This window comes from Pygocentrus nattereri, chromosome 14 (genome assembly GCF_015220715.1).
Source record: "Pygocentrus nattereri isolate fPygNat1 chromosome 14, fPygNat1.pri, whole genome shotgun sequence".
NCBI lineage: Eukaryota > Metazoa > Chordata > Actinopteri > Characiformes > Serrasalmidae > Pygocentrus > Pygocentrus nattereri.
Window position 1 is genome coordinate 19,260,050 of NC_051224.1, and position 234,761 is coordinate 19,494,810.

At 40.4% G+C, this 234,761-nt stretch overlaps 9 protein-coding genes and 1 long non-coding RNA gene across 13 annotated transcripts; 4 read left to right on the forward strand and 6 right to left on the reverse strand.

Moving 5' to 3' along the window:
- Positions 1–11,369: 11,369 nt before the first annotated feature.
- On the reverse strand, positions 11,370–21,991 carry LOC108427396 (glial fibrillary acidic protein). The gene is made up of 9 exons (XM_017697492.2): positions 21,400–21,991; positions 17,555–17,615; positions 17,141–17,236; positions 16,593–16,754; positions 16,030–16,155; positions 13,881–14,101; positions 12,621–12,664; positions 12,093–12,178; positions 11,370–11,752 (listed from the first exon to the last, which is right to left on the reverse strand). Exons 1-9 carry the CDS (start codon positions 21,897–21,899, stop codon positions 11,711–11,713), a joined length of 1,338 nt encoding a protein of 445 aa, XP_017552981.1. The 5' UTR covers positions 21,900–21,991; the 3' UTR covers positions 11,370–11,710.
- Positions 21,992–36,512: 14,521 nt separating this feature from the next.
- map3k3 (mitogen-activated protein kinase kinase kinase 3) lies at positions 36,513–68,637 on the reverse strand. Its single transcript, XM_017697491.2, has 18 exons — positions 67,575–68,637; positions 64,842–65,245; positions 54,322–54,406; positions 51,953–52,083; positions 51,813–51,853; positions 50,661–50,760; positions 50,333–50,446; positions 50,128–50,248; positions 46,699–46,832; positions 46,475–46,548; positions 46,322–46,389; positions 45,424–45,519; positions 45,170–45,331; positions 44,595–44,743; positions 43,618–43,749; positions 43,001–43,130; positions 42,666–42,843; positions 36,513–40,139 (listed from the first exon to the last, which is right to left on the reverse strand). Exons 3-18 carry the CDS (start codon positions 54,323–54,325, stop codon positions 39,911–39,913), a joined length of 1,863 nt encoding a protein of 620 aa, XP_017552980.1. The 5' UTR covers positions 54,326–54,406; positions 64,842–65,245; positions 67,575–68,637; the 3' UTR covers positions 36,513–39,910.
- Positions 68,638–74,850: 6,213 nt separating this feature from the next.
- limd2 (LIM domain containing 2) lies at positions 74,851–109,192 on the reverse strand. Its single transcript, XM_037544513.1, has 4 exons — positions 109,030–109,192; positions 81,924–81,968; positions 78,830–78,966; positions 74,851–77,190 (listed from the first exon to the last, which is right to left on the reverse strand). The coding sequence occupies exons 1-4, from the start codon at positions 109,030–109,032 to the stop codon at positions 77,031–77,033; spliced, it is 345 nt and encodes a 114-aa protein (XP_037400410.1). The 5' UTR covers positions 109,033–109,192; the 3' UTR covers positions 74,851–77,030.
- A 7,193-nt stretch (positions 109,193–116,385) lies between these two features.
- On the reverse strand, positions 116,386–118,963 carry LOC119265165. The gene is made up of 3 exons (XR_005131451.1): positions 118,930–118,963; positions 117,381–117,526; positions 116,386–116,672 (listed from the first exon to the last, which is right to left on the reverse strand). It is a non-coding gene; the product is annotated as an uncharacterized LOC119265165 (long non-coding RNA).
- A 520-nt stretch (positions 118,964–119,483) lies between these two features.
- On the reverse strand, positions 119,484–136,692 carry ddx42 (DEAD (Asp-Glu-Ala-Asp) box helicase 42). 2 transcript variants are annotated; one of them, XM_017697490.2, is made up of 18 exons: positions 136,572–136,692; positions 134,609–134,857; positions 134,011–134,191; positions 133,441–133,502; positions 133,138–133,174; positions 131,577–131,729; positions 130,302–130,406; positions 130,069–130,188; positions 128,601–128,777; positions 126,851–126,979; positions 126,393–126,492; positions 126,215–126,262; positions 126,030–126,127; positions 125,117–125,393; positions 124,548–124,774; positions 124,092–124,202; positions 122,462–122,560; positions 119,484–121,918 (listed from the first exon to the last, which is right to left on the reverse strand). In XM_017697490.2, exons 2-18 carry the CDS (start codon positions 134,821–134,823, stop codon positions 121,256–121,258), a joined length of 2,802 nt encoding a protein of 933 aa, XP_017552979.2. In that variant the 5' UTR covers positions 134,824–134,857; positions 136,572–136,692; the 3' UTR covers positions 119,484–121,255. The 2 variants fall into 2 exon arrangements, with proteins under 2 accessions (XP_017552979.2, XP_017552978.2); XM_017697489.2 differs by lacking the exon at positions 136,572–136,692 and adding an exon at positions 135,582–135,797.
- Positions 136,693–136,869: 177 nt separating this feature from the next.
- On the forward strand, positions 136,870–163,923 carry strada (STE20 related adaptor alpha). Of its 3 annotated transcripts, none has more exons than XM_017697487.2 (13): positions 136,870–137,027; positions 138,224–138,290; positions 140,566–140,623; positions 147,737–147,765; positions 151,419–151,521; positions 152,626–152,747; positions 153,631–153,739; positions 154,093–154,216; positions 155,449–155,620; positions 156,203–156,307; positions 157,023–157,276; positions 161,246–161,288; positions 161,652–163,923. In XM_017697487.2, exons 2-13 carry the CDS (start codon positions 138,279–138,281, stop codon positions 161,805–161,807), a joined length of 1,287 nt encoding a protein of 428 aa, XP_017552976.1. In that variant the 5' UTR covers positions 136,870–137,027; positions 138,224–138,278; the 3' UTR covers positions 161,808–163,923. The 3 variants fall into 3 exon arrangements, with proteins under 3 accessions (XP_017552976.1, XP_017552975.1, XP_037400661.1); XM_017697486.2 differs by having other exon boundaries at positions 136,871–137,031; XM_037544764.1 differs by lacking the exon at positions 147,737–147,765 and having other exon boundaries at positions 137,014–137,027.
- A 3,317-nt stretch (positions 163,924–167,240) lies between these two features.
- Positions 167,241–174,765, reverse strand: rnf113a (ring finger protein 113A). Its single transcript, XM_017697383.2, has 10 exons — positions 174,618–174,765; positions 174,187–174,266; positions 172,335–172,433; positions 172,111–172,218; positions 171,105–171,214; positions 170,909–171,015; positions 170,707–170,796; positions 170,511–170,604; positions 168,872–168,978; positions 167,241–167,625 (listed from the first exon to the last, which is right to left on the reverse strand). Exons 1-10 carry the CDS (start codon positions 174,718–174,720, stop codon positions 167,558–167,560), a joined length of 966 nt encoding a protein of 321 aa, XP_017552872.1. The 5' UTR covers positions 174,721–174,765; the 3' UTR covers positions 167,241–167,557.
- A 1,009-nt stretch (positions 174,766–175,774) lies between these two features.
- On the forward strand, positions 175,775–187,846 carry snrnp70 (small nuclear ribonucleoprotein 70 (U1)). The gene is made up of 10 exons (XM_017697485.2): positions 175,775–175,973; positions 177,773–177,926; positions 178,460–178,522; positions 178,656–178,710; positions 178,797–178,861; positions 179,805–179,867; positions 179,968–180,049; positions 185,499–185,600; positions 185,902–186,001; positions 186,475–187,846. The coding sequence occupies exons 2-10, from the start codon at positions 177,780–177,782 to the stop codon at positions 187,283–187,285; spliced, it is 1,488 nt and encodes a 495-aa protein (XP_017552974.1). The 5' UTR covers positions 175,775–175,973; positions 177,773–177,779; the 3' UTR covers positions 187,286–187,846.
- A 9,997-nt stretch (positions 187,847–197,843) lies between these two features.
- On the forward strand, positions 197,844–206,503 carry lin7b (lin-7 homolog B (C. elegans)). The gene is made up of 6 exons (XM_017697484.2): positions 197,844–198,091; positions 199,208–199,326; positions 201,342–201,413; positions 201,624–201,833; positions 202,839–203,002; positions 203,928–206,503. Exons 1-6 carry the CDS (start codon positions 198,013–198,015, stop codon positions 203,947–203,949), a joined length of 666 nt encoding a protein of 221 aa, XP_017552973.1. The 5' UTR covers positions 197,844–198,012; the 3' UTR covers positions 203,950–206,503.
- Positions 206,504–207,181: 678 nt separating this feature from the next.
- On the forward strand, positions 207,182–220,577 carry zgc:193811 (uncharacterized protein LOC559801 homolog). The gene is made up of 6 exons (XM_017697380.2): positions 207,182–207,210; positions 207,343–207,475; positions 210,202–210,381; positions 211,039–211,155; positions 216,204–216,295; positions 220,077–220,577. Exons 2-6 carry the CDS (start codon positions 207,365–207,367, stop codon positions 220,423–220,425), a joined length of 849 nt encoding a protein of 282 aa, XP_017552869.2. The 5' UTR covers positions 207,182–207,210; positions 207,343–207,364; the 3' UTR covers positions 220,426–220,577.
- The last annotated feature ends 14,184 nt before the right edge of the window (positions 220,578–234,761 follow it).

Here is a 234,761-nt window from a genome sequence, read left to right on the forward strand (position 1 = left end):
TTTAGAAGAGATATTTTGCCCTTTCACCAAAGTCAAACCACCTTGGGAGTCACAACATTTAATGTCCAATATGTCTCAGTATGTGATAATGTCCTACTATAAGCTAAAAAATATAAACGAGAGTGCAGACTTGCTCTGCTCTGCTTAAAGCTTTAGCTCAGCTATAGCCACTTTCTTCCCATCTACGCCAGGAAACTTTTCCTCAAAACTAGAACAGTTGAGTTGCATAATGTAAAGCATCCTGCAACTCACTTGAAAACCAGCTGTAACAACTGCAAGCAACTTTGTGAAACAAGTTTTATGAAACAGCCAGTTAAAATGGCAATAGCATCATGTGACCAAGTTGAGTGGCATATGCCTGCCCCCCCCCCCCCAAGGCTGACTCAAGGCTGGTTGCATTTCCTTTTGCCAGTTTCCTGAGCCATGAAAACATCTGTGAGCTTCTCAAAGCTAACATATCCGTAACGAGCTATGTTAACTAGCCAGCTAACACCAGGACTCGCTTCACAACCCCAAAATGACTCAAATCTGTCATTATTCTGACCAAATCTGTGTCCTGAAATGACCCACATGCACACATCCTAATCAATAACGTCACATGACTGAGCCACATGCATCATGAGCAACAAACTGACTAGCAGAACAAGTCTTTGTAGCAAAGATAATTAGCTCTGAGCAGCTCCCAGCTATCATCATTAGAGCAAGACAAAAAAGAAGAAGGTCAGATGCTTTTTTACTGTTTATTGGCGACTTCAGGTTAGACGTTACTGCCACATTAGTGCTAAATGTTGCCGCATGCACAGCGGAAAAAAAAAATTGTGATGCGATCAATGTGATCAGAAAAGATCAGATTTATGTGTCCACACAGCTCTGAAAATATCAGATCTGCCTCACATCGAGGTAAAAATCAGATTTGTGCCTCTTTAGCTTGGTAATTCAACCTGCCACCAGCATGAGCTGGACTCCAGCGCATAATCAGGACAGTGGAGACGATCACTGGATGTAGTCTGCAGCAGCATGGTGGTGAAGTGTGCTGGCAACTGCTGACCAACTTGTCCAGCCACTTTCCTCTAGAAGACTAGAAGATTCATGGTCATCAAAGCCAGCACAACCAGACATGCTAACAGCTTTTACCCCAGAGCTACAGCTCTCATTAACCACAGTGAACACCGCGCACTTTAAACTTAACTAAACCAACAAACCTTCTTACAGTATGATGGTATAGCTCCTCCTGTAGCATAAGGCTTATTTGAGCTATTGTATAAGTCAAGTGTGTTTTATATAGTGCTTGCCGCAAAGCAGGTTTACAGAAAAATATGGGTCTAATAGTGCAGCAGCATCATCGTCAGGAGGGTCAGCTTATGTAAGTGAGGTTTGCACAGAGTTGTACGGCATGAAGATCCCTAGTGGTCAAATAAATTTTTACAAATGTTCATATCACTCTGTAATATCCTGTATATAATAGTTTTTACAGTAAATTTTATAGTACGTCTCCTTGACCTGTAAATGTACAAACATTCCTATCAGCATGTGCACAGATATTCGCACTTTTCATATATACAGACACATACATCTCATAAGTACAGATACCCACAAGCTAGATCCATGAAATATCTCATGAGTGTCACATTCACATTGGCTGTTTTATTATTACTCTTTATTCTATATTCGATTTATTGCATTTTATTTGACTTCTCCCTTTTAATACTTTTTCCCTTTTAAGTTTCATATATGTTACTTGACAAACATGTATGACTCACCAAGTCAAATTACTTGTATGTGTACTTACTTGCCAAAATAAAGTGATTCTAATGTGAACGCAGCCTAACAGCTGTTTAAATGGCTGCTTGTGCCACCGTTAATTCTTCTTTAGCCTGTTGTTGTTGTGATCTATATAGTTAGACTTACATTCTCCCCTAATTTTATACACAAATGTTTTACAGAAAATGATACAGGGATAAAACAGAAATATGTAGGGAGTAACCATAGATAGATAGATATTATTACACATCTCTAAAGCCTAAGAACATGACTGATTAAAAATGTTTAGTATGCAATGAGCCTGGGATTTAAATGGGTTAAAGCACCTTTAGGCCAAAAATGTTTCAATCTGTGCTTTTAACAACAGTTAACAACAGTTTAACAACAGAAACGTGTAAATCCTGCTCTCCATATCAAAGAAGGTACATTGACGAACATGAAGATGAGTGTTAACACAAAATATGCCCAAAGGATTAGCGCTAACACTTTACTTGAATCCTGCTATATAACATTGATGTAAAGATGTAACAGCATGTGTCATGTGCTGTCTGTTATAATGTAACCGCTACGGGTAACTGTCAAGACAGATGCCATAATGCGTAATGTCATTACAGTAGCTGTGTCCCAACTCAGGGGCTGCTTCCTTCAGAGGCTGCATCCGAAGGCCGACTGCGACACAGCAGTACGAGTAGACTGTCCCATTTCGAAGGCTCCTTCATGTGCAGCCAAAAATCTGTCCCCAGCTGGTGGATCCTGTGCCAGCCAACATATCCCGAAGTTCATTGAGTGCTGGAGAAGATTCGAGAACATGGTGGCGTCAGCAGAGGAGTGAATGGTGGCTGAAGAGTTCACTTTTAAATGTAAGTATTGGGTTTAAACTTAGTCGAATAGCTGACGATACAAATGAAGCCAATGTGGTCTGAAGCAAAACTTATGCTAAAGTTTTGTTGTGCTTCAGGGAGCAAGGAGAGAGAGCAATTTATAAAACTATGGGCGGATCTCCAGCTTTAATAAAAGAAAAAAAATGCTAAAATCAAAGATTCTGCCTCCGTCTTTAAAGAACTTGACAGGAACAGCCTTTCATGATGCAACAGTAAGGGTGAGAAGACTGGTGTGATGACACAGACAGGAAATCAGCTGTAAAACAGTCTCATTTCGGTTCAGCCTTAGAAGGACATGCCTTCATAGACCGCGTCCTTTGAAGGATGCAGCCTCTGAATTAGGACACAGCTAGTATGGGGTACATGATATTTTTTGTTAGGTATACTCTAGTTAACCGTCATGACATCACATAACATCTATCATGGCAATTACTATTAGTGGTAACACAACACTGTTATATTACTGGACGTTGTAACAGCATTTCACATTACATGTTAATGGCACTGCTATGTTATGTAGCAAAACAAATGTGTTACCTTTGCAGGTTTTCATACTCAACTAAAAAGTAACAGCAGCACAGCTGAAATTGGAAAAGAACAGAATAATTGGCAGAGCATCAATAACATCTGTATTTATCTGACATTCTCTGTGCTGGAGGGAAAGGGCTGTATAGTGGAGTCACTCCAGTGTTCTTTATCTCACCCACTGTCTGTCTACAGTAATCAGTCAGTCACTCAGAGCCAGTGTGTACTGTTCCCTTAAACAAAGCGTGGGATACACACCCTGTCAGTGACCCTCGTCACACACACCATCACTCAAACCCGCCAACCCCATGACACGTGTCTGATCCCTGTATGGCAACATCGTATGTGACTGAAGACCCGCTGTCAGTCTCTATTATTCTCACTGTTATGCTCACTTTCTCATCCGGCACCCTGATCCCACTAATCTCTCAACTTCCAACCCCATTTCCAACACGCTTTTTCTGTCTAAGATTTACGAGAACCTTGTTTCCCAACAAGTGGGTTCCTTTTTAAAGAGGATGTTTTGTTTCAATCTGACTTTAGGACACATATACACTCTTAAAAAAGATGGTTCTTCAATGGTTCCTTAGTAATGACAGTTGTTCTATAGTGAGCCATGAATACTCAGAACCATTTGCATGCATGGTGAAGGTGTTCTTCAGCCTGATGGAGAATGTGTTGTATATGGTTGTAAATAGGACCTTTTTGAAAATGGCATGATGTAGAACCATATTAAAAAGGTTCTAAATGGAACCATGAACACTCAAATAACCATTTGCATGCATGGTAAAGTTTTTCTTCAGATTGATGGATAATTCTGCTGTATGTCTCTATACAGAACCTTTTTGAAAATGGTTCGACATTGCACCATTGTCAAAAAGGTTCTATACAAAACCATATATAACACATTATCCATCAATCTGAAGAACCATTTCACCATGCAAAGAACCATTTAAGCTTGCAGATGGTTATATAGAGAACTCATGGTTCTAAACAGATCCACTCCCTTTACTAAAGAACCATCTTTTTTAAGTGTGTTGCTGATTGTTGGTTTATATGAACACCCATCTAATAATTCTCTCTTTGCTTCTTTATTATTGAATATTTTTTGTATTTGTTAGTTATTTCCTTGTGCATTATTCTTATAAGTCGTGTCAACCAGAGAATAATGGTTCTCTTTGTGAGCCTCTGTTTCTCTTAAGGTGTCTGCCTTACGCTGCTGGAAGTCTTTCGCCATTTGCTTGCTCAATGGGGGCTAGAACCGTCATGTCCGTAAAGCTGCTTTGTGGCAATGCCTGCTGTGGTAAGCGCTATGCAAATAAGCCTAAATTACTCTGAACTGAACAGAATTTATCCTGACCTGTCCTATCTTTCCACACCTCCAAGTTCAGTCTTAGAAGTTAGTTGCATTTTCTGCATCTTACAATATAATTAATACCAAAAACATTCCATGGTTTTGAGGTCTGGACACCCATCTAGAAACGTTTTGTTGTAAAAACATTCAGAGAATGTTCTATTAAGTTTTTTTGTTTTTTTTAGCGGGAAGTGTGCAACGGGAAGAACGTTCTTCTAAAAACATCATCATGTAACAGTCTGTGGCACTGCCGACATCCTCAAAACATGTTGCATGTCACGCCGCAGACAGATCCTCTCAGTGTTGTGAACTCCATCTCCCAAGATACTTTGGGAGAACACGTGACCTCAGACTTTCTGAGAGCTTCGGAGTCCAGAGCAGACTCTATTTCCTAGGAGACTCTGGGTGATCACAGGTCTAGTACTTAAGCTCGGGCTTTAGTTAGCTCTCATTGCGAGGTATTGTTTCATTTATGAACTTTGCTGAGCGGTTTCCTGATTTGCCTGTTCTTGTTTTCATGCCTGACTCTGTTCATTTAGACCTTGATTTTTGCCTTGCCCCTTTGGTTTTGTTTAGCTGTTTTTGGATTCCTGGATTTGACCTTTTTGCTTGTTTTGATTACCTTGCGTACTGGATTATCCATTTCATTTTTATGTGCTCTGGTGATCATATATGCTGTTCTGGTTTCAACTCATGCCTGCCTCTGGACTTCCCCACTGCCTTGCGTAAATAAATCCAGTGTTTTCACTAAGATCTGCATTCGTCTGACTGATACTGAATTCTTACATTGCAGTTAAAACATTGTCTTAACACGTAACGTTACAGGAACATCACTCGAAATGCCAAACATTCATTTAAAAGGTTTTCTTTAAACATTATTAGAACTTGTAGGTAATGTTAGCCAAAGGCATGGAAACATTCTAAGTCAGCTGCTGTTATTCACTGGTTCTGAGTTGTTTTTTTTTGTCTTTTTCTTAGTGAGGCTTCTTGACAGCTACACATCCTTTGATGGCGCTGAGTTGTCTTCTCACAGAGGAAGGATGGAAGTGGATTTTTCAGATCTGATGCAGACAGATGAAGAAAAAACTCTGCAATGTTTTAACATTCTGTGCAAGGAAATATGTTTTGTTACAACGGATAACAGATGAAATATCCTCTATAGCGAACTGGCACAGAGTCGTTTTTGAACATGTATCTCTAGACTATTTGACACACCTGCTATGTTCTAAACCAAAAGTCCTCTATGATATTTGGCAATCTTTCTGGTGCATATTGAGTCAGATCTCTCAAGTATTCTAATGAGAGCATTTGTATGATTCACTGTGCCATTTTTTAAATGGGGTTAAAGTTTTAGTCAGTCATAAACATTTGTGTATGTAAGCTGAGTGTTTTTGTTTTTTTTCCTCTATATTATGCAGATGTGGGGGGAGTCGTGGGCTGGAGGTTAGGGAACCAGCCCTGTGATCGGAAGGTTGCCGGTTTGATCCCCTTGACTGACAGTACATGACTGAAGTGCCCTTGAGCAAGACACCTAACCCCCGACTGCTCCCCGGGTGCCGTGGATAGGGCTGCCCACTGCTCTGTGCTCACTGCCCCCTAGTGTGTATGCATGTATGTGGGTGTTTCACTGCACAGATGGGTTAAATGTGGAGGTCTAATTCCTCCGTGTGCAAACAAAGTTGGCTAATGGTTCAGAATTCATTTCATGTGAGGAATGCTTCTTATGTCGAGAAAAACTTAATAAATATAATATTAAAAAATAAAACATCTGAAGCAAGAGTGGAGCTTGATTTTCTCCTCTCTCTCAGAATGAAAGCCCTGTTTATCTGGCACTTGTTGTAAAAAGTGCTTTACAAGTAAATACTTATAAAATAATAAATTTTCACATGTGTATGTCCTTTCACCTGCCAAGACAAAACATACCAAAACAATGAAAGAAATTTTTTATTTTATTAATATTACTAAAATTAGCCAAAGCAGTTGAACGAAATACTAAATCACAGGACTAAAATTCATTCATTTGTTTAGGTCCTATGTTATAAACATACACATCAGTGTCTATGAGGCAGTAGTCATTCATAGGAGTCTGGTACGCAGGACACAACAGCAACAATGGGAACAATGCAACACGACTGCAGTCAGAAGAGCTGCTAGACAGAGGAGTTATAAAGACTGACAACCACATTAAAGCAGACAGGATGCTTTTAATGGTCAAGATAATTGCTGTAAAGGCTGATTAGAAAAGCACATTTCGTTCTTGCCATTGAGGCCTGCTGTCAAAATACCACTTTCCTTCAACTCTGCTAGTGTAAATATACGGATGCGCACAACTGTCCTGACAATGTTATCTTCAAAACACACATCCCTGTGTTCACTCTATCGCTCAGAAAACGGGTTTCTGTGTGCCTATACACACAGTCAAGTCAATATAGAAGCCATATAGAAACAGTGACACTACACATAGACTGAAAACCAGTACTGCACTGAACACAGAGTACTGTGCAAAAGTCAGAGCACCCGCCATTTCTTTAATTTCCAATCAAAGCAGCAAAATTACTACTTCCATTCTGTTCAGGAGACTCACTTTCAGTTTCTTAAAGACATCCTCAGCGATATTTTCCACACCTCCAAAGTTCAGTTGGTTCCATTTTCTGATTCTCACAATCCAAATAATCCCAAACACATTCAGTGATGTTGAGGTCTGGACTGTGCGGTGATCAGTCCCTTGCTCAGCTTTTGTTTATTGTGTCTCTTTTTCTCAGTAAGAGCGCCTTGTCAGCTACACATCCTTTCAGACCCATAGTGCTGAGTTGTCTTCTCACAGTGGAAGGATGGACAGAAACACCTGTGGATGTTTTTAGACCTGAAGCAGCTTGATTTCCTCCTCTCTCTCAAAGATGAAAGTGCTGTTTATCAGATGGGGACAGTTTTCATTTCTACCAGGTCTTGCATGGTTGTCTTATTTTCTCTGTGTTTTTGTAATTTTGTTTATTTCAAAACTTGACTTATTTTCCTTCCTAATTTCCTCAGAAATATCTCCCAGAACATCATCAACTTGTACGTTATGGCCTTTTTAAAAAGGAAAAGGAATAAATGAAGAGTGATCTCTGACTTTTGCACAGTACTGTACTTTAGAGAAATGTGTCAATCATTTCCACATTAATCAAGAAAATTACATCAACACTGTTATTGCCAAAATAGGTAAGTGGAAAGACAATATCGTATTACTATGATTTATTTATGTAGTGTGTGGAGAAATGATGTACACGTATGAATAAATTCAGTGCTTTATTCTTACTGTATGCTAGGAGTGTGAAGCGTTTTTCCACTGCCCTGTCTTAAATCGCTCAAATAAACACAAACACATTAAGGCTTGATTAAGATCAGGATCTAAGTGGGCATATTAATTCAAAAGGATGAGGTTACAAAGTCGAAAAACGTGTACAAATGTCCATCCACATAGCACCTCTGACCAGTCCACCACACGGAGTCTCTCTCTGATTTCTTTTCCAATTTCCAACATCCAGCTGTGTTTTCGCACCGCTAAGCCCCTGCCATCCCTACAAACTGACCACTCACTTACGCACACAGGACTACATTTACCTCCCTAATCCTCACCAGACCTAACAGACACTAATCAGAAACGACATTTCTAAACAAAACTATCACATTAATTAATAATGAATAAAAACCTATATTACTCAACATAAACTACATTTCCCAGACTGCACTCTGGCCAACTGTATTAGAAGCTGTCCTTGAGCAGAAGAAATAACTGACCTATAAACCCTTGAACTGGGGTACAATCAGCACTTTACTTTCAATCTCACATTCCTTTTCAGTAGCTACGTAATAAGAGATTTTTTTTTTGTTTTTGTTTTTATTTTTTGGTAAAGTGTTATTCAGTTTTGTCTTGCTGTAAATGAATGAGATGTTAATGAACAGTAAATGACTGAAAAGCAGAGGGTGCAGGGGGGTTTGGACTAGGACCTGACCAATATATTGTTGACAAATATATTAATAAAATCAGATGATAAACCCATCAGTAAAGCACAGACATATAGTAGCTTGTTTATATTGTAATGAATAGTCATTTCAGTTTTGTAGTAAAAAAAAATCAATATGTAAAATACAAATTTAAGAATTACAATGAAGATACTATGTTAAAAAACGAACAAAAAAGCCAAAAAATCACACCTTGTCAAGTAAAATCATAGTCCATAAATTTAATATTTCTCCTGTTAAGGTTGTTGTAAGCTTAATTTTCCTTGACTTAAAAAAGATTATTTACCTAATTTCTAGATATTTTTACTTGTTTTAAGTAGTTTTTAAGTAAACTTATCTCACTATATTGGCAGATTTAGCTTGTTTTAAGAAATGTGTTTGAAACCAGCTAAATTATCTGCCAGTACAGTGATAAACAGAGATATGCAGAGATCAATTCACTTGCTAAAATGACCTAAAACAAGTACGTAATGTCTAGAAATGAGGTAGATATTCTTATAATTAGTGCACAACCATCTCAAAATGGGAAATATTGATTATTCATTTCTCTTGACATGATACCATTTTTTGAAGCGTGTGCCCTGTAAAATGTAAATAATGGTAATAACAACAGAAAAGAACTTGTGTTCGACTGAAGTTTGTACCTCCAACTAAAACAATTCAGAGAAAACGTCCCCTTAACTGGGGACTCCAACTCAGAACGTCAGAATGGTCTCAACTCTAAGAGCAGCGTACGAGGTCAAGTCACAATGGAAAAACGAGATTAGCTTTAGATCAGTCAACAGACAGACACAGTAACAGAGTACATCTATAACACTGACCATGAAGTTGTTTTAAGAAAGTAAATACACCATGAACGTTAATGTTATCACTCATGTCACTAACGTTAGCAGGCTAGCTTGTTGCTAACAATACTCACTTTCACGGAGACGTCCATATATCTACTACCTCGTAGCTCAAATGTCCGACTTCCCATTTACAACCCAAGTCAAACACAGCATTACTTCCAGGTGGATTCGCTATTAGCCTTGAACTGGTAGAACATGACTTGAGACTTTAATACTAATCCTGAGAGTTATTTGAGAGTTTGACTGCAATTAATACTGAATAATATGCAACACATTTTGATAATTAAACAGTTCGAAAGTGGTAAAGCCTTCACCCTGCTAGAAAAACAAGCCAGCAGCAAAACCAGCATATCGCTGCTGTTGGAATAAAACCTTGTATCTCCAAAATAGTAACCTTACAGGAGAAGGAAAAAATATACTTTACTTTTAATGTAAGTCAATGGAACCAGAATTTTTTTCCCATGCCATTTTGGGTCATTTCATTTAGGCCATTCATCATAAAATTTACAAACAATGTAAAGAGTAACAGATACTTTCAAATTATGTCAAAAACTGAAAAATGCCAAAAATGGAGATACAAGGTTTTCTTCCGACAGCAACGATATGTTATGTTCTGGATAATGGTATGCTGGTAAACCAGTATGACCTTGCTTGGTGACCAGCTAAACCAAAATCAGACCAGCAGTGGACCTGCATAAACCAGCTTAGACCGGCATGGAATTCATGTCTGTCTGTGTTGTTTTTTTCTGCAGGGTTTTGTGTTCTGGATAATGGTATGCTGGTAAACCAGCATGACCTTGCTGGGTGACCAGCTAAACCAAAATCAGACCAGCAGTAGACCTGCATAAACCAGCTTAGACCGGCATGGAATTCATGTCTGTCTGTGTTGTTTTTTTCTGCAGGGTTTTGTGTTCTGGATAATGGTATGCTGGTAAACCAGCATGACCTTGCTGGGTGACCAGCTAAACCAAAATCAGACCAGCAGTAGACCTGCATAAACCAGCTTAGACCGGCATGGAATTCATGTCTGTCTGTGTTGTTTTTTCTGCAGGGTTTTGTGGGGAAATTAATATTTGTTTACCAGGCTAAATGCTAGCTTGTCACCAGTAAGCAGCTGCCAGCTCTGCGCACCAGACTCACTGGAGAGAAGCTGTTGAGACTGATTTAAGGTGACAAACAGTTTTAACTCCAGGTCTGTTTCAAATAAGTGTCCTACTTGTCTGGATTTCTAGTTAACTAGCATGCTTTCTGATACATTACAAAGAGAGTGCACAGGCTAGCGTGCTGCCCAGAACACAAGGAAACTTATTCAGACTTTACCAGATGCTAGAAAAAGAAAAAGCTCAATGTAATCCATTATATATGTGTGTGAGCACGTTTGAGTTTAGCCTTGAATATATATAATATATTACCTTTATTGCCAATGTTTTGGTTCAGTCTGTTCTGTTCATATTTACCACCACTTAAACTGAGCTGCTTTCAGTGTTGGCTGGTTGTAGGTTATCCACCCAGAAGTAGAGCCAACCTTTATATCTGCAGACATTCTGATTTGGTCAGTATGAAGAGAACCGGTGAGAACCAAGAATAACAAGAGCTAATTTACAAAAATCATAACAAAACTGGTGGGAAATACGGAAAGCTCTGCCTTTGCCGTATTTACATTACACCATTAATTCACACGGCAAAAAATGGTATCTTGTCAAGTACAATTATCTTAAATACAGTCAATAAATCTAATATTTCTCCTGTTGAGATTGCTGTAAGCTTATTTTAGATTAACTTATTTCTTGACTTTTTTTACTTGTTTCTAGTGATTTATTAAGTAAATTATAAGTGAATTAAGTAATTTTGCTTGTTTTAAGATTTTAAGAAATGTGCTTGAAACCAGCAAAACCTGCTACCAAAGACATCATTTTACTCCATAACATCACTTAAAGCAATAAATAATGTATAGAAAATAGCTAAATAATCTTGTAATGAGCACACAGCCATCTCAAAACGGTAAATATAAGATATGTTGACTAGATTTGACATCTAGTTGACTAGATCCTATTTTTTGCAGTGCACAGTTAATAAAGCACGGTTCAATTGAAATTAACTGGACGATATCATCACTTTAGCTCAATTAAATTTGTATTGGTATCTGTGATAAAATGTTCACATCAGTCAGGCCCTAGTTTGTACACAGAGCAGTGAGGAGGGGTGAGGGGTGAAATGGGTGAGATGTGATCAGTGCCTGAAAGCATTAGTGTGGACTTGATGAAGAGGGAGACTGAAGGCTTGTCCGTCTCAGTCCTGTCCTCATCACTGCCATTAGATCCAGCAGCTGTGCATGATCATGGCAGGTCCTTCCTCTCGGTGGTCGACTCCTTTATAATCTGAAAGAGAGAAGTCTGTGAGTGTAATCAGAGCAGACGGCAGGGAGGCACTCCCCCGAGCAGCCCGCCTCATTTGACAACCTAAATGCCCACGCTGTGAGAAAAATCACATTAGCATGTACATACGTAACACCAGTAGCCTCTGCTGGTGCTACTGTGTAACTACGTGGTTTTTCAATGTTAGTAATCAGACAGCTGCTATGTAGCTCCATCTGTTGGCATGAATCTATATCTTCAAAATGTTTAAATCAGTTTATTTCCATGTGTTTACACCATATTGGTGATGTAAATCACTTTGAGCTATTCTAAATCAAATTTGTGCTATAGAAATTATTCTTACCTCTCCATCACGTGTTTCAACAGTACGGACAACAATGCTTCTCTTCACATGAGCCTCCGGTGTCAGTTTAGTGTCCATACTGGTTTCTGATGCCAAACAGAGAAAGGAAGAACGAATATGAAGTGTAATAATCTGTAGTAAAGAAAAATCGTGCTGTACATACAATAGAAAATACCATTTAAGACCAGCCACTTAATCAAAAACACCTACCTTATACTTTCACTCACTGTCTACTTCATTAGATCAGCCCACATTCACTGTCCGTTTCTGACCAGATATTAATTACACACAGTGTCACTGCCGGGGTGAGAATGGTCTGCCACCCAGACATCTCCAGCCAGGAGTGGCTCTGTGATCAGAAACTGACCACTGATGCAGGGCTAAAGGATAGCTAACTCAAACTGTGCCTCAACATACGGGCTACAGTCACTAGCTGTACACCAGCAAGGTAGAGCTACAAGAGAGGAGTTTCTGACAATGCGGCCAGGGAGTGTAGTTTGTACCATGAAGGGCAAAGTTTTCTCTCACCTCTGAACTGCAGGTTGGCAAAACTCTGCACAGGAACAGTGATTCTGAAAACAAACATGTAAAATGGGCATGAAAGAACTGTGTAGATAACTTCAGGTGCATTTCAACCCCTTCAGTTCTAAAGATCTATATGTGGGCCCACACTTCACTTCATTTTTGCATATGAAATAGCCTACATATGAGCTTCATAATAATTAAAGTTACATTATGTAAGTTTTTGGGATTTCGAGATCACTTCTGACCCCACAAGGCTAAGTTCAAAGCTGCACTAGGTAAGTTTTGGGGACTCTCTGGTAGAAATGTGCAATTGCATGCAACATGGAGAACAACACTTTGTAACATGGGTTGTGCTTTGGACTCTCCAAGTGGATGAATCTGATTGCGAGTGTGTGATACGAAAAATTCAAAGAGAACTCAGTAAAAACTTGGTGAAGGATGCGCCTTCTGAATGACCTACTATTGTCATCATCATCATCATTGTAATGTTGATTTTGCATTTGAGACCTAAATGTTAAGCCAGACCTTCTTTTTGAGCCTGAGTGACATTAATACATATAATAATACAAACAGTCGGGCACAGTGTTAATTAATGTTCTTAATAAAGGCATCTACATGGCAATAAAGGTGATTAAAGGTGACTGATATGTTGCAGAAATTAATTTGTAACTCACACAGCTATTTGGGTCTGCGGGTAGGGGCAGGACAAATTATTTAGGTTGTAGGTGTGTGCAGTACAAACAGTGCAGATTTTGGGGGGAATGTGGCTAAAAAAAATAAATAAATTCTAAGCAAATCTTTGTCTCTTTACAGGAGGACTCAGAGCGGTGCATACGCACTATATTTTGGGCTGCTTTTATCACTCTTAGCTTGATAATGCAACTTCTTTCAATTTTAACAAAAAAACCTGTGTTGCTTTAAAAAATTATTTATAGTACCAAATGCATCACTTTCTGGTGGAAAACACTGACAGACCTTTTTTTGCCTTGACTGATTTCTTTATGAATTTCTTACTCATAGTATCAGCAATCGTTGAAAAAAAAGTGAAGAAAAAATCTAAGGAAAGACATATTTTATTTATGATTTTTTTCCTTTATATTTTTGCAATTTTTTTTTCTTGATATTGAAACAAATGGGAAAAAGTCAAAAGCGCTGACTTGAACTTGGTGATACTGAATGCAAATCAAATGTAATCATACTAATCATATGAATCATATAACTCAATTCATTAGGCCTGTTGTTTTTCCACTCCTCCACCCTCACCTGCTCTCCTCGCCCTCTAGAAGTTTCCTGTAGGTAGCGATCTCCACGTCCAGGGCCAGTTTGACGTTAAGCAGGTCCTGGTACTCCTGCAGGTGTCTGGCCATCTCTTCTTTCAGTGTCTGGATCTCATCCTCCAGACGGCTCACCGTGTCCTGATACGCTGCTGTCTCCATGGTGAAGCGCTCCTCCATCTCTCGCAGCTGACGCTCCAGAGACTCGTTCTACAGAGAGAGAGAGAGAGAGAGAAAGAGAGAGAGAGAGAGAGAGAGAGAGAGAGAGAGAGAGAGAGAGAGAGAGAGAGAGAGAGAGAGAGAGAGAGAGAAAGAGAGAGAGAGAAAGAGAGAGAGAGAGAGAGAGAGAGAGAGAAAGAGAGAGAAACAGTGACTGGAGCTTCTTTTAGTTTTGTACTGAAGCTAACTGCATGCCTAAACCATGAGTGGCTCAGTAATCTCTAATAGACTTGCTCATGTGGTTTCTGACACTGTGTGACACTGTTATCCATCAACATGGACAAAAGTACAGACAAAATGTACGTCTTACAATATATACCACTTCTATTGTTCAGAGATATGCACAATGTATATCAGTCAATTTTATAGATAACTTTATGTTTGACCCCAGTAAGATCAGAGTCTTAGCCTTACACTGCAAAAAACAGTATTTTGTCAATGAAATGATCTTAAATCTAGTGAAAACATCTAAAATTTTCCATTTTAGGATGTTTGTGCACTGAATATCTAGTTTATTTTGAGATTGTTTACTTGCTTTAGGTAATTTAAATGAAATTTATCTCACTATACTGACAGATAATTCTGCTGGTTTAAAGCACATTTCTTAAAACAAGTCAAATTATCTGCCAATATAATGAGATGAGTTTACTTAATAAAGTAAAAATAAGTTAAATGTCTATTAATAAAGTAAATAATCTTAAATTAAGCTTATGACAATCTCAACAAAAGATTATTAGACCTATTGACTATATTTATGATAATTCTACTTGACAAGATAACATTTTTGCAGTGTGGTTAACAGAAGCTCAGTTAAACCAATTTTTGGGCCCACACTTCAGACCTTTAGCCTCAAACCCACAGAACTTACACCTTTAAAAATAAAGGTCCAAAATGGATCCTGGCTTGAGTGTACAGTATAAAAAAAGTTAATTATCATAGAACCATCCACTGAAAAGTTCTCTAAAGGCAAAAGCCAATTATGGGTAACCCACATTCTATGGCTCACTGATGATGAGGGTGAGAATGAGAAGGTGTGTTGCAGTCACTGTAGTGCTTTAACCCAGGGACGTAGCCACAGGGATGCCTGTGCCTACCCATACTGATCACAGGCCTACCCAATCAAATAGGGTTGGAATATTTTTTAACCCACATTTTTAAGAAAATGTAAATTGGTCACTCAGAATCATTACGTTCTCTGCATCATTCCTAAATGTGCAAAGTATGATCTACTCAGCCACTGCCAAGCCTTGCCTTATGTTCTCAGCCGTCTAGTCACTGCTTCGTGACCATGGCTATCCACCTTACCTTAAGCCTTCACTTTTTTATCACAAGTCAGTGTTTAAATTTAAAGCTACAGCTCCAGAGCTCAAAAAATATTGACCAACAGAGTAGAGTATGTCGTTTATTACCCATTTCCAAAGCCAAACGTCACTGTTTTTTGGTCTGCCAAAGCAAAATGTCAAAGCAAACATCTACATCTAGTCATTAAAGGTAAGACATAAATGGTTCATACATATATTTAATGTCCACTGTGGCAGTATGCTTTAGCCTATGATAATTAGGTTCAGGTTTTCTGTGTTGTTTTTCCTCATGTTTGTACATCTCAGCTGGCTTGTTTTAGATCAGTTATGCTGTCTTCACTGGGCAAATGCATTGCAGTTGTACACAGTCTTGCTATTCACTGAAATAGGTAAGGAAATGACTGCACAGCTTTTAGGAGTAGGCTATAACGTGACGTTATGGCAGAGCATGTTTGTAATTATATCCACCGTGTTGTCTAACCCTCTTTTTCACAGGCCTATATAAAACTACCTACACTAACCTACACTGCTTTAACCTAAGATTATACTCATGCTTCCACTGTATTCACTGCATCACTGCTTTGGAAAGCACTTTTAATTTGAGAGTAATAAACTCACAGTTCCGCGCAGGGACTCCAGGTCACAGGTCAGGGCCTGTATCTGTCGGCGATAATCATTGGCTTCCTGTTTCGCCTGTCTTAGAGCATCTGCGTTCCGATTAGCTGCATCTGTCAGATCTGCAAACTGTAAAGGGCAGCGGACAGAAGACAGCAGGAGAGACCTAAATTATTGAAGTTGTCAATGTAAATAAATTTAACATCTTCAACATGCACCTTGTCGGAATAAAATGCCCTCATTTTACAGGAAAACCAGACAAAAATACATATAAGACACAAATGGGGCATACGGCTTTATGCAAAAGTTTGGGTGCGCCTCGTTATATTACATTTTGATGATTTTCAAAGAAACTCTCTTTACAAAGAACACAATTATGCACATTTTATTGCACAATAACTATTTATTTTCTGAATTTAATTTTATTGGAAAATAAAAACAAAATGTGGCTTGTGCGAAAACTGTGGCACGTTTTATATTGAACATCAATATGTTAAGCTGGGCATATAAATAGACATTTTGCACTAAAATTAGCCCTATGTACTGGCTATAATGTGTGTGTCTACCTTTGAGCGATACCACTCCTCAGTTTCTTGCATGTTAGAGGTGGCCATGGCCTCATACTGCACTCTGATCTCCCGCAGAGCAGCAGTCAGGTCTGGTTTAGACACGTCCAGATCCACATGAACCTGCTGAGCCATTAACTGTTCCTGCAGCTCCCTCATCTCCTACAGAGAGAGAGAGAGAGAGAGAGAGAGAGAGAGAGAGAGAGAGAGAGAGAGAGAGGGACAGTTGCAGTATACTGCAGAGACAGTGAGGAATTCTTGATGTGACATGGTTAAGCACCAATTTTTCAATCAAAAAATAATGAACATTGCGTGTGAATCATATGAATGTGTGTGAAGATGTGTGATTGTTCAGGATGTTCACATCGTTGTGTTGACAGATTTGAAGCTTATTAGCGTATGGCAGATTTTTGCCTACTCAAAACTGTGACAGGCCATATTGCAATAAAGATGAACAAATGATATATTGTGCAAGTTTTTGCTGATGGAGAGAAGAGAGTATAAATAGAAAGGGATGATGACGGCGGTGCGAAGTAGAGACAGTTCACCTCCTCATGGACTTTCTTCAGGAAGTTAATCTCATCCTGCAAAGCTTCAATCTTCCTCTCCAACTGCACTCTGTTCAGAGCCGCCTCGTCCACATCCTCACAGAGAAAAGAGAAAAACAATGCATAGGATGGATTGTATTGCACATAAAATGGCTGTATTTGTGTTGTAGACATTGTGACCCCTGGCTCCTATCAGCACCACTGTAATGAAATCAGACTCTGTAAGTTTCTCTATAAAAAACCATTTCACATAAATACTGAAAAAAATCCGGAAATTTTAAAACATCCACATTTTTAATCCCCGTTAAGATGGCGAGAGTAAATATGCATGAAAGCATGCTGTCATTAGCTGTAATGGTACAATCCACAATCCAGGATCAAGTGTCTTGTAGTGTGTGTATAAGTGTTACTTACCTGTCTGAATGTGTTCAGGTTGTTGTCAGCCTCTTGCCTCAGTGCGATCTCATCCTGAAGTCTGGAACACAGAAAGAGGCGATAAATACTCACACCATCCGAGCAGTCCAGCATCCGGTTCTGAGAGTTTGTATGTATTGTATGGTTTGTATAATCTTTCCATAAGCGACACAATGTACTGTTTTACCTTCCTACTCATAACTGCTAACTGACTCACAGAATTGCTTTCATTATTATTTTCCAGATGAATTATTCATTAAATCATATGAATAATTAAACTCAATCCTCAATAAAGTTCTGCACAAATATTCTCAGTGTTAATTCCACGTTGACTCAATGCCTCACTTTGTAAACAGCAAATATTACATCCACATATCAAAACCTCTGAAATCAGTTTAGTTAATGTACATTCAGGCCTCGATCTTAAAGTTATTGGCTCCTGGGCACAAATGCTTGGTGGACCCCTACGAGTGGTCATTGTCATTAATAATATCACAGCAAGTTACACAAGTCCTGTGCAGCACCACAACGGCAGCAAACTAACCACTCTGATGGGTTCATCACTGTTATAAGCTTACAGTTTTTTCCAATTGGTTAGGGAGGTTTAGGCAGGTGGAAGCAGGACTGAATGGGACATTAACTCACCATTAATCCTTCAAACTCTCTCTAGTAACCTACACAGGAAAATGGATTTTCCTAGTATTTTTTTTTTATTTATAGAGCTTTTTCTGCATTTTTCCATTTCTAGTATAGTTTTAACTGTTTCTAGTAATTGCTTTAGTATATTTTTCATTTAAAGGATATTATTTTAAATATAGATAAATATTATATTCTTCATGGATAATAACTGGTGACCTGTCCAGGGTGTATCCCGCCCGATGACTGCTGGGATAGGCTCCAGCACCCCCCGCGACCCTGACAGAGAAGCGGCTTGGAAAATGGATGGATGGATGATATTATTCTATTTCATAAATAATTTTATAACATATTACTAAATATCTTGGAATAATTTGTATTTATAGTATAGTTTTAGTATCATTTTTATTTAAAGCACATTGTAGTACAGTTTGTGCCTACAGATAATTTTATTATAGTTTTTATGTATATAAAATATGTATAAAAAATAGTTTTATGTATTTATGTAGTATAATTTAACATCTTATAACTTTCACGTCGGTGAACATTTCATAAAGAATAGACAAATATTGATGTCAGTTTCAAGAACTGTCTCCTGTAACCTCTTCATGTTTGTTGTAACAGCAACATTATTTGGCGCTTTTGATTACATGGTGTTTTTAAAAAACCTGCAATGGTGCAAAACATCAAACTTATGTTATCTAAGACACACATGAGCCAAAACCAAGCCTTCATGAACTGAATTCAGAGTGTTGGATGGGGGTAAATGCTAATCTCCACAGCACTTTGGTCCAGAAGCTCCCTTTGCAGTTTGCGCAATGCTAATCTTTACTGTGAATAAGCATCTACTACTGCTAGCTACGTTAGCCTCAAATCATTAGTTCAAAACTAAAGAAGTAAACTTTAGACATCGCCTTGGCTTCATTTGGTGTAAGGAGAGAACTGCATTAGACTTTTTGCTGAGCTGTTCTTTTAAACTGTGTATTTATATCACAGTGAATGTAATAAACTGTTATAACATAATACATTTTAGCGTTTGTAATGCTAAAGCTTTATTTTAGTGTCCTGTATCTACATTTAACTTCTGGAGTGTGAGAACGTGGGTTGCTGGTGATGGTCGGGGTGCACCCACTGTGAGTCAGCAGCCGATTGTTTGGGAGTCATTTGGTTAAAATATGTGACTTGTTGCTGGGACAACAAGACATCTGCACAGGATTTTGGGGGGCTTTGCGAAGGGGCTATTGTCTCCCACCCTTCCCCCACTTTATCCACCTCTAAAATGGGCAGAGGGGACCACTGAGGCTCACTCATGCTTTAAAGAAAGACAAGGGAGTGGATGAATGAATGAATGAATAAATGAATGAATGAATGAATGAAAACCTCTCAGGTCCCCCACCATTACAGAGTAATAAATCTATGTGCACTCACTCTAAGCATCCAAATTTACTGCTGAAATAACGTGCAACCTATATGCCATAGCCTCTCAATACAGCCGTTGCTGTGGCAACTTTCAAGCACAATTCAGAGCTCCGAGTGAATAGATGCATTTCTTCAGCACCCCTGCTGACCTCTACAGATTCTTTTGCAACCTGCCCATCTGTCGTGCTTACAACTCCTCTGGTGCCTTGAGTTCTGCCATGCTGGAGAGCCACAATTGCCCTCATGACTGCTCTTAAAAGTTTTACTTCAACATAGAAAGTTTTATATTTTCCTATAACATGGCATCGTTTAGTTTGGCTTCTCCACTTGAAAGTTTAGAATCAATATTTTTAAGAATGTAAAACTAATTTGGTTGCTGGTACATGATTCTAATAAATAAATAAATAATCATTTAAAAAAACTAAAGAAGATGGTTCTTAACTGACTGTGGAAGCCGTAGAACAGTTCTAATAGACTAATAACCAGAATGCATCATATTTGAGATGATAAACTCACAAAAAACAGGACAAAATGTGACTAGTTACAGGAAATTCTACTTATGGATAAACTTCAAAACCTCAGTGACAGGAAACACAATACTAATCATCATGTTATTCATTGCTAAATGCATTGTGTGTCATGATTTATGGATTTTAATTCTCCAAATTATAAAAAAATTCTCAAAATCTTGATACAGGTTACTTTAATGAGCGTCCTTTTAAATATTGGGGTTGCTGCACCCACCCACCCCCTCCCTGTTCCTGCTCCCCTGTTTATGACTGGTATGCTATGAGAATTGATTCCAAACTTGTGAACAATAGTGTAAACCCAGACAGAAACAGACTGATTGCATCTTTTCACTTACTCATCATCATTCCAGATCCTGAAAGAACCTCTTGAACTTCACTCAGTGCTATAAAATACAAACCATCACTCTACCAAAAATATTATTTTAATGTGGTAGATTTATTCAGGTCTAATCAATTATTCAATTATTATTTGACGTAAATTCAATCACTGCTTGCCAATAGTGCAGTGTTTCCACAGTGGCACATCTCTAGATCTTTTGGAAAGCCCTGGCATTACTTTTTACAAATGATCAAGTTATAAGTACTTTATCAATTATCTGTCATCACCTAATCCAAGAAAGTGTTTGTGCTGGTTGATAACTGATAACTTATTTGTCTTCAATTGCAGATTTCAAATAAACATTTTCACGTTCTATTTAGAAGGTATAAAAATTTGGGTATACTCCAGATGTTCAAAGCTGTACTATGTAAGTTTTGGCGATTTGGAGACCTCTCTAGTGGAACTGTGTAACTGCATGCAGAAGAACACTTTGTAACATGGGCAGTACTGTGGATCCCTTACCGAAGCATATGAATCTGATGACAGCAAGTGCACTGACAGTAATCAGAGAGAACTCAGTCAAACTTGGTGAAGGACGTGTCTTCTGTGGACGTGAATCTACTATTGTCATCATATCTTCATCAGTATAATGTTGATTTTGCATTTGAGACATGAACATTGAGCTGGACATTCTTTTAGAGCCTGTTCTTGTGATGTTAATACGTAAAGATGTAAGATGCAAAATCCGACCCAACGCTTCTGATTTTTAAAGTATTATTCCAGGCTTTACAGGGTGACTCGCCGCAATACCCGCACACAATACCTGTTTTTTTCTTCTGACTCGGTAACATTAAAATCTTACACATTGTAGCTTGAAGTTATCTGAACTATGATAGCATTTAGTGCCCTGTGTGTTGCAGTCAGCATGTGTGGCTCCTTACCTCTGCTTCAGTGTGGCCAGGTCAGCTGCCAGGTTGTCCCTCTCGATCTCCATCCTGGCCTTGCCTGCGTTAAGGCCATCCACCTGCCTCCTCAGCTCCCTCAGCTCCTCCTGGTAGATATCACCCAGGCGGCTGGGCTCCTTCCCCCGCAGCTGGTTCAGCTCAGCCACCAGCATCTTGTTCTGCTGCTCCAGGAAGCGCACCTTCTCAATGTAGTTGGCGAAACGGTCGTTCAGCCCCATCATCTCCACCTTCTCATTGGTGCGCGTCTCCCGGTACTGCGCCTTCAGCATAGAGTCAGCGGAGAAGTCCAGCCGCTCGCCGCCCAGGGACAGGCGAGAGGTGGACAGGGCCCCGGGGCTGGACAGGGTCAGGTGGCGAGGGGTGCTGTGGAGGGAAAGGCGGCCAGTGCTCATTCGACTGGACACTGCAGGGGACCCAGTGGAGCCTTGAGGCCCGAAGCGCTTTCTGTAGGACGAGAGGACACGCTGGCTCTCCATGATGGGGCAAAATGGGGTGGACAGAGAGGACAGGAGGCTTTTATAGAGAGAGAGTGAAAGAGAGAGAGTGGGAGGAGTAGAGGGGGAGGAGGAGGGAAGAGGGGCAAAGAGAGACAGAGAGTAAGGGGGGGAGCAATAGAGAGTGAGAGAGAAATAGAGAGTAAAAGAGAAACAGTGAGAGTAAGAAAGTAAGAGAGAGGAAAGATAAAGAGGAAAGAGAGAGAGTACAGAAGGAGGGATGGAGAGTGAAGAGAAGGAAGGAGGAGAGTGGGAAGAGGGGAAAGAAAAGAGAAAGAGCAGTAGTAAGAAGGGGAGCAAAAAAGTCAGTGAGAAATAGAGAGTAAGACAGGACAACGAGAGAGAGGAAATAGGGAGAGTATAGAGGGAGGGATAGGGGAGGAGAAGAAAGGAGGGGGAAGAGAAGAGAGTAAGAAAGAGTGACAGGGAGAGACAGGAGCAGAAGGTTAAAGAGGGAGTAGAGAAGGACAAAAAGAAAGAAAAAGAGTGGTGTATGAGAGAGGGTTAAAGAGTGAGAGAGAGAAATAGAGAGAGTAAAAGAGAGAAACAGAGTGAGAATAAGAAAGTAAGCGAGAAAGAAAAGAGAGAGCACACAGGGATGGAGGGATTGAGGGGGAGGAGAAGGAAGGAGAGTGGGAAGAGAGAGAGAAAGCGAGAGAAAGAGAAGGACAGAGACACAGAGAGAGGAGCAGAAGGCTAGAGCAGAGGTAGAGGAGGACAAAGAGAGATATAGAGTGATGTGGGAGAGGGAGAGTAAAAGAGAGAAGAGAAAAAGAGAAACAGAGAGGCAAAGAGAGGCAAAGAGAGGAGGAGGACAGGGAGAGGAGGACAGGGTACGTGTGACACTCAAACTGTTTGTACTGGGAATTGTTTGTGCTCGTCCAGTCAGCAGCAATTGTCTCCTGACCTGCTCCTTCTCTCTCTCTCTCTCTCTCTCTCTCTATCCCTCTCTCTCTATGGGCTGTGTGTGGTGTACTAGAGGCTACATTCAGTCACAGCAGCAATCTATTCATCTCTAAAGGAGAGCAAAGAAAAAGATACAAACAGAGAGGGAGGGAGATAGGGAGAGATGGTATGTCAGCTGTATTTGTCTCGTTTTACCTCCTGCTGGTCAGAGAGAGAGAGAGTGAGTGAAAGATATGAGGGTGAAACTCTTCTGAGTGCTGGTTTTGATTTATGCAACAGAATTTTTTGGCTTCCTCTAATTTGTGCGTGTGGGGAGGCGGGGGGGGGGTGTCTTACTTTTGTCTGGGTTTTAGTTTTTTTTTTTTTTCCTGTGTGGGACTTTAATGATGTCACAGACCACTGGTGCGATTACACAATGTACTGATTAAAAAAGAGAGTGCAAGTCTGGCCGGCAGCGAGTCTGAGTCGGTCCTCCTCTTTGTGCTAACCTGGGAACATCGCTCAGAACTGTACTGAATGGACATCCAATATCTGGCATCCAAATTTTGAAAATATGGATTTAAAATTCAATCATATGCAAATGTATTGGTGCACCTGCTACATGTGGCAGTGCACATAACCTACATTTTAACATTTTAATGCACAATATTATATATAATATAATTAATATATTGGGGCAGAAATAAAACAAGTGAAGGCAATAACAGTGCTGGCCTCATAGAGGTTCTTCATTTAGAACCCCTAAAACTTACCTCTATAAGCAGGCACCTGGCCTTCCAGCCTTGTCTGTGGCAGTCACTAACAAGATCTTTACATGGTCTCTTTTCCATTTGAAGTTTTTTTGCATGCTGTCTATCCACTGCACTGTCAGCTCCAGCAAGACGATGGTCATTGATGGTCATGATGGACACACTGTGACACTGTGGTGAAATGGTGAAAGTTTTGGTGAAAACCATTTAAATCAATTCATTTAATATTCAGTATATTCACTTTTTTTGGTGCTGGTGGTGGTGGGGTACTTAATACAATGTTTACTCAATTAGTTGTTGCCAATGCCCACCTGCTAGTTAGGTCTGCCCCTAGTCCAGGGGTCGGCAACATGCGACTCTTACTTACTTGCTGTGGCTCCACAGCAGAATTAGATTTGTAGGTAAAAATAAAATAATCCTCCTTTATAGTAAAACTGTTCAACACAGTTTAACAATAAATGGTCTTAGACACTGGGGTTAATGTAGAATCCACCCTTTAACCCTGAAGGTTAGTCCTCAGACCGCTGGTCACCATAGCAACGCAGACTTGTCTAGCTAGCAGCTAATGAAAAGGCAAAGAGATTTAAGATGAACATGGACTTCTTATGCATTTATAATCAATAATGGTTTCCTGATACGTTTAATTTGCAATGAGAAACTGTCAAACACTAAAAAGTCATGACACGGCAGCGTGATTGCTACAGCTCTGAAGCATTGGTTATTCATAAATGTAGCCTTTGTGCTGCAGAATGGTACAGCATAAAACTTCTACAGACATCCTTTGAACAAATGGATAAATAGTTCAATCAGTAACTTCCCTCAATTACATAATTGTAAAAGATAGATTAGTTCCGTTTCCCAACCCTAAATGATTACGGACTTTCATTTTTTCTAAATAACAAGGTATTTTCATTTGTGTTCATGAGATGCCTCGATAATGATATAAATATCACAAGATGTCAAGAAAACAAATGAAAATAATTCATTATCATGGAAAAAAAACAGAAAAAAGGAACCCATGGCCATGTAGAGCTTGCATAGTTTTCCTGTGATTGGGCAACAGTTTCAAGCCTGACCTGCTGGTAAATGTGTATGCAGTATGAAACATTTAACAAGTATTTCATCTGATAACGATGAAAGATTTATAACCTGAAGGTTTTATCAGTTTTTTTCTGCTTCAGTTTCATTAGTTATTGTAGCTTATTTCACTGTATAAAAAATGGCTAATCTGTAAATGCCACGCTGATTCTGTATGGAGTCTGACTGCTCAACCAGCCTATGTGAATGCTCTGAGCTGTTAACATGAGCAACAAAATGTCAGTACGTGTGAAACAGCCAGAAGTCTCTCTCTCTAATCTCTATCACACGATGCTACCAAGCTAGGAGAGTTAAGGCTAGCATGTGCCTCCCCCGAGACACGTGAAGTGCCACCACATCTTTATAAACTGCTCCTACTGCAACAGCTCAACATGCTTGGAGGAGAAAACTGCTAATTTTGATCTGTCTACATTGTGACGTCAACCAGAGAGAGCAAGGACAATAATGGTCTCCTGGCCACAGCATCTCTAGAGAGCAAACTTGAGATCACCTGATGATGGGCCAGACAGTCATGCCACTAGTCTGGACCCAGAACACTCAGATTCTCAAGTTATAAAACCGTAACAAATCCTTACAGAAGTGATTTTTGTTCTCTCGTCCCCCCGTTTGGCTCGTCAGGCAAAACAGCTGCCAGAACACAAGAAAGCCCTAATGTTAAGATTCATGATTAAACTGCAGTCGTGTCATGTGTCTATAATAGGTTATTTCTCCTTATGAATGCAGGATGGCAGGGTCAGGCTCCCTTCATGATATGCCAGAATGGGGAGCACAGCTCCGAGGACAGTGCTTCGAGGTTCTAAACTATGCTGTTTGGCCTAGAGTTCTCTTAAGTGTTGGGCTTCCAAGGGCCAATGTATCCATGCTGGTGCATGCTGACATTTGGCCTCCAAAACTGGGGAGCATAAACTGTAGCACAAGAAACTGCATAGGGCTAAATAATAATAATTAATAAAGAACAATAATTAATGTGATAGGACTGTACAACGTTTTAACAGTGCAGATACCTATATAGGCCCAGTCACACTAGTGTTTGCCAGCAAACCTTTGTGTGCTAAATTACATTCATTTCAGTGGAATTCAATGGAATCTCCTGTGCAAAGTTTCACATCCAAAATCCTTGGTGAAAAAGCTTTAATGAGACGGCCAATTTGTAATGACCAATAGCACCAGGGGCGTCATGCAAGCCAAAATTCTGGGGGGCACAACTGGAATCAGAGGCATGGGGGTCCTTCCGCAGGAAAAAAAGAGAAAGTAATGACATTGTTTTCTGCAATTTGACATACCTAAAAAAGGGTGTAGGCATAAAAGCCTATATCCACAATCCAAATGAAAGTAAATAGCATGGCACAAGTCATGGCTAGCTAGCAAGCTTCTTCACTGGCTTTAAATAAAAATACACAGACAAGAGATTAAGCCCCCCCAGACAAAATATTAGTCACTTCGTGTGTTTAAGGTGGTAGTAAATTCAGGCTCCTGCAGATGCCATTGCATGAGGATGATCAGGATATAAATACCAATACAAAAAGGAGTGGTTGAATTTGGGCACGTCAAAGACCAAAGTGTGAAGGATGTGGCTGAATTTGCATGTGTATCAAAGCAGATGGTCATACAGATCAACCAGCAGTGGCAAAAATCCCAGTGTATTCTCGTCAGAATTGAGGCCGAAAGACAAAACTGACAGAGACCAACAGTATGTTTCACAGCTTGTGAATAAAATCTGCAGAAGAATTTTTTCTAGAAGTCAATGTAGGTCCTAACACCAAATTTCTGAAAGAACACACTGCAGAGAACTGCATACCACATGGAGCAGTGTGGATTCTGCTCACAAAGTTGCCCGGTTGTAGTGGGTGAAGTTACACAAAAACTGGACTGTTCATGACTGGAAACGTGTTATCTGATCAGATGAACCTCATTCCTGCCTGTATGTGAATGACGCTCGGCGTCATGTTCATTGTAGTCCTCCGGAAGCCTTCAAAGAGGACTGCATGCAAGGTGTGGTTCAAGCTGGAGGCTGTGATGTTCTGGGGGTGATTTATTTATGAGAAAATGGGTTCTTCGGTTGAGGTAACAGTAAATTTGAACCACAAGGCTTACACTGAGCTACTGGAAAACCAGGTTTTGCATTTTGCGCAATTCTTTGATGCAAGAGTGGCTGACAATTGGTGCGGCCTACATCCAGAAACTTGTCCAGTCCAGGCCAAATCGAATCACAGCTATTATTTGTGGCCATAAAGGTGTTACACACTATTAGATACGTTTCAGTCACAGGTGACTAATTTTTCATTTATCTTTACACCCGTGGTTTTCCACCAGTGGTGGGTGTTAGCCAGTTTGCTAACTGCTTTCAGTGCTAGACAATAACAGCACTGATTAGCATGGCTGGTGACCAGCAAAACCAGTAGATTTTGTGTTTGGATGCTGGTACACTTGTCAACCAGCATGATCATGCTGAGTGATCTGCTGAACCAGAACTAGACCAGCAAAAACCAGCATAAACCAGCTTAGACAGTCTAGAATATTACAAATATAGAGAAAATAGAAGTGTAAAAATGAAAGCAATGACCTCCAAGGGTCTTCTTACAGGATGTAATAAGCCATAGTCACATTTTGTGGAGAACAAGTTTGAGTCATGGCCTAGTCTAATTTGCGCTATTGTGGATGCGATTGTAGAGAGAGTTGTGGTAAACCAGACTAAGAGAGACAGACTCAGGGCACTGAGCAGTCCAGCTGACTGAACAGATCATGCTCACTGCTCTCATTGTCCTGTCAGATTTACGGGAGATGAGGTCACCAAATGCCACCACTGATGGCTGGCAGGCTGGAGGTATTTAGTCTGGTGGTGATGCTGGTGAGGAGGCTTTGGCTGAAAAGGATGTCAGGAGAAATTAACATGTACAGAATATTTAGAGTATACATACTTACACTCAGGGTAACAGTAGAAAGTACTGAACAGAAAGGAGATATTATATGTGAAGGACCACAAACGCTGAAAAAGTCAAACAGTGACCAGGAACTGTCAATTTACCTTCAGATTTCTGGCTTAAATTGTCCTCTATGTTACCATTATGCTACAGTTACGGTGGTCTCAATCAGCAATCATTCTTCAGCCAAGGAGCAAGTGGTGAGTAGAGTTTGTTTTGGTTCTTGAGAAAATTACAGTTTTCATCAAGAAAGAAGGTTAACAATGAGCAACCCGTCTGAAAGTGTTCTGACCTGGTACAGTCTCTCTGTGCTTCAACACAACTGATGTATAACAATCAACACCGCCCACTTTACTGAAAATGACTGGGCTGCAGGTGAGATCACTGACAGACAGTTCTCTTGTACTGAAATTATGACAGAATATCATTAAAATATAAAAAAAAACTAGACCTATCTAAAAATACAAAAATACATAGCGCTGCAGGCAGCGAAATAAACACACAACTATGAAAGATGCTCTGTAGACTGGGGCACAAAATTCTAAGAAAAGTGAATATCCATGGCACAATTCACTGAGTTAAAATGCTTTTATTGTAACATGGCTTTTGACATAAAGGCCCAATCCCATTTCACCACTTGCCCCTACCACTTAGCCCTTACTCCTCTGTTTTGCAAGTTCACACCTACAGGTAGGGTGTCCCCATTCTTGTTGAGATAGAGGGGTAGGGCAAAGTGTTAGGGCTACATGACCCTCCAACCGGAGGTTTTTCAGAGATTCACTCCAAACAGAGTTTTATGAGGGAAAAAAAGAAAAAATGGCAAAATGGTTGCGACCAGAGAAACCCACAAATGTGAGAATTTTCTGTTAAAAATGTATGAAAACCATTGTACTATCTTAGTTTAATGTTGTTTCAGTGTATTAATATCCTTTTCTTCTTAACAACAAATCACTAGTATTAAGCTGATGTCTCTAGCTAGCTAGCTAAATTTCCTGTTCCACCGTAAGCAGCAGTTATACTCTGGACCCTCAGGCATCAGAACTGCTGCACCATTTAAGGTGGAATGGGACAGTGCCAACAAGAAGCTGGCGAATAGCTGACTTTAGCTTCATATTCAAGAATAAGGGGTAGGTGAAAATAAATAATTGCTGCATTTGGGTTGCAATTTCCAATAGTTCAATTGAGAAGTACATATTAATAGAAACAAATTGTTGGAATAAAAGTTGAAAAGTTAAAATGTAAGTAACTCTTCTTTGTGCTGTTTTCACTTAAATACTTGTAAAAGACAGTTAACAAATCACTGCTTTCTGTTTTTATTTGCATTTTACTTACTTTCCCGAACTTTTTGGAATTGGGTTTGTATATATTATAATTGCTCACGGCTCAGAAAGAAAACAAAGATATCTCATGTGAGCACTAGCGTATGCACGTACAGGTGGTTGGTAGTTAAGTCTCATTGTCTTCAGCTGTCCATCAATCTAAGTGGTGACCCATATTGTGTATGGGCTGAGAGAACATTACAGAGTGAGGAGAATGGTAACAGCCCATGTGGTCTGATGGAGCTTCTCCACTGTAAGTCCAGTGGTGATTTATGCAGTGCAGGTTTTTTTTTTTTTGTAGGGTCTGGATTAGTGTGGTGCCATCATTAAAAAGAAACTACTCACAACCCTGAGGGGAGTTCTAAAGTGGCCGGTGTGGTTGCCTTAGAGGCTGTAACTGAGGGAATACCTTTCAGAGAGTAAACAATTAGAGAGAAAGGGGGAGAGAGTCATGAAAGGTTGTTGAAGTTAGGAGTCAGAAGTTCAAGTCAAACGAGTCCAGTACGACCGTTTTCCAAAACAAACTCTTGCTAACTCATTCCAGCTTTCTCTTTTCTCAAATAACCTTCTTCGTTCTCCCTCTTTTCTCTGTCTTGCTTTTTTTTTACAGTGCCTTGTTCTGTTTCTTAAGCTGTAAGGCTGAGATTAAGTCCAACAGCTGATTCATGTGTGTCTGCGGTGTGAAGGAGTGCTTGAGAACATTTACTGAATGCTAATGCTACTTCCACTGAGTGATCGCAAGCCAAGGCAAAGCCACAGCCAGACTAACAGACTACTTTTAGTCTGACAGACTGTGTGTGCTGGGATTCTGTAGTACAAATATCCTAAAGCGTATTAGTTACGTATGAAGGGCATATGGTAAGTAAAATGGAAATATTTTCATGTAAACTGTTTCAATCCATGAATCCAGTCTCAACTATTTATTCTTGAACTCAGACTGACATTAAAATTGGCCTACACTACAACCCAGATACCCACCCTTGGACTGCCTAGATGTATGCAAAGCCTACGTAGTTTCTGATCTGTTAGACAGCTTTTAAATGCACATATTATTAATTTTGGAAAATAAACAAAAAGACAAATATTACACACAATTATGCTAGATTGGTTGCAGCTCTCTGACCAACATAAGATCTCTGACCAACATAAGATCGAGTCCAAATCTTCTTGAGCCCGAGATGCACATGTAACTTTAATTTTTCTTTCCACTTTGCACAGAAAACTGCACTTTTTTTCTATTGTTTTAGTGTTATTCTTATATTTTCTATTTTCTTCTAAGATTATATTAAGATTATATTTGGTGAATGGAGGAACAGCAAAGTAAGAATTTCATTGTACAGTGTAACTGCCTGTTCTGCTGTGCACATGACAATAAAACTCTTGAATCTTGAATGGGACTCAGTCCAAATGATGTTGAAACTGAGACAAAACTGAGTCCAAATCATGTTGAGAATGAGACAAGTCTTATTCCAACTGGTGTTGAGACTGAGACAAGAAAGAGTCCAGATTGTGTTGAGACTCAGACAAAACTGAATCCAAATGATGAAAAGACCAAAATGAGACTGAATTCAAATATTCTTGAGAGTAAGATGGGACCAAGTTCAAAAGATGTTGAGACTGAGACAAAACTGAGTCCAAATTGTGTTGAGACTGACACAAGATCGAGTCCAAATCATGTTAAGACTGAGACAAGGCCAAGTCCAAATCATGTTAAGACTGAGACAAGGCCAAGTACAAATCATGTTGAAACGGAAACAAGACTGAGTCCAAAAGAGGAGGAGACTAAGATGAAACTGAGTCCAAATCTTCTTGAGACGTTGAATGATGTTGAGACTGAGAAGATATGATGACAATATTAGATAGTTCACTTACATCCTCAGAAGACACATCCTTCACCAAGTAAGGACAACCAAAATTATGAAATGTTCTTCTGCACATTGCCTGCAATTATACCTTTCCATCAAAGAGGTCCCCAAACCCTCAAACTGTACACAGTGTAGCTTTCATAGACTTTTTTCTCCTACTGTTTTGAGCTGTGTGATAGTCCATTGTTCAATTTCAGATAAAAAACTAAAAAACTATTCATTTTATATTCACAAAACATGAGCAGGCTTCAACATAGTTTACATGTTGTGTCATCCAATTCATTTTGCTCAGGATAAATGGGGGTCAGTGCTGGCTTACTTTGGGGAATGGAATGACTCAGCACTGGGCTGTCCAAAGCTCAGTCTGTTCACAATGCAGTAGACAGACCCCCTGGTCTGCCTCAATTATGGCTAATACTGAGGAAAAATACTGGCCTGCTCCAGTTAGACAGGACAAAAACACATACATAGTCCAGATTAAAATATTGTACGATAGAATAAAATGTGTGTACAGAGAAACAAAAGTAGCTGTGCCTTTCCAGCCGCATTTCCAAAAAAGTTGGGATGCTGTGCAAAATTAAAATAAGAACAAAAAGCAATGATGTGCAAATCATTTAAACCCTATATTTAACTGAAAATAGCACAAAGACAACATATGGAATTTTATTGTTCTTGAAAAATTATATGTTCAATTTGAATTTAATGCCAGCCACATGTTCAAAAAGGTTAGGACTGGAGCAACAAAGGACAGGAAAAGTGGTGTAATGCTAAAAAAACACCTGGCGGAACATCTCACAACTAACGAGGTTCATTGGCAACACGTCAGTAACATGATTGGTCATAAAAAAGCATCCCAGAGAGGGACCCACTGGCTTGTTGTCAGCGTGCAGTTCAAAAGCCAGCATCTGAGATGGTATAGGAGTGCGTTAGTACACGTGGTATGGGTGACTTGCACATCTGTGAAGGCACCATTAATGCAGAACGTTAAGAACATATGGTGCCATCCAGACGATGTCTTTTTTAGGGAAGGTCTTGATTATTTCAGCAAGACAATGTCAAACCTCATTCTGCATGTATTACAACAGCATGACTCTGTAGCGGAGTCCGGGCGCCTGCCTGCAAAACTGGCCTGCCTGCAGTCCAGACCTTTCACCACTGAAAACATCTGCCGCATTACGAAATGAAAAACGAGACAAAGGAGACCCTGAACTGTATCAAAGAAAAATGGGAAAACATTTCACTTTCAAAACTACAGCAATTGGTCTCTTCAGTTCCCAAACAGAGAGCACTGCTAAAAAAAGGAGGTGATGCAACACAGTGGTAAACATGCTCCTGTTTTTGGCATCAATTCAAAATGGGCTTTGATTTGCACAACATTTCATTCTGTTTTTAATTTACATTTTGCACAACATTTCATTCTGTTTTTAATTTACATTTTGCACAACATTTCATTCTGTTTTTAATTTACATTTTGCACAGCATCCCAACCATTTTAGAAACAGGGTTGTATATTTCTTGGCTGGTTTAAAGCAATATTTTGGCAAAAAAGCTACATTTACACAAATCTCTCCCCCCTTAAGCCTAATGTAGTTGATCAGCTCAGACATGTTTTGTATCTGATGTTTGCCTCTTTATTTTTGCACTGGAGTTACATGGTTAACGTAGCTAACAAGTAACTGCAGCTTATGTACACCAATTAACATGGTGTACTGCATACTTAACTGCATACTTAAATCATCACACACTTTCTTCAAATTTTGTGGATTGTTAAGTAATCCATGGTTTGGACTTCTTTATGTGGTTTTTGATATGGAGTGACAAAAAAAATGGACAAAGATACGTCGCTTAGCTAAAAACAGTAGCAGTCACTGAATTTTGTCCGCACTTCTGTCCATATTGATAGCAGAATGACCAAACATCAGACGCATTAATCAAGACAAGAAAAGTATTTTCATTATTGCTTTAGGTAACGCTGTTTGTTTCCATACAGTGCAACATTTTTCACAGTGTAGAGTTCACACTAGCACAGTATAAACTCTACAGTGGGCTCAGTGGGGGATCTGAGGCCTCTCAGACAAACAGAACCACCTCTTCGGCACAACACTAATTAAAACATATAGTATATTTTAAAAGAGAGACAGACACATAAGGAACAGGCATGGAGACATTAGTGGTAATGGAGCCAGAAATGAGGAAGGGAAAAGGAGATGGTATATATATATATATATTATTCTGCAAAATTAGTTCAGAGTTGAGAACCCGTTTCATACTTTATCTGACTTAGACTAAAATCCCTTTGCTCTGAGTGACCCTATACTTTGATTATGTTTATCAAAACACATAATTGAAGATTTTGTCACTACCAAAACAATCGTAACACCACCAAAACTTTACTAAATGCTTGAGTAGTGACTGTTTCGGTAGTGAAATGTTTTGGTCATTTTTAACAGAACTCAAAAATACTAGCCAGTACATGACCAACAAACACAGCTTTGAATAGTTGTACACATATAAAATCAGATTTTCATTATAACAAAAAAAAGCTTACTTAATTGCAGAAAAAAAGTGTTTCAGGAGTGACAGTTCTTAATTTTTCACACAGATTTTCACACACTGGGACATGTTTACTTCAAAACAATGGAATCTGCTAATCATGTGGCCATGAGGGACAGGAATGCAGTCTCACCTCCTGCTCTAAAATGCAGGGGCATGGCAAAAATAAGACTGCGCCTATTGGCTAAAACTGTGTTTCAGTAGCAACATGACAACATGGGACAGCATTTTTTAAAATAAAATTTTCTTATTTAAAAATTAAACTCATAAAACTTAATGTTAAAAGAAAACAAAAATATAAAAAAATGAAAAAAGTAAGACAAGTGTAAATGTAGAAGTTAGAGTTTGGAGCAGCCACCCAATAAAAAATAACCTATAAATCATGATTTTGTATATATTTAGATGAATATCTTAACAAATGCCTTGGGTTAAATACATCATAACACCATTCATGTGAATAGATAAGGTCTGAATTGAACTATTTTAAATAGTTTTTTTTAATAGTTTGGTTACTGTAGGACTCATTCCCACAGTTTCAGTAGAGCGCTCATATATACTGACATACACATAAAAAAAATGAATGTAAACAGAGGAAACAGACACATAAGAGTGTTTACTGGGCATATTTAGGTGATTATCCTCCGGCCCCAAGGAGATTCACACATAATCCAAATAAATAGGTCTTGCATCCTTCCCTGTTGTCCACATATCAACCACAGTTATGGGATTTTTCTCTTTTTTAAAGTAAAAAAATGAAAAACGGAAGATCTGCAGTGCTAGTGTGATAAAATAGTTTCACAATTCAGACTAGGGATCCAAGATGATAAGCAATTTCACAGTATTACTAGATAATGGCCTAAAAATATTGTATTAAAAATAAATTACACGTTTATTATACCCTGAAAGAACAGAGCGACGTTTACTCAGTGCTTCTGCATTTTATATTTTTCAGTAAAATCAATTTATAGCTTATCGCTCTCTTTGGGTGGGTGTCCATGGCTCTGCAGGACAGTGGTCTTCTTTGCTCACTGCATGGACTCCCATGGCCACCAAACTGTATCTGGAGAAAAACAGAGCAATAAAGCAGCAACAGCAAAGCCATCAGGCCGTTTACACCAGTCACGTAAAGGAACCTTTGTGTAGTTCTCCGTCCATCTGACGTTAATGTGTCTCTCTCTCACTCCATCTACCCTTTTATTTCACAGAGAAAAAGAGGAGGGAAGAAAAGCATCAATTGAGCAGCTTCTTTACTGATGTCACAATAGAGTCTATTCATAAAGTCAGTCAGTTATTTAGAGCCGTGGCAGCTTTACACTGACTCCAACACGGACAGAGACCGAGACGACCCTGCCAAGCAGCTCAGCAGCACACTGTCAGCCAGACCACAGCGCTCACACAGTCTTACAGGTACCGTATTAGATGTTTGAGGAAAACTGCTTAGAATAGCAGTAAAATAGAGCTATCATTATGGATTATATTGGCAAATGAGTAATACAGATTATAAAAATAGGAGTTTACAGTAACAGACACTACTGAACAATAACAAAACATACATTGCCTTTCAGAGATTCAAAAATACAACTGAAAAAGAAAAAAAAAGCCTTTGCTTAAAATATTCCTGTTGCAAAAAACGGATATGGTCATGTACACTAAAGAGAGCAGTTTCAGAATTTAAATTATGCATTATCATGCAAATTCTCAATTACTGACTTTATCAAGAAAGTACATTTTAACAGATTTTTTAAAAATAAGTTTTGAGTAATCACAACAATTTGAGTAACTCTCTTATGCCCTTTTCTTGCATTTTTACCATTGTCTCCCCAATGAAACTGTGTCTAACGCCATCTGCTAGCTGGGTCTCTTCCTATCACATAATGCTTCCATGCTGTGAGAATGAAGGCTAGTACAAGCTTCCTCCAAGCCTGGTGAAGTGCCACTAATGAATCATCACTGAATGGTTCAACATGCTTGGGGGAGAACACTAACTGAGAACACTAACTTGGACTGCCATTCAGAGGAAAGCTCTTCAGAGGGTGGTGCACACAGCCCAGCACATCACTGGGGTCCATTTCCCAAACCTTTTGGATTTATACACCAGCCGCTGCCTGAGGAAGACCAGGAGGATTCTAAAGGATTTCACCCACCCAAGCCTGGTGCCGAGCGGGAGGAGGTACAGAAGCATAAAATCCAGAGCCAGCCGGTTCCGAGACGGTTTCTTCCCCCTACAGGCTGAACAGCCTGTAGTGCTGGTGTATCGGTCTATAGGCCTGTCACTGCACCTCTGAGTCATCATCTCCATGGACAATCACCACTTCATCCACATCTCATCAGACTCACTCTGATCCTCTGCACCATCAATGTAGCAAATCTGTACTTACACATATAGATTGACATACATCTTTTATCCTTATCCTGTACAATCTGGAAGATTTCTGTAACAGTATTCTATCCCATGTGTACCTGCATCTCATTTATTATCTACCTCAAATTGACTGCACATACGGAATGTGCACAACAGCAGTTTTAGTTTTATTTTATAACGTACTACTGTACAATGGAATAGAGCAATACTAGTGTATATTGTGAATGTGTATATTCATTCAGAGTCAGTGTGTGTGTATATATATATATATATATATGTATGTATGTATGTGTGTGTGTGTGTGTGTGTGTGTGTGTGTGTGTGTGTGTGTGTGTGTGTGTTTTGTATTTAAATTCTATAAGGGGGCTACACACCTAAGATTTTCACTCACTTTCCACCTGTATAAATGTGATCTGACAACAAACGTGATTTGATTTGAACTGCCAGCTCTGTGACGTCGGCTAAATGATGCCCACATTGGCTAACACTGCTCTAGTCATGCAGGAGAGAGAAGCTACCCACCCAGAGAGAGTGAGCACAAATGTGTTTTTTGGGCTCCTGATTTGGATGGCTGTGGCATCAATGGACATTAAAATTTGCCAATGTAAAATTTCACAAAACAATGTCACATTTATACATAGATTCCACCTTCAACCACACTTGAAACATTTAACACAAAGAATTAGATCAAGATATCCTGAAATAAGCAAAGACATGCTTTTGTTCAAAGTTTGACTGTACTGTATCATCAAAGATACATATGAAAAAATGATAAAACCAAAAAAAAAAAAAAAAAACGCATATTAAATGAAGAAAAACAACTGGGCATACGGTTATTTTATTAAAAGTAAATAACTTTGATACATTGGACTTTGCACTGCAAGTCCCACGTCAAGATACATATTCATATATATTCAACCTAATGGTTCATAGTCTTTTGCTTACCCCAGGGTTTTCACAATTCAAAACAGAAATACTAGTAGAAAAACAAAACAAAACCCAAACAAAAAAAAACTGACGTTCCTTTAAGGCTGAATCTGTAAGTTTGATATCAATATTAAAAATTTAGCTGCCCAAAACATGTAGCAGCCATATTGTATCTCACTTGCTTAATTCATAAAAGATACGTTTGGAGGAGGTCTTTCCTTTTTACAGAAGAAAAAGGAGGAGGGGCAGAAGAGGAAAAACAAAAGCAGACACTGGTCAGAGCGTGTGTGTGCCCGCATGTTGGGCACCTGTCACTCAAACCCTGAGCTAAACAAAGTCGTCAAGCTGGGTGGAACTCCGCCCTCTGGCATCTAACTGCCCCATTACCTGAGCAGCACCTCTAATTCACTTCATCTTTCAGCACTTTCACACATTATACCAAATCCCTCATGCTTATATTGACTAAACTCATTCTACATGCAAAACAGAGGTACATCACTTTCTAAAACTCACAAAATCTCTCATTTCTCTCTTGCTCAACATTCTAAACCAGGCTATACGACAGTTAACGGTGTAAAACTCTTGTACTATCGTGCTCATTAACTGTCTTCTGTGGAAACTGCTGTTGAATAGGTGTCCTAGGTTTGTCCTAGCAGCGCAAACTAGGCTGTGAAGGGATGTGGCTTCCACTATGCATGCACTCACATTCAAACTAAAGGGCCTTTTTTTTCCTGAAGCCGCTTAGAAATTCTAGCAGCAGTGATCTTTGGTTAAAGTTAACATGCATTTTTAAGGCTAACTGCACCAAATCTTAACCTCAGAATTGAAAAGCACATCAAAGCTGAAAATGGGTTCTGTTACAAGTGTCTAGTTGGGACATTAGTCCCAATTAATAGGAACTTTATATGATAGCAATGCCGTGATGTGAGATGCAATAAATATGCAGAAGCCATAATGATTTGATTAGTTAATAAATAAAAAGAATTGTAGAAATAATCACTTGCACCCTTGAACTTAACCACTAACAGAATCAGGATCTGTTTCTTCTCACTGCTCAGACACACAAACATGCATACACACACAAACAGGTTTCTGCTTTGCTCAGTTCAGAGACAGGTTCAATGGCCAGAGTGCGATTTTCCTTCCCAAAATGCACTAAAATGCTGTAAATCTCTGCAAAACCAGCTGCTTACACAATTTCATTTGTTTTGTTTTTTTTTGCTCTAGTTTCTAACATCTCGTCTCATATTTCATATTCCAAAAGACATCAATCTATTTCAAATAGTCTAGAGTCCATATATAAAAATATATATATTTATACATGAATATTTGTGTATATAAAAAGATGGCTGCGCACTAGGATATAAATAAAAGAGATTTCACATTATGAAAAAATTTGGTAAAATATGAAAAATTTTGGTAAATACAACAACATTCATTTTACAAAAGTGCATCTGATCCAAAGGAGTTCAAAACACTGCCATGTCAAGCTTTAAGGCACAACAGTTCCACGTTTCCTAAATCTCTTTCAACTGGCGTTCAGGAAGATACCAAAAAAAAAAAAATTCTGCTTGAAATCCTAATGTGCTTTCAACACCTTAAACCTCCTTAGCCAACCTAACCAGTTTATAATCTGGCAAGAAATATGATTTTTATAGTCCTTACATGCTATTTGGCTTATTCTGATTTATAGTAGCTGCTTATAAAGCACCCAGATGGTGCCCTCTACAGGAGCCAACAGAATGCAACGTAGCCTAACTATGAAAAGGGCACAAAGCAAAGTCTTGACCAAAATTAAATAAGCTTTTTTGGTCTTGAGAACTTTGCATGTATGAATTCTCAGGCACTATGGAAAAAATGGAAGACAGGAGTTCATTGTCTAAAACTACATACGGTCACGAAGAGCATTTAGTCAAAGGTCAGCAGCCTTTAAGAGTGAAAAGGAAGCTGTCCGTAACAACAAACACAGCCAGGACAGGCTGTTTTATGCATCAGGCACAAATGGCTCGACCTCTCCGTGGATGAAAGGGCAACTACGAACTACGCCAGTGCTACTCTGAGTGAGGGAGCTCAACCTTAGGCCTTTTTCACATGTACTACCTCGGCGTGGCATGAGTGAAGCAGCAGCATGACTGCTACAGCTTGCATGCACTGGTCATTTATACAATGTCTGCATGTTTGTTAATCCTTGGCATTTTCAGACAATTCAAATCTATAAAGCTACCAGAAAATGTCTCAATAGCATTTCATATAACAAGTATGGATCATAGAGTTTTACCATTATATATTTGGTTCAGTTTTGTTTTCATTGGCTTTTATACCTGATTTCACTGTCCTTTGCCGACAATATAGGCTCGAAAGTGAAACCGCCTCCTCTGGGATGTGTCTGGGATGCAGTGCTGCCCTGGTTTCATTCCAGCTAAGCAGAAGCAGGCCTAATACAAAATCAGGTTTGCTTTTAATTGATTGGAATGAAAATCTGTAGCCACACCAGTGGATAACACTGGCATTCCCTGCTGTAAGCTATTAACATGAGCACCAAAATAAAAAGAAAGTCAAGCCATGCAGAGGTAGTGCCTTACAGTCATATGAAACTAGCATAGTCAACAGAAATAAAATTTCATCCCTAAAAACTGTACGTCTCCAGCAGAGGCACAGACACAAAAACACTGGCAGCTTATGAAGCCTTCAGGTCACACAACAGGTCCTAGAGCTCCTAGGACTTCAGTCAAACCTATACCTGACTAATTTGGATGTACTATAAAAAACAACCTGTCTTTGGGAATGATCTTTTGTTGCCTGTATGCCATGTGCCATTCCACAACAGTCAAACAGGTTCAGTAAACTGCATTTACCTTGTATTTAAGAGTTTAAGCTTTAGCAGCTTGGTTTCAGAAGGCACCGATGGTGTTTTGAAAAGCAGAGTCCAGTAAGAAGCCATTCAGGCAATCGACTGTTTTGTCAATACCTACTGTTGCACTGAATTTCTTAGAAAGAAGTGCGTGCTGCAGCACTCAAGTGTCCTTTGTCACCCCCTGCTGTTTTAGAGCCAGCACTGAAAGACTGTCTTCTACAGCCAGATTTGAGAACTGAATGTTAGCTGCTGACTGCATGGTGGCAGTTCACACATTCTATTCAAAATGGAGTGTAGACTGCCTTTGGAATTGTGCTTTGTGATCATCACTTGAGTCTTTGGGCCGGGCAGTACACCACACACGAGCTACTGGTTGTCAAAGTGACTATGGCCCAGATGTCCGTTTTTTTTTTTTAAGGCCTTAGGCAGAGTGGGTTCTTCAGCAGAGGATTTGGGAGAAGGGGTGTCTGAGCAACTCCTCCGCACTGGGCCTGTGCTTGGCCTCCACAAAGATGCGGCGGATGAAATCTCGAGTCTGTTCCGAGATGTGGGAGGGCAGCACAGGATTAGTCGGCTGAGTGGCTATTTTAAAAATGGCCGCCATGGCCTCGTATTCCGCCCAAGGGGGCTTCTCCGTCAGCATTTCCACCACGGTGCAGCCGAGGCTCCTTACCACAGAAAACACACATAATGAGACGCATGTAAATAAAAAAAAAGACAAACAAAAACAGATTCAAAAGAAATGCCAAACATTCATCACTCCTTTTTAAATTTGTTCATGATAAAAAAATTAAATAATTTAAAAAAAAACACCACAATTTAAATGCTGCATTTAAAGTTGAACTAATACCACAATATCCCCTGATCCAACCTGTTCTATCCCAATACTGAGTCCAATACCTGAATTCAGGGTGTCAGCCAACACTAAGTACTAATGTTGACTATTTTTTTCTTCTTCGATTTAAAATCTGTATACATCATATAATGAGCTGTTAGACTTGAAAAAAGCATTCCAAAACATATCTATTTTAAGGACATTGTGGTAATTAGTATTTATAAAATGCTGTACGTATGCTGGCGCTTTACATTGGTTTTTTGTTTGCTTTGTATTGTTTGTGTGTGTGTTTTAATGTTTCCCTGCTGGCTAGCTATGATGCAGCCTGGACCGGCTGCTTGAGTGACGCTGTATCACGGCTACGAGGCTCTCTGGACTGGGGACCTGTGACATCGCAGCCTGGAATGGCTGCTTAGTTGACGCTGTACTGTAGCTGTGGGGCCGCCTGAATCAGTGGTGTTCGGCTGCATGAGCAGTGCTATGGCACAGCTAAGAGGCCTCTCAGGCCAGTTGCCTAAGCGACGCTTCATCGCAGCTACGTTACTGCTTTGGCCGGCCACTTGGGTGACCCTGCTTTGAAGCTATGAGGCTGCGGGCCTCCTATGTGATGCACCATAGTCGCAGTGTGAGACTGAAAGACTGAAATGGATGTACATTGATAAAGCTGGTGTAAAGAGCAGAATAAGAAAAAAAAAAAACTTTTGCAAAGAGCTATTATTTCAATGTGCTTTGTGTAGAGAGGTTTTACTTTGCCATGCTGCAATTCTGTGTGGAAAAACACCTGGTGCATCTTGCGTTTCATCTCATTTCACATCTCATCTTATTCACAGTTATCTGCATGTAAAGCATTCAGTTCCATTAATAAAAACGGGAAGTGATAATTTGATTCTCTCAAATTGCAACGTCACTCTTCCATTTTAGAGTAACTATGTTTAAGAAACAGCAGCAACAGTGAATCAGTTACGTCTGAGTGATACCCGATCCATTAAATAAGACCAGTAAAGGTGTCAATACTGATCCAGTATATTGGATCGGTGCATCACTAATAATATCCCTGCATGGTGGTCAGCAAGGCAAAGATGTACTAAACAAACCACTGAGGTTTCACTTTTGAGCTTTTTCTTTCTAGGGTGAGAGGCAGAACAATGGCAGACAAAGCCGTTCGTACATACATATATCAGATGCACAGAGCCCCTACCCAATGGCTGCCTATTTGAGTGTGGAGGCTGCACAGGAATGTTTTGTTGGAAACTTTCCCCCACAGAGCTGTTGACAATTAAAGGGTGTTTTTGCTGGCTGGAACACTGAGCACTAACAGCATGAGTGAGAGAGCTCTGTGTATTTGTGTGTTTGTGACAGAGTACAATGTACATATTCTGTACATTGAGGTGGAAGTGCTTGTGTGTGTACAAGTTCAAAAGGATGAGAAAACTGACAGGCCTTCTTGATCAGCTTAAACTGCCTTTCCCCACAAAAATCCCTCAGGACTTTACTCAACTTGGAACATTCCAGACCACTTTTATGTGCCAACTGGCTGGCTCTCAGCCAACCATATCCCTCGGCTGATGGGATGGTGTCCAATCAGATTGTGAAGGGGAATCCCTTGACAGCAGGTAAGTTCCTCCTATGTAGAGTTTATGTGTGGAAGTATGGGCCTGTAGTATATTCTCGTCCTTAAAAATAGCCCTGTCCCCCTTTCCCTTTTTTAAAATAAGCCTTCGCCTTTAGAAATCTTTTTTTGGCCCATTACATTTTACCCTTTAATGATGCCTCTTTTCTCTCTCAATAATTCCTGCCCTTCATTTTCCATATTACTTCACATATTAATGCTGGCTGTTTCACTTTAAAATGAGTTATTATATCAGATCATGCTTATAACTATAATCTGGTGCTCGTTGGTCATTTTCATTCCTCTCTCAGACAGATGAGTAGAATTTTCTCCCAACATTCCACTGTTTCCATATCAAAGACACATTTATAATGGCATCAGACTCTTGATTCTTGACCCTTTATGGTGAGGCTTTTTCAAACTGGGATGTTTAAAGTTCCCCGTTAAGATAGAAACTTTGAAAGTTTTAGTTGATATCTTGTTAATTACAAACACTTCTCTTTGATAAATTGGAATATACTGTTTCAAAGCACTATTGGAACTGGATTTCTTTTACCGAAGGTTCTGTCAATTACAGAAGACCACTTCACAATTACAACAATTAGGTTTAAAAACTAAACATACTACAGATTAATATTGGATTAAAATGATTAATCTTACTGGCGATGACCTACATTTAAAGGACCTCCCCAGGCAAAACAAATCCAGCTCCAATAAGGCTAAAGTTAACAAGGCTGCTTGTTAACTCACCAGACATCAGCTTTGCGGCCATAACCGTCCCCACTAATGACCTCTGGACTCATCCAATAAGGTGTCCCAGTGACTGAGCGGATGCCTGTACTGGACATACAGATGGTCTGCAGGCGCTTGCTGGCCCCGAAGTCTCCAAGCTTCACATTTCCTGCAGAATCTCTCAGGATGTTGGCGCCTAAACATACCACCACATAACAGTTCATGAGAAGATAATGTGCAGAACTTCATGCAACATTCAAATGCCAAGAGTTTGAATATTCCAGCTTTATTCTTGCCAGAGCTGTTTAGATTTACATTTTTCAGTGCAAGGTTTGATGCAAACCACATTGTACCTTTGATGTCTCTATGGACAATCATGTTGCTGTGCAGGTAGGACATGCCCTCCAGGATCTGTCTGGTGTACTTGCGTGTCACGTTCTCAGTCAGTGCCCCGTAGGCCTTCAGCTGGTCTTTGACGGAACCCTGGAGAGAAATGTGAGGTCGTAAACATAATTAAAATCTAAAATCTAAATCAAAACTGACTACTTTAAAATGACACAAAAGTAAGACAAGATTGTATTACCTCACCTAACAGAACTCTTAAGAGGACTGCGTAATTTATAAATTTAAAAATGATGCTGCCTCTTTGCTCTGCCTCTCCAGCTCACCCTGCTCTGCTAATCACATTATACAGGTGTAAAATGCAACTATTTGTGCATCATAATCTACTCTTCTCTGTTGTTTAAGAATATGGTTTAACAAAACCAGAATTGTGTCACTTTGTCACTAAGAAATGCACAGGACTACGCTGTACATCAGTTACTTCTCTTTTATAACTTTGTTGAAACAAAATCAAAAATAAGATCAAATTTTGTCCCAAACTAATCTGGGGGCAGATTTTAATGAGCTAAATGAGACAAAGACAAAAGCTCCATTGCCACCAACACATTAGTTAAACAGCAGTACGCACCCCAGGCATGTACTCCATGAAGATAGTTAGAGTCTTTTCGTTGTGGTCTCTAAGGCAACCGTAGTACTGCACAATGCGCTCGTGATGAAGATTTTTTAACAGCTGAATCTCGCACTCCAGAGTGCTGACCTCCTGCAGGAAGACAGCAGGAGAAAAGAGAAAGACAACGGACTTCAGCAGGGAACATAAATGTCCCAGAGTTCAGTCTCAGGCTTTTGGGCAAGCTCAGTAAGCTCAATTGGTGCAAAGTGGATGAAAAAAGAAAAACACAAAAAGCATCCCCAGAACACACATCAGGTACATCTGGTGTCATTTTTTGTGTATCAAGGAAGCATAAAGACCCAGATTTTTTTTGTCTGGGTATGTTTGTGCGTGTGTGCACAATAGAACCAGTTAACTAAAAAGAATAACTATATTGTCCCCATGATTCCCAGAGTCCCAACCCCCATCTCACAAACGTACACTCTCTCACAGATACAGGAAGTGACAGTGCGTGTTTTTGCAGTGGCAGACAGGAAAAGATTTAAGTGAGTGGGGAGTTTGGGGGGGTGGGGAGGTGGGGCAGAGGGGGCAGGAGAGTGACATGGAGAGTGACATGGAGAGTGACATGGAGAGTGACATGGAGAGTGACATGGAGAGTGACATGGAGTGTGAAAACCCAAGCGAACAAAGAAAAGGAAAAATGCTAGCAAACTCAAAGCGTCTTTTCACAGCCCCAAAGCTGGGAGTTGTTACATAACAGTTGTTTCAGATCTACCTCGATAAACTCATAAAGTACCTACCAACTGTAGTACATGTATGCGCACATGTTTTTATTACATTTGTTCCCCACATGGAAAAGTGCCAAACTAATGACCCCATGGGAACATGTTGGAGAGCTTCAGCAGAAACAATACATTTCAGGCTTAGGATTACTGAAAAAAAATACAGCCTCCAGTGTATATGTATATATAAATGTATGTTTGTATGCATTGTACCTTGCTGGTCTCAGGGCTTGCTGGGTCAAACTGGACCTGTTTGGCAGCCAGTTCCCGGCCTGTGTCAACGTCATAGCAGAGATAAACTCTACCAAATGCTCCCTGCCCCAACAATTTCCCCCTCCGCCATGTCACTGGTGCCGTGGGGGCTGGACATACACATTTCAGATAAACAAACAATAGCCACAAACGATAAACAATGAAATGATGTTAATCACAGGCACCATGTAGCTGTGCATAATGCATATTATGTCCACAAGCAATTTACACAATTACCACAGTACTAAATTATTCATCATTGTCATTCATATTATTATTTCAAACTACTGCAAAAAAAAACTTGGTGCAATAGTATTATATTGCTATTACAACATTTGCACAATCTGCACTAAACAGACACATTTCTGTTGCTTCTAACATCCAGGACAATGTGCAGTAAAGGCTAGCTGGCATTAGTGAGTGTAGGTTTTACTTTCATTTATTGAGCCTGAATACCTTGCACCCATAAAGTGCTCAGAGCTGAACATATTTCCTTCCTCTTTTTTGTGAAAATAAAAATTAAGGATTAGACTTACACTTGTGTGGAACTGGGCGGTCCTGTGGACGAAGCCTGGACTGAGTATCCACCAGCTGCCAGGTGCCGAGACTTTCCTCGCTGCCATTGAGAGATCGGCGGGACGGCACTAGTGTGAATAGGTTCCCCTGGGGGCGACGTATCCTTGGAAATGTGCGGCGACCTGAGATTGTGCAGGAAATCACAAATTAAGTGACATGCACCAGGCCTTGTCTGCCTGTTTTTATTAAGCACATATGTATAAGTGTCTTTTACCCTCACTGTGGTCTTTGTGATGCAGGGAAACATGGTATCTCCTTGGGTATGTTCCTCCTTTCCCAACAACCTTGTCATATACATGGTTTTCCCGGTCTGAGAAAACAAGGAAAGCAGCATCAGCATAAGAGCTCTACACTAGCCATCTGCACTATACAGCCATATTTTACGTATAAAATACGGCTGTATGACATTGAAAAAGATACTACTTTTGTTGTTATACTGCTTCATATTGCTCTTGCAAAATTCTCTGCAATCTATTAAAATGCACTTGTTAAAAAATTACTTTTGTAAGATTACATGAACATGACTATGCTGATTGTTGATTAACTAAACACCCAGAGAAGTGCTCACAGTAGAGTTGGGGAATATGGCAATACTTCATCACTATCGTGATATATTTTGCTATCATGATAACATACTTTTCTAACCATATCGTGAATACTGTCTGTACTTAAAGAACATTGGCCAACTGCAAACTTCAATATAAAAACATACTTAGTCCTGTTTTACTGTATAGCACAGCACAATATGTGAAATAAATATCATACAAATAAAACACATTGTACCCAGATTTTGATGGTTGCTTTTATATGCGTGTTGTGTCTGTGTCAAAATATTGTGGTATGCCTCATGAAAACATTTCAAAATATTGTGATACACTTTCGCCATATCGCCCACACCTAGCTCACATTTGAGGTTACAGATTCATTTGTACATCACAGCCTCCTGTGACATCATTACTGCAAAAGCTGGAACCACAATAAAAATGACTAAACAATAGCCCTAGTACAAGACTTCAGCTTCCTTTTGCTACCTTAAACATGAACATGAATGAGAAGTAAATCAGAACTCTGCATTAGTTGCTATGACAACAACCATCCAAGTCCTGCCTCACCTGTGCAGTCCTGCCTGTTGTCAGGATAACTCCTGGCCCTGTGCATGCGAGACTTTCTGAGTGAGGGACTACAGGAAGGAGAGAAACCAACAAATAAATCGATAAATCACTGTTTTATCTATAACACTATGTGAGACTGTTACATTTTCTGACCTGTCTGAGTTGCTATCAAGTGACTGGCAGCTCCCAGACACTGAGTTCTCTGCACTGCTCCATGGATCAAGGACCTGAATGCAGAGCAGATTTTAGCCATCTTATTTTTTTGTCACACATGTAATTGCAAAGGCTGATGTACGTGTGTGTGTGTGTGTGTGTGTGTGTGTGTGTGTGTGTGTGTGTGTGTGTGTGTGTGTGCGCGCGTGCATGTGGTCACTCACTAACTGGTCGCTGGTCTCGGGTATAAATTCTCCCTCACTGTTAATGCTGGTATAGGATCCCTGGCGCGCAATTCGCTGCTGACGCTCCGGAACGTAACCAGGAGGTGGAGAGCTTCGCCCAGTATTCTGTGAGCCTGAGAAAGCAGAGGAGGAGATATGTTACAGACGCATCAATCACAGAGAGGTATCATATACCACTGGCAGAAGATCTGACTGGCTCACAACTACATGAAATAGTGAACAAGAACTAGGGCCACACAATGTTGCTTGTTTATCATTATCACAACACTGACCTAGAATACTGAAATAACAGAAGACTGCAAGATGCAAACGGTGACTAACAAATTATCTTTTTGTTAATTATGCATTGTAAGCATCCTAACTAATTGCAGACATACTAAATAGATGCACTTCACATAATACGACGTAATAAACGAATGTAAATTATTTCTGCCAGTGCTAAAAACCTCACCAAGTATTACACGTAGCAGTATTGATGTATTTCTAATGTATTGCAAGACAAATCACAATTGCAATTATGGAGTTCTGTCTATAATTGTGCAGCCCTAGCTACAGCAACAGAACATTTCAAAAGAATTAATTGCAGAATTTCTTTTAGGAATTATTGACAGAAAACACACTGTGGCGTGCGTGCGCCCGTCCCCCGGGCCCCAATGGTGGCCGCGAGAGCTGGGAGGAAGGTGGGGCTCGAGCTCCATGTGGGGATGAAGCCTGGTGAGGACTACAGGAAGAGAACAGCGAGTGAGAGGAAGACGGCACGCAAGTCCAGAGGCCCCGACTCCTGGGAACCGCCTCCAGTCCTGTAGTGAGGCCACGTTAATTTGCCTCATGTTTGATCCAGGTGGCTGAGCTGCAGAGCAGGGGTAGTGATGAGGAGGCGAAGCAGTGAGCTCTCGTTCCCTCTCAGCTCAAGTGCGGCTTTTAAAAAGAGCAGAGAGGGAACAGGGAGAAAGAGCGACCGCCAGCAGCAGCGAACGACTGAGGACTAAAGAGCTGAAAAGCTAGAGTAAGAAAAGTACTGAAAAGTCTAGCTAGAGGCCACTGAAAAATGGGAAGCATAGGTTTTGGTTTTGTTTCATTTGTTGTGTTTGGTGGAAAAATAAAGTTATATGGCTGCTGCAACAGTGAACCCTACTTCCAGTGTCCTCCTTGAGCTCGGGGAAGCGCATGCCATGCTACACACACATATAATCTTTTAAACTAACCTCTAAATAAGCACCCAGCATCAGCATACTGAAATTTTTGTTGCTTAGGCTTATTACAAACAACTAGCGGAACAAAAAAATCCAAAACCACTATTCTCACTCATGGAATAACAATTATTTTGGGTGCGTGAGACATACTGCCTTAATGTACTCAGCCATGAAGGCCATGTCTGAAAGAAGCCTTATGTTGACCAGCTGAAGTATGATGTAATAAATCTGTATTCACTGAAAGAGCCGAAACAGAGCTTGTACGGACCACATCAGTACAAAAACAGCTTGTGAAAGTGTCTGTGTAACAGACCCGCTGGGACAAGAGCAGAATTCAGCTATCAGAAAGCAGAGACGCTGAATCATTAGACTAAGCACAACTATAAACAAACGTCTCTTTCCTCCAGACACAGACCCTCTAAGAAGTCCTGCTTCTCTCCAGGCCTCACAAGCTGAAACAGCCTCCCCTTCCCCCAAACACAATCTCTGAACCAGGCCACTGGCTCACCACGCTAATAGTGTCTCACAATCTGATTGGCTAGACGCCAGCAGGCCATTGTGCAGCAGCTAGTGATGGTGGACAGGAAAAGGAAGAGGACCCAGTGCTCACGGAGGAAGTTAGAGGAACAACAGACAGAGGGAGAAAGAGAGAGGGAGAAAGAGAGAGAAGAGGGAGAAAAAGAAAGTGAGAAAAGAACCTAAGGAGAAAGAAAAAAAATGAAGCAGAAAACGGGAAGAGAAGGAGGAAAACTGCAGAGGTTAATAAGATACAGAAACAAATGAACAGAGCCAGGCAGGGTCCAAGCACTGGAAAGAGAAAGCCATGACACAATACCAGAGAGTAATGCAAGGCACTTTGAACATCTTCCTGTTCCCCTAATTCCTCATTACTCTTTCCTCTTTTAGTTAGCTGCTTACGTATCTGAGCACATTACTGTCAACATGAGCCAGTGAAGAAACGCAGCCTTCAAAACACAGAGAACTTGTTGAGAATTTACTCGATTCTCTTTATTGTACCACTCAAGGGTATTCACGAATTTCACGAGAGCCAGCTGGATATCATGAGGGGGCCCGTAAAGTCCGTATATGCTGACTTTACCCGGTTTGACTAAATAGAAATGCTATTACAGATGCACAGTTAACACTTTTTACCTTCCAATACCGATAGCAATAACCAATCCTTAGATTTTTGCCTAACTTATAAAACCTGATATTTATAATCAGAATGCTGTGTTCTTCCATTGGCTCATGTTCACAGTAGAGTGCATATTTTATTACATGTTTATTTTTGTTAAAATCTGTTTTTTTTTTAGCTACTTAGCTTTAAAACGAGCTCTGTTAAACTTTAGCACTTCACTTAAAGAGAAATCTCACCAATTTTTTAAAAGTCTGTGTATAATTAAATGTTTAAGCTGTTAACAAAGCAATTCTACGTGGTTTGATGTAAAATGCTCCATTCTATAGAAACTTGCAGAGTTAGCGCACACTGGTGGTGATAGAAACCAGATGGAAGAGATCAGATCTCTAGAGTTTAATGCCTATAAAAGGATCCTCGTGGAAAGGTACTGCGTGAAATGCTGCATGATGTTTTACAATAGTTTTGAGATCAGGTTTTGTTTTTGCTGTTTTCTTTTTTTGTTTGATCATGTTTATTTTTTCAAAATCCATGATGCAAGAGGACATGTGGGGCATTGTAAGGCTAAATAGTGCCAAAAAACCTTATTTGTTAATCATCAGCAGCATTACATTTAAAACTCAGAAGACATGTGTAGAGTCAATAACTGTTTGAGATAAAATGGCTATATCTGTGTTGTGACACCTGGTTCCTACCATGACCACTTTCAAGAAATCTGAGTCGGAAAGTTGATCCACAGTGCTCCATTTTACATGAAAATAAATTTTGAAAAATCAGTGGAATTCCCTTTTAAAAAATCTTGTATCTTAAGCTATGTCTAAACTATTCAAACCCTCTGCTACCCCACAGGAAGAAATATACAGCTAGCTATGGTGCTATTGCAGGACAGATTTATTACAAAATACTATACCTGGTATTATATTGGTGCCATTGCCAGCATCCGTGAACAATGGGCTTCGTTACTAGGGCAACTGTGCCCCTGCAATTTCACATTTCTGAAGCAGTTTTTAAAATTTCTGAGGCCATTTATAGCTTTTACCCATGTTTAGTTTCTGACCCCATGTGTGTGTTTGCACTCACTGGTGGATGGGTGGCGTCCCCGGGGCTCTGAAGACTGATAACCTGTGCTCACATCTCCTGTTGACTGTGAAGCTTTAATTCGCACCTGCTTACACCCAGAGTGATGAGAAGGTGAAGACACCTGCAGAGCAGAACATGCATCTCTCATTAACACTCTGTGTTTGATGTCTTGATTAGCCTTGATATGTGTGTGTCTGTTACTTACATTACTGTGCTCCTGAGTCATTAGCAGGATCTTTATGCTCTTCATGTTAGAGCTGCGGTCCAGAAGATCAATGGCCTTGTCCAAGTCATCCTGACCTCGTAGGGGAATGGACATCTATGCACAAACACACGTGTTAATTAGATGTTTGTGTCTTATATGAACTAATTAACTTACAAACACAAAAAATAGATTAATGAATTTTTACATACTTCTATTTTAAAGAAATGAAAACAAAATGTTCAAGATTCATTGGATTAAACAACAACCTCATTTAATGAGATCACGTATCTGTGTATCTATGCGATTTTGTGTGTTTGTAGATCAGTACCTCATTATTGATATAGTGCAGGTCTAGCTGCTGTCCAAAGGCAGTCTTGACCTTTTGCTGGACTTCTTCAAACTGCACAGGCCGACCAAACATAAGTATCCTACACATGCACATAAACACACATACAGAGGGGGCAATAAACATAAAGCCAGGCCTTCTTCAGATGTGTAACCTAAACCTGCATATGCATACACACACAGGAGCTGAGAGTTGCAGTGCACACAGATTCCTGAAAGCACACCTAGCATAGTTGTGGTTTCTCCTGGCAGCCACAGGCAAACCACAGTCTTTTCCCTTTCCACTCAAATACCAGTCTGAGAGCTGAGCTAGGGAATGTGCGTATGTGTGTGTACCGTAAGAGTTTATTAGTACTCTTTTCTGTCTTTTTATGTACATTTGTATACAAATGTTTGGGTACCCCTGGCCAAATTAAGTGATTAGAAGTAAATACAAGCTCTGCAGCAAATAATTTTTTCCTGCAAATGTTTGAAGTTTGATAAACCAAAAACAAAGTAGTAAGTGTGGCATGTGCAAAAGTTTGGACACTTAGTAACACCACCTCTGGCAGCTATCACAGCTTCCAAACACTTCAGGTAGCCTAGTTACAAGTCTTTGTATTCCTGTTTTGCAAATTTTCACCCACTTCCTTATAACGCTTCCAGTTCTGTGATATTCTTGGGCCATCTTGTATGTACAGCATCTACTTACTGATTTTCAATGATGTTCCAATCCATGGACTGTGAAGGCCATTCCAAAAGCTTCAGCTTGCACTGCTTACAGTAATTCATGGAAGACTATTAAATATGTTTTGGATCACTGTCCTGTTGTAGAAGCCAGCTTCTTTTCAGCGTCAGTTTCTCACATCACTGTTTCACATTTGCTTCCAGAATTTGCTGATATTTAGTGAACTATTCTTCCATCAACCTTTGCAATGTTTCCTGTGAAACTGTCTACAATATAACCCCAAAACATAATAGATACCCACAAATGCTTAACAGGTGGCAAAAGTGGTCTTTTCATCAAATACTGCTTCCTTTGTCTCCAAACAGACTTCTGGTGAATGTGGGCAAAGAGTTGCGCGCACACACACACACACACACACACACACACACACACACACACACACACACACACACAATAATTTACACTCACCTTCTCTCTCCACTGAACTCAAATTTAATTCTAACGTCATCCTGGAGGTGGAGAAAAGGAGAGCGTCACTGTGAGCTTATACAGGAGTTGCAAAGGTCACACTCCACATGAAATCTGGCACCCATATTTGTGTGTGTTACCTGTCTGTTGGTCGTGCTGGCAGTGTTAACAGGCTTGGCTTTGGCTGTGTCGTAAGTCGACATGGGTTGCCGCCTGGTCATCTGCAGGGCCACCAGGTCCTTCATTATAGAATGGAGAGCCTGTCTCTCATCTACAGAGGAAAATGAAAGAATGAAATAAAAAGTGACATTGACCTTCTACTCAAAGACTAAAAAGAATAGACGAGCTATTATTTAACCTGTAAAAATGTTAGGGTTGCTCAATGATACCATAATTTTATAGGCACCTGCAGGTAACTGCATTAAAAATATATTTATATTGGCATAGGACAGATGTTTAGATTTCACTGATATTTCGAACCGACACTTGACAATGTATTTATTATGCTCTGGAACAGCCGAACATTTAGGTGACCCTGAGCAATTATGGTAATTGGGGCAGTCGTGGGCTGGAGGTTAGGGATCCAGCCTCATGACCGGAAGGTCGCCGGTTCGATCCCCAGAGCCGACAGCACATGACTGAGGTGTCCTTGAGCAAGACGCCTAACCCCCAACTGCTCCCCGGGCGCTGCGGATTGGGCTGCCCACCGCTCCGGGCAAGTGTGCTCACTGCCCCCTAGTGTGTGTGTGTGCTCACTAGTGTGTATGTGGTGTTTCACTTCACGGATGGGTTAAAAGCGGAGTTGAAATTTCCCCATTGTGGGACTAATAAGGGTCTCTTAATCTTAATCTTAAAATATCTATTTTAGAGGGGGGTGGGGGGGGTTAGAGAACCAGCCCTGTGACCGGAAGGTTGCTGGTTCAATCCCCTTGGCTGACAGTCCATGACTGAAGTGCCCTTGAGCAAGGCACCTAACCCCCAATTGCTCCCCGGGCACCGTGGATAGGGCTGCCCACTGCTCCAGGCAAGTGTGTTCACTGACCCCTAGTGTGCGTGTTCACTAGTGTGCATGTATGTGGGTGTTTCACTGCATGGATGGGTTAAATGCAGAGGTCTAATTTCACAGTGTGCAAACACAGTGACAAATGGTTGTAAATTCTATTTTTTTTTTACTCCATCTGCAACCCTTTAGAAATAAATATTATATTTCTCTATTTCATCAAGCTTTAATCAAGTATATTCATTTTTATATTTTATACATGTTTGTATATCAGCATCGACACCAGCTTTGGCAGATATTTACATGAAAACTGTCTGATACTGACCTATGATTTACATATAGGTGCATCGTTACATAACGTAACCTTTTAACTCCTTTAAAATACCAGACTTATTACATACTAAGGCTTATTATTAACTACAGCAATTTCAAAGCAAACTGGCTGAGCTGTTATAGACATGCTAGTAAACCCTGGCCATTTATGGTTAAAGATGTCAGTTATTGCTATGGATAACATATCTAATTTTACATGAAATTATTTCTCAAACCTCATTCGAGCAAGCAGAGAAATTATGAATAAAGTGAAGATTTAAAACATTTTTTGAAGCCACACTAAATTTGAGTTCAGAAGTACAAGAGGAGTGGGATTTTAGGGAAAGTTGAAAAGCGCATATGTTCTTTTTTGTGAAAAGGATAAAACATCCTTTAAATTACCATCATATTTCTGTCACTGTTGAAAAAACAGTGACTTGAAAAACAGGGTAAAAGTTGTATAATTAGTTGCAGAATCAGGGCGGTCAATACAGAATGTTTGTTTTTTGAATAGTATATTCAAAATGAAAGCAATAATGACATCTATAGGGTAAAGTGACACTTTATAAGGAATTCAAAGTAAACTAATTTCAGCATCTTCAATGTGTCACCAGCATCTTCAATGTGTTTTCTGCTAGGAACAGTGAAGCTGCAACGGAATTATTTTGTAACTCCTGTCTAAATAAGATTGTCCTTGCACACATACACATGCTCAGTGAGCCGTATGCCAGTGTAACGGAGCCTGTGTGAGAGAGAGATTGCCATGTCTTTGAGATCTTTGTTCTCATGTTTGAAGTGAGAGTGTGAGCTGTGTCTTGGCTTCGCTTGCTCACAGGGGGAAAATATTCTCACTGTGTAGCTTGGACAGACTTCACACACCTCCGGAAAGAGAGAGAGTAAGAGAGAACCGGAGGAGCCTCATCTAACCAGCAAACCTGCCACTGGGTCCAGTACACATTATGAAGCCAACAATACTGACTGTGCGTCAGTAATATCTTTCTTTCTCACTCTCTTTTCTTCAGGCATTCTCACTGCTGCTAGGCTTATCAGTGTATTTCTCTGAATTTTTTTAAACAGAAGAATGCTCAGAAAGGCAAGGTCACATACCTGTACCTACAATGCATTTAGTAATCTATTACCTTACATTAATGAGCTTTGTATATAACTAAGTGTATTAAGCAAAGTAAAAGAACTTACTCATATTTGCGGCGTGTGCTTCCCTTTTCTGATTCAGATCTGGAGTCTTCACACACTTAGTCTTCTAGCACCACCCATCAATAGCCTGCAAATGTGTAGATTTCAGTCATGATCACTGTTGTCATATAGTGTTTCATTCAAACACATGAGTGCATCATTTACAGCATTCCATGAACTCGAGTAACTACAGCTGAATTTAACTTGATACAAAGATGGAAGTGTATCAATCATCTGTGTTTTTAGCATCCGGAAGCATAGCTGGTTAATGTTGTCTAGCCATCAGCTGGATATATACCATTAGTGGCAACAGGTAGCCTATCTAATGAGACTGTGTAGCAAAAGCATCAATGGCAACACTGATGCACATCTGCCTGTCAAGCATCATTGGGCTGGGGGATTTGTTCCTGTGAAGCAAAGTGTCTAACATGTCAGTTAAAGGTTGACTGTATAAAGCTTTAAAAACCAGATATAAAATAATTTTTGTCATCAAGATATTATACTGTTATAGCCACATTTATCTAATAATTAACATTTAACATAAATATACCCCCCGGTACCCCTACATCCTGCAGCAACGATAATGCTACATTATGATATATGGTTATGCCGTAAAAGTGCATCTCTACTAATAACACCAATTTTAAACAAAAGAAACCAAAAGCTAGACATGTCTTCCTTGTAAATCCTAATAAAGCGAGTCACTGTCATAATAATCATCTTCATTTCTTCACCAAAGATCTCTGCTATGATAGTACTCAACTTTCATTATCATCATCATTACGGATAACAAAAGACTAACAATGATCTTGTAAAGCTTCATCAATTTTTCTTTTTACAGTGTTTACTTGACCTAGCACTGTTTAGGAGGGTGAGACAATTCCCAGAGCAGTCTTGATTTTCAGACGGTTAACATAATAAAGAGTAATCAGGCCAAAGTGCAGTGTGAATCTCTGCCCAATTCTCTCCCACAGTTAGACATATGAATCTGCATGTTGTGTCTATGGAGGAAGAGGCTCCTAATGAATTCCATCTCTGACAAACACACACCTGGAGTGTCTAGAAAGTCTGAAAACCAGCAAAATAAACACATATAGCATTTAACAGGATATTTTTGTATGCTGCATATGGTAGGTTTTCCCTGTTTAAGCAGTCGTGTAACAGCAGTGGACGCATGCGTGCATGAGTGCATGCATGTACAAGTGTGTGCGTGCATGTGAGACCGGAACGTCTGGGCTGGAAAAGAGCTGAAACTCGAGCTTTGCTGGAATAAAGAATCCTGGCACAATGCATCAAGAAAGAGAAAAATATTTGCCATTTAGAAAAGCTTTCAGGTTTCAGTTCCTCAGCCCTCTACAGCCATTAAGCCTTCCCAGAGCCATGGTAGAACTCCCTTGTAAACATTAAGAGGGTAATATTTTCATATATCATAAAAAATAAAATTCCTACAGCAAACTGGACAGCATGAAGACATTTTCTTGTGTATGAAAAAGTGCCAAAATGAAGACTCAATCAATCAATGTTGACACTGGTGTCCAGTTTTTCTGCACACAGTTAACAAAAGAGTCCAGATGCAGTTTACTGAAAGAGCTGCTATCTAAAGATCCAGCAGGATTTTTTTTAATGACCTTTGGGTTAATCACAGCTGTCTCCAGCACACACACTGACCTTTAAGAGCTCTGCTTGCAGCTAAGAGAGTGTCACTGTTAATGGCAGAGCCCATCTAAATTTCTGCACTGAGCTTCATCAGACCAACAATAACATTCACCACTGAAATCACAACAAAGCGATGAACATTGAAACAGTGCTGAAACACTGGATCTGCAATCTACTTTTGCTGGAAAGGCAAGAACGGTCAGGTTAAAACAATGAAAAAATGAGGTAATGGTTTCATCTACAGTCATGCAGAACAGCCTGAACTAAGCGCAAGGCTGAATGGCCTGAGTGTTACTCATTTACTCCAATGTGTGAACAGTCTTGTTTTGCGAAAACGAAAACCGCCCTTAACATTTCTTCCATAGTTTTTGTCATTTTTTGACACTGAAACAAAATGTAAAGTTTGAAAGTAAAGACTAGAATCTTTATATACACAAATCAAATCGATGGAAATGTAATTCCTCATATAACTGATTAACCTATTATGTAATTATTGGTCAACACATTGACTACGTTAACGCAATAAATGATTAACGTCGCAATTTTTAACAGCATTAATGCATTTTTCTACTTTGAACCTTCAGACCTCTGAAAATAAACCAGCGGTTACAGCAATGTTGTGAATTTGTTTATCACTGAAGCAAATAGAGCCTGAAGTATCATTTAAAAGCACTGCTGATGTGGTAATATCCGCAATTCAACAGGCTACGCTGGACAGTGCTTGCAGAAAAACAACGATGGAAACCAACGAGCAGCAAACTAGAGCTGCGTTCCAAAGCCTAGCCTGCAGCCGAGGTAGGCTGCATTTCTTGGCTGCTACGTCATAGAAGGCCATTCCAAAGTGAAGGACTCTTCATATACAGTCTAGAAATGCAGCCTAAGCTCAGAGTGATTTCGAAGATGCAACTAATGTATCCTTCCAGGCCTTCAGTTTCCCACAGTTCTCTGCTCACTAATGACGCGAAGGAGAAAACAGCACCACGAAAATGGTGAAAAACAGAGCTGCTGGAGCAGAGCTTGATTTAAAATGTAAGTAGTTCACGTCCTTGAATTCATCTTCGTTATCTTATAACGTGTAAACTAGTTCATTAAAGCATTCGGCAATATATCGTATATATTAATCATACTAATTGACATGGCTTATTAGCAACAATAACAACAAACACAATGGGCTCCATTTTCTCTCAACAGTTTCCTCACAAGTTTCACACTGCAATGTCAAAAGGCAGGAGCTGTTCTATGTGTGTGACCATTAGGCTACTAAGGAAGAGTCTTCACAGAACAGTCCTACCGAGGACCCACACTACCTCAGCTGTGGCTAGGCTTTGGAATGCAGCTTAGATGTGGGCAATATGGCAAAAATATAATATCAAGATTCTTCAAGAGGTTTTCACAATACATAATAGACCACAATGTTATTTTTTTCTGATGTCTGATCAGTTGGAACAGACAAAAAAGAACCAGTAGCGCCACCCATCCATCCATTATCTTCCGCTTCTCCGGGGTTCGGCTCGCGGGGGCAGCATCCTAAGCAATGAGGCCCAGACCTCCCTTTCCCCAGCCACTTCCACTAGCTCTCCAAGGGGGGTTCCGAGGTGCTCTCAGGCCAGCTGGGCGATATAGTCACGCCAGTGTATCCTGGGTCTTCCCCGGGGTCTCCTCCCTGGTGGACTTGCCTGTGACACCTCACGAGGGAGGCGTCCAGGAGGCATCCTAACCAGATGCCTGAACCACCTCAGTTGGCTCCTCTCAACGTGAAGAAGCAGGGGCTCTACTCCGAGTCCCTCCCGGATGACCAAACTTCTCACCCTATCTCTAAGGGAGAGTCCAGACACCCTGCGGAGGAAACTCATTTCGGCCGCTTGTATTTGCAATCTTATTCTTTCAGTCATTGCCCAAAGCTCATGACCATAGGTGAGGGTGGGAACGTAGATCGACTGGTAAATCGAGAGCCTTGCCTTATGGCTCAGCTCTTTCTTTACCACAACAGACCGGTAAAGAGCCTGCATCACTGCTGACCCAGCACCAATCCGCCTGTCAATCCCCCTTGTACCATCACTCATGAACAAGACCCCGAGATACTTAAACTCCTCCACTTGAGGCAAGAGCCTATCCCCGACCCAGAGAGGGCTCTCCACCCTTTTCCGCCTGAGAACCATGGTCTCGGATTTAGAGGTACTGATTCTCATCCTGGCCGCTTCACACTCGGCTGCAAACCGATCCAGCGAAAGCTGAAGTTCGTGGCCTGATGTCCCCAATAGGACCACATCATCTGCAAACAGCAGCAATGTGACCCTGAGGTCACCAAACCGGACACCCTCCATCCCCTGACTGCGCCTAGAAATTCCATCCATCCATCCATCCATTTTCTAATCCGCTTCTCCGTCAGGGTGAGCCTAGAAATTCTATCCATAAAAATTATGAATATGTGACAAAGGGCAGCCCTGATGGAGTCCAACTCTCACTGGGAACGAGTCTGACTTATTGCCTATGCAAACCAAACTCCAGCTTTGTTTGTACAGGGCCTGAATGGCTTGTAGCAAAGAGCCATGTACCCCATACTCCCGAAGCACCTCCCACAGAATACCCTGGGGAACACAGTCAAATGCCTTCTCCAGATCCACAAAGCACATGTGGACTGGTTGGGCAAACTCCCATGAACCCTCGAGAATCCTGGAGAGGGAGAAGAGTTGGTCCAGTGTTCCACGACCAGGGCGGAACCTGCCCTGCTCCTCCTGGATCCGAGGTTCGACTATAAACCGGACACTCTTCTCCAGTACCCCTGCATAGACCTTACCAGGGAGGCTGAGGAGTGTGATTCCCCTGTAGTTGGAACACACCCTCCGGTCCCCTTTTTTTAAAAAGAGGCACCACCACCCCAGTCTGCCAATCCAGTGGCACCGCCCCCGATGTCCACGCAATGTTGAAAAGGCGTGTCAGCCAAGACAGCCCCACAACATCCAGAGCCTTGAGGAACTCAGGGCGGATCTCATCCACCCCTGGAGCCTTGCCACCAAGGAGCTTCTTAACTACCTTAGCGACTTCGGCCTCAGTAATGGACAACCCTATTCCCATGTCCCCTGACTCTGCCTCCTCACTGGAAAACATGTTGGTGGGATTGAGAAGGTCCTCAAAGTATTCCTTCCACCGCCCAATGACGTCTTCAGTCGAAGTCAGCAGCACACAGTCTCCACTATATACAATGCTAGTGGCACACTGCTTTCCCCTTCTGAGTCGCCTGACTGTTTGCCAGAATCTTTTCGGAGCCGACTTAAAGTCACTTTCCAAGGCCTCACCAAACTCCTCCCATACACAGGTTTTTGCCTTGGCGACGACTGAAGCCGCAGATCGCTTGGCCTGTCGATACCTGCCAGCTGCCTCTGGTGTCCCACAGGCCAACCATGCCCGGTAGGACTCCTTCTTCAGCTTGACGGCATCTCTCACCTGGGGTGTCCACCACCGGGTTCGAGGATTACCGCCCCGACAGGCTCCAACTACCTTACGGCCACAGCTACAGTCAGCCACTTCAACAATGGAGGAGCGCCACATTTGAAAAAATACTATCGCAAACTATGACCACAATAGTTTGTGTTCAACATTTTACATCTTGCGCTTCACCAATGTCAATTACACGGGCCTATCGAAGTTTTCATTGTAAGGAAACGTGCAGTTTGCGCAGTACACTTTAAACATATTGCGATCGTGTTTGTGTTATTGTGATAATGTTGAATACCACTAAATTGCTCAGGCCTATAGCAAACTTACAAAAGCAAATGCAAAGTGAAAAAGTACAGCTTCCCTCAAAACAAGACGGAACACACCAGTATGACAAGGCCTACAATCACGGAGTGATAGGAACATGCAGCCACTGTCGCTCACAATGACATGGCATGATGTTCAGTACATGTAAACCTTGCGTTCACATAATAAAAATGATGTTACTGAATTACTGTGAGCAATAAATAGATTCTGATGAAGCTCACTTTGTCTACTCATACAGCAAATTGCTTGCTTTTGAAATGAAACAAAAATCTCTCTTTAGGGTAAAATTTGAGCAAAAAATCATGATTAACTCTAAAAAAATGAATAAAATACAGGTTTTATCTTTATATAATTACGTACATATGTTTTAAAAGTACAGAAATACAGCAACAATCCCAGGCTTCTAAGGGCTAAGCAAAAGAAACCAGATCAGAGTAAAGTTAAGAGTGCCACCCAAGTTGACCAGTTGAATCAATCTACACACATAACATTGTGTGTATAACAGCTTTGTGGTAATTCTGACAGTTGGGCAGCTTATTTAAGTTCATAGCACAGATGGCTATTCAGAAATAGGTACACCCACCCCAATCACACACACACACACACACACACACACACACACAGTGACAGAACACTGCAGTTAACCTCACAAGCGACGGCAGAGTATGCTTTGCATTTGTGGGTAAAGCAGAAGCGGAAATATCTAGCTATGTGATGTAAATTGTGTCCTATTGAAGAACACTGGCTACACTACTTCCTCAGTCTCCAATGCTTCTTTCCTCAACCCCTGTCATTTTCTCAGCCACACATTTTTGCTTCTCTGTGCCAACCACATGCCACACGCATAAGCAATTCGTTCTTTTCGGCCCTGCCACTCCTGCCAGAGGGGAAAAAAACATTTAGGCCTTTGATCTAGCAATGGCATGCATAACGTCATGTGAAATTAATGCTGGCATTTTGGAATTCACCTAAATGTTAAATCCTGAAACATTAAATCCAAATGACTTTTCTGGTGTTCTTTATAGTCTGAAAAATCCAAGACAATCCTGTGACAACTTGAAACGCATGCAATGCATAGTTTCCCTGTGGCCACCACCTGTTTTACAGCAGTTTCAGAAATGGCTCCAGTCTAAGCAAAACAGATAAGGGATCTATAAGCTGCTGCTTGTACATCACTGCCTCAAGGGGATGCACACGACCACAAAAAAACTTCTCCAGTGATTTGCTATCAAAAACAGAAGACTGTTAGTAACTATGTGCATCTATTACCTAAAGGCCGTACCAGAAACATGAGGCTCTTCTTTCATGATGATGATATTCCATCATAATGTAAGCCCCTATGCTATCTTGCTAAGTGAATTTTACAGAAACAATTGTGTCAGAAAACAAAGTGCTCAGCAAAGTGTCTAGCTACCTCAGCAAGGTGATCAAACTTATCGCTTCTGTGACTGATTCAGATTTGTACTTCGAGTATTTTTCAAGTATTGCAAAGTAGGCTAAAATATGAAAATGATGGACTGATGGATTGGTACTTTTCTGAGTATTTTAAATGATAATATTGTTACGTAAGTATCAGTTCCATTTTAGACCTTCACATTTAGCTCCTAAATCCTTGTTTGGGGGAAAATGTTTTTCTGTTCTGTTGGTTCGGCTCCTCTTGCTCAGACTTCTCACCTTGGAGCCTTAGCATTTGACTTGAAGGATCAGAGTTTGTGATGACTAGAGTGATCAATATGTTTTACCTGATATTGTCTTTAGCACAGTCTGCACCTTTGTTATGGTTCCTTAGTAACGAGTTTCTGAGCCATATTTTTTAAACTCAAGCTAAAGTTGGTAGATATTTTTTACTGCTAGTCAAGTCAAATTCTCACTTAAGCAACAAGATATTCACTTGAGTTTGGTTATAGGGCCCTCCAACCACCTCTGGCTGTAGTTTAGAAGTTCTCTGCTCTGAGAGCAACATGAAAGAGATCTGAATTTGATCTGGATGCTGCCATTTACATAACTTTTTCAGTAGTAAACAGCTCATAAGCTAAACATAGCACTTAGCCTTTAATTGCAAACAGATGTGTTAATGAACTTTGCTAACTTGAGCAAAGTGTCTAAGTACCTCGGCAGGGTGATCATTGCTTTGGTGGGTGTTTTCAATGAATCAAGGTGGTCATGCAATCCAAAAATAATCCCAAAAAAGTACGATTTTGGGTAAAAAAATAAATGTAAAAATTGTGTATCTTTACTCATGCCACACTGCTGACTGACCAATGTATTCATATATTCCAAGTTGTACTATATATTATGTTGGAACAGAATATTGAAATGGGTATTTTGTCCATATCCTGCAGCCTTTGTAGCTGGAGAGTGGACAAACATGGCTGGCACACTAATTTACAGCAACTTACAGTTAGGACAGTGAATCAAGTCCTCTCAAAATGACTTAGAATAACAAAAAACATTTGATAAGTCTATTGTTTCTTACTGCCTTGCTTTCTCTTTCTCTTTCTGTCTGACCCCTGCTTCCTTCACACTTCTGATCTTAATTACTGTCCTATAGGAATGTGTGGAATTTGGCTTAAGCAGTGGACCATCCGTAGGTCTTCTGCAACAGCTTTATTTTGCTTGTATTCCCTCCCTCACACTAGCTGGAATCTCACTAATTTCTCCTTGTTCTGCTCCTGCTTTCAGGTGTTTAGTCTAGAGTTGCTTTTCCCAGCTGTAACTGTGGCTCTGGGGCTGAGGCCTGCTACACATGGTGGGGTTCAGAGTCCAGTCAGAGCCTGGGGCTTATAGAAATTCCTGCTGGAGATCCCCAAGTCCTCTAGCAGCTCAACTAAAAGGTTCCTGTCAGCTCAGGGGTTCACATGGCCAAGTCAACAGTCCTACTAGACAACAGGAAAAGGCTGTTTTTTCTTTTAAAGGTTACAGGCTGCTCCAGAGCAGATGGCACATTATGTAGTAAGCCATACTGGGCTGCAGTCTGGGTCTATAGGGGGTAAAAACATAGCCTGTACTTACACTGAGACATTTAGAAAAAACAGGAGACAGCAACAGGAGTAAATAGTACGTTCAAACATGCAGATGCATTCTTGAGCTTTCACTTAGGTTTGCTCAATGGATTCAGCAAGGTGTCTTAATTTAGTTATGCCTAGGGCTGAAAGACTAATCGCTTTTATATCAACATCGCAATTTAACAAATGCAATTTTCAAAAATTTATATCTACATTATCAAAAAACACTGCTGTACGTGTTAAGCAGGGAAATTTAACCTTATAACACATAGCTTGTGAACTGCCTGTAGATAAGTTAGACCAATTAGTGGCAACCAAACCTTCATTGGTTGTGACATCACAACCACGACTTACTGGCAGTCTTGCACACAACATTCAGGGATCAAGGCTCAAGGCAGAAAAGGTGGATAATCTGGCCAAAAAAGGCCTAAACCTTAATTTATAGAAAACTATCTAAACTGCAAGAATTTCAATCGTAGCTGCAATATTAGACAGGAAAACGGTAACTGGATATGTTTGTCAAATCGTTCAGCCCTAGTTATGCCTGTTCTTTAATTTGCACTATTACTGTCCTCTCGAAATTATGTTTTACCTACTGTGAACTAATACTTCTTGATCTGTGTAGTTTTCCTTTAAATCATAGTGCTGTTGTGAAGTGAAGAAAGGTGTTGCACAACTGTACAACCTTTATTATGATCATCATCATTAGTAGTAGTAGTAATGGCGTTATCAACCTATAACCAACCTCACCAACATACCGCCAACCTTCAACCACGTGCGGTCTCGTCTTTGAGTTGCATTGATTCTTGTGTCAGCAACTACTCTGTTCTTTCACTCCTGTCAGAACCCACTGTTTGACTGAGCTAAAAATGGCCAGCCCTTTTCCCCTAAAATCACAGATAAGGATCTGCTTTTGTGTGGTCCAGCTGTGGTACTTACAAGTCTAATGGTCTAGTTAAGAAACTGAACCATAAACACACCTGTTGACAGTGGATATGAAGAGGATAGCACTGGGGTAATGCAGCAGGGTTAATGAAACAGCAGAACAGAGTCATTCTCATGGGTGTTCTCAAAATACCAGCAGCAATGTATATTAATGTGGGTTAAATCTGTACTGACAAATATCCACACATGGGTATGTAATCTAATGATGCTAGTAGCAACACTATCCTGTGCTTCAGAGCAGTCCTTTTCAGTTCCCTTTTTTCTTACAACACTTGTCATTTGATTCACTAAGTACAATAAAAACAAAAAAGGCCAACATACAGGTTTATGCAACCATTTAATATGCTGTGCTTTAGCAGAAGCTACAGGACATCCTGCAAAGTAGGCTAAAATATGAAAATGATGGACTGATGGATTGGTACTTTTCTGAGTATTTTATATGATAATATTGTTACGTAAGTATCGGATCCATTTTCTGCCTTCACATTTACTTCCTAATTCCTTGTTTGGGGGATGATTTCATTGTTCTGTTGGTTAAGCTTTGGTTGCTCACAACTCTCACTTTGGCGCTTCAGTACTTTACTTTAGTAAAAGGATCCTAAAAAGGGGATAGTGTCTCCTAGCAACCTCAGTTCATAGTAATAGATACAAAATGTACTGAGAATTTCCATCAAAAACACAGAAAACAGTATTTCAGCATTTTTTGGACCTGATAAGTTCATATCCACTTTAGTTCTGCTTGAGTCATACTTGAGAACGACAACCTATCCAAACATGTTACAGAGAACTGTATTATGCGCTACATGCATGCGCTTATTTCCGTTTGACAAAGAAAGAATAGGACCAGAATCAGGATCGTATCTGTGTATCTCATTCAAAGTTAGCGATGACTAGAGTTAGTTTTACTTAATATTCTCCTCAGCCCGGTATGCAGCTTTGTTATGACCTTACAGCTCTACGATAACAGAGGGATTTCTGGGCTGAATTTTAAACTCAAGCTGGATTTGGTAGATATTTTTACTGCTATTTGGGTTAATCTTTCCCTGAATTAACAAAATATTTATTTGATTTTAGCTGTAGGGTCCTCTGGACAAAGTGAAGGAGCTCTCTGCTCTGAGGGCAGCATAGATGCTTCCATTTAAATAACTTGCTCACCTCAATTGGTAGTGCAGTGTTCCTTCCTCGACTTTTTCCCTTGAGCTTCTCAAAAAAGTATGAATAACTGGAAACTGCCTTAGTTCAGCAATGTTGTCCCCAGAAATCCAGCTTCTCTGCACCTGGAGTAAAGTAGGCAAAGCAACTGTGCCATCGCTAAACTGCTACCCAGGGCCTGGGCCCCTGGGGGCAGCCACTTAGGCCCAAAGCGTCCCGCACCACCATGGAGAGAGATTAAGTCCAGAGAAAGAAAGCAGAAGTGGACAGTTGTGGTCTTTCCTAGAGGCCCACTGTCACTTCATACTGTGACAGTACAGGAAGCTTCCCCAGCTACATGCACTTGGTCCAGCACTTTGATGAAGCACGGAAGCCACCTTCGTCTTCTCATTGTAGCTGTGCACAAACTGAAAACAGAGTGGAAAAATAAATGAATTAATACCAAAAAAGCATCAGTTTCTAAGGGTGTAGCAAAATTAGTACAGCACTGAAAATCAGAAAAATATCAACATTTGAAATTGTGGAAAAATGGAAATTTAACACCATCACCCTCATTCTTTTCTACATGTCTCTCATTTACTGTCTTTCTTAGAATTCACAGGCAACAATCAAAACTAGGCCTATAGGTGCATCTATTTTTATACTGTTTATAGCTCAGTTAACTTAATTTTTTGATAAGATCACTGTTTTTTCTGGGATAATCCAATCTGTTTAATATATAGTTAGAGCTCTTTGCACAAAGACATTTTACCACATAAAATGCTGAAATTGAATTTTGAAACAATCAAATCTTGATCTCAAAAACAAAAACTGCATCAAACTACAACACATATATATCGTTACAGCCCTATCTATCTCAGGCCTGCCTAACTTCTCCAACTTCATTTTCTTGGGACTTTGTTCCCTATACATCCCATACTTAGGTCGTTACTAAGTCATAAAAACCCTTTATGGGATTTCCATGACTATTTTCATGTTTCAGTATCTAGGTAAGTAAACTGTTGTGCATCACTTTTTTCTGGATGATTACAGCACCCACATTTGTGTCCTCCAGAAAACCAAGAAGCCAGAGGTGGGTAGTAACTGGCTCCATTTACTCAGTTATCAACATGGCTCAAATATGAATATTAAAGAGAGCAATTTTTAAATCACAGTTGTTTTAACATTTTTAAGTCGAAAACTGTGACCTAATAATACAGAGCTTGTAAACTTGCAGTCTGGCACACTACATCCACTGCTCAAAACCCAGGGCTAAAAAAATGGATACGCTATTTCTCTTGGCAAAAAACAATTCCAAGAAAAAACAATCACAACACTGGTCGGAAAAATCACAATTAGATATTTTCCACAAGTCTTTCAACCTCTGTCACATGTATTTTAGGGCAATTCTGATTCATTTCCACTTTCCAGAATATTTTCAAATGACAATACTTTTCATTTCATTTCTATTCAAGTACATCTCTGAGGAAAATGATCTTTTTAATCGGTTACATTATCAATATTTTATTTTCAAGATTTTAAACAGGTATTTGAAGTAACCAAGAAATCATGTGCAGCCAGATAAGAATAAATAAAAAATACTTTAAATAATTGGAGAGCAGGCTGTCTAAAAAAAGTCTAGAAGTGTTGAAAAAGGAAAAATTCAGTGATTGCAGGATCAGACAAGGGCTGGCACCAGTCTAAGCCTCCTTCAAAGCATCTATGAAGGATCCCCACGTGACCCAAAAAAATATTATGATATATGATACTGCAGTTGTTCCATTTGTATCACAAAAACATCACTTTTAATCATCTACTGAAGCATTGTGCATTTGGGGATTTCCACTTCAAAAGAATAACTTTTTAGCTATGACCATGACAAAGCCTGATGTTGTGGACAGGGTAGGAAGTAATTGTGTCTGAGCATCCAAAAATTGCCAAACTGAATATCAGGAGAGATCATTTTCTTGAATCTTTTTGAAAACCACTGGAAATGTTTAATCAGATACTCATGTATCACAGGGCAGAACCAGAAAAGGTGTGACAGAGATCCTTCAGAAACATGACACCTATCGCACTGTAGTGATCCCACCCTGTTAGATTTCAATCACTAACATGTATTTTTGTTTGTGTTTACTTTCAGGCTGATCTGCTGGTTCAGCTCCTGTAATGCTTGGTGACTGCACACACCAACTTGAGAGATTCATCATTTACTTTAGGCAAAAAGCATCTCTAAAAACTGAAGAAGAACAACAACAACAACAGAGCTTCAGTTCCTGTGCTGAAAGATGCCAGATGTACTAAGAATCTACACTGCAGTTTTTAAGTTACTCAGTACTTTTTTACCTGGTAGTTTTGTTTTGTACTTTTACCTGAGCCGGTACTTCATCAGTTCTTGCTAAGTGTGTTTAACTTCCTCTACACACCTTTGAAAACAGCACGAAGCTGAAGCCAGCTTGTTGTTGGAATTTTCCCGTTCCACCTTAAATGGTGCAGCAGGCACATTCTGTCGCCGAAAGCGGCTGCACCATTTAAGGTGGAACGGGAAAATTCCAACAACAAGCTGGCTTCAGCCTCGTAAAACAGCTCCCTGACATGGGACTATAACGCTATCTAGCAGAAGGAGCCCAGGGGCCTCCATGTTTGACAAAAAATGGTTTATTTGCAGAAAACGAAAAACAAGACGTCGAGTCTGTTTTTTCAGCTGAGGCAATGTCAGCAAAGTTAGCTTAACTAACCTAGGGTTACGTTACATACCTCACATTTAGGTCCGCTGCTGCTAAATCTCTCCCTCTTCAACTTTCAAACTGCATACTGTGCAGAAAAGTGTTGATAGCAGAAGGCATGCCGTTACTTGCATGTGGAAAACAGGAATCGGCAATGAATCACGAAGCCAGTGGCTGATGCTGCAGCTTTTGTGTAAAAATCCATTTGAAACTGAAGCGAAGTTAAGAGGGGAGGGGAGGGAAAGGGAGACGAAGCGATTTCCGCGAATCTGATGGCTTCTTTTCCTGCTAAGTTTGCAGATTTTTGCTCCCTCGCTCCGTCCGTTAGGGCCGGTTGACTTCAGCAGGAATTTAGTCCTTCTTTTCCTCAGTCAAACGCAGAAAAGTCCGTTAGCTCCGATCCTGTAGGCTAACGAAGTAACGTCAAAAAATACGTTACGGAAAACTTAACACATCGTGACGAGAAGCTCTGTTATGAAGAACTGTTATTTTGTGTGATAGATGATGATAAGTGTGCACGTATGGAGGTGAAAAACAAGTCTTTATATGTCCTAAAAACGAAAAACCTGACCGGAAAACCTCGACCTTTTCGTTGTTTTGACAAAATGAGAGTTAACTAGCTAACGTAGCCGCATCCAACGGCTAATGTTAGTTGAAGCTCGATTAGCCAAAGCTCTTTTCCGTTGTTTTGCGCTGATGGCTTTACACGGCAAAAACTCAGAAAAGCAACACAAAATGCGCCTTTCTCAGGCTACACAACGTTCAGTTGCACAAAACAACAATAACCTTAAGGCCGAAACCGTAAAGCGAATATTAACGCTACGTTTTTTTAAGACACCAAAGCCTGAAACTGAATCTTTAACGCTGCGAGTTTCCTGACAGAAAAAGAGCGATTCGTCACCGGAACACAAACGTTTGCTTCCTTCAAAAAACGACAGAAAAGTTTAAAGAAAACCCCGACGAATAGGTCAATTAGAGTTGTCCAGTTCGTTTAATAGCCGGTATTAGGCAGATAGACCCCGCGTACTGTCCACTAACATCCATTTCACGCATCTTAAGTAGCACTAATGTCGTTACTACCGATGTTCGACTCGTTAGCGAACCGGCTCTTTTGACCGAATCGATTCACAAGTTTCAAATGCTTCGAATGGCTGTTGTAGACTGAAGACGTTTAAAGGGTGAAATTAAAATGACACAAAATATAACCAGAACGAAAACACGTTCAAACGTAACGTCACTTAAGTTTGTTAAATTTGCATCCGAGATCGGTAAATGCGAAAGCTGACTCGACTCGTGAATCACTAAATCGTTAAATCTAACGTTCGATTCGTTGTTACTGACTGTTCACAAGAATCGGTTCCCTAAACTGAATCTCGTCGCTAATGTTTACGTAAACGGCGCACTTCCACCTCACAAAGTAAACCTACCAGTATTAGACTGCTTTATTTACCTACAGATAAAAGAGCAGTGTAGGCAGTAGTAATGGCTCTATGACCAAATCGATTTATAATAGACGGTAAACTGACGCCACCATAAGTAAATGTTGCCAAGTGCAAGGTTTGTTTAACGTCCAGGCTGGATCCGTATAAAACCATGTCATGCTGAAACGGTTGTTTGCAGCTTAGAATCGCTATTCAGATTGATGGAAAATGTACTGTAAATATTTGTTTTAGTTCTATATCTTTAATTGAGGCCTGACGTTATAATACACTGCTCAGAAAAATAAAGGGAACACTTAAATAACACAATATAACTCCAAGTAAATCAAACTTCTGTGAAATCAAACTGTCCACTTAGGAAGCAACACTGATTGACAATCAATTTCACAGCTGTTGTGTAAATGGAATAGACAACAGGTGGAAATTATTGGCAATTAGCAAGACACACTCAATAAAGGAGTGGTTCTGCAAGTGAGGACCACAGACCACTTCTCAGTACCTTTCTGCTTTCTGGCTGATGTTTTGGTCACTTTTGAATGTTGGTGGTGCTTTCACACTTGTGGTAGCATGAGACGGACTCTACAACCCACACAAGTGGCTCAGGTAGTGCAGCTCATCCAGGATGGCACATTAATGTGAGCTGTGGCAAGAAGGTTTGCTGTGTCTGTCAGCGTAGTGTCCAGAGGCTGGAGGTGCTACCAGGAGACAGGCCAGTACACCAGGAGATGTGAAGAAGGCCATAGGAGGGCAACAACCCAGCAGCAGGACCACTACCTCTGCCTTTGTGCAAGGAGGAACAGGAGGAGCACTGCCAGAGCCCTGCAAAATGACCTCCAGCAGGCCACAAATGCGCATGTGTCTGCACAAATGGTTAGAAACCGACTCCATGAGGATGGTATGAGGGCCCGACGTCCACAGATGGGGGTTGTGCTCACAGCCCAACACCATGCAGGACGCTTGGCATTTGCCAGAGAACACCAGGACTGGCAAATTCGCCACTGGCGCCCTGTGCTCTTCACAGATGAAAGGAGGTTCACACTGAGCACGTGTGACAGACGTGACAGAGTATGGAGACGCCGTGGAGAGCGATCTGCTGCCTGCAACATCCTTCAGCATGACCGGTTTGGCAGTGGGTCAGTAATGGTGTGGGGTGGCATTTCTTTGGAGGGCCGCACAGCCCTCCATGTGCTCACCAAAGGTAGCCTGACTGCCATTAGGTACCGAGATGAGATCCTCAGACCCCTTGTGAGACCATATGCTTGTGCGGTTGGCCCTGGGTTCCTCCTAATGCAGGACAATGCTAGACCTCATGTGGCTGGAGTGTGTCAGCAGTTCCTGCAAGATGAAGGCATTGAAGCTATGGACTGGCCCGCATGTTCCCCAGACCTGAATCCGATTGAGCACATCTGGGACAACATGTCTCGCTCCATCCACCAACGCCACGTTGCACCACAAACTGTCCAGGAGTTGGCGGATGCTGTAGTCCAGGTCTGGGAGGAGATCCTTCAGGAGACCATCCGTCACCTCATCAGGAGCATGCCCAGGTGTTGTAGGGAGGTCATACAGGCACGTGGAGGCCACACACAATACTGAGCCTCATTTTGACTTGTTTTAAGGACATTACATCAAAGTTGGATCAGCCTGTAGTGTTTTTCCACTTTAATTTTGTGTGTGACTCCAAATCCAGGCCTCCATTGGTTAATAAATTTGATTTCCATTGATTTTTGTGTGATTTTGTTGTCAGCACATTCAACTTTGTAGAGAACAAAGTATTCAATGAGAATATTTCATTCATTCAGATCTAGGATGTGTTATTTGAGTGTTCCCTTTATTTTTTTGAACAGTGTAATTAGAAGAGCCCCTTTGGGTCCCATTAGAACTATATATATCTATAGCACATTTTCCAAAATAAAGCTGTTTTGCCATTTGGTTTCCATTTATGGACAGTACTGACTGGAGGGTAGTGCGTTTACATACTCCATTAAATACATACATTTAAAAAGTGAGACAGATTTGGTTTTCCATGAAATCACTGCCGTCGGAAATAAAACCTCGTATCTCAAAAACGGTAACTTTACCGGAGAAAGCAAACACAGTTTACTTCCAATGTAAGTCAATGGAACCAGACATCTCCCCCTAGTCTGTGTGATCGTTTGCATCTGGCGCCGTTTAAGCTGTTAGTTTCGTTTATTTATTTATTTTTGAAGTAACCAGACGTCAGGCAGAATTTGGTAAGCCTACGTTCCGTCACTTAATTGAAAGGTGCACAGCGCCCCTCACTGGTCAAGCACAATTAATGCACCAACAGACAACAAACGTTCTGAATCATCCAGGTTTCCTTCTAACCACAAAATAAGTGAAGCATTGTTTAATCAACTTTAAAGGAACAGACCCATTGAATTCCCAGGCTTATTGCATTGCTAAGACCTATTACTGAGCAACTACATTTACAATTGAATTTACTGTGAGGAACAGAATTCTGGACCTGGTCAATTAAAGGGCAGTTCTGTCCATTTTTCACAAACAACGTAAACAAAGCTACGGTTTGATGTGAAAAGCAGCCGAAGCTTTATTTGTGATTGGACGTTTTTTTTTTTTTTTAAACATTCAGGGCATTGTAAGTCAAAATGCCCACTAATTTACTATCCTTGGCACTAGATACAAAAACTCAGGACACGCATGAAGGTTCACTGGTTCTTTTAGCACTGTATGTGTCATGACCCCTGGTTTCGATCACCACCACTGTGAAGACAGCGTGAGTTGTAAGTAAGCACATTTCAAACTCAGGACCCACTGAACTGAAAACCGCTGAATTGTGCAGATTTTTTAAAAAATTGGTGAAATTCCCCTTTAAACATACCTCATATGTACATTTTCTGAACTTTTTTTCACTAAAATTTAGACAAAATATTACATGGAGTATAGGCTCCAGCACCCCCCTGTGACCCTGATGGAGAAGCGGCTTAGAAAATGGATGGATGGTTGGATATTACATGGAGTCAGGGACGGATCATGGGCTCATGAGGAACCCCCCCCCCCCCAAACAATGATGTTTGTGTGTGCTTAGAATAATCCTCATTTTGCAGTAGCCTAGCAATTGCCTTCCCTTTCTTGTTGTTATCTGGGCTTTCGGTCATTTTAAATATAGAGGCAGGCTATAGGATGAGGGGCCTTTTGTTTCCTTTATTTAGCCATTACATATTCAAAGGCATCTGGGTTCTGCATGTGCAGTGGACGGTCCCCAGCCTTTGAGCTGCCTCGGGCTTTGTGGTCAGAGGCCCTATTGACTTGGGCAGCCTCTTGGCACAAAGACTATTCGTGAATGGTAGAGCGAGCATCACAGTGAGCACTTTCACTCTCTACCTGTTCAGATGATCCTAACACTAAAATGCTTTTGGGGAAACTGGACCCTGGTGAGTAATCCATCCCGCACAAGTCCAAATAGTGACAAACCAAAGTGTGTGTGGGGAACACCAAGTGATCAGGGTTAGTATTAAAATAAGTGCCAGAAACTGGATTTAAAGGGCCAACAATACATTTCTTATCTACTCTGTTTTGTCTGGCTGCCCTGTATTGTGCCTTAAAAAGCAGACCAGGCCGAGACACGCAGAACTTCAGCGTGAGTGGGTGGAGCTAAACTGCTGTAAGCTAAATAGGCAGATACAAGAAAATGCATTGGATTTTGTGACATCATAAAAAAAAATTCATTCAAAACAAAACCTTGTATCTCTAAAATAAGCTTCACAGGAGAAGGAAAAATATACTTTTCTTCTTATGTAAGTCAACTGAACCAGAGTTTTTTTTCCAATGTCATTTTAGGCTGTTTCTTTAGGCCCATTCATGTTGAAATTTTTACACAATGTAAAGAGCAACAGGCATGTTTTAAATTACGTCAGAAACTGAAAAACAGATATGAGCTTCTGTTCCGACAGCAACGATATGAGCCCTTTAATGCTGTTAAAAGACCACATAAACAAATCCACACAAGCAAAGTCTTTATTTCTTTTCTCCAAAAGCGTGTACAAAAATGAAAAATAAAAAAAGGGAAGAAAGTGAACACAAGACCATGGGAGGGGGGAGAGAGAGGGGAGGAGGGAAAAAAAAAAAAAAAAAGGAGGAAGGGCAAAAAAAAAAAAAAAAAGTCACATTTTGGTTCTCGGAGTTCAACAGAGTGCTGCTGAAGAGGGGAGCTCAAAGAAACAGATTAAAAACAAGAGTAAAAATAAAGCGCCACCTTAAAAAGCCAAAAACGTCCTGCTGTTTTAAGGCCACCAGATATACTCCACTGATCAAGTTTTGACAGAGAATAATCCACTTGGTTTGAACACTCACACATCTCTCTCCGCTCACTCAGCCCAAACTGACTGACATTTAAAAATAAACAGCTTTTCAGTCCTACCTTAAATAAGCCACACATTTACTGAACATCCACATACAGACGCATCACAACTACGTTCAAGCGAAAGACGACACGTTTGTACCTTTTTTCCTCTATTCTGTTCACTGTTAACAAAACAAAAACAAAAAGAAAAAGAAAAGAAAAGGAGGTGACACACGTTCCCTCCAGGCCTTTTCCTATGATACGGTGCAGTTTGGTACCTCGGCCCACACATCTGACTGTCCATGTAAACACAGTGATTTGTGCCTGTGGAAACCTCAAGCTGCGTTCTCAAATCAAAGTGAGCAGATCGACCAAAACATTAAATTCAGGGGAGGAAAACAGATGCAGATATAAATCTGAACAGTCTAAAAAGCAGAAGTCAAGAGGTTTTTGGGTAAAAAGTAAACCCAAACTGTACAGTCTCTCATTCAAGGACTTGAAATGGATACGTATTATTATTATTATTATTATTATCATTATTATTATTATTATTATTTTCATCATCATCAAACGAAGGCTTGGTAAGAAAATATTCTGGTTCATAGTAGGAGCTTCTGATAATTCTAAACCTCACAGCGCATTCTTCAAATTCACAGTAATCTTGAACATGTAAGACAAAAAGGGCTTCTGTGGCATTTAAGAAAAAAAGAAAAGACATTAGTTCCACCTTTCAAATGGCTTTCAAAGTACATCTAATGTTGAGAAATTCACTGAACTCTGAGTGGGCAAACGCTGACCGCGAGACAAACCGTGCGCAGTAACTGAAAGTCAAAGCTTCACTCTAGTTCCTGAAAGTTCACTGTGCTGTACCTTCTCCGACCACCAGATGGGGCTCTAATCTACTCACAAACTGATGCCCCAACGCCCCTAAACATGAACTCGGCTTCTCCAGTTCAGCCACTTCTGCACTAAATAGATCAGTTCTGAAGAGAATCTTATATAATGCAAAACATGCTGCACTGCACACTACAGGATGGAACAGCCATATTATTAAACTAATGAGGCATTTAAAATGATTCAAATGATTAAAATGACTAAAACAAAGTTACAGGACTTTTGATATCATAGTTGCATCCATGAACTCATCACAGACTTGGGATACTTGGCCAGACTGACAGCAACAGCAAGTATGTCACAGATATACACTTAGACCAAACTATGGAAAGCAGCTTTAGCTTTTAATCCACCGTTCATGAAAGAAATTTATTCAGAATGTTACTACAAGCAAAAACACAAAATCTGACAAGCAAAAATCTAATCCTAAATCTCAAAATTACATTAAATTTTTAAAATTTTAGCATGCAAGATTTCATTTCTCATTAATGATCCATTCCAATTAAAAGCAGATTTCATTCTTACAAGTACAATGTTTAAATATTTTATATATATATATATATATATATATATATAAAATTTTGTAGAGGAATTTTTTTTATTTCTGCATAAGTAAATGGTTGAGATGTAAACAGTCATTCAGAGAGGTTTAGTGTGAAATGCTCAGTTCTGGAGAAACTTAAAGCCAGAATTGTTCACAGTGGTGGTGATGAGAACCAGACGTCTGAGGAGTTTAATGCCTCTAAACGCTCCCTCACAGAAAGCCATTACATGAAATGTAATAGTTCTTATGATGCCTGAGACAGTTTTAAAGAGCTTTCCTCCATTTATGGCACATGCAGTGAGTTTTGAATCAAAACAGTCCCCAAAGAGATCTTCAGCACTATTTCATCATCATAACCACTACATATGAACACTCAGAAGACACGTGTAGGTTCACTGGTGGTTTTGGATAGTAAATAAAATGGCTATATTTGTGCTGTAGACACCGTGACCCCTGGTTCCCATCACCACCACTGTAAAGAAATTCTTGCATCTTATGGTTCTGAATTACATCTGAATGATTAACGTATGCAGAAAAGAAACACCATCAGCAGTAAAATTTAAATTTTACTCAGTAATTATATGTTGACATTTAAATCGCACCAGTGAAAATGAAAGCCGTTCCACTGAAGCTGGTCTCTGGCCCTCAGTTCCCCATTAAAGGGAATTGAGAAAAGCAATGATTTCCCATCAGCGATAACTGAAGACAAATCATTTTGCATGTCAAATTTCATTCACTGACTAGTATTTAATCCTAGTATTAGGATTAGAAGCTATAACAGCTTGCCACACTGTACAGTACCCACTGAGAAAAGTAGAGTGGACCAATGCTAAAGGACAGCAGCCTTGCAGGACGGAGGCATTGCATTACGGCTCGTTCTTATTCCTGAGCTAATGGCTAAGGGCCCAACTGAACCATGTTCACACAGACAAACAGAGGAGCTCACAGGAAGCAGGCGTAACGACACGTGACAACAGGAAGTGGTTTTGGAGTTGGCGTGACACTGCGATGTCAGGCTCCTGTGAGACCAAATTAATTCCCTGTGAATATTTTGAGGCCTCTCTACTGAGCAACATTGGTCCCATGCAAGTATATAAGGACAATCTAGACACTACAGTACATTCAAATATGCATCGACTTTGTTCCTGTACTGATTTTGCAAAAATGGAGCTTCATGAAAGCCAAAAGAGTAAAAGGGGCATTAAGGGACATGCATTTGACACATTCCAGCCAGTCAGATGACCAGATAACCATTCAGTAAAAAAGAAGAGCATTAAATACAGGGTGAGAGAAAGACTGCCAGAACACCAAGCAGTGCCTGCCAGAACACCAGGGGGCAGCAGAGAGAAATGCTTCAAAATGGTAAAACAGATGCCCACCTATGTGCGTCAACCGCAACTGACCCTGCAATAAATAGTAAAAATGGCCTACTGACCTCTGGACTCAAATATTAAAACCAGCTTCTTAAAAAACACGCCACATTGAAAGAAACTAAAGAACAAACTGCTCCAAAATCAGACAGCAAGTGCTATTGTGAATGGACTGATATGATTTCACAGAGAAGATCCTTTATGACTTTCGCGAGGCTTTTAAACCTCTCTGAGCTGTCAGGAGAAGAGACACAGAGAAAAGGAGTGAAAAGATGGAAAAACAGAGAATGTTTTCAGAGACAGTACCATGTACCCTGTAGTTTCACAGAAATACCCTGCTAACAAAACAAAAAGACAGATACTTAAATCCTCCCATTTCAACCCAGGCCCTGCGATTCATGGTTTGTGTTTTTGTTTTTTTTCTTTGAAAAATAAATGTGGAACTAAACTCCTTCTGGTTGTAAAAGACTGAAGAAATATCACACGACAGCCCAGAGCCTCTACCTGAGTGCACAATCTAAGACCTTCCTTTGAAGGAAGGGCCTCTCATGTGCCTAACAGGAAGTCAAACAGGAACAACTAAATAAAAATAACAATAAAACATAACAATTGCCCCTGGTGTAAATGAGGGTGAGCTTTTGGTCACAGAGAGCTAAATCAATAGCTGTGGATAAAAAAAAGACATAAAACAATAAAAACATATTCTAACGCTAAATAAAATCAAAGTGACAAAAAATAGCTGAAATTTAAAAGAAAATAAAAATCTAGCGGGAGGTGCCTGCCCTGTCATGTTTGTGGTTTGTGCATGAAAGAGTGAGTAATGAAAATATGAATGTGTGTGTGTGTAGCAGGGCAGGCAGGTTGTACAAAGGGTCATGAACACAGGCTATAGACGGACAGTGCTGACGACAGGAGGACGTTAGGCCGTTTTGGTGATGCTCTCGGCGTCTTTGGAAGCCCACAGCTCCTTGTGCTGCTTGCGGCCGAAGCCCTCGTCGTAGTTCCCTTTGCTCTTGAAGAGCTGCTGGAAGTGAGGCTTGCAGTAGAACTCGCCCTGAAGCGCTGCATAGGTGCCCAGGCTGCAGACAGAGGAGACAATGGTCAGAATGGCTACTCTACATACAGCTGTGTGCAGATGTTTAGGTGCTCCTGATCAAATGACACACTTAGTACATTTAGTGTTTAAGATGCTGAAGTTTACATATTTAGGGTTAAAAAAAAAAAATTATGCCACCTTTATGTTTTATGTACATTTTTCCAAATAAGCAACTAAATAGAAACTGTGCACTAAAATTTATGGAAAAAGTACATTTTTCATGAAGTTTGTTCTTTATATGTGAAAAAAAATGTCAGCAACAGTTTCATTCATATAAAACAGCTAGAGCTGTATGCAAGTGTTCGGGCACCTTTAGCACAAGTACGTATTTTGCTGATTCTGAAGTGAAAAGAAGGAAACAGCCACTGTAACAAACTATTTAACAAAACCCTTTTATGCAGAAGTAATGCACAGTGAGTTCAAAATAAAATTTGATTAACTTAAGATATTGAAAAAAAGTTTGAACACATGCATTTTCATTGGTTAACAGCACTTGCTTCTAAAAAGCCTCTAATTTATCTAGACGCTGTTTTGCATACTTCAGACATTTACTTTTGGTGACAAGGTCACAGATAAGGTCTCCTGACTCTTCCACAAATCATGTTTGTGCAACCAACGCTACACAGTAGAAAAGAAAAAAAAAGAAAAAAGAAAAAAAAAAGTTTCAAATGATGATTCTTGACTTGCCTAACTGGTCTTAACAACTTAAATATAGCCTCTACAGTTAAGTTCAGAGACCTAACAACAGGACGGGCATACAAACTTTTGAGCATAGCACAAATACTGTATCTTTTATTTTATTTATTTTTTTTATTTTTAAGTGACTTTTTGCTACTTTAAAAAGATTTGTTTGGTGCAGACTTTGTGTTCACTTCAAAACTCAAAATGTACAATTCCGACAGATATCCAAAATTCCTCTATAAAATAATAAAAAATAAAACTTATCAACTTAGAATGGCAAATAAATCTAAGTCAGTAAATTCCTCTGCAATGAACTATTTAACATGAAACTACTCAATGACTTTCAAATGAATTTTTACCCAGGAATTTATGGGTAATCAGTAATGGAAAAGGGCAGCATGTGAACCCAAACCGGAGTCAAAATCCTGGAGGATGTGTGAACAGTATTTGATACATTAATGGGCAAAAAAAAAAAAAAAAAAACGGAGATTACAGCAGAGATCTGAGCTACATCTAGATTAGAGCAAACAAAGCTATAACGGTTCTGTTACAGTTGAGTTTTTTAAGTTCAGTTTTAAAAAAAAGCTTTTGGTTTTATCGTTGAGTTTTTAGCTTTTACAAGAGGAAAAAGTTCACAGAGTGTATTTTTGTACCTGATGCAGAAATGAAGAAGCTGTTGGCTATTCATGCTGAGAGTGCACCTCCTGTTTACCAGGGCTTTCATGGCAAGTACGAACGTGTGCTGAAATACCTTTTATGGGGTACCTTTTAAAGCCCAAACAATATCCGTACAAGTATCCCACCAATGTCCCGAGTTTTCACTGTGAAAACACTGCCAGAAGACTATGGAAGAAATGCTAACATTTGTGCTCGGTGTGTTTGAGAGCAGGTTAGAATATGTCAGTGTTGTGTTTCTGTGATGAAACGTGTCTTCATCTAACCTGAGTTTGGTGTTGCAGTGCTTGCAGCAGAAGCACGAGGCGTGGAAAATAAGGTTGTTGGCTACCAGTCTCTCCATCGGATACACCGTCTTCTCACAGGACGCACAGGTTTCATTCTGCGTCTTAAAACTGAATGACTGGATAACAGACACACCAGACACAGATACTGTTGAACCGTTTTGCTCACATCATCAATAATTCAAGTTAACCCCTGTAAGTAATTCAAGGGCAGGTAAGTTAATGCTTGTTAAACTATTGATTTTCAGACACTTAACAATTTAATGGGTTCAGAAGCTCCGGAGAAGAGGGGGAAGGACGAAGACAGACAAGAGACATAAAAATAAAGAAAGTAATAAAAAAATAAAATAAATTCAACATTTAATTCGATATGATGTCAAATTTTTCAACACAGTAAAAATGCATGCCGTGTGTTTATATGTTAATGTTTGCACAAACCTCTGGTGGCATAACACACATTTTATAACTGTCTTACAGACATGTTTCATTTAAATGTACATTTTGTGTGTTTTTGTCATAAATTCATAATTATTTGTGTTGATATATCCATTAACCTGTCTTATAAAATGTTAAAAGAGGGGTAACATTGGCAGAAAATGTTATATGGTGGTATATAAACCACCCTTAAAATGATGTTTGATTCAAAATTTAGCCCCATTTAAATAATGACTCATTGCAAAGCAAAGTATAATGTGTCACATGAGTTCAGATAAGGGTACAGCCGTGGCACTGTGGGTCAGAACCAACACTGATGCAGAGCAACAACTTACAGCCCCAAAATGACCTTATTCTACATGTGGTCCTAAAGGCGCACATGGTGATTGTCCTCTATTTGATCCTATTATGTATCATTTTGTTAGTGTGTCTTTATATGGACAACATAATTTTCATAAATTCATAAATTGTATTTCATTTTCTCAAATTTCTGTTATGCCAACATGTTGGGGCCTGTATATCTACAGACAATAACTTAAGAGACTTTGAAACGACTGAGAAATGTATTTTAACTTTTTATAGCTTATTTTCTTATACAACCCCATTTCTAAAAAAGTTGGGAAGCTGTGCAAAATGTAATGCCAATAACACATACCAAAAAAGTTGGGACAGGGGCACGTTCACCACTTTGTTTCATCACCTCTACTTTTAGCAACACTATGTGTTTCGGAACTGAGGAGATCAATTGCTGTAGTTTTGAAAGTGAAAAGTTTTCCCATTTTTGTTTGATACAGGATTTCAGCTGCTCAACCATTCTGGGTCTCCTTTGTCATATCTTTCATTTCATAATTTGGCAAATGTTTTCAGTGGCTAACAGGTTTGGATGCGGAATGTGGTTTTACGCCGTCTTGCTGAAATAATCAAGGCTTCCCAGAAAAAGACGTCATCTGGATGGCAGCATATGCTGAATGATTCTTCATTAAAGGCGCCTTCACAGATGTGACGGTTAACCATGCCATGTGCATGAATGCTCCCCTATACCATCATGAAACCTGGCTTTTGAACTCTGCACTGATGAGCTGAGTTGTCTTTAGCCTGGAGAACACGGTGTCCATGATTTCCAAAAAGAATTTGTTGATTGTCGGACCGCAGGACACTTTTCCACTTCAATTCAGTCCATGTTAAATGAGCTCAGACCCAGAGAAGGTGGCAGTGTTTCTGGATCCTGTTTATATATGGTTTCTATGTGTTTCGGAGTTTTAACTTGCATTTGTGGATGCAGTGATGAACTGTTTACACAGACAGTGGTTTGCAGAAGTGTTCAGTTTTCAGAGTCCGTGCAGGGATTTCCACTTCAGTATCATGTCCGGCCCAAAGATTACAGCCAGTAAATACTGGTTTTTGGCCTTGTCCCTTGCATGCAGAGATTTTTCTAGATTCTCGGAATCTTTTAAAATGTTATTATGTACCATGGATGATGAAAAGCAAAAGTTCTTTGCTATTTTAAGTTGAGAAACATTATTCTTAAATTGTTGCAGTATTTGCTCATGCAGTCTTTCACAGAGTGGTGACCTCCTCCTTACCTTTACTTCTGAAAGTTACTTTACCCCAGCCTCTGAGATGCTCCTTTTGTTCATGTTATTCATGTTACTGACCTGTTGCCAATTAAGCACCAGGTGGTTTTTTTTGTTTGTTTGTTTTAAAAGCTTCGCACAACTTTACCATTCCTTTGTTGCCCCCATCCCAACTTTTTGGAATGCGTTGTTGGCATCAAATTCAAAATGGGCAAATATTTAAAAAAAAAAAAAACAACAACTAACATTTATGAATTATAGGGTTTAAATGATTTGCACATAATTGCATTTTATTTTTTGATTTACATTTTGCACAGCATTCCAACCTTTTCTTTAAAATACATCTGTATGAAGTGTGACCATTAATTCACTGGACCAGTGTAGCTACAACTTTTTCGGATGTACTAAAAAATGTATGTTAACATACCTTTTGTATGCTAAAATGACTCTTCAGAGCTCCCAAGATAAAATACATTGTTTGATTGGGCTTAGATAAGTCAAAAGTTCCCCAACAGAACTTTAAACTCCCGCCGCACCTTCCTCAAACAAAATAAACCTCAAAATTCATGCATGCATAAAATAAGCCCCTCCCCTTCCATGCCTGCTTTATTTTGAAAGACTCAGAGACCTAGTTTTAATTGTTGACCAGAGAAAAAAACAAAAAAAAAACAAAAAAAAAACAAAAAAAAAAAAAAACAACCCAAATTCCAATGAAGTTGGGACGCTGTGTAAAACATCAAATTCAAAATGAGTGAATACTTGCAAAAAAACAATGAAGTTTATCCGTCTGAACATTAAATATCTTTTCTTTGTAGTGTATTCAATTGAATATAGGTTGAAAAGGATTTGCAAATCATCGTATTCTGTTTTTATGTTTTATACAACGTCCCAAATTCAATGGAATTGGGGTTGTAAATTAGAGACCCTCAGAAGAGAACAAGGGGCATACTGGTGATAGAGTTATGGATTTAGATGTTTCCATATGTACTGGACTCGTTACACCTTCATTAGATATGGATGGACTGATGGAAAAAGGACTGTGAGAAGAAATTAAAACACAGACATACCTTGGAGCGCTGAACCGGCTTTTCTTCCGAGGTGTTTCTGTTGTCCTGGAAACAAACAAGAAAGAATCAACTGGGGGGAAAATGGCCTTGTTACCTCGACAACGCAATCTGACAAGTTACCATAAGAATACCATCCCATAATGGGCCTATAGTCATTGGTTATATCTGACACAAACACAGCAATCTCTCCATCCATCTTTAGACCATCCTCTACAGAGTGGTCAACACAATTACTAAGTATTCAGACATTAGACATTTATAAGGATTATGCTCTGATCTATTTAAACCCACATTAACAGAGATAGTAATACACTGAATATGTACAAAATTATCGTTCATAGGGTATTTTCTATTGGGAGGTGTCTCTCCAAAACCTTCTTCTTTCGGCTGCTCCCACAGCGGATCATCTGCCTCCATCTTGCCCTATCCACTGCCTCCTCTACTTTCACACCAACCATCTCCATGTCCACCTTCACTACATCCATAAACCTTCTCTGAGGTCTACCTCTTCCCCTTCTACCCGGCAGCTCCATCTCCAACATTCTTTGCCCAATATATCCACTATTCCTCCTCAACACATGTCCAAACCATCTCAACCTGGCCTCTCTGGCTTTATCTCCAAACTGCTCCACCTTCACTGTCCCTCTGATCTGCTCATTTCTAATCTTGTCCAGCCTTGTCACTCCCAACGAAAATCTCAGCATCTTCATCTCCGCCACCTCCAGCTCAGCCTCCTGTCTTTTAGACAGAGCCACAGTCTCCAAACCATACATCATAGCAGGACACACTACTGTCTTGTAAACCTTCCCTTCCACTCTTGCTGCTATCTTTCTGTCACACATCAGCCCTGACACCCGTCTCCACCCACTCCATCTTGCCTGCACCCTCTTCTTCACCCCTTTTCTGTCCAAAACCACAACCCCTAAATTTACACTTGAGAAATATAGGGTTATAGGATCACACAAAGCAAAAGGATTATAGACTAAAGTCCAAGTCAGTTAAAAATCCCAAATGCGTTTCTAATCCTTATTGAAGACTCATCAACCTGCTGGTCTGTCATGACAGCTGACCGGGCGAAAGCTTGCTGGTGGCAGAGAATTTCCAGTGAGGAGATCACTACTCCGTCAGCACTCAGTGGCAGTAATGTCAACCAATCAGCATTCAGTACACTCTTCAGATTTATGGATAATGTGCTGTAGATGGCTCCATATAGAACCTTTTAGAACCTTTTGAAAAGGGTTCTATATAGAGCCCAAAAGTATTCTTCTGTTGTTACAAGCTTGTATGTTATATAGAACCCTTTTCAAATGTTCTATATGGAGCCATCTACAGCACATTATCCATAAATCTGAAGAACCCTTTCACGATACAACTCTGTAATCATGCAAAGGGTTTTTTTGAGTGTCTGTGGTTCTTTATAAAACCATTTTTTCTTTTTTCTAAAAAACCATCTTTTTTAGCGGTAATGTTAGTGTCCCCCTGCCTAGAAGTTGTTTGCTGTAGAAAAAAAGGAAAGATAGTAAATTGGCTTTGTTTTTTTAATAAAATACATTCTTCTAGTCAAGTCAAATTTATTTCTATAGTATTTTTTATAACTGATGTCACAAAGCGGCTTCACAGAATTCCATTAAAGACAAATTTTTAACATGAATGTAAAAACCCCCAAGTGAGCAAGTCAGAGGCGACAGTGGCAAAGAAAAATTCCCTGAGAGCTGAGGAAGAATCCTTGGGAGGAACCAAGGCTCACAAGGGGGCCTATAAAGTTACTGTACTACTAATATTAACAGTAGTAGGAATAGCTAGGAGTCCATGAAAATGTCAATGTAGGGTGGGCAGCTAGTCCAAGACAAGTGGCGGTAGCTGGGGTGTGGGCAGCTGGTCTGAATCGAGTAGCAGGAGAGCTCGACAGTCAGTCGTCCTTCAGTGTCCAGCCGGACAGGTGGGCAATCATTTACTCAGAAAAAGGTAGGGAGATGGAATTAGTTTTGCTGGAATTAGTTTTGTAGTTCTACTTTGCAAAATGAAAGGAAAATTCCAAATAAGTGACTAGAAATATTTTTATTTATTTAATTGTAGTTTTGCTCCATTTACTTCCATTCATTGAGGCCTTGGTTGCAGGTGCCATTTAGCATTTTTGTATAATGGAAGAAATAGGAAATGACCAGGCTCCCCTTAAACTGGCTCTAGTTGGAAGTACATGACAGCTTAGCCAGGCTGGTCTCTCTCTACAGCACCCGTTGCTGTAGTGCTTAGAATGCAGCTTGTGGTTGCTTTGCATTATGTATTGCGTCTGAACTTGGTCTGTACTTTTTACCAAATTTAATCTAGAAACCCAAGTCTTCAGCACTCTATTCAAACACTCCTTCATCCTCTTTATCCCTCCTTCCTTTTTTGCCCCCCCCCTCCTGCTGCCTCCATCTGGCTCCACAAACTCATGACGTAAGAACAAGCATCCATTTTCAGCTTACTTGTGTGCGTGCGTACACACACACACACGGCCTACAGCACAGCCCGACAACTCGGTTACCCATTACTTGGCTTTATTTAAATAATACAGAGGATATAATTGTACAGTCACCTCCGCTATGCACGGTCATAGTTTTGCATAGTGATCTCAAATGATGCCCTTGTGTGTAATGTATAGGTGAGAACAGGGTAGAGATGAGGTCAGAGAAAACCTGAGACACCTGAAAGATGACACTGAGGTCATTAAGGGTAGACTTTTAGTGAGAAGGTGATACTATTAGCGGCGTCAATGTTAACACATTGATAACATGTTAAGACAAATGATCTGCATTAACTTTTAATGCCATTAAGGGAGAATTACACAGATCTTTCAGAATTACTGCATAATTAAATAGTTAAGACAGCGACAAAGTTCATGGTTGTCTGATTTCATAAAAACAGCACAAATCGCATGCATTCACCCATTCAACATATAGCCCTTTAGTCTCGCCCATTCTCGCTTAAGTTCTAAGGAGTTTTCTGGCTGGACTGCTTTTTGAATGAACCACAGTACAGGGCAGCCAATCAAAACAGAGATAATTTACATACATCTGTCCAAAAAGCACTGTAACCAAAACCACCAGTTTAATTCGAAGGGATAAAAGAAAGACTGGAAAACGGTCATGTAATAATGAAGTAGGATTGGTTTTGATATATAAACCCGTACAAAAGGCATAACAGGCATTAAAGGCATATAGATTACCAGAAGGATTATATTAAACCACATACAAACAAACTCAAAGGCTTTCATCAAAAAAGTCACCATTCTGAATGATAAGTATGTCACGAGTGCAGATTTAAAGAGTTTTTTGTTGTAGTAAGGGGTCCAGGCTGCCAGCAGAGAAATCTGAAAAGCCAGCTTTCTCTCTCACATACACCCAAACACACACACACATTTATATATAAATGAATATGTGTGTGTGTGTTTGTGTGTATGTGAGAGAGAAAGCTGGCTATACATATACATATATATATATATATATATATATATATATATATATATATATATATATATATATATATATATATATATATATATAGTTTGTTAGTAAACTAACGTCTGCAGTTGGCCATACATAAATCACAAAAAGCTATCAAAATCCTACAATATGAAGCATTATGTTTCTGTACAGGCTTTTTAGCAGAGAGAACAGATATGGTCAGAGTTTTTATTCTATTTAGAGGTCTCCTAGATCAATCTTCTTAATCTTCTGATTTTGGTATAAAGCACAGTGATTCATCTGTATTATTTAGCTTTTTAAACAGTGCAGGTTTCTTGGTTGCCTTGTCTTCTGCTAATGTCGTCTTGTTGAAATAATTCTTCTCGTTTTCAATTATTTTTGTAACATTACAAAGGCAAGGAATCCCAAATTAACCGAAAGTAATCAGATTGAATTACTTCATTATAGTATTCCTTTGGGCTGATACAGTGAATTAATAAGAGACAAATAATCTTGCAGTCACAGTTGACATTTTTAAAGTTGGAGCAGAAAAGCGCACACGCGCACACACACACACACACACACACACGCACACGCACACGCACACAGAGCTAGTTTTCTTAAGGGGATTGTGGTGTTTATACTGGATTCTCAGAGGCCCTGATGTGAGCCCCATTAAAAGCAATGGGGCCTCCTGAGGGCGGCACAGGATGGAGGTAATGTTTGCACTGAAATCATCTAGTCCGTAAAGATCAGTGACTGTTATCATAAATAACTAGTGACTCAGTGATGATGCTTCTCAAAGCAGTCACTAGGGATAGAACTGGACAAAACTAGAGCTGCATCCATCCATCCATTTTCTAAGCCACTTCTCCGTCAGGGGCGCAGGGGGGGAGCTGGAGCCTATCCCAGTGGTCATCAGGCGGAAGGCAGGATACACCCTGGACAGGTCGCCAGTCCATCGCAGGGCAGACAGACACAGACAGTCACTAGGGCTGCATGATATGAATAAAATAGCGCTATCAGAAATATCTGTACATACTGCAGCCGTGACGTGTCTTACTACATATATCAATATATTAAAAACACACTGGTGAACTGAAACACGACTGGACTGCAGTAGTTTGACCAAAATAGTTTAGCTTTGTTGGACCACAGGAATACCCTCAAGTTCTTCTGAAACTGTAATCAGTCAAGATGCCTAAGCTAAAACACACAGTTTCAAAATCAGTAGCCAATGATGTACCCAAACACATGTGGTTATAAAATGTCAGCTACAAAACCAATAGAAGAGGTGTTTTATAATCTAATAAACCATCACACAAATATAAATGACATGTCAAACCAGTTACAGAGGAGCACAGGTGAAAAACATTAAGTAGAAGCTAAATGGCCACAACGCAATTGCTAACCCAAGAGCGTTCTTCAGTTTTGCAAGGTCTTCCTGCTGAGGGGTTATTAAGCCATCACTGACAAAGCAAAGGGCATTAAAAAAAAATAAATAAATAAAAAAAATTTCACATAGACCGTTCAGAAGATTCAGGAAGAAAGACTGAGGACTGTAAGAAAGAATGCTGGAAGTTTAGCCCTGAGTGTGTCCGCATATGTTTGTATTGACTGTCAGACACTTTCCGCACTGCCACATGCTTTTACAGATAAAGAACACTTCTTGGTTTTGAAAGGAAACAGCCCCAGCTAACAATCTAGAGTAGTGTTAAACCTTCTCATGCAAGGCTGAGGGTTGCATGCCCTCGTTTCCTCACACTACAGGCTTACACAAGACCAGCTATGAGAGATCTGACCAGTGCTCTCTGCACAAAACCTCCGCAGTCCCAGAGACGCGAGTCTAACACTGCTAGTGCAACAAGTTAGTCAAGCTGAAGAGATGTTCTATGATACATACACGAGGTCAGGTACATTGTCTGTCCCATGAGGTACAAAAAAAACAACACCCTCAAAAAGTATGTCACTGTCCTTCAATTCCAATTTTAACCTTAAAAAGGCACAAGACAGTTACCAGGAGGCGGACACATTTTACAGGTTTTCATAACTTTTAACATAAAAAATAAATAAATAAATAAATTCAGCAAAAAGTAAGACAGGAAATGTCGAGACAGGAAATGTAGAGTCAACGCGACCTCAACAAAATATAACTGCAATGAAATGTAGTTCACTCTCAAAAATAAAGGTAGTAAAGTGTCACCGGGGTGGTTCCCTCAAGGGTACATCTCTGTACCTTTAGTTAGGGAACATAACTGAACCGCAATCCACTGAAATTATATTTTCTAAGTTGTACTGACTCCACACACCCCGTCTCGCCCCCAGGCTTTTATTTTATTGTTCTGTTTTAAAATATTAGGTTTTAAAAAAAGGTACAAATATGTACTTTTCACAACTGGATCTTAAAACCACTGTTGTACCTTTGAGGGAACATTTACATTGTTTGTACCTTGAGAAATAAAAAAAAAATAAACCAGCACAGAACCTTTTATTTCTAACAGTGTACAATTATGTTCCCTAACAAAGCCTGACACACCCCCTCTTCTTACAGGCATCCTGGGTGTATTCACACCTTGACCTTGAAATTCCGAATGTGAGATGATCACACACACAAAAAAAAAAAAAAAAAACACATGCATGTTGATGCAAAGTGTAAAGAGGCTCTAGAGGTAGTGGAAACCTATCCCTTAGGCCATCACTAGGCCTGTCACGATTATTACATAACCACCTAATTATTTAAGATGACTGCAGTCATTTAAGATGCCCGAAATCACTGCACAGTCTTAAGGGTGAAACTAACTAAATATGAATTGGGTAAAAGTAAACAAAAGAAAGCAGCAAATTGGGGATTATGAAAATAAAGGGAAAAAAAAAAAAAAAAAAAAAAAAAAAAAAAAAAGTTCTATCTTGGTGCCCCAATATGTTTAGAAAGCAGCGCCGAATAACATTTGTTTTTTTGATGGAGATTCTAATAATGGATAGGAGATAATTCACTAATTCTAACGTCTTTAGCATATATGTTGGCAGACTGGATACTTTTATTTTCCTTACTTTCAAATATCGGCCAATTTAGGCTTGTATTTTAAAAGTTGCATGAATGAAAAAAGACAAATCATTAAATCACAATGTGTGACAGTTAATCCTTTAACCAAAATTTAACATAAGCGTACAGCCTGTCCCAAAGTCCATGTTCGTGTTTTGGGAAGTATTAAGACTATATTAGAATCCAACTGGTCAAACGGTGAAATACATCCCCCGTCTTTTCGGTCGTCTTCTATGACCTAAACCAGGAGGTGCTTCACATCTAAATGCAAAAATGCTATGACGAGTTTGGATATCCAGTATATTCAAATAGCTTCCCCTACAGTGTTCCCCATGTTTAAGACTTCTGGGAAACACCAACAAAAGTAGTGCATTCAGCAGTGCAGCACTGTACTGTAGTGTATAAGTCTACGCAGTGTAGCATGTACAGTATTGGTATCTGTTTTGGATATAATCTTCTGACTGGAGAAGTAATCTTTATTTTCAGCCCTGCCCACTGCTGGAGCATCCAGCTACTTACAGGAGGTGCACACAGGGCTGCGCGACCTGCCCCAACCCACTTCCTTTTCCTTCCTTAACGCTGAGAACCTGCTGTTCATACAGGTTTTCTTCCTCAGAGTGACTTACTGAGACTGATTTAACGTAGAGCAGATCCTCACAGCTCTGGCCTTATTTACACAGGCCTCTACGCACCACATGAGTGTAAACATACACGTGACAGGTCTGCAGGAAAGTGTCTGTGGTGAGCACAGATGCCGACTTCCTGGTACTACATTTACAGCTGTAGTCTGCAATTCACACCACAGTTTTCTCACCAAGCTCAGAGCGTGCACTGCCTGACAAAAGTCTGGGGACATTTAGCTTTTCAAAACGCTTTGAATACATTAGCACATCTTCTCGGTTTGCAAAGACTTAAAAACTTGTTTAAGCTGTTAAGCTCTGACTGTTTATCTTTGCAAAAACTGCAAAAAAAAAATAAAAAAATTTATAACAAGACCTATTCGCCAATAATGCCAAATGCCTAACATTATTCCCTTGCTGTGATTAGAGGTGGGCATGCGTACCCCCCAATATCAAGAGAAAATGTTCAGTGAACTCAGAGACCCTCCCCGACACTGGTTTCATGATTTAATTTCCGATTCGTGCTAACTGTAAAGGCATGATTGAGAAGGTAGTGCAGTTGTAACTACACTAGCTATCATTAGACACAATGAGAACCATGAAAATCTAGTGCTTTAAACCTCAATACCAAAAGATTTCCCTTGCAGACGAACGTACACCTGTAACTACTGCTAATCTTTGCAGGAGGAGTTTTTCCTCACTTAGTTGAGAAATCATGCAGTGAAAAATCAAAACATTACTCTGAGGGGGAAAATAAATAAATAAATAAATAAATAAATAAATAAATAAATAAATGTTTGCAACGAACAGGGTCACCCTAGGCCAGTTTTAGGGGAGTCTGTTTTACCTGTATGTAGAACGCACCCCTAGAACCGTGTCTGATTTAATTTTTCCTGCACCAGTTAGAAAATGACTGCCCCTTCCCAAATTTAGCTGCAGTCAGTCCCCAGCACCGCAGCCTTTGCCCTGCATTGTACAGACATTTGTGGGAACTTGAAACTCCTTGTCTGCAATCTGGCTAATCGCTGAAGAAGCAACTATTAAGTTCAGAATTGGTTTCAGAATGAAATAAAAGTGCTGTTTTAAACACGCTTGAAGCACTTACATAAAATCAGATTTACAGTTTTTCCCCAAAACTCAATCAAGATCACCCAAGACTCTCAGGTGTCTGAAGTTGGCATCATTGGTTGCAGCGACAAGGCAAATGCAACTAACAAGCAATGGAGGCCTACACAATCATCATTTAGCCTTGCGCAAGCTGCATGCCTAAACCATCATACGAACCAGCGACATGTATTCAGACCAATTTTGATTTTGAAGAGTTAAAGAATGGATATCTGGCAAACTGTAAGGACAGCCAGAATAAATTAATACATAAATACAATACATTTTTTTAAATGGGGCTGGAGGATATTTTTTTTAAGGTGCTAGCACTGGTGTGAGGCTAAAAAAGTCAGTATCACAAAACATTAGCAGTAAGTAGAGGTATTTATTTGGAAAAACTCAAAATAAATAAATAAATAAAAGCAGGGGGGAATCTGTAGTCTTTGCTTTGTATGAGCAACAGAGGCTGCCTCTGTGCCTCTACAGCCAGCACATTCAAGACTGGAGGCCAATGAGATGTTAACTTACACTAGGTTAACATGTAGTTTGCCACACATGGGAAATATATGTCCAGTGTTTCTGGACGTAGCCAACATTAGCAGTTAGCCTAGTTAGCAATACAGCTGCACTTTATCTGCCTTCTCAATCACGTCCCTATCCACTGCACCACCCTGAAACACAATTACTCACAATCTGTTGTTAGTCTGAATATTTTCGGTCTTCCTGAGACGAAACATAATAAATACCCCAAAAGTGATTTCAGTATCTGAATACTGGGATGTTAGCCAGTAAACCAAGTATTCAGGCATTCATGCACATCTTTAATACAGATGTTGAGATGTTAAGGATTCTCAAATAAACTTGTTCATGTGGTTTCTGATACTGCAAGACATGCTGTTAATGACATGATGCCCATAAAATGGACAACTATTCCATTAAAAGACATGCAGAGGCCTACAGGTCTTCACAGTGCATGGTTTTATTGCTGTAGTCTGATAATATAAGAGAGACAGGAAATACAACAGAATGTCTTTACCAGGTCAAAACCTCCAAAAAACAAAAGTTCCACAAGCATTCAAACAAATGACAAGACAGGATTAAGACAGAGCGGTTGAGAGACAGTGAAAGAGAAACAGACACACACACACACACACACACACACACACACACACACACACACACACACACACACACACACAGAGCAATTGAGCAGGGTTCCATTGCGTCTGGTGCCATCTGTCCCTTTTTGCCTTATTTGTACATAAAGCAAACCCCACACACACACACACACACACACACACACACACACACACACACACGCGGATGCTGCTGCTGCTGCCCAACCGTCAAGGCAGTTTCAGGAAGTCCTGATGACACATCAGTCTTCCTGTGCCACGCTTTATGACAGCAGACCCCATCTGGTGTCTCTGGAGACCCCAAAAATCAGCCTCAGTCACATGACCAGCACACAGATCACATCACATCACAGGAAACCCTACACATGCCTGGATGCACAGGAGGGTGTAGCATACACATACAAACACTGCAGGGGCTGCTTGCATAAATGAGGTCTGTCACTATTGGCTGTAATAGTGATATAATAAGGCAGGGCTGCCTAGGGACACCCCATGGGCAAAAAGTTAGACCACCAAAGGTTTGATTTAGACCCCTAGGATCCTGCCTAACCCTAAACTCCCTCAGCCAATAGGAAAACACATTTTTAAATATACAGTACTGTGAACAAGCCAGAAACCACTCAGATTTATTTAATTTTACAGTCAAAACAGCCTTTGAGAACAGGTTTAGAGAGAACAGAGATATTTTTGATAAAGATAATCGACTTTTGAAACTTTAATTTTTAAGAGAGGGGAGAAAATCAAGCTGCTTCAGATCTGAAAACATCCATAGGTGTGTGTCCATGCTTCCACTGTGAGAAGACAACTCAGCGCTATGGGTCTGAAAGGATGTGTTACTGACAAGAAGCTTTTACTGAGAAAAGGAGACACACATTAAAACAAAGAAGCTACTGGTATAAACTTAGTGAGTGGAATCTTTCATAAAATGTAAGGAGTGGACACACTGAATACTGAAAATGTGATATCCTATTTAGTTCTGTGTATTTTTTTTATTAAAACTTGTTTTTTTCTGCTTTTTTTGTTAATTTACACTTATAAGATGGGCGAAGGATCAACAGTTTGCCAACAAATGCATTAGAAAATTACAGAAATGTTTAAAAATAAAATGTTCCTCAAAGAAAGATAGGAAGAAGTTTGGATACTTCACCCTCTATAATGCATAATGTAATTATGGAGGAATTTCAGTGTAAAAAGTCCACAAGCCTAAGCTGCATAACTGCTCTCTGATCTCTCAAATGGCACTGCCTTACGTTGCCTGCATCTAGAAACGCTGTCGACTTCTCTGGGCTCCGAGGCATCTGGGATGGACCATTACACAGTGGATATATGCATTATGGTCAGACAAATCAGAATCTCACTTTATTTGCTCTGGACCAATGACAAAAAGGACCATCCCGACTGTTACCAGCTACAAGTTGAAAAGCCAGGGTCTGTCTTGGTGTGGATTTGCATCAGAGCCCTTGGCAAAGGCAACTTACACTTTTGTGACGGAACCATTAATGCTGAAAAGCGCATAGAGATTTTGAAGCCAATAAGCTGCCTTCAAGACGTCGTCTTTTCCAGGGACACCCATGCATATTTCAAAAAGGCAGTGCAAAACCACATTCTGCACATATTACAAAGGCATGGCTGTGTAAGAAGAGGGTGCAGGTGCTGCCTGTAGTCCCGACTAGTCCCCAACAAAGAATGTGTGGTACAGTTTAGATAAAATATGCGACCCCAAACTACTGCATAACTTATCTTGTTTGGAGGAAGAATGGGACAAAAATACACCTACATCGCTTCAGTCAAATGTCCTCAATCTTTAAACACTGCAAAAAGGAATGGCACTTCAAAGTGGTAAAGTGGTCTCAACTTCTTTTTTTTTTGTTTAAATATGTTGGAAGAAATCAAAGTTGAAATATGTTTATTTTGAAAATAAAAAAAACTAAATTCATGAGATAAAAGTGTTTTATTGCTTTAACTTTAATATAAATACAGGTAAAAAAAAAATTTACATTGTAATAAAATGTGAAAAAGTGGACCTCAAGTGAAAAAGTAAAAAGTAATATAAGACAAGTATAGAATTGGGGTCTTCTAAGTGTTTTACTGCACGGTCCAAACAAAATCAACTAATATCGAAAACATTCCCCGAAATGATTTTATGCAGCATGCTTAACGTAAACGGATGTGGCAAGAACATTTAAGGCCAAAATTCACTTACAATGTTTCATACAAGCCGTCACAGACCTTTACATGAGATAAGCAGCGGCTCTAACCGCACTGCAATGTGAAAACGCTATAAGGCAAGAGTGATAAAACCTACTGAGAACATACTGAGGCTGATGTGTCCGGTGAAAGTCTGTAGTGCTGCAGTTGGTTTATTAAGGCAACAGCTCTGCTTGCAATGTCCAGGCTTCATGTTCTCTGACAGCATTGCTATTTTAGGAACCGTTAGGATCCAAACAGGCACAACACCAAATTTAGCCTTAGCTTTCACTCTTTCACTGGCTTTCACAACAGTTACGTTTACATAATGGCATCATTTGTGACCTCTGACCTCAGAGTCGGCATGGTGCGTTCATGGTAAGAGATCAGAGACTCTGGCTTGAGCTCATACAGACGGCTTTCTGAAATGGGACACCTAATCGCTGTTTCCTACACAGGAAAATGAGGAGCACTATACAGATCAATATTATAAGGAACAGACTTCATCCATCCATTATCTAAGCCGCTTCTCCCTCAGGGTCGCGGGGGGGGGGGGGCTTGTTTGCTTTTCTGAAATAAGAGGTTGGTGTAGCATGCAAAACATTTTGAAGCATTCCGCTTACTAACAAGTCCATACAGTCCATACGTGGAAACAAAGCTGCAAAAAGAGTCCATTTTAAATGTAATGTTTTTGCGAGGTCACTGGCAGCTTCTCATTGGCATATATCCACCTATTCAGCCTACTGCAGTTTAGCTCCACCTATACAGTTTCAGCCTGGACTTCTTTTTAAATGAAGCACAACAAACAGCCAATCAGAAGAGAGCACATTTGCACATACCAGTGTTAAAAGCACAGTTACCCCCAAAAAAGGCCTAATTCTGAGGGACAAAATGGGGGAAAAAGTCATTTATATAAAAAAAATAAATAAATAAATAAATAAAAGAGTTATGACTGGTTATCATACTTGAAACCACACAAAGAAACAAGAAAAATAGATATGGGCTCTTTAAATAAAACAAATATTACAGCACCAGGGTCTCATCATGCAGAATCTTTTGTGGTTTCTCTTAACGATGTTATATTTTTAGAAATACACAAAAAGGTGTGTTTGTTATGTTTTATTTACACAAATCAAACATCAGGATATGGGTATTCTATGCCTGCCAGAGGACTTCCAGAGAAAGAAAGAAAGCGAGAGAGTGATATTCAGGTCAAGTGGAAGAGAAAAGGTTACGCTGTTTGTGAAATAACAGTAGTTAACCAGGTGCTATTATACTGAGTGCGTTTAAGCCCTTCACTGCTGATCTGATTCAGCCTTCTGTACAGACTTTCACGCTTGCTGGCTCATTCATTTTGCTCTCTCCTCCTCCTACCCATCCATCCGTGCTCCCCCCATCACCTCTCTGCTGAGGCTGTGGACGATACCCTAATCTCATTAGCTCTACAAATCCCATCAGCTGTTCCCCAGGGGTCCCTGTGGGTTCAGACAGGCAGGACAATAGCAGAGGGGTTCTGTGGTGACAAAGAGAAGAGCAGCACAGTTCAACATCTCAAGCCTGGTTTCGCGAGCCCATCATTGGAAGACGGTGGCTTTTGTTTCTTAATGTGACCAAGAACTGTCTACTTTAAAGGGGAATGCCACCAGTTGCTCATAATTTTGGCATAATCCATAACGGTTGAGGGGTAAATAAATTCATTGAGTGGTTGTGTGAAACTGTTCATTGGAGACTTCTACTCCTTTACAGTGATGTGATAGGAACCAGGCGTCACAACGTCTACAACACAAATACAGCCATTTTATTTACTATCACAAACCACCAGTGAACCTAGATGTGTCTGAGGTTTTATTTGTAATGCTGATGATGATACAATAGTGGAAAATCTAGTTGGGGGGTTGTGTCTCTTTGGGTACTGTTTTTCACACAAGAAGTTGGATGGAGAAAAAAAAAAAGGCCAAAACACCTCTCTCTCTCTCTCACACACACACACACCCACACACACACACACACACACACACACACACACACACACACACACGGTTTTCTTTTGACAGCTGTGTGCATCTCCATTTCTGACTTTCAGTTTTTGACCATTTAAAAATACGTTATGAATGAACCAAACGAAAAGTCCCAAAATTACTTGGAAAAAGAGTCTGGTTCTACTGACTTACACTAAAAGTAAAGGATGTTTTTTTTCCCCCCTTCTCCTGTAAAGTTACCATTTTAGAGATAACAGACAACAGCTATGATATATATTATTTCACCCCCCCCCCCCATACATATACATCTGTTATTGAAATATCCTGCCCTTCCTGTAGACAGAAGAGGGTTTAAAAAAAAAAAAAAAAAAAAAAAGTGTATAAAAGTGAATTTTTGCTGTTTTTCAGTTTTAACATAATTGTGCCTCGTGGCGTAAGCTATATGTAATAATTTCATTCATTCTGAAATTTATACAAAAGAGCACAAATTGCATATATTACAAACAGAAATGGCCCAAAATTACTTTGGAAAAGTTATATATATTAAAAGTGAAATAGGTTTTTATAAGTCGCTGCTGTCGGAAAACAAAATCTCATCTCTCCTACATGGTATCTTTACAGAAGAATGGAAAAAACATATCTTCATATTTAGACTGGAAAATCTTTGTGAGGAGTGTTATTCAGCTCCAAGGTGTTCAAAATCAGCCAAAACTAGCATTTCCTTCTTGTTAGATGAGTAACTAGAGAGAAGGCATCCCCCAATGTTGGTCAGCTGTGATGACCTATAGTGGTTTTTGTTGGTGCTCAGTAAAAAAAAACTTGCCAAGAAAACAAAAAAACCCCCACAACACAGGTGACCGAGTCACAGTGCCTGTCGCTTCACTTTAAAGAGTTTGGAAATGTGCAGTCTCAAAGCCCCCAATCAACACAGCCCTGTAACTGAGTTGAGGCTGCAGTGCTAATAAAGACATTGCCTGCAGTCAGCTCTGCACAAGAGGGGGTACCACTTCCCTATGGCTGACATGTTAGTGCTGATGAATGCCAGCAGACATTAATGTCAGCAAGTTTCTTGCACAAGCTGCACACACGGCAACACTGTTCAAAGCCTCACACGTCTTTCCCGAAAGGTCAATGAACATTCATAATCGTTTTAATAATTTTTTTTTTAAAGCTTGTAATTGCCAAGTGTCTTGGATATACTGATCCCTCTGATGTAAGAATTACAAAAAATTAGAATAAAAAAAAAAAAGAATTAAGGCACTAACAGTAACATACCACCGAACATTTGTGTGAATGTAGCTTTAGTTTGTGCATTTGTAACAACGCAGACTCACCATCAGACTCGCACCACATACCAGCCATAGCTCTCACTTCCTGTCCTGGAGATAAGAATGCACTAAAAGATTATATTCTTACCTGCTCTGAATCTGAAACACCTGGTCCTACTGAGGCCATTATTAAGCCTGTTATGAATTTTTAGAATCAGGTGCATTACGAGCAAATACGTGCACTGCATGAGGACTGGCACAGAGAACCCCCCCACCCCCGAGCCATCTAACAACCCAATAACCCAAACACACACATTATTCACCTACTAGATCAAATCACTCAACAAGTACGAGCACAACTCGTTAAAGTTATTTGATCTTCATTCAACAGGGCATGTCAATATGCATCTAATCTGCAGATGCAGGGCAGATAATGGCCTTAGAGCTGGACGTCTGCTCTGGGTTTCATTTGCTGTCTACTGAGGAATTTGAACAATAGTGCCCAGTATTCAGTCAGTATTTATTTTATTATTATTATTATTATTATTATTATTATTATTATTATTATTATTATTATTATTATTATTATTATTATAACTCCAACACCCTGAGAACTACTAACTCTGAGATTGGTGCTGTGAGCTGGAAAATAGTTTGATGTGATTTTCCAATATTGGACAATAATGATTAGGGCTGTCATAATTACTTCATTTTAATATATATATATATATATATATATATATATATATATATATATATATATATATATATATATATATATATATATATATATATATATATACACACACACACACACACACACACACACACATACATACACACACACACACACACACACATATATAAAAAATAAACACAAGCACTAAAATTGATTTTGTGTGTATTAATGAAAAGAGAAGAAACCCACACCAGGAGGATCTCATGAATGCACATATGCATTTAACTCATTTCTTGCATTTAATGTGAAATTAAATGTTTACTATTATAAATTGTGGGAATATTATAATACAATTAATCATCAAAACAATCAGTACATTATTAATTGTTCAAAGGCTCATCATAGCAGCTGTTCACACGGACACAAATTTTATATTCACATCAGCATGCATTTTCAGTGATGGCATCACATTTCGATTTCTCTTGACCCAATGAAAAGCATAATACATTGTGATGGGGTTATGATCAGATCACTCAAACCACATTCGGAGGTGGTCCGTGATGGATCTTCCTCACATTCAGTACTAATAAAGTAAAATCTGGTTCACAGTCCAGACACATTTTACTGAAAATTGCAAATAAAACGTGGCCAAGGTTTATCCATGTACGATCCAGACATGAAACATAATGCAAAGTGTAAACAAGTGGTAAAGCTCATCATACCAGTTTTCACTTTTATACACTTTTCATTCATTCATTCATTCATTCATTCATTCATTCATTCATTCATTCATTTCCTCACAACTTGACATGCCATTATTTCTTGAGATCACCCTTTACAGGGCTACAATTCTAATTAGACGCTAGTAGACAAGAGCTACGGCTCTGCTGCTGTAAAATCAGGACAGGTATCCAGCCCAAAATGGTGCAGGGAGGAAAAAACAGATCTGTGTGGGACAAGGAAAGAACAAATCTGAGCATGAGCACAGCAACCGACATGGCTACAAAAACCACTTTTAGCAAGCTGATAAGCTACAGGCTGAAAAAAGATCAGGAGTTTTACACAGCGTACCATGAGTTTGTGGTTAGCATTAGCCTATGTTAGTGTATCTAGATACAGAGAGAAGCCACAGAAATTCAAACTGAAGCACATGAATGTGAAACTCGGCACTGAGGGCTGAAACAAGAGCTTGATGGCCTGTATGGCTCCCGAGAGGTTAAAGAACCAATGTTCTGTTCTGCTCTGCTCTTTTGTCAACAGAACATGCCTGTTACTATGGAAACCTGAAGAGTGCAGAATTTCACATCTCCACGGTATCCATCAGCTGTATTTAGCCTATAGCCGCCTTTCTGCGCAATACCTGAGATCATGTGAACCTCAAAGCAATGAGAAACCTACAGCCACCCACATAAAACATGAGCAAGTTGAGGGAAATGGAAACTCTGGAAAAAAATATTTATATTATATATTTATATTATATATAAATTAATAATCAAGTTTCAGGAATTATACAAGTGCAAAATTACAATAAATGCATCTCCAACAAGATCTGACAAACGCATGTATGTAATCACAAAGTTTGTGTATATGAAGATTTAATATTTGTTATGAATTATGTGAAAGTGATTACACAATAACACTTCATCACCATTCGTTACTATGCTGTTAAGACTGATAAGATAAATGAGCTCCGCTCTGACAGGCTGTGCTGTTTTGTGCCTCATTCAAGCAGCAGTCGGATCTGAAACACAGCTTAGAACTTCAACAGGGGCTGAACAGATGGATATGTAAATGTGACATCACAGAAACTGTTTTTGCAGCACAATTTCCTTATATGGACTGTATGCACTAAGGGGTGTTTAGTATGGTTTAAAACAATGTTTACATATTAGTCGAAGCCCAGGATTTCTTAAACTGGGTTTTATTTCACAAAGCTGGTCAAACCTCCTTTAAGACTGGCATGACTTTAGGCTTATGTTATCTGTCTAATTGAGAAATCCTGCTTTGTGAAATATCCCTTAAAGATGTTGGTACATGGGTGATACTGTAAGATTATACAGCAGCAGAACACAGATCCAATCAGCATCTTGTTACTACACAGGTCCTGCACATTGGTGGTTGCTTACAGGCTCTTGGTAACTGGTCTAAATCTGTTTATGATGCACACATTTGTTCAGTTTTAGAAGTACTGAAAATACTTGAAGTATACCCAGAACGGCCTATTGTGACACACATTTATAGCAATAACAATAACATCAAATTGTCAACTCCTACCCTGAACTACTTCCACTGATGAAGCTTTTGAGCCATCCTCAGACCACAGGACCCGGGCCTGCGGCAGGAAAAACAAAGCCCAACCTCCTATTGGCCAATCATGATTCGGACGTGTTGAAACGCGGTGAGAAAACTCGAGTGAGGCACGTCAGGCATCCAGCATCCAGCGTGCAGTAACACTGCCGGCAGCAGCCTGCATGCTTTTGATGTTATCGTGGAGAGAGGCATGTGTTACACAATCAGTCTATATGCAGCACCACAGACCTGAAGCAACAAGTTCCATCTGGTTTGGATGGAATTTAACACCAGATTCAGACAGAAGGACACTTACTACTTTCCTTCTTCTTCAGTAAATTCCTTCAGAATGAATACGCAAGCTATCCGACGGTATGATGAGCTCTAGTATTGCTACATCTTGCAACTGTGATCCAGCTTGTGATATTTTAAAAATGCTTCTTGCTGTAAAGTAGCAAATGCAGCCGGTTAGGGCCTCCAAGCCAAAAGATGTCCTAAAAGACTTGTGATATTAGGAGAAAAATGTCCTGTGAAGTAATGATTAATGACTAATGGCTTCCAAAGAATCACAAAAGTACAAGTGATGCAAATTGCAACAAAACTCAATACAATTCATCTTATTTGATCTATTTCTGTTCTCCCGGTTGGTTAAAGATTGTCCTGCATTAAATATTAAAAAAAAAAAAAAAATAGTTGACTTTAATTAGATCACACAAAGGGCCTAATTCAACAAAACACCTACAGAAACAATTGGTACAACGTAACTGGTCAGGATGCTGACAGTTCAGAGAACAAAAACACTGATTCAAGCTAAAGCCCTAATATACAAGTAGTGCTCGTCTTCGGATCCACCAAGTACAATGTGAAATGGAACAAGACAAATAAAACCCCAAGTTCTTAGTCCACTTTTCTCTCAATATTATGGTTCTTTCAATCCACATACACAATAGCAAACAAAATAAGGCTGCCATACGCCTGTATGATCAAATGATCAAATCCTGAGACTGCAGAGAAAACTTGCAAAATAAATTACAGCACTTTGAAACAAAAAAAAAAAAAAAAAAAACAAAACAAAAAAAACAATCCACACCACAACGATAGCGTCTGGTGTGTTCATTCATTCAGCTCTAAATTTTCCATCAATTGATTAATAAGTCGTTAGTGTTTGGTTGTACATTATTGCCTTCATTTTGTTCCGATACATGCTGTCAGTCAACTCAGTAAGACAGTCAGCCCTATAGTCTGACCACTGCTGAATAATTCTGCTAAAACAAGCTTGTTTCATACCAGAACTGACATGGGATAGCAGCCCAATAAGATAAGTATTTACACTGCTTTTGTGAGAAATCACTGAAAAAGAGGAAACCTACACCAGAAGCATCTTACAAATGCACACATTAGATTACATTGATGCTAAGTAAAATGAAGTTTGTGCTGTTAGAAACTGCATGAATACAACGGTTTGTTCGGCTAGGTCTAGACTGAAGGGCTCAGCATACAGGCCATTCCAATAATAGCCAGTTACTTACTTTATACCTCATTTAGCAAAGAGCATGCCACTCACATGTCTGTTATCAGCAGGGTTCAGTGTTAAATACAGTGTTACAATACTGGCTACCAAGTTCCAGTCCATTTTTAATTTAAAAGGTGTGTATGATGTGGACAGTCAGTGAAAGGTTTCTCTTGATCTGCTGTTGCGACTGACATGGTCAACGTGGAATCTGCTTCACTATTTATCCGTCTTATGCATAGGTTAAGCGGTTCAGACATGCTAGAAGCTTCTTCTATTCACGCAATGTGAGAATTGTCCTGACACTTGAGTGACTTTTCTAAAACTAAAAGAACCACTTATCTGCCTTGTTAGGACATTTCCTATAAACTACAGACCACCTCAGGTACCGAGTGGTCAAAGAAGAATAAGGTGGGGGGGAAAAAAAAAAGCGCCAATAAAGCTGTGGACTCACTTTGAGCTTCGCCAACATTGTTTGTATGAACAGACCTTAGTTTACTGCCAGTCATTTGTTCACTAGTAGCAGTGTACACTACACTTACATCACAGGGTATTTGCTAGTATCAGACACTTGTATCAGGACCTTTTTATGAGTTGACTGCCAATTGGGGTATCGGATAATATGGTGCTCATTTACTTGAAATGATGCAACCCCACTTCAAATGATATCCAATCACACCAAGACAAGTGGCATACAGCAACATCGAATATCATGTCAGCTTCCCAGAAGTGGTTCATTTCTATGATTACTTTTTAATAACTAATTATTGTCGTGCATGAACAAACCAACAAGTACCTGCATACAAAGTACCTTTTTTCCTGTCCAGGCAAACAGTTTGGAGAATATAAATGTTTATTCCCTTAGCAAAGCCGACGAACCTGTTTCATTTCACACTGACCGAAATATGTACACCCATACAGGACGATTCTAGAAGTCATTATCAGCACAGAACAGTTAGCAATCTAACATTTTTTTGCTTGGAATAGCATCAAAGCCATACACTTGCCTCAGAGATGGCATCACTCTGAACAGAACAAATAGTGAACATACTGCTACAGCCACTGAGCTGTAGGCCTAGCAGGCATTCCAATGGAACTTTCCATTCAAGCCTATAACGCTAGACTGACTTCTTTCTCTCTCCTTCCATAAGAGGATTTTCAGCAGGAAAAAAATGCCATTTTCAACCTGCAGAGGCTGTCCCCGAGTCCTAGCTGGCATAATTTCATTAGTAAAGTGCTCCAAGAATAGTCCGAAGAGAAGAAGCCACAGCTTACGTAATAGAGCCTCAGCATCAACTCCCTGGCCACCTTATATCAAACTCCTGGTTCGTAGCTTCACCTTGCTGGCATCATTTACTGCTGCTCATCTGTTGAGGCACAGTTTGGGTTCTTATCGCCCTTCATCAAAGGTCAGTTTGACTACACAGTCTCTCTTGGTCGGATACTGTATATTTAGGTTAGTGGACCACTCTGAGCCTAGCAGTAGTACTGCAAGTCAGACTTTTGCCTATCGTCAGAGAATCAGGTGCATTTCATCCCTTAATATGGCCATGAACTGCGTCATTTAACAGGAAAGGGCTGTTCAGACATTCAAAATAACCAATTACACATTGTTCTTTTTTGCATTTGTGGCAAAACGGGTGGTTTAAAAAAAAAAAAAAAAAAAAAAAAAAAACCACCTCAGTAAATCAAATTGGTATGAACAAGGCAAACAAAGATCTCAAGCTTAGTTATTAAATGCTTCAAAGTGGTTGAAAATTGCTGAAAATAACTATTACTATTATACTACCACATCATGATACTTCATTTTATGACATCTGTATCACCATATCAGACACAGACTAAATGCACTAGTAGCAACACATTTACAAACTGCCACCAAAACTTTGGGCACAATGGGCCTCATTCACCAACTGTTAAGAAATTTCTTCTTAAAACCCACTTACGCAGATTTCACCAAGATTCTAAAACTGACCAATTTGTTCGTAGGCAAAAAATAATCTACAATTCTGTGGTTTAGGAACACTTCATGAACCTGACCGAGTTTCTTAGGACCTTTCTCAAGAACAAATTTAAGAAAAACTTAGGAAGGTATTTGTGAATGAGGCCCAAAGACGGCTGTGAGAGCCAGCAGGAAGGGAGGACAAAACCCTTTAAGGGCGGCGGGGAAAGAAGAGCTGTGAAGGAGTGGTGGATGGCACGAGTCCCAAGCCCCGCTTCCTGGGTGCCACATTCTGTTCTGCAGCGAGGCTGCCAGACGACTACACCTCACATTTGATCCAGACGGCCAAGCTGGGCAGCAGGGGCAGTGATGGTGAAGGGGAGGTGGAGCAATGAACTCTTACAGTGCCTTGAAAGCTAGCTGATGTTGACCTAGAGTCAGCGGTGTGGGTTTCTTTAAAAAAAAGAGCAAAAAGGGAACAGAGAGAGGGACAGGCAGCAGCAGCAGCAACAGACTGAACAGCTGAAAAGCCCAACTGAGAAAAGGGCCGAGAAGTCTAGTGTAGACATGGGACCAGTTTCAGTGTCATTTGTTTGTGTTTTATCAGTGAAAATGAATATGGCTGCTGCCGAGATCTCCTGCCTCCAGCATCCTTTCTGAGCCCACGGGAGCAAATGGCCTGCTACACAGGACTAATTACGTTCTCTTTACAACATAACAAGCAGTTGGTCAGCGTTCTTTAAGTAATGATGATATCCACAATATGCTTGCTGTGACATAAAACTCTAGAATAACTTAAAAGATATGATGCTGTAAATTTCACTCTTTTCAATCCAACGACTGCACTGCTCCAAAAGGCTCTGCTGAGAATGGTCCTCCACCCAAAAACGCCTGGAAAACAGTGGTCCCATGTTCAGAAAATAGCTAATGAATGGGGTAGAGGGAGGCTCATTAATTGTGCAGCAACAGACAGACTACAGTCTGTGATTGCAGACCTATACGGTGGACCTATACAGGAGGTGGAATTAAAAGTGGACCAGTAAGTGGAAATACAAGGATGTTTCTAATAAAGTGGACTCTGATTATATGATGTTCAGGTATTCATTACACAGACAGAATCAACAGATGTTTGTTGTGAAAAACATGCAGTTGTACTGTGAACGAAACCAAGGACATGCTGAACACCTTAGGAAAAAAAAAAAAAACTGTAGAAGAGCTGCTCATATTACAAGAATTCACAAAAGACAAAAGGCCTAAGGATTCAATGGTTATGAATACTAGTCTGTTACACAAGCAGAAGTTCAGAGGCTCAGCACTTCACTCACTCAACACATCACTGAAGAATCAAGCATGGTGGATCTTTTTTTGCACATGAAAGTTGAAGACAGGTAGGCCTTTGCTTGCTGGATTCTGTACCCCATTGTTTTTCACGTCCTGATGAAAAAGGCTCTGTGCGTTGTGGTTGTGTCCCACGTAAAGGTAATTTCTGCTCCCAGTCATCTTTTTGCTTGTTTCTTGCAGGTTCACAATCAAAATTAGTCAGTTGACTGACTGGCAATTAGCTGGTATTTTGAGTGTTTAATATTCATATTTATTAATATTTTTAAAAACGCAACATTTTTATCTTGCTATTCTGAGAAATAAAGGTAGTAAACTGTCACTAAGGCAGGACCACTCTTGTCACTGGGGTGGTTCCCTCAAGGGTACATCTCAGTACCTTAAGTCAGGGAACACAATTGTAAGATCCATAAAATAATGAAATAACTAAAAAGCACAAAGAAATCTGAGTCAGTTATAAAATGGCATAACCCGTGCCCCTCTACATGTCCCAGTATCTCTGTCTGCAAGGCCTCTAACTGCAACCTCATAATCCAGCCATTTATGTGGTAAAGTGCTATTAGATAAGGTTTTGAACACCTCCCACGTGCAAGAAGACACCAATTCTCTGAACTGAGTCAAATCTGTCCCCTGGGTGTTCAGGCCAGCTCTCAATGTTTTCGATGCTTTCCTTTTTCCTAGAAACAGAAGCTGCCATCGACTCTAAAACTAGAGATACAATATTACAATATCAACCAAAGCTCACCTTCTCAACGACTCAGTAGTGATACAGTGATATGAAAATGCAATGGAAACCACTGCCAATGAACAAAACTAGAAATCTAAGCAACTAAGCATTTGGGTGTATCTGATCAGAGTAAAGTGGGCACAACATTCTGTATTAAAATGAGCCCAGCCAATCTGTGTAGTTTGTAAATTAGATCTCTGTAAAATCAAGTGCATCATTACACTATAATGTCTATGTCGTCTATAAATCCTGATATTTAAAAAGATATTTTAGCAAAAGCAACAGAACTGAATGGTAAATAGATAAACCTATGGTGCTTACACATGAGCACACAGCAGCACAATGTTAAACAATGTTGAATGCTGTTCTCAAGTCTTAAGTCATCTATCTCAAACACGTGTCAATAAATGTTAGTCATTAATGCCATCAGTAGCGGCTGTTTTCAGCAGACGTCAGCTTAATGCAAAGACCAGGCTGCGAGACCACAGCGCTGTGTGATGCAGTTGACCTCTAGGGGTACACCTCAGGCATAGCTAATGGACACACTAGCCTGGCTAGGAGGATGCTATTCTAAAGGCTAACCTTAGGCTAAAGGTTACCCCACCTAACTCTAACCATCCTAATCTCACCTCCCATTCGTCTGCCAACATAATGTGGCATCTTGCTCACAGTTGCAAAAAACAAACTAGTTATCCAGCTAGCATTAACTTTTTATGGAAAAACATGTAGGTATGTAGGTATGTTGTGTTATCTGCGCTTATTTGTGGCCAATACCTTAAGAAGAAATTAAACTAGGATTTTTTAGCGTTACAAGCATCTTGTTATGAAAATCCTGGTGTTATAGATTTTGCAATGAGCATCTTTTACTGCTGCTCATCTCAATATGAAAAACCCACACCACCATTATATTGCCTACTCCAGCTCTACTGGGACGTTACAGAGTAGCATGTCTGCACATCAACATTGTTCCCTGGTATCCGTTTTCTCTGTTGATGATACTGATGATTTATTTGAATGACAGTGCTATATGAATCATAATGAATCGAATTTTGTGCATTGTTACATCCCTGTAAGGCCTCAGATCTATGACCTAACGCCAAGAACACAGAACAACTCAGTCCAGAAACTGCTCTTCTCACCCAGATTTGCAACCAGTTACAGACTGGAATAAACAGTTGGCCTAATTTATACAGACAGCAGGTTGCAGGAATCTGTCGCGACACCTGGATCTCCCTCGCGCTCTCAGCGCTGATGCTGCAGGCAATAACGGAGCTCCTCTCAGATCAGCTGCATGTGTACACACGGTAATCAAAGAGAGGACTGAATGGCTTATTCCTCGAAACATTTAGCAAACCCTTCCATCTGTTCACGGCCCTCAATGTGGGCTAAACCCACAGGACACTGAGGAGAAAAAGAAGCTGTGCAATTCAACAGGCTGGCCTTTAGCAGTTTGTATAGAGAGCCACACACAAAACACCCTCTCAGTACAGTATTTGGCGAGAACGGTTTACTGGTGATGATGACAGAGCTGATGATGGCCCAGTGGAGCCAATTTAGAGCTCTCAGAGTACATATGTTTGTTCAGACGTTCTGCTGCCAGATGGCCATTTCTGACTCACACAAAGCAGTCGTCTCTAGACAAAACGCTCACAACGTACCCTGTAAAAGAACGGGTCTGTCTGAAGGGGGTTTAAACACATTCACAGCAACTTCACCCAATTAGTCCTAAATAGCTCATTACGGGGCTGCTGGGGCAGTGACGGAGAAGCAGTGATGTAGAAGTGATTCATACTTTAAAACAATAGTACACACAGAAGTCCTAAACCCCACAGACAGACAGTGCGGCACAGATCACAGGGAAAAAGTTCCTCATTTTTTCGTTTAAATAAGTTTGGTGTAGCATGTGAAAATTTCAGAATGCACTGTTCACTTTTGCTGCAACACATACGGAAACACAGCTGCAAGAAAAAAGTGGTTGGTATGGCATAGTGGGTAAGACCTTTGCCTTCTATGCTGTAGACCAGGGTTCAAACCCCTGCTTGGGCAAGCACCCCACACTATACCAATAAGAGTCCTCCTAACACTACCTGTGTAAAAAAAATGATCAAACTGTAAGTCACTCTGGATAAGAGTGTCAGCCAAATGCCGTAAAATTTAAAACCAATCCATTTCTGCTTCTTCAGCTTTGTGATGTCACAAATGCATTTACATACATCTGTCTATTCAGCCAACAGCAGTTTAGCTGCACCCACTCATGCTGAAAGTTTCAGCGCTGTCACCGAATGCCTCTTAAAACAAAGGAACAACACAGAGCGGCCAATCAGAACAGAGGTAATTTAAATATATTAATCTTAAATGACACAGGTGCTATTTAATTCCTAGAGACAGGAAGAGGTAGGAAAGTGTCATGTTAATGATTTAGAACTGATTTGGTACATGCAAATAAATGAGTGGATATCACAAATAAAACAAAACGTAGGATAAGGACCCTTTAATGGATATTCGTCAACAAGTCTGAAAAAAGTTAAGCAAATTTTGTGGTGAGCTGAGGACTGATTAAGAAATGACCGTTTCAGTTCATCAACCCTCCCCCTCTCTCTCTCTCTCTCTCTCTCTCTCTCTCTCATCAGGAGCTGGTGCAATGTTAACAGTATGATTACATAACATGTAGCCACAGTGTGTTATTGAACCTATAATCTGAAGCAAGTCAATAAGGCCAAAACAGCCCCAAGATGCCAAATGCATCACCTTCACAGACACTTAAACACTTAAAGAACCATTTGCATGGTGAAATGGTTATTCAGAGAGAACAGACTGTTGTATATGATATGGTTAGAACCCTTTTAGAAAACAGCTTTTAAAGCACCGGAAATGTTCTATTGTCACAACGTCAATCTTGTAACCCTATTTGGTGCTACATAAAGCCATTTTCATAAAAGTTCTATTGACAAAATCACACACACACACACACACACTCCTTAAATCTGAAGACCCCCTCCACCATACATAGAACCATTTAGGCATGCATGCAAATGTGTTCATGGTTCTATATACCCTTAAAGAACCCTTGAATGGCCATCGTTTTAATAAGGACAGGAGAAAAGAAGGCTAACCTAACTAACCACTACTTCCCAGACCGGCCGGCCTGCTGCACAGAGCAAAGCTGCAAGACAACAAAACTGACCGTTTCTGAAATTTGGGACGAGAAAACAAGTCAAGACAGCTCACAAATCTCAGCCCAGTCCTATTTCACCTTTGGCTTTAGTTGCGGAGTGTGTAAACCTTTCAGCTGCTCAGCTGTGTTCACGGCTGAAGCCGGCTTCCTATTCGAATTTTCCCGTTCCACCTTAAATGGTGCAGCAGTTACATTCTGACGCCTCAGGCGCTGTCCGGCGCCAGAATGCAAGTGATACACACTTTAAGGTGGAACGGGAAAATCCGAACAACAAGCTTGACTGAAATGAAACCCCTCAAAGCATAAACACTGCACGTTTCGAAGCCGTTAAATCGTGAAAGCGCGACCTTTAATGCAAATGCGAAGTGCTAGAAAACCCACCGGCAGCTCGTTTCCCAGACCTGACGAACGTAGCCAACAGACCCAACCTGAAGCCGGCTTGCTCTTTATCGGAATTTTCCGCTCCACCTTAAACGGTGCTGCTGAATGTAACTGCTGCCCACCGTTTAAGGTGGAAAGGCAAATTCGTATACGAACCCGAGGCCAACTTCAGCTTCGTCCAAGCAGCTATGGTTAGCTTGTTAGCCCACCCTCATCACAATAGAAAAGGATGGAGGGAGAGGTTTAATGTTACAAACGAGAAAACGGCTTGAAATCACTCACCATCTGTGTATGTGTATCTTTGTCGCAGCGATTAAAAACCCCAAATAAATCAAGTTTATCTTATGTGAGGTTTCCCTTGCGTCTCTATGCAGTTTGTTTCAACGCTGTGTTTAAAACGACGGGCTGCTAATGATGTTGAGTTTTTTCCCCCAGCCTCTTTTATTCACCAGGATGGCGTTGTGGTTTATTCCACCCATATTCAGGGAGGTCCCGCCCTTCGTACGCTGCGATTGGCTAGTGGGATCCCGTGTGCTGTGTTGTGATTGGCGAGTTGTTCACATAACCCAGGCTCTGTGACTAATGTGCAGTTCGCCGCTAGTAGTAGGAACTACTAGCCAATCGAAACGCAAGAGGGTGGGGAGACTTGTCGTTAAACGGGTGGAAAATACACGTTGTATGTGATTGGTTAAGGTATTTAACCCCGCCCTTTAATCCCCCCCTCACTCTTCTGGTCATTGGGGGCAAAGTCATTGAAAATGAAAAAAGATTGCATGGCCTACTTCATCACACTTATGCATTATAAAAGAACAAAATCCAACATGTCACATTTCTGTATTTGTTTTTCGTAATATATATACATCTTGCACAGTCCCTTTTGTCATTAGTCTAACTGCCTTGAGCATTAAAATCTGTCCATCTGTAACAGAACCCATGTAATCCTATAAGTCATTTAAGACAATTTCAATGCATCATGCTCGTTTGAACACTGGGTAGTGACGCTTGCGTTTTTAATACCAAGTAACAAAAAAACTCATTTTCGTTTAACATCAAGGCATTTAATTTGTTTTATGTAAACCAGCAAATTTGTTGGTATGAAAGAGAATATATAGAAGGATGAGCTCTGCATGGATGGTTATATTGTTCATTTTTTTTTGCATTTATTTGTTTACTTATTTATTTATTTAAATGTCCAAACCCTTTGATGCATCAAGAAAGACCAACATTGCATTTGGAACATTTAGACCCATTTAGAAGGTATTACATTTGAGAATTAAACATAAAATGGCTTAACATGGCTGTGATAATCCTAGACAAGTTACACTATGTTACCAAAAGTATTCACTCACCCATCCAAATCGTTGAATTCAGGTGTTTCAATCACTTCCATGGCCACAAGTGTATAAGACCAAGCACCTAGGCATGCAGACCGCTTCTACAGACATTTGTGAAAGAATGGGTCACTCTCAGGAGCTCAGTGAGTTCCAGTGTGGTACTGTGATAGGACGGCACCTGTGCAACAAGTCCAGTCGTGAAATTTCCTCGTTACTAAATATTCCACAGTCAAGTGTCAGTGGTATTATAACAAAGTGGATGAGATTGGGAACGACAGCACATCAGCCATGAAGTGGTAGACCACATAAAGTGACCGAGCACGGTCAGCGGATGCAAAGGTCGCCAACTTTCTGCAGAGTCAATCGCTACAGACCTCCAAACTTCATGTGGCCTTCAGATTAGCTCCAGAACAGCGTAGAGAGCTTCATGGAATGGGTTTCCATGGCCGAGCAGCTGCATCCAAGGCTAAAAGTGCCACCACTGGACTCTAGAGCAGTGGAGACGTGTTCTCTGGAGTCACGAATCACGCTTCTCTGTCTGGCAATCCGATGGACGAGTCTGGGTTTTGCGGTTGCCAGGAGAATGGTACTGTCTGATTGCATTGTGCCAAGTGGAAAGTTTGGTGGAGGGGGGATTATGGTGTGGGATTGTTTTTCAGGAGTTGGACTCGGCCCCTTAGTTCCGGTGAAAGGAACTCTTAATGCTTCAGCAGAACAAGAGATTTTGGACAATTTTGTGCTCCCAACTTCATGGGAACAGTTTGGGGACGGCCCCTTCCTGTTCCAACATGACTGCGCACCAGTGCACAAAGAAAGGCCCATAAAGACATGGATGAGCGAGTTTGCTGTGGAAGAACTTGACTGGCCTGCAGAGTCCTGACCTCAACCCGACAGAACACCTTTGGGATGAATTAGAGTGGAGACTGTGAGCCAGGCCTTCTCGTCCAACATCAGTGACCGACCTCACAAATGAACTTCTGGAAGAATGGTCAAAAATTCCCATAAACACACTCCTAGACCCTGTGGAAAGCCTTCCCAGAAAGGTTGATGCTGTTGTAGCTACAAAGGGTAGCCCGACATCATATTAAACCCTATGGATTAATAATGGGATGTCACTCAAGTTCATGTGTGTAAAAGCAGACGAGCAAATGCTTTTGGAAATAGTGTAGATCAGATTCACAGCATCCAGCTTTAAACTTACAACTAAGTGAGTAAGTATGGTAAAACTATGGTCCACTAAAAATCAGTCAGCGAGTTGTTTTGAATTCATACTCAGTCATTTACAGTGTCTTGAGCAACTTCTTAAGTAACGTCTTAAGAAATGCTGTTGATTGGGTACGATTTCAAAATATCTTCCGATGGGTTACAGTGCAAATATGGCCATTTTATTTATTATCCAAAGCCACCACTGAACCTACATGTGCCTTCTGAGCGTTTACATGTAATACCGATCATGGTAGAAATGTAAAAAAGCTGATTTTTGTGGACTATTTTGCCTATAAACACCCTGCCTACACCCTCCACCATAAATGGATTCAAAATAAAGTTATCATAGAACAATGTCTCAGGCACCAAGCATCTTATTAATGATCATGTAATTACGTTATCATGTAGCTTTTAGAAGGGTTAAATGCTTTGGATGTCTGGTTCCTATTACCACCACTGTGAACAGTTCTAATTTGGTAAATTTTTCTAGAGCATTTGCACTAAACCACTTCAAATTCCCTCGTCAACATCTTAACAACTTAGACAGGATTTTTTCAAACAATTGGTTGCATTCTGATTAATAAAATAATTGTAAGCTTACTTATATGAATTTAAGTAGCATTGAATTGCAGTCACATGTAAATGTGCGGTTACTCAAACAGCACTCTCTAAATATGGATCATTGTAGGAGCAGGTGATTAAACTTTATGTTTTAAAGCCTGGTCCTCATCAATATTCAACAGTAAAAAGCCTGGCACCAGTCCAATCCCACAAAAAGCTCTCCAACAGTCCCAAGTCCAGCCCCTGTCCCCTTGCCAGACAGTGCTTTACAGGGAGACTGGGCTATTCTTTCCTGCAGGCCAGGCAGTAAGAGGCAGAGAAAATCCCTAATAGACTGGAATGGCTGTAATAGCAAAGCATTAAACAGCCAGGCCAATTTCTAGTTTCCGGGCCGAGCAACCCTTAATGCGCGTTTGTGACCTCTAAAGCTGATGGATCTACCAAATGCACTTTGCAAAATATGCATTGTGGGAAATTAAGTTATGTCAGAATACGTGTACACTTCAACTTCAATAATCAACATAATGTGGCCTGTCATATTTGCACAGCAGCCAGGACGGATCCATTATATGTTCAAAAGTAGGCCATCTAGACACCATTTCTTAGTAGTAATGACAATCATATTTTAAAAGCAGTACAAAACTGTATTTGTACAAAACTACATATTGACAGCAGTATATTACTATACTCAACATCCTCTTTTCTGAATACTATATGCCCACATTTATCAGGAGGTGAAGGAATTAAAACGGAAGTTTCAAAATTGTTGCTAAACTGCATGAAGATATTTTAAAGACTAAAAAAATAACAAAAGAATCTGTAGAATTAAGAACTGCTTCATTTTAGTTTATAAAAAAATATTTTAAAAAAACTATATTTTCAAAAGCTAACAAGCTAATAGGCTCCTCTAATAACACTCACAGTTAGCCTTGTATTTACTAAAGGATTAACCTAAATTCTTAACGTCATATCCATGTTAATGCCAGCTCCAAGTCCGTGTTTAAGCTAAAACTAGTATTAAACCCAATGTGGGAAAAGCTAAATCCTATATTTCACTGAAATTAGCTTTGCTGTAACTGTGGTAATCTGATACTTAAAGTGAACGTTTCTATGTTCTGCTATATGATATGACAAAAAAAGTGTTATTAAACTCACTTTATTACCCAATGTTTTATTTTACTTTAGTGCAGTTTGGGCCTGATAAGCTAGCATCCTATTAGATAGCTAGCAAGCATCAGCTTACTAGGCTAGTCTTAAGTAACTTTACCACTACTTAAATTTAAACTTGCTCCATTTTCCATGATGCAGCGTTACTGCAGCCCAGCAGCTCTTCTTACATTTAAATAATGGAAAAGTGAAGAATTAAATGGCAGTGATGAGCTTCTGCGATACTTTCTGCGATATGCTTCAAAAAAGATGGGACGGGGATGGGGGGGGTTTACCACTGTGTTTCATCACCTCCTCTTTTAACAGCACTCTGCAAGCGTTTGGGAACAGAGGAGATCAATTGCTGTAATTGAGAGCATGTTTTTGCACTATCGCTAGATAGAATTTCAGCTGCTCAACAGATCAGGGTCTCCCTTGTCATATTTTTTATTTCATAAATGCAGCAAATGCCTTCAGTGAGTGACGGGTCTGGACTGCAGATAGGCCACTTTAGCACTTGGACTCTTCTACTCTTTGGAGTCACCACAGGACACTTTTCCACTCCAGCGTCAGTCCATCTAAGGGGGCTTGGGCCCAGAGAAGGCGGCGGTGTTCCCGGATCCTGTTTACATATGGTTCCTTCTTTGCATGCTAAGGTTTTAACTTGCATTTGTAGATACAGTGATAAGCTGTATTAACAATGGTTTTTGAAAGTGTTCCTAAACAAATAGCGATTTCCACTACAGAATTGTGTCCGTTTTTATAGTAGTGCCACCTAAGGGCCCCAAGATCACAGCCCGCTAATATAGGTTTTTGGCCTTGGCTGTCGCATACAAAAATTTCTCCAGATTCTCCAAATCTTTTATTGTTATGTACCGCAGAGGATGAGACGGGAGGTTGGAGTGGCGTTTGTTATCCACAACATCAGTATCCAACCTCATTAAAGCCCTTGTGGCTGAATGCAGTCAAATCCTCACAGCAACGTTCCATTTAGTGCAGAGTCTTCCCAGATGAGTAGGGGCTGTTACTGCAGCAAAAAGGAAAACAAATCCCCTATTTATACCCTTGATCTTATAAGAAATGCTGGTGTGTGCAAATGTTTGGACCTGTGTTGTATCTTGAGGCTGCAATTATATGAAGGAACCACAGGAAATTAAGAAAAATATATATATCTATCTTTCTGAATATGCAGTGAAGACAATATCAGCCACAGGGCAAAACCAGAAAATGCTGGAGCAAGAACAAACAGGTAAGAACAAGAAGTCTGGTGGGATAAAAAGGGAAGTTTCTGGAGATGGAAAGAAGTGCCTCAGGCTGTCTCCATTAGTTCTTGACCTCTATAAACAGTGTAAAACTGTCGATCCCCAGCCTCATTGGAAACAGATGTTTCAGAGACAGAGAAGGCAAAAAGGAGCAAACACTAGAATGATAGATACCTCCCATCTGGTGGAAGTCCAGTAGTACTGCAACGTGACTGGAAACTGAAGCTTATTCTTCATTTTATGCTTTATCACTTCCTAAATCAGAAAGTGACAGTTCAGGAAGTGACAGTTCTTGGTATTACAAGAGGTTTACAAGCAAAAGCTACTTCCACACAGTTCAGATCACTAGATAAGCTCCACCAAAAAGTTGTTTTTGCTGAAAGGTGTAGCAAACCTCAAACCCTATTGTGATTCTTTGATGCAACAGCATATCAGAAAGAAACTGCCAGGCACTGCCTTGAAACCAATGTGACAAGGTTCATTGTAAAGTAACTTGGCAAATCAGATTTCTTCACAGTGGTGGTGATGGGAAACGGGGGTCATCATGACTTCAACACATACTTTATTTACCATCCAAACAATTGGTGAACCTACAAGTCTCTTCTGAGATGGTATATGTATTGTTGAGGGTAAAATAAGGGTAAATGTGAAAAAGTACATTACCTTTGGGGACCATTTGCCTTACCACACGCTGCAGGCACCACTCTGGAATGATTTAATAATAAAAAAGGCTTATAACCAAAACCTTTACATAAGTTTATTTTGTGAGGTAGCTTTCCAGGCATTAAACTCTTCAGATGTCTGGTTCCTATCACCATCACTGTCTTGATAAGTCTCTCTAGGTAAAAATAAAATAATCCTCCTTTACAGTAAAAAGAAAAAAAAAGCCATGCTTTTTGCTCTAACAGTTAACAATAAATAGTCTTTAACGCTGGAGAGGTATAATGGAACCTGTTAACCATGAAGACTGGCATGCAAACTGCTGGTCACCATGGCAACAACAACAAACCATACCATAACATCAGCGCATAGAGATATAAAGCCAAGATAATCAAATGGACATAACATGTAGCTCCCAAGGTTGTTTGATTTTTGTGGAAGGGACAAAACGTCTCTCTTAACATTTGGGTTGCCAAACCTTGTTCTAACCAATTATGCAGAAATTCAGGAAAAGGTAATCAAATTTTAAGTCACAGCCAAAACGTAGTGAGCTATGGGAACACCTTCCTAAGTCTTGGCCATGTGTTAGGATCCCATTCCCATGACTTACACCTCTGATGTTAAACATTTGTTACCCATGTTACTCATTTTGATGCATTCATTGTTTTCTGATCCAACAGTGTTAAAAGTAACAATGTTATGAATAACCAGACAAAACTATTTCAACATGTGTTAAAAATACCATTTCCAAAAAACACTGCAGACTTAAGCATACTGTCTCAGGAAAGGCCTGATTCAGCTCATCATCTAATTAGCAAGGCCTTCATGAACTGAATTCAGGGCATTAAATGAGGCTAATCTCCATAGCAATTTGGCCCAAAGGTCCCCATTTTGACATGCCTGAGCCAGAATGATATTCACACTACATAATCACCCCTATACAGGGATCTTAATCCAGTTTCTGGTCCTGGTCCTTGCATAGCTGAGAGGGCACAAAACCCACAACAATGCTTCTGTTAGCTAGCACAAGCACAGACCTAGTGGGGCATACTGTGCAAAGAGATGCCATTTTGGTGGCTTTATAAAGTGAAGAGGACTGCTCAGTTGCTCAAGATAAACTTCAAATTGAAGACTAGTTAAGGCCTAATGGCGACATTTACAGCTCATCAGCAATGTCTACTTCTGAACATGTTTGTAGCTACACCCAACATTATATGGAAGGTACTGAAGAAACCAGATGTAACATTACAATTACTTTAAGCCAGAGTCACTGCAGCCTAAGATTGCCTATACCTTACCAGTCACTGCATTATCTTTAGTGCAAAGTAGTGCCTCCAGCATGGGCTTCAACTCATGAACACACCATGCACCTTTCGGCCTACTTAGACGAAGCACTGGACCAGATTGCTCAAAGTCCTGCCACTGGTTTGTCACAGAACAATCCAAGCCTAGTCATGATTTACCACTGCACTTAGTTTGACCAAGCTTAATCCATGTCCAGGAAGCCATCCATAAGTGGCACATGAGCACTTCAAAACTAAGATTCAGCTAATTAGCAGGCACACTTGCAACCGAGGTTGTTTAATAAACAAGACATTGAGTTGTTCCATCTTCAGCCATTAGTTACTCCAGCACATAAGCGTTCTATTAACTCCATTTCAGAAAATAAGGCACTGTGCCATCAAGCATCTTCCTTAACCATAATTGGACCAATGGTTTCTCCATTGGTCATCTCACATGGCTTCCATGTGTAGGCCTGCAAAAGAAAGTAGAGTTTAGATAGCACCAACAATAAAGCTGGAAAACAACAAATATGAACACATGACATGTCAAATGGTAGAGTATCATGAGGCAGTTCTATGGCAAAGTTAAAGTACCTTAAGGCTCCAAGCCAACAGTAATTAGTTTCTTCAGTGAAGAGATTCATGAGCTAGGCAAGGCAAAACTCCCTAGGGCTGAGAAAATTCACTGTTCTCCCCAAGAAAAGGTCAGTTTGCCCTCACCATTGCCTGAAGATAGATCTTGCCCTTTCTGGAGGCCACACCAGTGTCAACAGCTTCACACCTGTTCATCACCATATGCTGCAGTCCACATGTGAGGCTTTGAGAGTTAGGCCTTACCAAAGCTATACCACTTTAGTGCAACAGCAACATACCCATGGTCAAGTTTTGTGCTCAGCATCAACAGTGGAAGAAGCTGCATTTGCTTCAAGAAGCAGGTGATAATCCTGGTCTCTACAGGACTAGGAAGTAAAGCCCTGACAGCCAAGCTAGCAACTCCTGCTGAGCAGTTGTTACCTACCAGGTTACTGGAGTCTTCCTCAAGCCAAGTGCCTTAAGCTGAAACTAACTTGTCAGCTTGAGTTTGAAGCAAAAAGTGACACCATGGGCCTGTAATCTTAACAGTAGATTTTAGCAATTCCATTAAAGGATGTAGCTGATCAACTCACAAGGAAGTCACTCACCCATAGTTATGAATGAAGGGATATCTGGGGACTGGTTTCATATCAGGGACTGCAGTGGCCACACAGCTGTCCAAAGTAGACACAAAGGGGCACATGGTCGAACTGCCTTAAAGATTCCTGAATATTGATGGCCTTCCAAAGATCATCTATGAGGACAGGACTCATTAGAAAGTCACATTTACAGAGAACCCAGATCCTACCTAGAGATCAACAATCATCATGAGCTTCAGGGAGAAGACAAGTCTTTCCTCTCCTACTTCAGTAGAAGCATAGGGTATCCAAGCAGGCAGCAAACCATTACAGCACACATTATGAGCCCTGCATTTAAAATTATACATTAGACCATAAACTTTTCAAACAAATCTGAACCATTATTGGAGGAATACCTTGGATATGGACACAAAGACCAATTAAAGCAGCAGGGGTTCTAACAGTTGGAGCACCAGTGGAAGAAGCAGCTGGTGCATATGTAAGGTTGAAAGCATAGATGTCCAGCTCATCTGCAGTCAACTGGAAGTTTTATTCTGTCAAGAGCTCAAGTAGAAGTCTTATTGTTCAGTAATGAGACACTCTTAAGGCACTGTTGCAAGCCTGCAGTTCTGACTCCAGTACTGGGTGACTTCACCTTTGACATCACAGCCTCCCAAGGTGATGCCCAAAAGAACCAATTAACTCACCAGTTCCAAACAGGTCTTTCTTCACTTCAACATAAGCGAAATATTCACCACATGCTACTTCTTTCGGCTGCTCCCTTTAGGGGTTGCCACAGCGGATCATCTGCCTCCATCTTGCCCTATCCACTGCCTCCTCTACTTTCACACCAACCATCTCCATGTCCACCTTCACTACATCCATAAACCTTCTCTGAGGTCTACCTCATCTCCTTCTACCCGGCAGCTCCATCTCCAACATTCTTTGCCCAATATATCCACTATTCCTCCTCAACACATGTCCAAACCATCTCAACCTGGCTTTATCTCCAAACTGCTCCACCTTCACTGTCCCTCTGATCTGCTCATTTCTAATCTTGTCCATCCTTGTCACTCCCAATGAAAATCTCAGCATCTTCATCTCCGCCACCTCCAGCTCAGCCTCCTGTCTTTTAGACAGAGCCACAGTCTCCAAACCATACATCATAGCAGGATGCACGACTGTCTTGTAAACCTTCCCTTTCACTCTTGCTGCTATCCTTCCGTCACACATCAGCCCTGATACCCGTCTCCACCCGCTCCATCCTGCCTGCACCCCCTTCCTCACCTCCTTTTTTTTCACCACATGCTACTGCTATGGGCTGTCGTGTAGGCTGTGGCACTTGTGCAAAGTGCCATGTTAGTTTCTTCGCTGGTCTGTGCAGAACTTGATGGTACTGAATATCCAAAGGGTCTTGGAGCATGGAGGTTTGTATACAGTAGGATTGAGGCAGAGGTCCAACTGTGGCTGGTACAGGTCCTTCTGCAGCTACTGGCCTCAATACATCTGCTGTCCATGGTGGTTGAAAGCTTGAAACACCTGGAACCTTACAAGCAGCAACACTACAATCCCAACTTACCTAGCTCTATTTAAGCATAAGCTTAAGAGTCCAGACATACTGCTACAACCTTTGCACAATTTTTATACCATTTTTGAGGATAGAAGCTCCACCCCCTCTAATTAGCTTGATGTTCCTCTGCACCTGTATACGGTACATGGTACACACTTCACAGGTGACATCAACCAATACGTTGCTCCTCAAGGTGTTTGCTTGGGCAGCCCGTTTAACTGAGCAGGCCAAACAACTGGTAGGAAATGAAATGTGGGTAGGAGTTTGGTCAACAGGGGGGCCATCCTACTCACCCAGAGAGAGCAAGGCCAATTGTGCACCTTAAATTTTAAGTTTTCAGGTGTACATATTTGTACCTTTTCATGTACCTTTGATGGTACCACCCTAGTGAGAAGAGGGGTACTGCCCCTGTGAAAGTTTTGTACCTTTTAACAAACCGACTCTTTCAAAGTGTCCATTCCAGTGAATAACGCTTGCAAAGCATTTCACTGAACCAGTGTTTTGCAAGAATGACACCATTTATTAGTGGCAGATACAAGGAAAAAAAGTGAAAATCTGAAAAGTTTAATTAATTGATTCATTTATTGTACAATTCTATGAGCATAAGCCATTAAGGGGGTTATTTCCACTGTGCCCTTCTGATGCCCTCCAAAGGCACAAAAACATAGGCAATGTAAAGAAAGACAGGATTATTCAATGAGAGGGTTTAACAAGTTTACTAAAGCCAAGGTGAGATGTTAAGATTTGAATAATGGCACCAATTCCACACCACTGAATAAAATGGAACAGCATCATACATACAACACTCCAGGTTGTCAGTCCACATTTTAATGAAGATCAGCATGAGTGGTATATAGGTGCTTAAACTTTTTAATTGTTGATAGGTTTAGATATACAGTCCTTAAAGTCCTAAAAGGCTTTGAAGTGCAAAGTCGAATGCCAGAAGAATATGATGCCTGACGAGTCGCAATGGTGAATGTGAGGTGGACTTTGTATTTCCGCACTCATGTTTGTTTTATTAAATTCAAAAATACAGACAGAAGAAAAGGAGACTATGCAATGGTACAAACAGCTCCAAGCTTGTAATGGTACACTGTAAAATACAGAAGAAAGTCCTAAACCTACAAAATAGATCACCCACAAATTCTCTGAATCAATTAGTCAAAAAGGTTTTGACGTCAATTTTATCTGTAAGGAAACTCAATTTTTGTTGGAATCACAAAAAAACAAAAAAAACCTTATTTCTGTGCCTTAAAAAGCACTCTTCTAAAACTGCCTAACACAAAATGCAGTTTTGGGTTTTCCAGACAGATTCACGCACATATACTATTACAAAAAAGGCTTGTCTGCTTCGATTTAATTCACGTTTCCACACTCAGTCATACATCACAAACAGCCTGGGTGGCAAAAATGGTCAGAAGTCTTTATGGTGAAGGACAGATGGAGATTTTAAGAAATACTCCAGTGTTTTTCATCCTAATCTATATCTGTGGCATCTGCAGCATAGTTCACTACCACAGACAATACGTTTGACTGATTTCCTTTTATTTGGTCAAAAACAGAAAAGCCATTAACTTGAAACTCAGTGCTATTGTTCTTTTCCAAATGCAAGGAAAAGTGTTTGAAATATGGTCTGTGGTCTGCTGTGTGGCAGATGGATATCACAAGGATGTAAGGGTGCAAGGGTGCAACTGTATTACCCAGAGAGAAAATAGGCCCGATCATTAGAAGTGGGGAGATTATGAGTTCAATCCCCAGTGATATCATAGCCATCGTCCAAGTGGGTGTGAAGAATTTAAAAGGACTGTCAGTTAGCCTTCTCCTCCAAGCATGTTCAGATGTCCAATGATGTCGCTTTAGCGGCAGAAAAGATGGAGCGTGGCACTTGAAGCACAAGCTAGCCCTCACATGCCTAGCTTGGTAGCATCATGTGATGGGGAAACCTAGCTTGAGTAAGGAACTGGCTATGACTAAACCGGCAAGAAAATGCCATAAAAAAAAAAAAAAAAAACCAAAATTAATGTGTATCAAAATTAAAAGATGTGTTGCCAACATGCTGCTCTGCCTCTTCGAAGGGTCTCACATGGCTAAGATTTTTATCTGGTTCGTGTACTTTGGGGCCTATTGTCAATCAATTCACACCAAAATATGTGCATCATCACACCCCTAGAGATTAAGTTGAAAGATGCTGGATTACTCCTTTGAACGCTTAATTTCAGTGATGTTCAGCAGTCTTTCAGATGTTGTTTTGTGGTTGAAAGAAGACAAGATGACTCTGCTAAGAAGGCTGAGTGTCTGCCAAGCAAGCTGCTTTTTGAAAACTGACTGGTTGTCTTTAATTGTCCCACCTGCTTTTCTTGCGTTTTGGTGGATCTGGAACAGCAAAGCTGTCCTCAGCTCCTCTATGTGACCCCGCCCTATCTCCACCCCTTTCTCCCCTCCAATCGTCTCTCTCAGACCTGCTGTCTCTGTCCCGCCGGCTGCCACCATCTCCGTTACGGCTGTCGCCATGGCGATCCCTGTCGCTGTGGCGGTCTCTATCGCTGTACCGATCACGGTCCCTGTCTCTGTCTCTATCTCTATCTCTGTCCCGGTCCCTGTCCCTATCTCGGTCTCGGTCCCGGTCCCTGTCCCCGGAGCTGTGTCTGTCGCTGTGGCGATGGTGACCATCTCCATAGCGACCCCTGTCATCGGTACGGGAACTGTCTCCAGATCTAGAGGAGGAGTGAGAGTCTGAAATAGAGCTCAAGGTGCCGGCGCTGCTGAAGCCAGACATTTTAGTGCCCGAACTGAGGGCTAGAGGAGGTGGCATGGAGGAGTACAAAGAGGTGGATGAAGAGGAGGATGATGACATGTGGGATCTTTCTAGTCCTTCAGGTGAACCTGTGGGCAGAGAGCTCAGACTGCCTGCGCTGGTCCAGCCTGTAGAGCTGCTGGACTGTGTGCTGAGTTTGGGAGGGTTGCCAGATGCTGCCACAAAATGGTTCTTGTACTGAGCCTGAGGGACAGAGAGAGGGGACAAAGTGCTATTTGATAGAGGTATATATGAATATATTGTACTCAAAAAGTAAATGGTTAACCTTTACACAGCACGCATGCGCTAAAGCTGACCAGAGGGTACTTTATCTCCTGCTTTATTTATGGCCACACTTTGAAATATTTGCTTACGTACTGTGACATGTTTTACGTACTACGAATATAAAGGTATTTGGGTGGTTACTGTATACTTTTCCCGCCGCTGTTACGTATTAACAATCAAAAATCAGAAGACGTTTTAGAGGCAGACAAAAAAAAGTCACTACTTTTTGATAAAGATAATAGGAAAACAACAACTTTGACTTTTAATTGATGTAGCAAAGTGAACTGTACTTATATAACCAGGAACTAATAAGATAGAGTCTTTTTGATTTCAGCTTCACTTTAAACCTTTGATTTTTGGATCTTGAGCCAAGAGAGGAGATAAAGGAGATGGATGAGTCAGAAAGCAGAAAAGAGAGAGTAAGCAGAGATAAACAATGTGTGGCTGAAGGCATGTTGTTACCTGAAAGGCTTGCTTCAAGGCGGACATGCGGTCTCCCATAGCCCCAGTGGAAGGTTTGTAGGCTTCATAGTTACCAAGGGCAGTACTACTGCTGCTCTCCTGCATTTACAGAAAAGTCAAATGCACAGTAAGCAAAGTCATCTTACAAACATGGACCACAACATGCACACTGTGTGTGTATGTGTGCGCGTGTATATGTGTAGAGATATTATATATATACACTATTATATATATATATATATATATATATATATATATATATATATATATATATATATATATATATATAAAAACACACTCCTAAACCTTGTGGAAAGCCTTCCCAGAAAAGTTGAAGCTGTTATAGGGATCTCACACAAGTACACACACATACATACATACATACATACATACATACATACATACATACATACATACATACATACATATATATATATATATATATATATATATATATATATATATATATATATATATATATATATATATATATATATATATATGTGTGTGTGTGTGTGTACTTGTGTGAGATCCCTATAACAGCTTCAACTTTTCTGGGAAGGCTTTCCACAAGGTTTAGGAGTGTGTTTACGGGAATTTTTGACCATTCTTCCAGAAGCGCATTTGTCAGGTCAGACACTGATGTTCGACAAGAAGGCCTGGCTTGCAGTCTTCGCTCCAATTCATCCCAAAGGTGCTCTGTCAGGTTGAGGTCAGGACTCCGTGCAGGCCAGTCAAGTTTATCCGCACCAAACTCGCTCATCCATGTCATTATGGACCTTGCTTTGTGCACTGTTGCACAGTCATGCTGGAACAGGAAGGGGCCGTCCCCAAACTGTTTCCACAAAGTTGGGAGCCTGAAATTGTCCAAGATCTCTTGGTGCTGAAGCATTAAGAGTTCCTTTCACCGGAACTAAGGGGCCGAGCTCCTGAAAAACAATCCCACACCATAATCCGCCCTCCACCAAACTTCACACATGGCACAATGTAGTCAGGCAAGTACCGTTCTCCTGGCAACCGCAAAACCCAGACTCGTCTATCAGATTTCCAGACGGCAAAGCGTAATTCATCACTCCAGAGAACACGTCTCCAATGCTCTAGAGTCCAGCGCTTTACACCACTGTACTCGACGCTTTGCATTGCGCTTGGTGGTGTAAGGCTTGGATGCAGCTGCTCGGCCATGGAAACCCATTCCATGAAGCTCTCTACACTGTTTTTGAGCTAATCTGAAGGCCACATGAAGTTTGGAGGTCTGTAGTGATTGACTCTGCAGAAAGTTGGTGACCGCTGCGCACTATGCACCTCAGCATCCGCTGACACCGCTCTGTCATTTTACATGGCCGACCACTTTGTGGCTGAGACCCATTCTTTCACTAATGTTTGTAGAAGCAGTCTGCATGCCTAGGTGGCTTGGTTTTATACACCTGTGGCCATGGAAGTGAAAACATGGCAATACAGTGTATTTTAAAGGTGCATCACAGCCTAAAACTAGAATTTAAGTACACAATTGAACATAATTGGATCAATGAATAAAATAAAGCTTCTATGGTGATGATCTCACAAGGATAGCTGTGCTGAACAAGAAATTTAGATTACTTTAACACTCACAAGTACTTAAACATTAACTCACTGAGGATTCACAGCCAAGGCCAGGTCTTTCTCTGTAGCCCAGACCTCCACCTCCGATATTCAGCTTCTTCCCTTTCCCTCCCTTGAATCGTGACTTCCTGAACCAGGAGTTCTGGAATAATATAACAGACCAATCTCATAAATTATATTAATTAATGATACACATATGTATTATTTATTTGAACATTTTGTGTCATATTTGTGTTAAAAGGAACATAACATGCATGCTAAGATGTGCTACAGGTATTTTTACACATCTGTTGAGCTTTGTTTAGATTTTATTGACAGCATACATATTTCAGTGCAAAAGAAAACTAATGCCATTTCCAATTTAGAACAGATTTAATGTTTAAAAGAAAATACGCACTTAGCCATTAATACATACTTTCTGTTCTAGAGATCAGTGGAATAAACAGACATGTAACGGAGTTAATAGGGAATAGAATTAACGGCACACCTGCATGGCCAAATCCATCAGTTCCTTGGGTACGCTCTGATTGGCTCCCTCTAAATTCCGAACAAGGTCACCAGCGAATGAGGTGTCTTTGTTTGTGAGCAGTGTGTAGGCCACGCCCTTCTCTCCTGCACGACCTGTTCGGCCAATCCGATGTGTGTGTGTGTCAATGTCTCGAGCAACGTCATAGTTTACAACCGTACGAATAGAGGGAATATCCAACCCACGAGCTGGAATAGAAATAATAATACAGAATGATTAAATAATAAGATGATTTTGGCATGGAGGAAAGAGTAACATGACAGATTGACAGGCTAAAAAGACTAATTCTGACAGACAAGACAAGGCACGGCAACAAAAATGAACAACAGACCAAGTGGTAAAACACTTTGTGCAAAAATGCACAACAAAGCCTTTAAAAAGTAGAAATTTAAAATATAACCTACTCCAATAAAATGCATATTAATGTGTTTCCATCAGGCTTTTTCATTCCTTTCCCTTACATTTATTTTTAACATTCATTTATTAAGTATTTATTGTAAAAAGACCTAACCCAAATACAACTGACTCACCTGCAACATCAGTGGCCACCAGTACGGGTAGGTTTTTCTTCTTGAAGTCACTAATGACCTTGTTCCTTTCGCTCTGGTCCATGTCTCCATGCAGCAGACCCAAGCTGTAACCCTCCTGCTGCAGATTGGTTGCCAACTCCTCGCAGTTTGCTTTCTTAGTGACGAAGATCAGCACGGAGCCGGATGAAGTGAACTCCACCAGCCTGCGGGTCAACCAGACCCACTTATCCGAACCATTCGGCAACACCTCCACCAGCTGGGTCACGTCTTCATTCGCCTGAGACATAGGAATAAAAGCAAGCTCAAAAAGTGTGACCATATCAAATAAAGAGAATTCGCTCCCATTTTAAGGAATTTCTTGGCAAAGAAAATCTGATTTACGCTACTTTCCCTGTACAGCACTTGCCAAGACACATTGGGTTTACAAAGTCAGCTTCTTCGTTTTTTTTCTTGAGTGGTTTCCAACACTGTATGACATTATTGTTACCCATAAAAACAGACAAATGTACATTACAAAGCTGAAAACAGTAGCTATCTTCAAGTCCTCACTTATGTTTGTTTTCATACTTTTTTCATACAGTGTCCGAAGAAACCACAAACGTTTTTAAAGGGTTTTACAAGTTAAAGGTTTGAAGATTTAGGCATACATTTTGCAATGTGATAACTTATGGATATAAGCTTCCATTTCTTGTTAGCTACATTAGCCTCGCAGCTCCAGTGCAGAACTAAAGAAGCAAACTTCAGACACCAAACATGCCTTGGCTGATTGACTACTTTTGGGCGAAGGTGTAAACCGTGTAGAAGCGAACTATTCTTTTAAGAAACACCTCTGATAGCTATTACTTCCAGTTTCCCATATTTTCAGGCAGTCCTATAATGATTAGTGAAGATATTGTGCGGGAAACTGACACACCTCTCCAATGTCTCCCTGTACAACGCGAATGGGGTCAGTGAGAATATCCCGTGCCAGCTTCTCAATCTTCTTTCTGAAAGTGGCACTGAATAGCAGAGCTGAGAGAAAGAGTGATAAAATGAAGGTAAAAGAGTAAACAAAACGTACCTGCACCCTTATTTATTGACACACTTATGTTCACTTACTCTGTCTATCAGGTCTAACATGACTCGCGATGGATCGCACTTGATACTCTGGAAGAAAATGCAAATCAGGATTCTTACTATAGGGAAATCACAGTGGCTCAACATTTGCCTTTTAGAGTTTGACTTCGAAACATATTTGATTGAAGAAAACTGCACAGGAAGACTCAAAAGTGCTTACCAAAGCCCATATCAAACATGCGGTCAGCCTCATCAAACACCAGGTAGGTCACTCTCTGAAGTGATGTGGCCTTCTTCTTCACATGGTCAATCAGACGACCCTGTGTTTGCATGAAATATTAGAAAATGCCACTTTTCCTATTAACTATTAACATCCTGTCAAAACTAAATATTTCTATGAAACACATTTACTAGGTGTGGCATGTGCTTTTAATTTTATGCCATTTTCTGCTAATTCCAGTTTTATTTAACCGTGAAAACTGAGTGCTATGTAAACAATGCCACTACAACTATTATTCTTATCATTATAAATAATTACCATATTTATATTACAACCTCATAGACACATCAAGTATCTGTGTTATGCGACTTTAATACATAAATATCAGAAAACCCAAATGTGCACCTGCCATGACCACAATTGAGAGCATGTTGCCAAGAATAACAAAGGCCCCTTACCGGGGTGCAAACCACGATTTCAGCCCCCTCCTGTAGAGCCTTGGCCTGTTCCCACATACTGCCCCCTCCATACACAGCCACTGAGCGCAGGCCGTACACCTTCCCAAAGCGCTTGCACTCCGCATGGATCTGTGCACAAACACACACAGAGTTAATCAGACCTCCTAGGAAGATGAAAAGATGAGCTCTAATCCTGCCACACGTTGCGTGTATGCTGTCATTCTCTTTCATTTTTTGGCACAGCTTTACTGTTGATCCATCTTCCCTTTTTAATGTAATGTCTGCCTTTAATGTAAGGTCAGTTCCCCCCTTCAAAAATAATACTTAATCAAAACGAATAAATATGTATCGTCATTCTTAGGTAGATGGCTTTACAGCAAACTCCATTAGAAATTATTAAAGCACTGAAATACTTGTAAAGTGTAATGCATAAAGCTGTGGAAAACAGAAAAACAGACTTTCAGGTGAAATATAAGAGTAAACATGGGAGCATGAGAGCAAATGACTTATAAATTATGAAACGGCCACTAGGTTCCTACAATAGCTCCAGAATATACTGCAATTGCAATATTGAGTGCGTGTACATGTACTCAATAACCTGATCATAAATCAGATTCCTACAGTCATCTGATTATTCAAATGGTTATGTAAACAGCACATTCCGATTTCTTGGAATAGAGTAATACAGAGAGCGGGATTTTAGCTCAATAATCAGATTTCTCAGTGCATGTTAACCCTTACTCTGATTTCTTTCTCAGTCTGTGCAAACAAACAGCGGTACCAGAAATAAGTGAGTGGTGTTGCTGAGACATGCAGCAAAACACTTTTGGAGCGACGTAGAAACAAAATACACGCTTGACGAAATTAAGGATTTAATTATTCATCTTCTAGATGCATGGTTATATTTTCAGGTAAAGTGGTGTAATGTTTTAGAAAAAAAAGCTGTGGTATGAACTTTGAGTTTTAGATTATGTTTATATCACATCTTCTCCTATGAGTTTACTGGCTGGTTGCAACGCAGAAATCGGATTACTTGCTGACTCACGTAAACCTGGAGTTTCCCCATTACCTGCTCACTCAAGTGCATGTAAACGTATTGATATAATTACTGACAACATCCGATTTTCTGCAATTATCAGATTATTAAGTGCATGTAATCACATTCATTGTTGTTGATGATGGCAGAAAAATACAAATGAGCCCTCTGACCAATCACAATATTTTTTTCCACTGTGTGCTTTGAGCAGTCTGGCCAATCACAGCTCCAGATGCGTTTCTGTGGGTGCTTATGTAATCCAGCAACAGTACATTTTGGGCAAAATAAGTAAGGTAAGCCTTTTAAAGTCAATCAAGTCAGATTATTGACAGATTATTGATCTTTTAATATTCTGCAAGGTGTCTCTCTTACGTAGAAACAGAATCTTGGTACTAGAATGTGGTCCATATTGTGAAGTCCTAGTTTCTAGATACAGGTGCAGGTTCACTTTACTGTGATGTTACCTTGGTAACAGACAACACTGCTTGCAAATTTCACATCATGCAATCCATGTGTCTTTTGAGGCACAGCTGAAAGCTGCTCAGTCAGTGCGCTCTCGCTCTCTCTTGCTCCCATTCATGTCACCACCAAATTCTCCTCTCATCTTTCTCTACCATATGGTTAAAGTGTGGAAGCCAACAGAGCTTACAGTGGAAAAGAGACTACTGTCTCCCTTCCAGCTCCTACCCTTCTGTGCCATCATACCCTTCATACCTGCTGACAGAGCTCTCTGGTGGGGCAGACGATCACTGCGATGGGCCCCTCTCCCTGCTCCAGCTCTTTCTGATCCATGATGTGCACCAGCATTGGCCAGATGAAGGCGGCAGTCTTTCCGCTGCCGGTTTTAGCAATGCCAATCATATCTCTGCCACTCAAGGCAATTGGAACACCCTAAAGTAGAGTGAGAAAGCTCAGAAACAGGCAGTCCAATAGTGTTAACCTATATGACTACCATGGCTTTGCGTTTGCACTGTCCTGGAGAGCTGACTGGTGTCAAACAACAACACACATGAATTACTTTCAGTGTTCAAGTAACGTTTACAAGTGATTCAATGATACTCTCTCGTATAACTCTACAGATACACAACAGTATACCCAATATATTCAATAGAAAAGGACGACAACGGAGCATCAAAATCCATCACAATAAATAAACAAAACTGAAAATGAGAAACGGTGATTAAAACTACATTTATTTCCCTTAACTTTCCTGTGCCAGTCAGCACAGATGCGTTTGTAAAGGTTGAAACAGTCTGTACAAGAGATATTAGCCAAGAGATTTATAATCTTTGCTTATCCTAAGGTATATAAAGAGATATAAAACCCAAGAGCGTCTCCACTACAACTTAGACATCGATTTAAACAAGTGAAATAAAGAATAAAACACATAAAACAATAAAACTACCGAAGCAGAATGGAAAATCACTGTGAGCACATCTGATGCCATCTGTAGACTCAGGATTTGAAATAATGAAGAAAAAAATTCACCAACGAAAGAGCAGCTAAAAAAAAAAAAAAAAAAAAAAAACATAACTCAATTCACTGCCTCGAATGACTAGTTGCTCTGTTGTTGAAGACGATTTCAGTCAGTAGTCTACACAGTTTAAGGATTTTAGTGTGTAAACTTTTTTTATTCAGCAATTATTTAATGTCTTATTATAGCTTAGACAGCTCAGGTTGTCTTACTGTAAGATTTCAGTAACAAACCTATTTTGAATACTTTGTATTTTTTTATGTTTAGTAAATTTGTTCAAAAGCATAAATAAAAAGGTAATTTTTCTTTAAAGAAATTAATTTTTAAATGATAATTTGATTTTCAGCCACATCATGAAATTAAGTTCCAGCCCAGATTTTCTTTTCGGTGCATAATTAATATTTTCAGTTAAAACATAAAACATCACAAAAAAGGTTTCATACTATGGGATAAATATGTATTATGATTAAATTATGTGACAACCCAGCATTTTTTATAATTTTAATTTGTATTTTACCTATGATATTTTGATTATTTGTACCTTATTACTGAATTCTTTTATCTCTCAAAATTGCCTTCTGCAATAAAAAAAAACAAAAAACAACAACAACAACAACAACAACAACAACAACAACAACAAAAACAAACAAAAAAACCCCACATATTTACTTTTCTAATTAGGGGTGTATTTTGTGTACAGTGGCTCACCTGGCACTGGATGGGTGTAGGCTGGGTGTACTCAGACTTACGAATCTGGTTCATAAGCTGCTCATCGAAACCAAAGTGGGCGAAACTGGTGCATGGTTTAGGAGGAGCAGCACCAGATACCTGTTCATCAGACACAGTCAGTGAGATTTCACATACAGTAGCAGGGAAAGAGTGACAGACGACACACAAAGCAGCTCTGTGTGTGCAAGAACAAAAAACGGAAAGCCACTAACCCTCAGGTTGAGTTTCTGTCTCAGTTCCACCACTTGTGATCCAGTCAGGCTGTTGAGCTCCTCGTGCTCAATGTAGAAGTTCTTTTCGAAAGGCGAGTAGTCAATCTACAAGAGAATCTCACAGTCAGATGGCCCCTCAAACCTCTTTCTGTGTTTCTTATGGCCAGTTATTCAATTACTCACTTCATGAACACTAAGATAGTTCAATTCTTACAAATAACTTGTCGAAGGACAATCACACAGATTTTTCAAATTTTAGATAGAATTCTATGGTTAACAGTGCTCTAGAGAAACTTGCTGAGTCAGAATTGTTCAAGGTGGAGGGGATGAGCACCTAATGACTGAGACACTGTTCTACAGAAGTTTTGTAAGAAGGTTTTAGTTCAGAACATATTTTTAAAAGCAATTCACAGTGGAGAAGTACATGCATGGTATTGTATGATAAAATGGTACCAAACAAAATTTATGTTTTTCTGACTTGCCACTATTTTTGCATTAACATTACGTATAAACATGTGTGTGTTCACTGGTGGTTTGGGACAGTAAATAAAATGGCAATATCTGCATTGCAGACATCGCAACACCCGGTTCCTATCACCACCACTGTAAAGAATTCTGAGTCTGTAAGTTTCTCTACAATTAACCATTTCACACCAAACCAAAAATAACAAAAAATTCTTACCAAAAAAAAAAGTGAAGTTTTTACATTACAAAAAAATTCCTGATATAGAAATAATACAGTGTTAAAATAAATTAATAAAACATTTAAAACACACACATCGCTGCTGTCAGAAGAAAACCTCCATTTTTAATTTTTTGACAGAATTTCAAAGGACCTTTTGTCCTTTACATTGTGTGTAAATTTCATTATGAATGGAGCAAAAGAAACGGCCCAAAATGACTGGGAAAAATGTCTGGTTCCGTTGACTTGCATTAAAACTACAGTATGTTTTTTCTTTCTCTTGTAAAGTTATAATTTTGGACATACAAGGTATTCTTCAGACAACAGCAATTGTGTGTGTGTGTGTGTGAGATAAATATATATGTATACATACACATACATACACACACACACAGAATCTGCACACGTTTACAGTAATTAATAAAACCTGGAACAGTGCGATTATCATCAGGTTTCACGCCCTGGTACATAATCCAAACCGGGTATGCGGATGCCCCATTAAAGAGCTCGGAGTCATTCAAAAACAGGCCCTTAAAGTGGTGCACACTACATAACACAGTGTTTTACAGTGGAGACTGATGCAGACGCAGTACCTCAGAGTGGTCAATAGGAGGCAGAGGCATGATGATCTTTTTGGTGGTAGGAGCAATTGGATTGCCATCACTATCGTAGTCCACGTTCTCATCCTCCTCCTCTAGGGTCAGCCCCGCTGTTGGGTTCTCAGCCATGTAACGAAAATAAGCCTCCTACACAAAACAAAGACAACTATGTCAGAAACGTCTGAAAGCATACCATATAGACTATATGCCCAACAGATTACTGAACTACTCAGGTCTGAAAAATATCACAGAAGATTTGTCCCACCCTGATATTTTGCAAAGAAAGGCATATCAGTTTGCTGACATATTTATGGTATTACATACACTATATTTCCAAAAGTATTCGCTCATCTGCCTTAACACTTATATGAAAATGAGTGACATCGCATTCTTAATCCATAGGATTTAATATGAGGTCAGCCCACCCTTTGCAGCTATAACAGCTTTAACTCTTCTGGGAAGGCTTTCCACAAGGTTTAGGAGTGCGTTTATGGGAATTTTTGACCATTGTTCCACAAGAGCATTTGTGAGGTCAGACACTGATGTTGGACGAGAAGGCCTGGCTCGCAGTCTCCACTCGAATTCATCCCAAAGGTGTTCTGTCGGGTTGAGGTCAGGACTCTGTACAGGCCAGTCAAGTTCTTCCACACCAAACTCGCTCATCCATGTCTTTATGGACCTTGCTGCACAGTCATGTTGGAACAGGAAGGGGCCATTCCCAAACTGAAAATCCCACAAAGTTGGGAGCACAAAATTGTCCAAAATCTCTTGATCTGCTGAAGCATTGAGTTCCTTTCACCGGAACTAAGGGGCCAAGCTCAACTCCTGAAAAACAACCCCACATCATAATCCCCCCTCCACCAAACTTTACACTTGGCACAGTGCAGTCAGACAAGTACCGTTCTCCTGGCAACCGCCAAACCAGTCATCCATAAGATTGCCAGACAGAGAAGCATGATTCGACACTCCAGAGAACACGTCTCCACTGCTCTAGAATCCAGTGGCAGCGCTTTACATGTCTGCATTCGATGCATTGCATTGCGCTTGGTGATATAAGGATTGGATGCAGCTGCTCAGCCATGGAAACACATTCCATGACGTTCTCTACGCCGTTCTTGAGCTAATGTGAAGGCCACACGAAGTTTGGAGGAATTGACTCTGCACAAAGTGGGCTCAGCTGTCATTTTACGTAGCCTACTGCTTCGTGGCTGATCAATAATCAAATCAATGATTTGGATGGGTGAGTGAAAACTTTTGGCAATATAGTGCATCAACAGTATTATGTTGAAGAGAATCCCATGTTTGATCAAAAAAAAAAAGTTTCACAAAGATACAACATACAACAATACTTCTAATAATAATAACAATAATAATAATAGCGCATGTGTGTGTGTGTGAGACCACAGAGAGCTCTCAGTGGCTTAACCTGCGAAATTGCCCTGTGTGTTACACGGAAAAAAGGAAACAGTAGGAAAATGAATAGAAGATACAGATCAACGCAAAGCAGTTGCTTAAGTAGAGGTATGGTGATAGTAACTTCAGGAGGGTCACTCACTTGCTCATCTTCCTCTTCAATGTCATCCCGAATGCCCCTGGAAGAAACAAGCGGAGAAAAAAAAAAACTTCCCTGCGACTCGCTCAATCACCTGTGGAAACCCCCTTATTCCACCAAGCCCTCTTACATTTATCACCTCTCTCTCTCTCTCTCTCTCTCTCTCTCATCATCCACACATACCTCCCATTACATAAAGATAACAGCTAATAGATATTTGGCTCTCACTAGTGCTACTTAGCAAAGCTCACGTTGGGAAGTGCTAAACACTCACAGTGCCCTAAAGGAACCATTAGCAAATCTTACTTCACAAGCTTTTTCTCTTTTTCCTTGTCCTCCAGTTTCTTCATATCCTTGGCTGCTTGACTCTGTTGGTGGTTACAAAAAGGAAAAGAGATTAAGCACAAAACAGCAGCCATGTTTCCATGATCTTTCAAATGATCTGGCCTATGGAACTGGACAACTAAACCACAACTTCTTGCTGATATGTTTTTTTTTTTCTGGAAAAATTCCACGTTTATACACAAACAGCCTAAACAAGAGCATTTTTACAGGGAATGCTGCCACTTTCCAACACTATAGAGACACACTCAGCCTTCCTAAATAGCAAGAGCTTACAGAAGTTTGATCCCACACTTAACAGTTGATACTAATAACAGCAATAATAAAAGCAATAAGAATAACAAGAAAACAATAATAATAATAATAATAATAATAATGGCAACATATAAACATATAATGAAATAACTAATTAGCCAGTTTTATAAGTACACCAGAGCAGGCAAATCACCTTGTGCTGGAATGAGGACCTCCACGTCAGGAACAGACCTCTAAAGTAGGTGTCAGCAGGCGTCAGTGAACAGTGTACTATCTTACCTCCACCTCGGCCATAAATGCATCGAGGGGGTCATCTTCGCTGTCCGAGCCGCCGCCGCCGCCACCACCGCCGCCTCCTCCTCCTCCTCCAGACTGGAACTGCTGCCTGGTAGGAGAGTTCTCTGCTGGGATGTAGGGCAGGTCTGCAGAGCTCGATTCCTCCTCATCATCCTCAAAATACCTTGAGGAGAACCAGAAAAACACATCCATATCACTCCAAACTACAGGAGCCTTTTCTTTGTTTATACTCTAAACAACATCCCTCAACAAAAACAAAAAGGAGAGCACCGGCCCGGCAGGTTTCTCAGTAGTCTGAGCTTTCTGTCAGGCAATAACTCTTCAGATGCCTGGTTCCCATCACCACTGCTGTGAACAATTCTGACTCATGCACTCTTCGAAAGACACGTATTTTCACGCCAAACCACTCACATGGCTTCATTAACATTGTAACTATTTAATTATGCAGATTTTTTTTAATCTGTGGTGTTCCTCTTTAATTCAGAGTGGCCGTGAGAAGTTCCCCCTCACACCATAAAACACACACACTTAAAAGCATCCTTCACAGTAAGGATGCATGTACAGTAGAGAGACCACTCACGCGTTTTCCTCATCAAAATTTGCCCGTTTTGTTCCTATTTTGTAGAATCCTGGAAGCTGCTGGTTCTTGTTGTAACCCCCTGTTGACCCAGCTCCCCCAAAAGCCGTGTGTGCCTTCTGGGCCAAACGAGGCTCCTCTTTTTTACCCCCGGACAGGGAGAACCCCCCAAATCCAAAGCCTCGCTTGCCTCCCGGACCACCCTTGCTCCAGTTCATGGCTAGAAGCAGTGATATGCAGACAGAGGAACACCTGGGGGGCAAGAGGGAGAAGGTTACAACCACAACCTCCGAAATTTCTCTGAAAAAGCCAGTCAGTTTCGCTGATGTCCGGTTCCTACGGAAGAGTCGCCGCTCCTGTCCTGCAGACCCGCTGCACTGCAGTTTCGTGTTTTCCTGCTTCTGAATCACAACATTTAGGAACGATCAAGTGCTTATTGAACTGAATCTGGACGAGGCCAAGACTGGGGCCACCTTAAATGCTGCAGCAGTGACATTCTGGCGCCTCAGATTTCTACAAGCGCTGCACCATTTAAGGTGGAACGCGAAAGTTCGAACGAGAAGCTGGCGAATAAAAAGCCACCATGCTGCAACATTTAAGGTAGAACGGGGAATTCTGTGAATCAATAAGCCCCAACTAGCGGCTCAGCTAGGTTAACCCTCTCGAGTCACGCATGGTCACCATAATTAGTTATCTGCTTTCATTACAGTTACGAGTCCTTTTCTGACTCTGTTTCAATCGGCTTGTCCATTTTAGCTCGTTACTGGCTAGCTCGCTAGCTACATCAGTTAGCATGCATGCAGCTAGCTCACTTGCTAATCGGCTAACGCAAAAGGGCAAAGTAGCCAGGGCCAAACGGAGAGCCGCGGGGCGCGGGTCAACGTCCCTACAGAGCGTACTGCGAAGAAGAAAAGATTCAAGTGCATTATTTTATTTTTATCTCGGCGAAATTCGCCGCGAAGTGAAGCTAACCTACCTGACGTGTAGACGGAGCGCAGGAGCTTCACCGCCCCTCACCGTCCACTCCGCTCTGTTGTGCTCTCACGTCATGTGAAAGCGACACTGGCTGCCGTCCAATTTGCATACTTGTGTACCTGCTTTGGTCTTGAGCCCCTACTTAGTGTGCAGTTCTAGCGCTCCAGCTGCGTAGTTCTTGTCTCTAAGAGTGCCCAGTTAGTGTGTAATGTTCTAGCGCGCCTAGACCGTGCATGCTCGATGGGTTCCTGAGTGTCTAGTTCGTAGGTAGTGGCACACTAATGCACTTCACGCCCTAGCACCTCATGTGTCGCACAACACTTAGCTAGTCCATACTGTTGTGTTCATGATTACCTAGGTTAGTTAGTAAGTGGTTGCATTCTAGCACCTTATCTAGTGCCAGACAACGGCGTTAAGTATGCTTAGCTAGTGTGTACAATATGCTAGCTAATGCAACAGCAGCAATAGTAATAATAAAACATGCATCACATCTTACTGTGGTGTTTTATACACAACCGGGGAAATTCCACCTCTGCATTTAACCCATCCCTGAAGTGAAACACCACATACACACTAGTGAATACACACACACTAGGGGGCAGTGAGCACACTTGCCCAGAGCGGAGGGCAGCCCTATGCACAGCTGCCCAGGGAGCAATTGGGGGTTAGGTGTCTTGCTCAAGGACACCTCAGTCATGGACTGTCAGCCAAGGGGATCGAACCGGCAACCTTACGGTCACAGGGTCAGTTCCCTAACCTCCAGCCCACGACTGCCCCCAATAAACAAACAAACAAACAAACAAATAAACAAGTAAGTAAGTGTGTGTGTGTGTGTGTATACATATATAAAATGTGCAAACAAATAAAGAAAACCTGGAATTGTTTAACAATAGCTAAGTATTGAGATACAAGGGCCAATACAATAACTGGAATTTTAAAAAGAAGGAAGAACACGACGGGAACAGATTCAACCCTTAATGAGTACACTTACACTTCCTCGCGCTGTGTCCGCGGTGAGAATGTGCCAGTTCTCTTACTAGAGACAGCAGTCCAGTATACAGGGAGCAAGTGCGACAATTGGAACAGAGCCCTGCTCGGCCCAGAGTTAAACGTGAACGTGTGGAACTCTCGCGAAACTTTAGGCGTTTTTTCGCTCGTCTTTATTTTTCTCGAGCACGGAGCCAATAAACAGGCGGAATCGAAGGCTTTCCCCGCCCCCCCGGAGTGAATTTATCCAATCAGATTGACGGAAAAAGCGGGCGTTATCTGCTTTTGACCAATTGCTGAGCGGTTTCTGGCGTTGCTCGGTGTAGTTGGAGGTTTCCCACCCTACCGCGGGGCGCGTTGGTAATGAGAATCGGTCAGAAAATCAAAACATGCGATGATGTAAAATCAGCAAATCTTACAGGAGGGAAAAGAGACGAGATAAAAGCGGTCTGCTGCAGAGGTGGGTGAGTACGCGCGTTTAATAACCAGTGCTGCGTCTTGAAGCAGAGAAAGGCGCCAGGTTAGCCAGCCTGCTGAGCTAGGCTAGGTGATGGTAAACGACGCTGAAGTTGGCTTCATATTCTCCAGCGTCTTATTCGAGTTTTCCCGTTCCACCTTAAACGGAGCTGCACCTAGCTGCGTTACTCGGAGGTGCCGAAATGTAGCTGCTGCACGATTTAAGGTTCAGCGGCAGAATTCGGAGAAGAAGCTGGAGAGTAAGAAGCCAAGTTCAGCTTCGGTTGTGTCGAACATGCAGTCTAATGTTCGTGTACACAGATGTGCTCAGCACAGACACAGAGCACCCGAATAAAAGACGTTTATCGAGGTGCTTTGATTACAGTGAGTGGCTTTTATACCGCATGCGCTTCGGTAATGTTACCTGTGCAGTCATGCTACTAAAGCCCATTAAACACCAACAGCTGCACCCTTCAGAAGTAAAGGCGGTGGTTCAGGAGTTTCATGTAGACCCGCATTCAGTTTTTTTCGTCTGGTGAAATGGTTCTTCAGATCGATGGAGAATGTGAGGTGAACGGTTGTGGAGAACACCCTTTGAAAAGGGTTCTACTAGTGTTACCATGTCAAGCTTTTGGTGCAGAACCCGTTCACGACCGATATATCATATATTCCAGAGGTTCTCCACCTTTTCCATCTCAAAGTCCACTTGTTTATCACCAGAATGCACGGAGACCCACAGGAAAGAAAAACTCAACGTTCTCCATCAATCTAAAGCACGAAATGGTTCTATATGGGTGTCATGGTTCTATATAGAACCACTGCCTTTACTAAAAATCCTGTGAAGATTTTTTTATTAGTGTATATAAAGTTCCAGCTATGTTAAAAACATCTGTAGTAGCACTGTGAGGATTTCTGTGTGATTCCTATAAGAGCGTTATAAGTTCATTTATTATTACAAATTATTAAGACAGTACTACATGATTATTATAGGAATGTGACAATATTATAGATTAACGTTGATAATAAAGATTACCACACCACAAATAATGTATTTTCATGCTGAAATGACTGTCTTGGGCTTTTTTGGGAGAGGAAAATACATAAAAGAGCAGCAGGTGATGGGACTGCAGAATAAACTGCCCTTTGGGAATTTGTATTATTTCATCTTATGCTGTTTCTGCTTTTTCTCTTACTGTACAGACGTTTATGTTGAGTGGTTTGATGGTGTAATTGCTTGTCGTCTCCCTCAGGATCCATGTCTTTTTTGGTGAGTCAGACCGATGTTTCTGTTCTGAGCAGCCGTCTGTGTTGGTGAAGATGACAGGACTGTTTTATGCCGTGTTAAGGTTCTCTGCTTGATTGTGATCAGAGTAATAGATCATCACATTTACAGTCTCTGGATGGACAGTGGGACACTCTGTTATCATTTATGGGATAAATGCTTTACACTCTGTGTATGGCACAGGCATCACTTCTACACTCTTCATGGTTCTTTAGTATAAAGTGGTTCTATAAAGAGCCATGAACTCTCGAAGATCCCTTTGCACGATTAAAAGGTTCTTCAGATTAATGTGCTATAAATGGTACTATATACAACCTTTTTGAAAAGGGTTATGTGTAGCACCCAAAAGGGTTCTTCTGTTGTTACCAGCTTGACCTTTTGGGTGCTATATAGAACCATTTACAAAAAGTTCTATGTAGAACCATCTACAGCGTATTCTCCATCAGTCTTAAGAACTTTCATGATGCAACAAACCCTTTAATCATAAAAAGGGTTCTTTGATTGTTCATGGCTCTTTATAGAACCATTTTCTTTACTAAAGAACCTGTAAAGAACCATCTTTTTAAGAGTATATAACAGCTGTGCAGACACCAACCGGCCACTTAGTTACGTTCACCTACACTCATTGTCCATTGTATCAGCTCTTCTTACTGTATAGTAGCCCTGTGTAGTTCTACAGTTACAGACTGTAGTCCGTCTGTTTCTCTGATACTTTGTTAGCCCCCTTTTACCCTGTTCTTCAGTGGTCAGGACGCCCCCAGGACCACCACAGAGCAGGTACTATCTTTGTGGGGGATCATTCTCAGTACTGCAGTGAAACTGACCTGGTTTTGGTGTGTTTGTGTGTGTTGCACTGGTACAAGTGGATCAGATAGCTAGTAGTTCATCTGTTACTGCATACTGTGTGTTGGTCATCCTCTAGTCCTTCATTAGTGGTCACAGGACGCTGCCCACAGGACGCTGTTGGCTGGACATTTCTGATTGGTGGACTAGTCTCAGTCCAGCAGTGACACTGAGGTGTTTAAAATCACCAGCAGCACTGCTGTGTCTGATCTACTCACACCAGCACAACACACACTAACACACCACCACCACATCAGTTACTGCAGTGCTGAGAATGATCCACCACACAAATAATACCTGCTCTGTGGTGGCCCTGTGGGGGTCCTGACCAGTGAAGAACAGGGTAACAAAGTATGCAGAGAAACACATGGACTGCAGTCTGTAACTGTAGAACTACAAAGTGCCTCTATATGGTCAGAGGAGCTGATAAAATGGACAATGAGTGTACAAACAAAGAGGTGGTGTTAATGTTATGGCTGATCGGTGTGTGTCATAATAATTTAAAATGCTGAAGATAATCTATTTTTTGTAAGTTAAGTCTATAATCATATTTAACAACTGATTAAAATGTTTAATTATAACATTTTAATTGTTCAAAATAGTAAAAAAGCAGAATAGAACAATATATAGAAAACCTCCGATATAAACTGACCGATATATCGTATCGTATGTCAGAGGTTCTCCACCTTTCCATCTCAAGGCCCACCTGTTTCACTAGAATGCATGAAGGCCCACACAGAAGCAAAACTCAATATTTTTGCATAAAAATCTCATTTTTGGGAAATTTGCAATATCAGATGTGCATCACTGAACATGACATATCAGCAGAATATATGGTGTCAGTGGACAAGTGAAAGGTCAGATGTTTTTAGAGGCGAAGGGCAAAAAAATGGATGAAGCTGCCTTTGTGCACTGTTACAGTGGGGCTTGTATTAATGCTGTTAACTGTCTGAAAACATTTCAAGTCTTTTTATTGTTAAGTAAATTTTTTTTCCACTGATTTTTTATGACCAAGTGTCATCACAAGCCCACTGGCCCCCCCCTGAGTTTAGCTTCAATGACCACCAAGGAGTGCTTTACGGCCCACTTGTGGTCCCTGGCCTGTGGTTGAGAAACCCCAGTCTACATACTTACAGTGATGTTACTTTTCAGCAGTATTTTATATCATTTGACAGTTAATACGCACTTCAGTGCTTTTTGTCAAATGGTTTGTTTTTTTAGGTTTTCTTATTCTGTTTGGGTCACTTCACACATTTACTCAGCGCTGTTAAGTTGTTTTGAAATAACAGATTAAAATCCATTTATGGTTAATAGTAATGGAGCATTAGTGGTATTAATGCTGTTCTAATTATCTCTCTCTCTCTCTCTTTCTCTCTCTCTCTCTCTTTCTTGCCCTCGCTCTCGCTCGTCTCTGCAGCGCTGGGTGTCGGAGAAGCTGAGTGTGGAGAGTCTGAGAGATCTGGAGTTATTTGGAGGTGAGTACAGTGGCCCTCTGTGTTGTGCTGTCGCTGTGCTTCTCTGACCACACCCCAGTCCAGCCTTTAGCCCATTGTTCTGCAGCCGTGCTGAATGTAAAGGGGAGTCCTTCTAACGCCGTAGTATCCATGAACACCATGCAGACAAATCGACTCTGCAAATGTCAACATTTGAGTGGTGCTACGTCAAAATGCTGAAACTCCTATTTCTACCAATTCTGTATGTAATCATTGAGTTCAGTGCAACGTTCAGTCCTTTCTAACCTCATCAGTCCCCTTTAGAGCCACTCACTGGACACAAATCCCCATTATAGTCAACTGAACATTAGGGCCTGACCGATACAACAAATTCAGATTTTAAGGAGCTGGTGGTTCCGATAGCCGAGCATAGTTTTAGGTAAAGAGTGCTTTACTGACTCGTTCTTTCCTAAACTCAAATAAACAGCAGAAACAGAAGAGTGATAATATAAATAATGTAAACGTTAGCAGCGTAACATCTCCCAGAATTCTTAGCAGTTTTTTTGCTTTCTGTTAATTAGTTTTTATTTTGCAGAGGAGTGTAAAAGTTTGCTTCTGGTCAAATGACATTTTTGTTTTGTTGATTTTCTAAGTTAAAATAAATTTACGTATTTTCTACAGAGAACACACTTCTGCGCATTGCAATGCGCGCGAGTGCCCAGTCCCTTATTTCAACCCTTAGCTCTTGTTTTCGAGTGTCACCTTTCTTCTTGGAACTGAGTTACAACGGGTAGTGGTTGAAATATATCCCTATGAAATGGGACCCTCAAATAAAAGAACCTTACTTCATTAACAGCTACTAGCACTGCTCTGTAGGCGACCCTGCCAGTCTGCAGTGACAGCAGAGGAGGGTAAAGTTCAGCTCCTCACTGCTAGATGCCATAAATGTATATTACATATATTAAATGTATAATATTTACAGCATAATGTGCCTTCAAAGAGGGGGGCAATTATTTATTATTGCCCTCCCCTAATTCTTCAGTGATATGAAGCTGAAGATCTTCACCAGCTTTTTGTTCAGATTTTCCTGTTCCACCTTAAATGGAGCAGTTCTGATGTCTGAAGTGCCAGAATGTAACTTCTGTTCCATTTAAGGTGGAATGGGAAATTTAGCTAACTAGCTAAGGGTAACAGTACCTTGAAATGACATTAAGATCACACACTGGTTATCATAATTTTTTTAACAGTGAAAATTCACATTTGGTTTTTTTGGTCACTTGAGCAGCCATGTTGTATTTTTTTTCCCTCGAACACTTTGATTGAAGTACGGCTCTGAAAAACCTCCTTTCGGAGGGCCGTGTAGCTCTTCGCCTTCGCCTCCAGTGTCCGCCTCCACCGTTCGCCTCTACTCTTCTAGCTCAACAAAAACTAGGACAAAACAGAGGGCTAAGGGCTAAGTGGCAGGGGCGAGGGGTGAAAAGGGATTGGGCCGTACAGTTGATTTGGTGAGATTAACATATTGGGGGGAAAAAATTAGCATAAAATGTGACCTGTGCAAAAGTAATGGCACATCTTAATGTTTTATTTTTTCCAACATGTTAAACTCAGAAAATAAATAGAAATTGTGGCTAAAATTTGCAGAAAAATTGCGCGTTTAAGTTTGTTCGCTGTAGAGGACCCTATTAACCTACTTTCACCTCACAAAACTTTCACAATAAATGTAATCTGACCTTACGTTTGCTTACAGCCTTGTAAAAAAAAATCTGACCATTAAAGTCCTCTACTCATAAACAAGTGATTTCCACACGTTAGAGATGCATGTTGAGTATAATATAAACAAGCCAATTCAAACCAATGTTGAGGTTTTATTGGTGAGTTTTGCAGATAGCTGTGACTCACTGGAACTTTAATATCAGTTGATCATATTGGACATATTGGTCAAGCCCTAATCAGCAACCTCCCCCAGCCAACGCCAGCTTGTACTTTTGCAAAGCTTCAGTAATGAAGTTTTCTCATGATATTCGCTTCTGTTCGCAACTGACCAGCACCATTGCAACAACAAGCCGCTGAAACAAGTGAGAACCGGCGTCAGTGTGTGGTGTGGATGTGTGAGTGTATGTGATTTTGTGCTCGGCTGCTTCGTCGGTCCGAACAGTTAAAATTGTGCATCTTTGTGGTAACTAGTGTTGGTCACAGTGAGCTGTGTTACTGTGAACTAGACTGTTATTTATAACTCAACTATCTCTGTGTCTCACAGGCTTTAATGATGATTTAAAAAATGTCTTTTGTATGCTCAGTGCTAATCTTGAAATATAGGGCTGGTTCAGATGAAAAAGTGGAGAAAACAGTCTTATGCAAAAGTTTAACGTCCCCCAGTTTTAATAATTTTTCCTTTTTTTTTGGAAAGGAAATCCTCTACAGGGAACTTAAACATGGCAGTTTTCTGCTAATTTTAGAGCACAGTTTCTATTTATTTGCTAGTAATACTTTAAGACAGTGGGACAATAAAATACAAAACACACTATAAGGTTTGGCCACATTTTACGAATATGTAAAATTAAGCAAATCAATTAAGCAAATGAACAGTAATTGTACATTAATTGTGTTCTCTGTAGAGGATGTGTTCACTTATTTACACTGAGAAAATCAATACGTAGTGTGACCGGGGCACCAAAACCTTTGCATATGGCTGTATATTTAAATTACCCTTTATTAATTCCACAATGAAGGAATACCACTCAGCATTTAACCCATCTGTGCAGTGAAACACCACATACACACTAGTGAATGCACAAACACACACTAGGGGGCAGTGAGCACAGTTGCCCAGAGCAGAGGGCAGCCCATCCATTGCGCCCAGGGAGCAGTTGGGGGTTAGGTAACTTGTTCAAGGGCATTTTAGTCCTGTCAACTCTGGGGGATCGAACTGGAGACCGTCCAGTAACAAATATATATGAGTACACCCCTCACATTTCTGCAAATGTCAGTGTACATCTTGTATAGCAGTATAGATTTACTATCCTCTGAAAATGAATCAACATACAGCAAATAATGTCTAAAAAGCTGGCAACACAAGTGAGTACACCCCACAGTGAACATGTCCAAATTGTGCCCAATTGTGTCGTCGTCCCTCCCTGGTGTCATGTGACTCGTTAGAGTTATAAGGTTGCAGGTGTGAAAGGGGAACATGGCTGTTAAATTTGGTGTTTTGGGTACAATTCGCTCATACTGGCCACTGGATATTCAACATGGCACCACATGGCAAAGAGCTTTCTGAGAAATACAATTGTTGCTCTCCACAAAGATGGCCTAAGCTATAAGAAGATTGCTAACACCCTGAAACTGAGCTATAGCATGGTGGCCAAGGTCATACAGCGTTTTTCCAGGACAGGTTCCACTGCGAGCAGGCCTCAAAAAATAGACACGTGAGTGCTGCCAGCATTGCTGCAGAGGTTGACGAAGTGGGAGGTCAGCCTGTCAGTGCTCAGACCATATGCCGCACAATACATCAACTCTGTCTGCATGGCCATTTTCCCAGAAGGAAGCCTCTTCTGAAGCTGACGCATAAGAAAGCCCACAGTTTGCTAAAGACAAGCAGTCCAAGGACATGGATTACTGGAACCATGTCCTGTGGTCTGACGAGACCAAGATAAACTTGTTTGGCTCAGATGGTTTCCAGCATGTGTGGTGGCACCCTGGTGAGGAGTACCAAGCAAGGACACTTTGAGCACAATTTGGACATGTTCACTGTGAGGTGTACTCACTTGTGTTGCCAGCTATTTAGACATTATGTGTAAGAATGCTGTTCATCGACTTCAGCTCTGCCTTTAACACCACTCCAGACTCCTCTCCAAGCTCAACACACTTGGAATAAGTCACACCCTGCGCAACTGGATTATGGACTTCCTCACCTGCAGACCCCAGTGTCTCACCAATGCTCTACACACTGTACACCTATGCGGATGACACCACAATAATAGGCAATATCACCAACAATGATGAAGGACTGTACAGAAAGAAAGTCAAGCTCCTCACAGAGTGGTGTGCCGCCAACAACCACTCCCTCAACATCAGCAAAACCAAAGAACTGATTGTTCAGTTCAGGAGGGGAGTAGAGAGCATGCACCACTGAGCATCGAGGGGGCGATGGTGGAAAGGGTGAACAGCTTCAAGTTTCTTGGTGTCTACATATCCGAGGATCTCACCTGTCACATCCCACATCGTCAGGAAAAGCCAACAACGCCTTCACTTCCTCAGAAGGTTAAAAAAAGTCAACCTGCCGCAACAGCTCCTCTGCAACTTCTACAGAGCCACAGCGAAGAGCATCTTGACCATCTGCATCACCGTCTGGTATAGCAACACCACTGCTGCTGAGCGCAAGGCCCTGCAGAGGATGGTCAAAAATGCTCAGCATGTCACCGCAGCTGTCCTCCCACCCATAGAGGACATATATAACAAGCGATGTGAGAGGAAAGCCATCAACATATCCTCGGACCCCACACATCCCAGCCACCCCTTGTTCCAACCTCTGCCATCCGGAAAGAGGTACTGGAACATCCGAGCCAGAACCACCAGGTTCAAGAACAGTTTCTGTCCCCAGGCTGTCAAACTGGTCACACCGGCAGCATCGACCTGAGCTTAACAACAACACTACAGTCTGTTACTGATCAGCCTGATCTCCAGCACACTACACACTGAGCTCCACTTGCTCAGAGGACTGTATGCTGTGCACTTCATCTCTGACTAAGCCTTATTTCTAGTATATTTATATATTTATACTGTTACTGTTTAGTTAAGATGTTACCTGAACGTTATGCTGCTACTCTCTACCTGCACTGTACACTTTATATACAGATCACTGTTTACATCTCTTTTTGCACCACTAGTACTTCTGCATTTACTGTACTTTACTGTAATTCACCATGCACATTTCTGTCTATATATCTCTTACACTTGAATATCTGACTATGCGTCCAGTATACCTGTTATAACCTTTGCCTATGCACATTTTGTCTACGTTCGATACTTGTACTTACTGACTATGCACATTTTGTCTGTCTTTTACTGTCTTTTGTCTTTGCACTGTTTGCTGTTTATCTTTTATTACTGAACTGGAAAAGTAGCCCGATAGTGTTTCGTTATACTGTAGTTCCCTGTATTGTATAATGACAATAAAATTGAATTGAATTGAATCAAATTAATGGCTGTGTTGAGTTCTTTTCAGAGGACGGTAAATCTATACTGCTATAAATGCTGTACACTTACTACTTTGTTATATCCAAGTTTCATTTCTATAATTTTGTCCCATGAAAAGATAAAATATTTACAGAGCTGTGAGGGGTGTACTCACTTTTGAGATATTGTACTCTGTGTGTGTGTGTGTGTGTGTGTGTGTGTCTATATATATATATATATATATATATATATATATATATATATATATATATATATATATATATATATGTATGTGTTTAGATATATTTAAATATAGCAGCAAGTAGCTTACGATTGTTGAAAGAAAAATGCAGGGTATAATCAACCTTTTGACATTTTACTTTATTTATTTCTTTATTTGGTAATTTAAAAATGTTTTTTTTTAATAGATGAAATACAGAGCTAGTTTCCTGAGATTCTAGCATTAAGTTGACATTAAATCAGCAATGAAGAAATGTTCGTATTTTTGCCTGTTTGCTTTGTAGGACTCTCATTTTGCTATTGCTTTCATTGTTCCTTGATTGTTGCATGTTGCTTTGTGTCTGCTCTGCTTTTAAGGCTGAAATTTCTGTTTGCTCTTGGCTGCTGGCTGTTCCTGTGAATGATTGCTTAAACATGTTTAATTCTTACATCATGTCAAAAAAAAAACAACACAAAACTCAGGGGGTTGTTGCAACAGGAAATGCGCAATTGACCATTATGCTCCGTCCACAAAGGTGCTCTTTTGTAGCAACGCTTGCCGTATTGTTAGATCTTTACAAAACCCTTTCAGACCTGATTCAACCTAACAAAAATTACAACCTACAAACTGTGTGGTTTACATTTCAAATACTATTTATGCTGTATGTGTGTGAAATGTCGCACAAGCTGGATTTCCATCCACTTTGTGCAAAAATTGTGAGCAGTAAATTCCAAATTTCTATTTCCATAGTCTACATCAGGGATGGATGGATGGATGGATGGATGGATCCTGGCAGTTAGAATTTTTGCATACATACAAAGAAATGCTGTTTGAATGGAATAACATTCTTAATTCCCATACTTGAGCAACAATATAGCCTGTGCTACAGTTTCTAATTAGGTTCAATGGGATTTTGCTGACATTCTGTAAAAATTGTCCAACTTAGCAACAGTTGCAATGAAAAGGCACCTTTGAGGCTGTAGCACGGTTAAGTCAGTTCAGGTAAGATGATGAGAAATTCTAGATTTATGTTTTTCTAATGTTCCATAACTGATTTTCTGACATGGGCAGACAATATGCTTTGATGCAAAGGCAAGTATGTATATGTTCCTGTGTTGACCATGTCAAATAATCTATATTATGCCTCTCTTGTCTTTCAATTGTTACGTTCAACCATCTGTTGGAAGAAAACTCCAACATTTAGCTATAAGACATGAATTCCATTTAAAGGGCCCATATCCTACAGCCTTTTTATTGGTTATTGTGTCTTTAAGGCTGATATATGTAAATGAGCCTCATTCAGAAACTAGCCTGGGCTGAAACATTCCTTGTAACTTCAACATGAATGGGCAAGCATAAAGTGCTGTAGGCTGAATAGGAGGAATATATGTAATTGAGATTGTTTTTGTGACATCACAAAGACAATTTCAAAACGGCCTGTTTCTGCAGCTTAGTATCTATACAAGGGTCGAGGAGTAAACAGTATGTTTTGAAATTGTTTACATTAAACTCTTTTTTTAAAGAAAAATAGCCCTTTAACACTTAGTTATATGAAGCCACATGTAAAAAGAAATGACTATGCAGCTCACTATTTTTTAGACTTCTTGCTCTCTAAAACATAAAAATGCTCTTTTACTTGCCAGAACGAAGCTCCAGTGAGGCATAATGTAAAATCATATTTCCAGAACCTCATTAAACATGAGTTATTTGTGTATCTGTGTTTTTTTTTTTTGCGTCATTTACATGATTTCTCTACCCAGAGCAAGCTCAGGCAAGCCCGCTCAGGAAAGTAAGTGTGGTACCTCAGTTTTTGCTGTTGTAGCCTGTGTATGTGTACGAGTCTGATACCTGGATATATGAGCATGCAGGATGTGTTTGTGTGAACGTGATTATGAATATGGACTTTCAATGGAAGTGTTGTTGTGTGAGTGAATGAATGTGTGCTTCTCTGCATGCACCCATCGTGCTGCTGGTTGGCTCCATGATTACACTCGTCCCTCACCTAGCTGCACTCGCACAAGCCGGACGTCCAGGGTTTATGAGTCTGGAGGCCTCTTATGGGGAACACAGTGGAACAGGAGAGCCTTGTACCTTGCAAAAGTACCCTGCTTCTGTAGAGGGAGAATTTGTCAGTACACAAGTAGGATGGACAGCTAGCTTTTAGAAACCAAGGAACTGACACCTTGTAGGATACAGACTAGTGTTATGTTGTTTCAAGAACTGATGGGATAGTTTCTGTACATTTTGGAAATCTGTGAGCTGTGTCTGGTAGTGTATTTTTAGATTTCATAGACTAAGGGAATTGATTAAAGGAACAGTTTGGGTGGAAGATTGCACAGTTTTCCCTGTAAAGCTGAAAGATTTTTGTTCAAACTAAATGAAGTAACATTACTGAGTCGTGAAAAATATGTTGAGCCTGAAGTAATCATTTAAAAGTCAGAGGCGTCGGGTCTGGAGTTTTTCAGACCACGTTGTACGTCTTTACATATTGATGTCACACACACAGACTCGAAAAGAAAGCCTGGCCTATGTTATACTTATGTAGATGTGATGACAATAGAGGATAATTCACTCACGTCCTCAGGAGACACACCGTTCACCGAGTTCTCATTGAATACTGTTTCACCGAGCTCGGAATCATCAAATTCATGCGTTCGGAAAGGGGTCCCACATTACAAAATGTTCCTCCGCACTTTGCTTGCAGTGACTCGTTTCCATCACTCTCCAAATCCCCAAATCTCACATAGTGTAGCTTTAATTAAATGCAGTCAGTAAGTTAAGACATGTTTGGTATCTGAAGTTTGCTTTGCACTGAACTCTTGCTTCAGACTACTGTGAAACAAAAGTGGTTGCAGGCAAAAGTATGCCTTCATTTTGTCTATCTTTTGTCGCTATGTAGAAACCATTTCCAAACATGTTCTCCATCAATCTGCAGAATGCTTTTAACTATATAATAGGTTCTTTGAGTGTTTATGGTTCTACATAGACCTACATAGATCTACATTAGGGGGTGGAGGGGTGTTAACTTGTGTTGCGTCCATGGGCCATCGTGAAATTCAGTTGGCCCGACCAAATCAGGCTTAAAATCGGGCTGAAATCGCACAGTGTACGCCTGGCTTTATGTGAGATTTAGAGATGACATCATCCTGATATTGGGCAGTGTAAATGTATATATTTACGTCAAGAGATTTTATTCCGAGTATTTTTTGGACAGCGACTGATTGGCTACAGCTTCTTGTAAAAGGGAAAATTGTGTAAATCTAAACTTATTCTTTTAATTTTGACTGACTGAATTAAGCAGGTGGACAGAGAGAAGAGTTCAGGGTGTAGTAAACATGGTCCTTTTGGTAATAAATGCTGAAAATGTATTGCTGTATCTTCACTTCAGTGATTGATTGTGCTTCTCTTATGCTGCCGTCTGCCTAATAATGATTGGGTCAGTGTTGGGGAGAGTTGTTGGGCTATCGCAGTGCTGGCTGTGAGCGTGTTTGTGACTTTATCTGTTGGGGACATTTGGTGGTCTTTCTTGTTGTTTGTTTTGTTTTTTATTTATTATTTATTTTTTGTGGTCATTAGTCGCTTAAGCATGTGAAGTGGGATGGAGATCCATGCGTTCAAAAAGAAACACATGGCAGTTTACCATCCTTTAGCCTGGCCTTGCTGTGCTGGAAGCTCCAGTAACCCTGCGAGTTTAAAAAAATACTTCAGCGGGTTTAAATTCTTTTTTTTTTCACCCTCGAAATCTTGTCTTGCAAGTCAAATCGTTTGTAATATGATGATTAGGACATTTGTGCTTTGTTTTTTTTATTAGCAGTTTAAATCTGATCTTTTGATTTAATTTTGGTTATGATGCAGTTTTAAGAAATGATTGAGTTCATTGTAAAATTTCAGCAGAATTTGATTATTGTGGTATGACAGAATAGAATACACAAGTGTGACTACAGGAAGTATTAATGCAGTCGTGGAATATAGATAAAGTACAGTGCAGTATGGCAACATTTTACATACTGTGCTGCACTAAATCCAATTAAACAGGACTATTTATGCTCTCTTTGTGATCAAACATGCAGGTTGGAAGTATGTTTTAAGTACTGATCCTGTCCACGGTTCAAAAAACGTGGAATAATATATTATGAGATGTTGTTGTGTAATTAATTGTGCTAATGAATTTGCCCAACATTTGAGAAATAGCCTCTGAATGCATCAATGCGTTTTCTGTCTCGGTTTATGAAACATACTGTTTGGACAGGATCGGTTTTATATATGGAGGTGAGGTGATGCAGTTAATACCAATGTTTCTCAGTAATTGTAGTCCCGTTCAGATGTGCTCTTAATCTTCTGTTTCTTACTGCAAGAAAGAGCAGTAGATTAAAAAAAAGAGACTACATGGCCAAAAGTATGTGGACATGACAAAAGTGTGGCTACTTTTGTGGATCTCTGTCTTTTTTTAAATAAATAAAGAAATGATATATTCAGTTTTTTCAGCCACACCTGTTTCTAAAAGATGTATAAAATCAGTCAGTTTGTGAAATTCCTGCCCTGCTAGATCTGCCCCTGTCAACTGTAAGTGTTATTATTGTAAAATGAACGATACAGGAGCACCAGCCGCACAGCAATGAAGTGGTAGGCCATGCAAACTCGCAGAGTATGGCTACTAAGTGCTAAAGCGCATAGCTTGTAAAAAAATCATTGCTTGTAAAAAATAATGTGGTGCATCACTCACTACAGAGCTCTAAACAAAAACTGTGCACCAGAAGCTTCATGAAGTGGGTTTCAATGTCCGAGCAGCTGCATACAAGCCTAAAATCACTATGCATTATTTGCTGATTTATTTATTTTTACTAGTATAAATTTAGGCCTATTCTTTGGTAAATTGGCTAAGTGTCTGTCTATGTTAATATGGTTTGACTGTCTAAATATATATATCTAATATATATATATATCTTTTTTAACCACCAATGGAAACATAGAACTCTATATGTGTGTTTTCCTTATCGTCACAGGACCCAGTTCTACTGTGATGTACTTTGAAGAGATTTGCATTTTAAATGTCTGCTGCCCAGTGACTGCATAGTGACACTGCACCATGTTGGTGACACCCATCCTTCATGCTAGATCACATTCAAGAACTGATTAAGCCACCTGTTTTAAATATTGGAAGTTATGCCATCAACTAGATAGTCTGGCACACTTATTGAATGCTTTATACACTCACGAACCCCATCCAGAGCACATCTCCCCAAAACAATCTGAGCAGGATATGTAGCCCTTCTTCAGTACTGTTAAGCCCCTGTGAAGTATCTGAATCAGGCTGGATTTAGGATTTAAGCTCTTTCAGACCATCAGCAGGGATCCAGAGCAGGCAGGAAGCTGCTTTAAAAGTACTGAGAGGGGCTACAGAGTGTGTTTGAGTTTGGCTAACGTCCCTGTCCTCTGTTCCAGGCCCATGAAGACAGTCGTGAGTCTCTGAGCCCCCTCCCACACCGGGACACCATGGGAACCTTCCTTCCAGACAGCAGTGCCTACGAGCTCCTCACCATCATAGGTCAGTTCTGGAGACAATGAGGACTTTGAGCATTAATGGCTGTAGGGACGGCTACAGCGACTGGAAATAAATCAGCATCATCACCATAGCCATGGAAACCAGTCACTAAGCAGCAACTCTAACATAAGTCTGTCAGTCTTTGATAACCCAATGGCATATCTTTAGGAAAGTGGAATATAGTGAAATAAATAAGAAAATAAAATTGCTGTTCAACACAAAATAAAGGCTGGTGTTTTTGCCATGATAGAAGAACAGACCATGACAGTGAGTCTCATTTGTGTATCACATGACATCACAAGTGCAAGGAGGGTGAAGGCTAGCACACTCTTCCTCGGAGACCTGTGAAGCACCACTGCATCTTTTCAAGCATTGGAAAGTTGACACGTTTGAAAGAAAGCGCCAACCGCCAGATCAGATGCCTGCCCTAAGTGTGAGGTGTGAGGGGCCATCCTACCCACCCAGAGAGTGAGGCAGATTGTGCTTTCTTGCACTCCCAGCAACGCATGGCTGTAGCATCACCAGGAATCAAACTCGGGAACTCCTGATGATAGGGCGAATGTTTAGACAAGGGACCTTTAATTAAAATTCAGTATAGTGCAGTTAGAGAAAATATCCTCAAGCACAGGTTGAGAACATCATAATGTCTAACTTGCATCATAATTCTGTGCCATATACTGTTTACTGAAGTAGCCTAGTAGGTATATTAATATGCAGTCGACAACTGAGTGTCACAATAAATAAATTACAGTTCAATAATATTTATTTAACATTTATTGTCAGTTTGGTCCCTTTAGAGAACACCATGTGAATTAACTTTCCTCTTACTCCTCTTACTTGTTTCTCACCTCGTCCCTTTGTGTGTGCGTCCCTCACTGGAGCCTCAGTGCACAGATCTGATTGGCTGAGTAGCATCACGTGTGATATTTACAATGCATCCATTGTTTATCAGTTATAGGTCCAGGTCCGCATAGGACATATTAGTTGGCTCTGGGGGGGCCCAGTGTTAGAACTCTTAATGCGAGTTTAATGCGGGTAAAGCTTACCCGTGGCCCGTTCTGACAGTCCTTTACAGTTTTATTATTTACTTTGTGTGTTTATGTGAAGGTCGTGGTCTGGAGGACCTAATGACGGTGAACTTGGCCAGGTACAGACCCACCGGAGAGCATGTTGCTATCAGAAGGATTGATCTGGAGTCCTGCACCAATGACATGGTCAACTACCTGCAGGTCAGTAAAAATAAACTTTCTCTTTATTTCCTCTAAGGGTTTGAGTTGGGGTGGGCAACACAGCAAAGAATATCATATCACAATACTTGAAGGCTGTGTTCACACAGCAGGTAAAAGTGGCCCAAATCCAGTCTTTCTCAGAATTTGTGTAAAAGATGTGTTGATATTTGACATTTTCAATTCTGATTTGAGACGCGTTCGCATGTGGGACTGAAATCCAATGCGTATTCGATCTGTGGCAATGTGTCTGTCTGAACAGCCAGATCAGAATTGATATGATTTTTACATCAATCCAACTCGACTTTCATCATTTCGTCCTGCTGAGACCTCATAAACATTTATGCTGATATTTCGGTACAAAAAAATAGACAAGACTTCTACAAAAACCCTCCGTGTTTGAAGAGATTTCGAAAGAAATGGCTGAACCTGGCCATAGAAGGACGAGGCTGCAGCGTCAAAAGTTATTATATTTTTGTAGTAACTTGTTTTGCCGGGATGTCCTTTGACTTTTTGATAAGACACACTTTTGTTAAAATGTTGTGTTTCTATGAGTCTGCCGGTCTTATTTAGCAGCAGTTTTTTGGATTTTCACCTGCACATTGACCTAAATGTAACTGCTGCATCACCTGGACTCGTCTGATGCTGCTCACTGACTCAGGTAGCTTCGCAGATGCGAGAGAAAGCAGAATGACCACAGTTTCTCTAGGCTAAGGCTAACTCCAAAAGACTCTCCATTCTTTCATGTGGACTAATGGACTGCTTCGGGTGCAACGGAAAAGACAGTGGGAGGTGATTGAGGGTCTGGTGTCCAATCATCAGTTTCTGAACGCTACCAGGGCCCTAATTGTTAAACGTATCATGTATTGTGATTTGTCTCTTTCAGGGAGAACTTCATGTCTCTAAGCTTTTCCACCATCCAAGCATCCTCCCTTACAAAAGCATCTTCATCGCAGAGAACGAGTTATGGGTGATCACACCATTCATGGCCTACGGTGAGCAAAGGAAATGTAATCAATGTAAATTTTGCTCTTTTGGTGTTGGGAAGAGTTGAGGTGTTCATGTGACCCTACAAACACAAATAAGTTTGATCAAAAATAATGCCGGCCTCATCACTTCAAAGACTCACAGATGTTTTGAGTATATTGAAAGGTATTGCAATTACAGTATGCAGTGTGATCATTATAATGCGTTATTTCACCCATTCCTCCTCTAAGCAGACCTTTCCTGTTGCTAGTGCAATATGTAGCCCCATTTAGGAAGAGTTTGTCCAGATGACTTTGATTTTTTGTACTACTTTCCACAAAATAAAATGTTAAATGATGTTTTTGTGTGTTTGCTTCTTTAGGCTCAGCACGAGATTTGATCAGCACTCACTTCACAGACGGTATGAGTGAGCTGACCATTGCCTACATCCTGCATGGAGTTCTCCGGGCGCTGGAGTATATTCATCACATGGGCTACGTACACAGGTGAGAAATAAACACACACACGCTGATCAGCTCTTGGATTCTGGGTGTAAAAAGAAAAGGATTACACCTAATAGTAGAAGGAATACAAGTAAACAGTACAGTACAGTGTGATTTGAAGTGTGGGAGCAGATGTGTGCTTGGTGATGGTTAACCTAGTTACCACAGTAACTGTCTAGTGACAGTGAAAAAAAAGTTTTTCATTTATTGATTTACATCATGAAATGACAGGAAGACAACAGTATTCCCACATGAAACAAAACATTTAAACACTGGGTGATGAGATTTTACATTTATACCACATTTAAGGTACTTAACATAGGCTGTGCTGGCTGAGCATGCTCTGTACTGCAGGCAGATATCACACCTCTTCAAGCAGCTGCCTCTGGGTTAAGGTGCACATTTTAGGAAATCCTAAGACTAGTCTACCCCAGTTTATAGAGAACGCAAACCTATGTTCACTTAGGAAATCAACAAAACATGTAATTTGACTTGGCGCTTGCAGACGCTTGTGTACGAGTTGCAGATTAGTGCATAAACATGCCGTATCTGAGTTTGTGTGTGTTATTATGCAGTGGAAATTATAGTTTGTCATTTGTTGAGGTCTTAAAAAGGTGTTAAAAGCACTGAATTTGACTTTTGTGCTGTACTGTAGAGCAGTAAATTAACACTGCATTTACATCTCAATTTTAGTTAATAAAAAAAAAAAAAAAGTTCCATGTCTCATAGTGGTAGGCAGCTGCCAGTTGACATGCTGTCTTGTGAACATTGCCATAGTCACAGCATCACTGGCGAAATATATTGATTATCAGAGGAGAGCTTTAGCATGGCTGATTGATTATTTAAGATGAATTTGAAGGTGGATGCACTGTACTTTTTTTTGTTTGTTTGTTTTTACAGGATTCACTTGGACTTACACAATAAAATGTTCACCATACATGTCTCTTAACAAAATCAGCATTTGATTTTGCTGTGGGTGATGGCAAAAGTTGGCGAAAATTCATCATGGAACGTCCCTTTGGCACCATAGGGGGCTGAATATTTAGTCACTGCTCCATTATAAGCAATGTAAAGTCTGGTTTGCCGTTGTGCGCCAGCTGTCAGAAACGAAGCATAACTGCGACTCATTGTGCAGTAACATGTACGTAGATACGTGCCAGCTCAGACTTGTGGAGTTCCTCCTCAAACTCTGAATGTGTAAGTACATGTGGTTTGTTTCTGTGTTTGGTGTGTAGGAGTGTGAAAGCGAGTCACATTCTGATCTCGGCAGACGGTCAGGTGTATCTGTCCGGTCTGAGGAGCATCTTCAGTCTGATACGGCACGGCCAGAGGGCACGAGTGGTCCATGATTTCCCTCAGTACAGTGTTAAAGTGCTGCCCTGGTTCAGTCCTGAGGTGCTACAACAGGTATGCTTTCATAACACACAGTATTATATATGTAGTACTTTTGTAACGTCCAAAGGTTTGTTGACGCTTGCTTTTCTAACGTTCCTCTGAAATCAAGCGTATTAATAGTGAGTTTGCCCCTTTGCTGCTTTAAACTACTCTTCTGGGAAGGCTTTACACTAGATGTTGGAACGTTGCTGTGAGGATTTAATTGCTTTAAGCCACAAGAGCATTAGTAGGTCCGGTACTGATGCTGGATGATTAATTCTGGATCACTCCAGCTCATACCAATGGTGTTGGATGAAGCCCCATCACTCCAGAGAACACAGTTCCACTGCTCCATAGCCCAATGCTGGGGGGTTTATACCCCTCAAGGTGACGCTTGGAATTGGGCATGTTCATATTTGGCTCGATCTAGATTCTACTGGCAATACTATTCTAAGGAGATTATATTAGCTGTGCATGCACAACTGAACCTGTGTCATTTGAACTTGCACTAAGTTGAAGTAGTAGGGTGTCTGGACACTTTTGGATGTGAAGGTTATATGACCAATAATATATAATAAATATACATTCAACTGTGTGTGTGTGTGTGTTTAACAGAATCTTCAGGGGTACGACTTCCGCTCAGACATTTACAGTCTAGGAATTACTGCGTGCGAGCTGGCTAATGGCCATGTTCCATTTAAAGACATGCCCGCTACCCAGGTAAGCCCAAACCTCTCATAGAACATCTCTTATAGTGTTGGCAAATTGTCTTAAATGGGACTGGGAATTCCACCAGTTTTTCAATTAGTCTCCATAGTCACAGTCATTCAGAGTGGTTTGGTGTTAAATGGTGGTGATGAGAACCAGAAGATCTGAAAAGTTTAATGCCTCTAAAACCTTCAAAATGTGAAATGGTTGCAAATGTGGCCTGATGCCTGAGACATGATGTTTTATGATTGTTTTAAGACAAGCTTTTAGACCAAAACACAATTTTTTTTTATCTGTTCATGATGGAGGGGTATGTTCATGTGTGATAAGACATGGTCCTCACATAATATTTATTTTTTTTCAGGTTCACCACTGTTTTACTGTTCTAACATGGCATATAAAAGCTCAAAGACAAATGTAGGTTCACCGGTTGTTTTGCATAGTGAATGAAATGGCTATACCTGCGTTTGAGCCCTGTTTCCCATCACCACCGCTGTAAAGAAATCTGACTCAGAAACCATTTCACATCAATCAACTCTGAATGTTTACATCTCTGTGACTGAAACAGGTGGAATATTTACAATGTACCATGTGCCCTAGTTTACTGGTGAAGTGTCACTGAGCCACACCTGCAAATTTCTTTCTGTCTCTCTGTCTTCCTCGCCTGATTTCTCTCTCCGTTTCTCTGTGTCTCATTCTTTCTCTGCTTGTTTGTTTTGTGTATCAGATGTTGTTGGAGAAGCTGAATGGCACAGTGCCGTGTCTGCTGGACACTACCACCATCCCCCCGGAGGAGCTCAGTATGAAGCCTTCTCGCTCAGGGGCCGACTCGGGGATCTGTGAGGGTCCCGGGGCTGGGGGGGCCCGCCACACCAACGGAGAACCCTCATCCTCCTCAGGGGCGAATCCATACAGCCGCACCTTCAGCTCTCACTTCCATGCCTTCGTGGAGCTGTGCCTCCAGAGAGACCCTGAGAAGAGGTGAAGTTCAGACCATACATGACTGTTCAGAAGTTTAGAATCAGTCACTCAAACACTTGTTCACAAAATGACCCTTAAAAACAATAACAATAACTTTTTTTTTTTCCAATTTTTAAGTATGATTACAATAATTAACTAAAATGTGATGATCTTATTGATGTGGTAGTTGCTGAGCAGTTTCTCCACTGTACTATTGGTAAACTTTAAACATTTAAACTCTCACACCCCTTAATTCCTTTTTCAGTCATCATTTCTTAATCATAATGTTAACCCAGTAGTTCTTCCATTATATTTACTTACTCATTTTAGTTATTCATTTAAAAATCTTGTCTTTGGAATGTAGCTTTTCTACATTTTCTTGAGGCAAAGTTTTCTATGTCGTCATAAGAAAGCTCACAGCTAACCTCATGATTATTGCTCATGATGGTAGTTCCTCTCACACTCTAGAAAATAAATCTGGCTTATATTGGATAACTTATGTAGCCTCTTAAACTCCATGTGAACCACCAGTGGTTCCAAAACGCACTTCGTCATATTCTTCATAACTTTCATATTTCATAAGGTACATTCAAAACGTGGGTGTCATATGAGGCTGTAACTGTCTTCTTTCCAGTCAAATAGATGGTGATGTAATTTTAAACCCTTATAATAGAAGAAGCTGAACTGAATAGAAGAAGCGTTTTTTCTACTGAAAGTCGATCCATTTCTCCACAAATCTGGGCTATAAACTATAAACAGATGGCGTCTCTTCAGTGATCTGCTCTTGCTTTTTATAAAATAATGCAAAGAGTGTCTAAGATTTTTGGCTTTCAGCAGTAAACTGTAAGCATATAGCAACGTGTTGATCATAAAACATGTTCTGTTAATTTAAGGGGAGCTTTTACAATAAATAAATAAATAAATGAAAAGTTGCATTTATTTCATGCTGTTACTGAATAATTTGCCTTATGATTTGGTCATGTGAATTCAGATGGACAAACCAAAATATACCCTGGACAATAAGAGGTTAACGGTTATCACAAAAACAGTATACCACCATATGATGTTTAGCTTGTAATTGCACAATTTTGTCAACTATTCAACAGGGATGTGTTAACTAGCCAGTAATAACTAACATTAGCAAACTGATGAGATGAGAGACAATCACAGTTCATTGTATAACCCCAATTCCAATGAAGTTGGGACATTGTGTAAAACATAAATAAAAACAGAATACGTTGATTCGCAAATGCTTTTCAACCTATATTCAATTGAATACACTACAAAGAAAAGATACTTAATGTTCAAACGGATAAACTTTATTGTTTTTTGCCAATATTCACTCATTTTGAATTTGATGCCTGCAACATGTTCCAAAGAAGTTGGGACAGGGGCATGTTTACCACTGTTACATCATCTTTCCTTTTAACAACACTCAATAAGAGTTTGGGAACTGAGGACACTAATTGTTGAAGCTTTGTAGGTGGAATTCTTTCACATTCTTTCTTGATGTACAACTTCAGTTGCTCAACAGTCCGGGGTCTCCGGGTCGTATTTTGTGCTTCATAATGCGCCACACATTTTCAATGGGAGACAGGTCTGGACTGCAGGCAGGCCAGTCTAGTACCTGTACTCTTTTACCACGAAGCCACGCTGTTGTAACATGTGCAGAATGTGGCTTGGCATTGTCTTGCTAAAATAAGCAGGGATGTCCCTGAAAAAGACGTTGCTTGGATGGCAGCATATGTTGCTCCAAAACCTGTATGTACCTTTCTGCATTAATGGTGCCTTCACAGATGTGCAAGTTACCCATGCCATGGGCACTAACACACCCCCACACCATCAGAGATGCTGGCTTTTGAACTTTGCGCTGATAACAATCCAGACAGTCCTTTTCCTCTTTGGCCCGGAGGACACGACGTCCATGATTTCCAAAAACAATTTGAAATGTGGACTCGTCAGACCACAGGACACTTTCACTTTACATCAGTCCATCTCAGATGAGCTTGGGCCCAGAGAAGACGGCGGTGTTTCTGAGTGTTGTTGCTATATGGCTTTCGCTTTGCATGGCAGAGTTTTAACTTACACTTTTAGACGGAGCGACGAACTGTGTTCACTGACAATGGTTTTCTGAAGTTGAAGTGTTCCTGAGCCCATGTGGTAATATACGTTACAGAATGTCTGTTTTTAATGCAGTGCTGCCTGAGGAATCGAAGGTCACGGACATTCAATGTTGGTTTTCTGCCTTGCCGCTTACTTGCAGAGATTTCTCCAGATTCTCTGAAACTTTTGATGATATTATGGACTGTAGATGATGAAATCCCTAAATTCCTTGCAATTGCACGTTGAGAAACGTTGTTCTTAAACTGTTGGACTATTTGCTCATGCAGTTGTTCACAAAGTGGTGAACCTCGCCCCATCCTTGCTTGTGAACAACTGAGCCTTTCAGGGATGTTCCCTTTATACCCAATCATGACACTCACCTGTTTCCAATTAACCTGCTCACCTGTGGAATGTTCCAAACAGGTGTTTTTTGAGCATTCCTCAACTTTCCCAGTCTTTTGTTGCCCCTGTCCCAACTTCTTTGGAATGTGCTGCAGGCCTCAAATTCAAAATGAGTGAATATTTGCAAAAAACAATAAAGTTTATCCATTTGAACATTAAATATCTTGTCTTTGTCGTGTATTCAATTGAATATAGGTTGAAAAGGATTTGCGAATCATCGTATCTGTTTTTATTTATGTTTTACACAACATCCCAACTTCATTGGAATTGGGGTTGTAGTAAAGTCACACTTAGACTGGACATCCGAACAAACTTGTTTAGGCCTACTGAGGTACCCTGAGCTTTTTAGGAATGTATAATGTACTAATATTTAATAAATAAACTATAAAATATATGATGTCATTCTTACCATGGGGGCCCCATTTGGTAGTTGACGTTCTTACGAAACTTGCGTGATTTTGCATAGCAAACAATCTGCCACAGCAAATGAAAGTACTCCTATATTTTAAGGTTGTATTAGCTTTGGTAGATCTGGGGAAAGCGGTGCAGTTTGTTGGTCTCTGAGGAATGAGAGCTCAGATCATTAATCTGTGATGTAACTAAAGCCGGGGTTACACTATACGAGTTTTACCCAGAGAAAACAGCAGCAGCAGCTCCACGTTTGTTTATTTGTGTCTCCTGGTGACAAGAGAACATGAGAGTTTTCGTGAGTTAGCGCAAGTTCACTGAGCTCTGTTCGGTTCAGCAACACCTGAAAAGTTGAGTATTGTGTGATTCCTAATCATTTAGTGTGTGATCCCCAATATTTTAGTTGCCCAAAGTAATCTCCAAAAACGAGTCGCATAGTGTGAGACGCCCAATCTGTTTATAATCTATTAAGATTTTATAAGTCTTTAACAGAAAATATCTATTTTTTTTTATTTTTACATATATTCATTCATAATATAATGACATAACATAATTCATTCATAAGTATTCATTAGTCATAATATTAATTTTATTTTGTTTTTTTAATAAAAAATAAAACATATGTATATTTTTAAAAACTAAACAACAGTGGTAAATAATATATTATAATGATCTGTTTATAGTCATTTCTTGTGAAGTCGTTTTGTCTCCTTTGACAAAATCACTACTTTTTCGAATCGTGGCTATTATGAGGCCATATGAACATATGAATGTCATTATAACTTCATGCTCAGTGTTTCTACAGATTTCTTTGTTATTTTGTAAGCATCTGTGTCATTCTGGGCTCAACAGATGTAAAAGTTGTTATGGCTTCCTATGAATTATTTCAAACCTACGAGGCTGTAGAGTACTGAACACCATACTAGAATTTATGCTTATATATTACATTATTTAGGTGCTAATTCAACATTTGAATGGTAGTGTTAGCACTTACTTAGGGGACCAATATAATGTGAAGTTAGTGTGGTTGTGTGTTTGTGATCATGTATGTGTTTTTTTTTTTTTCCCCCTCTACAGACCATCTGCCAGCACACTCATTGGTCACTCCTTCTTTAAACAGGTGAGAATATGAACACTGTAATGTCAGTTTTCTTGCAAAGCAAATACAAAGATTTTATATAAAGACTTTTTGATGTTCATATTACAAAGGTGCCTTACTGCACTAGGTATGTGTTTTATGTATTTGTGCAGTTTTTTTTCTCTTTTTTTTTGAAAAACTGAAAGTGGGTCTCCTGAAAAGAATGGAAATGAAGGCAGTAGGTAGACACACTCAATACTGAAAATGTATGATGCATTTAGTTGTTGAGGCTTCTGTTAAATATATACCTCTCTGTGAATGGCTGTTTTACTAGGAATGGTTGTCTCTGGCTTTTGCCTCAGGATTATAAATATTTCATAAACTTCCTGTGTATTTTCGCTCTAGATAAAGCGCCGGCCATGCGAGGCTTTGCCTGACCTGCTGCGTCCTGTTTCACCTCTTAGCACCTTTGAGTGTGTCCAGCCTCAGGACTCCCCTTCAGGGCTGGCCAGCCTGGAGTCTGGCCTCAGCCACCTGGATGTGGACGACTGGGACTTCTGACAGGTGGCCAGTCAATGAGATGGAGGGGTTAAGTCAGATAAAAGAATGGACAACTTGCGCTAAGTGACTTTTGGATGAAAATAAAAACAAATGGAGGACTTGTTTCGGACGTGGTTGGGTTGGAGGTACAGCAGGTGCATGTGTTTGCTAACGAGTAGGGTGTGAAAGCTGAACGAGGAGGAAGGGTTTAAAGGAATGGGTCAGTCAGTAATGCTAAAGAACAGCCAAAGACTAGCATTATGAAAACGACATCTTAATGCTTATAATTCCAGTTGGTACTGCTAATGTTGCTAAAAGCAAATGAAATCAAACAGCCACAGACTAGCATTACGAAAACGACATTGCGTTGCTAATTATGAGGTCAGCAAATGATGTTAAAGTTGCTAACAATGAATTAAAGTGAACAGTTGTACATTAGCATTATGAAAAAGACACCATACCACTTATTATAACATCTCAAAGTCAAGCTAAAATTGCTCAGAATGAATGGAATCGGACAGCCGAAGACTAGCGTTATGAAAATGACGTCATGTTTATGATGTCAGTCAGTAATGCTGGTCTTTTCAACAACTAAAGCAAATGGTTACCATTTATTATGAAAATGACCTCAAAGCTTATGATGTCAGTCAGTAATGCTGGTCTTTTCAACAACTAAAGCAAATAGTTACCATTTATTATGAAAATGACCTCAAAGCTTATGATGTCAGTCAGTAATGCTGGTCTTTTCAACAACTAAAGCAAATAGTTACCATTTATTATGAAAATGACCTCATAAAGCTTATGATGTCAGTCAGTAATGCTAACAACAAATGAATCCAAACAGCCACAGTCTAGCATCATACGACTCTAATGTCAGTAAAATAATGCTAATGTTGCTAATTAACAAAATCCCACAGCCACAGATTAGCATTCTGAAAATGACGTCGTGATGCTGATGACCGTGAGTGAATGATGCTGGAGTTGCTGACAACGAATGAATGTGAACAACCTGGTCCTCGTGCCAGTTGGATTCTACTGGCTTACGTTCTTGTGCACAACATTAGCATGTCTGGTTGAGCTGTTGCTTTAAGAGATCGCAAAAGGTTCTCTTCGTTTCTCTTCGTTTTAGGGTTTGTGTATATAGTTATGTATTTAATTGAAACTGCTTGAGGGAGGACAGTTTCTACTTCTTCATCTCTCGCAGAGAGGTGCAAAGCCAGCAGCCGCCGCAACCGCCACAGCCTTGCGCTAACGAGGCTCAAACGGGCTTCTTAGTCAAATGTTTCCGTTCCACTGTAAAGAGCGCAGCAGTTGTGTTTTGGTGCCCGAAGAGCCGGAATGTAGCTTTAGCTGCTGTACCATTTAAAGTGGAACAAAAAAAATCAAAATAATGGAAAATTTGAATAAACGGAAATAAATTCGAAGTAACGGAAAAATTGGAATAAACTGAAAAATTTGAAAAACAAGCCTATTTCAGCTTCTTCTGGCCAGAATGTTCACAGGTCACTCACAGGAAGATGCATGAGGATGAAAGAGTGGTCGCGTTTTTTTATGGCGGTTTTGCCATGTTGGGATGTTGGATGCTCAGTTCTGTGCGCTGTTACTGACAAGTGTTATGTGTTTTGTTATCATTCTGAACATGGACGACACACTTTGTAATATGAATGTTATAGCTTAGTATTGCTTGCTTCAGCACTGAGCTCACTGAGCTACGTTTACATAGAAAAAGCAAAACTGCATGGCCTACTGAGCCAACGCCTTCGTCTCGCAGCGCGTGGACTTGGAGATTCGAGTCGATTCGGTCAGCTCCGAGTGAACAGAGATCGATTCAGTTTGTTCAAACCAGTGCATGGATGGGTGCAGGGGGAGCTACTAACTAAGCCTCTCGCTGAAAGCTAGACCACGCGCAGGAGCCTTTAGAACTTGTAGGCAGGAGCTTTTTCGTTCGCACGGTGCTGTTAAAGATTCGTGCCCATCGCTGTCCCAGCCGTTTATTTGCATAATGAATGTTGGTGTTTTCTTTGAATCTCGTTTGTTTTGACAAAGCAGTGACATTGGAAAGTACTTCAGTAGTCTGTATGTGGAGTTTCTCAGATGTTACATATTGGGAGAAGGACAATAAAGGCTTTAAGAAACACGTCTGTTTGGTTTACTGATGCAATATGTTTGTGAAAATTGTTATTACATTTGTACTGTTTGCTTGCTTTTGTCATTTAAAATACTCGCAAGTGGTGTACACCTTTGGGATGAACTAGAATGGAGATTGGTATCCAGGCCCTCTCATCCAACATCAGTGTCTGACCTCACAGAAGCTCTTCTGGATGAGGCAAAAATTCCCACAGATACTCCAAAATCTTGTGGGAAAAAAAGGGGCATGAAAAAGATATGTTTACATACATATTATATTAATAATTTGCTGCAAAGCCGTTGTTGGCAATCACAGCTTCAAGACTTATACCATACGTAATTAGGTCTTTGCAACATTGTGGTTTAGTTTTGGCGCATTCCTTTTAGCAAACCGCCTTCATTCACCAGAGTGACATGGGTCCCGCTGATGGAATTTCAGTGGGATTGGAGTCAGGAAATTGACTAAGCCATAGAAGCATATTCACTAGGGGTGTCACGAGATCTCGCGAGATTTATCTCAGCGATATTTCTCGTCGCGTTAAAAATCTGTCTCGCGGGATTTGTGATCCAGCAAGCAGCCAGAATGACGTCGGAAAATACAGGTATTACTATTGAAGATGCCCCCGCCACTTTCAAATAATTTGTTTGGCAGCATTTTGGGTACCCGGCGGAAATGATAAATGGCAAGAGAGTGACTTATAAGACACGGACCATATGCAAACATTGTATGAAAACAATGCCGTACACCGCGGCTAATACAAGCACGATGCAGAGACATTTACAGCACCACCACAGCACAGTACTCAAATCATCAACTGCACCTGTGAAGAAAACAAGCCAGACAACGCTGACAAACACATTCGGACCTCAACTTCCACAGTCAAGCGTCAGAGCCACAGCAATAACTAGAGACATTGGTGTTTTCATAGCAGCAGATATGAGGCCATTTTCTGTGGTAGAAAATCAAGGATTTCGGCGACTCCTTCACACACTGGAACCTAAGTACACCATCCCGTCACGCACGCATTTTACCCGTACAGTGATCCCAAACCTCTATGAAGAGTCCAAGAGCAAGATAGTGCAGATCCTGAAAGACGCAGCAAGCATCGCCATAACAACAGACGGTTGGACATCGCGAGGTACACAAAGCTATATCACAATTACAGCCCACACAATCAACAGTGACTGGAAAATGGAAAGTGTTGTACTACAGACTCGCCCACTTTTCGAGTCCCACACAGGGGCAAACAGCTGAGGTTTTACAGACAGCTGTTACTGACTGGGAGCTTAAAAAACCCAACCTATTGTTACTGACAATGCACGTAATATGGACGTGGCCGTGCGCGAGGCGGGCTTGAAGCCGCACATTAAGTGTTTTGCGCACATTATAAATCTTGCAACCCAAGCTGGCCTGTGTGTTCCCCGTGTCGCTCGTTTGCTCGGGCGGGTGAGACGTATTGCAGCTTTTTTTCATCGAAGTTCAACGGCTACCGCGGTGTTAATTTCCAAGAAGAAACAGCTAAACTTGTAGTTGCAGCAAATTGTCAGTGACATACTTGGTCAGGCTCTGTTTGCACTATTTGCACTCTGTATTGACAGAGAAGAACTTTTTGTTTTGCACATAATATTGTTTGCACTTGAAAAAAGGAGAAATGTTTATTTTATTTATTTTAACCTTTATAAAATTTTATTTTAATTTCAATTTGTAGAGGAAGAAGTTTATTAAAAGTTCATGCTTACATCATGCATGTTAAGAGTTATAATAAAACATTTCAAAATGCATGTGCAACTCAGTCAAATAAACGTCTGTTGTCCAGTCATATAATTTGTCATTTTAGCTTTCTTAAAATCTCGTCTCGTTCTCGTGAACCCAATATCGTGTCTCGTCTCGTCTTGTGAGCTGAGTGTATCGTCACATGCCTAATATTCACCTTCTTTTTTCAGAAACCAGAATTATTTTGGTTGTGCCTTTGAGGTCACTGTTGTTGAAACATCCTATCTTCTCTCCAGGTTGTTTCTTGGTTGATGGGATTAGGTTCTTCTCTCATATCTCCCAGTACATCACTCCATTCATGTTTCCTTTGTTGACGTAAAATGTCCCAGTACTGTTTACAAAGACGCAGCCCCATATGATGATGTTCCCACCTTCATACTTCCCTCTAGGGGGTTGGTGTTCTTGGGATCATAAGCACAACTCTTTCTCCACACATGATGAGCTGAATTATTGTCAGGTTTTGTTTCATCTGACCACAGCATGAAAAACCCTTCAGCTGGTTAATGGATTAATCTTCAACTCTAATGCAGCTCACACAGAGCACAGAGTGTACTGTTCAAATAAGAACCTGCTTTTTGTTTAAACGGAGGGGCTGAAAAGATTTTTTTATCTTGGCTTGTCAGCTAGCTACCAGGCTAAAACATAGCAAACATGCCAAACTACTTCAATATTAATATCACAGGCTCAAAGTACTCATGATATGATTTACTGAAACACCGCAATATAAAAGTCTAAAGAATGTTACCTGAATGGCTGAAAGTGTCCGTGGTTCAGTCAAACCCAGGCTGAATCCCAAACCGCTCTGTACCCCCTAGCTAGCTAACTAACTTAGCTAAATATTGTGCTGTGTAACATTGAGAGGTTAGAAATTCTTCTACTGTCAAATAGTGCACGGCCCATCCTAATATAAGTGTGGATGAATCACAAATAACCATTTTTAAGCGACAGTTTTCATTGTTGGGCTGCAGGATCCAGTATAAAAATTCCCGACGTAGTGCACTATGTATGTAGCAGGGGGCCATTTGAGATTCATCCCAGCGTGAGTGGTGTCGTCAGACAGGCAGAAGACTCGCGGTGGTAATTTGGTGACCAAAAATACTTATAAACTGAAGGGTTTTTTTTTTTGGCATTAAACAGTACTAAGTTACATATGTTCACTGTTATATGAAAATAAGGTTTAAAAAAAAATCATGAAATGTCTGCAGTTCAGTGATTGGAAACCAAACGTTTTTCTCATTCAGCTGTCAATGGTTGCTTAGTAACGATACCGTACTCTTAAGGAACTACATTACTTGGCAGAATACTTATGTCGATTATTATGAATGATAAATAAGTATCTAAAACATTGTGCACTTTCATATATTTTAGGTTGGTCGCTGTTTATGTTGTTCATGTACAGCATTTTGGAATCAAGCTCTTCTAGAAGATACACATATTAAATCTTCCTTTTCGTGGACATTCAACACACGTGTTGAATGAGGATCATGTTGATATTTACCAACTGGCTAGAACTGAAAGGCAATGGAAAGACACAGCAGTTTCAGGCCTGGGCATGTGAGTACATTGTTTTCATGATTGCATCAGTGCTGTTGGTACAATTTAATGCATTAATTACACTCTAAAGTGGAAGAACCCTACTTCGGGGGCACTAGAAGAAGTACGGGAAGCTCTCAACATGTCTTTGGTAACACAAATACAATACAAGGCTGAAAAGAGTTAGGCTAAAAATAGCATCTCCTGGTTTTGTGATGGAAAAATCATGGCTAAAGCTCATAGCTAAAAAAAAAACATTTATTTACGAAGGTTTAATGATACAATTTAGAGCTGTTGAAAATGATTAGGAAAAAAAGAAAAGAATGTTGCAACAACACTAGTCATCCTCATCTGAGGGTGGTTGGTCTGCGGCAGCCTGGTGTTTCTGAATCTTAGCCATCAGCTCTAGAGAAAGGACAAAACAAAAGCTTGAGTCACAGCTCAAGCTAAGTTTTCATTCAGTGTATCATTTATATGAGACAATATACACCGATCAGGCATAACATTATGACCACCTCCTTGTTTCTACTCTCACTGTCCATTTTATCAGCTCCACTTACTGTATAGATGCACTTTGTAGATCTACAATTACAGACTGTAGTCCATCTGTTTCTCTGCATGCTTCGTTAGCCCCCTTTTACCCTGTTGTTCACTGGTCAGGACCCCCATGGACCCTCACAGAACAGGTACTATTTGGGTGGTGGATCATTCTCAGCACTGCAGTGACACTGATGTGGTGCTGGTCTGAGTGGATCAGACACAGAAGTACTGCTGGAGTTTTTAAAATACCTCAGTGTCACTGCTGGACTGAGAATAGTCCACCAACCAAAAATATCCAGCCAACAGCGTCCTGTGACCACTGATGAAGGACTAGAGGATGACCAACACAAACTGTGCAGCAGGAGATGAGCTACTGTCTTTACATCTACAAGGTGGACTAACATGGTAGGAGTTTCTAATAGAGTGGACAGTGAGTGGACAAAAGTGGTTAAAAACTCCACAGCACTGCTGATCCACTCATACCAGCACAACACACACAAACACACTACCACTACGTCAGTGTTACTGCAGTGTTAAAAATGATCCACCACCTAAATAGTACCTGTTCTGTGAGGGTCCATGGGGGTCCTGACCACTGAAGAACAGGGTAAAGGGGGCTAATAAAGTATGCAGAGAAACAGATGGACTACAGTCTGTAATTGTAGAACTACAAAGTGCGTCTATACAGTAAGTGGAGCTGATAAAATGGACAATGAGAGTAGAAACAAGGAGGTGGTTGTAATGTTATGCCTGATCAGTGTACATACAGCTAATCAATCCATGCTCCCCAAGTGCTGTTATTTTATGTTAAAAGAATCTTACAAACTTGGCATCACCTGAAAACAAACTGCTTGAGAACAGGGACAGCACTAATTTATGGAACAGGTTATTATCATGGATGTTATAAGGCTCGTTATTTGTCACTAATGCTAAAACCAATAAAATCAATGTGTTGTGTGACATCAATACTGATAGACAATACATTCTATCATCACAGTAGCAGTATATATTAAGTTGCTTGCTTCAGTAAACCCTGAACATTCTGGTCATCTCACACTAAACTGAGCAGGTGACTGTCATCTCACACTAAACTGAGCAGGTGACTGTTAACCTTTAGCTGGATTGAAGACGCCGTTGGTCTGCTGGTTGCACACGTAGCATCGCTTGGACTTGCGGTAATGCTGGAGAGCACAGGACTCACAGAAATAATGCTTGCACCTGATGAACAGAGTGTATGTAGTATGTTAAATAACAAGTTTTTAAAGAAATTCTCCATAATTAAATGGCTGAGATGTAAACAAAATCATTCAGAGTGGTTTGGTGTGAAATGTTTTATTCTAGAGAAACTCAAGAGTCAGAATTGTTCACAGTGGTGGTGACAGGAACCAGATCTCTGAAGAGTTTCATGCTTCTGAAAGCCGCCTCATAGAAAGTGATACTTGAAATGGGTTGATGCGGAGGAGTACACGCAGGGTGTGGTTAGGCAAAGTAGTGCCCAAAGAAAAACCTGAAGAAGTAAGTTATCACTATTTTATCATCAACATTACATATAAAAACTCAGAAGACGTGTGTAGCTTCACTGGTGGCTTTGGACAGTAAATAAAATGACTATATTTGTTTTGTAGACATTGAGAGCCCTGGTTCACCACCGCTGTAAAGAAAGTTCCTCTACAATGTACCATTTCACATCAAACCACTCTGAATGACTGCGTTTAAAACCCAAGGACTAAATTATTCAGATTTTTTCAAAAATCGGTGGAATTGCCCTTTAACATTCCCAGTGCAGCTGTGCAAGTGATAAGACAACATGCCACATTTGGATTATTCTCCTGAAATAGTTCAGAAAGTCAGTCCTCAAAACACATTTCAGACTCAAAATCCTTTTGACTCTAATACATTAATTATGTTTATTTATTAAATGAGCGAACACTTCATTTTGTCACAAGTAAATCAATCGTAACACTACCGAAACTTTACCGCAGTGGTGACCAACCCTGGTCCTGGACATCTTCCTTCCTGCAAAGTCTAGTTCAAGCCACAATCTGCAACACCTGCTCCAATAAAATAACTTCTTCCAAAGTCCTTGATTGGCTGGAACAGATGCAGTAAAAACTGCAGGTTTTAACTTTTGCTGGAAAGCAAATCTCCAGGACAAGTGTTGGTGACCACTGTTTCATCAAATGTTGTGGCAGTGGCCCAGTAGTGACAATTTTAGCTAATTATGAGCAGAATTCTAAAATGCTAGTCAGTACATGACAAGCAAACACAGCTCTGGACAGCTGTACACACAAAAAAAATCATGATATCTTTCTTTACAGCACAAAAAACTTTACTTAATTGCAGTAAATGTAATGACAATTGTTATTGTTCCACACCGATTTTCACACACGGCCACATTTACTTCAGTGTGATTTATCTGATCATCAAATTTCAATGAGGGACAGGGATGCAGTTTCACTTTCTGCTCAAAAATATAGGAGAGTGGCTAAAGTAAAGCGCCGCCTACAGACAAACTTTGTTCCAGTAGTAACATAAAAATGTAGGAGAGCAATTATTGAAAGTTTTGTTTCATGTCAAATCTAAACCTTTCAACTTAAAAATGAATTAAAAGATGTTTTAAAAACAGTAGATTCAAAAATCAACTTTTTTTTTTAAAGGGAAACCAAGTAAACGTGGACTACAGAGAACACACAAGAGTGTGAGTGTGTGTGTGTGTGTGTTTGTGTGTGTGTGTATATATATGCACTCACTTTGTTATAATTGGATTCTTGAAGGAATTCCTACAGATGAAGCATTTGAAGGGCAAATCCTCATCATCACTGCTCACCTCATAGTTTTCCTCATCTGTAGAATACACACAGAATTACACCACAATATAAAGAATTTATTTTAAAATAATTAAATCTAAAATTCAATTTCACTTTATAATATCTCACAACAGCTCACCATTGGCCCCATATCGTCCCTCTTCCAGCTCCCTTTCAATCTGCCAGCCATGTTTGTAGTCTGAACGGTCATGCAAAAACTTGCAGCTGTCTGAAGTGGAAAAAAAACGAAAGACAACTTTAGAAATTTTGTGACTGCTGACCTTTAGACGGCAAATTGAAAAACAGACAACGTGTATATATCCAGTCTTCTTCTCACACACCTCCAAATCCACAGAAGCCGGTCTCTTTATAGTCTTTGCATATGTCAGGCTGGTAGTCCCACCTCACCGTAGCACGCAAGTGCTCAGGAGCCCTGATTGGTCCTTTCCTATCAAACATGACAGAATTCACAATTCATTAAAAGGTTGTTTGTGGTGAAAAAGCACTTTAATAAAGTGTCGGATCCAATCCGCATACCTGACCATGCCTGATGATGCATTGCCCATGGTGGAATCTTTAGGCTTAATGAATTTATGGTAGTTGTTGATGCCACGGTAGATTTTATCATCCTCTTTACCTGACAGCTCCTAGGATATGAGAAAGGGTGGTGTAAATGAGTCCTTGAATATTGGAACAACTACACAGATTCATGATCTGTTGGTACAAACACTATTCATTTAAATTCATAACACAGTAAACAAGCGTGGGAAAACAGGTGAAGACACTTATACCAAATAAAATAATAGATTTGTTTAGGAATTAGGCCCGTCACAATAATCAAATTTGAACCGGTAATTTATTGCCATACAAATAACTGCGATTAAAAATTTGTCCTTTTCTGTTTATTTCAGGCCACTATCAGACAACAGGGATGGGAAATTACAGTGCATTTTCCTTCGTTACTAAGATGTATTTGTAAGTGAAACAATGTCAGGGAGGGTCTCTGAGCCTGTCCTCTCGATGATGAGGTGGAGGCCATAAAGCATGATGTTATTGGTTAATATTATATTTCAATTCAAGTTCTGATTTTTTGTTAACCGTTTTATGTTCTTTATAGACACTATATATGACAGTCCTCTGTCAGGTGTACATGTCTGTAGCCCTAACAGTTAAGAGACGAGAGGTGGAGCAGAGCCGTTTCCCTGTTTAATGATGAAGTCACTGTCCCACTTTACCGACACCCTCCGAAACCCTGCAAACCCCAATGAAGCAAACAGCTCGCAAAACATGGCTCTTGTTCTACATCAGCATTTAAAACGGAAAAATCTGTTTCCCTTTCCATTTTAATCATTTCACTTTTAATCGATAAACCATCTATCTGCATAAAATCTAACTTTTTTTGACATTTAGGAATTTCCTGGCTTTTCAGGTGGCAAAACTCGCACAGTTCATTCTGCTGATTCTGCAGTTCTGTACTGAAATCAGCACACCCACGACGGATTAAACAGAATAACCAGTGCCCACTGACAATGCGGTCACTCACCTCCTGAATTTTCTGGCTGCGCTCAAAGATGGCCTGAGCGTCTTTGTCTCTCTCGGTGTCCAGTTCGTACACAGCAGTGGCACCCATGTCCTCTGGCCCCTCCGGTTTCTGTCTCACAGATATAAAGTAGGCAGAAAACATTCTAAACGTGATGCCAGTCATTTCACAAATGTTCCACTGTTGCATATCCATCATATAACTGAACTCAAGGAAGGATTTCTCACCGCTGACCGTGTGGACTTATAAGCCACTGTGATCTTTTTGGCCTCACGGTCTTCCTCACTTTCACTCGACGAAACGGCTTCCCGCTCCACCTTCCTTGTCTGAAATCGGGATCGGCATGTTAATGACCTTTACAATACAGATAGGATTTACCAGACAAAAGAACCGAAGAAGACACTAAAGTTAAAGCAAACATTACAACACAGGTTATGCAGACATTCAAGGGCCAATATATTACACTTTTTATTGTTCTTTTTTTCCCTGAGGTCCACTTATGTTTTATGGTTCTGTGGACCAAAAACAGGCATAATTCACTTCTACATGACTGTTTTCCAGCCTCTCTTTATTGTTTAGAATTTAACAGGCTGTTTTTTGTTCCTGTGCCTTTACTGCACCACATTCAAAAAGCACTCTGGGCTGAAACACATCTTATAACCTCAGCAGGCTGAATAACTGTGTTACAGATACACGCAAATATGCAGCTTTCCGTGACATCACAAAAACTATGAACTGAAAATTGGTTGTTCTTGCTGCTTAGTTTAACAATTTGACCTGGGGGGCTGGCTTTCTACGATATGGGCTTAAATAATAAAGCAGACCATAAATAAACTGGCACAATTTCAAAATAGCAAATAAGACTTGGAAGCGAATAATATTAAAGAATAAAATGTTAAATAAAATGCCATGAAAACAGACACGAACTGTGCAGTATGTTAGAAACTAATGCCAGAGTACGGTAACAGTGCAGCATGTTAGAAACTAATGCCAGAGTACAGTAACAGTGCAGTATGTTAGAAACTAATGCCAGAGTACAGTAACAGTGCAGCATGTTAGAAACTAATGCCAGAGTACAGTAACAGTGCAGTATGTTAGAAACTAATGCCAGAGTACAGTAACAGTGCAGTATGTTAGAAACTAATGCCAGAGTATAGTAACAGTGCAGCATGTTAGAAACTAATGCCAGAGTACAGTAACAGTGCAGCATGTTAGAAACTAATGCCAGAGTACAGTAACAGTGCAGCATGTTAGAAACTAATGCCAGAGTACAGTAACAGTGCAGCATGTTAGAAACTAATGCCAGAGTACAGTAACAGTGCAGTATGTTAGAAACTAATGCCAGAGTACAGTAACAGTGCAGCATGTTAGAAACTAATGCCAGAGTACAGTAACAGTGCAGTATGTTAGAAACTAATGCCAGAGTACAGTAACAGTGCAGTATGTTAGAAACTAATGCCAGAGTACAGTAACAGTGCAGCATGTTAGAAACTAATGCCAGAGTACAGTAACAGTGCAGTATGTTAGAAACTAATGCCAGAGTACAGTAACAGTGCAGTATGTTAGAAACTAATGCCAGAGTACAGTAACAGTGCAGTATGTTAGAAACTAATGCCAGAGTATAGTAACAGTGCAGTATGTTAGAAACTAATGCCAGAGTACAGTAACAGTGCAGTATGTTAGAAACTAATGCCAGAGTACAGTAACAGTGCAGTATGTTAGAAACTAATGCCAGAGTATAGTAACAGTGCAGCATGTTAGAAACTAATGCCAGAGTATAGTAACAGTGCAGTATGTTAGAAACTAATGCCAGAGTATAGTAACAGTGCAGCATGTTAGAAACTAATGCCAGAGTATAGTAACAGTGCAGTATGTTAGAAACTAATGCCAGAGTACAGTAACAGTGCAGTATGTTAGAAACTAATGCCAGAGTACAGTAACAGTGCAGTATGTTAGAAACTAATGCCAGAGTATAGTAACAGTGCAGTATGTTAGAAACTAATGCCAGAGTACAGTAACAGTGCAGTATGTTAGAAACTAATGCCAGAGTACAGTAACAGTGCAGTATAAGCCACTAACCCTTTGTATCATGGGGTTGGCAGCGCTGGGTTTCTTCTGTTTTCTGACCACGGCATTTTTCTCCTCATCGCTGCTTCTGTCTAATGAATTTAACAGCAGTTACTGGGATTGATTCATGCAGAATTTTCCGTTCCATCTTAAATAGTGCAGCAGTTAACTTACATTCTGCTGCACCATTTAAGGTGGAACGTAAAACTCCAAACAACGGAAGAATTCGAATAAACGAGTATACATTCGAAGTAATCATCAGTACTTTTTAGGCCATTTCGCCACGTCGGGATGTGGGGTTATCAGTTTCGGACACTGTTAAGCGTCATCATTTAAGGTGGAACGGAAAATTGGAGCGAGAAGCCAACGGCAGCCTCCCGCTGTAGTTAGATTTAGGCAATTTACACTCACTGGAGCGGGAGAAGACAAATGACAGCGTTTACCTTTGTCGCTGTCGCTGGCTTTTCTCTTCCGACCAGAAAACTTCTTGTTTGATTTCTTGAAAAGAAACGTACAAGTCGCCTTGGTCTCTTCGGACTCCGCCATCTCTAACGAAAACAAAGTTCAGTCGTGTGTGGGGCTGAGAAGAGCAGCGCTTTCAGCTCGGCGCCCTCTAACGGGCTGGAGTGGAAATTTATTAAGAACGCAAAACGTTTTTTCGGAAAAAATAAAAACAAAAATACGTACAAAATTGAATGACAGTAGCATTTTTTCCACCCGATAGTTTTTTTAATCAAAACAAAGAAATTGACTTACTATAAATAGTATAACTTACGGGGGCAGTCGTGGGCTGGAGGTTAGCCCTGTGACCATAAGGTCGCCGGTTCGAGCCCCAGAACCGACAGCACATGACTGAGGTGTCCTTGAGAGGACACCTAACCCCCAACTGCTCCCCGGGCGCTGCGGATTGGGCTGCCCACCGCTCCGGGCAAGTGTGCTCACTGCCCCCTAGTGTGTGTGCGCTCACTAGTGTGTATGTGGTGTTTCACTTCACGGATGGGTTAAATGCGGAGGTGGAATTTCCCTGTTGTAGGACCAATAAGGGTCTCTTAATAACTATATAATAACTCTTAATAACTATATAGTATAACTGTAATTTCCCTATGGTATCAATAAAGTGTTCTGAATCTGAATGAGTGGTTGGTTCGTGTAGTGGGTAACACCTCTGCCTTCTACGCTGTAGACTAGGGTTCAATCCCCCACCTGGGTAAGCACCCTACACTACACCAATAAGGGTCCTTGGGCAGGACTCCCAACACTACCTTCGCCAACTTGTGTAAAACGATCAAATGTAAGTCGCTCTGGATAAGAGCGTCCGCCAAATGCCGTAAATGTAAATGTTCTGAATCTGAATATGCAGCGCTGCACTACGGAATCCTACATAACAGCCAGCCCACCGGCCGGAATGTGTCGGCAGTGTTTATGAGCGCGGTATGAATCCCGGCTGGTTTGAGCTCCGCTCAACGCGACGTTATCCAACCAACGTCACAGCGTTGCCAAGGTAACCACAGAGCACTTGAAGAGATAAGCCAGCTCTGGTAGCCACACCCCTACCGCAAACTACGGTATAATGTCGTAAAACAGCCCTCGACGGTTGTTGCGATTTACGGCGTGGCGCCATTTTAAGAGCAAGCGCAGCGCGGAGAGGAAGAAAAAGAATTAGCAGCGAAACGGACTCGCTTACTCGCGGCACCGGCGTTCAGATAATAAACCGCGCTGGGCGCATCTTTAGGAACTGCGGGAGATCGATTTACCGCAGAGAACGGGAGATTAGTTTGGAGATTGAATGCGGAGCTGAGGTATGTGAGCTTAATGTCCGACACGAGGCCTCGGAGAAAACAGGCCGCGTTCCAATATGCCCAATTGTGTGCTCCGTAGTGGCCTTAGCGAGTGAGCACTTGTGTTATGATCATGTCGAACACTTAGCTGTTGCGTAGGTTCAGTTTAGCGTTGGGGCTCAGCGGGTGTGCAGCTTTGGTTGAGGTAGATTTGTTATTTAGAATCCTAGCCAGCAGATAAGCGTTTAATCAGTGTGCGCATTGTTTAGTAAAGGGCTGTAGTTCAAGTCGGATTGGAGCGCGGCCCCAGGTAGCTTATCGAAGCACGGCTAACGTTAGCTAAAACGCCCAAGTTGCCTAGCTAACATTTTCATTCTCGGGCTGGATTATTGTAAACACGGATTTATTAGTTGGGTTTGCACAGATGGTTCGGTTTAGCTTCACTGGTTCGTGAATTAGTATCTCTGAAATAAATGAGACCCAGTCAGCTGACCGCCTCTGGTGCTCTAGCTAGCGCTAGCTGCGCTAACGTAACGCTACGTTCTATATACACGATGGGTCTTCAGGGCTTCTTTAGTAAAGCCAATGATTTTGTTCAGAACCATGATGTGTGTATAAAACTGTTTGCGTGCCCTTTTTTTCGCATGGCGCAGTGGTTCTTCAGGTTAATGGAGAACGAATTTGTGGTTCTACGTGGAACCTTCTTGAACAGGTTTTGAGTTCTGCCGTTGTTACGATGTAAACTTAACGATAGAAAAGCCCTTTGTGCTGCTGCATATGATGCTTTTAAAAAGTTCTGTTTAAAGCTATATGCAGCACGTTCATCAGTCAGAAGAGCCATTTCACCAGGCAAAGAACCTCGTTTAGTATGAAATGGTTCTCTTGAGAACCGTTGCCTTTTATGAATAATCCTTTTTAAAGCGTGTAGATGGATAGTGCCCTAATTCATCAAAGACTGGATTGTTGATTATGACCTAAAGGGGAATCCCACCGGATTTTCAGTGTTTCTCCTTGGTTCATTGTCTGCGGTGTAAATGCCGCCTTAAGAGTGACTCAATGTGGAATAATTAATGAACTTTAATGTTTCTCCTGAGTGTTTAATTGTAATTTTGATGATGATTGTAAAATAGTGGTCAAACTGAATTTCTTTCAGGACTTTTACCTGATTGCGTCCTTAATGTATGGCACCACTATGAATGAATTTAAAAACATTGGTTTTACAGTAGTTGTGATAAAGTTGTGTCAATGTCAGACATCAGTGTATTGATAAGTTTCTTGTGATACCTGTGAAGGAGCTTTTATAGGCATTCAGTTCTTTAGATGTCTGGTTCCTCTCACCACCACTGTGAACGACTCTTGACCAAGTTTTCTGAAACAGTGTTTCACATCAAACCTCTCTGAATGACTGACATGTTGACCTTTTTAATTATACATACATTTTTACATGAGTCTCATTTTAAGCCATTACTTTGTGAACACAATTTCTGTACTATTGTTATATAATTTACAGTTGCCCTTTGTAGCTTCTTTGTTGCCTCCCTATACCTATTGAGCATCTTACACTCGCCAAAATGTTAGCTGAAATTGGAGGAATCCCCCAACGTGAAAGCCTTGGAGCAAATGATTGCAGCATTGCTCTTTAGTCATGCTTGAGGCTGCCTTACTGATCCAATCTTCTAATTAATGTGAAATTAAGTTGTTGACGGACCATGTGTGATTCTTAGTAATAAACTGCCCATAGGTCTTGTAAGAAGTGTGGCATGGTGTTGAATTGCTGCCTCTTTGTTTTGTTTTTTTTGTTGTTTTTTTTTTTTTTTTAGGTGAACCATGACTCAGTTTCTGCCCCCGAACCTGCTGGCCTTGTTTGCCCCGCGGGACCCCATTCCTTTTCTACCGCAGCTAGGGAAGCTGCCACATGAAAAGCACCACAATCAGCCATACTCTGGAATCGCCCCTTTCATCAAGCACTTTGAGGTATGGCCAAGTAGGACAGACAGATTTAAAACGCCCATGTCAAACTTTTTTTTTTTTTTCTTCAAGAAAGTGCTGGACAAAGTTTAAATGTTGTTTTCACCACAGCTGTGAGCAGGGCCTGCGTTGTGTTTGTTTTTGTAACATCACGTAAACAAACACCTTTACGTCTGTCCGCCTTATCAGCCTGCAGCAGTCTAGTTCTTCAGCCCTCACTACTTTTTTGAATGAGACACAATACAGAGCTTATTTACATATTTGTCTTGGATATCTTTGATTTGGCATGGATATGAATATAAGTGGGGAGAGAAATGCACAAAATGCTACTGTTACTGTAAACGTGGCTTATGAGGTCTTAACATGATACTGTTTCTACTTTAAGATCTTTCCTCGTCAGCCACTGGGAAAACTCCTCTGTGATAAGTCGTATAAAGACTGCTTCTACAAATTTATGATTTAATGTGTGATCTTTCCAAGTCTCTTTTGGTTTTATTATTGAGGGTTCCCCCCATCCTCCTTCTCTTCCTACCTATCAGGACCCTAGAGATGCCCCGCCACCGACAAGAGCGGAAACACGAGAGGAGAGGCTGGAAAGAAAGGTGGGACATTTTTACAGTTGGTTATAATTGCAGGAGTTGGATTTAAAGATTATTCAAAATAACATGGAATTGTCATGTGGTGAAGCCTGTCTGCTTGTGGTTTTGTTTCTTATGGCTGGTTTTGAATCCTCAGAGACGTGAGAAAATGGAGAGACGGCAAACAGTAATGGAAGCGGAGCTGAAGCTGTGTAAGTCTGCTAAGCATTTTAAAAACCTTAATTGTTACATAATCCAGCCTTGGCACGCTCGTTCTGACCGAATTTTCATTTTCCAGGGGATCCTCACAATGACCCAAATGCACAAGGAGATGCGTTCAAGACCTTGTTTGTGGCTCGAATTGTAAGTGCTTTGTGTTGTAATAGTCTTTTTAGACCCTGTGGTTTCCGGCATAGGTGTAATTCAAGTTGGTATCATATTGATATCAGCAGAAAATGTTGGCTCAGATATCAGAGGGGAAAGGGGGAATCCTAGAATGAAGTGTTGCAATGTTTTACACAATTTTCCCCAAATTGTCTGGTCAGTACTGTGAACACAGTTTAGTCCCAAGTAGTGTGTGTGTGTGTGTGTGTACTGTTGTAAACAAATTCTTATTGTTTAAAAATGTGGGTCACACAAATAAGCTAACCCTATATGCAAAAAATATCTAATGCTGATTTGAATACCCTGGGTCAAATTACATCAATCATTGATGCCATCTTTCTGCAGCTTTTAAATGAGCATGTACATACCTTTCTTCTTAGTCGTCGTCTTCCTGTGCTTTGCGTCTTTGATTCTTTATTTTGAACAGTAAAATTAGTTTCCAAGTCCTAAATAAGAACAGCACCCATCCAGTGCTCCTCAAAAGTGACAATATTGTTTTTATAGTGATCCATTGCTTACCTTGTCAACAAACCGTGCAAAGAATAATTTGGCTGCTTTGTCAGGGTAAGAATAGAGCCAAGGAAATTTGTCTCAAAAGGGAATTTTTTTTTTTTGTTTTGTCACACATCTGTTTGTGACCTCCTGAATTACTCACTCCCATAAACAACAGTTGGCTTGATTGAAATTGACAAGCTCCTGGATTAGACCTGAAGTCTTATACATTGTGTGTGAAAGCGAACGGAAGTGGTATCCGGTTAATTTTCTTTCTTTCACATGCTTGTCTTACGTGAAATGCTTCGTTTGAAAGTAGCTCATTTTAAAGCTTTATTTTGGTTGTTTAAGCTTTGAGTAACCGAAAAGAAAACGTGTTATGACATTTCAAGTCCTAACGCTTCTCACCTGTGTATTTGTTTTTATACAGAATTATGATACAACGGAGTCCAAGCTGCGTCGTGAGTTTGAGGTCTATGGCCCCATCAAACGGGTAAGTTATGATCTTTAGGTGTCATCTTATGGCTTCCCTGCTTTTTCCACACATTCATTCCTTAATCTTTCTGACCATTATTCTTAATCTTTCCTGCCAGATCTACATTGTGTACAACAAGAGAACGGGAAAACCACGCGGCTACGCCTTCATTGAGTATGAACATGAGCGAGACATGCACTGTGAGTAGACTCACCGCATTCTTGGTTAGATATCATATTTTAACGGCTCTGTAAGCCTTTATTGTTGCTTTTCTGTAGAAATTAAGGGCATTGAGAAGTCAACAACAATAAAAACAAATGATCAGCCCTACATCCTCTTTGCTGTAAACCTCAATGCCCACCCGTAGAAACTGCTTAGTTAATGGAATTAAACGGCACTGAAATGTAAACAAAAGTGACCTGAAAGGTCAAGTTAACAACCCTTCATCTGTGTTTGTGCGTCTGTGCGTATGACTGTCAGTGTCTGCTTTCACATCTGTGCGGAATATTGTTCTCCTCCGTGTTGTGTTGCATCAGGTGTGAATGTGGAGGTGCATCACACATGGCTACAGGGAGGGGAGGTTCCAGTAGAGGGGGTGGGACATTGGGGGGTGGGGCTAACACTGTGCATTAGTCCACTGCACACGTTCTGATGAATGTTGCCACTGTATGGCATCTCTGTAATGTTTAGGCAGTGTGACACATAGGACTGTGCTTTTCCGGCTGGAGCGGTGACGGTAAGCTAAAGGCCAAGCCTTTCTGTAGTGTAAAGGTGACTAAACCTGTATACCTGTCTGCACCAAAAAAGTGAACCTTTTTAGCTGAGGTGAGACTGTAATTAGTGTTGCGGAGCAAGTCTATGCAGTGTATTAATTATGTGTTGTTCTCATTGCTACTGCAGCCGCCTATCTCTGATGGCTATTGGCCAGAGCTGGCTTGCAGATCATGATGATGGTTTTGATACATCTACACCCTACTACCACAGCTCAGTATATGGTTGGTATGATGGGTTTGTATGATGGGTAAGATTTCTTTACACCCTCATCTACTACTAGGCTGAAACAAGGCACACGTTCATTGGACCAAATTCCTATCCACCTCATTTGGAGGTCTAAATCCTGAATGTGGCGCTGCTGCTTTTGGTCTTTTGAACGTTCCTTGGGTTAGGCTTAGGGAGTGGGTGCCTGAAGTCAACCTGTACTGTTAAAGCCACTGCGTATAGATGTCAAAGCCCAGGTTGTACTCTGCAAGATTTAAATAAAATCAGTTTGTCGTGCCAGTTGCTGGCTAGCTCAGGCGATTTCTAAAGGCTGAATTATACTTCTGCATTTGTGAATCTGCAACGACGTGTGGCCATAGAGCACAGATTCAGATTGACTGCCCAAATGCTTGCATTTCTAAGTAAAGGTGGGCAGTATGATGTTTTATTAAAATGAGTGCATGATCTTTAAGAAACCTGTTAATCATTTTGTCAGTGCATAAAGGACACTAACCATCTGCATATTTTACCAAGCAATCCATAGTCCTGTTTAACTGTGTTTAGTAGAAAAGCAAAGCACAGGATATGGATTTTTATTTTTGTCCCCGCTCCCCTTTACGTTTCAACATGAATTGACTACCTTACCTGTTCTTGTTTGGGTTGAGTATCGTTTGTCTCCTCTTGCTCTTGATACGATTGTTTAGATATACACAGTTGATTTGATGTGAGATTTGATACTGTGGCCTGTGCAAGCTGTGTTTTTATCTTATAAATAAGATGGTCACCATTATATGTTGCCTGATGGCAGCTATTTGAGGTGATTGAAAGTGGAAAATAATTGCAGCAATGTGTTTACAATAAAACAATGAGAATTGGCTGGTATTTGTTGGGTTGGGGCAAAAAATGTAAATCAAAGAAAGGCAAGTGACACTTGAGCTGTTTATCTGTATATCTATAAAGCTAATTAGCCAAGTTGGAAACTTTAGGCTTGAACTTTTAATAGTTGCACAAAATGAGCAAAATGGCGTGTTGCAGTTATGGCAGTTGTCCGCTGAAGTTTCAGGATTGACGGGCCTGTGCTTGAACCCTTCTGTTTGTCTTAACATGGATGTGTTACTGGGTTTTTTTTTTTTTGTGCAGAAGTATAAATCGGCCTTTGCAGAGGGCATACAGAGGAACTTGAGGAGCTTGAGATTCTTTTGCCAGGATTAAGGGAAGCGTAGTGATTGTGAAAAAGCTTGTAATATTTTACGTGTGTGTGTGTGTGTGTGAGTTTGTACGGTGCCAGGTATTCACTTTTAAAGATTTACAGCAATGTCTCAACAGATTGTAGAGCAAAATATTGGATTTCAGACGTCACCATAAGCTTATTTAAATCTTATGGAGTATGGCCATTTTTTTTTTCATAGTCTCTGATGGCTTTAATAGCATAGGTTAACCAAAGGCAGACTAGCTTGAATAATACTACGCACAGCATCTCTCAGACAGAATGAGGGAGATAGGAGAAATTTTACATGTTTGATGGAAACGTACAGGGTTCCTTAACAGATTTAATGTTTAGGAAAGGATTTCACCGTACATGCACACAACTAGATACTTTGCATCTGGGCTGAGTTTCTAATTTAAAGTATCTCCAAGAGTGGTTTCCTTTTGTCCAATTATAGAGAAGCTTGAACAACTAAGAACAGCTTTTAAGATCAGTACTTTCAAAAAAATGCCCCTCACCTGGAAACCTGTTTCTCCTTACTCTTCCGTGCCTTTTTTAATTTTAGAATTTTCCCTTAATAGTTGAGACTGAAATTATAATTGCTATTTCAAAGGCATCAAAAATCAGAGCGTTGTTAGTTTACCTCTTGGTAAGCCCTCTTGAATAAAACTGCAAAGAGAAGGGGTTTTTGGTAAGGCCCCTTGTTTTTATGAGAAAAGGTCAGGATTTTTGGCATGAGGGTAGTTGGTAAGGCCCTCTGGTTTATATGTAGATGACTAGAAAATTGAGGGTTTAGGGTAAGGCCCTCTAGGTTTATGGAATAGAGGGTTTTTGGTAAGGCCCTCGTTTCTTGAAGAGTTGATGGCTTATTTGAGGGTTGATGGTAAGGCCTTCTAGGCTAGAGATTTGAGGGTTGACGGTAAGGCCTTCTAGGCTAGAGGTTTGAGGGTTGACGGTAAGGCCCTCTAGGCTAGAGGTTTGAGGGTTGACGGTAAGGCCCTCTAGGCTAGAGATTTGAGGGTTGACGGTAAGGCCCTCTAGGCTAGAGATTTGAGGGTTGACGGTAAGGCCCTCTAGGCTAGAGATTTGAGGGTTGACGGTAAGGCCCTCTAGGCTAGAGATTTGAGGGTTGACGGTAAGGCCCTCTAGGCTAGAGATTTGAGGGTTGACGGTAAGGCCCTCTGATTAGATAAGAGCTTGATTTTGTACCTCATTCCACTGAAATGGCCATCCTCAACAGTGCAGACCAGAGTAGCTGTGTGGACCTCCTCCATGCATCTGTCTGGAATGGATCTTTTTTTTTTTTTTTTTTTTTCCGATCCACCTGTATCCCACTTTTCGCTGCTTACCTTCGAGTATCAAACTGGAATCACCAGACTACATTTCGAGGGGCTATGCCACCGATGGGTTCCAGCCTTTGCCAGGTATAATGGTAAGGTAGTGTTTACAGGTAATGGTAAAGAGGGAGATGATGAGTTACCGATTGGCTCAAAATTGACTGTAGCGTGTTGGCGAGAACTACTATTAGACTGAAAATTGGGGAGGGGGCTAAATATGGCACAGTTAATATCTGGCAGTGTTGGTGACCTAAGTACATACTCTAAATTGGTGAAAATGTAGATTTGTTTTTGGGTGGGTGGGGCACGAGAAACGTTCAGTTATCTTAATGGGAGCTCCTTTTGTCTTTTGTGCCCATGTGTCTTAATGTGAGGGTGTGGATGGTTGTCAGTAGCTTAACCGGTAATACCCTTCTAGAATGTGTGAGAGAAGGCGTGCTTGCGTGTGTGCGTGTGAGAACATGCAACGTTCCCAAATGGGTTTGAGAACAGCTGGATAATTTGGTAGGACCTGGCCGATTCCTTTGGTTGACAGGCTGATGTTAGTGTCCTGTGAGTTGCACAAATTCATGACTTGTTTTTGTTGAAATGACCAGGTGTTGTTGAGACAAGGCCAGAAGTTAATACATTTGAATACAACACAATTATGGACATAAATATGCAAAAAAGCAAACCTAACTTTTTTGCATGAGGAACTGTTACAAAAGATAAATCTCTAACAAAAATCAACAAAATAGCTAGGAATGCTGGGAATATCTGGCCACTGTTACATTAATTATTTTAGACTTTCTGCTGTTTAAGAAATGTGACAGTTGAGTGTGCCAGGAAAGCTTAGTTTAACTCAACTATTGGTGTCTATTTTTTTTATTAAATTATATCTGCTTATTCTTTCAGAATTGAGCTCTGCAAGATTGGTATCGGTCGGGCCCTACTTTGTTGAACCCTTTTAATAAGTTTTAGATATGCATTGATTTATAATTCAACAATAAAGGGTTTTTTCCATTCTAGGTTTGTCACTTCTCATTAAACAGCATGCATGACCTTGTGCATACAGCTTGAATGAAATGCAGGTTGTGTGAGTTCTTTAAGAATTCTGCTTGGCATTTAAATGCATACCATTTTAGGCTCAAGAAATATTCAGCGGTGCAAGCCATGCCAAGCTGTTGAAATGTACATGTTTTCCTGAACGCCTGATGGTCATCATCTGGCATGAGATCCAAACAAATCTGTTGTGGTTTAAGGCCAAGAGAAGAATTAATGCACTCAGATTGTAACGCACACCAAGACTAGAAGAAATGCTTAATTTGTTATTTAAATCATTGTCTCTTGTAGTTATACAGTAGAGAAGTATACTTAATGAAAGATTTCCCATACACTTTCTTTAATGTGGTTTTTGATGAACCTTAAAATAGCCTATCTAGTTCTGGTCTTACTCGGCCTTTGTTGCTGCCAGCATCTAATAATGGCCAAGTGCATTTGTCACTGATTGAAGATGCTGTTTGCTCCTGGTGGTACCCAGATGTGAGTGGTTAAGGATAAAATGCTCTGGAGGTGTGGTTTTTTTTTTTCTTTTTCTTTTTTTTTTTCTTTTTTTTTTTTTCCCCCCTGCGCCCACAGCTTGAATTTATGTAATTATCATAGTATAACAGTGCATACTCCATGTGCATGTGACACAGGAGGACAGTAATGATGCAAGCCCATGGATAAGACTGACTGACTCATTTCAAGGCTGTTTTTATATACGTCATAGCCACTATAAATTTAATTCTTGGACTTGTCACGCCATGTTTGACTACATTTTTGTAATAATAAATACATATAAATAAGACTATGTTCCTGGTTAGTGACTTGCAGCACAAGTGATTTATTTAAAAAAAAAAAAAATTTTGCTACCTCACAACTGTCAATTAACTGAGGTAAGCACGTGCTTTCTAATCGCTGTATGAACTTGCGTGTGCATCAAAAGGTATCTCCAGGTAAGAGACCAATAAAACAATACTGAACCGTGCATTCCTCCTACTCATTGTCGTCTTTTTCTCTCTCACTTTCACTTCTTTTTTTCCCCTTCACCCTCCTTCTCTCCCTCTCTACCTTTTTTGCTTTCTTTTACATTTTCCTGCTTGTTAGCTGCCTACAAGCACGCAGACGGTAAAAAGATTGACGGGCGGAGAGTTCTCGTGGATGTGGAGAGGGGTCGCACTGTGAAAGGGTGGCGTCCGCGTAGGCTTGGTAAGACACTGGCTTCCCTGTATTGTCTCATTCAAAAAGCAATCAAAACAGATCACCTTTACATATCACCATTAAATGGACAGTAACATGTTTAAAGGATAAAGATTTGACAAGTTGTGAAAATGAACTGCTTTTGGTTTATAATGGCTCACAAATGCTATAACTGGAAATGGGTGGGGGGGGTAGGAGGGGGGGGATGAGAACAAATAAGAATGTAGGATGTTTGCCACTTAAAGGTGGCTTTTGCCTGCATGTTGATTTTGTATGTAGATAATGTAGTTAATCTGGCTTTAATTCCTAGGTGGCGGTCTGGGTGGTACCAGAAGGGGCGGTGCAGATGTCAACATCAAGCACTCTGGCAGAGATGACACCTCACGCTATGATGATCGGCCTATTGGGGGGTGAGTATGGGAGGGGGGTGGTAAATTGGGACACTCATTATAAATGGGCAGTGCTAATGTGCTGTAAGCTGTATAGGCAAATGTATGTAAAGGAGTTGTGTGGGTTTTTTGACACAGTGAATTCAAAGCAGGCTTTTTGCAGCTTAATTTCCATTTATAGACTATATGGAGTGGGGAGGGAATGGTATGTCTTAAAACTTGGTGTTTACGTACAGCATTTTTATAAAAAATGTAAGATTCACTTTATCATGATATGGGGTCTTTAAAATATCAAGAACGCCTTGTATTTACCTATTGATCAAATCTCACAACAGATGGCTTCACAATTATTGAAAGATAATTACAGCATATTAATAAAGGCTTATTTTTCACAGAATACTCAGTTGAATAGAAGACTCAAATATTAGAACATTAGCATTATGAATGTAGACTGCAAACTCAATCTCACTGCTGCTGTTCATTTCTCATTGCAGTGACCGTGACCGTGAGCGAGACCGCCGCGAGCGCAGTCGGGACCGCGACAGAGAAAAGGAACGTGGGGAGCGTCGTCGCTCTCGCTCCAGGGAGCGCCGCAGGCGCACCCGGTCCCGTGAGCGCGAGAGGGCGATTGGGGCAGCCGGGGAGGAGGGCGGTGGCAGTCGGCGCAGGGACAGAGAGAGGGAGAGAGCAGAGGGAGAGGGCAAGAGCCGAGAGAGGAGCCGGGACCGCGACAGAGAGAGGGACCGGAAAAGGAGGAGCAGGAGCAGGGAGAGGAGGAGGGACAGAGAGAGGGGGAAAGGAGCCGAAGGAGGAGAGGAGGGTATCGTGGGTATGGCGGATGGCATGGGAGAGGGAGGAGAGAGGGGCATGGAGGACCCCAGCGGAGGAGAGCTGGGACGAGGTGAGGAAGGAGGTATTGAGGGAGAGGAAAGGGGGAGAGACAGGGATAGAGAGAGAGATCGGGACAGAGACAGGAAGAGAAGTCACAGGGATAAAGACAGAGACAGGGATAGAGAGAGGAGGAGGGACCGGGACAGAGACCGCGAGCATAAACGAGACCGGGGTGACCGTGAACGAGGAGAGCGACGGGAGGATAGACATGCCTCTCTGCTGCCACCTTCTGGAGATCATGAAGGATTGGGTAACGGAGGTGAAGAAGGGGAAGAATCCAACCCACCGCAGTCCGAAGAAGGCTTTCAGGACGGGATGGGCATGATGATGGACCAAGACTCCATACAGTCTGGAGAAGGTTACGCATCGAATGAAAATGGTTACAGGATGGAGGCCCAGAGTGACGAATACTAAATACATTGGGGGTCACAGTCCACACTCTAAAAGCAGACGTGCAGAGCTAGCTTCCCAGAGCTTGGTCAGGGCTCCACCTGGACTGAAAGATTTTCAGTGGCGAATCACCATTGCCATTACAATTTACGTCAGCTTTGAGAGTGCGGTGTCTATGGAATTAATTTTTTTTTTTTTTTTTTTTTTTTAAATCGTCTATCGCGAGTCATTTCAAGGTAGGGTGTATTTAAGAATTTGTTGGCTGTTGATCTGAAGACCTCACTACTCATGTCTCCCCCGCTGCTTCATCGTGTACAGTTTCTGCCTTTCTCAAAATGTGGATCACTTCACACTGGCCCCTCGTCCAACCAGAGACAAATGTCTTTTTAATCAAGAATATGTTGCCATAAGTTCACAAATTGCTCTTTCCTTTTTTTTTTTTTCTTTTTTTTTTATGTAATTAGCTTGAATTGTTTCAGGAGTATGAATGCTCTGTGAACCTGTCCCTCTTGTGGCATTTTTGGGTTATGTTTTGCAGCTTTGTTCTCTTTAATAAATACTTTTTCTTTTCTTTTCTTTTTTAAATCAGTGTTCATGGCTTCTTATTCCAGTGTAGTAGGTATGTGAGAAATGTGTTTATTTATTTAAATTGAGCAGTTTAAGAGGGACATGAATGGCCCATAATTGATATGGTGTCTTTATTCTAGTCCTGTTTTCCATGCTCTTAACCAGACTTTTAGTCCGGGAGAGCTTGTTAACTAGCTGATTTGTTGGATCAGGTATGTTAGAACAGGTGAGATTACTTCTGGGCAGCGGACCTCTGGCATTAGGGCTGCAAACCATTAGTTGAAAGAGATGGTTTGGCCAGCCTTGTTAGGAAAAAGTGGCTTAGATCAGCATTGATGGTCACCAGTAAAACCAGCATATCACTTCTGTCGGAACAAAATCTCACATCCAAGTGACAACTAGACAGGATTAAGGCAGGTTGGGCTGTTTTGTGTTTGTCCATTGGTCGTGAAATTTACACACAATGTAAAAGGTCAACATTTTCAAATTATGTTAAACACAACAGACATGGAGAAATCAGGTTTTGTATCAACAGCAGTGATGGTATACTAGGGTTGCTGGTGTGAGGATGGACAGCATGGATTTATTTCTAATAAAAAAGCAAATGCGCTTAAAGAACCATTTATGTGCTTAAGTGGTTGGTTGCATGGTGAAGTGGTTCTGATTGGTACTATATAGCACCTTTTTGAAAAGGGTTCTGCTTTTATGGTATTATGGTCATAAGAGTAGCAGAACCCTTTTGGTAATTAGGAATATGAAGAGATGGTATAAATACATGATAAAGAATAAATCGCAACCTTGACACAAAACCAAAGGTGTTGCAAATAGTCAAAGCTGAAGAAATCAGTAAATACATAATGAAATTATCTTTAAAGGGAGATTCTTTTGATTATTTTTTTAAAAATCAGTATAATTAAGTCATCGAAGTATGAAGTTATTCGTAGTGCATTGATGTGAAACACTTCATTCGGGAGTGAGTTGGAGTCCGGGAACCAGACGTCTGAAGAGATTATTTCTCCTCAAAGCTTCCTCACGTAAAGCTCTTCCATATGAAGGCACTGCCTTGTGCAATTATTTGCTTTGTGCTAGTTTTGAGAGAAGTTTGGCCTCAAATATATCTATATATTTTTCAAATCAGTTTGCAAACTGTATGAGTGTATATTTTAGGCTGAAAAGCAGCAGCCGACCGATAGCTTATGTTAATAATAGCTAACAAGCTCCATTCAAATAAGCAGAACACTAGCTGCCGAGCTATCTTGCTACTTGGCTAACTAGCTGCTTTTCTAACTGTCCTGAGCTAAAACAGAGCAAATATAATGAACTGCGTTCAAAAGTAATAGTCACTAGAAAGAAAGGAAAATAGTGGGTTGATAATTTTGTACTTAAATGTAAGAATACAACTTTATAAGAATATAAATAGATTTGCTTTTGCATGTCCTGTGGTCTGACGAGACCAGGATAAACTTGTTTGGCTCAGATGGTGTCCAGCATGTGTGGCAGCGCCCTCGTAAGGAGTACCAAGACAACCAAGTCTCTTGCCTACAGTCAAGCATGGTGGTGGTAGCATCATGGCCTGGAGCTGCATGAGTGCTGCCAGCACTGGGGAGCTGCGGTTCATTGAGGGAAACATGAATTCCAACATGTACTGTGACGTTCTGAAGCAGAGCATGATCCCCTCCCTTCGAAAACTGCGCCGTATGGCAGTTTTCCAACACTATAATGACCCCAAACACACCTCCAAGATGACAACTGCCTTGCTGAAGGTGAAGATGGACTGGCCAAGTATGTCTCCAGACCTAAATCCAATTGAGCACCTATGGGGCATCCTCAAGCGGAAGGAGGAGGATGTCATCATGAAGAGGAAAAAAGTAGCAACCTGTGCAGCTCTGGTGAATACCATGCCCAAGAGGGTTAAGGTAGCTCTAGATAATAATGGACGTCACACAAAATATTGACAATTCACTATGAGGTGGACTCACTTGTAATGCCAGCTATTTAGATATTAATGGCCATGTGTTGAGTTCTTTTCAGAGGACAGTAAATCTATACTGCTATACAAGCTGTACACTGACTACTTTAAGTGATATCCAAGTTTTATTTCTATAGGTTTTGTCCCATGAAAAGATAAAATATTTACAGAAATATGAAGGGTGTACTCAATTGTGTGAGATACTGTATATAACTATATATGAACTATATAAGTGTACAATTTAAATAAATGTAAAATTAAAAACAACACAATGATTTGCATCTCATAGACTCATATTTTATTCCAATAGAACATGGAACAGATATCGGATGTTGAAAGTGAGACATTTTACTACTTCATGAAAAACATTAACTCGTTTAGAACTTGTCTGAAATATATTATATGTTAATATAACGCTATATTTCCAAAATTATTCACCTCACCCATCCAAATCATTGAATTCAGGTGCTCCAGTCACTTCCATGGCCACAGGTGTATAAAACCAGCACCTAGGCCTGCAGACTGCTTCTACAAACATTAGTGAAAGAATGGGTCACTCTCAGGTCTCAGCTCTCTGGTCGCTCCAGCGTGGTATTGTGATAGGACGACACCTGTGCAACAAGTCCAGTCGTGAAATTTCCTCACTACTAAATATTCCAGTCAACTGGCAGTGGTGTTATAGCAAATTAGAAGTGATTGGGAACGGCAGCAACTCAGTCACAAAGAGGTAGGCCACGTCAAATGACAGAGCAGGGGGTCAGCGGATGCTGAGGTGCATAGTGCGCAGAGGTCGCTAACTTTCTGCAGAGGCAATCACTACAGACCTCTAAATTTCATGTGGCCTTCAGATTAACTCAAGAACAGTGTAGAGAGCTTCATGGAATGGGTTTCCGTGGCCGAGCAGCTGCAGCCAAGCCTTACATCACAATGTGCAATGCAAAGCATTGAATGCAGTGGTGTAAAGCGCTGCCACTGGACTCTGGAGCAGTGGAGACATGTTCTCTGGAGTGATGAATCACGCTTCTCTGTCTGGCAATCCAATGGACGAATCTGGGTTTGTGGTTGCCAGGAGAATGGTACTTGTCTGACTGCATTTTGCCAAGTGTAAAGTTTGGTGGAGGGGGGATTAGGGTGTGGGAACTTTGTGGGAACAGTTTGAGGATGGCCTCTTCCTTTTCCAATATGACTGCGCACCAGTGCACAAAGCAAGGTCCATAAAGACATGGATGAGTGAGCTTGGTGTGAAAGAACTTGACTGGCCTGCACAGAGTCTTGGCCTCAACCCAACAGAACACCTTTGGGATGAATTAGACCAGAGACTGCAAGCCAGGCCTTCTCGTCCAACATCAGTGTCTGACCTCACAAATGTGCTTCTGGAAGAATGGTCAAAAATTCCCTTAAACACACTCCTAAACCCTGTGGAAAGCCTTCCCAAAAGAGATGAAGCTGTTATAGCTACAAAGGGTGGGCTGACATCATATAAACCCTATGGATTAAGAATGGCACTCATATGCGTGTGAAGGCAGACATGCAAACAGTGTATATTCTATGTTTTATTGTGAATAAAATATGGGTCTATGAGATTTGTAAATCATTGCATTCCGCACTGCCAGCAGTTCGCTCTCCAGCTCCTTACACTAAATTCTGAAACTATTATTGTGAGAGAAGAACATCTAAACAAGCTGGAATTAGCTAGAAATGAACCCAATGTCATTGTGTACACCAAACATGTAGATTCATCTTCAGAGTCTCACCAAATCAGACAGAGCAATAAAACTGCTGCAATATCAAGTTCAGCTCAGTTTGGTCAATTTTTGCCAGATCAGTATTAATGTTTTGTTCCAGCCAGTCTGTAAAGGATCTTACAGCCCATTTTGTTTGACGAACGGTACCCTGCAAACACAGTTCCGTTGTGACAATGTAGTGTGTAATGCCAACAGTGCCGACAACATTGTCTGCTTGGTGCTCTCTATGTTGTCACAATGTTGAAACTTCCTCAGAAAGTTGTGACATTGTCTGACAACTTTCTAGGAGGTTGTGATAAAGTTGTGACAACTTTGAGGAGACAAAAGTAGTCAGTACTACGTTGTCTGTATGTTGTCACAACCTCCTAGAATCCTTAATAAGTTCCATTTTATTCAATATTAGTTTTTGATAACAAATGTAGTTCATTGGTGCACAGAAATAGATCTGTGTAATCAGGCAATTGAATTATTTACCGAAATAATAGTAAATATGCTTTCGTGTAATCACTTTTCGTCTCTGTTTGTCTGTTAATCTAATAATAAATAGGCCTATCAGTGATAAAACTGTTGTAGAATATTTCACTCCAGGTCATGCTGTTATGCAAGACACTAGAGTTGGTGTGATGTGGTCGTGCCCTGTATCACCATACCTTAAGCTGCTGTTTGCCATGGTGGGCTCAGCAAAATGGAGCAGCTGATATAGAAAGCTAGCACACCTGTTTGAAATGATTGGCTCTCCCACAATTGTCTCATAAAACTTAGCACAAACAGTTTAGCAAGAAATTTAATTAGTTTGCAAAAAATGAACACATTTTTTAAACTTAGAATAACACAGACAGGAGCGGTATAGACTGTGACTCTAAAAGGCTAAAAGAGAAATTTACACAGACTTAGCGTTACAAAACAGCTTGTCTGTTTAGGTCTATTTTAACGGCAACAAATCAATTGAGAAAAGACCATCAGGGGTGTTGCCAGACCAGGTTTAGGGGATTTTAGCCCAAATTTTACAGAGTTCACAAGGCACTAGAACCTGCAGGAGGCACTGCTGTCCTTTGCTAAAATTGTAACTAATATTTAACTCTACTAGAGTAACTCATTTCAGTTTTGGACTTTATACAAAAAAAACAAAAAAAAAAAACAACACTAACTCAAAATCAATTAAGAAGATTTAATTCAAAGCTTAATACTGCAGTAAACCACAATTACAAACATTGCCTTTTTCATGAACCACACTGCTGTGTTGAACTCACTGAGTTTCACCTCAAAGTTGCAGCACGGCAACATATACATTTCGTCATCCATGAAAACTGTCTTTCAATTCAACACAAATCACTGTACACTGCATTCCATTATTATGCAAATGATATTTTTCCCTGATTTTCCTAAATGGTCGATGCAAATGAGTCAGTATAATAAAAGTCAATCACCCGTTAGAGTATAAACTGAATTTTATTGAACCTCCCAATGATAACAGTATATTCTTCAATAATAAACTCAAAATGCACTGTTCCAAATTATTATGCACAGCAGAGTTTCAAAACATTTTATAGGTTGTAAAAAACTGAAAAATGGTCATTTGTTGAATTTGCAGCATTAGGAGGTCACATTCAATCAAAAACATCCTAACAGGCCAAGTTACATGTTAACATAGGAACCCTTCTTTGATATCACCTTCACAATTCTTGCATCCATTGAACTTGAGTTTTTGGAGAGTTTCTGCTTGAATTTCTTTGCATGATGTCAGAATAGCCTCCCAGAGCTGCTGTTTTGATGTGAACTGCCTCCCACCCTCATAGATCTTTTGCTTGATGATACTCCAAAGGTTCTCTATAGGGTTGAGGTCAGGGGAAGATGGTGGCCACACCATGAGTTTCTCTCCTTTTAGAATCAGAAGTTTTATTGCCATTGTCAATGAACAGGATTCACAGACTAGGAATTTGCTTCGGCATGAAGGTGCAACATAAAAACAAGTAGTAATAGGCATGCAAAATTAAGTCCACATAAATAAATACTCTAGTTTTATGCCCATAGCAGAGGTATTCCTTGCAGCATGAGATGGTGCATTGTCATGCATGAAGATGATTTTGCTCCGGAAGGCACGGTTCTTCTTTTTGTACCATGGAAGAAAGTGGTCAGTCAGAAATTCTATATACTTTGCCGAGGTCATTTTCACACCTTCAGGGACCCTAAAGGGGCCTACCAGCTCTCTCCCCAGGATTCTGGCCCAAAACATGACTCCGCCACCTCCTTCCTGATGTCGCAGCCTTGTTGGGACATGGTGGCCATCCACCAACCATCCACTACTCTATCCATCTGGACCATCCAGGGTTGCACAACACTCATCTGTTTGGAAATTTTTCATGTATGTCTGGGCCCACTGCAACCGTGTGAGCACAAGGTTAGGGGTGGCCGAATAGTAGGTTTATGCACCACAGCAAGCCTTTGAAGGATCCTACACCTTGAGGTTTGCGGGACTCCAGAGGCACCAGCAGCTTCAAATAGCTTTTTGCTGGTTTGTAATGGCATTTTAGCAGCTGCTCTCTTAATCCGATGAACTTGCCTGGCAGAAACCTTCCTCATTCTGCCTTCATCTGCACGAACCCGTCTGTGCTCTGAATCAGCCACAAATCTCTTCACAGTGCGATGATCACGCTTAAGTTTTCGTGAAATATCTAATGTTTTCATTCCTTGTCCAAGGCATTGCACTATTTGACGCTTTTCGGCAGCAGAGAGATCCTTTTTCTTTCCCATGTTGCTTGAAACCTGTGGCCTGCTTAATAATGTGGAACATCCTTCTTAAGTAGTTTTCCTTTAATTGGGCTCACCTGGCAAACTAATTATCACAGGTGTCTGAGATTGATTTCAGTGATCCAAAGAGCCCTGAGACACAATACCACCCATGAGTTTAATTGAGAAACAAAACAAATAATCTTTGACACTTCAATCCAATTTGCATAATAATTTGGAACGTGGTGTAAATCTATCTGCTGTGTCCTGCAGACAACCACATGAATCAAAACCCTGCACTGATGTGTTTAAAAGAGAATGTACTCATTTTAGCGTGAACGCTAGCTAGACAGGCGTGCCATGCTCAAGTCAAGCCAAGCTGGATATGTGTATAGAGTTTACGTCCAGCTAAGCAGTTAAGTTACTCATTACTCCTCGCGTTTCAAATGCAGAGTTTTGGCCCGTGATGCAGGCCCCACTCCGCCTGCAGTTCGCTCTTGTGACAAGTCTTCCTTTTTGTGGGCGAAAATCTCCGACGTCGGTAGGCACATGACACCGTTATCTCAGAGATGAACGAAATCCACACATTTGCCCAGATTTTAGCACGAACGGATAGACTACGAAGAAAAGCAATCGCATTCGGTTAAACGCGTGAACGGCTCCTAACGGTCGTGTTTGTATTTAAACGGTCACGTGGAACGCGGGGAGAGACGACCCTGAGCCGGACCTCCAGGGGGCGGAGTCAGACTGATCCATATCAATATTTTCTTCCCCGCTCAGCCGCTCATGTGTTTTTTACCTCAGCACACAGCTGTTGAGTAAACACAGTTTAAAGTTGCGCAGTTTTCTCTAGTTTGTGTATCTTAAATAAACATTTTTAAAGCATGGACGACGAAAATGGCCAGTGTCCTAACGTTACTGGTTTACTCACATTAGTCATGTCGTCGTTTTGCAGTCGGCGCCGTGTTCTTATGCCCATATTAGGAACTCCGGGTCTAAGCTTCGTTTCTCTGTGGGCAGAATGAATAGGGTTTTCGAAAAAAATCGCCTCTATCGCACCCTGTGTTAAATAAAACTGTTCAGAACGCGATACGTTGTGTCATGTGAACGTTTTTCTCCAGAAAACCACTGGATCCTGAATTATGAGGTCTAAGGAGTTGAAATATAAATACTGCTACATGTGAGCTAAAGCTGCGGCGCACAGAATTCACGTCATTAGACTGGCAGCCTCTGTAAGCAGGTTATCACCCCCTCATCAGCTCATTTAGGCTCTCAGAATATCCTAATTATTATTATAATGCTGCTAACATTTTTCTGAGGGCATTTTCTCAGGACATTCGCCAGTTTTTTGTTCGACTTTTCCCGTTCCACCTTAAGTGGTGCAGTAGGCACGTTCTGAACTGCCGCGCCATATTAAAAAAAAAAGGGAAATGGGAAAATTCGAACAAGCAGCCGGTGAAAAAGAAGCCGACTTCAGGTTCATGGAGGGCTGAAAGGCATGATATGGGGAGGTTTCACTATGAACGCTTAACAGCCGAGTAACATTAACTTATTTTTCGCTGTTTCATCGAACTAAGAAGTCAGTGTTTTGTCTTGCTTGCTAATGTTTGCAACAGCTACTCACAGCCGCTGCACCATTTAAGGTGGAACGGGAACATTCAAACAAGAAGCTGTAAAAAAAAGCAGATAAATTCAGCCTCGACATTTTAACACGGACAGTATTTTTGATAAGGAGTTTTAGCCTATCAGTATACCCTACCCAGAGGTTTTATTTATGAGTATATCTGTAAATGTGCACCACAATAGAACATTTCGCTAAGATGCCACAGCCCGCCGTCGATTGGTGTAGTTTAGTATACATACAATATGCACTTACATTCAGAATGCGAACATTTTTCATTGTGCAATATGCTAAGTGCAATACAGATTCCTATGCAACTCTTATTTTATTATTATCCTTATTTTGTTGTAAATAGTCTAGAGATTTAGCTTTCATTTTTATTATTTATAATGTTGATAATGTTTACACTGTTTCCCATTTCTATTTCTGAGTGCCTTACTCCTGTTACTCTGCTGCTGCTGTAATACTGTGAATTTCCCCGCTGTGGGACTAATAAAGGATTATCTTATCTTATCTTATCTTAGTGACATCAATTTAATGCACGGTAGCTTTAGCTCACTTGTAGCAATATTAGCATTATAGCTCTTTACGACCTCGTAATTCGGAGGATCCAGTGGTATTCAGGAGAAAAATGTACACAGGACAAAACGTATCTAATCTGGATCTAAGGGGCTGAGCCCAACTCCTGAAAACCAGCCCACACCATAATTCCCCCTCCACCAAACTTTAAACTTAGCACAATGCAGTAAGACAAGTACTGTTCTCCTGGCAACCACCAAACCAAGCTGTTCTTGAGTTAATCTGAAGGCCACATGAAGTTTGGAGGGCTGTAGCGAATGGCTCTGCAGAAAGCTGACGACCTCTATGCACTATGCGCATTTGCCCCCGCTCTTTCACAAATGCTTGTAGAAGCAGTCTGCAGGCTTAGGTGCTTGGTTTTATACACCTGTGGCCATGAAAGTGATTGGAACACCTGAATTCAATGATTTGGATGGGTGAGTGAATACTTTTGGAAATATAGTGTATAATACCATCTGAATAATGAGGTTGTGACAACCTTGTTCAGACAGCGTAAACGGCACCACCTTTTGAGAACATTGTAACAACGTTGTAAGAAAGTAGACAACGTTGTGTTTGCTGGGTATTGCGGAGGGTTACATGTAGAACAAAATAGTCCCCAAAGAAAACTTCTTTCTTTCAGATTTATGACTGTTTTACGGAGCCCATAAGAGATTGTGGTTTAAAAAGAAAAAGGTTAATGACACTGTGGTCCCTACTTTATTTGTTCCCTCGCAAATGTTTGTAAACGCTTTCAAAAGCTGTGCTTTGGTTAAGCTCGGAGATGAAGCAGCTCACTGAATTGACGCTGATTTTGGATTGAAATATGAAGACAGTGTCGCTTCTCAAATTCAGACATGATTATGCTGTTAGTGACGCAAACTGAAACTGAGACCGAGGGTCCTCGTTCACAGAGACGACAGAGAACAACCGCTGAACAAACTCGGCGCAGACTGGCGAAACTGGGAGAACAGCTTTAAACGTTCGCTGTGCTAAAAACAAAGCTCCAATGTAGGCAACGTCGCTGGGCACCTCTGGTCCTACGTTTGTTTGCTGTCTGACAAGCATGTTTTACGAGGAAACGCACAACATTACAAAACTCAGAATCCACGTGTAGGTTCACTGGTGGGTCTGGGTCGTAACTAAAAGGTGTATATTTGTGTTGTAGACGTTGTGACCCCGGATCCCATCACCATCACTGTGAAGCCTGGGAGGTTCTCTACAACGCACCGTTCCGCATCAAGTCAATCCGAATCGTGCAGAAGTTTTGAAAAAAGTCGGTGGAGTTTCCCTTTAACTTCATCCAGACGCGCAGCGTCTCAAGATCCCAGCGAAAAGGGGAGCCTCCCGGGAGCCAATCACGTCGCTCCGTGCCTCTGACGCAATGCGCTGCGTCACCCGCGGAGATTGACTCTGCGTGCTCCGCCGTGCAAAACCCGCGAGAAGTGAGAGACGCCGAGAGGGTTTTCGGTGAATTAGATGCTGCACCTTTAGCTCCGGAGAGACGCCGAGAGCCGAGAGCCGATAGCCGAGAGGAAGCGCTGCAGCGCGGCTCCGTGTCCTCATGATGTCATCCTACTACCACCCGGGGAAGGACGCGGCGGACATGGCGGCGATGAGCGAGCCGCTGTGCCTGGAGAGAGGTGAGGTGGGGGCGACTCGGCTTCCTATTCGTCAGCTTCTCGTTCGAATTTCCCCGTTACACGCTGCACCGTTTAAGGTGGAACGGGAAAATTCGAATAAGAAGCTGACTTAAGCTCCATCCGCGTCCGGGGGGGGGAGTTCCTCACGCATTGGCTCGGTGTGTGGAGGTCTCCTAGCCAGCTGGGGGGTCTCGGCCGTGGAGGCGCGGTCAGTAGTGGTCACTAGTGGTCACTGTGTGTTAGTAGTAGTCACTGTGTATGAATGGACACCGCCCGCCCGAGAGCACCTTGTGCTCACTCCCAGTGTAACGTTATACTCTGTCTTCTGTGGGTTGGTCCAGCATACTGGTGGTAACCTCAGTCCACGCAGATTACAGCTGTGGGATTAAGGACCAGGAGCTGGTATTCGGTCATTTAGTTGGGCCGCGCTCTGGGCCTGTAGGTTCTGTCTTTGCCCACATTCGGTTATACGGCTGTACGGCTGTAATGGGTTGACTGGGTTTTTTTACACTCAGTATATTCATAAACATCTTCATATTCAGTGCCATATGTTGCTTTTGTTTTACTGGTTCCTTCTCTTCATCTTTGCTTTGCTTATGCCACCTCTCCCTACTCTGTTCTTTCTTCCTCTCCCATCATCTCCTCTGTTCCCTTCTCTCCTCATCTTTCTTTTGCTCTTCTCTTCTGTCACTTCTTTTCCGTACCACTCGTCTGGATCTCTTTCATCTTCTCGTTTTCTTTACTTATCTTTTTTTTGGTCTCATCTCTCTCCTTTCTTTCTCTTCCCTTTTCTGTCCTTCATCTTATGTCTACTTCTCTCTTTTTTCCTCTCTGTGGCTTTCTCTTCTCTTTGGTTAATCTCTTTTCTTTCTCTTTTTTCTCTCTTTCTTCTCATTGTCTCTCTCTTGCTCTTCTCTTTCTGTGGTTGTCTGTTCTTTCACTTTTTCCCTCCGTCTCTCTGTCTCTCCCTCACTGTCTCACTCTCTCTGTTCTCTCCTTCCTTTTTCTCTCTCACTCTGACTCTGTCTTTCTCATTCTCTCACTCTCTCTCTCTCACTCTCTCTCTCACTCACTCACTCACTCACTCACTCATTCACTGTCTCTCTCTGTCTGTAGATGTGTGCAGGGTGATTGAGTTGTTGGACAGGCTGCAGAGGAGTGGTGAGCTGCCGCCTCCTAAACTGCAGGCGCTGCAGAGAGTTCTTCAGAGCAAGTTCTGCGCTGCTATCAGAGAGGTGGGATTCCTCTACACACACACACACACACACACACACACACACACACCTGCTCCTCTTTCTCTGACAGAGCACAACGCACTGAGTGAGCTTTTCTTCAGACTCTTATGAGTGGTCTGGAAATGTAGATCTCTGACCCACCACAGTTTGATTCCTTTACAAATCTCAAATATCACCATGATTTGATATGACTTGATTATGGTTCTTTTGGAAAGGAATCAGTGAATCTTTATAAATGTAAAACTGTAAAACTTTAAATCTTTAAATTTTTACTCTGATTTTTTTCACTTTGATCAGGTTATAACTGGGAATTAAGGAATGTCTCATCAAATTTCATCCTGCTTTGATTTGATTGTGTGATTTGTTGGCAAATGGTTCCATCGGTGTTGTGAAATATATTTTACAATGATTCGTTTAATTTTGTTTACAAATTTTTGAAAATAACTGAATAACTCTTAAAATAGAAAATATTACCATGATTCAATTCACTTCATGATTCTTCTGGAAATTAATCAATGCATCATTAAAAGTCATATTTTGTTCATGAATTAGTTTGATTATTATTATTCTCTTGGAAATGAATCTGTGCCTTATGAAATCTCAGGTGTCACCGTGGTTTGATTCGATGTGATTATGGAATCAGTTCAGTGAGTCATGAAATATCCAATTACTGAATGCGATTTGATTAGGATTCTTTACAAAATGCTTCAGTGGATCACGAAAGATCAGATTTCACCACGATTTGAGTCAAGTTAATTATGATTCTTTAGAAAATGATTAAAATTTTCATGCCTGGATTTGATGGTTGTATTTGATTAGCTAACTTTCTACCATGTGATTTCTGAAGCACTGAAGCTGCTGTCCGCCTGTGATGAATTACCGCTTCATTTTCCTCTTCAAGTTGCTGGACGTTGCCTGTCAGATCCCAGCGGACAGTAAGCGGCGTGTGGGCAGGAGCGGTTTTTGAATGCAGGGATAAAGTCACTGATTTGACTGCACTCTTCTTTCTTCCTCCCATGCTTTCACAGTGACTGCTGCTTCTGCAGACCTCCTCTGCACTCCTCCCTCTCTGACTGGAGCACATCCCTTTCTCTGTCTCTCCTCCCAGCTCTATTATTCTCCTCTCCACGACTCTCCCACACTCCATCTAAAGGCACTTTCCACCCAAGTGTGGGCAATATGATAAAATAGAACACTGTGATACTTGGAAGACATTACCATGATGTGTGATACATGATTTACTTTAGCTGAGGTTTGAGAACAATTTGAGGTGGTGAAAATGCAGCAGTAACAGTCGAACCTAATGAGTACAGCTATTTCATTCAGTGTTTGCAGAAGTCATTGATTTAAGAAGGAACTGGAGAAAAAAGTCAAATAGTAAAAGTATAAGTGGAAAGTTTGTAAACAAACTTGGCATCCCAGCTGGTTGCCAAGGTGTTGCTAGTTCATTGCAGCAGGATTCGAGGTGGTAGCTAAGATGTTACTATGCGGTATTGATGGTGTCCCACGTGGTTGCCAAGGTGTCAATATGTCCCAGATAGTTGCCAGGGTGTTAGTAGGTCTGCAGATACATAAACCTTTATAAAACATAAAGATTGCTACATCTACCTGGCTTAGCATTACAGGGAAATATTATTTCTTTACGGTTACAAATACAGTAAAATGATTTAAATAAGGGTATTTATTTAAGCACAGTAGCCCAACATTACCTGAAGATGCAGCACATTTGGAGTAGAATATATACTTATTGTATACTTAAAATCGTATTGTTATGCAATTTATCACAATGATTTCTTGTCATATTGCCGACCTCTACTTGATTTCACAGAACTGTTTTGTTTTCGCACTGTTTACAGATGATTGGCTGACGCACAAGAATGCGAATTGTTCTTGCACTTTTGTTATCAGTTTAGACGTCTGCCAACCACCCCACCCACACTCAGTCCCACAGCTCAGCTGTTTGAATAATCTGTCTTTTTGCGTATAATGTGCCTTTTTTATGCTCTGTCTTATAGGTGTATGAACAGCTGTACGACACCCTGGACATTGTGGGTGGACCTGAGGTCCGTGCTCAGGCCACTGCTAAGGTAAATACTTTGCTGCTGTTGCTCGACTACATGGGCAACAATTAGTATTGTGATTACATCACTGCGTATTACACTTGCGATACACTTCTCTCTCTTTTTTTAAATTTTTTTTTATTTTACATTTCTGAACAGCCATCTGCAGTCACCATTTAGCACTTCTCATTCCCTTCATGAATCTATGCCATGTTGTTTTTGCCTCTCTCTCACCAGGCAACAGTTGCAGCTTTTGCGGCCAGTGAAGGCCACGCCCACCCACGTGTGGTGGAGCTGCCCAAGACGGACGAGGGACTGGGCTTCAACATTATGGGAGGAAAGGAGCAGAACTCTCCCATCTACATCTCTAGGGTGATCCCTGGAGGTGTGGCTGATAGGCAGGGCGGACTGAAGAGGGGCGACCAGCTGCTGTCTGTCAACGGAGTGGTATGTAGAGTGGCAGTCATGGGTGACTTTTGGGGGGGGGGCGGGCAAGGTGGGGCATTTCCCCCCCCGCTTAAATGTTTGTCAACTCCCTTTACTTATGGAATGTTGACACGTAAACATTATCTACCATACACACTCACCGGCCACTTTATTAGGTACACCTTCCTAGAGGAAGGTGGACCCCCTTTTGCCTTCAGAAGTCTTTGTGGCAGACTTTCAACAAGGTGTTGGAAACATTCAGAGAGTTTGGTTGGTTATTTGAGTTACTGTTGCCTTTCTATCATCTCAAACCAATCTGCCCATTCTCCTCTGACCTCTCACATCAACAAGGCATTTTCATCCACACAACTGACCGCTTACTGGATATTTTCTCTCTTTTGGACCGTTCTCTGTAAACCTTAGAGATGGTTGTGTGTGAAAATCCCAGTAGATCAGCAATTTCTGAAATACTCAGACCAGCCCGTCTGGCACCAACAACCATGGCACGTTCAAAGTCACTTAAATCACCTTTCTTCCCCATTCTGATGCTCGGTCTGCACTTCAGCAAGTTGTCTTGACCACCTGTACACGCCAAAATGCATTGTGCTGTGGCCATGTGATTGGCTGATTAGCTATTTGTGTTAACAAGCAATTGAACCTAATTGTACATAATAAAGTGGCTGGTGAGTGTATATAGAGACTGATCTCCACGACACTAGGGGGCAGCCTGTATTTTGATGTAAGTTTTCATGCAATGCAATGTACTATCTAAAGCACTGCAGCCAGTTTAATGTTTGTTAACGTTTAATTAATTATACGCTGACAAAATATAGGTTATTTGATAAATATAAGTTTTATACTTGCGGTATAGTTGACTGAGATGGCTTGCCCCCCCATCTCAGTCTCAGATATCGCCCATGGTGGCAGTGAAGCGTGCGGTTTGATTTTTGGCGTTACGACTGCAGTTCACAGAGCATTCCACTGTTCTCTGTTCACTCAGTGTTTCCCACATTCTCCTGTGTGTAGAGTGTGGAGGGGGAGCACCATGAGAAGGCAGTGGAGCTGCTGAAGGCTGCGCAGGGTTCAGTGAAGCTGGTGGTCCGCTACACCCCCAAAGTCCTGGAGGAGATGGAGGCCAGGTTTGAGAAGCTGCGCAGCGCCAGGCGGCGCCAGCAACACACCAGCTACGCGTGAGTGTGTTTCTGTCTGTCCAGTTTGGTTAACTGAATACACACAGCAAACCCCTACAGAGAACTGAACTCTTAGCTGCACTTCAGTGACTGCAGCAAACTACTGTACTTTCATTTTACACTGTTATGGAAAAATAACTTTAAAATGTTGAGCAAAAGACCCATCTGTGTGTTTTGTAGGGTGAAGTTGAGTCACTTCCCTCACCAGCTTTTGGCCATAAAATGGTTTAAAAATTGTTTTACAAATGTCCATTTTTAAAAGTTTGTCATGTACATGCTTTGAAACCTTCAGCACCTTCTGCTTAAAACACTTTTCCCGTGTCCCTGATTTATAGTGTTTTTACAGAATATACTACATCACTGTGTTAAATTTGTACTGGTTTAAGTAGCGGTGAGAAAGTTACAGTATGTGATAAATTTCCAACTCCGTCTTTTCTTTTAAAGGTGTAGGTGTATTTTCCTAGATTCACCTATTTGAATCTAGACTGAAGTTCAGCTGCTCACACACTGTATGTTAAGACACTGGTTGTCCAGATTTCGTTCAAATACAGCTTTTAAATGGCCAGGTCTTATATAAAGTTATTTCTAGTGTGAATTTGTTTGTCCCAGTAGCACATCAAGTCTGAGGTACTCTTTGTGGCCAAAGGTATGTGGACACCCCTCCTAATTGTTGAGTTCATCCACACCTATTACTGACAGATATATAAAGTCATGCACACAGCCAAGCAGTTTCAATAGACAAACGCTGGCAGTAGAGTCGTACAGAGGAGCTCAGTGACGTTAAACATGACACTGTCATGGGATACCACGTCAGCCACAAGTTTATGAAATTTCTGCCCTGCTAGATCTGCCCCTGTCAACTGTAAATGTGCTTTCTTTCTAGATTCTAATACAATACTTAAATTCCTTTTTTTCTCATTCACAGGTCTTTAGAGTCTCGAGGTTAACCAGTTCAAACCCTCTGGTTAGCCTGCTGAGCATCCCCATCATTTGAACCTCCAATGGGAAGACAGAAGACTATCGCCGACGTGGAGAAGAGCGTAGACTCAACTTAGATACGTTGTTTGTATGTTAGTGGAACGTTCCCAAAACTGTAGACCTCAAATATACTCTTTCCCCCGTCCATCTGTAGGGAGAGACTACATAGTGTATCCGTCTGTCAGAGTGATTTTTAAACAAAAAAAAATCTGTGTATGTGAAAACGCCCTGTTATTTATTGTTCGGTAATGTTAGCAGAGTACATAGACAAACTATAGCAACGTGCTGATGTGAATACAGCTTATTCACGGATCAGAAGCATGCAGTTCCACTCCTCTAAGGGCTCTGTGTGTGACTTAAGCTGCTCTGCAGCAAAAGGATTTTAGCAAAGGAACGACTGCCTTGAGGGAGTTGTGCGTTATTGCTGAAATCCTGCTCCCAGTTCATTTACATGAGGACTTTCCAGACAAGATCCATAGACTATAGCAATGTCTGCAGTTGTAGCTGTGCGTCTGAATGATTGAAGTCAGTTTTTACCAATCTATTTTTTAGGGACCTCCAGAAAGTGCACATTTTTCCTGTATGGCGGCTCCCAAAACACCTGAACCAGGTATTTTGAGTGTTCATGACTACCTAGTTCATGTGCTATATGATATTGGTGGAAAAATTGAAGGAAAATTTAACAATAGTAACAGTGTGTTGGGGGGATAAAGGGCATCTGCCAAATTTTCAACATATCTGCATGATATAAATGGTTAAGAGGTAAATAGTTGTTCAGAGTGGTTTGGTGTGAAATGCAGTTCTAAAGAAACTTACAGTCACAGTTGTTCACAGTGGTGGTGATAGGAACCAGACGTCTGAAGCTTTTAATGTCACCAACGATGGGCAGAAAGGGGTACGGTTCCTGTCTCTTGCTTCAAGAGTCCGCTCTGATGTCTCTTAAAGATATTCTCACAAAGTTAATAGTGAAGTGGTTATAAATACGCTGCCTGATGACTGATGCTGCGTTCACGTTTTCAGTGGATGGATGACGGCAAAGTGGAAAGCTCTGCCACTGCCAGTGGCAGCAGTCCACGGACTGCAGCGGTGAACAGAGCACTCCATCAGGAGTTCACTTTTTCTAACTTTTGACCGCAGTAGGCTGACTTTTTGGATGTGTTTAATTCCAGACTAACTCAGTGTTGTTAACAAAATTAAGAGTACAGTACTCTCCTGCCTTTTTGCAGCTTAAAAAACAGTCTACGCTCCTAAATCTCACCGATAATCATCCATTTTTGCCAGTACTGGTATCACCATGCCAATGATTGAGTGGCTTCATGCTAAAGTCTGCCACTTAGAGGTTGTTTTGTGATGGAGAGATTCTGGCCTGCAACATATTTTTAAAACATTTGCAGGACGTCTTAATGCAGCGTGTTACCCAGAGAAAATTTTACCATCATCAACATTACATAGAAAAACTCAGACTTGTGTAGGTTCACTTGTAGGTTTGGACAGTAAAAATGGCTGTGTTTGTGTTGTAGACTTGGCAACCCCTGGTTCCTATCACACCATAGTAAAGAAATCTGACTTGGTATGTTTCCCTGCAATAACCCATTTCACAACAGAACACTCTGAATTAATTTTTCATCTCAATCATTGAATTATGCAGAAATATAAAAAAAAATCCATGGAATTCCTGTTTAAGGATATAGAGGATAAATTCTGCATGAAAAAGGAGGAGAACACAATATTTCAGGTGTATTGCTGTGTATTATGCTTGCACTATATCTGACAATATATATAAAAATGTATTTGCATATTGCATCAGTTCTGCAGTATCATTATAGTGAAGGATGATGTTGCACAGTTAAGAGTTCACAAAAAAAATCAGATTAACCCCAGGCATCATCAAGATCAGCCAAAATTCAGGCCTTGTTCAGGTGTGTTGGGAGCTGGGATGGGGCAGACATAGACAATCTGATCAGGTCCCTGAAAACTGGTTTAGAAAAGGCTTCTGTAGATCACATCACTTTATGGAAGAATACAGTGGTGGTAGAAGATCGTTCTGGAGTTGAAGAACTAACTTGCCTCATGCTGGTTGAACATATAGCTTTTCCTCAGCACTGTATGCCCAAAGATACCGTACCATTCCTCAGAAGAAAGAACTGTCGGTGTGTGTGTGTGTGTGTGTGTGTGTGTGTGTGTGTGTGTGTGTGTGTGTGTGTGTGTGTGTGTGTATGACAGAGAGAGAGGGGGGGGGGTGGAGAATCACTGAGTGAGCGAGTGGGTGAGTGAGAGTGTGAGAGAGAAAAGTGGTGTGTTAATACTGTAAATGTGTTCAGTGCTAGGATTATGAATGTCCCTGTGTCAGCAGGTTGTCTAACCCTGTGTTATGGAGCTGTTACATGTGGCTTTGAGCTACTGGTCATGCCTGTTTAGATATTCATGAGCTTTTATTTATTTATTTATTTATTCATTTATTCATTCATTCATTCATTCATTCATTCATTCCTACAATAAAATTGACAGTGTCACCTAACAGTGCATTTGTTTGCTTTTTGTCTGCTTTGGGACACTGCAAAGGTTTTAGGCACCTGAGGAAAAAGTCTTGACCGTGTGTTTGCTTGAAAACTGTTAAAATCTCTAATCTCTGTTAAAACGCATGGCAGAAAGATGTGTATATGCGTGTGTGTATGTATGTGTGTGTGTGTATATAATATATATATATATATAAATATATATAAAATCTCCAGCGCACCCCCCCCTCCCCCCCCCCCCCCGCGACCCTGACGGAGAAGCGACTTAGAAAATGGATGGATGGATGTTTTAGAAGATATGTATTTAATAGGTATTAAAAATGTATTGCTCACATACACATACTCAGTTTCTGATGTTTTTCAGTTTTTGACATAATAATTACCCTTTACAAGGCTCCAGCGCCCGAAAATGTGTGTGTGTTCTCCCATATATGTTGTATGTCAATTTTTCATGAAGATTGGAGCAAAAGAAATGACCCAAAATGACTTCTACTTAAGTCTGGGTCCACTGGCTTAAAGTTACCATTTTGGAGATATGAGGTTTTCTTCCGCTGCAAATCTAACGTTTGGGCCGCGTCTAAGCTCAGCGCGTCCACTGGACACGTTCTGATTGGCTAGCTGTCCGGTTGCACGCCAGTGTGTTGCTATGGCAATTGTAAACGTTCCGCTTCTCTGTGGTGAAAGGTGTGAGCTTTTCCACTCCGCGAGCTACGGGTAAGCTAGAAATACCGATTTTTCACATTCTGTACATTTTATTTGCGATGCAATGTACTTTTTGCTCAGATTCTGTGTTTTTTAGCTCCATGTCAAGAGGTTCCTGTTTGTATTTGTGCCTTTAATCTTGAGAGCGCTGCAGTGTTGTGGTGCTATGAGGCGAATGGACCGTTGGTGTAAAGAAAGGCCGGGGCTCGCTCAGACCTCAGCGGTCATCGGACACGCTTACGTGCAGCCGGCGTACCTCCTCACCGAGAGCTGTAAGGTGGGTTATTTTGCCTTAACGACATTCTTTGTGTTATATTTAGTAGTTTATAGGCTTTGGCTCTATGCTTCCTCACGTCGACTTTAAAATAAAGCCGCGACTATGAGGTTAAATGGGAACACCGTTTTTAATCATTGAGATGTAGACAAACTCGTTCAGAGTGGTTTGGTGTGAAATGTTTCATTGCAGAGAAACTTATAGACTCAGATGTCTTTGCAGTGGTGGTGACAAGAACCAGGGGTCACAACATCTACAACATAACCATTTTTTTAAATATCCAAAGCCACTAGTGTCTTCTGAGTGTTTGTGTGGTGTTGAAGGTAGTAAAATAGTGGTAAAATTCATCATCATTAACCGCTTAGCCCAGATAGAGTCACGATAGCAGTTGGGAGAGCAGAGAATACCAGATGACCCTCTCCCTCCAGCTCATTCCCGAGGACCCCCAGCTGCTCCCATGCCAACTTGGAGATGCACTATATTTCCAAATGTATTCACTCACCCATCCAAATTACTGATTTCAGGTGTTCCAATCACTTTCTTGGCCACAGGTGTATAAAACCAAGCACCCAGGCCTGCAGACTGCTTCTACAAACATTAGTGAAAGAATGGGTCACTCTCAGGTCTCAGCTCTCTGGTCGCTCCACCGTGGTACCGTGACAGGACGACACCTGTGCAACAAGTCCAGTCGTGAAATTCCCTCACTACTAAATATTCCATGGCCAACTGTCAGTGGTGTTATACCAAAGTGGAAGAGATTTGGATCGAAAGCAACTCCATGTATATGTAACATGTGTAAAATGACAGAGCAGGGTCAGCGGATGCTGAGGTGCATAGTGCGCAGAGGTCGCCAACTTTCTGCAGAGTCAGCTACAGACCTCCAAACTTCATGTGGCCTTCAGATTAGCTCAAGAACAGCGTAGTGAACTTCATGGAATAGGTTTCCATGGCCGAGCGGCTGCATCCAAGCCTTACATCACAATGTGCAATGCAAAGCATTGAATGCAGTGGTGTAAAGCGCTGCCACTGGACTCTGGAGCAGTGAAGACGTGTTCTCTGGTGTGACGAATCAAGTTTCTCCATCTGGCAATCCGATGGATGATTCTGGCTTTGGAGGTTGGCAGGAGAACGGTACTTGTCTGACTGCATTGTGCCAAGTGTAACGTTTGGTGGAGGGGGGATTATGGTGTGGGGTTGTTTCTCAGATGTTGGGCTCGGCCCCTTAGTTCCAGTGAAAGGAACTGTTTGTGCTTCAGCAGATCAAGAGATTTTGGACAATTTCATGCTCCCAATTTTTTGGGAACAGTTTGGGGATGGCCCCTTCCTGTTCCAACATGACCAGTGCATAAAGCAAGGTCCATAAAGACATGGATGAGCGAGTTTGGTGTGTCCTGACCTCAACCTGGTAGAAGCCTTCCCAGAAGAGTTGAAGCTGTTATAGCTGGAAAGGGTGGACCGACATCATATTAAATCCTATGGATTAAGAATGGGATCTCACTCAATTTAATATGTGTGTGAAGGCAGATGAGCAAATACTTTTGGAAATATAGTGTATAATCCCTCCAGCAGGTCCTAGGATGACCCAGGGGTCTTGTCCCAGTAGCCTGGTACACCCCTGCCGGGAGGCGTCCACCTCAACAGGCTCCTCTCAATGTGGAGGAGTAGCAGCTATTCTCTGAGCTCCTCCCAGATGACCGAGCTCCTCACTCTATCAAGTAGAGTGTAGCCCACCACCTTGTGAAGAAAGCTCATTTCCACCTCTTATGTTTGCGATCTCATTCTTTTGGTCGTTACCCAAAGCTCATGACCACAGTTGAGGATCGGGATTGCGCCTTATCACTCAGCTCCCTCTTCACCACTACAGTCACCGCATTATTGCTGCTGCCTGTCCCAGCCTGTGGCCGATCTCACGATCCCTCTTCCCATCACTCATGATATCAACACTCTTAAACTCCTCCACCTTGAGCAAGTCCTTTCCCCTTACCTGGAGTGGGCATGCCATCCTTTTCCGGGCTAGGACTCTGGACTCAGACTGGAGGTGCTGATCTGCATACCAACTGCTTCTCACAAAGCACTTGAGTGAGCACTGCAGGCATCCATGTGATTCAGCCAAAAGAATAACATCATCTGCAAATAACAGAGACGCCACCCTCCACTATTAACAGATTTTAGAAAAGTACATTGCTGCTCATAAGTTTACCTCAAAACTGTCTTGGAACAGTTGCTTGCTCATCTGCAAAGACAAACCAGTTAACATCCAGTAACTAATACGCATTAATGTCTAAACATATTCCAACAACATTATTGAAGACAAAAAATTCATAGTTTAACTGAGGGACTTAAAGAACGTATGGAAATGTAATGGCTGCTGTGAAAAAAGGGTTAAATTACAACATAGCCTAACATATTGAAGTGGCATTTAGTGACATGTCACTAAGCTTGTTTTAGTAATTTGTACCTGTTGATGCTTTTCAGAAGATCCTAGTTTAAAAGAATCTGATTCCCTGAAGAGCTCAGAGCAGTGATTTGACTGTTTAAACCTTGTGGTAGTAATTTAGGTGGTTTAGCTTTTAGGGCTGTCAGCATTATTTGCTTAAATTGGATGAAAATGACCTTCTTGATGATCATTTGGCAGTTTGCATGAAGATAATGCATCAACTGGGCCCAGAATGATGTGAAAGAATGATTCCCAGTCGTTCTTATTGTCCCTCTGTTTTTTTTCCCTATAGGATGCCCCTCTCCCCCCTCTTCTCCAGCAACATAGCCGGATACCTGGACACATACATCACTCTTCCACCTCCCACATGGAACATGACCACAAACCTGCCAAGGGGCCACTGGGAAACCTCATCTACTGTAAAGCCTCTCCTCACTGGAACACTCACTTCCTGAACGAACTGGCTCAGAGGGTAGGATGTGTCTGTGGGTGTTTATAAAAAACTTATATTGGTATAACATTTTCCAGTAAAGATGTTTACAGCGGCAGAGAACGTCAGCTTAAAGTAACAAGTGTAAGCACATCTATCACAACAAAAACAGACAACAAATGACCTGAGATGTCGTCATCTCTCTTAAAGAGGTGAGACAGCAGATCTAATGTCTGCGAATGGTGTAGTAGTGATAGTAAAGCAAATTATGGATAAGATAGGGTCTGGGGGGGGGGGGCAACATGAGAGATGAACAGTTTACAGTTGTGTGCAAATGTTTGAGCACCTCTGGACATATTTTGTTGATTTTCTAAGTGAAAGTAAGTGAACACATCCTCTACATAGAAAACACTTCTGCCCATTATGATGCACACTTACTGTTTATTTGCTGAATTTAAAGTATTAAAAAAACATACACTTTAGCTGATGCAAAAGTTATAGCAAATGTAATATTTAGTTTTTCTCCCCAATGCATTCCCCATGGAGGATATGTTAACTCATTTTCCCTTATAAAATAAACAAAACATGTTTCTTTTACATTTGCAAATACTGTATGAGTGTTTTTATATGCCATTATATGCATGTGTGTATGTGTGTGTTTGTGTGTGTGCGTGTGTCCCTATTGGTGCCCTGTTGCAGCTCCGAGATTGCCAATCTATCAGGCTTGTTTCTGAGCCTGTCAGTGAGATGCAGGACCGCTACAAGGGCCATTTAGCACCAGATGAGCTTTCAGTGGACCACTACAGGACCCTGATGGTAAGAGAGACGAGGAGGGTGGGGGGCTTGTGCTGGGATTAGGTTATAATAATAGTAACTTTTATTTATATAGCTTTTCATACATTGAACTACACTTCAAAGTGTTTTATAGAACAACGGCAAAAAAGCATAAATGAGAAAAACATTACAGAAAAGGCAAAACCTGAAAAAAAGGAGTAACGTTAAGAATAAGTACAAAAGAAATAATAAAGAAATGTGTAAAGTTAAAATATTTGCTTTAAGCTGGTTTTAAAACTGTGGACTGAAGATGCTGGCTGTACGTCTGGTGCAGAGGTCAGCAACCCAAATGTTAAGAAGAGCCATTTTGTCCTTTCAACAAAAATCAAGCCACTTTGGGAGCCACAACATTTTCATGTCCATTTTACTGTCCTGGTTGTAAACATGTCACAGTATGTGCTGATGTTTTAATATAGGCTAAGAAATCTAATGTAAATAAAAAAACGCTGATTTATTTTGCTCTGCTTTAAGCTTTAGCTCAGCTATAGTCTGTTTCTCACATCTCCCACAGGAAACCTTTCCCCAAAAGTAGAAAAGTTTCTCATAAAGCATCTTTTAACATTTGTTAAAATGTTTGATTTTTTTAGCCTCTCATTCCACAACTAATTGTTCGAATTTTCCTGTTCCACTTTAAATGGTGCCTGAGGTGCCAGAATGTAACTGCTGCACCATTTAAGGTGGAATGGGAAAATTCAAGCAAGAAGCTTACTTCAGCTCTGTGATGTTTTAGTGTCTGACAGTTTCACGTTTCCATTTAAATGTATGAGGAAACCAAATGGAGTGATTATAAAGGCAAATAAGTCCATTCATCTCCAAATTGTTGCTGATCATCTTAAATCTCTCTCTTTGGTGTTTTGTTAGCTGCTAGCTAGGTGAGATTGCGTTGCTATGGTGTCCTGCAGTCCGTGCACCAACCTTCAGGGTTAAAGGGTGATTTAGCAGTTCTACATTAACTCCAGTCTTTAAGACCATGTATTGTTAAACTGTGTTGAACGATCAGCAGAGCTTTATTTTACTGCTTTATTTTATTAGACATGATTGTGGAGCAATTCAGTCAGACAGTCTGATAAGTAAGAAGGTGGTGGTCCATTAACAGCCTTAAAAACAAATGAAATAACTTTTAATTGAGCAGGAAGCCAGTGAACTGCTGCCAGTACTGGAGTAGTGTGTTCATTCTTCAGGTTAGAAATCTTGCTGGCACATTCTGTATAAGCTGTAGTTTGTCTATGCTCTTTCTGGGTGAGCCAGTGAACAGTAGACTAAAATAATCCAAACGGGAGAAAATGATTGTGTGAGTACCATGCAGGGTGAGAAAAAGCCTGACTTTGGCAATGTTTCTAATATAAAAAAAAATACCGTTTAAAGGAAATGGGTTAGTGGCAATCCCAGAAACTTAAGTTAGGGCTGCATAGAACAGTCTAGTAAAATTGCCTGTAAAGGGTTAAACCGGAATTGATTTCATGCATGCAGGGACGCTGATGCAGTCACGAAAACTGCGATGTTTTCCTCGTACATGTTTTTTTCATCTCTTTAGCTGCAGCCTGGCATAGCAACACCATTACCATAAAGGCTTTAAAAAAACCTTACTGTCATTACAACAAGTAGATGATATTATTATTATTATTATTATTATTAATAATAATAATAATAATAATAATTCTAGTTGATTTATGCATGATTTCAGCTTGTGTGTCCACATCTCTCTGTCAAAATAAAGTTAAAAATCTTTTTTCCTTTAATGTTTAATCCAAGTTGGCATATCTATATTATTTGTTTTTTTAGCAGTTCCTTTACTGTAATTATATATATGGTGTATGTAATTAAAAAAAAAAAATATATATATATATATATATTTTTTAATTACATATATATATATATATATATATATATATATATATATATATATATATATATATATATGTGTGTGTGTGTGTGTGTGTGTGTGTGTGTGTGTGTGTGTGTGTGTGTGTGTGTGTGTGTGTGTATATATATATATATATATATATATATATATATATATATATATATATATATATATATATATATATATATATATATAATATGCATCGATCAGGCATAACATTATGAGCACCTCATAGTTTCTGTGCTCATTGTCCATTTTATCAGCTCCACTTACTGTATACATGCACTTTGTAGATCTACAATTACAGACTGTAGTCCATCTGTTTCTCTGCATGCTTCGTTAGCCCCCTTTTACCCTGTTCTTCAGTGGTCAGGACCCCCATGGACCCTCACAGAGCAGGTACTATTTGGGTGGTGGATCATTCTCAGTACTGCAGTAACACTGATGTGGTGGTGGTGTGTTAGTGTGTGTTGCTCTGGTATGAGTGGATCAGCCACAGCAGTGCTATAATGTTAAGCCATATATATATATATATATATATATATATATATGAATGTATATGTGTGTGTGTGTATATATATATGTATGTATATATGTGTGTGTGTGTGTGTGTGTGTGTGTGTGTGTGTGTGTGTGTGTGTATATATATATATATATATATATATATATATATATATATATATATATATATACATACATACATACACTGCTCAAAAAAATTAAGGGAACACTTAGGGGAACACTTCTGTGAAATCAAACTGTCCACGTAGGAAGCAACACTGATTGACAATCAATTTCACAGCTGTTGTACAAATGGAACAGACAACAGGTGGAAATTATTGGCAATTAGCAAGACACACTCAATAAAGGAGTGGTTCTACAGGTGGGGACCACAGACCACTTCTCAGTACCTTTCTGCTTTCTGGCTGATGTTTTGGTCACTTTTGAATGTTGGTAGTGTTTTCACACTCGTGGTAGCATGAGACGGACTCTACAACCCACACAAGTGGCTCAGGTAGTGCAGCTCATCCAGGATGGCACATCAATGCGAGCTGTGGCAAGAAGGTTTGCTGTGTCTGTCAGCGTAGTGTCCAGAGGCTGGAGGCGCTACCAGGAGACAGGCCAGTACACCAGGAGACGTGGAGGAGGCCGTAGGAGGGCAACAACCCAGCAGCAAGACCGCTACCTCCACCTTTGTGCAAGGAGGAACAGGAGGAGCACTGCCAGAGCCCTGCAAAATGACCTCCAGCAGGCCACAAATGTGCATGTGTCTGCACAAACGGTTAGAAACCGACTCCATGAGGATGGTATGAGGGCCCGACGTCCACAGATGGGGGTTGTGCTCAAAGCCCAACACCGTGCAGGATGCTTGGCATTTGCCAGAGAACACCAGGATTGGCAATTTCGCCACTGGCGCCCTGTGATCTTCACAGATGAAAGCAGGTTCACACTGAGCACGTGTGACAGACGTGACAGAGTCTGGAGACACCGTGGAGAGCGATCTGCTGCCTGCAACATCCTTCAGCATGACCGGAGTGGATCAGTAATGGTGTGGGGTGGCATTTCTTTGGAGGGCCGCACAGTCCTCCATATTCTCGCCAGAGGTAGCCTGACTGCCATTAGGTACCGAGATGAGATCCTCAGACCCCTTGTGATACCATATGCTGGTGCGGTTGGCCCTGGGTTCCTCCTAATGCAGGACAATGCTAGACCTCATGTGGCTGGAGTGTGTCAGCAGTTCCTGCAAGATGAAGACATTGAAGCTATGGACTGGCCCGCCCGTTCCCCAGACCTGAATCCGATTGAGCACATCTGGGATATCATGTCTCGCTCCATCCACCAATGCCACGTTGCACCACAGACTGTCCAGGAGTTGGCGGATGCTTTAGTCCAGGTCTGGGAGGAGATCCCTCAGGAGACCATCCGCCACCTCATCAGGAGCATGCCCAGGCGTTGTAGGGAGGTCATACAGGCACGTGCAGGGCACACACAATACTGAGCCTCATTTTGACTTGTTTTAAGGACATTACATCAACGTTGGACCTATATATATATATATATATATATATATATATATATATATATATATATATATATAGGTACAAGGTTCAATTGCTTGTTAACACAAACAGCTAATCAACTATCACATGCCCACGGCTCAATGCATTTAGGCACTTGCTGAAGTGCAGACCGAGCATCAGAATGGGGAAGAAAGGTGACTTTGAACGTGGCATGGTTGTTGGTGCTAGACGGGCTGGCCTGAGTATTTCAGAAACTGCTGATCTACTGGGATTTTTCACACACAACCATCTCTTGGGTTTACAGAGAATGGCCTGAAAAAAGAGAAAATATCCAGTGAGCGGTCAGTTGTGTGGACGAAAATGCCTTGTTGATGTGAGAGGTCAGAGGAGAATGGGCAGACTGGTCCGAGATGATAGAAAGGCAACAGTAACTCAAATAACCAACCAAAATCTCTGAGGAATGTTTCCAACACCTTGTTGAAAGTATGCCGCGAAGAATTAAGGCAGTTCTGAAAGCAAAAGGGGGTCCAACCTTTTACTAGCAAGATAAACCTAATACCAACCTAATAAAGTGGCCAGTGAGTGTACACACACACAACTCATGGATTTTTATTACATGCAGTATGTTTATTATATTATTTGTCTTTGAGTATATATAAAAATAGTCACAGCTGTAGGATATAAACATGTGCAGTTCTCTACAAGTTCAGGTTTAATAGATAGCCAGAATGAACGTGACGATTTTCATTTTAAGCGGTAAGCACAGCTGTAAAGCTGATGGATGCAGAAGAAGGTTCTAGAGCCAGGCAGCAGCATGACAGATGCAGGCGAGGGAACTGACAGAAAGGTGCGCAGCAGAAAGCTCAAAGCAGGGATTTATGCGCTAAATGGGTGAACGAGAAGGAGAGGAGATTATGAAGTGAGAAAGGGAGAGGAGGAAGGAGAGGGAAGACAACATTAGCATATCAGAGAGAGGAGAAGTGAATACATTAATAGTAAATAATGGTAATTCATGCAAAGTGTCTTAATGGACAGGCTCTTCTTAGCCCAAGGATTATGTAGCTCTCAGCAGGCCGAGCGGTTTGGTTTAATGGAGCTGTAGGGCTGATGGAGGGACTTACACTGCTTCCTCTTTCTTTACTCAGGCGCTGTATGGACAGCTTGATCTGGCTCCAGCCCCTCTCTCCAAAGAACCGCTGCTCAGCACAGCGCAGGCGGTCCACAGGCGCTTCAGCAGGTAATGACTGACCACCAGAGGGCAGTGTAGCAGCGTAGCTGGATCGTGAATGAGCCCTGCGGTGCTGGAACTTGGTATCATGAGGTGTAATCGGTTATACTGGCAGAAGTGGGTTGGAGATTCAATCAAAAATCTGTAGCTGAGTGAAAACAGCCATTGATCATTTTGCTATGCCAGAGAGGATTAAAAAGTGTTGGACCTAAAATACCCTCACTGACCTACTGCAAATCTTACTGATAAAAATCAAGATGATAACATTGACCCACAGCTACCTGCGGCTTGTCTGTTTGCCTTTTTATGAGCAGGATGGGCCATGTCTAGACAGTTTCACCATGATTCAAAGTGCCCATCAACATATTCAAAATAAGAGTTTTTGCAGGATATAAAGTTTCTTAAAGTGTCAAAACATTCCATTCACCTCCCAGTCTATATGGTCCATATACAGTAATGAAGCTGAAGATGAAAAATCATTTGAATTTGTCGTTTTTGTGATAGATGGTTAGATGGATAGATAGATAAATAGGCAAGCAGATAGACAGATAGATAGATAAATGGTTGGACAGATAGATAGATCGATCACTTTATTAATCCCAGATGGAAATTCCTCTTTTGCAGCCGTACAAAGTACAGTAAACAACAAAACAAAAGCAAAATAAACAGGTGCAAAGTATTGCCATACACTGTTTACAGACGCATAAGTCGAAAGTAAAGATAAATAATAAAATATACTAAAACGACAACAAAAATATAATGTGCAGTACAAAAATAAGAAGCAAAAGCACATACATATACAGTTGACAATGCAGTGGTGCAGTGTCCCCTCCAGGGAATGAACTAGTGACTATGTACTGTAAACAATAACCAATGTTAACAGTTGGCTGCATAAACAGAGTGACAGTGCAAGATGAAATATGTATAGATGCCACAGAAACAGCTGTATAGGCATATATCCTCCTATTAGAGTGGATTTCCACCCTTTTCTTCACATCTCTGCATAATTCATTGATTGAGATGTAAATCAGTGGTGCTGATATGAACCAGTCGTTTGAAGTGTTTATTACCTGTAAAAGCTACATTTCAGAAAGTTCTTAAATGGAATGGGTAAAAATGTATCAGACATTCTTTTTATGAATGTTTTGTTTTGGGACCAAATGGCTATATTTGTGTTGAAGGTATTGAGATCCTTGGTTCCTATTACCACCACTGTAAAGAAATTTGAGTTGGTATGTTTCTCAACAACGAACCATTTCACTTCAAACCACTTTGACAATCTGAAGTATTCAATTATGCATTTTTAAAAATGGTATAATTCCGCTTTAAGCCTATATCAGTGTAGTGTAGCCATTTAGAGCAGAGACCATTTACCTAAATCAGGCACAGTATTAAAGGCACAGATTTATTCTAAGGAATAAAGACAAGTTGGAACAATGAAGTGTGACCCACACACACATCCTCAGGGGTCATGCTTGGACCTCACGCAAAAATGACTTTTTTAAACATCTCAACCACTTAATTAGGCAGAAATTTTGAAAAATCAGTGGGGTTCCCCTTTAACACACTGCTCTTGGATTATACACTGACCATCCACCACCAGCTTTTAGATGCCCGTGTTTATGTGCAGCAGACTGGCTAATGAAAGTGGAATCTCCGTTTCGATTCCTGACTAACAAAAGCAGCTGCACCAACAACACAAACACAATGTAACTTCACTGTCACTGAGTGATGCATGGCAGCATGTAAGTGATAAGTTGGCCAAGGACCCGTATTCCCTCCAGCACTCCTTTGAAAAAGTACATTTGGTTTAGCTGACCTCAGTACTGAGAGGGTCCCCGAATCATCAGGAAACACTTTGTTTAAAGGGCACTTAAACCCCCTTCCTGGGCTTAAAGGGGTTTTAGAGGAAGCACTCTGATTGGAAGTCAGTGATATAGCATTGGTGGAGACATCCTATACCTATGCTAGAGGAAAGAACACAGGTCTCAAAGGGCCCACAAACTCCCAAATGCTTCTGCATTCACAGAGCGGTTGGCACTAAGCAAATGGCCAGCAAGTGCTGAAGCTGGAAGCTAATGGATTTGAAACACAACAACCAGAAGCTCTTAAAGTTTCAAATGAAGCTTGGAGTTACTTTATAAAACACATATTTCCAAAATCTGATCACTTTGAAGGCATTGTGAAGTATTCAGTATACACAAATGTGAATGCGTGCGTCAGATGAGCTCTCTATTAATGTGGTATAATATTGAAAACCATTATGGAATAATTGCTGCCTGTGCTGTGCAAAAGTCAGAGGCCATCTTTCATTTAGATTACGGTTGTTTGATTTTCATCAACTGCAGAAGAATGAATATTTAACAGAAGATTACACAGAAGCTGCATGAACTACATATAATAGTAATGTTTATTATATTAGTATTTAGTGAGTCCACCCTTTTCCTTTATTGCAGTTTTCCTTCTTTTCAGGAGACTCAGTTTTAGCTTTTCAAATATATCTGCAGGGATATTTTTCACATCTCCAAAGTTCACTTATGATCCAAATAATCAAACATTGAACACCAGCAGCTTCTTTCTTTGATGTCTCTGTCTCCTTTCCTCAGTAAGAGCTTCCTGAACAGCTACACATCCTTTCATAGCACTGAGTTGTCTTCTCACAGTGGAAAGATGGACAAAAACACCTGTGGATGTTTTCAGATCTGAAGCAGCTTGATTTTCTCCTCTGTCTCAAAGATGAAAGCTATTGATCTGTTTTGGTGTCAACCAGGTCTTGCATGATTGTAAGGAGCCCCATTTACTCTGTAGCTTTTAACTAGTTAAGTACAGGGTGGTAAGTTGTATCGAAAGTGTAGAATCATATTTTTCAGTAAAATAAAACGGCTTTTAATTCAAGAAAATACAACCAAGTTCATTGCAGATAAATATATAAAATGTTTCTAATATGCTAGTTTGGTACAACTTTACAGGTTTCAAATGGACATAATAAAAACTAATTCAAGGAATTCAAATTTGTGCCAACCCCAAAATATTTAATACAACATCTAAAGTATATTTGGTGTCTAGTTTAATAATGAAATCTACATTATATAAGAAAAAATGCACAAAACACATTAAAAAACATAAAACAGCTACATATCAAAATGTCAAAACATGAACATGTAGTCCTATTAGGAAGGATCAAACAAAACAGTAAAAAGTAAACAGCATAAAATAAAGATTAAAATATAACAAAAAATAAAAGATTAATATGAAACAACAAATAGGTTTGAGAGAATTAATGCTAAAATGTATTTATGTATAGATGAAGTAATATCAAACATTTTTAATGGTATAGAAATATATATTGTATATATTGTATATATCTATACAATATAGTATTGTATAGAAATAGAATGTGGGTTCATTGTATGTATCTAAAAATGACTTTATCTCTACCATTAATTTATAAAGTGTTATGTGATTGCGTGGTGTTGAGGGACTGTTCTCTTTTTTCCACAACCATTATAAAATAGGGCTGATGTTGGATGACATTAGACTTTAAATAAACTCAGACTTTATCATATTTATAAAAAAGTGTTCATGTGGTGCATCCTGGTAAACTTGTTTTTCTGATCTGAACTGAGATCTCTTGAAAGCAGCATCACTTGTGCGGCCATGTTGTGCCTAACAACACCCCTTAACCTGCTAAAATCACTCTAATGCAAAGCCTCATGTTGCTTATTCCTTTAATAACCCTGTCCGCCTTTGTCCATTTCTTCTTTCTACTCTCATTTACTGTGTGTTTCAGGTCTGAGTTGGCTCCTCCATCCAGCCTGAATACTCCGGCCATTCAGGGAACCCTGACCAGGAGTGCGGCTCTCAGCCGCCTTCCCCCTCGCAAGGCTCTGCCCAACATGTCCTCTCAGCTGCCCCGCCCATGTGTTGCCTTGCCTCATGGTGGTAGAACCAGTCTGTATACAGATAGTTTTACTGTACCTGCATATCTCCCCAAATTATCCACTAGTGCTGCTGATCACGATGCAGCAAAAAGCAGAAATGAGGGAAGCAGGGGTTTAAGGCAGCACGTCATGGAAGTGCCCAAAATGTATGGCACAGAGAACCAGACCTATGGGAAAGGAAAGATGGTGCTAGTGTGAGGAGGAAGAGGTAATAGGTTCATAGGTCGTCACCCCCCCCCCACATTTTTCCCCTGAGTGTCACCAGATTCTGTGAACTACACTCTTACAATGTTTCCTCAAGGGTCCTTTAGTTAAGAGAATAGTTCTATACAGAACCATGAACACTCATAAAGCCATTTATATGGTTAAAGCGTTCTTCAGATTGATGAAGAGAGTTCTGCTATTGTTATAAGCTTGACATCGTCACAATAGAAGAACCTTTTTTGATGTTTTTAAAGGTATAAAAAAAGGTGTATATATAAAACCATATATATCACATTCCCCCTTCAATCTGAAGAACTCATTCACGGTGCAAAGAAACCTTTAATCGTGCAAAGATTCCATTCTTTCTAACTATTTACTTTGCTAAAGAACCCTTGAAGAACCATCTTTTTAAAGAATGTACAAAATCATTACAAAGCAATTCCACTGATTTTTCAACGTGTTTGCATAATTCAGTCATTGGGGTGTAAAATATTGAAAATAAAAAATATTTTTGGGCACTATTTTGCCTTAGAATGCCCTGCATGTTCCTCTCCACCAAGAGTAGATTTACAAAGAAATATGTTTAAGGTAAAAACATTAAAGTAAACCAATTGTAAACCAATGTAAATCAAACTCTTCAGACATTTGGTTCCTAACACCGACACTGTGAACGACATGAAAACACTTTGAATGACTTCATTCACATAATAACCATTTAATAATGCAGAGATTTAAGAACAGGTGAGATTCCTCTTTAAGTGTTTGAAATATGAATAACGCTCCTGTGCACTCAAATGACACTGTGTCATTGCAGTTGACAATGCACTCAAATGACATAAGTGTGCTGTCAAATGTCAACACTAAAATACATCAACACCAGCCAACTAACACATTCATATATATATATATATATATATATATATATATATATATATATATATATATATATATGTATATATATATATATATATATATATATGTATATGTATGTATGTATGTATGTGTGTGTGTTTTGTGTGTGTGTGTGTGTGTGTGTGTGTGTGTGTGTGTGTGTGTGTGTCACTGTTGTCGGAACAAAACCTCGTATCTCCAAAATGGGGGAAAAAAAGGAGATGGAAAAAACTTACTTTGCTTTTAATGTAAGTTAATGGAACCAGACATTTTCTAAGTCATTTTGGGCCATTTCTGTTGGTCCATTCATCAATCAAACAGCAACAAGCATTTTCAAACTATGTCAAAAACTAAAAAACGACTATATATATATATATATATGCAGGGCACTACAGCAGTGAAAAAGAAAATGCTGTTCATTTTGTCTGTAAAGAATTCCGATTCGATCCAGAGTTCCTAATATGTGCATGACACCAACTGCTAGATGATGACATGACTCCAGAGGTCTCTGAGATAACGTCTTGGGTTTAATTTAACAGTATACTGCAGTGTTATTAAACCTAATCTTTAGGTGCCACATCTGTAGTATGTGGTCAGTTGCCATGGACAACACTTTTGACACATTTCATTGTGATGAGAAACCAGCAGAAAACCAGTTAACCTGAAACACACTTTTAATAGAGGTCAAAGAGCAAGTGCATCTATTTGTTTTATAATAAGTGAGTTGAATAGACAGATTTTCTGTTTTTTTATAAGTACAGGAGCACTGTTGTCTGTGGTAAACAACTGTATGCTGCAGATACAGCAAATAAAGAGATTGGGTTGAAAAATGCAGGAATATACATTTTAAATGTCATATATTAATATATTTCAATATTAAAGAGCTCATATTGTGGAAAAACAATTTGTTCTTGGTTTTTTTAATAAAAGAATGTGATGTAGTATGTAAACACAGTTAAAGTTTCGAAATGGAATGTTCACTCGACAGTCCATACAATCCATATATGGAAATTGATCATTTTTTTTTATAATTGGGTTTTTTGTGATGTCATAAACAAACCAGCAGATTTAGGTAACACTTTACTTAGAGTGTCTACATAGCACATTCATAACATCTTACATACTCTTACAAACACTTCATAACATTTTACATTTACATTTAAATCAACACTTATAAAGCATACGTTTCACATGATATTAATATAGACTACTATGTCATTTTACTAAGAGACATTTTTCAAAATAAAAGTTCTCACAATAAAAGTTTTTATTTAAAAAAAACCGAAATTTTGGCACCGCCAAAATAAAATGACCTTTCTTTACCCCTTTGGTCATTAAGTGCTTTGTCATTTAGGCACGCCATCATACTAAGATTGTCAGGCGATGGTTTCGAAGCATATTTAAGAGTAATTTACTGCACCTCTCGTAAAATGACATGCAAAGCAACAAATGCTGAAGATGAAACAAATAATAAAAAAAAAGAAATTGAAAGTATTGGCGAGTATATATGTCAAAGCACTTAATAACCCATGATAAAGCGAGATGAATTTTATTTTGGCTGTCCTGAAATTAGGCATTTTACTGAAAATAATACACTTTTTTAAAGACTTATTTTGAGAAAAAAAGGAAGTAAATCTCATTAAAATGACATAGTTGTGTATATTCATATTGTGTAAAACATCTGTACTTTATAGATGTTGATTTAACCATTCGTTAACAGGTTATGAAGTGGTTATGTAAGATGTTATGAATGTGCTATGTAGACACCCTTCAAGTTAAGTGTTACCCGGAATTACATGCATCTTCCCATTCAGCCTACTGCAGTTTAGCCACTCCCACTGTTATGAGTATTTCAGCCTTGACTGCTTTTTTAATGAGGCACAATACAGTGCAGCCAATCACAATACAGCTCATTTACATATATCGGTCTTAAAGGTACAGTAACAGAGCCTACTTAATTCCAAGGAATAAAAATAGGTTGGAAGGTGTTCATGTAAACATGCATTCTGATATAAATAAACCACACATATGTCATAAGGGGACATCCGAGAGAAAGAGAAATTATGATATGGGCCCTTTAAAGCTTCTGTTTATTGTTTTGTAGACTTCCACTCAAGCAATTATAAAAGAGCTGGCAGTGAATATTTATATATATGTGAGAGAGAGATATTAGCTCTGTAACTGTAATGTGTGTAAGCAGGAAGCGAGGGAAGAGTGTGGCTTGTGTGTTGAGAGTGATCTTGCTGAACAGGCAGTTGACTTCACACAGAGACAGCTGAAGAGAACAGGGCCGACACGCATACGCAAGACATCAGTGCTGATCAACACAGCGAGACTTGGGAGGCTGAGAGTGGGAGAAAAATAGCAGGGATTTGGCAGCATCTCGCAAATTAGCTTCTGAATCCATGTGAGTTTTTCCCGCCCCTGTTCTTCACTCTCTTCCGCCCACCTGCTCTCTGGATCCCAGCCTCTCCTCCCCTTCCGTCTCCCACCACAACCTGCCAGACAGACGGAGGGGGGGAGCGAGGGCACAGCAAACATTTAGAGCCATATACAGAAATTTAAAGGAATTGTCCAGCATTTCTCAGCCTGTTCTCCCTCTGCTGCATCTGTAGTACACGTTGTAGTTTACCACAGACAAACTTAGTAAGGGTGTTACAATTCCAATACAGTATCAAAAACATCAAAAATATATGATATGCCATTGTTTTTAATGGAGCATGTATGAAAACTCCTGCCACTGCAGTGTAAATTTCAGTTTTCTCCATTTTTGCCATGCTTTCCTTCTTAAGAAAGAAAACCTTAAATGTTTGTTTTTCCTTAACACCGTTCATAAGAAAACCGTTATGAAAAAAATGTATTCTTCAAATAACTTCTTAAGAATGGTTTTATTTTCTTACCTGTTTTCCTAAGAATAATTCTAAGAACACGTGGAATCCTTGAAACTATTATATTCTTAAATGCTTTCTTAACCTTACGATAGCCTCTTGTCTTATACTGTAAGAGCTGATAAAGTAAGCATCTAAATTTATCAATATATCTGCTCCTGCTCATCCTCGTCTCTGGCTTTCCGCAGTCACCTCACAATTATTGTATTTTCCAAGCAGGACTTTTTTTGTCCTGTTGGCTGTTTCTTCCACCATATCCTCTACTTCTTGTTCACTAAACTCCTCTGAGTGGATTAAACTAAATAATGGAAATAATAGTTGATATGCATTCACAATCTGACTTGTATAAATTATGGTATTGGGTAAAATGCAATGTATGAGAAAGCATGAGAAAACAATGAAGATATTCTTAAGAAAATAAGTATCTTAAGAGAATATTCCAGAAAATTGGGCCCCATTCACCAATATCTTTTAAGTTTTTTCTTAAATTTGTTCTTTAGAAAGATCCTAAGAAAAAGTCTACATCAGATTCATGACGCGTTCTTAAACTGCAGACCTGTTCGCACCTTTGTGCTTTTGAGTGTGTGTAGATTCCCAGTCCCCAAATAAGAGCACTGGTGAATGTCAGAGTATTCGAGAAAACCGCATAAGAGGAATTTAAGAAGAAATGTCTTCTTAAGAAGGATTGGTGAATTTGGAACATTCTTATGAACTTCGCAGTGTTTGTCTTAAGAGCCTTTGGTAGTTTTTTCTTAAGAAAGTTGTTGTGAATCCGACCATTGGTGTTGATTTTTCCCAGAAATACGTGTGCTAAAAAGCCAGGGCACTCCTACTTGTGTACATCAATTCCTGAACTCCTGATGAAAATAACATATATTTATAATGCTTTTGGAATTAATTAGTGGTTAACACCATCACCACACACACGGGCAGAATCAGCAGTAATGCTATTGCTGTGGCAACGGTCACGAGGCTTCATGCCACCATCTGTTGCCGATTCTGATTTTGGTTAGGTGTGGAACGGTGGTTGCTCAATGCCCACACGTAAATGCAGCATTAGCTACTATTATATCCTAAAACTGTTTTCTTGCTCAAGTTACTTATAGTGTTTTCATTTAATTTTTGTTTTGATTTGATTTATTTCACCACTGCTGCTGACGGCAAAAGTTGGGAATTTTAACCTTCGACGGAACGTTCTGCTTACGGCTGGTCTCAGCAAAATGTTGCCACTGGCGGAGTTTTCCGTTGTGGCTCTATTAAATATCTGGTTTGCCATTGTCTGTTTACCACCAACATGTAAATACAGCATCAATCGCTTCCAGTGGTTTAAGTGACACTCTAGCCAAAATGAAAACAGTTACATGTGTCAGGCTCCAGTCCTTGCAGGCCAAAACAACAGACTGCCTCATTAAACACATCTGATTCAGCTCATCAGCTGACTAGCAGGGCCTTCATGAATGGAAGTCAGAGTGTTAGCTGAGGGTAAACACTAATCTCCACAGCACTTTGGCCTGGAAGGTCCTCAGTTTGGCATGCCTGCCCTAGAGTGAGATTTTCCGGTTTAAAGACTAACCTTTCTGATATTGTATCGTGAAAGGTGGGAGGAACTTCTGAGTCCAGAAGAGAGCCAAAGGCCTAACGCTAGCCAGGTGTTTTATAAGATCACTCTTTTCCACAAGGACATGCTACGTTGTCTCTTGTTGTGTAATATTTGTATTTTTATGAACTATTTTTCTGTGTAGTATACAGTGGTAAAACATGGCTAGCTAGGAAAAAACTCCTGTACGATAAGGTAATTTCCGCTAGCGCCCCTCTGGGATTTTAGTTCAGCTCCGGAAGTCCTAACCAATAGCAGAGCTTGCTTGGTTGTATTTATCCAGATACCACAGAACAAAAAAAATCCTGACTGGATCATTTTCTGTTGAGCAAAGTTTTAACCCCTTAGTTTCTAACCAGAATTGAACAATTACATGAGTGAGTATTGCTGTATTGCTTGCAGAGTTCAAATGTAAATTCTAATTAATTTATCCAATTTATATCAATAAAATGACCTCAGAATCAAACCAGAAAATCTATGCATCATTACACCCCCTAATAAAATGCAATAGCCACAGCATATTAGTTTCTATTATATCTGTTTACTGAGACGAGAGGTTTTCTGTGTAGGGAAATGTAACATAATCAACAATATGCTACAGACGCAGCAATTAGAAATTAAGTTGAAAAACACTGGAACGTTCTTTTAATGGTTTGTCAAAGAAGCATAACAGCAAATGAGAAAAGAGGAATGTGTATAAAGAGAGATGTTCAACACTTACTAATGTATGTCAGCCTCTTATTGAGGTAAGTTATTATTATAAAACATTACTTAGACATATTTAGACTAGTGTACCGGTATACCATTGCTATGCATGTGTAGTCGTATGTATGTTTTACCCCTGGTCACATGACGTGTTTAATTGATTCTCTTAGTGAAGATAAGTTGACGCATGCTCTACAGAGAACACACTTACATGTGGCATTTTCTGCAAATTTGTGGCACAATTTCTAATTTCACATATCGGAAGAAATAAAATATAAAATGTGGCAGAACTTTTTAGGGGCGGGTGTCGCAGGACATCTCACAATATGATATTATCACAATACATTGGCCATGATAACAATGATATCATGGTTTTGTGTTTCTGTGATACTTGATATGTTGCAATACACTTCTCTACCATACATCACGATATCTGTGTAACCGAATTAAATGCAATACTCCTACGTAGGCAAATAGTAAGAATTATGTATTTATTAGTGTCAGTTTCACAGAAGTTTGCAACCAATGTGAAACAGTGTATAAAAAAAGTGCAGGGCTTAGCTTCATGCCTCTTTAGCACACACACACACACACACACACACACACACACACACAGACTGCGTGTGTCATAATTCCAATGTAAAATAGCCACAAACTGTCAGAAAGCAAAACAGTTCAGTTAAAATGTATAAAGGTAAACCAACTGTGCCTCACTAAAATCTATTTTAACAAAAGCTGACTTCTGAGTTGTGACAGTGTTCGCTGTTTTTGATTTGGAGTCAGTTTAGAGCATTTTCAGTGCATAAATAAACTGATATTTGCTGTCAGTGTATCGATAACATATAGCAAAAGAAAGCGATCCGATGTATCGCCGTATCAATATTTGTTTTTTCCCTAATATGTTAATATTAATGAAATGAAAGGTAATTGTGCATTAAATTGTGCAGACATGTCCTCTCTTTAGAGGATATGTTCACTTAGAACCAGGGTGCCCAAACTTTTGCATGTGACTGTGGAAATGTTATGAGCACCTGCCTTTTGTCTGTGATTTATGTATGTGAATTATGTATATGTTGGACTGCAGGTTTGTGTGACATTGAGATGGACAGAGGCTGATTGAGTTTTGCAGCCAGGGTCACATCTTCACCCTGTGAATTATGACCGTGGGAAACACCCACTAACCAACATACACAAACAGGGGTTGATGTCTTCATGCAGCAGTTCTGAATTCTGCAGTGAAGTCATTTCCACAAAATACTGTTTCTCATGAATAAAACTGATCAAAATATTTTCAGTGTATCTTACTCATGTTAATAGATTGAGGAGGACACTCTGTGTGTGCGACTCTGTGTTGAGCTGCTAGCGAGCAATGAGTTCACATCACTCCACGAAGACGGCTGTGCTGAAATAAAAGAGACACAACTGTAGTGTTTTTTACATTAAACAATCAGACTACAACTGACGCGATTTAAAATATATATTATTCATCACAGATGTTGCATTTTATGGTTAAAAACCCCTTAACATTCACGGATGGCCACATCCTAAATTGTATCATTCAGTAACTACATGAAATACAATGTAACATGATCCATCAACTTTGTTTGTTGTGGATTCTTCTGTTTTGGAACATGAAAAGTCTTCAATTATTGTCAGCATGATGACCATATGGCAGTTTTGACAGTTCTACGTTTTTATTGACGTTTTCTGGATTATATCCAGATCAAATCATGGAGCATGGAGCTGGGTTTAAAGTGAAAAGCTTAAAAAAAAGTAATAACGTCACATTGTTGTGGTTTGATGACTATGTGACTAGAATAATCAGAATCTTGCTGCATAAATGCCCCTTCAAGCAATATTGCTGCCTAAAATTTTGCCCACTTGAAGTCTGTTGGAGGCTATTTTTGTCACAATATCTTAGATCACATTAGAAGCATGAGACAGAGCACAGAGCTGTGTATAGTGTGGAACCACACATTTTCAGTGAACATTGGCAACTCTGCTGACATCACTTGTGGTGTTCCACAATGTTCTATACTAGGGCCCATCCTTTTTTGACTGTACATGTTTAAATTATTAAGTAGCATAATGCCAGCTTTTATTGTTATGCTGATGACATACAGGTTTACCTCCATATTAGACCTTATGAAAAAAGCGCTTTAATGTCTCTCAACAATTGTCTTGAGGACATTAAGAGATGGATGGCTGTCAGTTGTCCTTAGCTGAATGAAGGCAAGTCAATGGTCATTCTTTTTTGTGCTTCTCATCTCTGTAACAGCATCTCCAGTAACCTTGGTCACTTGTCCTCATGTGTCACATCTTCAGTGAGAAATCTTGTTGTTGACTCAGACTTCAGATTTGACAGACGAGTCAATTCTGTGGTAAGAGGTTGCTTCCTCCAGCTTAGAAATATTGAAAAGCTTAATCATTTTCTTTTTGTGACCTGGAGAAAGTCATTCATACATTTATTTCTTCTAGAACTCTACTCCAACTCTTTATACATTGGTATTAACCAGTCAACACTGCAATTTACAGTTGAAAGTCAAGAAAAGAGACCACCAGTCCTTTTTGCTTCACTGGCTACCACAGGTTAAAGCTTAAAGTGCTTTATTTGCTTTATAAAGCACTAAATGGTTTACCCCCCTTTATACTGGCAATTTGTTCACACCCCCAACCACAGGGATCTCTGAGGTTGTCCTCACAGAAGTTGTTGGTCATATTAGGTGTTACAGACCTCGTCACTTCATGTGACTCATATCTGGATTGTATCCTGATAAGATTTTAACCACATGCAGCGAGGTTTTGGTCGTGCTGGGAGCAGTTTTGGTTGTACTCAGAGAGGTTTAAGCTGTACTGAGGGGGCTTTAAGTTGTACTGAGAGAAGTTTCATTTGTACTCAGAGAGGTTTTGGATGTACTGGGAGGAGTTTTGGTTTTATTCAGAGAGGTTTTAGTTGCATTGGGAGGAGTTTTAGTTGTACTGGAGGGGTTCAGTTGTACTTGGAGGAGTTCTGGTTGTGCTCAGAGAGGTTTTGATTGTACTGGGAGGGGTTTTGGTCGTGGTCAGAGAGATTTTGGTCGTGCTGGGAGCAGTTTTGGTTGTACTCACAGAGGTTTCAGTTGTACTGAGGGGGCTTTCGGTTGTACTGGGAGAAGTTTCGTTTGTACTCAGAGGTTTTGGTTGTACTGGGAGGAGTTTCGGTTGTGTTCAGAGAGGTTTTGAATGTACTGGGAGGAGTTTTTGTTGAACTGGAGGGGTTCAGTTGTACTGGGAGGAGTTTTGGTTGTGCTCAGAGAGGTTGTGATTGTACTGGGAGGGGTTTTGGTCATGGTCAGAGAGGTTTTGGTAGTGCTGGGAGCAGTTTTGGTTGTACTCAGAGAAGTTTCAGTTGTACTGAGGGGGCTTTCGGTTGTACTGGGAGAAGTTGCGTTTGTACTCAGAGGTTTTGGTTGTACTGGGAGGAGTTTCGGTTGTGTTCAGAGAGGTTTTGAATGTACTGGGAGTTTTGGTTGTACTGGGAGGGATATCAGTAGAACTGAGAGGGGTTTCGATTGTACTGGGATGAGTTTCTGTTCTACTGGGAGGCATTTCGGTTGTACTTGAAGGGGTTTGTTTGTACTGGGAGGGATTATGGCTGTACTGGGGGAGTTTTTGCTGTACTGGGGAGATTTTTGATTGTACTGGAAGCAGTTTTGTTTATGCTGGGAGGAGTTCTGGTTGTTGAATATGTCGTGGAGAGACAGATATGTTTATGCTACTATAACATGTGGCTTAAATGTGTCTTAGCCCACCTCCCGAAGTGGTTTGAGTGATCAAATTTGCATCTGTTTTAAATGGATTTGCATTTGGCCTCATCCAGACATAGTACTCATACTAAAGATGCATCAAGTGACCAGGTGTTAACTGTGTCTGTGTTTTACTGTCTTTGACTCGTCTCTTATTTTTATGTGTTGTTTTATGTGTAGTCTATGCAGTCCATACATGGAATCTTAGCTGCAAAAACAGCCCATTTTGCATTTGTTGTTTTTTGTGATGTCACATAGCACAAACATGTACATGTACATGTACATATATATATATATATATATATATATATATATATTCTAAGGGATAAGGAGATGTTGGAAAACGTTTCGCTGCCTAAATATATTCTAAGGGATAAGGAGATGTTGGAAAACGTTTCGCTGCCTAAAACCACACATAACTGGACCTCATGCAGGACACGGGCCTTTTAATTGATCAGAAACTTCAATCTTAAAATAAGGCGCTTCATATAAATTGCAGCACAGAATTTATATTTAGTAACATATACTGTGATGATTTAGGCTGCCATGTCTTCTAATGTCTGCTGAAAGTCACCCAGGATACTTGGAAAGAAAAACACCCTTGTGGAGGAGGAGATGGGAAATGCTCCCTTTACACATGAATGAATTCACAGCATGAATGAACGAGAATCAGTCTCAGCAATGTGGCTCTGCATTAGCATCATATACAGATTTATAACCACAGTCACCGAATGAAGCATGTGTCTTGCTGTGCGTGCTCTCACAGTGGACCGGATGGCTCTGAGGAAGATCCATGTCAGGCTAAATTCAGTATTTGGGTTACGCTGCTGCTGCAGCATCCACCTCCTGGTGCTGAGATGGTTAAAGGACACAGGGTGGGGTTTGGGGAGGGGGGGACCAGCTGCCACCTTTTCTTGTGCAGAGCGAAGGAGGGAGGGAGGGTGATTTCCCCCACCCGTATTCAGGAGAGACCCTCCTCTTGCAACTGGTTGGTTAGTAGCTTGTACAAGCCGTATGGCGTCAGCTGAGCTGATTCAGTGCACATGCTCAGAAATATTGCAATGAAACCTCTCAGCAATTTCCCTCAGATTCATACATGCAGACACAGTCTCACTGGTGCACCAGTAAAACACAGGCTAACATAGCTCTGACCGTTTTAAGGGCTCGTGTCATGAAAAAAAACAAGATTTCTTTGCTTTTCTGAAATGTCTAAGGATTTGATGTAGTAAGTGCAGCCGTATGCAAAAGTTTGGGTGCCCCATGAAATATCTGAAAACGCATTCTCTACAGAGAACACACTTCTGCACAGTTTAATGCACAATTACTGTTTATCTACTGACTTTAACATATTGGGGGAAAAAACAACAAAACATTCCATTTTTGCGGTTATTGCTGCTATGATCATTTTGAATACTTAACCATAAATCTGGCATTCATCAGCCTGTTCAACTATGAGGCCCAATTTACATGCACTCCTAACAGACTGGAGTTCATTGAGCAGAAAGACCAAAGATGAAAGTGATGTATAACACAAATGTTGGTGATTTCTGTGTGCGCTTATTTTACCATCAGATTTAACTGTACACAACTGTTATATTAGCCACACCCTTGCATTTTACACTAGGAACCGAGGCTGCATCCCTTGTCCCTTAAGTAAATGTGTCAGTGTGGAACTGAAACACATATTTACTGCAACTCTTTTTGTGTTTTACTTAAAAGTATTATGATTTTAAGTGTGTACAAGTGTTCAAAGTGTTTGTTAGTCATGTACTAGCGATTTTGAATGAGCCAAAATTGTCAGTACTGAAACAGCCGAAAGGTTTTGGTAATGTTATGACTATTTTGGTAGTGATACAGTGGAATGTTCCTGTTTTGAAATAAATTTTTTTGTGTTTTAATGAGAAATATTTAGATTTTATTGGTGTACAACTGCTCAGAGTCATGTACTGGCTAGCGTTTTTGATTTCTGCTCAAAATGAGCTAAAATTGTCACTACTGAAACAGCCACTACTGAAACATTTGGTATATTTTTTTGAACTTACACTCTTAAAAAAGATGGTTCTACCAGGGTTCTTTAGTAAAGAAAATTGTTCTATATAGAACCATAAACACTCAGAGAACCCTCTGCATGATTAAAGGGTTCTCCAGCTTGATGGAGAATGTGTTGTATAAAAAGGCTTCTATATAGCACCAAAAAGGACTGAAGAACCCTTTTTTGGTACTATATTGAATCCTATGAGTGACGCTGTCACCCATAGGGTGTGTGTTCAAAAAGCAATGTTATGATGTTCAATCATTTGTTTTAATACAATAAACATCTTTCATATGGTACAGAGTCACTCAACGTAAAAGGATTTTGTTCCATTCCATTTAAAAATCTGAAATGGGTTTTAACACTGACCTTGAACAAATTCTTTAGAATGATAGGCTAATTTAGCCTTCTAACCTCAGATTTGCTCAGGTTGTGTCAAGAAATAGATGGATTGCTGGCTTTATATACAATTTTAGTTGCTTGAAATCTACATTTACATTTATGGCATTTTGCTGACGCTCTTATCCAGAGCAACTTACAACTTGATCATTTTACACAGGCCAAGGTGGTGTTAGGAGTCTTGCCAAAGGACCCTTATTGGTATAGTGTAGGGTGTTTACCCAGGTGGGGATTGAAGCCCCAGCCTACAGCAAAAAAACGCAAAAGAGCCTAAACAGCTACCTGGCTAGTTAATGCAGCTAGTTACAGAAACACTAGCTTTGAAAATTCTCAGCCGTTTCTTGTCATCCCTCAGTTAACTGACAAAATGAAAAATGACTAATCTTGCCAAGTAAATTCGGAGTATCTACTTTTCAAATGGTGTCGTGAATTGATCACGTGACACGTTACCGGCTTTTCGATAGGCTTTCTCATGAAACTTCTTCCATGACTGTTGCGGCTGAGCGCTAAATTAGTTGCAGGACAGTGTAGAATTGTGCAACTGCAATTTAGTTTTATGTAGGTTTCAAGCAACTAAAATTGCATGAAGCCTTCACCATGTAAAGTCAATCTAACAGCTGTTTTTTTGTTTTGGCATAACAAATGTTTCAGCATTTCAATTGCAGTATCTAAAAACACTGAAACATCTCTGCCTCTATGTATAGTTCTGCACACAGTCACATCTCGTTTTATTTCTCTCTATATATAACCTGCTGGCACAGATTTACAGTAAACAGTATAACCCCCCCCCCTTATTCTGAGTACTTCACCGCTAGCTTTCAGTTTGGGTCATACAGCCTCAGCTGTTCAAAACACTCAGCAACGTTAACTTAAATTGCACAGCGCCAGAGACGGTAAGATATGTCTTTTTTATTTTATATGTCAGAAAGAAACCTCTAAATTGTAGAAGCAATGTAGTTTAGTCCAGATTTATTGAACACTGAAGTTTGGCCAAAGCTTTCCTGGCCAGCTAACTGCAGTCATCACACATTGATGATGCACAGGTTTGCTTTATGAATATCAGAGAGGATTAATGAAATAGTCTCTGGGAGTATGTCATTTCCCTGTGTTTTTGCCACTGGTGTGTGTGTGTGTGTGTGTGTGTGTGTGTGTGTGTGTGTGTGTGTGTGTGTGTGTGGTAGGGTGGATTGGAGTGCACAAAGAGAACAGTAAGCTCTACAACCTTAGTGCAATTTGAATTATTTGCAACCCACATGAAACTAAAATTTACTTGAGTTGCATACTGTAAAACATCCTGCAACTCGCACGCTACAGAAAAAGAGGGAAATGAGTTTAAACAGCTGTTATTAAGCTGTTATATTGTTGACACAGCTAGTTACAGAAACACTAGGTTTGCGAAAAGCCTTGCATGTGACTTTATCGCGTGATGCATTACTGGCTTTCAATAGGCTGTAGCATGAAACGTCTTACATAAAGTTGAGATGCTTGCAGCTGAGTTTCAAATTAGTTGCAGGACCGTTTACATTATGCATCTCAAGTGCAATTTCATGTCGATTTCAAACAACTAAAATTGGGTGCAAGTTTACCATGTAAAGGCAGCCTAACAGCCGTTAAATCAGTTTCTGGTAACAAAGTTCATTTTTTGTGCTGGTCTGAGTGGATCAGACACAGCAGTGCTGCTGGAGTTATTAAACACCCCAGTGTCACTGCTGGACTGATAATAGTCCACCAACCAGAAATATCCAGCCAACAGGGTCCTGTGGACAGCGTCCTGTGACCACTGATGAAGGACTGGAGGATGACCGACACAAACTGTGCAACAACAGATGAGCCATCATCTCAGACTTGTTAGGAGTGACTAATAGAGCGGACAGTGAGTGGACAAAACCTCCAGCAGCACTGCCGTGTCTGATCCTCTCGCACCAGCGCAACACATACTAACACATTACCATGACATCAGTGTCACTGAAGTGCTGAGAATGACCCACCACCCAAATAATACCTGCTCTGTGGTGGTCCTGACCATTGAATGC

What these genes read in the sequence shown, in the direction of transcription:
- ddx42 (XM_017697490.2), bottom strand. Translation starts at nt 134,823, where the DNA reads ATGAACTGGAGCAAGGGTGGTCCGGGAGGCAAGCGAGGCTTTGGATTT. An exon ending in GGTGGCCACTGATGTTGCAG is followed by an intron (nt 124,775 to 125,116) that starts GTGAGTCAGTTG and finishes TTTCTATTCCAG; the next exon opens with CTCGTGGGTTGGATATTCCC. An exon ending in GCCTTGGCTGTGAATCCTCA is followed by an intron (nt 122,561 to 124,091) that starts GTGAGTTAATGT and finishes CTGTAAATGCAG; the next exon opens with GAGAGCAGCAGTAGTACTGC.
- lin7b (XM_017697484.2), top strand. Translation starts at nt 198,013, where the DNA reads ATGATGTCATCCTACTACCACCCGGGGAAGGACGCGGCGGACATGGCG. An exon ending in TCTGCGCTGCTATCAGAGAG is followed by an intron (nt 199,327 to 201,341) that starts GTGGGATTCCTC and finishes TCTGTCTTATAG; the next exon opens with GTGTATGAACAGCTGTACGA. An exon ending in TGCTGTCTGTCAACGGAGTG is followed by an intron (nt 201,834 to 202,838) that starts GTATGTAGAGTG and finishes TCCTGTGTGTAG; the next exon opens with AGTGTGGAGGGGGAGCACCA.
- LOC108427396 (XM_017697492.2), bottom strand. Translation starts at nt 21,899, where the DNA reads ATGGAGAGCCAGCGTGTCCTCTCGTCCTACAGAAAGCGCTTCGGGCCT. An exon ending in CTGGCCACACTGAAGCAGAG is followed by an intron (nt 17,616 to 21,399) that starts GTAAGGAGCCAC and finishes TCTGTGTTCCAG; the next exon opens with ACTTCAGGATGAGATCGCAC. An exon ending in TGCCAACCTGCAGTTCAGAG is followed by an intron (nt 12,179 to 12,620) that starts GTGAGAGAAAAC and finishes GTTTGGCATCAG; the next exon opens with AAACCAGTATGGACACTAAA.
- limd2 (XM_037544513.1), bottom strand. An exon ending in AGCCGGTTCAGCGCTCCAAG is followed by an intron (nt 78,967 to 81,923) that starts GTATGTCTGTGT and finishes TCTGTTATCCAG; the next exon opens with TCATTCAGTTTTAAGACGCA. An exon ending in CACTGCAACACCAAACTCAG is followed by an intron (nt 77,191 to 78,829) that starts GTTAGATGAAGA and finishes CTCTGTCTGCAG; the next exon opens with CCTGGGCACCTATGCAGCGC.
- map3k3 (XM_017697491.2), bottom strand. An exon ending in TGCACTATATCAATAATGAG is followed by an intron (nt 50,447 to 50,660) that starts GTACTGATCTAC and finishes GTTTGTGCATAG; the next exon opens with ATGTCCATTCCCCTACGAGG. An exon ending in TGACTCAGGAGCACAGTAAT is followed by an intron (nt 50,249 to 50,332) that starts GTAAGTAACAGA and finishes TCTGCTCTGCAG; the next exon opens with GTGTCTTCACCTTCTCATCA.
- zgc:193811 (XM_017697380.2), top strand. Translation starts at nt 207,365, where the DNA reads ATGAGGCGAATGGACCGTTGGTGTAAAGAAAGGCCGGGGCTCGCTCAG. An exon ending in TCCTCACCGAGAGCTGTAAG is followed by an intron (nt 207,476 to 210,201) that starts GTGGGTTATTTT and finishes TTTTCCCTATAG; the next exon opens with GATGCCCCTCTCCCCCCTCT. An exon ending in TGAACGAACTGGCTCAGAGG is followed by an intron (nt 210,382 to 211,038) that starts GTAGGATGTGTC and finishes GCCCTGTTGCAG; the next exon opens with CTCCGAGATTGCCAATCTAT.
- rnf113a (XM_017697383.2), bottom strand. Translation starts at nt 174,720, where the DNA reads ATGGCGGAGTCCGAAGAGACCAAGGCGACTTGTACGTTTCTTTTCAAG. An exon ending in ATAAGTCCACACGGTCAGCG is followed by an intron (nt 172,219 to 172,334) that starts GTGAGAAATCCT and finishes TCTGTGAGACAG; the next exon opens with AAACCGGAGGGGCCAGAGGA. An exon ending in GCATCATCAGGCATGGTCAG is followed by an intron (nt 171,016 to 171,104) that starts GTATGCGGATTG and finishes CATGTTTGATAG; the next exon opens with GAAAGGACCAATCAGGGCTC.
- strada (XM_017697487.2), top strand. An exon ending in AGATCTGGAGTTATTTGGAG is followed by an intron (nt 140,624 to 147,736) that starts GTGAGTACAGTG and finishes TTCTCTACCCAG; the next exon opens with AGCAAGCTCAGGCAAGCCCG. An exon ending in CAGAGAGACCCTGAGAAGAG is followed by an intron (nt 157,277 to 161,245) that starts GTGAAGTTCAGA and finishes CCCCCTCTACAG; the next exon opens with ACCATCTGCCAGCACACTCA.
- snrnp70 (XM_017697485.2), top strand. Translation starts at nt 177,780, where the DNA reads ATGACTCAGTTTCTGCCCCCGAACCTGCTGGCCTTGTTTGCCCCGCGG. An exon ending in AGGAGAGGCTGGAAAGAAAG is followed by an intron (nt 178,523 to 178,655) that starts GTGGGACATTTT and finishes TTGAATCCTCAG; the next exon opens with AGACGTGAGAAAATGGAGAG. An exon ending in GTGGCGTCCGCGTAGGCTTG is followed by an intron (nt 185,601 to 185,901) that starts GTAAGACACTGG and finishes TTTAATTCCTAG; the next exon opens with GTGGCGGTCTGGGTGGTACC.